Here is a 288,358-nt window from a genome sequence, read left to right as displayed (position 1 = left end):
AACCTTTTGTTACTGATTAAAGGGATGGTTCACCTTTAAATTAACTTTTAGTATGTTCTAGAATTACCAGTTCCAATCAACTTTTGAATTGGTCTTCAATTTTTTATAGTTTTTTTTATTTGCCTACTTTTACTTATTTGTCTACTTTTACTTATTTGTCAATGACCCCATCTAAAAAACAAATGCTATGTAAGGCTACAAAATGTATTGTTGTTGCTACCTTCATTACTCGACTTTTTATTTAGGCCTTCTCTTATTCATATTCCAGTCTCTTATTCTAATCAGTGCATGGTTGCTAGGGTAATTTGGGCAGCTGCTGAATAAAAAGCTAAATTACTCAAAAACTACAAATAAAAAATTTAAATCAATTGAAAATCAAAGATGTTGGGGAACTTCTCTTTTCTGACCATTCAAGCATGATAGCATTTTTGTTGGGGCCAAACCTCCACACAACCATAGGCTAGGTAGATTGATTTGTAGTTAAACTTTTTTGAAAAGAAGGTTCGCCACCAAATTTTTGCCAGAATTCAGACGCCCTGCAAACATAATCTAAAGTAGTGCATGTGACTCGCTTTTTGTCTGCTAATAAGGGCTCTAGGAAAGGCATAAATTAAAATCTGTCTCCCTTAGAGCCATTTAGAAGTGTGCATTTGTCGATTCAAGCAAATTAATCAGAGCATACATGCAATCGCATGAGAAGATACTTTGGCACACTACGTCATTATGCAGCGACAATTACCATAGACACTTGTCTGAACGGAAAAGGACATACCATAGACACTTGTCTACTGAATGGAAAAGGACATTGTAAGTATGCAAATCGCATAAAGTTATGGCATGGGATTAAGATATTGGTAACATGTTGAAAAATAATAAGTAAATGAATTAAATCAAATACAACTATGAAGGGTAATACTTTATGAAGGGTAATACTTTATGAAGGGTAATAATTTCTCTCTGATTGCCAAACCTCTTTATTTAATTTTTCAGGATTCATTGAGAGCTGGCATAGTGCCGAGAGACTGGCGAATTGCTAATGTGGTGCCTCTATTCAAAAAAGGATCCCGTTCTCAGCTATAGGCCAGTTAGTCTGACGTCAGTGGTAGGAAAGCTTTTCGAAGGGTTAATAAAGGATAAGATACTGGACTTCATAGCAAATCATAATACTATGAGTTTGTGCCAGCATGGTTTTATGCGTAATAGATCTTGCCAGACTAGCTTAATTTCTTTTTATGAGAAGGTAAGTAGAGACCTCGATTCTGGGATGGCAGTGGATGTGATTTACTTAGACTTTGCTAAAGCATTTGATACAGTGCCACACAAAAGGTTACTGGTTAAATGAAGGAATGTTGGCCTGGAACATAGTATTTGTATCTGGATAGAGAACTAGCTATAAGATAGACTACAAAGAGTGGTGGAAAGTAGAACATTTTCTAATTGGACCAGTGTTGTTAGTGGAGTACCGCAGGGCTCTGTACTAGGTCCCTTGTTTTTCAACTTGTTTATTAATGACCTGGAGGTGGCCATTGAAAGTACTGTTTCTATTTTTGCAGATGATACTAAATTGTGCAGAACTATAGGTTCCATGCAGGATGCTGACACTTTGCACAGTGATTTGTCTAAACTGGAAAACTGGGCAGCAAACTGGAAAATGAGGTTCAATGTTGATAAATGCGGGTTATGTACTTTGGCAAAAATAATATAAATGCAAGTTATACACTAAATGGCAGTGCGTTGGGAGTTTCCTTAGATGAGAAGTATCTGGGGTTTTTTGTAGATAACAAGTTGTCTAATTCTGGGCAGTGTCATTCTGTGGCTACTAAAGCAAATAAAGTTCTGTCTTGTATAAAAAAAGGGCTTTAACTCAAGGGATGAAAACATAATTATGCCTCTTTATAGGTACCTGGTAAGGCCTCATCTGGAGTATGGGGGCAGTTTTGGACTCCAGTCCTTAAGAGGGATATAAATGAGCTGGAGAGAGTGCAGAGACATGCAACTAAATTGGTTAGAGGTGTGAAAGCGTTAGGGTATGTTGGGGTTTTCTCTGGACATGATTTACAAGTACATTAGAGGACATTATAGACAAATAGCAGGGGACCTTTTTACCCATAAAGAGAATCACCGTACCAGAGGCCTCCCCTTCAGACTAGAAGAAAATAAGTTTCATTTAAAGGAACAGAGTAGGGGGTTCATCACAGTCAGGACAGTGAGGTTGTGGAATGCACTGCCGGGTGATGTTGTGATGTTGTGATGCTGATTCAGTTAATGCCTAAGAATGGCTTGGATGATTTTTTGCACAGACATAATATCAAAGGCTATTGTGATACTAAGCTCTATAGTTAGTATAGGTATCGGTATATAGAATTTAATTAACAGTAGAGAGGGATGTGTGTATGGATGCTGGGTTTTCATTTGGAGGGGGTTGAACTTGATGGACTTTGTCTTTTTTTCAACCCAATTTAACTATGTAACCAAGTGATATTCAAGAAACCAATGTGACCTGGGCTGGTGGTATGAGTAAAACAGATATTAAGAATTTTGTCTCCACCCTTCCAGAAAAACTACAGGTCATCAATGTATCTAATTCAGAATAAAATGTGGCTGGCGTATTCTACCATGGTGTCAATTGGCTTCCCACCATCCCAAAAACAAATTAGAGTACGTAGGTGCAAAACAAAGGCAACCCCCATTGCAACACCTCATAGTAAGGAAAAACACAAGACATGTAATGGAGCTCTTCGGTGGTTCATCGTTTACCTCCATTTTTCTTAGTGATGCGGTTTCTTTTATAAAGCAATTCAGATTTAAATTACAAACAAAATAAAATAAGTCTGTACATTACACTTCCATTATATGTAGGCACAAAATGTAAACCCTTGTGTACTACTGACAACTGATTATTTGTTAAAATCATTTTTTGATACGTACTCCATGTCCATTTGTTGGTGCCTGCTTTGGATCTGACCTGATTCTGGTTGATTTTCCATTTCCTTTAAGCAGGTAATGTTAAGGGTCCTTACGGTTTTGTTTGAGTCCTCTGAATGCCAGTGATCCAGAATATAAAGTAGAAGAAAATGAAGTATTTCCCTTACTACTCTGCCTTGGATATCTTATAGTCTACTGTGTAGACTTGGTTGAACAGATAGTCAAATATTTCACTCCTAAATGTCCTTATTTTTTACTACCCCCAAGTAGTTGTTTAAAATTATCCAAAGAGGGACAAGGGGGTTAGAAGCCTCTGCCAGCCTTCTGGATCTTTGCCCTCCGGGTCACAAACTTGCTTCTGATGCACCTCTTCAGGTCCCTAAAGCACTTGGTCGTCCATCATGGGTCCATCATGGCATAGTGCTTGCATGTTCTGCTACCTTCGAGCACAGATGTTTGCATCTGGCAGCCAATGGAACTGGGCACCAAACAACAACTCTTATTGTCATAGCACCTCATCCACGAGTGCTGAATTTTCACTAGAGAGACAGGGCCCAAACTTTGAGTTGGGGCACCTCTTCCTCCCTCCTGGGCTGTCTGCGGGCTGGTAGTGGGGGCCCTCCTCTTTTATCCCACTGCCTGAAGGTTGCTCCATATCATCCCCCTTCTGCCCTGCCCTAGGACCCCCTTTCTACCCAACTACCTCCCCTGCCTGACTTTCCTTTTGCCAGGTTTCTGAGGACTACTCCAACTCCCAATCATGAGGGGCCCTTAAACTTCAGACCTTCAACCTGTCCCTACTACGGTAACAAATACTTCTTCCCCACAACTAATCTCCCCACCACTACATTCCCTCCCTTTTGCCACCTCCTAATACACTGTCTTGGATAGCTTGCAGCCTTCTTTTGCCAAAATGTTCCTCCTAAATTCCCTTATTTTTAACTCTATGTCTTGTTTACATTTATCCAAAGAGGAAGGAGGTTTGGAGGCCCTCAGCCAGTAAGAGCAAGACTGTGATGAGGAATTTCTTACATGCTCCAAGACTGATCAAACTAGGGAATTAGGTGAGTTACAAGTAAATTATTATGATAGCATAATATGCCAGAACTGGAACAATCGTGAGGGTCAATCATTCAAAGTTGTACTGTCTTCTATGGTTAAAGCAAAAAGAAGGTAAGAATTAAGTCTTGAGTTTTATGAAATCATGATGTAACTTTGGGCATGAAGTTATCCTCTGATTTTAAGAATAACTTTGTCTGGAAAGAAGATTTTCAAGGTTTTAATCTAAAGAGCATGTAGCTTATCCACCCTCCCGGGTGACGTAATGGCAAACAAGAATACTTTTTTCAGGCATTTAATTTTGAGTTAAATTTTACCCAATGGCTCAGATGGAGCCTCGATTTAAGGTGTTTAACCCTAATGGCAAATCTCAACGAGGTAATTATGGTTAAGACCCTAACTAAGAGATCCAAAGTTCATGGACATCTGTAAAGGTAGAATTGGTTTTCACCTGTCCTTTGAGGGTAGACACACTTAGATTACAGTTGGCTCCTGCTTGAAGAAATAACAACCTATGAATTATTTGAAGGTATAGTCTTTTTATTGACAAACTAAACAATCTGAAAATGTCTCCCAAGTATTAGAAATGAGTATTTGAAGTGAATGGATTTTTTTCATGGAGGCCAAAAGGGTGACAATCTAATTTTTTTGGGCACACAGCCTACCCCCCATCCGTAACAAGGGGCTTTGAGATTGAGATCTTTACATCCCTGGTTACTGAAAGAATAGTTTGCCTGGTCTATATTGCTTAAAATCTTAAAAGCTCAGGCTTGCTCTTGAAAATGTTCTTCAGGTAGTACATAGCCTACACACAATATTCTTCCTCAGTGTAGCACACCCATGGGTGGGCTTTGGCTGTATGTGTTTGTTGCAGTGTGTGACCAGGCCAAGCTGCTAGTATTTTGCCCAGGACCTACCTGTACCTGTGCAACTCCCGTAACCCGGGTATAGTTCAGTGTATAGTTTGAATAGTGGCACCACTGGAATGAATCCTGAAAAATTAAGTAAATAGGTTTGGCAATCACAGAACTAAGCTCGCAAAGTACCCTGGGATGAATACCATCTTAACATGTTCTAGTTTCTTTTGAATTCATGTGTGAACCATGCATCATTAGTTGTATTACTAGAATTGGGACTATTAATAAGGAAACCTTCACAAAAATATGAGTTCAGAATCTTGAGTTTTTTAGTTTTTTTGTTCTCATCAACCAGCTGACCCCCCCCCCCTCTGATATTAAAGGTCCCATCTGTTCCTGCTTAATTTTTTTACTATTAACATATTTTAAAAAATTATTTTGGATTCTTTTTACTGCTTGCTGCAATATCCTTTTCCATATTGATTGCCTGATGCTTTTTTGCATGATTTATTGGCCTCCTTATACCTTATAAATGATTTGGCTGTGCCAGCTAACTTGAAAGCCATAAAAACAAGTTTTTTCTTACCCACCTCAACACCAACACTTCTATTGAATCAAAAAGGTTTTTCATTACAATGACGTTCCTTGCAACATTTTAGACTTCCCATTTTTGTTCTGTGTTTAACCCTGTGAAGAAAAGCATTTCCCACTTAATTTCCCTGAGAACTTGTCAATTGGCATTGGCTCCTACACTGTTATCGGGTCAACAGCCATGGTCCATTCCTAATACCACGGGGTTTAACCCTGGTTGCAGTCAGGTATTTAGGATAATTTGCACACTTGACAAGGGAAAAGGGAGTGGGATTTTGGAAGAGTCCTCCTCCAAGGTGGTATAGCATCACCCTGGGATTGCAACCCCCAAATAGCACTTTTGGGTTTCCAGGAGTCCTTACCCAAGATGTTTTCCCTGGGTGGCTTCAACCCCTCCTAAGGTACACTCACTGCAAAGAAGCTCACAATCGGAGGTGCTCCATTCTCTGAACCATCCCATTTGAACTTAACAAGGACCCTCCTGGGTCAACTGAAACTTTGGGGTACCGGTTACTTAACCCTCCCCCCATAAAAGTAGTAGCTCACTCCTTGAGCAGCACATAAGTCAAAAGGAACTCAAACTTCAGATCCTTGTACAGGACGAAGTATTTTGGATGGGGCTTCTCCACCATGCCCCTTCCTGGTGTGGCCACATCAATGCTGAAAAACGGGGGGTTGGGGTTGTTGCGTCCATAACTGTGCACCCATGACGAAATACAGTGTGGTCCCACCACAATTCCTTCTCAATAAAACGCACAAAGCGCCAGACTGCCATCCGCTTAACTTGGTCAGGGTGAATGAGGGAGTTGCCGATGCTCTTTTCTTTAGCTGGATGACCTCCGCTACCCAATCATCCACCAACTGTGGCATGTAGTAGCCCCACAACCAGAATACGCAGAAATTTATCATCCGCTGTGTGCGTGATGTCAGGGTCAGCTTTCCCTGGTAAGACCCAAAAGTCCCTCTCATCCTCTTTGGTGATCTTCCAGGCATCCCAAAAACTGTGAGGTTAATGGAAAAGTGGTGCGTGTGTGGCGCCATCTTGCTCTGCCTCTGCCATGTCCTCCTTCCAGCCAGAAATGGTCTTGGAGGGCTTGAGAAAGGGTCCTGCGAGGCCCGAAATGTTGCCACATGTCTGCTCATATCTGAGCCAATAAAGTACGCTTCTGAATTTTATACAAATTGCAGTGTGCTGCATTATATTGGATTTCTAGAAATGGTCTTGGAGACTGTTGGGATGTCAGCACCCCTGCGGGGTAGGCAGGTGGCTCTCATTGGATGGCCTGACGATACGGAGGGGGTGCAAGTACCGCCGAGCTTGCGCTGGTGCAGCTAAGCACATGATGTGTAAGAAAGAGAGGCTTCCGATGTAAAAGGGATCACTGATATGCTTGCGGAACCACCTGACATCCTCACTGAGAAGATTGCTGCCCGAGCTTGCAGAGGGAGCGGAACTGGTGGAATCTTCAGAACCAGCTTGGCAGGAGGACACAAGTGGTACAGTACGATCCCCGTGGAAGGAGGGGGAGGCCACCCCAGGTGGGCAAGAGATAGCAATGGGCCTGGAACAGGAGCCTCACACAATGCTCACTACCACTGTCTAGGCTTATCTTCCAGATGGACCAGAGCCCTGGTCCTGTGGCACCTCACTGGGAGGCACTGTCCCAGGGGTAGACCCAGAGCACATGTGTGCTTTAACTATTTGTAATTTTAACCACTGCCATCTAGTGGCCACTTAACTCTTAAGGACCCAGGATAGGGACATGACTGCCCAGGGAAATGTCCAGGACCACTTTATGTGGTCAAATCCTAAGGTAAGACTGCCTGAGTAAATATACCTGACCCTCAGGGTCCCTACACCAGCACAACATTCATAATTATTGATTTCTTCCTTTTGTCATTCATATGACGCGATTAAAAGTACAATGATCTGAGCTGTGCTTTTGAACATCTTGTCAAGGTCCTTCATAGCCACGCTGCTTATGGCAATTCATTGTTTGATTTCTTGTTTCACTGATTACTGTTCCTAGAAGGTTGTCTATTTCTTCTCCATCAAAAATGAATTGTACTGGTTCTCAATGTTTTTTTTATCACTTAAAGGCACAGGCCCATTTTATTGCCCAGGAAGCCCCGCATTAAAAATACCCGTATATACTCGAGTATAAGCCGACCCGAGTATAAGCCGAGGTACCTAATTTTACCTGCAAAAACTGGGAAAACGTATTGACTCGAGTATAAGCCGAGGGTAAGAAATGCACTGCTGCTGGGTTGGGGTGGGGTGCGTGGAAGTAGTAGTTCAGCTACAGCTGGAGGGCTGCAAACTGTTACACAACATAACATATTTCTTTATGCAAGTTCCTGGAGTCAGAACATTCCTTTTCATTGAAGGGAAAGGGAATGAGACAGCAGGCAAGGTCGTGGCAGACTTGCAGGTTTGCTAGGAACTTCCATCAGTCTGATCAGAAGCTTAAACTCAGGTTTCACTGGCAAATGAATGAGAGCCTCCCACATCCCGAGCGCTGCACTGATGTCAAATTCCCGCCTACCCCCATCAGGCTACACAGGACATCGGCGCTATCTGATGACGCACTGAAGCGGACTTCCACCAGGATATGGGTGAGAGAGCAGGAGCCTTTCATTTTCGCAGCATTTTGGGTATTGACTCGAGTATAAGCCGAGGTAGAGTTTTTCAGCACATTTTGGGTGCTGAAAAACTTGGCTTATACTCGAGTATATACGGTAAGATTTAAAACTATTCTCTATTAGCATTACTTACTGAAGTATTGGTTTCTCCAGTAAAGTCACCACCCCTATATTACTAATTTGCATACTTTCAAGGGTAACTACTGCCTATTTTTAAGCTCGGCAATAGTCCGACTTCCATTCACAATAAAGCCTTTAATATTGCGAGTCAGCTTTGGGTGTAACTTGGAATTCACGGTAACTTGGAAATGGGTTCTCTGCTAACCATCTATTACTCTTATACAATGTATAAACATAACTGCCAAGTATACAGGCAGAAGTAAAAGAAAATATGTATGTATGTATGTATATTTTTATTTGTAAAGCGCTCCTTGAGGGCAAAGCACTGTACAACAAAACAATAAATTAGTAGTAACAAACAAGGGGTCATTGGAATAAAAAGTAACAATAAGTGCATTATTAGAATACAATTCACAAAAATATAAAATATAATTACAATGCAGATTAAGTGCTCAGTGTCAAGGAAACAAAAGGCTAGAGAACCCTACCCCGTAGGGCTTACAGTCTAAATGGGAGGGTAACATACAGACACAATTCAGAGGGGTATTAAGGTGCTGTGGGTTACAGTTTGTTACACTGTTATAGAATTGCCAGTTTAGGTGTTATCCAGGTGCTCCCAAAGGTAGTCTTTGAGTTTTGTTTTGAAAACATTGAGGGAGGATTCTCTCCTGAGAGATTCAGGAATGGCATTCCAAATATAAGGAGTAGCAAGAGAGAAGGGTTTGATACGGGAAACAGCAGTAGTAGTGGGGGGTACAACCAAGCGGTTGCTCTGAGAGGAGCGGAGGTTTCGGGCAGGAACATATAGAGAGACAAGAGATGAGATGTAGTTAGGTGCAGAGGAATGAAGGGCTTTGAAGGTTATGAGGAGGAGTTTATAAGTTATTCTTTGTTTTATGGGAAGCCATGATAAGGACTTCAGCAGCGGAGGGGCCTGTACCTTTTGGATGAGAGGAGGATAATTCTTGCAGCAGTGTTTAAAACAGACTTTAGAGGGGAGAGATGGGAGTTAGGGAGGCCAGTTATATCAACCAATATAGCAATTTCATCACCCCATTTATTCACCTATCCATGTCAGTAATGTCAATGCAAAAAGGGTTTCACACTACTACTTTTTTTTTGACCTGCACATAATTCTGAGATACTCTTCACCCTCTGGTTATTGGTAAATATTTGTGAGACTTTTACACTACCAGTTTCAAGGTAGTTTTATTCCTTAAACTATCACTGTAACCCTCACTAGCAGTGTGTCTGTGGGATATTAGAACCCCCTTCACTCTTTGTTGGGGCACAGAAGTGTCCATGTTAATTATTCTGTGTCTATCCCTTACTTGTACCAAACTTCCACTGACTGATCCTGACATGACCTTGCTGGTCTTCAGAGTCCTGGGTTAAAAGTAAAACAAGTACATCAAGATCAACCCCTCCACACACACCTCAGTGCACATATATGCATATACTTATACAGACTTATCTATACACCCACATACTGTATATAAACTATACGAATACTTATACTAACTGTAGATTTAAGTATTACAAGCGCCTTGAATATTCTGCTTGTTCAAGAAATTTATCCAATCCACTTTTATAGGCATTAATAATAGATTCTGCCACCAAAACATCACCCGGTAAGGCATTTCACAACCTCACTGTCCTCACTGCTTCAAAAGAGAGTTTTGTTAAGCTAATCTAAAGGGTTAATCTCGGGTGCTTTGTTTTTATGAAAAAAACTGCCTTTATATTTTTAGCATAAACTTTTAGGGCAATCCTTTTCTTTCAAATCCCCTCTTGGGTATAGGAACAAACTTAATATAATGGTGCTTCGGTTCTCTTTTGCTTACTCAAAAGTCTCTCGTTTAGTCTGCAGGTTACACTTGGGTACAGACATCTGAGGCTCAGTCTGTGCTTCTTCAGCTGCCAAGCATAAATATGAGTCTTCTAATTGTGGGCTAAGTTCTCTGTGGGTTCCATGTGGGTTGGACTTCTCTCCAAAAGTGTCCTACTGCTTCCAAGTCTTTGTGGGGGCTGACTCCTCAGGAGTATCTTTTCCACCAGCTGTTTTATCTAAAAGGGAGTTATGAAACATGGTTTTGCACAATTGGTGATTCTGGTTCTCACAAAAGCAATGGCATAGCTCCTGATACAGCCACCTCATACAGGCACAGTTTTCATGACACGCTGAGCACTGACTTAAGGTCACAAACAGAAATTTGATTAGGTTAACTAAACCTTCAGTCTTTCTCCTGCTGGCCCAATATAGTCTCTCCACTTATCAAAATGAAATGGCCAGGTAGCTGGGGAGCAAACAACAAAATATGCATATAGTGTAGTATGTTTCCAATAAGTGCTTTTTTTCTGTTCTCAGCAACCAGCTGACTCCCCTCTGAAATAAGGTGTCCCACCCCTTCCTGCTTTATTTTTCTACTATTTACATAGTTAAAAATAATTTTGTATTCTTTTTACAGTTTGTGGCAATACACTTTTCCATATCATCTACTGTATGTAACGTATCAAATGCTGTCTCTTCTAAGGTTAGTTATTTGGTGAATCTAATGACCTGGCCTAAAACCTCCTTAAGTCTATTTGCAAACATTGTGTCGACCTTCCTTGGGGTGCAGAGAAATAACCCCTTTTTTTCAGGAGGCTGGCAGCTTTTTATCATAAGAACACTTATTAAAAAGACCTAAATTATCATCCTTTAAAATATCCCAAAATTGCACATAAAATTCAATGGGTATCCCTTCTAGCACAGGAACTTCATCTGCAAACTTGCTGGTCATACCATCATAAAACAAATCCCCATTATGCTTTCCAATGTTAAAACGGGCTGGAGGGACAACCCCCTTTTTAAAAGTGACCAGGTACTTCCTCTTATGAGTTCAGAATCCAAACTGGTTTACCTCATTATGCAAAAATTTTACTTTGTCACAATAAAGAGAGCCATGTGGTAATGTCCTCTTGGGGTACATTGGGGTTATACAGTTTGACCACCACTGCTTTAATATCTTCCACCCTGTTTAAAAATTCATCGTTGCAATGTTTTTCCAGTGTTTTAACAAACTCAATACAGGTCTTTCTATTTATAAGAGTGACATCATACTCCCCACAAATTTGATAATCTTGTAAAGCCAGGATCTTATTGGTTGCAAATTGATATAATCTGAATAAAAGTACGATGTATTCCAATTCTCTTTCTCCTCTCTTCTTCTCGAATTCCAATTCTAAAGTTATTTCCCACGCATATGCCGAAATGGATGCGGCCGCCACCATTTCTGTACAGCCTGTTCCCTCACCAATATGGCTCAGGCATCCAGACAAACAGGAGATTAATAACTGACCTGGGTTCCTTGGAAGGACCCTCCCCTAATAGTAGCATGGGGCTTAAGATCAGAGACTGATGCCCCAAGGCCGAGGGTTGGTGCTCCTTAGATACCCAGCCAGCGGGTCTTGAAAAACCGCCCTATTCATTAGTGCATTTAAATGTCCAATGTTTTGATCACACCATAGTCATGTTTGATGGAGACTGATTCCCTGTAAAGTTCTGGTGATATGTTTAAAAACTGTGCCATGGTAACTAATATTGTACACATGTATTGTTCTTGTTTAATAGCAGCCTGATAGAAGAGTACGGTTGTACTGCAAAAACATGTGCAGGTACTAGTTCAATAATACCTGTCCATATAGATGTATAACTGGGTCACAACAGCAATTAAAAGAATAATACAGGAAAAATAAAATGTGAAGCTCAATAGTAAGAGACTACTGGTCTGCATACCTATGAATAGGGATGGGCGAATTTAACCCGTTTCGTTTAGCCAAAAATTAGTCGCTGGCGAATTGTCGCCGACACCCATAAAAGTCTATGGGCGTCAATAAAATGTTGTCACATTAAGATACATGATTAATATGTATACAAGGGAAACGTTTAAAACTGCATGTAAGCAATAAATCTATAATGTGTCCCACATTGTATTGGGCAAATTAATTAGATCTCCCCAAAGAAAATTGTTTTATCTAAGAAATTTTGGAGCAACCGCATGTCTCGGATAAATTTTCAACAGATATACTCCATTTTCTTTATGGGGCATGTAAACATTAGGGTTCCAGTGTAGCTCCGTCTTTGTTACCTCCATTTCATTCATATATTGAATATAATTACTTCAGTGGACCCAAGAACCCTTCAGTGTTTAACTGTAAACCTTCACATGTTGCAAATCATCCATTAATGAATTTGTAAGATCTTGAGGTAATTTTGGAGTCTAGCGGTTGGATGGTTATTGAGCTTCATCTGTCAGCATCCTCATCTTCAGTATAAAAGCAGACATACTTTCTTTGCCTTAAACCAGTGATGTAGGTCAGAAATGCAATGTCACAACAGAAAATTAATACAAATTTCAGGAACCAGGGGACACAGACTTCTTTTGGCAATGCTTTTGATTGTTCTTTAACTGCTGGAATCAACATCTACAGCAGAGGGAGAAGATGACGCACGCCGGCCTTCCTCCACTGCGCTGCATGCGCTGGTACTTTCTCTCGCTCCGCCATCTTGATCAGGCCGTCGAGGTTTCGGGCTCTGGTGTTGCTCCACCACTCCTGGAGTCCAGTAAAATATGTGAAATTAAAGTTTTAGCCTCCGGATTTGTCGGTCAGATAATGCTGATAAAGTCCATACAAATTTACTTGTCCCCTGTATGGCATAAGCCATTAGCTCGTGGAAAGTCAATTTAATCATGTTCAAATTATCAATATATTATAAACCAATCAAAGCTGTCCATTTACTCTTACCATTATGACGCTCATACACAGTAGGACGTTGGTTATACTTTCATATTCTAGGGCAGCAAAATACAAGTTCTCAAAAATACAAAATATTATAGACTACTGTACATGCTACACTCCACTGATCATACACACTTAAATGTACTGGGATTTGATTCACTTTTGAGCCTTCCTGTCTTCACCTCTTTGGGAATCAAACATTATGTCAAGAACCAGTCATTTCAATTCATCCTCCTGGTGTTTACTCTCATAAAAATGGCATGGAGTGTGTGAGGCTGTATTCTTGTTTCTGATATAATTTCTATTCTCCTAAATCCTTGGCAGAATGTTTGGCACATGGGCATTTGAATATATATATACTGCAAACTCAGTATTATAAGATGCATAGCTTGGTAACTGAATGTTCATGCCCACTGCAGGGTGCTGTATTTTTTCCCTTTTTATAATAGAAGAACAACATACACCGCTCAAACAGGGCAAGGTCCCTCTTGCATTCTATTTGTTTGTGTATGTGTGCGCGCACACCTGTATCCACAACCTTTGTTTCTTGAAACAACATTTAAAACAGGATACTAAATCACTGTTATAATCTATACAGCTGTCCTTGATAAATATTTAAGCTTTGTGTACAAGCCTCAAGCATTATGTGCATTCATGGATACATAAATTAATATCATACACTGCATGCATGGGGCTCCATATATAATCCTACTCTACCGCACCTGGATCAGTTCTGTCCATAATTGAACAAACATTCTCATTTGTTGACATTTCATCAGTGTGGATTATTTTTCATGTTTTTTTTCTTCCCATGCCCTCTTGGCTTCTCTCTTCACACAACAATATAATAATTTACATATAAACTGAACAAGAACAAAGTCATGACCTTTGACAGAATGTACAGTGGATATTCATGCGAGCATATTTTCGCTGTGGAAAGATGGCTTAAAAAAATGGAAGTGACAAGATTAGACCTCTGGTATTTCCCTCTCTGAGTTGGAGGAACTGGTGTCTACTGTTATTCAAGATCTGAGATGGTTTTTTTTCCCCTTGTTATCACCCACCAAAAATGCGCAGATTCCATTTTGGGATGGGATGAGGAGATCGTCTTAAGTTTGTGAACACTTGTATCCCTTGGATTCTTCGGTCCTTAGTCACTGGTACCTATATCTTTGTGCAACCCCTTGGCGCCATGGCTGGGCCAAATGTTAAAGCAATAGTAAAGTGTTGGTGGAGGATTTTGAAAGGAGGAATTTTCTGTATTCCCTCCAATTGGGAATGTATAGCTGTGTGCATTTTTGCCAGAATATGGATGCGGGTGCATGATGCGATTTTCATGAAACACAATAAAAATTTATTTTGTTTATCATAAAATTGGGCAAAGCATTACATAAATTGGGTTAAGCATAACATGCTATTCACCGCTTGGAAATCGATGCAGTAACCAGTGAGGTTTGGAGGCACTTCAGTGACTTGGGAATCATTAAAGAGCTTATCAAAACTTCACACCTATTAATGTCTTTCCCTTTAGCTAGATCCAAGTCTCAGAATCTCTGGGAGATAAAACATTGGTGCAGGTAGAGTAGCAACTTTACACATTTTATTGTTGTTCATCCCATTTCTTTTTCAACTCTTCCTGGGCCAAAGCGTATCCTAGTATGCAACAGAATACTTTCCCTAAATCAGTTCCTTGTTAAATTGATCAGCTCTGGGATTGTAGAATAAACTCCGTTCCAATCTGATGAGTTTATGGGCTGTTACCCACTGTGTTATCAGCATCACGTTTGGCTCAGTACAACCTGCAGAAGCATCTGTGTAAATCTCCTCCCATGAAACCTTGATTATATTTACTTTTTGAAGAATGTTTTTGATAATTTGGACCTCAGAGACTGAAGTCTTGTGTGCACTGCTCTTCTCACTTTGCATGCACCTGCCTCTGAAGTTGTACCTCTTATTTAAAGCCCACAATGCTTTGTGGATCTCTGCTGATTAATAATTTATATTATTATCTCCTGGAGCTTTTGTCTTTATTGATGCTTCCTTGGTTTCCAGCCTACCAACTGTGGTTGACCAATCCTTGCTGTGTTAATTGTAATTTGTGGAGCTACATGTTCTTGTTGGTTTTAACTGAATTACATCTGCTTTTTTGTAATCTCCATGTTATTCCAAATTTATAATCATTTCATATATTAATTCAGTGCCAGTGTTCCCCATCATTGATTTTCTCTACTTATATTTCATGTATATTGAAAGAGAAGGAATACCGGAAGATATTTTGTTTCTGCCCATTATTAGGAAGCAAGATCATTTCATATCCAAAACTGTCATGTACATTTGTAAATGCCAGATCATGTACTGTTATGTAAGAACTACATAAACCAGGTTATTAGTCCCAGCATACAGACCTTTCATTACTTATAAATCTGTACAACCTGTGATTGGAGCATTATTATAAATTATTCATACACTTGGATGTATGGCTTTTATTTACAGTTCTATGGACAACCCGGGTATAAATTATGTATAGCAAATTAAAACAATACAATGGACCTCACATATCAGATAAATCCCTGCATATTGTTCACATCATGTTTGTTTATTGATTTTTTTTATTTTAACAATCAAACAAGTAAGGAGCTTCTTTCATACATATTTTAACACACAGAGGCCCGGTATTGTGTAACTAGATGGCTGAAGATTATACAAAATATATTAATTAAAATGCAGGTTTTCTTAATGTTTTTCAGTGTCCTTGGGTTTTTTGCCAAATCAATGTTAAGCTGGACAGATATTTCATTCAGCTCTGGTTCATTATTCAAATCATCAACATAATGAGACCTAACAGTCATCTGTCAACCTTATTGTTTTGTTGCCGTGATGGACAAATCTATTTTCCTAAAAGAAAGTCTTTGAGAATGAAAACGGTAATTTGACACTGATTTATAAAATGTATGAATTAGAGGGGGGGCTGATGTGCAGAATTTTGTGATGTATGTATGTATTCATGCATTCCACCCCAAGCTTGTCTTATGTTGTGCAGCTCTTTATAGTGAGGATAAGAGAACATGGCCTGGTTTGCAGCTGTAGCCAACAGGGTTGGATGACAAGACAAAAAAAGATATGGAGTAATGGGAAGAATGATAAAAGAATTTCAACTGAATAATCTGTACAGTAATATATTCTAAATTCAGGAAGCAGATAAACAGACCCAAAGCAACACCAGTTAAACATATGCTAATACAGAATGATCTGAGATCTCAGAGAAAATGTACAGTTCAGCAAAGTGGATAGAGATGGAGCCAAATGGATGGTGGATGGACTCGAATACTGAATTATATGTGTGTGCATTTGAAATGTGCATGGGTGACTATCGCTGTAGGTACATGAGCTTGTGCCTAAATGAGTGGTCATTGACCAGGCAGAAGAGCCTTGACTTTGTAATTTTATATATATTTTGGATTCTGTGAATCCTTCATGAAAGATTGGCTGAATACCGATCTGAATCCAAACTTTCAAATACAAATCAGGGCTGAGAAGGTGCATAAACATGAGCACCGGAAAAATATACAAGTAGTGAACAAAGTACATTTCGTCTTCCCGGAGACTGAATAGACCTGTGACTAAACTGTGAGTTCTTTAACTCTTTTCTCTGGGTCACCAGAGTCTTGGACATAAGAATGTACTTAAAATGAATGATGTACTCATCTTAGAATTTAAATATTTTATAGTGGGAAGTCATTTTTCTCTATTAAAAGGCATCATGGACACTCATTTTTGTCTCGGGACCAAATATTAAGAATCGCTCCTCTAAACAACAGCAAAAAAACACCCTTGTTCAACTATTTAATGTGTTAGATCTCCATAAAATCAAAAATCAAAGTATGAGCCAGAAAAGAAAATTTAAGAATGGTTTGAAGTGAGTGGTAATGAGATTCTGGTAAAGCACCCAGTGATATGTTACAGAAGTCCATCCTGGAGAAGATACGCATGAATGTGTTGGCAGCAATGGGCACAGGAAGGAATGTATTTTACAATATTCTTGTGAAATAAACAACATGTTCTGGTCGGGGGTCCATTGTAGGCTAAGAAGAGGGGCGGCCAAAGTTACACCTAAACACCTGCCTTGGCAAGCTTGATGTAGGGTGATGTTGACTGTATTGTCCAATGGAGCTAGTTGGATTTAGGCAGGATCATGAGTAGTTTGGTCTTTAGGATGAATGGTATGGTTGCAATCAAGGCAGGGATGCAGCATTTGTTGCTTAGTCTTCTGACTTTACAAAATTTTAGTGGTAATATGTGTAGCTCTATTCTGCTAATGCATGTAATCTAGCATTGATTTTCTTGCGTGTGGTGCTACAGGAGTCCTGTGTCTCTGCTATATGGGAGAGTAGGTAACTGATTTGGCTTGCCTCCACCCAGGACAGACTGGGCTGTGATACCCTTCCCTGGGAACTTCCCTGATCCGAAATCACACACAGAGGTTGAGGGACTTATTTGCAGGACCCTGTACCTTTTAAATAACCAGGATACATACAGCCAGGGGCAACTTCATAGAATAATGCAGATTGTGATCTCTGAGCTACTGAGGGGAATCCCCACTTATGTGGCAGTTTCTAAATCCTAATGACTACCTTTGGCTTTCCATACCCTAAAAAGAGCACACTTTGGTCTTCAGAGCCCTGATGAGGATCACCTTTCCTAACGCACCCTAAATAGAGAGCACTTTTATGCCACTGGGGTTCCCTACTGACTTTTCACACACAGTGATATCTGGGACCTTGCAGCTCCTTACTTTCACTCTGTTGCATCTCTCTCCCAGCACTTCCTTCCTGTCAGCTTCTCTCGTAGCACTTCCTTCCTGTCATCTGATGGGTGAAGGCTCCTCCCCCTTCTTGCACAGAACACATAGAGCAGAGACAAGTTACACAGCTCCCCTACATATGTAAATATCAATTTCCCTTTTTGGGCCTAAACATGTGTAAAAGCCTACTTTTGCAGTATCAATTTCATACCATACCTGCATACCGTCCCAACTGTCATATAGACCCAATACTTTCCACAGGACTAAAGTAATTGGGGGGGAAAAGGCTGACAAACATTTACCCTCATAGAATTGGTTGGACAGACAACAAGGTGGCAACTTAATAAGAATGTTTCCTTTACCAGAATAATTAAGTCAAATATAAAATCCATATTATATTAGTTTATACACATCGGACACAGATACACATTGTTGAGGGCAGCTAACATCTGATAAGCTTTGACCACTCAATTCAGTTGGGAATGATTGCTGGTCTTCAGCAACGGCACATTTGGCATTCGCAGAGTTTAACTGAGCCGTTCTATCCTATTACACAACCTTCCATTAATAGTTCTAGTTCCTAAACTGCAGCTCTTAGAATAATCCCAAATTGATTGTTGAGGGATCAATAGAAAGGTCATCAAAGGTGATCAATATGCTGGAGAGAAAAAAATGGTGGTTGTTTAATTAAATGCAGATCTACTGTAATAGGGAGGTGCAGTGATAGAAAATATCAGTAACGTACTGAGTCTTTAATCGTGGATATTAACTATGGATTTTTACTAGTCTTTGTGTCTTATGATATTGTCTTAACAATATTTTTTTGTAGCATTGCAGCCATTAAGAACTGTTTGCAATCTTAAAGGCCTCAGTGTAGAAGAGATAAAGGTTTTGAATATATCTGTCAGTTGCATGTTACAAAAATTGCCTCAGTTACCAGCCTATGGACATGATATCATGACGTTATATAGACTGGAATTCTAATGGTAGCTCCATCTGCAAGTGTTGCATTGGCCATATTTTATACATATTATAGAGTCCAAATCACGAAGCATGCAGAGAGTTGAAAAGCATTGAAAGATTTGGAGAGCTGCTCTCCTTTGCATATAATGAATGCCTTAATTTCAATGGTATTTGTATGCCATAAATAGATGTCTTCCCTGTGCTTCAATTGGTTTGCTCTGGGTTTTCTCCAACACTCCAAAAATATACGGGCAAGTTAATTGGCTCCTTACAAAATTGACCCGTGTGTGTGAATGTGATAGGACCTAAGACGGTAAGCTCCACTATGGCTGGGATTGATCTATAGCAATCAAGCTGTACCTTTCTGTTTGAACTCCTGGAACATTTCCTTCTTTCTTTAAACCTATGATATGATTTCTTCCCTCTCAGTTTTAATTTCATACCTGGAAATACGCGGATATTTCGGAACTAGTCGGATATTGACTAAGAGGTGTATCCCTTATGATCCTTTGTGGATGTTGGTTTTTAGAATGTAGAAAGCGATTTGTATCCATTTCCTTCCGGTTCCATGTTAGAATATTGTTTTCTTCTTCGGGTTTTTTGTATTTTGGAAATTGACATTCGTTCTATTGATTTCAACTGTAATCTAAACTTGTTCCTGATCAGGTTGATTGTTTTGTCAATATAACAGACATAACAGACACACGGTGGAAATGACTGCACATATTATTGCAGTTCAGCAATGAATACAGTTTTTTCCCAACCTAAGTAGATGTTCGCATAGGTGGAAGCACGTACTTCCCATAATGGTGCCCTGCGGCTGAGCGTTATATTTCCCATTAAATGTTACATAGTTGTCAGTGCAAACTCTATTACTTCTATCGTGTAATACTGTAGGCCTGTATTCCACATCCAAAGGCACAAATAATAGATAATCCTCAAATGTTATTCCCTCTAAGCGTCTTAGCGTATAGCGAGTCTGTATATTTGATGTGAGTTCATGGCAATTGGATTTAATATATCGAAGAAAATGCTACACCATTCTGTCAGATTTTCTATTCTGGAAGCTACGAAGGCAACTCATAACATTATGTTCTTCAGTTTCAAAAACCCCAAAGTCATCCGTGATTCATTCTGGATTTTTTTTCAACAGCATTATCTATGCCTTGATAGTCTCATGAACTCTTAACATAATCAGTTGTATGTAACATTACATTACAATTTTATGTCAATATATAAAGGTGGGCGCTAGTGGTTCTTGAATTTAATCAGCAACAAGTTTTACCTAAGTTTATAGGAGTCTTCAATAGTAGTGCAGGAAAACAAGATACATGTGGTTGGGCATGCAGGGTAGGTCAATGAGGAATGAATTGGCTCACTCGAAAGTGTCACCCACAGCTTTCAATATTCTCTGTAAGTGGAACCTAGCCAAACCCCTTTCCCTAGATCTGCACAGTTGGGTCCTACTCTAGTAGTGCAGGATTCTAATCAGTTTAACACTGCTTTGTGGAGCTTTAGGCTGCTTGGCTAGCTAGCCCTACTCCTGTCTATCTATGACAGAATATATCCTTACTTACTAGGTTTGACTATGCTTAGCTTCCACTATGGTCCTACCTGCCTGTTCAGGTAAGGACGAGACAACTTCAAAAGATGCTGGCACAAGCCTGGACCCACGAAGTAGTAAAGCCTGAGTCAGGTTGTAAAGGGTTAAAAAAGCTTACATTTTATTTTCCATAATTAAGAACCAGGCCTGACGCGTTTCGTGTCTACCAGGGACACTCATAGGCTGAACATTGAACAATACATACACAGTATTTAAAAGAGAAATGGCCAATGGGAAATGAGTAGGCGGTGCTACCCTATGTGTCACTCAAAGAAAACATATTTTATAATAAATATAATTAATACTCTGTATTCTGTAATTAAGATAACCCATGTAGTGTTCTGGCCTGGGAGGTGTGTCCATTCCATTGGATCCTAGGATTTGTATGTTTTCTTGTCTTTTCTTACCATAGACAATAAGTGGCAGATTTATCAAGGGTCGAAGTGAATTCAAGGGAATTTTCGTAGTAAAAAAAAAAATCAAAATTCAAAGTAATTTTTTGGATACTTCGACCATCGAATAGGATACTACGACTTCGAATTTGATTTTAAGTAAAATAGTTCAAATATTCGACCATTCGATAATCGAAGTACTGCCTCTTTAAAAAAACACCTCCAATATAAGCAAATTACAGCAGCGACAATTTTTTATTTTTCTTTAAATTAAAATAAACTGGTGGAATTGGTGAGTGAAATCGCAATCAAGTTCTACACTCATCAGCTGTCCAGCTAATGTGATCTCTGGCTCTGTCAGAACCTACTTATATAGGCCAAATTCTCATGCCTTTCATTTATTAAACTGACGAATCAGAAGCGAATTCGATTCGAAAGTGTTTCCCCAAAAAAACTTTGATTTTTCAAAGTCCACCAATTGACTCCAAATAGGTTCCAGGAGGTCCCCCCATAGGCTAAAACAGCAATTCAGCAGGATTTATATGGCGAATGGTCGGTTGAATTTTTAAAGAGACCACACATGACAAATTTTGATATTCAAATTTTTTAATTTTTTAAATCAAATCGAATTTGGACTATTCCCTAGTCAAAGTACACAAAAAATATCGTGACATTTGAATTGTTTTCATTCGAAAATTCACCTTGACCTTTGATAAATCAGCCCTTTAGTGTTGAGACCCAAATGACAGTGAGGGCGGTCAGGAATGGTCTGTTCTGAATCCAATGGTTTTACTCTCTCCAACTTGTCATGAACTAACTCAATCCTTAAAGATAACAATTATCAAAGACCCCCTTGATCATGTGGTAAACCTCATAAATATAAATGGATTTGCAAATGACTTCTTTTAGATTTAGATCATATACCAGTACAGGTATGGGACTTGTTATCCAGAATGCTTGGGAACCGGGGTTTTTCCGGATAGCAGATTTTGGTAATTTTACTCTTTATACATAAGTCTACAGAAACTCATGTAAACCTTTAAATAACCCAATATGCTGGTTTTGCTTCCAGTATGGATTAATTATATCATAGTTTGGATCAAGTACAAGCTGCTGTTTTATTAGTACAGAGAAGAAGGAAATCCTTTTATGGGAGACAGCCTTTCTTTAATTCTGAGCTTTCTGGATAACTGATCCCATCCCCGCACACTGTAGCAGGAAGGTGCATTCAATTAATAATGCAATAAGAATGCACAGTATGTAGAATGAGCTAAACCATTATGACGTAGCCAGGGCATCCACTACAAACTCACAAGGCTACAGAATGGGGTGTGATGCTGTACAGACTAGCCACATCTGTAGAAACATGTTTAGTATCCGGTGGAGTAGATTTGTGTACCAGGGGATAGTGAATGTGATCACTGTGTATAGAGCTACTGAAAAAAATGTATCCTATTACCAAAATAAAAGGGCACATCCAGGAGGTTATGCCAGAGATTTATGTAATTTTGGCACAATGTAAATAAAAGAAATCTGCTGTATAGTGCTACTTGCATAAATCGCGCTTTAAAAATACATACACATTTTGGAATATTCAGTTATATGAAAACCTCTTCTCTTGGCATCAATCCAACCATAGTTAAATCCAGTATCTATTAGGAAATCCAACTTTTTTTTGTAGGCATTGGTTGGGATTAATGACAGTTTAATAATTGACAGTGCACACCTTAATACACTAAGGGAACCCATTTATTAAACCTCAATTGTTTTATGGTCAAGGTTGTGATAAAACAAACTTTTAATCTGGAGGGAAAAATGTAAAATATTAGGTTATTGCTTAGTTGCTCCTAACTGCCTTAACAAATAGTATGTGTATGATAACCTTTGCTCCTTTCCCTATGTGGTTTTTGATGTTGGATAGCCAGACCTGCATTCCTTGGTAAGTGACCCCTACCATGAGGGCAAACAAACCAGAGCCCTCTGTAGCTCAATAAAGCTGTGTACTGTCTGGATCCTACATTCAGACTAAACTGGACATGCTCCCCAAATGGCACCCCATTGGCCAAACAGTATTAGCTGTGATTGGCACCATTATAATTCATGGCCAGATTGGTCCCTACAATGGCCCTCCTGGCCTATCATGTGATTGGCCCTTGTGGAAGCTGTCTTTGTGGTTGGCAGAAGGAACCAAACCCTGTTCTGCATTTACAACAGGGGCTGTTCCCTTTCTGGCTTACAAAGTTGGTTAGTCTTTTTACATACATGGAGGAAAACAGAGACTGCCCGGCTGTAAACCATCACAGCTGTACCTACATGCTCCAGTAACCAACATCCTCAAGCAGAACCACTGAAATCTGGATGGCTACCATCTAAACCTGAGATATTGACATTGCCATGCTCCAATAAAGAGCTGCGTTCCCTAAAAGAGTTATGTTGTGTGAGTCCTGCCCTATGTCCACTTCTTCTCCCGGCAAGGTGTCGTGACAAATGTTTTTAGGAGGAAAACAAATTCTTGTGGGGAAAAAACTAAAAATTTTCTAAATTTATTATACCCCAAAGCTGTTAAAAATAGAATCTGTGATTAATAATCCGATAAAGTCCAGGTTTTCATCCCAGTTTTCACAGCGAAAATACAATAAAATCCAGTTTTTGGAGTTGTACGATATAAATTGATTCATTTTTGTTACAACATTTTGTTGCTCAGATAAAAAATGATAAGAAATGAGAAAAAATTATGAGTTTAATTTGTGGAAGGGAGTTTGGTCTACTTTCTTTCTTTCTTTATTTATTTATTTATTCGAGTTTTAGTAAATCAGCCCCTTGGACAACGATGGTGCCCTCTGCAGGGGTCAGCTGGAAGATCACAATACATAAAGAAGAAGAAGAACAGGGCACTCAAAATATAAGAGAAAGTAAAAAATATTTATTAACATAAGACCCAATGCAGTTTGTAGTTTTGACTCCCCAAAATAGTTAGGATTTTCATCTAGGGTACAGAAAAATGCATGCAATCATAATAATAATAATAAACAGCACAATAAATGCCTGATGCATGGTACAATTAGGCACCATACAGTTGTGAGTTGTGCGCTGCACAAGCAGGGGCAGAAGTGACGTCACCAGATGTTTCTCACAGCTACATTGTGACATCATACATAATGCAACGTACAAAACTGTTCCCTGATTCTTAATTAATGTGAAAATTACTTATTAGAGTCATATTTGAACAAATATTTTTGACAAAAACGTGTGTTGCTATGGAAACTCGTCAAAAAGAACGAGAATCTGACCACTTTTCCCAAAAATATTTTTGCGGCGACTGCAACTTTTTATCCCTCTGCAGGAATTTTTCAGAGCATAATGCATTTAAGTCCACGTGTATTTTATTGTCAAAACCTGGGCGAAAAATGTTGTTCATCTCTACTTGGGATCTTCATCATTTCCTACTAGTGATGGGCGAATTTGTGCCGTTTTGCTTCGCCGAAAAATTTGCGAATTTGTAAATGTTTTTTTTGACGCGGGCAAATTTTTGCCGCGAATTTATTCACTGGCGGCGAATCGCGCGAATTTGCGCCTGGAGAATACATTCGCCCATCACTATTTCCTACTGGTTTCTTTTGGCAGTCTGTATTTTATACATTTTATTTATTTATTTTTTGGACCGACTGTTCAATAAGTTGCTCCTACTTTAAATGTCAATCAACGTACAACCAATTCATCATTGCATGGAAAAGCCATAAACTATTTATAGAGATATTTGACTACTGGGTATTCCTCTTTATTTCTTCATCCTTTAATCTCATACAAGCTGGCAATTATCTGTCTTCCTAAAAATCATACCTTTCAGCACTATCCATTGATGAGTGAAAAAGCATGACCGTGACTGAGGTTGTGTTCATCTAAATAGCTTCTTTTGAAACTTAACTTGTCTATGGAACTTAACAACACTGCTTCTGAAAATATTCTTAGCGGTTTTATAGAACTAATGTGGAATCTAACATTTACCAGCTGACTCCGCTAAAGTGTAAGAACCCGTTTAAATTGCAAGCCTATTTGACATTCATATCAGACCCGATTAACTGTGTTTTGTAACTGAAACAAAGAATGAATAACAAATGTAATTCAAAACATAACACTGTATAATTGCAAACAATTGCAAACTGAAGAGCTTCTGAATGAAAAGCTAAATAACTCAAAAACCTTCAATAATAAAAAATTAAAACAAATGACAGATTGTCTCAGAATATCACTCTCTACATAATACTAAGGGGCAGATGTATCAAGGGTCGAATTTTGAGGGGTTAAATCCCTCGAAATTCGACTGGGGAATAGAATCGAATAGGCAATTCGGGCGTATTTATGCGCCGGCGAATAGTCGAATGGGCGAATATTCGCACGATTGAATATTCGATCAAAGGATTTTCATTAGATCGAATGATCGATCTAATGCCTTTATATTCGATCAAAAACGTAGAAAACAAGCCTATGGGACTTTCCCATAGGCTTTTAAAGCAATTCGGTAGGTTTTAGGTGGCGAAGTAGGCAGTCGAAGTATTTTTAAAAGAGACAGTACTTCGACTATCGAATGGGCGAATAGTCGCAGTGTTTTTGCGCTCGATCTATTCGAATCATTCTACTCGGGCGAATTTACGCCAATTCTATAGTCGAGGAGCACAATAGAATTACCGAAATTCGAGCTTTTTTCCTTCTATTCCTTCACTCGAACTTAGTGAATGGGCCCCTAACAGTTATCTCAAAGGTGAACAAACCTCTTTAACTATTTTTACCTCCTATCAAGATATTTGTAAAAACCACAAATTTGGTAGAAAAAAAGGACTGAATGCTGTATAAACGCTTTGCTTGAGGAAATCTTATTAAACTCCATTATGGAATTGTAATTGGATTGTTACTACAGGTATGTGATCTGTTATTTGAAAACCCGTTATCTAGAAAGATCCAAATTCTATTTTAATCAAACAATTAAAACATTTTTAAATGACTTACTTTTTCTCTGTAATAATAAAACATTTCTTCGAACTTGATCCCAACTAAGATATTGGGTTTAATGTTTAAATATTTTTTAAGTAGCTTTAAAGGTATGGAGATCCAAATTATGAAAAGACCCTTTTATCGGTAAATCCCAGGTCCACAAGCATTCTGGATAACTGGTCCCATACCTGTACTGCCCTCAAATGTTAACATCTGAAAACACACGGTTTAGGATGCAGTTTAGGATTCAGCTAAGATTCTGCCTTTTTTAGCAGGATTGAATCCAAATTTTAAAAAAATCACATTACTTTTCATTAGACAAATAAGGAAATTAGGCTTCTGTTTCTCTTTGGCCAATTCTTTCACAGGATTTAGCCCAATCCTAAAAGAGTGGATTCGGTGCATCCAGATAAAAAAACACAGATGATGACACAAACTCCCTGTATAACTCCCTAGCAAGTATCCGTGGGCATGTGGTTACTATGAAAATAAAGTCCTTTTTAAAGGATTGGTTTACTTTCAGTTAACTTTTAGTATGTTATAAAAATGGTCAAGTTAAAACATTTCACTTGGTCTTCATTATTTTTGTATAGTTTTTGAATTATTTGCCTTCTTCTGACTCTTTCAAATGGGGGTCACTGACCCCATCTAAAAAAACAAATGCTGTCTAAGGCTACAAATGTATTGTTATTGCTTTTTATTACTCCTCTTTCTATTGAGGCATCTCCTATTCATATTTCAGTCTCTTATTCAAATCAGTGTCTTGGTTGCTAGGGGAATTTGGCAAACTGGAGAGCTGCTAAATAATAAAAAAAACACAAATACAAAATGAAAACCAATTGCAAATTGTCTCAGAATATCCCTCTCTACATCATACTAAAGGCGGCTTTAGGCGTAGAGATCCACTCGTTTGGCTATGTCGCCAAATGACCGTATCGCTCCTCGACATGCCCACATTGAGGTGGGCGAGAACGGGCTGATCCGATCGGAGGCCCTAGGGTCCAACGTCAACGATAGGATCATAATGCATCCGATATGGGCGGTCGGATAAACGCACAGACCCGCGATCTGACTGGATTTTTAATCCTGCCCAATCGACATCTGCCCAAACTTCGGACAGATATCGAGTCGGCCAGATATCGAACGGGGAAGCCTGTTGGATGGCCCCACACACACGGGCCAATAATCTGCTGACTTGGTCTGTCGGGAGCTTTTATCAGCCCGTGTGTGGGGGGCCTTTACAGTTAACTCAAAGGTCACAAAAACGACACTCTCTTTACCTTACACACAGGTTAGACTAACATCAGACACCCTAAAACATACCAACACCCATAAAATTCTCTCTCTGCCTCCATCTATCATTAACAGGGGATAGAAACCTAATGGATTAAGTAATCAAAGTCTTCCCGGTATGACGTAGTTGGCCAGCTCAAATATATTGCAATATATCCCTGTTTTGTTTAAAGGGTAAGGCATTTTTAGTAGCTTAAGGCACAAACTGTTTCAATGTCTTTAATATATTGTTAATGGGTGAGTACAGAGGATCTTTTGTATTTGTATGTGATCAAAAGAACGGACTGGCCCAGCTTACTTGCCCAAATGGTGCGACTCCAAATCGTCTCTGAAGGCATGTATGGATAGCAAATTTGCATAGCCCCCTGTGGAAATGTCTATGGGTCTCTGTGGACCCAAAACCCTTTACAATGCCAGAGCAATACTACTCTGGCATGACACCTCCCCCTTCAAGAGCTTGCATAGGGGTTGTCCTATTGGTCTTCTCCTGTGCCCACTTGCTTAGCACAGTTCCCCTGTATAGAAAGACCATCTGCATTCCCATGCTCACTGCCCTTTTTGTGCTGTATAGTAAAGTTATATTGCTAGAGTATTAAACTCCATCTGATGTGTTTCCCATTATCAGCTACCTTGTTCAACGCTCTTAATGGATTGTGGTCAGTGATAACAGTGAAATTGCGCCGTAGAGGTAGGGTTGTCATTTATTTCTGCAAGGCCCGAACCACAGATAAACACTTCTTGTCTACAGTGGCATAAGCCAATTCTCTGGCCATCAGTTTCCTCCTTGGATATATCACTGGATACTCCTCTCCCTTACTGTTAACCAGGCTTAGAACAGCTCCCACACCTATTTAGAAGCATCCATCTGTACCCACAAATCTGTGGGTAGAATCAGGAGCTTGTAAAACTGGGGCACTTGCTAGGCTAGTTTTCAGGGCCTTAAAGGCCTGGTCACATTCTGCTGTCCATTCCACTAGACAGGGTAGCTTCTTTTTGGTCGGGGTTTGGTCAAGGTACTGTAATTTGGGAAAAATTTCCTATAGTACCCAGCAGTGCCCAGAAAGGACATTTACTATTTCTTGATCTTATAGGTGGGTCAGTCTGTAATTGCCTCTATTTTGTCTGGCAAAGTGTACCACTGCCCACTCTCTGTCCCAAATACTGTACTTCAATCATCCCTATTTGGCTTTCCTCAGGCTTAATACTTAAGCCTGCCTTCTGGATCCTGTCTAGTGCCTGTGTTAGCTGATCTAAATGCTCCTCCCAAGAGTTGCTAAAGATGGCAATATCATCCAGATATACCACTGCAAAGCCTTCCAGCCCACTCAGTAGCTAATTTAATAATCTTTGGAATGTGGTAGGGGCATTTTTCCAGGGCCTGGAACTCATATAACCCAAAAGGTGTTATAAATGCTGACCATTCCTGTGCCTCTGGAGACATTTGGATTTGCCAGTATCCCCTGCTCAAGGTACTGGGTTCCAGCCAGCTGATCCAGCAATGCATCTATCCTGGGCATAAGATACCCGTCAAAGGGGGTGACTAAACTAAATTTCCTGTAGTCCACAAAGAACCTAGTAGTTTCCAGCTAATGGATCCTGGGTCTAGGACAGACTTCCCGGCACCTGGTTGGCAGAATTTGCGTCTGCAATCTGCACTGCTTGACTTGCAGTTTTGTGCTCCTGGTCCAGGACAAATTGCCGGAATTCTGCTGAACAGATAGACTGGAACTGGTCCAGCTTCATCAGTTCCTCTAATTCTGTAAAAGAAGAGTCACTGCTTCCCTGCACCTACTGATGAAAGGTGATCCTAAGTCTCCCAACCAAATCAGTGTAGTTGTCATTGTCCCCATGCTGTAGACTTGTGAGTAAATTTCACGGATCTTTACAAACCCCCGCAGAAAAGTGTCCAGGTCCCCATCCTTCAGACAGTGTTTAAAAACATAAGTCTCCCTGGACTCGCTGCTTTGAGGTGATGCAGTATTTCTTTGAAGCTGTGCCATCTCCAGCTGGAATTGCCAAACTGCTTGGCTTACTGCTGCTGCTGCAACACCCAAATAGGTTCTGATTGAAGTAAATATATGTAAATGACCTACCAGTGTTTGTCAATCTAGTTAGGGGCAGATTTATCAAAGGTCGAAGTGAAGGTTCGAAGTAAAAAAAACTTCGAATTTCAAGCTATTTTTGTGTACTTCGACTAGGGAATAGTCCAACTTTGATTTGAAGTAGGAAACTTCGAATGTCGAAGTGGTTTTTCCTTCGACTATACGATCCTTCTATTTGACTATAGAATTCGAATATCGAAGGGTCGAAATTTATCAATCTTCACTCAAAAGTTTTTTTAAAAAATTATTTATTCCCCAACTTTGACCTGCCGAGCTCCATCTCCCACTTCGATAATCGCATATTCGAAGTTTTTTAATTCAAATGTTTGATTGAGCCTATCTATCCTTAGGCTTCAGCAAATGGTTAATGGGTCCATGGAATGCTGGGAAAACATTGGATTAGCAATAAAACCCTATTTTACTTTAAAAGAGGCCATCACCTAGGCTCATTTTTTTACCCTCAACCCAGGCAGAGTGGATAACATTGAAGCAGGACTTTTTCTAAATTGGACAATTCCCTAATTACTTATGACGCATTGATTTTATTCATCTATTGATCACACACCACCTCCCCATCAATAGGAGCACTAACGTCACTGTTAGCGCTCCCATTACAACAATCTGTGTTTCCTGGAAGTGTCCAGGATGCTTCTATCCTCCCTCTCTCAGCTCCCAATCACCTCTTCACTCAACAAAAAATGCCAGAGTGTTGGCTTGTGGGTAAGTTATATTTTCTATAAAGCCATTTGAAAGATTCCTTTAAAGGAATGTGCATGTATTTGGCATAGCTTAGCTACAATCTTGTAAGAATACATGTATTATGCTTCTTGGGACTTGTACTTTAATTAAGTGATTTTGGCAGGGATTGTAATTAATAGCAACTGATTGACTTTGAGGTTGGATGTGTGTTAATCAATTAACTAATAAGGAAGGGAAGGCATGTCTCCTACCAAGTTGTTGATGAAATTGCACTTATAATGCCTCACTGGGGGTGCTGTGCTTTATTGGCCCTGGAAGGTTTTGCACCTCAGCATTGTGTTTGTCATGTTGAAATGCAGCCAGGCCTCACACAAGATATTCATGAGGATCTTCAACTCCAGGATTGTGGGGTATATTGGCAGATGGAGGGCTAACCAACCAGTGTATTGTGTTTTTGGAAACCACCTTAGCAAAAGTGAAAAAAGAAACAGACACCGTTTTTGGTTTTGTGGGTTTACTGACAAAATCTTGTTCAAAATCTCAAACATTTTTATAAGAATAAAATGACAATATGGATTTGTGACAAAAGTTTGTTTGTTTGTTGAACACCACATAAGCATTTTTACAACCATTTAAACATGTAGCCTAGCTGGGGGAATGCGGTCTCAACATTCATTTCAATATATAGCAGCCCACATTGAGCACTAAAGGCCAGAGCTTTATAAAGGGTTTACTGGGTTACGGGCAAGCATTTCTTGCATGAGATTCATAGTGCACCCCTGTTTCCATGCTGGGCAAGTTAACATAAATTAAAGAAGACAAAAAAAGTTTGGCATTGAGGAGCCCTGTGTACAAAACAAGGATATAACAATCAATATGATTTACAAATGACATTTGTCAATATATGACAATATGGGATGTTCATATATCAGCCCAAATGAGGTTAGTGCTGGCCAGGTGTTGAAATAGATGCAAGTTAAATGTAAAAAGCAACGCTTTGCGCCTTTAAGCCATACCATATACCTTTGACTTGCTATTTAAATACCACAGGTGGAGGAGGAGAAGGCGGTAGTACTAGGCAATAGCACATATTATGAGTGCTGGGTAGCCAAAGTTGGCCATAGGTAGCCAACTATACGTTTTAGTGCATTGTAACAACCAATGGTTTGTGCCTTTAAGGCATAGCATATACCTGGAACTTGCTACTTAAGTACCACAGGTTCAGGAGGAGGTAGTAGTAGGCAATAGCAAATATTATGAGTGCTGGGTAGCCAAAGTAGGCCATAGGTAGCCAACAATACATCATAGTGCAAAGCACAAGGTACACTGTTTTCACTTTGACAGTTGCAGAACATAGGCCATTGTTACATGAATGCACATAACATGTAAACCACATAAATACAGAGCTTGATTAGCATATGTTACCTTTGAAGCAACACTGCACTAGTGATAAATACACAATAAAAAGTGTAGTCATATTCTTGCAATGATTGGAATTCATTGACCCTTACATGCAACATTTTTTGGCCAAGTGAATGTGTTAGGCAACACTGCAGCATCGCCATAGAAATATGTTGGAGCAAATGCACTTTTTGATGTTTGTAGGTGCTGTTCCAGATGTTATTGGAAAGAGCGCCAATAGATGTTAGATATAGCACACCTTGGTGCTGATAACACCATACATATATACATATGTTACAGCAAATGCACTTAGATGTTTTGAAGTGCTTTTCCAGATGTTGTTGGAAACGGTGCCAATAGATCTTAAAATGGCATCCCTCGGTGATGAGAATGGAGCACAGTGTAAACAATGGCCTGTGTTGTTTAGGAGTCAGTCCCATTGCTGGGTAACGGACAAAGTGATACCTGAAGCATCAATAGGGCAAAGTTTGTTACCAGGAGAAAATAGGCAAAGAGGCCAGTGTCATTTGGAAAATGACACAAACTGGAGCTAGGAATGTTTGTCCCTTCGGACAGGACCGTGTCCCCTTCCATGCCCCCTTTCCTTCTGATGTTGTGGAGCTTCAGGGGGTGGAGGGGGGAGCAGCAGGTGGACCAGGGACTTCACTCTCAACAGAGCACCCTGGTCGGTGAGGCTGGACTGCCATGGCTGCCACCAGGTCCTGGAATCTGGGTCTCCCGAATGTCAACATGGATTTGGGCCGTCCACCACCTCATCCAGAGTTCCTGGCGGCGCTGCTGATGGAGCATATGCTGCATGGCAGCCACCATCGTGTCGACGAGCCCCGGTTGTGCCGCAGGTTGATCACCCAGTCGCTTCTGATTTCACGGCCAAACATTACAGTAGGTTTACCCTAGAAAACAACCCATTATTAGAAATAACAGATTCTGGTAAATCAAAAATGGGTAAATATATCTTTGTACTCCAAACTACCAATTGCAATTGTTTCCTAAAGTTATAATGTTTTATAGAATTTGGTGAATTCTTTGAAAAATGATGTCAAAACTTCCACTCTACAGCATCATATCTCCCACACATCATTAGGTATCAATGTAAAACACCCCAAATATGAAAGCCTGGGGTCCACTGAACAGTTTGATGGCCAATATGTATAGGTGTATCCAAGCGTGTCGTATATAGGAGCCCTAAAATGTAGACACCCCATTTGAGCTATCAGTTCTGTAATGCCAGATACTGCAAAATCAACACATTTACATAGTTGGGGGGGGGCAAAGTTATAAAAAAGTACGTTTACCCCAGAAAACCATATATTTTCAGAAAGTACACATTCCCCCGAATCTAAATTGGTATGCATGTCTTTCTACTCCAAAGCACCAAGCCGCAAACCTTTCCTAAATTTGGCAATTTTGGTACCATTTTCTAAAACTTGAAAACTTCCAACTTGCAGCATCGTATTTCCAACAAACTATTATGTATCAATATAAATCACTCCAAATATGAAAGCCTGGGGTCCCCTGAACGGTGGAAAAAAGTATGTTCACCCCAGAAAAACATATATTTTGAAAAGTACACATTCCCCCGAATCCAAATTGGGTATGCATCTCTTTCTACTTCAAGCTGCAAAACAAATTAGTAAAATGAAAAAGTAAAAAAAAAACCTCTTTGTGAGTTTTTTTTGTGTATACATGTGTATACACTTTTAAAAGTGGTACGACAGTGTGTCAGTGTGTATATAAGTGTGAAAATGATCCTGCAATTGTGAATAAAGAAAGCAAAAAGGTATTAAAAGAAAAAATCATATGGAATTACAAGTGTACTTGGGTAGTAGAGACCTCCCACACGTTACAAATCTATTTTATTTCTCATTCCAAATACTAACTCCAATGGAATGGTACAGCAAGCGAGATGGAATGGTTAAAACTTAAATATATTTGCAATGGTGCAAGCAGGAGAGAATGTAATACATGACAATACTTTTTGAGTTAAGCTTTTTATTCTACAGATCTACACTTTGCAATATGAATCTACACTTTGCAATATGAATCGCTTGTACACAGTGGGGCGATCCCTGTGAGTTACCTGCTGCCAGAGTTGTTGGCGTCTGGCAGCACTGATACGATGGGACCAACACCCAAACAGCACATCCCATCGCGCTACCACCTCGTCCACCAGTGCTCCATTCTCATCACTGGTAAATCTTCGGGCCATTTTGGTACTGGGGCCCTCCTCTCCTCGGTCATCCTACTCCCTGAGGCAGTTGGTGGTGCCTCCTCATTCTGGGCAGCCTCCGTGGCCTCCTCCTGGAGGAGCCTCTCCGAGCCCTGGGTGGGGTGCGTGACACGCTGCGTGCCCCAGATGGTGAGCGAGACATGCAGCATGCCCTGGGGGACTCCCTGCGTGGGCTGGGAATAACCCTTCCTACACTACTCTCCTGCCCTACGCTCCTCCCTCCCTCTACGGGACGCCCCTGCCCTACGCTCCTCCCTCCCTCTACGGGACGCCCCTGCCCTACGCTCCTCCCTCCCTCTACGGGATGACCCTGCCCTACGCTCCCCCTCTCTACGGGACCCCCCTGCCCTACGCTCCCCCTCTCTACGGGACCCCCCTGCCCTACGCTCCCCCTCTCTACGAGACCCCCCTGCCCTGTGCTCCAACTCTCTACGGGACCCCCCTGCCCTGCGCTCCAACTCTCTACGGGACCCCCTGCCCTACGCTCCAACTCTCTACGGGACCCCCTTGCCCTACGCTCCCCCTCTCCCTACGCTCCCCCTCTCTACGGGACCCCCTTGCCCTACGCTCCCCCCCTCTACGGGACCCCCTTGCCCTACGCTCCCCCTCTCTACGGTACCCCCCTGCCCTACTCTCACCCCCACTACGGGACCCCCCACCTGACCTACTCTCTTCCCCTACGGGACCCCACACTCTCTTCCTCCCCCCAGGAACCCCTCTGTCAAGGATTAGGTAGGGGGCGCTGTAGAGACTGAAGGTAAAGGGCGAGTCCTTGAGGCAGGAGCTGTATGTGCCTAGGAACACTTGAAGGGAAAGCAGGAACAGGTTGATGAGGGCGAAGAGAAAGTCTGGATCAGGTGCAGAACAGGACGGAGAGGGCGAAGGTCAGGACAGGACTGGACTAGGCAAGAAGAAGAGGGCGACGACTCAACAGGAACAGACTGGACGGGGCAGGAGTGGAACCAGGACAGACTGGATGGGACAGGACGGTGCGGGCGTAGATCAGATCAAACTGGGGATAGAGTGCAGAGGGAGACCGGAGCGGATAGCAAGACAGGAGCAGAAGGAGATTAGAGTGGATAGCAAGAGAGGGCTGGAGCAAGATAGCAAGAGAGGGCTGGAGCAAGTTTGCAAGAGAGGGCTGGAGCAAGATAGCAAGAGAGGGCTGGAGCAAGATAGCAAGAGGAGACTGGAGCAGGATAGCAAGAGAGGGGTACAAGGTACAAGGCAGGGTCGGATCAAGGTCAAGGCTGGGAAGGTACAAGATAAGGTAAAGCAAGACAAGGACAGGCAGACAAGGCAAGGCGGAATAACAAGGGAAAAGGGGCAAGAGCTAGAACTACCTAGTTAGGGGCGCTGCCGCAGTACTAGGAACACCATACAATGCTCTGGCAAGGAGTGGTCTGAGTGCTGCCCTTAAATAGGGAAGAGTCAGCCCTGATTGGCTGATTAAGCTAGGCAGCAGCTGGGTTGGGGCTTGTAGATGCCAAACAGGCTGCAGCTGAGCTGGGGCTGGAGAGGCCAATCAGGCGGCAGCTGGGCTGGGACTGCAGAGGCCAGGTTACACATAGTGAGCAACCCTACAGGCTGCTCACCTGGCCAAATGGTTAAGGTATCGAGCCAGAAACCCAAAGGTCCCCGGCTCGAATCCCAGCAATACCTGACAGTATCCCCCCCCCTCACAAGGCGACTTCCAGGCGCCACAGTGACCAACATTTTCATGCGCCTGGGGAACTGGCAATTCTATGGGCAGAACTACCCACACGGGTGCCCAACTAGGAGGTAATGCTATAGTATTAGCCACCCTGGAACTTAGCAGAGCCACCCTGGCGGGTGCCCTGGAACTCGGTAGAGCCACCCTCGCGGGTGCTCTGATATTCGGCAGAGCCACCCTGGTGGGTGCTCCGATACTTGGCAGAGCCACCCTGGCGGGTGCCCTGATGCTCGGTAGAGCCACCCTGGCGGGTGCCCTGATGCTCGGAGGAGCCACCCGTGCGGGTGCCCTGGGACTTGGCAACAGTATAGGCAACTCCACCCTCGCGGGTGCCCTCCACATGAGTGCCTGGGTTTTGAACGTTATTTTATGAGTTGGTACAGTCACTGTGTTAAGACACGGCAGAAGCTCCCCTTCTCGGGGCACAGGACAAGGCAGAAGCCCCCCTTCTCGGGGCACAGGACACTGCAGAAGCCCTCCTCGGGGCACAGGATCAGGCAGAAGCCCCACTTCTGGGGGCACAGGATCAGGCAGAAGCCCCACTTCTGGGGGCACAGGATCAGGCAGAAGCCCCACTTCTGGGGGCACAGGATCAGGCAGAAGCCCCACTTCTGGGGGCACAGGACCAGGCAGAAGCCCCACTTCTGGGGGCACAGGACCAGGCAGAAGCCCCACTTCTGGGGGCACAGGATCAGGCAGAAGCCCCACTTCTGGGGGCACAGGATCAGGCAGAAGCCCCTCTTCTGGGGGCACAGGATCAGGCATGGGTACAGGAGGCAGCTGCTGGGGAGCCAGCACAAGTGCAGGAGGCAGCCAGTGGGGAGCCAGTCGCCGGGGAAGCCTAGCTGAAGCCATGGGCAGCGGAGGCTGCTGGGGAACTGGTTCTGGAGCTGAAGGCAATGGCAGCAGCAGGGAAGACCCCACTGGAACTGTGGGCAGCCGATGCTGCTGGGTAGGCCCCTCTGGAGCTGTGGGCAGCCGATGCTGCTGGGTAGGCCCCTCTGGAGCTGTGGGCAGCCGATGCTGCTGAGTAGGCCCCTCTGGAGCTGTGGGCACCCGATGCTGCTGGGTAGGCCCCTCTGGAGCTGTGGGCAGCCGAGGCTGCTGGGAAACCCCCTCTGGAGCTGTAGGCAGCTGAGGCTGCAGGGGAAGCAGTTGCTGAGGGGTAGCAGGCCCAGGAACTGAAGCAGACAGCTGAGGGGTAGCAGGCCCGTGAACTGAAGCAGACAGCTGAGGGGTAGCCGGCCCGGGAACTGGAGCAGACTGCGGAGGGGTAGCCGGCCCGGGAACTGGAGCAGACTGCGGAGGGGTAGCCGGCCCGGGAACTGGAGCAGACTGCGGAGGGGTAGCCGGCCCGGGAACTGGAGCAGACTGCGGAGGGGTAGCCGGCCCGGGAACTGGAGCAGACTGCGGAGGGGTAGCCGGCCCTGGAACTGGAGCAGACTGCGGAGGGATAGCCGGCCCTGGAACTGGAGCAGACTGCGGAGGGATAGCCGGCCCTGGAACTGGAGCAGACTGCGGAGGGATAGCCGGCCCTGGAACTGGAGCAGACTGCGGAGGGATAGCCGGCCCTGGAACTGGAGCAGACTGCGGAGGGATAGCCGGCCCTGGAACTGGAGCAGACTGCGGAGGGATAGCCGGCCCTGGAACTGGAGCAGACTGCGGAGGGATAGCCGGCCCTGGAACTGGAGCAGACTGCGGAGGGATAGCTGGCCCGGGAACTGGAGCAGACTGCGGAGGGATAGCCGGCCTGGGAACTGAGGCAAATTTATCTAGGAATGCCAACAGAAACTGAGCAGTATTGTAGATTAAAGGGGATTTACTGCTCAGTAAATTCTCGGCCCAGAAACGAGCTTCACCTTCTAGCAGGAAGAAAATGATCTCCAAAACTTGCTCGACTGGAGGAGCACTCAGAAAGTGTTCTTTCTCTGAAAGGAGCAGGAATTCCTCTAGAAAGATAGGAATTTTACTTGGGGAGCCATCACAGTATCTGTGGGTCAAAATAGAGTGTTCAGTCTTTTTGGGAATCAGGTCAGAAGGCACAGGAACAGCCCTTGCAGACTCTTGTGGCCAGAGCATTCTGTCAAGGATTAGGTAGGGGGCGCTGTAGAGACTGAAGGGAAAGGGCGAGTCCTTGAGGCAGGAGCTGTATGTGCCTAGGGAACACTTGAAGGGAAAGCAGGAACAGGTTGATGAGGGCGAAGAGAAAGTCTGGATCAGGTGCAGAACAGGACGGAGAGGGCGAAGGTCAGGACAGGACTAGGCAAGAAGAAGAGGGCGATGACTCAACAGGAACAGACTGGACGGGGCAGGAGTGGAACCAGGACAGACTGGATGGGACAGGACGGTGCGGGCGTAGATCAGATCAAACTGGGGATAGAGTGTAGAGGGAGACCGGAGCGGATAGCAAGACAGGAGCAGAAGGAGATTAGAGTGGATAGCAAGAGAGGGCTGGAGCAAGATAGCAAGAGAGGGCTGGAGCAAGAGAGGGCTGGAGCAAGATAGCAAGAGAGGGCTGGAGCAAGATAGCAAGAGAGGGCTGGAGTAAGATAGCAAGAGAGGGCTGGAGCAAGATAGCAAGAGAGGGCTGGAGCAAGATAGCAAGAGAGGGCTGGAGCAAGATAGCAAGAGGAGACTGGAGCAAGAGGAGACTGGAGCAGGATAGCAAGAGAGGGGTACAAGGTACAAGGCAGGGTCGGATCAAGGTCAAGGCTGGGAAGGTACAAGATAAGGTAAAGCAAGACAAGGACAGGCAGACAAGGCAAGGCGGAATAACAAGGGAAAAGGGGCAAGAGCTAGAACTACCTAGTTAGGGGCGCTGCCGCAGTACTAGGAACACCATACAATGCTCTGGCAAGGAGTGGTCTGAGTGCTGCCCTTAAATAGGGAAGAGTCAGCCCTGATTGGCTGATTAAGCTAGGCAGCAGCTGGGTTGGGGCTTGTAGATGCCAAACAGGCTGCAGCTAAGCTGGGGCTGGAGAGGCCAATCAGGCGGCAGCTGGGCTGGGACTGCAGAGGCCAGGTTACACATAGCGAGCAACCCTACAGGCTGCTCACCTGGCCAAATGGTTAAGGTATCGAGCCAGAAACCCAAAGGTCCCCGGCTCGAATCCCAGCAATACCTGACACCCTCCCAGTGACTCCCCAGCCCGTGCCCTCCTTTGCGATGACTAAGATCCCACATAGTGTGGGAACCAGTCGCCGTTGGCACCTCCCCAGTACTGGAGAGACGTTCCCCCTCCTCCTCCTTCCAGACATTTTTGGGGAAAAAAATTAAGCTTGCCTGAGACACCTCCTCCACCTGTGCAGTCTAAATAGCAAGTGCGCAATCAGGCCGAAAATGCACCTAAAATGGCCACTAGAGGGCTTCCCGTGTGAAAAAAATGGCAGAAAGGAAGTGGGGCATAAAAGTTCGAATCGATTCGAATACAAGTGGGGCAAGGTTCACTTCGATCTTCTTCGACTATACGCTACGACCAAAACCTTCGAATCAAAGGCACTATTCCTTAGATCAAAGGATTAAAAAGTTCGATCGTACGATTTTACTTCGATCGGAAACTGCAGTTTTCGTTGGAAAAAATACTTTGACTATCGATGTACTCAAATTCGATGGCCGAATTTGAAGTTTTTTTTACTTCGAAATTCGATCCTTGATAAATCAGCCCCTTAATGAATTTATTATGTTTTAAAGTGCAGTGCAGTGGATTAAAATCAATTAATTTAATCTGCTTCCACAATCTTGAAATCATTAGATGCCAATTATTCCATTTTTAACAGATCCGTAACATTTACCATATTGGGGTGGTGAATTTTTAGCCTGCTGCTCGGCTCATATCCCTTCTCTTGGTCCTTTCTGCCTTAATCTCAGGAGGCCGAGGATTTGTGTTTTTTTTAGGTTATAATAGCCTTCCTCATCTTAGGGCTGAGTTTAATAATTGAGACCACAGTCCCGGTTACTCTGCCTTCTCCATCTTTGTGGTGTCCCAGGGATAGAAAGTAATAGGTAGCAGATATTGGGACAACTCCACCTTCTGTTATTTCATTTTCCTCCTAATTTCATGAATTTGAGCAGTTTGATTTTAGATTCAGTAGATTTTATCCAATGAATTAATGGTCACTCTAAACGAATTATACCTTATAATCAACTTGATAAGATAATTGATTACTATTTATTGGAACTGCACTTTCAATCACTTAAAGTTTCATGAATTAATGACTTAATTTTAATAATAGCTTAAAGTCCTCGGTGTTTTAATTAACTGATTGGAGAAACGTTGCTGCACATTTAATTTAATGAGGACAAAACCATAGTCGGGGACCTTTTTAATTATTGTTAATAATTCTGGGATTGGCTTCTATTATTTTTTCAATTGATTTAGTTGGATTAATTGATTTTAATCCACTGCACTTTATAACATAATAAATTCGTTAAGTGATTGTTCTAACTATATTGACTACCACTGGTGGTTTCTATTGGGTTAATTATTACTTATATATAATTACTAAAATCTGAACCTAGTTGGGTGTTAAATAAGGTATTAGAATACACCAATTTAGTGACTAAGTTAAGATGATTAAGCGGGGTACTTTTTCTCTTTGGACTTTATTAATTATACTGTACTGACCACTCTCAGACCTTTGTTTTAATCTTAAAGGGATACTGTCATGGGAAAAAAAAAAATTCAAAATGAATCAGTTAATAGTGCTGCTCCAGCAGAATTCTGCACTGAAATCCATTTCTCAAAAGAGCAAACAGATTTTTTTATATTCCATTTTGAAATCTGACATGGGGCTAGACATATTGTCAATTTCCCAGCTGCCCCAAGTCTTGTGACTTGTGCTCTGATAAACTTGTACTCTGATAAACTTCAATCACTCTTTACTGCTGTACTGCAAGTTGGAGTGATATCACCCCCTCCCTTTCCCCCCAGCAGCCAAACAAAAGAACAATGGGAAGGTAACCAGATAGCAGCTCCCTAACACAAGATAACAGCTGCCTGGTAGATCTAAGAACAACACTCAGTAGTAAAATCCCATGTCCCACTGAGACACATTCAGTTACATTGAGAAGGAAAAACAGCAGCCTGCCAGAAAGCATTTCTCTCCTAAAGTGCAGGCACAAGTCACATGACCTGGGGCAGCTGGGAAATTGACAAAATGTCTAGCCCCATGTCAGATTCCAAAATTGAATATAAAAAATCTGTTTGCTCTTTTGAGAAATGGATTTCAGTGCAGAATTCTACTGGAGTAGCACTATTAACTGATGTGTTTTGAAAAAAACATGTTTTCTCATGACAGGATCCCTTTAAGGATAAAACTATTAACAATTATCAAGGATATCTTTAGTGCGTTTTTTAAATATACATATTAAAATATGACAAAGGAGATGTGGATCCTTTCCTATAATGTCTATATTTTCTAATAACTTCCCCCCCTTGCCAATTTAGGCTACCGGCTACTTTCTTTTGATCAACTGATTGGCCCAGCTTCCTTGCCCAAATGGTGTGGCTCTGAATAGTCTCAGAAGGTACAGATGGATAACACCTTTGCATAGCCCCCCAGTGGAAATGTCTAAGGATCTCTTTGTAGACCCAAAACCAAATGTCTCCAGTGTTTACACTTTACAATGCCAACGCAATACTGCTCTGGCATGACGATGAACAACCCATTTAACCAGCACCACACTGATTCCTCTCAAGGATACCACTTTATTCCAGCACCAACCTTTGTTGGAGCAAAGTGATTGTATATTGAATATATAGTTACACTCTCCAGGAACAGTTGTGACACCGCTTTTCCATAACACATCATTTTAGGATTGGAATTAAATTATACTGATGAGTTTTACGGTATCTGAATGTAGTTACTAAAAGTTTGGCTCCAGCAACATCTGCTGCCGATAAAGTTAAGAGAAAAAGTAGGCTAAGTGAATTGTGCACTTATTTAATGCACTTTATGGACTGGCTTGTCTGAAATATGACTCATTGTTATGAATCATCTGGTGGGTTTGTTTCCAAGTGGCTGAGAGATTATTATGTTTGATGTATTTAGCAAATGACAGAGGAAGGCATATTTATTTCAGAACTGTCTGCTCAGACAATGGCTGTTATTACATAAACAGACCTGTTCAAAACATCTGTTTTTAAAGTATTTCAATGGGAAAAAGGATGAGTTAATCTGAATAAAATTGATATTTGTATTTTCCAGCTCGTGACTTTTATTATAACAGTGATTTCATTGCAAGGGAACGGTGAAGCCTACTTGCTATTTTGGTTTTCTCATTCTAACACAGAGCAAATTGTGCCCACCATTTCCCTGAAATTAAAGGGAAACTATCACAAAAATGAAAAGTGAATATAAGCTTCACCATACCGAATTAAGACATTTTCTAAATATAATTGATTAAAAATTCGGAACTGTTTCTGAAGTTCCACCATTCTCAAGATCTGCCTCATTTCACGGAGGAATTGGGCGTCCGATGTTGTAAGACAGTTAGGTCTAATATACCCTCTAGGTGGCTCCTTTTGCCTAGAAGATGTGTTAGAGCTCTCTCTATTAAAATCACTAATCCTGTTTCTCTATATGAAGGATTTGTGCCAAAAGTCAGTTATTTTGTTAAATTTTTTTGTATAGGTATGGGATCCGTTATTCTGAGACCTGTTGTGCATTTACCTTGTTTGACCCCCCCACCCCTCAATATTAGGAAATAAGTGGCTATAAACTAGGGGTGCAGAGATGGTTTGGTATTCAGCCAGGATGCTGCCTTTTTCAGCAAGATTTGGCCAAATCCTCATGATTGGACGAACCAAACCCAAGTACTTAAAATCTTGACTTTTTTTCGTCACACAAAACAAGGAAGTAAAAAATGTTTTCTCTTCTTTTCCTCTCCCTCATTTGCATATGCAATTTAGGTTTAGGATTCAGTTTAGTAGTTGGCTCGGGGTTTGGCGGAATCCAAATTAGTGGATTTGTTGCATCCCCACAATAAACCATATGTCTGTCAATTTGCTTTTGTAACACAATTCTACATTGATTTTCTCCAAATGCCAATAATTTCTAAAATAATCTAGTTTGTGGCCACTAAATTTCCAATGCCACTAGTAAAGGGGATCTTAGAAGTAATGGTATAAATGTGATCTCTTTATTGACTAAGCTAATTGCAAACTGATTACAATGAAGCTCTGGTGAACCACATACAACATTCAGCTCATAGATCAGATGAACCACAAAAAATATCTGTATGTGACGTGTTAAAGTTATATGCAAGTGGGAAATGGATAAGGTACAAAACAACACGGCTGAATATAAATTAGGACTAAGTCTGTGAAGTGTGAAATACAAGGATTTTCACTTAGTTTAGTGTCTCCACATGTTTGAATTTCTGATTTGTTGCAGGAAGTTCTTAATCTACATAATTAGCAGTAAATCCAAGGTCCAAGTTCAGTCCCATCTCCACAGAGTTGAAAGTTCTCATTCATTTGTATTCCCATTTCTTTCATTTTCTGTTTTTTAAAATGGTGTGTCCAGTTTTTTATTGGTTATAAATAAGCAGTGGTTTGTATTTCTCTTTCTCTGGCTTTGACCAGTCTCTCTTACATACAGTCTTCTTGTAGTACATCTAATGCATTGTATTAAGTACACCACATTGGAAGAACAACAGACCATGGATGCAGCACTCCTCTGTGTCCAGCATAAGTATTTTGTCTGAAAACAAGATGTGTGGGCAGGTTTTACATTGTTATTTTGCCACAGGGGTATGTTCAAGTTTTGGTGGGTTGAAATTAGGGACTTCTTATTAGTCTCTTTAGGTTAGGAGGCTTTCTAAATGCTAAGATTAGTGTATCTGAGAATATACTTTTGAGCCTCATATCCTTATGAAGAATCCATTGGACATCTCTGGCTATTTTTCTTAGGGTTCTGAGTGGCTTACATAGAAGTTGACTTCTGGGCATTCTGGTGGATCTATTAATTTATTTATCCACGTCCCTTGGGTTGTAGCCATTGTTAATGAAGTCTGCTTTAAGTGTGTAGTTGGGGTGATTCCTTTGGTGGGGTAAGAACATATACCATTTTATCATAAAGCCTGGCTGTAGATGATGGAGTGTTTAGTGTGGTTAGGGTGAAAGCTGTCATACATTAGGTATGATGGGTTGTCTTTCAGTAAATGGAGATACGTCAAAATGTTTGCTGTTGCAAGTGGATAGGAATTCCTCTTAGTTTTAGCAGGAAGAGCTTGTGATATGCATAATATGCGCTGTATGAGAAACGAGGAGTAATATATAATCATGTCTTTCAAACCTCTTGTAACGTTAAGTATCCCAAACCCAGAATAAACCCCAAGGCCCCAGTCACGGCTCATTGTTCTGCCTATAACAACTGCCTTTCATTTTGGGAGGAGCACTCCGCTACTCTGATGACGCCATGTCTTAATGTGAGAGGACCAAAGAGTGAGAAAGAGTTCAGGGAGAGCAAGGGAACTATTCATGCAACAGGAACAGAGAATAGGAACGTGGTCAAAGGACCGGCCAAGTCAATACCAATACGTAATAGATAAGCTCACCGATAAGCTCAGTGCCCAGTGTTTGGAGTATACGGCAACCTCCCAATCCAGTAGAAATGAAGCACACTGGCACACAAGGAGTGTAGTTGCAGGACAAGCCCTTGCAAAAGCTTTCTACTGCGGAAGTGCAACATTTCGGGGCTCCGCCCCTTTGTCAAGCATAGTGGATCAAAGTGTAAGGATACATTTAAAGTGATTAAAATCAATTAAGTATAATACAATGTGAAAAATTCATACAAAGGTTAATATAATACAAAATACAAACTTCATCAATTCCAAGGTAGTTTTCATAACTTCGGGTTGTAGGAATTAATTTAAAAAGTAGTTCATACTAAAAGTCAATACCAAAACAGGCAGCGCAGTACAAAACCGGGAGACAGGAGCGTAGTCGAGGTCACATGCCGAGTTGGTATACCAATATAGCAGTTTCAAGACAGGATCGAAGAGAATAGTCAAAGCACAGGCAACGGTCAGGACAGGCAGCAAACAAGACTTGGTGCAGGGTCAAGAACAGATCAGAACTCAGAAAACACTAGAGATTGCACCCAGGAACTATTGGAATAGACCTACATTGGTTAACGAGCTATTGAGTGTGGACCTTTTTAATATTTGAATTTCATGCCAATCATCATCATTTATTTATATAGCCAATGCGCAATGATGTCAGAGCAGCGGCGTGTAAACACGGAAGTGTGCAGGCGCGCCATTTCTTATTAGGTCGCAAGGGAGCGCATAAGAAGAACTCAACCGCCATCCCCGTTGCAACCCCGCTAGACCACCAGGTACTTTCTTCTCACCTCTTCTATAGTTGAATAATTCTTGCAAGTCAGGCTTTGCCACATGACATTGCTTGGCTGAAAGCTTCATAACAATGAATCGTACTGAGGCAAGTAATCTGATAATAAAGCATGCTTCCATCCTATGTCTTGCTAGCAACTGATTGTTTGAGCTTGATAGAGCTTGAAATGTTCTGTGTATTTTCTTCCTATAATCTAGGAATATACTAGTCACTAAACGACTTACTCAGTTGTTCAAATATAACCTGGCACTGATCAGAACTATACAGGTTTCGTTGGAATATAAGCCACAGCACCTTTAGTGGATATATACAATAATATAGAGTATTACAATAAATATTAAATAGCTCATGCATCAGGAAAACTCCTTACAATGCTGGGGGGGGGGGTCGTCTTCCAACATACCATGTTACAATTCCATGGGGTATGTCTTAAGGAAAATCCTGATTCACTAGCTAAATCACTAACCTCAATTTCTTTTAAAGGGATACAGTCATGGGAAAACATGTTTTTTTTCAAAACGCATCAGTTAATAGTGCTGCTCCAGCAGACTTCTGCACTGAAATCCAATTCTCAAAAGAGCAGATTTTTTTTTTATACTGAATTTTGAAATCTGACATGGGGTATAAGTTTCTATGTATATTATATCATTAATAATAATATCAATATATCTCAACCCACTTACTAGGGTTTCTGGTTCTTTTGAGCAAGCAGACAATGAATCCACACCAATGAGCGTATAGTAAAGTGATGTATTGTAAAATAATCAATTGATTGTTCTACATAAATGATTACACTTAGACTAAACAAAAATTAAAATATTTACAGTTACACATTACACAAGTCTACATTTTTTACCAAAAAGGCAGGGGAATAGAGTTCGGCTTCATCTCTGCCTTCCCCTCTGGTCTTCATTCCTCACATGTCTTGTCCCAGGCTCCTCTGGCTTCTCCAGCTCTCTAGCTGCCTCCTCTCAGCTGCCCAGCTCCTTCACATGTCTGCTCGTGTTCTTTTATCCTGGGTTCTCACCTGCCCCCCACAGAAACCTTCCCAACTGCCAAGATGCTGTGATAAACCCCCAACTTGCCTACATCCTGTTGAGCAAGTTTTCTCACATACACAATCAGTTTTAGGGTCCCCACAGCAGACATAGACCTTAGTAGTCACAGGAAAACCTTTGTCATGATAATCAGGGCTTCAGGTAAGTTCCCTGAACAACAGCTTTCATAGTAAATAACAAAATCAAGATGGCAATTTCTTACAATGGGGCTAGACATATTATCAGTTTCCCTGCTGCCCCAGTCATGTGACTTGTGCCTGCATTTTAGGATGGAACTACTTTCTGGCAGGCTGTTATTTCTCCTACTTAATGTAACTGAATCAGTCTCAGTGGGACTTGACTTATACTATTGTGTTGTTTTTAGACCAGGGAGCTATTATCTTGTGTTAGGGAGCTGCTATCTGGTTAACTTCCCATTGTTCTTTTGTTAGGCTGCTGGGGAGGGGAAGGGAGGGGGTTGATATCACTCTAACTTGCAGTACAGCAGTAAAGAGTGACTGAAGTTTATCAGAGCACAAGTCACATGACTTGGGGCAGCTGGGAAACTGACAATCTGTCTAGCCCCATGTCAGATTTTAAAATTGAATATAAAAAAATCTGTTTGCTCTTTTGAGAAATGGATTTCAGTGCAGAATTCTGCTGGAGCAGCACTATTAACTGATGCATTTTGAAAAAAACATGTTTTCCCATGACAGTATCCCTTTAACTTAGCACGAGCAATCATAGTGACAGGAGGCAACAGATAGTTTACCTATTGTGTAGAAAAGAGTCTAAAACCCTAGCAAATAATAACCTTTAGCCCAGAACTGTATTTACAGTTTGTGTTGCCCTAGGCTCTTGAGTTATCACACCCCCCAGGTTTGACAACATTTGTTAAAAAGCCTACAGAGGCAGGCTCTAGCACCCATCCTATTATTCATAAAGTAAATCATATGCAGAACTCTGCTGTGAAAGCTTGATATGTAATTGTTCCTAATCCTTGCAGCTGGTAGACAATACACAGATTCAATACTGATCATATTTAATAGAGACAAAAGGAAATATTTAAAAATGGTGCCCTTTTAATGTATTATATGAAATATCTATTGATAGTTATTTACTTGTTGGCTTGGGCCAGATTCGGCAAAATGGCAAAGCTGGAAATCCCAGACTCCGGCAGTGGCTGTTTGGGGCTTGTCTGGCTGTTGGACTCACTTGTATATTTCTGTTGCTCTGCAGAAATTATTCAAATTAAAAATCCCTGTGGATGGAGCAGTGGGGATGGTGGTCTCATTAGGGAATGTAATATAAATGCCAGCCTTTAGTGCAGAATAGAGCCAGCCAGACTGTATAATTACTTACCAGGAAATGGGATGGTGGTGGGGTTGACTGTTGAAAGTACATGTAGTGTGGGCTTAGGCTTGTTACTGTGGTTAAGTTGTTTGCTTTGAAAATTGCATCTCTGCCCACTGAAATATGAAATAAAAGATCTTCAGAAGAGATCTACTATGGGTACGCCTTTATTTGTTCAAGTACCTGACTGCTGTCATGTTATCATGAGTTCGTTTGTGATGGTTTTCCTTTGATATGGTCCTTGAACTGAAGCACCAAATTACATGTATGTGATCAAATATATTCACTGTGGTAACTGGAGACTCTGGATTGAATGATGTCGATTATCTGTTTGATTCTTCAAATTCTAGCTCTATGTGATACATAGCGCAATTAACTTCTTTGGGCATAACCAACTTCTCAACCTTAGAAGCTCCTTTGTTTCCACTGGATGTGATATTTCTCCCATCAATTTTTATAACCTTTGTGGTCAGTTCCTGTACCTCGTCCTTGGTACTGGCAATCAATTCAAAGTATAGTTGGTGGAACAGACCAAGGTAGACGCAGAGCTTTGCAGAGCTTTTGACACAATAAAAGGATTTTTTGCAGCAAAGCTCCCAGTCTACCTTGGTCTGTTCCACCAACTATACTTTCAACTTCTCAACCTTGCACAGATTGGGACTATCAGGGCTAAATATTTTACAAAATTCAGAACTTATATGTGTAGATTTATTCACACATTCATTTCGTGTCTGGGTTAGCTATAGGTGTATATGATATGTTATAAGGTTGTGAGTTACATCCCCTTTTAGTTTGGAATATTTATGTTTGCAGAATACAGAGCAGCAAATCCCTATCCCTACCAATCCTATCCCTAGAGCATGGACTCTGTAGCACCCTTACCTTATATTTATAAAGCACTAACATATCCCATAGCTCTGCAATGTTTCCCTTTCTCAACCATACAGAAACCACTTGAGTACTTGTAGTTAAAGCCAAACATTAGCATAGTTATTACAGAAAATTCACATAACTGATTGGAACCCAACCCATCACCAAAAACCGTTTATTATCAGAAACGTCTTTTTACAAAAGTCTTTTAGAAGAGGAAAGTGTCCAAAAATGTGTATGTATGTATGTATGTGTGTGTGTATATATATATATATATATATATATATATATATATATATATATATATATATATATATATATATATATATACAAACAGCCCAAAAAAGATAAATGTAGAATAGAACAGCAATAGATCAAAAAACAGGTAACGTTTCGGCTAGTTTTGGCTAATACAGAGTGAAAAAAAAATGGAGACGCTGTTTATGAAGCTCCTAAGTAAGTTTAACTGGACTGTCAATAGCATTTAGAGTTCAGCCACCATCTTATGAAACTTTTCCTCCGTGCCACCCCAGATAATAATCATAGAATCATATCATTGATGTAGCAACAGAAGAAGAGGAATTTATCACCATAAATAGGTATCATAAACTTTTTTTCAAATTGATGCATAACTAAATTAGCGTATGAGGGAGCCATTGCCGCACCCATCGCCGTGGCTGAATAATCCATACTCAAAGTGAGAATAATTCATAAAGACAAGCGTAATAAATCTAGTACAAAAGGTATAGAGGGACCTTCATAGTTTTCTAAATCCTCAAGTTCCTGTTTAACCGCCTCTATGTGGGATGCAGGTGTAAAGACTAACCACATCCATGCTAGCCAATAAACAATCACAATTTGTTGGAATCTCAAATGATTTTATACATTCCAGCAAATGAGTATCTCAAATATGTAGAAGTATTTTTGACCACCGGTTGGAGGACTGAAACTAAATATGTGCCTAATGGATATAATAATGATCCTCATCCTGATACAATCGGACGCCCTGGTGGTTTGTGCAGGTATTTATGAACCTTAGGCAAAATTGGTGCACAACGGTAAGCAAAAAAAATGCCTGGGTGCTGGTTTACAATTCCTATACAGTAAAAGCCAATAACCACACTCATAGGACTTTTGGAGGCCTTCATCAGGAATATAAAAACACTGAACAAACAAAGTGCTTATTTAAAGGTGAAATGGCAGCAAAAGAAACTGTGCTGATGTCATAGGTGGAAGTCACAACCTCTGGTGACGTCACTTTGTGTGTGGATGCATCACTTATTGGCAGAATCTACGTATCTTACATTATTTACCCATAGATCACCTACGTATTGGCATCAAAAGCAGGCTTTTTGTCGCAGCGCGTCGGATCGCACCGCAAACTTACATGTAACAACTGTAACAATATTCATGAAAAAACTCATATGAGTTTGTTATAATGTTCATTTCAATGTTGCCAAGTTAGAGTAATGGAAAAAACACCAAGTCCAATACATGATGATAACAATATGGCGGCCTCTCCACAGTCTCGATAAATGGAAGTTCATTGCTTATATCACTGATGTATTAATTATTAAGAGGATAAAAAATATATGTCAAAGTTTATGATGAAGAAATATTCTGGATCCTTATTTCAAATAAAAGACGACATTGGGAGTGTTTCGTTCAAACCTCTGGGTGTCAGTGTGTCCAATTTAAAAATCCACATTGTTTCTTCCTTTAATAACATCAAGTCCCTGTTTCCCCCTCTCTGTGGCTCTGGTACATGGTCAATCACCATATGTCGAAATTGTGGTAAAAGTGTGTACGTTTTAGCCAATGTTTGGGCACCGGATGGACACCAGGTGTAGCAATCTCGTTATCGGAACCTTGCTTGGTAGTGGGTACACTCACAATGCACAGGGTAACTTTGCGTATTCCGGGGTCTCAGGCTTTCTGCTGCGGAAAACAGAAAGAAAAGTGTGTGACAACAATAAGTCCATAAACGAGGTACCAGCAAGGATGAAGAGGAGACATAGTCGAGAATCAGGCAAGAGCTACAAGGCGGGTGGCAATCATCGGAATCAAAAGTCAGACGGGAGCCAAAAACCAGGAATTCAGATACAAATAAACGCTAAGGCAGGAACAGTAGAACTGGAACCTAGCTTGAGCACATTCAAAATGGAGACTTGGCCCTTTAATGAAGATTTAGCGCCAAGTCTGAAACCGGCGCCGAATTCGTGACGTCACGATGCTCTGCGTCAATAGAGCAGGGATATGTTAAAGTGCGCAACGGCACACAGGGACCTTAGCCGAGACTCACCGGGAGGTAAGAGAGCACCGGACTCTTTTGTGCTTCTTGCACCAGGCCATATATACTAAATGGTCCGTAGTACAGGTCACTCTATGCTCAATTGTGTATTTGTGGCCTGTTCTCGGGTCCATTAAAAATGCATTTGAAACAACCTTTTTTTAGTGGCCTATCCAGCCAAGTTGTACCTATTTTGGGATCATCATAGACATCTGGCTTGCCAACAGTGTGGGATTGCAGATGCACTGGGCGGGTTGGCAACACTTGACAATGATACAGTATATTATATTTGGAGAAAGTTAAGCCAGGAACATCCTTACAGCCCCAAATAATAAAATTGCAGCCATTTGTTGCTACAAGCGTGCATACTATTGGTTAGGTATGGAGTTACCACAAAAGTTGCAAGTTGGTGACAATATTGTTGGCAGTTGCAGTATATTGGTGCTTGAGGTTTTTTATAAGGGCTTTTATACTTGAGCTTTAACCCTTGCATTTCACCTGCAGTGGCTCAATTATGTGTTGCATTGCAGGGGAATGATGTTAATGGAACCCTTTCTTTTCATTTATGACTGTACTCACTGCACCACACTGAGCCTTAGGGACTATTTCTTCAGGAACACTACCTACACAGAAAACTGTATGCCCAAATCAGCTTGAGTTCTTGTGCATCTAGGCATCAGTAGCTAAGCCCCCCAAACTCCCACATTCCCCAACTCTCAGCAACAGGGTCAGACTTGGGGGTCTGGGTCCACCAGAGCTGCCACATTTGGGGCCCAGGCACACCTCTTTTGGCCCCCCAGCTGCAACCCACCTACAAGAACAGCCCTTATCTTTTTATCAGGGTGTAGGGGAGGTCAATGAGTACCGTAGACAGCCATGGGGAGAGGACCAGGGTGGTGGGGCCCACCAGAATTTTTTTTCCAGTGTACCGCCAGCCCAGTACAACCCTGCCCAGCAGCTCCCATTAGCAAAAGCCAGAGTTTATAAGAAAAATTTGTTCTGCACTGACAGGTACATGTGGGGATCTCATTAAATAACGGAATTCTTCGGCAAACATCTGGGTGCAAGAAAGATCTGCTGGGATTCCTTAGATAGCTGAGCTTCCAGCTATATTATTACCATTTTATAGATTTCTGTTTTCTCTTCAGCAGCTGAAAGGCAAGCAGTTAGCAATGGAATTAGCAGCTGTCGGCCAGTGGAAATGTTCAGTTAGAGATTGTCCCCAAGAGGTCACTCCCACCATCACAAGCCTCATACCTCGTTGTTAAGCATTGTTTTACTAAAGGTCCTGTTACTTAAAATAAGCTGGAACATGTGTTATCCATTGTCCTGCTGGTGTCGACTTGTCATTTGTAGGAGAGAAGCCAGTGTTTATCTACAGGGGGCAATACAAGAGTTGTACGGCCTCCGGGGGGGGGGGGGGGGGGGAGAACAATATTTAACTCCCTGTAGGATTCTTACTAATCCCCTTCTTGAGAAATCCCTCATGCTGATCTTGTTGTTCATCACAATTAAAATGCAATTATATATTGTGTGTATACAAATACAGTATATATAAAATGCGTCTCAATCTAAATGTTCCTTCAATATACCAGCCGATAAACAGTTGGTGCTAAAGAACCTTATTATTTGAGTGTGTGTGGCTGTGGTGAAACCCTTCTTCGTCTGAGGACTCATCTGAAGGAAAAGAGCCCTGTACTCTAATGTTCTACTGCAGGTAACCATAACTAGCATTATGTCATCATGCCCATTACATTTATTATTCTGCCCTTGTCCATAAAGCTTACAATCTGAATTTCGTCACTTGTGTCATAAGTATTAATGATTTCAGATTATCAGCAGCCCAGAAGGAGTCACCATCAAGGATCTGTGCTTGTCTCTTACTCAGAAACTGATATGTCTAAGGTACCGGATCACGAACAAACCATTCATCAAAATAAGCACCTTGAATCTGTCTCATAAATAGTTGGATGACTAAGGGGGAAGGTGTGGTTTTTATCACTGATGCAAAGGAAAATTCGTAGGAAACAAAGATTCATATGATTTTAGGACTGTGTGTAGATCGTCCCAACATTTTTGGTGCCATGGCGATTGGTCGTTTGGTCGATGGGACAGATTAGAAAATTTGTCTACGAATGATATCACAGCATGAATTGTCTGTCTGACGATATCAATTAATGACTGTCACTACTATTTGTCGGACACAACTTTCGTACGATTGTGTAACAATTCACCCTGGTGGTGCGGCAGGGACGCCTGTCAAGTGCTTCCTCCGCCATTGCCGTTTCTTACGGCGTGCGCGCCCGCGTCTCGTTTCTATTATCGACGCCGACGCACAAAGGGACGCAATGGCGCAAAATATCTAGGGTATATAAGGGGAGTTCAGTCTTGCGCAAACTGCCCGTGATAGGATCTTGTTCCTGGTTCTTTGTGCTTTTTGAGCTTCTGTATTCTGATTCTGGTTTTGACCCCTGCCTGGCTAAACGACTATCCTGACCTCTATATCTGACCCTTGCCTGAATATCGACTACCCCTTCTGCTGAACCCTCCTGTCTGATTGATTACCCGGTTTTGACCTTTGCCTGCCTGATTACGATTGACATCTGCCTGCCTCGACCTGGCCTGTTCTGACTACGATTCTGGTTTCCTGTTTTGTATCGTGACCCTCAACCTTAAGTAGCTGAGGGCTCCTCCTGAGGCCAACGGCGGTCACACTACAGGTGAAGCACGAGCGAGACCAGAGTGCTTGGCATTTGTTCTGGTGTTGGGTGCCGACCGTGACAGATTGCTGTCTGTCCGTTTATGGCCAGAACATCTTCTGATGTTTTCTTTATACTAGTTTATTGAATCTGAATGGTTAGTTGTAGGTCGGAAGAACTCACCGTACAATCGTTTCTTGTATATGATGATGAGATCTGCATGTCTGTGGCCAGTTTAAGGCCAATTAACAAGGATCTGGCCTCCTTATATTGTCAGCTACTCCCCGAACCCTGTTAGGAAAGACTTTCAGAGTTGGAGTTTCCTTCTCTGGAGATACAAACACTGTCTCTCGCTTTCATATCATACAGAAGGGTTCATCTTGATGGACTGTTCTCTATTTTTCCAACCCAAGTAAATAATTAAAGGCTGCCGTACACTATCCGTATTTCGCTTCTGGCGCTACACGAGAGATTAAAGAATTTCAGTACTACATCCGGAACCAAAACTCTTTCCTTTGTTCTTTCTTTTTAACCTGCTCCAATCAGAAACTTTAGCTCTGAAAGGTGAACTTCAAAGGCACATGAAAATGAATTAATGATGGAGCCTCATTGGCCAGAGTTGCTTGGGGGCTGTGATGTACTTTTTATTACAAGTTAAGTTTCCTTTCCATCTTTCTGTTGAGTGTTAACCAGTAGCAATGTTTTCAAGAATGATTTCTAGGGGAAACAAAATATGTACAGTAGAACGCCCCATTTTACATTTTTCCAGGGTACCAGAACAAATGGTATGAAATCCTGGAAAAGAAGGACAATTGAAGAAATGTATTATTTATCGGTGGGGACCACAGAAGGAAAATGCAGGAAAATGTAGGAAAATGTAAAATTGAAGTTTCACTCTATATGCTATAGATCAGGGCTATCCAACTGGCGGGCCGCATGTGGCCCGCGACCCAATCCCTTTATATGGCCCTCGACCCCCCCCCTTATATGGCCCTCGACCCCCCCCCTTATATGGCCCTCGACCCCCCCCCCCTTATATGGCCCTCGACCCCCCCCTTATATGGCCCTCGACCCCCCCCCTTATATGGCCCTCGACCCCCCCCCCTTATATGGCCCTCCACATCTAAATCTGCCTGTTGTGTCTGTTTACCATATATAACATTTAAAAGGTATCATTACAAAGACTGACAGGCCCCTGCATTGTTTAAAGATCAAATTCAGACTAATCCCCTGTATTGCTCACACCTCTATTGTTCACTCCACTAAAGGCCTGTACTGTTCTACCTGAGACCCAGACTGAAACTGCCACATTGTTCTCCTGTTCACACTTTATACAAAATGCTAATGGGGCCCCAGCCCTGTGTCACTGTATGTAGTACATATTAGACTGAGAGTTTCCTTGTCTCCTGCTCTGTTCTGTCTTCCCTCCCTGTGTGTCTGGGGGTTTGTTAGCAATTGACAATTATTGTTAGTGGCCCCTAAGGTGTTTAATCATATGCTGGGGTACTGTATTATACACAGGGGAGGAGGAGGCATATGGATTTATGTCTTATATGACTTAGCTGTTTTCACATATGAGGGACATACCTGCCAGGACAGACACAAGGTAGTTTGGCCCCCTAGTCAAGAGCTTCAATCAGTGCCCCCCTGTCCTGCATTACCATTTCCCTCCTTACCATGATGGTTTTTAAATAAAGAGAGCAAGAAAATGTACAACACTTTCATTTATATTACTGCCCCCTGTACCTGTACCAGCAAGTCCAGCAGCCCTCCATCATACAGCCCTCCTGCAGCCATCATATTGCCCCCAATCTTTACCTGACAGCAGCAGCCAAAAATAAATCTGATCACATCATATTGCCCCCAAGTATTTATATACCTGTGCCAGCGCCCAGCCCAGCAGCAAATATATGGGCCCCAAATCTGTACGTGGCTGTGCCAGCAGGAGGCTTCACACTTTACAGTAATAGAAAGAAAGTCTTCAGTTCAGTGTAACTGTGCAAGTCTGAGAGCAGCGAGGGACACACCAAGCAGCCCCCCAGCTCTCTGCCTCTCTCTGTCACCCAACATATCAGTGACGTCATTGACGCGTATACGCACGTTGCGCTGCACAGAAGGAGATATTACTTGCCGGCAAGAGGGAGAAGGTGAAGGAGGGGGATTCCACCCAACTGTGTGACCATGATTACTGAAACAAATTATTAAATAAACGCTTGAAAAAAAAGAAAAAGAAAACCTCTTAAAAGTGCGCCCCTCAATGATGGCGCCCCAGACAGCCGCCTACTCTGCCTCCCCCTAGTTCCAGCCCTGATCCCTGCAGTGAGCACCAACCATTTGGTTTTTTGGTGTACTATTAATGTGGACATGGTCTTGCGGTAACATGGGTGTGGTTTAAAGTGGGTGTGGTCTAAAAACAGGGAGTGGCTAACACTGGCTTCCGTTATCGTCCCTCCACTATGTAGGTTAGAAAAATTCCGGCCCTCTGTACCATAGAAGTTGGACAGCACTGCTATAGATAATTGTACAACATTGTTATACTCGGTGTATTGTAAGGGAGACAAAAACATATTAATTACACCCCTTATTTTCACTTATTATTGAGAATCACTATCACCCAATTTTCCCTGAGGTCAGGGGGATATGGACTTTATTTAGACAGGATTAGTGTTAGGACACTATAGCAGTCTGTGAAGGGAAGGAACAATGTGGCATCAAGAAAAACCCTGCTCTCTGCTATAATTTCATGTCTCCAGTTATGAAAATATTTCTCTGTTACTAAAAATAATCGTTCAGTGGGAAAAAATCATGAGTTTCCAATGCTCAAGGCCCCCCACAAACACACTTGTCCCCAGGCACTGTATGGTATGCAGCAGAGAGCAGAAAGCTATTTTGGGGGAGTCCAGCCTTTTGACAAACTTGGAAACAGAATGTTAATTTGCACTGAATTTCTCTACTTTGCAGAACTGAACTCTCTGTGGTGCTTTGTGTCAGACCATTGGAATTCCGCAGTCTGCTCAGTACCCACAACTGTATCTGCAGAGCGTTACCCTCTGCCTCAGCCTCTAATTTAGGGAAGTTAAATATGTTGATGTTTTAAACCAAAATAAAATCCTTTAAAACAATGTTTTGTGTGGTGCATGTGATTATCTAGTAATCCTACATAAACAGAGCGGTTCTGCTGAGCGTCCCATGGCTCTGTCTGCCACAATGAAAAACTGGGTCAACAGAAGACCATATTTGTATCATGTATAGTCCTACACACATGGGCCATTCTATATATCAATGGACTTACAGACTAACTAGAACTTTGAAGACTTTCATAGTTGAACTTTGGAATGACAGCTGCTCTCTTTGGCTGAGCCAACCATATAAACTATACAAATTCTGTGTATGGGGGAGAATTCCCTAGTAATATATACATATATACTCTTCTTTTTGTGTAGCTTAAGGGATACTGTCATGGGAAAAACTTTTTTTTCAAAATGAATCAGTTAATAGTGCTGCTCCAGCAGAATTCTGCACTGAAATCCATTTCTCAAAAGAGCAAACAGATTTTTTTATATTCAATTTTGAAATCTGACATGGGGGCTAGACATATTGTCAATTTCCCAGCTGCCCGAAGTCATGTGACTTGTGCTCTGATAAACTTCAATCACTCTTTACTGCTGTACTGCAAGTTGGAGTGATATCACCCCCTCCCCCCCCCCAGCAGCCAAACAAAAGAACAATGGGAAGGTTACCAGATAACATCTCCCTAACACAAGATAACAGCTGCCTGGTAGATCTAAGAACAACACTCAATAGTTAAATCCAGGTCTCACTGAGACACATTCAGTTACATTGAGAAGGAAAAACAGCCTGCCAGAAAGCATTTCTCTCCTGAAGTGCAGACACAAGTCTCATGACCAGGGGCAGCTGGGAAATTGACAAAATGTCTAGCCCCATGTCAGATTTCAAAATTGAATATAAAAAAATCTGTTTGCTCTTTTGAGAAATGGATTTCAGTGCAGAATTCTGCTGCAGTAGCACTATTAACTGATGCGTCTTGGAAAAAACATGTTTTCCGATGACAGGATCCCTTTAGGTATGTTCTCTGCACTCCAAAAACACACAGGCTACTAATAAAACAGACCCTGTGTGTGACTGCAATAGGGACCTTAGATTGTAAGCTCCAATGGGGCAGGGAATGATGGGAATGTGATTGGGAACTTAGAGTGTTAGCTCTACTGGGGCAAGGATTGATGAGAATGTGATAGGGACCGTAAAATGTAAGCTCACTGGGGAAGGGATTGACAATGTGATGAGGACATTAGAGTGTAAGCTCCACTGGGGCAGGGATTGATGAGAATGTGATAGGGACCTTAAAATGTAAATTTACTGGGGAAGGGATTAATGACAATGTGATAGGGACCTTAGAGTGTAAGCTCCACTTGGGCAGGGTATGATGGATAAACTCTGTAAAGCGCTGTGGAATATATAAATATAGGTTAAGAGCTACTCTTCAGATTTAGAATGCATTAACTATGCTACTAACCATAATGATTTAAGGTTAGCACAAATCCCTTATCCTATCCTTAAACCTTTATTTGCCTATATAAATCATAGCAGAAATAATATGTCAACCTCAGTGGTCTAAAAGTTGTAATCAGCTGATGTTATGGGTTTAGTTTTGGTCCAGTTGAGGACCTGGAGTCTGAATTTTGCAAAAAGTTCCTAAGGGCTAAACGACATGGGACGGAAGTTGGATGGATTTCGACCAACACCACATCCTACAAGTCCAATGTACTTCTATATACTGTGTAGTGACAGTTAGAATCCACTTTAAATTGCCAACATGATACAGCAAATAAACATTACAATGTAATGATTGTGATTGAGCAGCCGAGTGTAAAAGTTATTTTACACCTTATCACAGTGGAAATTCGACGCTGTTTTATTCTGCTCCATTGATTCCAAGTACAATCATTCATTTTGTCATTAGTCTGGCAGCAAAATAAAAAAGACCTTTAGAAATTCACTGATCATCTCGTTGTAAGGGATTATCCCTGTGATCCCCCTGTGTGGCTTTATTTCATGCCTAAGGACCAATGGACGCCAACTCCAACACCTTCCATGCTTTACACAGCTTTATAAATATTTCCCCAAGCTTTGCTCACAGGGAATATCTTTATTTTTCTGAAGGATTTAGGACTTCCACAACATTAGCATTCGGCCCTTTTCCAGTAACCTGCCAAAATCCTTGTGTATGAACTCATCCCCAGATGTTTCCTTGCCCAGCTCCTGGATGATATTGCTATATATAAACAGGCCCGGGTGGGTGGGGGTTTAGAGTGCAGCGGCTCGGTGTGCACCCTCGTTACATCCTTTTATTATTGTTTTGCTTTGCTCCAGTCTCCTTCCTCCCAGGTGCCCCGTACGTCAGTGTCTCTTTAACTGCACGTTTCATCTGTCACTCATTAGCATTCCACACATGTTAAGTACACTTAGAAAAATAAGTCCCGGGTAGAGAAGAGAGAGGCACCATTCAGCCAGTCATTTCTCTCCGGTGCAGCCGACCAGCTGGATCTCACAGGCAAGTTTTAGCTCCAGCCGAGCTCTCGCTCACACACATCACTCTCCGTAGTCCCAAGGATAAAAATCTCATCACAATCAAAAATATGGAAATGGCTAATTAAATGCAGACACTTTGAGATGGCCGCTCACTAAAGTTCTTGTTATCTACCCTTTGATGTAATGTGCCAGGCGCTGGATCCTGCACCGGGAACTGGAACCTGGGACTTGTGAATTATCCCCAAGCCGGAGAAAAGAGAGGTAGGTAATATATAAATAAAAGTAGAGTTGTTGTGGCTACGGTGCTCTTTCTACAGGGAATGAGAGGGCATTGCTAAAGTTTTTACTGCTGGAAGAGCTTGTATTGATTTGCATTGATCAATGAAGGATCTTGAAACCTCTTGCTAAGTGCAACTTGCACCTGATTTGCATCACATCAGGCATAATTGCAATTCCAGGAGATGTAAAGTTAAACTGTTATTACTCTAAGGGCTCTTACACATGAGCGTTTTTACCTGCGCTCCCCTGTGTTCCGTTTTTCGGCGTTCAGCCGCAGGGGAGCGCAGGAATAGACGCATTTGATTATTTCAAATGGGGCTGTACTCACACAGGCGCATGTAGGCGCCGAACGCAGGAAAAATGCAGCATGCTGCGTCTCAACCTGCGTTCGGCGCCTACATGCGCCTGTGTGAGTACAGCCCCATTTGAAATAATTAAATGCGTCTATTCCTGCGCTCCCCTGCGGCTGAACGCCGAAAAACGGAACGCAGGGGAGCGCAGGTAAAAACGCTCATGTGTAAGAGCCCTAAGGGCCCTTACACACGGGCGGTTTTACCTGCGCTCCCCTGCATTGCGCTTTCTTCCGTTCAGCCGCAGGGGAGCGCAGGAGTAGACTCAACATGCTGCGTCCCATCTGCGTTTGCCGCTTACATGCATCTGTGGGAGTACAGCCCCTTCAAAATAATTGACTGCATCTACTCCTATTTGGGTATAAAAGCTGCATTGTGGCTCAAAAACATAATTTGCATGATCCAGAATGGCACTTTACACACAGCGCTTGAGTTCATAAATGACTCCCCTAAACTGTCGCCACATCAAGAAAGTAGAGGCAGTCACATGACGCATGGAATTTCCAATGGAAGAGCAAAATGCAAGGATTTAAAAAAAGGATAGTTTTTTTTTTTCTCTAAAATGGCCAAACTTTCAGCCAAACTCATCTAGGAACCGTGGCCATTAAATTCCATCCCTCGGGCACCAATGACCAGCACATACTTTAAAGTTTATGATGGTTTTAGGAGCCGTGCTCTCACATCTCTTACCTTTCCCAGGCTTATATATATATATATATATATATATATATATATATATATATATATATTTATTAGAATATATAATTTCCCCCCTGTGCACAGTTTTATAAAGCAGTTTATGTAGCTGGAGCATTGATAATATGAAGCTGAGCTGCCGGCACAGAAGGCTCTTCACTACAGATGGCTTTGTTTGCTCCCAGCCTCTGGCTCTAAATATTTATCTGCATCTTCTTGTGTTTCATTGCCTGGAGCAAGAAGTGCAGTCGCCTGTCAGTAACATCCGCTCATCAGGCTGTTAGATGGACTGGCTGAGATTTAAACGCAAACTAGGTATATAAGATACTGGGCAAATCATATTTTCTCATGAATTGCTCTCAGGTTTTGGCCAGTGACTTGCTATTTCTGCATTTTCGCTACTGTCTGTCCAACCCGGGATTTCCACATTTAGAAAACCAGAAATTCCACACATTTGTGTGATGTAACAGGTTGGCTGCAAAGGTTAATTATAGAATGACCCGACTGTGTAATTAGGGTTAATTACTGTTGGTAACACAACACTTTCCGTTTTCGGTTCTGCACTCAACTCTATACTCTGTATTTTATTTTAATCAAGCCAGTTCTTTAAAGTTAAATGGGTGGTTCACCTTTAATTTGACCTTTTAGTATGATATACTGTATAGAATGACCAATTCTAAGCAACTTTTCAATTGGTCTTCATTATTTATGTTTTTCTACAGTTTTTGAATTATTTGCTGTCTTCTGACTATTTACAGCTTTCAAAAAGGGGCACCAACCCCATCTAAAAAACAAATGCTTGCTATTGCTATGTATTGTTATTGCTACTTTTTATTGCTCATCTTACTATTTGGACCCTCTCCTGTTCATATTTCAGTCTCTTATTTAAATCAGTGCATGGTTACCAGGGTAAATTGAACCCTAGCAACCAGAAATTACAAACTATCGAGCTGCTGAATAAAAAAGCTAAATAACCTCAAATAATAAAAAATGAAGACCAATTGCAAATTGTCTCAGAATATCACTCTCTACATGATACTAAAAGGTCATTTAAAGGTGAACAAACCCTTTAAAGAAGAAGTAACCCGAAAAAATTCCCTTGTCGACCCAAAACTAAAGGCAGGAGTTTGGAGTAGAATATCTATCTTTCCTCTCCATTGGTCAGCCCAATATTAAACCAACTTATAGAAAATACCCTGTCTGGCATCATGCTGTACTAAAAAAATACAAGCGAGAAATAGACTTTACAGGGGTTCAATGGTTGGAGCAGGCAGGGTGGGACTGGGCCGGCGGGACACCGGGAAAAAACCTGGTGGACCCCAGACCAGACCCAATCTCCACTTGCCCTCAGCCTTTGCTTCCCGCTACCTTCTCCAGTAACAGCAGAAGTAAGTGTTGGGTGCATCTGGGGCTGGTGGAGGCCCCTGGGATAGTGGCCTCGGTGGGCATTGCACCCCCAGTCTGACTCTGTTTGTGAGCCTGTTGTAGGTTCTCTAACTCCCAAATTCCCTTGTCGACCTAGAACTAAAGGTAGGAGGTTGGAGTAGAATATCCATCTTTCTTCTCCATTGAGCAGCCCTGTATTAAACCAACTAATAGAAAAACCCCTGTCTGGCATCATCCTGTCCTATAAAAAAACATAAGAGAGAAGTAGACTTTACAGGGGTTCATTGGTTAGAGCAGGGGCTCTATGTTAGGATTTAAACACTTTGCAAGGAATTTGTATGTTTCTGAGTGTTCTCCGGGTACTTTGTTTCCTCTCCTATTATAAAAAACATACAGACAGGTTAACTGGTTACTGTGAAATAAACCCTAGGGTGGTATCTTTATGGTAGGGACTTTAGATGGTGAATGATGGGCTGTCTTTGGACATGCACAGATGTGTTGACTCTTTATAAGCAGATAATATTCAACATAAAAGCAGAAATGGCAATACTGGTTTCTTACAGACCCTCTCAGTCATCATCTCATAATGACTTGGGGGTGAGTGTAGGACTCCATGAGACAGACACAATAATGCCCTGTGATACCTCCTCACGCTTCCTTTTCCCATTTTCAGGAACCAGGCCAGGAGCATAAAGAGCCGTAGCTTATTTAAACACAATGTAAATATACACAGTGTCTCCCAGGGCCTGACGCTTAATGCTCCAAATAGCTCAGGCAGGGCTTTAAAACTGTCAGAAATGCAGACTCTGTGCCAAATGTTTAAAAAAGGCCAAAAAAGTAAAATAAATCTGGTGTACCAGCTGTACTGTGAACACGGGTTTTAATTCCGTGCTTCACGGAGGCAAAGAGAACCATTAATATAGAATATAAACACTGGAAGTCTCTGTAGCGTTCCCTTGGGAACCAGCCTGTATATGTGTATAGTAACTTTTTTACACTTCCATAATCCTACTAATTCCCACACACGCTGTGTTACAGGCTAGTGGCACTCATTTAGGGGACCCTCCCTACTACAAGCCTTATAGCATACTACTGCTTCTTCTAGGCGGGTGCTGGGAAGAACATATACGCTGTATTTCCCCAAAATATATTTTCAAATGACTCCTACCTTCTACTTAGGGGAACTTAGTTCTTCTAGCTTGGATCAACATGTACTTTCTTAGTAAAAGCTACAAAGTGTATGGCCATTAGCTTTCCCATGCTTCCATGGGTGCATGTTGGACCTAGGTGTAACTTGAATATTCCAATACTGCATTTATCTGAAGCATGCACCACAACCCCTATGCAATTGTTATCCATAACTTGTTTGGTCTTACTCAAATAGGGAACATGCTAGAAAACATCCCCATCTGCCCTACCATGCCCAGTTATGGTCCCCACAAACTCAAATATGAATTTTTAGGTTTGTTGACCCTTCTGGTGACCACTTGTTGGGATGATCCTAGAAAATTCAAATGTAAATTATACAGTTTCGACATGTCATGACCCAAATCTTCCCTGAGACTGACTGAACCATAGAGACTACCTGTCCTAAAACAAGCACTTTTCCCCTTCAAAACGAAATATTCCTTTAAATAAGACTGCAGTGGAGCGCTACAGTTCTGTGGGGAACTGACTGATAAATGCAGTTTATTTTGGCAAGAACACAAATACATACTGTAGCTGCACGCTTTTATCTTCCACACTCGGCCTCCATTAAAAAAAAATGTTGCAGCCCTGTGAGCACAAAAACATCACCCAATTCCCATTCAGATTATAGAGCAGAGCTTGCGTTTAATGATATAATTCTATTAACACTTGAACAATTCATATTATGTACAAGGGAAATTCTGGCATATTCCCGAGGACGGCACCCAATGATTCTGATGTTTTAGTTTGTGTGGGTGCAACCAACTTTAAAGTTAACTTGGATGGTACCAACCTGTAACTGAGCATCAATGTTAGAGACCAACCAATAAGGGCAGTGAAATGTTCAAACAACCGGACTGATCTCTGATCAATTGTATCCCTTTAGAACGAGGATCCCCAACCTTTTTTTAATTCGGAGCCACATTCAGATGTAAAAAGAGTTGGGGAGCTACACAAGCATGAAAATAGTTCCTGGCAGGCCCGGACTGGCAATCTGTGGGTTCTGGCAAATGCCAGAGGGCTGCTGTATGGTTCCATAGAAAGTTACCATATAGTGGGCTGGTAGGAGGCTGTTTTGGGCTGGTAGGGGGCTGTTTGGGCCTCTGTGTACTTGGAGTGGCAGGGCCTATTTTGACTCCAAGTCCAGGCCTGGTTCCTGGGGTGCTAAATTAAAAGATATGATTGGCTATTGTTAGCCACTGACAGACTTCAGGAGACTCTGGTTGGCAGTACATCTGGTTTTTATACAACCAAAACTTGCCTCCAAGCCTGAAATTGAAAAATAAGCCCCTGCTTTGAGGCCACTGGGAGCAACATCCATGGAGTTGGGGAGCAACATGGTTGAGCCACTGATTGGGGATTACTGCTTTAGAATATTTATAGGACTTGACAAGTCAGAGAAGGTCACCAGAGCCAATGCAATGGTGCAGAAAATACATAATCCTGTATTACAACATTAAATGGGATCATAAAATTAGCATCTTAGTATTTTGGTGATTATTTCATAGGATATCAGATACAGACAGGCTTCTATGAAGTAATGGAGCTGGCTGCTGAGGTGACTCAGGGTCTGGGGGTCTGCTATGAATTTCTAAGAAAGTGTCCAAATTGGAGCAAAGTGGCTATATCAAATATATGATAAAAGGGAAAGTGACTGCAGGTTGGCTGGGCGGCTGTTACACATGGCCGGTGAATGGAGCCAGAATCAGTTCAGACAGGGCTTTGATGCCGGGGTTTCTGTTCTGCATATGAAAGCAGTTGATTCGCAGAGACGTTCTGAATATCCATTCATAGTGATCTATAGCTAATGGCATGACTCAATACTCCGGTCTCTCGTGTGCTGCCGCCGCTGATGGTTTGCAGGTCTGTATCACATCAGAGCGTTCCACTGGCAAAGCTATCAAAGACCCTTTCTGTAAAGCTCCACTTTGTGCAGAAACCTCCAGAGCAGTGTTAGCAGTTCAGTAGCACAAAAAAAAAAAAAAAAAAATATATATATATATATATATACACTGTATATACAGGTTCTCTGCTGGTAGAACAGAATGGAGTCTTTACTCTTTATATTTCACAGAGAGGCAATGAGTATGGCACTAGCAACAGGAGCAAACTCAAAACTTGCTACTGATGGTTCTTCCATGCCCCCACCATGTGATTTCAAAGCAAAGTTTACTCCATGTTTCTCATCAGCTTCCGCCCCCCCCCCACACACTGATTTACATTTTTCTCTGTCCTCCCTTTCACATTGCAGCGTCCTCAATTCATTTAAAAGTTGATGGCACTCCCACTTCATTTTTCATATATTTCATTTCCCTCTCCTCGGAAGCCATTGCCATTAAATATACAAGGAGGTAAGTGCAGATGCCTTTGCACCTTGTGTGCTGAGAACTTGCAGTTCTGTAGCTGTTTAAAGGCACTTTAAAGACATATCATCCTATAAAAGAAATGGCATTTAAAGGCACACGTAGTGATGTGAGGAGTCGTCTGGCTGGCTAAGGCATATTTGTAAAACTTTAATAGTTTGTTTGAAGTGAAGGATCAAGTCTCACAGGCACAGAGGTTTAGCTTGTTCATATAATTGGACCGTTTCGGTGCCCTCACAGGACATAAAATAGAAAAGTAAGTGTTCTCAACCCTTAAAGTAGAAATAAACCCCCTAATAATAAAACCACCCTACCCTACATAGTCCCCCCCCTCCCTGCTCCCCCCTGAGCCTAGGTGTTAACTCCTGTAATTGCCCCTAATTCTTTACTCACCTATAGGTGCAGATTCAGTGCAGCACAGCTCACGGGTGTCTGTGAGTCAAAGAAGGTGCCGTGAATTCAGGTGTGCTGAATCTGCACCTATAGGTGAGTAAAGAATTAGGGGAAATTACAGGAGTTCAACACCAAGGCTGAGGGGGAGTAGGGAGGGGTACTATGTAAGGTAGGAGGTAGTGATTTTTATTAGTAGGGGGGTTTGGTTCACCTTTAAGGTAAAGGTACACTAAAGCATCTAGTGGTGCTCTTTGTTTCACAATGAGACTCAACCACCCCCTGACCCTCTCCTGCTCACTCTTGCAACTTTCATGATCCACTTAGCAAGAACATTTTCCTTCACCCTATTGCTTATATTTAGCTCTAACTAGTGGAAGATCATCTCCTGGTGTAAGGCATGTCAGCCCCAGGCTTTGAGTTTCTCCAGGTTCCTTTACTTCTTCTTGAAACTTTGTCTCTGGAGCTTCTCCATGCGGTACCCAGAAGCCTCTTCTACATGTTCCTCTTCTGCTGGGGGGTTTCAAACTCAATAATCCACAGGTAGTTGATCACCACTTTGTCCAAGCTCTCATACTTGTATAAGGGCCCGTAATGCATTCTCTGCCACACACCCAACATAACTCACAATCACTGATACAAATGCAGTAGCCAACACAATTTTGAATACTATATTTATGGCCCATCGAGTATATGCTGCTATTTAGTTCAGAATATCACTTTTAGTCTTTTGTCATACGATAGGCTTTGGGGCAGATTTACTGATAGGCGAAGTGGCTGTAGCTAGCGACAATTCGCAAGGAATTCCATCCACAGGGAAATCGCCAGTTACTAACAGGCGTAGAGGACAATTCACTAATAAAAGTCCGCCACTAGCGTACATTTACTGTCGTTACTTCGCATATTCACTAAAGTGCGAATTTTACAGAACGTTACCTCTTTTGCCAGAGTTTCCTCCGCCACCTTAGATCTGGCGAACTGATAAGATGAAGCGACATCCTCCTCAGTCTTATGTCAGTGACATCATATCCTGTATGCCAGAAAGTCATAAAAGTTGTAAAATAAAAGTGGGATTGCCTTCAAAAGTCATAACTATTAAAGATTTTTGTGTTAACATTTTTTTTATAAAATTTGAGGGGCATGCCACATTTGTTTTAGGGTGGGCTCATGTCTAGGACATTAGAAGATATCCTTTTTTACCCCTTTATTTTGTTTCCTTGGACATGTGTAATAATAAGTGGCCACTTCAAGCATTTGCACCAACATCTCTAATAAAGACAAATATATGACCTACATGTACCCGCCCTATTCAAATAGACCTAAGCGTAAGAGTACTTAGTATTTGAACTATAAGCGACAAATCGCTTAGAAATGCTTGGACTGACGAATTAACGCTAGTGAAACTTTGTCAGGTTTAGGCTGCTGAGACACAGCTTCACATTTTAGTGAATTAGCTTGGTGAAGTGTGGCGGAATGGATTTGCCCTTTAGGGAATTTGCCCCTTTGAGTTTAATGCCACTTCCTCAGATGCTAAAAAGGAGTGTTTGGTTTTTAGGTAGTGGCAAATTCTGCACCTATAATTTCTGCTACATGCCCATGGATTTGTAAAGGATAGAAATGGTTATTTTTACTGCTGTTAATATATTAAGTTCTTGTATTTTTCCTTCTGGCCCAGGAATGGGGCCCCAGGTCCCTAGTGGAAAATAAGAAGCGCATGAGGGGATTTTTAAGTGCCTGGGTCACTCTATATACACATAATATGACCTGCCATAAAAAGCCCAACCGTGCTCACGAGGAGCCTGCCTACTTGCAAACACTTAGAAGGTCTTTATGAGAATATTTACTTACTGGACAACTGTGACGGCTTGTTAAAGAAAGAAAAACAGGCTGAAGGAGTGCAGAAAGAGGAATTTAGAACCACAAGCGGGTCCCCACCCTCCATGTGTGTCTGACCTCAAACAAAAACAAAATAATCATGGTTACTGCTATATAGTAGAACTGAGTCACCTCTGTGCTGGCGACGAATACCTGGCCGGCTATGGAGAATGGGAGACTTCCTTCTGTTAAGGTTTAATAAAAGACCATTTTAGGGATGCTGATATGACTGATTTTATTCCTAAAAAGTATGAATAGTTGAGTGGGACCTTCTCATAAGATCTTTTTTGACTTGACAACATGGTGTTATTGTAGCATCAAGTTAGTCATAGATCACAGTGCAGGTCTTCAGAAATGTAAAAAAGTCTTTTGTTGATGGCCATGTTAAGATTGCATTGTAGGGTGCTGAATTTTTGCATACATTTATATCCCCACTCTTGTTAGTATATACACTGGGAGGTTAGTAACACTGTAAAAGAGAGAAAAGATAAAGCATTCCTTAGTTTGTTTGTTGAAAACATGGGTGGCTTCTGTGGTCTGAAAGCCTGACACTTTTCGGTTGTAAAAAAGCTTAATCATAGGCTAGTTAAAGGACCAGTAACATCAAAATTTTTTTTACAAAAATTAGTTAGAATACAACAAAAAAAACCTACCAAGACAAATTAAATTTTAAAATAGCAAAGCATTTATTAAGAAATAACTTACCGAAACTCCACTTCCTGTCCTCTACAGAAAAGGCGACACGGCGACCATCCATACTGCATCGCTCGATTTCTTCTCCCTGGCTATTCACTGACAGTGTGTCCTCTGCCCGATCTCCTTCTCCAGCTCTCGGTGCCGATACCTCTTCTAGCGCTTCAAGTACATTATCCGTCCTTCGCTACAGTCAGTTAGCGGTGCCTGTTCTACTTCTATTTGCTGCTAGAGGAGGAGTTGATGCTTGTGGTTCTCATACTGGTTCTGCTGGGACAAGTTTCCATTCTTATTCTGTAGGATGGGATTGATGGAGCTGACTGAGGGCACATTGGTCGTCGCACACTCCATCAGCCTGCAGCCGGTCCCTGCTCTTCACGCGAATATCCCCAGGGCCCTGTGTTTGTATGTGTATCAGCGCGATGTACGACCCCGCTGTGCTCCTGCCGACCCCGCCGCCTTGTATGGGTCTTTGGTGGAGGATCAGCGCGGGAAGCGGGGCATCAGCAGGTCCCCATCCTCTTCTTCCTCTGCCCGCCGTTCGTCCTGCATGATCTCCTCTGCTCCTCTGCTGAGCCTAATGGACCGATACAGGTGCCGCGCTCACTAGTGACCGTCATGCAAGTCATCTCCATGCGATGCGCTTGGGTTCCAGCTGGACAGGAATGCAAGATCGATTCCAAACAAAAGCGTGCGGACACCAACGTGCAGTCTGCAGGGGGAGCCGAACCGGTGCCGATACCAATTCCTGCGAGAGCGCAGGGTTTGCACAAACAGCTGTCCAGCGCATCGCATGGAGCTACTAAGTTGAAGCAGCTGCAGATGACTTGCATGACGGTCACTAGTGAGCGCGGCACCTGTATCGGTCCATTAGGCTCAGCAGAGGAGCAGAGGAGATCATGCAGGACGAACGGCGGCAGAGGAAGAAGAGGATGGGGACCTGCTGATGCCCCGCTTCCCGCGCTGATCTTCCACCAAAGACCCATACAAGGCGGCGGGGTCGGCAGGAGCACGGCGGGGTCGTACATCGCGCTGATACACATACAAACACAGGGCCCTGGGGATATTCGCGTGAAGAGCAGGGACCGGCTGCAGGCTGATGGAGTGTGCGACGACCAATGTGCCCTCAGTCAGCTCCATCAATCCCATCCTACAGAATAAGAATGGAAACTTGTCCCAGCAGAACCAGTATGAGAACCACAAGCATCAACTCCTCCTCTAGCAGCAAATAGAAGTAGAACAGGCACCGCTAACTGACTGTAGCGAAGGACGGATAATGTACTTGAAGCGCTGGAAGAGGTATCGGCACCGAGAGCTGGAGAAGGAGATCGGGCAGAGGACACACTGTCAGTGAATAGCCAGGGAGAAGAAATCGAGCGCTGCAGTATGGATGGTCGCCGTGTCGCCTTTTCTGTAGAGGACAGGAAGTGGAGTTTCGGTAAGTTATTTCTTAATAAATGCTTTGCTATTTTAAAATTTAATTTGTCTTGGTAGGTTTTTTTTGTTGTATTCTAACTAATTTTTGTAAAAAAATTTTTGATGTTACTGGTCCTTTAAGGATTTTATATGCAAAATGCTTAAGATTTATGTAGGTACTACAGCAGCCACCCATGTTTTTAACAAACAATGGACCACTTTTAATTCTAGAGAAGGAATGTGGCCTTTTTCTCTTTTGTTGGTGCTGCAGTGATGGAGAAGTATTTTCCTTTATTTTATTAATACTGTGTCGAGCAATGCCTTGCTTCTGGGAGATCCTCTTTCCCAATATTCATATTGGATCTGCAGGAGAACATGCAATGGCATAGTGTTTGCCCAGTTTCACCCACCTATAGTCCTGCAGTTGGGTATTTCACACACAGCATATATGGGGCAAATTCACTAAGCGCCGAACGCTAGCGTCAATTCGCTAGCGTTGGGCATATGCGTTACTTCGCAAATTCACTAACGAACGCTGGCGTAATTTCGCTAGTGTTACTTCGCACCCTTACGCCAGGCGAATTTTTGCTACGGATGTAACTACGCAAATTCACTGACGCGCGTAGTGTACTGAACGCTACCTTTTACGCTAGACTTCCTTCGCCACCTCAGACCAGGCGAAGCGCAATAGAGTAGATAGGGATTGCTTCAAAAAAAGTTCAAATTTTTTCTAAGTCCCAAAAAACGATGGCGTTTTTTCTATATCATGGGTGATAGGCTGAAAAAGATCCAAAAAATTTTTGTGGCTCCCCTCCTTCCCCCCTACATTTCCTAACTCATGGCAACTTAACTATACAGTGGGCAAAATAAATGTTTTATTTGATGATTTGAAGGTTTCCCAGGCATTTGTAGTGATTCTACGTATTCCTCCATTGAAATTTTAATTTGGTGCCGTATGCAAATTAACCATCGCTAGCGTAACTTCGCTTCGCTTAGCGAATCAACGCTAGCGCAACTTCGCAACCTTACGCTACCCCTGAGCGCAACTTCGGATTTTAGTGAATTTGCGGAGCGCTGGCGAAACTACGCCTGGCGAAGTGCGGCAAAGTTACGCCTGGCACAACTACGAATCTTAGTGAATTTGTAATGTCAGACCACATTGGGAACATGATTCCTTTGTTTTGTGCTTCTGCTGGCAATGTGGGATACCTGGCCTGTAAAAGTGGGTGCCCCTCACTTGCAGATGTGGCACATTTTGCTGGGTTGCTTGTGAACCTTTGCCCAATTATTTGTGTGGAAGCCCATCATCAAATTGCATCATGGGTGGGAGTTATATCATAATTTTCCTTCAGGCCACTGGGTGTCATAGGAATGGGGACACTGTTGTTGGTTGTGCTTTGCTTGTACTGAAGGACGTTCACCCTGTGTATGACGATGCCTATTAATTTGGTAATCTGTTGTCCTGGCATTATATCCGTGATTGATTAAATTCCTTGAACATGAAATTGCCTGACAAAATTTCTTGCCTTACGGAAGGTTCCCATGGGTTGAAATGGTAAAGCTCTAGGAAGTGGAAATATCCATTCAATGATATAGTGATGTGCCCATTGGTGTGAATGGATCTCATCAGATTTCAGCTCCCCAGTTTTATTTTTTGTAAAACATTGCTAAAACATATAGAAATCTCCTATGTTTTTTTTTCAATCTGGTTCAGTTTTTTAGTTCAACCTTTTCCTTTCGACTGAACATCAGAAACACTTACAGTATGAGAATTTAAGAAACATCAAATTCCTGTGTATCTCGAACCCAGCAACACCCTACGGGGCAAATTCACTAAGCCCCGAACGCTAGCGTTAATTCGCTAGTGTTTGGCATTTTCGTTACTGCGCAAATTCACTAACGAACGCTGGCGTAGTTTCGCTAGTGTTACTTCGCACCCTTACGCCTGGCGAATTTTCGCTAGCGACGTAACTACGCAAATTCACTAACGCGCGCAGTGTACTGAACGCTAACTTTTACGCTAGACTTCCTTCGCCACCTCAGACCTTGCGAAGCGCAATAGAGTAGATAGGGATTGTCTGTACAGAGGGAGGTTGAAGATACAGCGCCTTATTTCTTTCGTTTCCTTTTTTCTTTTTTTTTTTTCTTTTTGTGAAGGAGCAGCACCTATGGTATGTGGATCCACTAGTCCACGTTTTCGATAAAATTGATAAAGGAAGTGCTAGGTGCGCTAGAATACAGTGATAGGATCTACCAACCTATAACGAAAAGAACATTCCCAATGGTGTAGTATGTTGGTGCCAAAAAACCTATTAGATTCGGTAAATGAAACTACTCACAAAGGTAAAATGGTTGTCATGCATGTAAGTGTTTAAATCCAATAGGCTTGCATCGAAGAGGCTTTGTATCTAAGGGAAAGAAAACTCCAATAGTGCAGTATGGTAAGTAAAATAAAATAGGTGGGCGGTGAATACCGTCCGCACTTACCCCACAGTAACCAAGTATTTGCGAAACCAAGGATGCCTCTCAGAACTTCACGGATTGTGCTCGCATTCAGCGTCGTGTCACTTCATGCTCTCTGCGGTCAAGAGCGGTTCTCACGATCTTGCGGCGTCCCTGCAGTCAAGCGGTTAACCTCAGGGGTGGAGTGTTGTGCTGGTACAGTAGATAGGGATTGTTTCAAAAAAAGTCAAAATTTTTTCTAAGTCCCAAAACACGCTGGCGTGTTTTCTACATTATGGGTGATAGGCTGAAAAAGATCGAAAAAATTTTTTTGGGGCTCCCCTCCTTCCCCCCTACATTTCCTGACTCATGGCAACTTACCTATACAGTGGGCACATGTGTAGGGCAAAATAAAATTTTTATTTGATGATTTGAAGGTTTTCTAGCCATTTGTATTGCTGATACGTATTCCTCCATTGAAATTTGAATTTGGCGCCCTATGCAAATTAGCCTTCGCTAGCGTAACTTCGCTTTACTTAGCGAATCAATGCTAGCGCAACTTCGCAATCTTACGCTACCCCTGTGCGCAACTTCGGATTTTAGTGAATTTGCGGAGCGCTGGCGAAACTACGATTGTTAGTGAATTTGCCCCTAAGACAGAAGTTGATGTACCCTAAAGACCCAACACCAAAGCACATATGCTGTCCAGTATAGTGAAGAGTGCTCTGATCTATACATTACGGAGACAAAACAACCGCTTTATAAGAGAATGGCCCAACTCAAGGAAAAGGGACATTCCTTTAAAGGAGAAACAAACCCTTAATAAAAAAAACCCAACCCTACATGTTTCTAAGGTTAAAATCTGCCAAGCATCCCCAGTTTGTGGTCAGCCTTTATTGTGATTGCCTAGTGACTGGCAAGGCATCTGAATTTTGACTGGTGTCTGCCGTAGGCTTCCCCTCTTCTGCTCAAAGAAATAATAGATGTAGGATGAATCCAAGCAAGTGTTTTGTAGCTGCAAAATTCATTTTTGGGGAAGTGTAACACCTCTCTACTGCTACCTACCAATTTCCTAATGTCTTGAGTCTCAGTTAGGGGGTGCAATTGAGCCAAGACTGCAACAGCCCATATATATTACCTGCCATAAGGACAAGGCTGCTTTAAACCCACCTGCACTGTGTGTGTTCTGCACCAGATTTCTAATGTGAGAATAGGTGCACGGAGACTCCTGCAGGGATAATCACTAAGGGGCATGATTTTATGCACTGGCAGTAGAGGTAATGATACACGATGCCTATAAACTTCATCTATAGAACATTGCTTGACAGCCAGAAACAGATGATTCATTACAGACCCAACTTCCTTGGGATGAAATTGCATAGATGAACCCATTAATATCTGTTTGGTTCCGCCAGTTATAGACAAGTGCATCTTTGCGTGCCCGGTGGCATCCACTCAGCTGTGGTTGAACAGTCATGGTGATAGCAGCCTTCCTGATCTCTGTGTTCTTTGGCTTCACTAAATGAGTTTGTTATAGAACTGCTTTGCTTTGGTTTGGCAAATACAATCTTATGGCATCCATAATCTTTCATTATTATATCCCTTTTGCTAAATGGAACAATTGATTCCTTATTAAGCTGACTGCCGGGTGTTGTTACTATAGAGACCTGCCGTAGGTTTATTCCTTACATCTAAATGTGTTTACAAAGTGAATTTTAAATGCCATTAGGATAGAAGCAGATTTTTTAAACACAGACTTGGTTTGTTTTAAGAAACCACATCATTACATCAGCTCTGCATTTGTGCTAATGGGAAGGTTGTTGCCTTTTTAAATTTAAAAAAAAATCTTGATAAAACTATTATTCGTACATTTGCTCTGTGACACGATCATTTAAATAAAGTATTTGGTATACTAGTAAGTTTATGGCGTTAGTTAAATATAACGCTAATATGAATGAGTAATCCATGATACTTGGGACAATACTTTTTACTGAAAATACTTTGGTTTGTGCTACTGCCACATAACAAAAAGTATCTATGGTACCACTCAAAAAATAGATAAGTGAAAATACAAAAATGTATAGTAGAAGAAATAATAGGGAGAAAACACTCACAGTTCACCTCAGTCCCAAGGTGCAAAAACCAAAAACACTATCCAAAGGGTGTGAGGGTCTCCAAAAATAAAGAGGCAAATATAAAAAGTAGAAAAATGTATTAGGACATGGAGACCTAACCCGTTTCGTGCCTATAGGGGCACTTACTCATAGAGCCTATGAGTAAGTGCCCCTATAGGCATGAAACGCGTTAGGTCTCCATGTCCTAATAAATTTTTCTACTTTTTATATTTGCCTCTTTATTTTTGGAGACCCTCACACCCTTTGGATACAATACTTTTTAGCCAAGTTGCAACCCCTAAGGGTAAGGCGATGCGTTTTCAATAGTTCAGTGAGGCAACTTCAGGCGACTATAGAAAATGCATCGCCGCGTGTGCATTAGCGCAGGCGACAAAATCTCCCCGAATCTCCGCGTGTGGCCTTACCCTAAAAGAGTTTAACACGGGCTCTCACTCTGGGGCAGGGGCTACTACACCAGGAGCCCTATACCCCCTCTGGGGCCCCCACTACTGGCCACTTACTTAATTCCAGCCACTTCACCCTTCCCATTGTGCACATAATACTTTTTCTGCGATTAGGGGAGGAAAGGCGGATGGGGATCAAGTTGGGGTTGGCGGGGCCCATGAGGGATAGGACCTACAGGGTTGTACAGACAAAATGTTTCTCAATAACTATGGTGTCTGTGGTTTTTAAAAGTACAGTACTTCTATAGTAATTCCCCAGATAGTACTACCATGGGCATCATAATGCCAAAACCCAGAGGTAGTAATCACAGGTGAACTTGCCCCAGCTCTAGCAGATGCACAGGGGAGGGGTTTATTATGCCAGAAATATCTATTCTTGAGCCTGTTTGAGACCCTATACTGGCAGTTGACATCCAGTGTACTAACCCTCCTGGTCTCCTTGTTGGAGCATGTGGCTGCTTTGCTAACTACCCAACCACCCCTTTCAACAAGTGGGGTCCAAAGAATGATGGCTCCTCTAATACTAGGGACATGTGACATCCTTAGTCAGTTAGAGCACTACCAGGTAAAACTTAAACCCAGAAAGGCAAACAGACATTTTTTCTTATATTTGTTCTTATATTGTGAAATAGGAAGGAAGTAGACAGTTTCCTGCTATTTAAGCTCCTGTCTCTTCAAGGGATATAGTATCTTCTACTTGCATATGCCACCAGCAGCTCCCTATCATGGATCTTGTGAGTCCATTGCTTGTGTGTCAGTGGCACTGCACATGCTCAGTGTGCTTTGGGCTGCTGTTGGGAAACAAATTGTATGGGTCTTTGGTAATAGCATTATCAGGAAGTGAGGTGACAAATGCACTGATTTATATGCTGCTAATGAATCTGAATTAATTACTAATCAGCCTTATATTGTGACATTTCTATTCTATGTGTACTGTATATTGTGAGTGGCTCCCTAAACTCAGGGAAGTGGCAGCAGCACAGAGCATGTGCTTGGAATTGGCAAAATAGAAGATGAGTTACTGGGGGTATTTTGGAGGCACAGATCGTCCTGATAAAGGGCTGTGGTTGCCTTGGGCTGGTACAGAAGCCTACAGTGGTCCAATTCTATGTTTAGCTTTGCTTCTCCTCTACTACACAGTGATATGTGATAAATTCAATTTCGGACTGGCCCACCAGGAAAACTCGCAGTGGGCCCTCCTGCTTCTAACCATTGCTACTTCATGTTCATTCCCTATTTATGTATGGGAATAAAGAGGCTAAATAAATGGAAGGACAAATTATAGTATTTAAAGAAAAGTGACTAAGGGAATAAAGAGTTTGTGTTTGGAGAGTGGGTCTATGGTTGGGGCTTTCTGGTGGGCCCATAGCATCCCATGGATACATGTAAATATGAGAATATGCCGTTTCCCGTTCTAGAGCATCTCCGTGCAGACACAGACATGGTTAAAAGAAAAGTACTGTTGATATTGTCCTTTCTTGGCTGCTACGGAGCCGCAAGGGTACGGCTGAATTGAGCAGACTGGCTCACACCGCTAATATAAAACAGCTGCGTTGGGCGCCCACCAAGCATTCAGGCTCAGCAGAGAAACCATCCATCATTGTAACAGCACAAGAAAAGGAATTGTTTTACTCCTGTTGTGTATTGCGCTATCTTCTCTGTAGGAGCAAAGAGTCTAATTGCTGCTCACATATCACTCAGTGGGGAAGAGGCAGGAGAATGGAATTACAGGTCAGTTGTACAGAGATAGGTGTATTTGCTGAATACTCAACCCATATTAATGTCTTTTTAATCTCAGGGACTGAGGCTTGATACGCGATTAATATTTATATCTGCAAGTAAAATGTTGGGAAGATCGGTGACTTGTCACACTCCCCATGAATTGATGAGCTGGCCTGTTGTTATAGACAGAAACATTTGTTCTGCGAACTCTCTTATTCCTGAATGTTTAACAGAAATAGTCCCATAAAGAATGTGTAAAGGGGGTATATGACCAATAGTTTTTTAAAGACCTGCTTTGATGGTGGCTTCCGAAACTGCTGCCGAATGTACTGACCCCAGAAAGCCTGAGAATCGGACAAGACGCCATGTTTAAGGCACATGGGAACCCACTAGAGTTTTATCTTAGATTCTTCCCTCAAGCTTAAAGGTGGATGTGCATCCAGATCCAGAGACGGGTTACGTTCCAGGCACAGTCTGTGCTGGGGTGAAGGGACCTTGTTGGGTGCAGATTCCCCTAACAACATACATGGATTTCAGTAAGAGACTGGAATATGAATTAGAGAGGCCTGAATAGAAACATGAGTAATAAAAAGTAGCAATAACAATAAATGTGTAGCCTTACTGAGTATTTGTTTTTATATGGGGTCATTTGAAAGCTGGAAAAAGTCAGAAGAAGCCGCGTTTCGCTGCCGTCGAATACATTTGCAAAATTGCAGTAAATTTTCACTTTATTTTGAAGCCTGCGACAATTCAGATGCCGGCAAAAATTAATAGGCACCTATTGACTTTAATGCGCCTCAGAATTGTCGCAGTGTTGCAGGCGTCAAAGTAATTTTGACGCCGGCCAAAAATCGCGTTTCGCGAATGTTCCGCCGTTTCACGAATTTCGGGGGAAATTCTAAACGGGAGAAATTCACCCATCACTGCTCAGGACCTGGGGTTTTCTGGATAACAGATCTTTATGTAATTTGGATCGTCATCCCTTAAGTCTACTAGAAAATCATATAAACATGAAATAAACCCCATAGGCTGGTTTTGCTTCCAATAAGGATTAATTAAATCTTAGTTGGGATCAAGTAAAAGCTACTGTTTTATTATTACACAGAAAAAGGAAATCATTTTTAAAAATTTGGATTATTTGGATAAAATGGAGTCTGGGAGACGGCCGTTCTGTAATTCGAAGCTTTCTGGATAACGGGTTTCTGGAGAACAGGTCCCATACCTGTATAATCCATTCTACCAAGCAAAACAGTGTAATTCTGAGCTTTCTGGATAATGGGTTTCCAGATAACAGATTCCATACCTGTACAAGCACTTAGCAGCAGGCAGGAGAATGTAACAGGGCTCCATCATCTGCCCGTGTCTCCAGTGAGTGATTGAGCAACAGCCGACTCCAGGATTTAGTTACAGTTAGTGAAGCAGGTGCGACATTCTCTGTGCCAAAAACACAAACAGCACAGGGAGAGATTCCTGCCGGTTCGGAGCCATTGTCTCAGCCGGATGGTATTGGCAGTGCAGCTACGGAATTCAGTCGGAGCTCAGTAATGCTGCGTTTTATATTAACAGACGTCTCCTGATGGTCCGTTCCCTTGTTGTCTGGTCTATGGGACGGCAGCGGCCCCGATTCCAGTTAGCAGAGCCTGGGAAAGTGCACGGAAAAGCTTTTATCTCCTTACATTTCCCTCCGTAGAATTAATGCAGGAGAACCTCTGGTTTATTACTCTTCCAGCTCCTTTAATTTGGTTTAATTGTCCTTTAAACTGATTTTGCATTTGTTCTCTAATGATAGTAAGGGGCAAATTCATCATGGGTCGAATATCGAGGGTTAATTAAAATATCAAAGTCGAAGGATTTTAGCGCAGATAGTTTGATCGAACGATTAAATCCTTCGAATCAAACGATTCGAAGGATTTTAATCCAACGATCGAAGGATTATCCTTCGACCAAAAAAATTTAGGCAAGCCTATGGGGACCTTCCCCATAGGCTAACATTGGGTTCGGTAGGTTTTAGGTGGCGAACTAGGGGGTCGAAGTTTTTTCTTAGAGACAGTACTTCGACTATCGAATAGTCGAACGATTTTTAGTTCGAATCCTTCGATTCGAAGGTTGAAGTAGCCCATTCGATGGTCGAAGTAGCCCAAAAAACACTTCGAAATTCGAAGCTTGGTGAATGGGCCCCTTAAAGTCAGTCTGTTCCCCAAACAGTTTTATTCCTCTAGATCCCAGAGGAAAATCTTTTTAGAGTCTCCCTATATGCAAGCATTGATAGACATGTTAATTGTGCATCTGCCCTACCGTGAGAGTCGCCCAATGGAATGAATTTCATTGGAATCGAAAGTTTGTAAAATAGCAGCCAAGGCCCAAATCAGTACGTTATGTTGGTATGTTAATTTGTAGAAGCCTATTCTTCCCCTAGAAATTAATGTCAAATATCATCCGCCTTGAAACCTGTTCATTGCATCTGACGACTCACTTCTGCAGGGATTCAAGTTAAACTGCTTCCCCTTTAAAGAAAATGGTTTCATATTTATTGTTATAGTTAAAGGGATCCTGTCATCAGAAAACATGTCAAAACACATCAGTTAATAGTGCTACTCCAGCAGAATTCTGCACTGAAATCCATTTCTCAAAAGAGCAAAAAGATTTTTTTATATTCAATTTTGAAATCTGACATGGGGCTAGACATATTGTCAATTTCCCAGCTGCCCCTGGTCATGTGACTTGTGCCTGCACTTTAGGAGAGAAATGCTTTCTGGCAGGCTGCTGTTTTTCCTTCTCAATGTAACTGAATCAGTTTCAGTGGGACCTGGATTTTACTATTGAGTGTTGTTCTTAGATCTACCAGGCAGCTGTTATCTTGTGTTAGGGAGCTGCTATCTGGTTACCTTCCCATTGTTCTGTTGTTTGGCTGCTGGGGGGGAAAAGGGAGGGGGTGATGTCACTCCAACTTGCAGTACAGCAGTAAAGAGTGATTGAAGTTTATCAGAGCACAAGTCACATGATTTGGGGCAGCTGGGAAATTGACAATATGTCTAGCCCCATGTCAGATTTCAAAATTGAATATAAAACAATCTGTTTGCTCTTTTGAGAAATTGATTTCAGTGCAGAATTCTGCTGGAGCAGCACTATTAACTGATTCATTTTTCCCATGACAGTATCCCTTTAAGTATATATACAAATATGGTTAGACTTGGCCTCCTCCTTTAAAGCTATGTTGTGGCACATTTTACAGGCTGTGTGAGGCTCTGGGAAGAAATCTCTAACCTTCTCCAATAAGACTTGGACGTCAGCTCTGCTATGAATCACTTGTTCCAGTTGGGCAAGAAATGTTAAACTGTAAAACTGAAACATTACGGATGCCATTTGCCTCCCTGGCCAAAATCATGGGCCAATTCAGTAATATAACGATCACTTTCAATCAGCGATAGAGTTTGCACATAATCACCGACATTTCCATGCAAATCCCCATGATAACACAACCAAGATGTGCTTTCATAAACACATTAAATGGAACAGGGGGAGGAAGATTTATACCTCTGGCTTGGACCCCCCTATTGAGACCTTCCCCACCCCATTTCATGTAGAGCAAAGGGTGTTGTTCCCACAAAACCAGGTGAGAACTTTGACTCATGTGGCATCTTTTAGGGCTGGAAAATGCTGACTGCGGGTACAGGTATGAGATCTGTTATCTGGAAACCTGTTATCCAGAAAGCTCCAAATTACGGAAAGGCCGTCTCCCACAGACTCCAAATTTTTAAAAATGATTCCCTTTTCTCTGTAATAATAAAACAGCAGCTTGGACTTGATTCCAACTAAGATATAATTAATCCTTATTGGAATAAAAACCAGCCTATTGGGTTTATTTAATGTTAACATGACTTTCTAGTAGACTTAAGGTATGAAGATACAAATTACGGAAAGATCTTTTATCCAGACAACCCCAGGTCCCGAGCATTCTGGATAACAGGTCCCATACCTGTACCAATTTTTACACAGTCTCTAGTCTTTACAGTACTATTACTTTACAGACACCTTTGTTTCCTTTTTCAAGAACACGTACGGGACCTGTTATCAGGGCCGGATTTACATAGCGGGAGCCCCTAGGCCCGCTGTCATTCATCGCCACAAATCCAGGCCTGCCTGTTATCCAGAATGCTCGGGACATGGGGTTTTCCGGATAAGGGATCTTTCTCTAATTTGAATATACGTCTACTAAAAAGAATTTAAATGGTAATTAAACCCAACAGGATTCATTCATTCTTAGTTGGGATCACGTACAAGCGACTTTTATTATTACACAGAAAAAGGAAATCATTTTTAAAACTTTGGATTATCTGATAATAATTGAGTCTTAGGGAATGGCCTTCCCATAATGAATGAGTTTCTGGATAACAGATACCATACCTGTATAGCGTTTTCCTGAGAAGTTGCATCTATTGTGACCTCTATTCCCAATCGGAGATGCTTAGAGCTCAGGCCAAATCAGTGAGAAGTGTCTGTACTGCATATATAAAATAACATTTCTCATTTGTTGATACCCTGTCTAAGGGGGAAAGCGGACGTTTTGCTTATTTAAAGGGGAAGTAAAATCTAAACTAGAATAAGGCTAGATATACTGTAATGTGTATAATAAACATAAACATGAACTTACTGCACCATAAGCCTAATCAAACAAATGATTTATGCTTTCGAAGTTGGCCACAGGGGGTCACCTTCTTGTAACTTTGTTAAACATCTTTGCAAGACTAAGACTGTGCACATGCTCAGTGTGATCTGGGCTGCTTAGGGATCGTCATAAATGATCAAAACGGCACAAGTCAAATAATATATGCCAGAAGCCGATACAGCAAGACTGATCAATAATCAGAATATATAGACTGCACTAAAACAGTAAAGGGGATGTAAAGGCAAAAATTAAATCCAATACAAATCTCTACACAGTCGCCAACTGCTCTACAGGGAAACAAACAAAGCTGCTTGAGTTCTGCATGGCTGGGAAGTAAGGCAGGAGCTCCCCCTGCTGTTCATAAGTATGATTGTTTCCCTGCAGAGCAGTTAGGGACCATCTGACAATTCCTATCCACAGCAGTAAATGAAGGGAGCATTTCGCTGCATAAAGTCAGGTTTCTTATAAAAAAACGGTACACATTTTTTAATTAAAGTATATTGGAGATAGGTTACTTTTTCATTAAAGAAAGTAAAAATCTGAATTTATTTTTTTGCCTTTACATGCCCTTTAAGGCAAGAAATCCCAGCCATGTTTATCATGTTTTAGCCCCAATTATAGGGCTTCCTTTCCAGTTTTTGCTTATCATGCCAGGAAAAAATACGATCAACAGAAAACAAACACAATCCTGGAATTTTTTTTTAAATCGGAAATTTGAAATACAAAAAAATCAGCAGGTTTTAGGTAGGATGCCTTTTAATTTTTTATGATTTTGGCTTGATGTCCCCTACACCCATTCCCTGTGTCTTGGCTGCCTGGTGTCAACAAGGCCCAGTAAAGAGTTCTGCCCTTGAGGGATAACCCTTCTAGAGAAATCTGGGAACGGATCCCGTGAATGAGGTTTAGTCAGATTACAGCACTGGCTTTTGTTATTGGTATAAAATGTAAGATAGAAAGACCAAGTTGGAAAGAGCAGCTTTTGCGCCAACAATAATTGCTAGCTGGAGGGAGCTCTCCCTTAGGCAGAACTGGCCTTTCACCAGTAATACCTCAGTTAATCTGTGAGTAATAACTATGTGGCGTGGCTTAATAAACCCTTTCATTTTTGTTTTCAAGAACCAGGCGTTCTACTTTTATTTCTACACATCAGAAGAAATGTGTAGTCTCACAATACCCTGACCTTTCTTCCTCCACATAGCGACGGCTCATCTGGGAAAGAGAAAACAAAGAAAAAAAGCAACAAAAATGCTATTTTAACTATTAAAACAAATATTTTTTTTTTTTTTTTTAAAAAGGAAGACACCAAACAACATCTTTTTATTGTTTAATGACATTTTTAGTAGAGAAATATCCATAAATTTGACAAAAAAATGCATCTTTTTTTTTTATTGTCATCAAACAATAAAATGATGTGTGTTTTGGTGGTGACCTCTTTTTTTTTATACATTTGTGTAAGAAACAAAGTGAGTTTACACAATAGTAGATTTTTGCTACGACTTCGTTTCATTTTGTTTTGTGTTTTTTTCACAAAAAATCCATATATAAACTCGCCACTGCCCGCTTGTATTTCACATGCTGATGCCAATTCTAAAAAAAACAAAGAATAGATTTTGTAGATAAATCAGCCCAAAAGTTTTCTTAAATATAGACTGCAGGTATAGAACTCGTTATCAGAAAACCTGTTATCCAGAAAGCTCCGCATTACAGAAAGGATGTTTCCCTTAGACTCCATTTTATCAAAATTTTTAAAAATGATTTTTTTTTTCTCTGTAATAATAAAACAGTAGCTTGTACTTGATCCCAACTAAGATATAATTAATCCTTATTGGAGCAAAACCAGCCTACTGGGTTTATTTAATGTTTATATGATTTTCTAGTAGACTTAAGGTATGAAGATCCAAATTACTGAAATATCTGTTATCAGGAAAGCCTCAGGTCCGGAGCATTCTGGATAACGGGTCCCATACCTGTATTTCATACTAAATTAATGGTTTTAAGATGCAGAGGCAACTGAGCACCAGGAGTTCATAAAAAACCAACAGGGTTTTATTTGGCTACTACAATAGACACTTTAGAATTACTGATGTCATTATTTAGATTTTCACATATAAAGGTTTATAATACACAAAAACCATGAATATCTTGTAAATTATATCCTTATAAACGGTGAGTTCTGATGTCATCAGTTATAAACGGTGAGTTCTGATGTCATTTCTGTCACATGACTCCCTAAAACTTGTGTATTTTAATAAATAAAGTACCCCCAGTTGAAAAATATGAGGATATTAGAAGTTACCTCGGAGTTCCATGACCTGTATAAAAACACTCGGCCTTCGGCCTCGTGTTTTTATATGGTCATGTTTTTATATGGTCCTCTGTAACTTATAATATCCTTATATTTTACAAGAGGGGGTTCTTTAATTCACTATATATTATCCAGGAAACTCCTCTCATTCTCATAGACTACCACATGAGACATTATATGGTCCCACTCAGCCTGATTGTTTTTATATTCTAACTATATGGGGCCGATTTATCAAGGGTCGAATTTTGAGGTGAAAGGATTTTTTAAACTCCCATCAACTCGTTATTTAAATAAAAAAAGACCAATCTAAAGTTATTAAAAATATCAAAGTTTTAGCGCGTTAGATCAAATTCGAATTGAAGGATTTGCCCCAAAAACCTTTGATTTTTCAGAGTCCACCAAATGACTCCAAATAAGTTCTAGGAGGCCCCCCATAGGCTAAAACTGCAATTCAGCAGGTTTTGGATGGCGAATGGTCAAATTAAACTTTGGACTATTCAATAGTCGAAGTACACTAAAAATAGCTATCATTTTTAAATTCGAATTTTCACTTCAACCCTTGATAAATCTGCCCCTATGTGTAAGAATACTGGTGATGAGAGTTGTACTTAATCTGTGTCCTTTAGGATCCATTGATGTTGTCTACAGCTCTCACACAGATACTTTGCAAAATAATCCATAGCCAATAAATGGTGACCCCTAAATTTAGGTATTGAGAGACCGCTCCTAATTGAATTGCAACTGAGAGAGCAAGAGATCAATTTAAGCATGTCTGTGTTCTTTTATGTGAACGGGAGAGGAAGAGAGAGAACAATAGTGTTCAATCTGCAAAATATATCACATCTATTCAGCCTGAGCATTTGTACATTAATAAATCCAATATATCAATCCCATGAGCAGCATTAAGTCTTCCAGAACATGACATTCTAATGGGTTCCCTGCAGCCCTAACAGCCACAGCATTAACTTTAAAGAGCTTTACGTCAATTAAACCCTCCCCAAAATGTGCGTGTGCTACACTTGCATCAGAGTTATAAATCCAAAAACCAATATCTTCCTTGTTAAGCATTGCCCACATTGTCGGAGCCAGAGTAATAGCCAATCAATGCTTCACCCCAGGGCTTTTCCTTGGCAAATAATTGTAACGTCCCATTGATCCGCGGTGACTCTTTAATAAAGTTCACAAAATGTATTTACAATATCCCGTCAGATTTGCGTCTAGTAATTCATCTGCAAAAGATAAAGAGCAACGGGGCAGGTGCCTGGGTTACAAGGTCAGACCTGGTATTTTCTCTAAAAGAGAGAACCGCTGGTTCACATCAAATCATTTGTTTTTATTATAAAGCCAGACAAGGAAGAAAACAAGAAGTAAAATCGAATTTGCTGAGAACCCAATTTGTTTTCTTTCTGTTACATCATTAACAAGAACTGATGCCTTGTACGAATATTGAGGATTGAAATGTTTGCATTGTTCATAGTTTATAGAATCAGGTCTGGCTGGGGAAGACTTTTTCATTTGCACCTGCCCACTTTTGTATCACCCAGCGGAATATTGCATTTCAAACTAAAAATGAAGTCTCAAGGTGCATCGGTGAACCCCAATGTGCTGATGGAAAGCCCTACTTAACGGTCACATTTTTGTATATCACCCTCTTTAATTCCATCTTTGCTGTTTTCATACTTATTAGACCAATGATCTCCATCTAGTAGCTCATGAGAAGCAGTGTCGGACTGGGACACCAGGTGCCCACCTAAAAACCTTAGACCAGGGGCCCACCATAAAACCTTAGACCAGGAGCCACTCTCAGTATATTGAGTATATTCTTCATCTCCTCAATCAACCTCTATTCGCCTAGTCTGTTTTCTTGACGTACTATAATCAATTATTCCATCTATTTAGCCTCTTTGTTCTCATAGAAATAGGGAATGGCCATGAAATAGGCCAAAAGTTTAGCAGCATGAGGGCCCACTGACACCTTGGCCCCCCAGGACTTTTCCTGGTATCCCGGTGGGCCAGTCCAACAATGATGAGAAGCAAGTTGCTCTCCAACACCCTGGAGAGCAACTTGGTTGCATAAAAACCAGGTTTTACTGCCAAACAGTCTCCTGTAGGCTGTCAGTCCACACAGAGGCCACCAGAAAGCCAACCATAGCCTTTATTTTGCATCCCCTGGAATGTTTTCATGCTTGTGTTGCTCCCCAATTCTTTGATCGTGGCTCATGGGTAAAACAAAGGTTGGATACCACTTTATTAGACTGTAGACATGTGTTGGATTGACCATGTTGTTTGCATTGTCTAAGGACATCAAAGCCAAAATGTCCACTTAATGCTCCTGTGATGTGAGGATGAGATGGAAAGTTTTTTGGACACTCGCAAAAAAACATATGGTTTTTTGCACTTTTCACAAGTTAGAAGATAGATCACATTTTTAGTATTGCAATTAATATAATGTTCAATATCGTAGTTTCTTGTAGTAGTGGTGCAGGTAAAAGTCTTTGTTACAGAAATGTAAGAACATGCGATGCACTTTGTTGAGCCACATTTGTAGCTCCCTTTTGCATGTAACCAGGTGTTTCTAGGAGTGTCAGTTCTTATTAGGCTAGAAGATAGTATGTTGCCAAGAGTTTGTGTTTTGTTTTTTTTTCCCAAACAAAATTGTGTCCTTTATCTAGAACTGCTTTGAGAATTGGGTCAGTTTCCAGAATAGCCAACTTTCTATTCACGGGGCAAATTTACTAAAGGGCGAATCGACTAACGCTGGCGAAAATTCGCCAACGTGAAGTCATTTCGCAACTTCACAAATTTACTATCGGTCACCCTAGCGAAAATTCGCCAGTGATGATGATATCCTAGCCCAACTTCGCACCCTAACGCTGGCGAAGTTGCACTCTGGTGAAGGGGGCGAAAATGCGCAAATTTACTAACATTGGTCTTTTTCTGAATGTGACCTCGTTCACCAGAGTTTACTTTGCCAGGTTAGAGCAGGCGAAGTGCAATAGAGTAGATAAGAGTTTTAAAAAAAAAGTTGAAAAATTTTCTAAGTCCAAAAATAGTTGAAATTTTTTCTAAGTCCCAAAAAACGATGGCGTGATAGGCTGAAAAAGATCAAAGATTTTTTTAGGGTCCCCACCTTCTCCCCTACATTTGTGACAACTATACTGTGGGCACATGTGTAGGGCATTAGAACACCTAAATAAACTTTTATTAAGTTTCCCTGCGCTCATGTAGTGTTCTGTATGCGCTGCTGCATACACGTCCATTGAAATTCTGATTTGGCGCCGTATGCAAATAAGCCTTCGCTAGCGCAACTTCGGAAACGATCGGTAACTTGTGTGGAACTTCGGATCTTCGTGAATTTGCGATGTCCTGACGAATCTACGCCTGGCGAAGTGCGGCGAAGACAATGCTGGCGGATCTACGGAGGTAAGAAAATTTGCCCCACAATATATTCAACAAATGTGGCTCAACAATATTTGGGCCAAACAAGCAGACACTTAAAAGACAGAATTAGAGAACACATTCGTAATATTAACAAACAGGTATCAAGAACACCAATGGCCAGACATTTTGATGAATGTAATAATAGGACATGCTCCTTCTTGAGAGTTACTGGTATAGAGAGAGTAGTTCCAAATATAAGGGGTGGGAATATTTATTCCGAGTTATTAAAAATCGAGACCAACTGGATTTTTCACTTAGGTATAAGGCAGCCCCTTGGTTTAAATTTTGATTTTGATGTTTCCTGTTATGTATAATAGTCATTTCTCTTTTCCCTTTTTTCTTTTTCCCTACTATTAATATACTTACTTTGTACTTTATTATAGTTTGTACTCTGTATTCTGTAATTAAGATAATCCATGTATTGCTCTGGACTGGGAGGTGTGTCCATTGAATCCTAGGATTTGTATGTTTTATTTGAGTGACACATTGGGTAGCACCGCCTACTCGTTTTCCCATTGGCCATTTTTCTTGTATGTATTGTTTAATGTTCAGTAAGTGTCCTTGGTAGACACAAAACGCGCCAGGCCTTGGTTCTTAAATATGGAAAATAAAATGTAAGCCTTTTTAACCCTTTTACAATCTGACCCCCTCTTTACTACTTTGTGGGTCCAGGCTTGTGTGAGCCTCTTTTTTGGCTCCCCTTGCTGAAGGTCTGGGGCGTGTGCACCTGGGCCCATCGTACACAGCGGTAAGCTCAACTAAAATCTTCTAAACTCAGCACATACTGATTAAACAATTGTATGGCTTCTGTACCAGCCCAAGGCAACCACAGCCCTTTAGCAGTAAAGATCTGTGTCTCCAAAGATGCCCCAGTAGCTCCCCATCTTCTTTTCTGCTGATTCACTGCACATACTCTGTGCTGCTGTCACTTACTGAGCTTAGGGAGCCACTCACAATATACAGTACACATAGAATAGAAATGTCACAATATAAGGCTGATTAGTAATTAATACACATTATTACTACATGGCAGCACAGAAACCAGTGCAATTAGCATCAGAATTGAATAATCAGCAAACCTGTAGCATCAGCTTATATTACAGCCAGGGAAGCTCATTTTCTGCTGGATAATTAGTGACGAGCCCTAAGCTTAGCTTCTCAACAGCCAATCAGAGCCCACTGAGCATGTGAGTGTCACAGACACTTTCCAAGATGGTGACCCCCTGTGACAAGTTTGAAGTCCTGGATCATTGCTGCTATTGACAAGCTCAAACTTTAGCCTCCTGCAATAAGTTCACTATATAAAATATGCCATTTTTAGCCACATTAATTTTTAGGGTTTAGTTCTCCTTTAAACAAGACAGCAGCTTGAGATGCCTTTTAGCTGTTTGTAAGATCCGGACTTTGTAGTATCAGTTGCAGCCTAGAGTCTTCTTTGTCAAACAGCAAAGGATAATGACCCTGGAGGGTCACAGTGATGCTGTTATAATGGAAGATGAACAGGTCAACTGAAAAATCAGGGTCACTGAGAAATAGTAAATCAGTGCCTACAGTTAAATTAAATGCAATCAGTGTGTGTGTCCTTGATTTTTTTAGATGATAATTCGTTCATTCCAAGGTTGTCATTTGTCTGTCCACCAATAGCCATGACCTGTGGCACCGCTTGATCCACAGCACCCACTCATTCCTAACCAGAGATGTTGGATTTATTAACAGGTCTAGAAGTCCATTGTTCATAGCTTAATATGGGTTACTATCACTTAGCTGATGTTTATATACCCCCCCCCCCATTTACAAACAAACAGCACCAGCCTGGGGTGATATTCACAGTTCTTCAGACTAAACTTGCGTATTTGTGGACATATATTGCTTAAAACCCTCTTTAACTGACTTTATAATTAAACCATATGAATAGTATCATGTGCTGCATTCGATTATAGGAGGAAAAATGAAAGCAATGAACAGTGTTTAATTAGAGTTCTGGTGCTTTACCCAGGTCTCCTTTGATTCCTTCATTCTTAATTTGATATGTGAGACAATTAGGCTCCTGAAATGTCAATTAGCTTGTGGCAAGAAATAACATTTCCCAGGCTTCCCCTAGAAAATGCGCATCTATAGAGGAAAAGCCACGTTACGTTGCGATGTAAATAAACTGCGCCGAGGGACTTTTTTAGGCAGGAACGCAGTCAGGCTGCAGATGGAGAAGGTTACAGGGTGCAATAAGATGTTTTCCTGGGGAAGTCTGCTCGGTGTCTCATCTCCAGATGCCGGAAATTTTCATTAATAAGATCGGTGACACTAACACAAATATACTAGTTCCTAGCAGCTGAAACCTTTCCCTTGCTGGGTGGTCTTGAGGGGTCGGTCATACCTACAGCAGTACTCTATTGCTTGTTACCAATACCAGGGATCCATTATCTGAATATTTTTATTGCTCAGATTGCTCCAAAACCTGTTAGTGGAACACGAGAAAATGCCTGTTTTTGGATTCACATGAATACAGAAGATTAGACTGAGTCCAAGCCCTAATTTACATATTGAAAATGATGAGAGTCTTGATAAATAAGGAGAATCTCGAAATGATGGGCCTCTTTAGGATTGACCGTTTCCATAAAGATAAATTTGTTTCTAGCAAAATTGAATTCAAGAGAAGCAAGTGACTGAGGAGCCCTGGGGCAAAGTAAGGGCCACTGCTCCCTACAGCCCCTGTGTCTGCTTCTCTCTGCTTCTCTCTGCTTCCTCCCAACATAGCAGATGACCTCTAGGCCTTTGCCTTCATTTATGATGCACACTATGCAATTTAACATGATTAATGAGATCAGAAGGTCTGGCTGAAATTCAGGGTGGGACGTTTGCTGTTTCAGTTCAAGATGTCTAAGCTATAATTAGGTGGGAGCATTGAATCTGTTCTCCTTCTATACCTTGCCAATCAGATACACCACTCAGAAGGCCTTGCACAATAAGCTCTGTACTGTGCGTTAGCTTTGATCCTATGCAGAGCTGTTAGCAGAAGCGCATATGTGCACACATCTGTTAATGTGAGTGTGTGTAGCTGGGGGGCCTAATGGGGGACATAGAGGCTGCTATTTCCTTTCCACTACTAAGTTCGTTCCACAGGGCTGCAGCGCAAACTTACGATTATATTCGCTGTGTTCCTAGGTCTGTCTGCCATTCATTATTCTTCCCTTGCTCTACCTCTTAGGATTTATTTTAGTCCCCTGGTTCTACCCTACTGTATAAAGCTTATAAAGCAGAGCTGCTGTTCCTGCCTGTAGGAGTGAGCGCTCTTTGGCCTAAAAGGCTATTGAGCTCTGTACATGTAGCCAGGGTCAGACTTAAGCATCAGGGACTGCAACTTCAAGGGCCCGACTGAAGGGCCCTCCTCCTGGCACCTGATATCCAACCTTGCACTGCTAGACTCACACCGGTTGCATGTGCCATGTACTTCCCTGCTTTGTGTAACACGTGTAACAAACGCAGAACTAACTCCAAGGACCCGGTCACAGCTCACTCTTCTGCCTATAGCAGCCATCTTTGGCTTCGGGAAGAGCCCTTTGCTACTCAGATGCCGCCAGGTCTTAGTGTGAGAGGACCAAGGAGAGAGTTCTGGGCAGACTAGGGAACAGAACGTGTAGTAGTAGAACGGGGAGTAGAGTCAAAGGCCAGGGAGTGGATACCAAAGGGGCAGCACAGTACACAATCAGGAGACAAGGTCCCAGGTCGGGTCAACACATCAATAGCGAAGTACAGGAGCAAGATCCAAGAGATGTGGTCAGAAACAGTCCAAGTTCAGGACAGGCAGCTTAACTGGACAGAGTCAGGGACAGGCAGGGTCAAGAACAGATAAATCAAGCTTGAATTCACACCCAGGAACTATTGAAAATAGACCTACATTGGGCAGGGAATGTTTGCACAAGGCCCCTTTAAAGGACATCCACGCCGGCCCCCTAGACCACCAGGTAGTCTTAAATTTTGCTTCTGTAAACAGGGTCAGGGCCCATCAGGCTTTTTCCTGGTGTCCCACTGGTCCAGTCTTGCACTGAATGTAGCTCTTACCAGGCCAGACTGTCATACCAGTCCTGTTGGTCATCAGCAGCCAACTATATAGTCTAAAATAAACAGGGACTAGAGTGTGCTGGGCCACCCGTAAAAAAATCTTCAGAGGGGTCCGGCACATGACAACCCCTAACCACCCCCCCTTCCAATGTCCACTTAATCCCCACCCCACACTGTCTCCAGCCCACCTGCAGGGTCTGCTTCCTCTATAATTCCGCCACTGCTAATGGGGGATAGCGAGATATTGGGGGCTCCCTCTGGTACTGTAAAGGCTGCAGTCAGGTGTATAAGGACAATATCATTCTGAATTCTTCTTTCCCAGCGCAGATCATTCTGATATGTCCATGGCTTGGCTGTGCAAAGGCGAGACCTCAGGGGATGCTCCACAATATGATCCCCGTCACTTGAGGCATACGGGGAAAGGTACTGAGGCATTTCATATATACAGCATTGATATCGAAAAAGAAAGCTATAATGGGCAGAATGGAAGAGAGAGAATTCAGTGCTCTACTTAATGAGATTTACAGTGAATTGCACCCTGCAATGTGTTATTTTGTCTTAGGACAAACAAATGAAGAATATCCCCAAAGGGACAGAGGCAGAGTAAAACTATAGACGCAGCAATTGTTCTAAATGATAGTGGTGGGGAAGTTAATGGAAAAGATAACATATCTGGATGTGAAATTCTTGTGTTGGTATCATCAAACACTTTGTGGAAACTCATCAAACAAGCATATCTTTTCTTTGTTGGGTACTGAATTTGGCTCATCTTATTGATTAACCATCAACCGGGCAACTCTAAGATAACATGGAGGCCTGTGCAAACCTGATGGAGTCTTTCCCATCATATATGAATCTGAAAGGGCATTCTTTTTGCCCAACAGTTTTCTTCGTCAGGGATGACTTTGGCTTGGGCACTCCTGAGTGAAGTCATTGTGTCGTGACGTCATCACCCAAGGTCCAGACCGTCGGTGAACTGCACTAGTGCCATGGCTTCTAGGCAAGACCTGAGGACATTGTGCTTTGGAGCGATATTCAAATATTAAAGGACCACTAACTCCAATCACTATTCTTCTTGTAGGTCATTCTCCTAGTAGGTCACCTAACCTGTGAAGGTCCTCCTGCTACCCCAATATTCTGTTGCTGACCCTTGCCTGTCTGTCCAACCTGTATGTTCCCTGTCAGTGTTTGCACCTGCCTCTCTGTTCTGCTGAATAAAAACTATTTTCTTTTTTCAAAACTCCTACCTGTATTCCCAGTCAGATTCCTCCTTGAGCCTCACTAGACCTCTAATGGGAAACTGGGACCCCTGAAACTCCACTTGGGTTTTCGTATCTATTGGTCTGTGTATACTTGCCAGATGGTGTACACCCCTCGAGATAACCTGAACTTAAATATTCAGAGGAGCCAGAGATGGTGATTGGTTAATTTATCCATCTGTCCATTTACATATATCTGTTTGTATCTGTTTATACATAAAATGCACGTTACACAGAACAGTTTCCTAGACCCGGCATATGGAATACTCTTCCCTGCTCCAAAGTTTATTCCCTAAACAATGACTGGCAATAGAGTTATCTTGCGTTCTCTCCAACCCCTGGCTCCTGCGGGTGTCTTACCATGATGGATGGCTGGAGAGAATTTCATGACAGGACTTGGCGCCTCCTGGACACATCTGTCTAAACCCCATTCTGAACTCCTGACACTTTCACGCTTACACCAGCCGTAATATCAATTCTGCATTAATCCACTGCTTCCGCAGGGCACACGGAGCATTCATCTATCCATTCCATAAGCGTTTGCAAATGAGAAGCGATATAGTCTTGAGTCATGGAAATAGGGAGAAAACTTTTAGATGAAGCTTTAATGTAATTTATTCTGGCATCTTCGTGAAAGGGATACAATAAACAGGGTTAAAGAGCAAACCTGGGAGCAATTGGCTGAGCAAAGAACATGCAACATTAGGGAAATGGGTTTACCTGGTTGAACTGTATTTATTCAATTTATTTTACAGTTTACCAGTAGGACGGCCACTTACTGCTTTGCCAAGAGCCTACTATAAATATTTTAGTTTTTGACTTTGCATGACAAGGAACAAGCTGTGCAATGGGGGTTAGGGGCTAAGAGTATTTGCCTCCTCTTCCACCAGGTAGAACCAAATATTTTGTGAAACAAACTGGACTGTATGACAATCTATTTGTGCCATCCGCAAACATGTGATGGACAATATTTTGTGAATTAGGCTACAAAGTGTGTTTCCTTGTGTTCCATTTCTGTTTTCTCACACCAATCAGATGTTGTACCCCTGGCTCTAGCCATTCCCAACTGCCTGAAAGTGCTTCATATCCTTGATTGTTTCTATCATATCCCCTCTCTCTTCTAAGCTGTACATATACTGTAAATGGCTTGAAGCTTGATATTCTTTATTTAGAATAACAATTTGAAGGCAATATGCAAAGTGAGGTCTCCCCTCCTGAATTGTTTTGGCAATTCAGCAGTATCATGACACTAGAATTGCTCCCACCTTTATCCAGTATAAATTTTCCAATATGTAAGTACCAAAATTGTTCTGTACCAGGAACCTAGTTGGATTTAGGGATTAGCAAAACAAATCTCTTTGTTGTTTTATCCCAAGGTAACAGTTTGATCTCCAGCTGGTCTTTTCCCAAATATATGTGCTTATCAGGATACAGCCTCTGAGCACAGATACATTGTTCCCATGTAAGGCTGGTAATGTATAATTTGGTTTTTAATCAGAATTAACAATATGTAATTAATTATTGTGTTAGGCAAGGACCATACTTCACAGTGACATGTTATCAATTCCCTAGTGCAATGGTTACCAAATTGTGGCTGCCCTATTCTAGGGAGGGTTTAAATCTGGAGGCCAGTTAGGGACTTTAAGTTTAAAACCAATCTACTAAAGATAGTCTTGGAAACCAATCATTGAAGAGTTTGACTGAACTCCTATTTGGGTCAAAGGACTGAAAAAGGAATGTTTTAATATGGTTTAATATGTTGTAACCTTGTTGTGAGCTAGAGGCATGCCCTGGTCAAATGTTGGCCACCAACTGGGCCTTTAATGAGTCTGAAACCATTATACCATATAGGGCTTTTTGATTGGCAGATATATACCAATTGTACTTTAGATATGAACAGTCTCCACCAAGGGCAGAGGAGACAAGCCCTCTGAACCAAATCTGTCCATTGAAGGTTTTCAGTCTTTACGATTGAGTGGACACGAGTGTCCATCTTTGGTTGGATGCTTTTATCATTGGCTTCAAATGTCATGGTATTGCTTGTCATGGACACGTTAGTCTTCTAAATTTGCTATGCAGGTTTTGAAACTCTTTCATCTATAAATGGGATTTGCTGCCATGTCAAAACATCAATCCATGAGCCAATGTGCTGTGTAACTTTTAGCTTTAATAAGGAAAAACTGTGCACAAACCTCTGCAGAGTTATATAACAATGCAGCAAAAACAAGTCCAGGTTCTGGTCAAGGACAATAAACATATCAGGGACAGGCCAAAGGTCGGGGCAGGCAGAGTACATTCAAGTAAAACAAGCCAAGGTCAATACTGGGAGATAAAATATCAGAGGGAACAGGGACTGGACAGAAACAGGACAAGATTACCGAAACAGGTTCAGGAACAGGATCAAGATGAAGATTGTCACAAGGTTTGGCGTTAGCAGGAAGGCCAATAATTCAGCAACGAGGAGACTGGGAATCAGGCTTAAATAACCCTCAAAAGAGCAATTGCCCTCAGCTGGATAGATGTCGTGTACTAGTGAAGACTGTCATGGAGGCAGCAAAACGCAAGGCATCCCATCAGAGCCAGGCTGCCTCGTGTGGCTCAGGAGGAGCAGTGCCTGAAATGTATCAGGTCCCTGGTTCAAACCAGGGAGTTCCTGACAGATATTCAGTAAAGTTCCTATTTATGTTTAAGAACCACATGTGCCCTGGTGAGTTTATTAACCTAAGAGTTATATGTTCAACTGCAACACCCTTCCTCCACCAGTACCAGTGTAAGCGTTTCTGAGAGTTGGCCCTATGCAAACACTATAACATGATTTGTAGACCTCAGATAGACTTTTTAGCAGTGAAAGAGACTTTACAAACATTTTTCCATTTACCAAGGGAGGATATATTCTTTTCATTTCTTTTCATGCTGCAAAAATAAAGGCTTAGATACTCCATTGGGAGAACACAATAAACCAAATCTAAAAGCTGCTGCCTCTGCTCGGTGCTCAACACCCACATAGAAACCCCTTGACTCCTTAAAGCAGATGCAGATTGGAACATAGAAATGCACGAAATCTAATCAGTGGCAAGTGTTATCCTACATCAGCTACAAGTTGTAATCATCTCAAGTGTGGCTCAAATTGTTTGTTGTACTGCAAATCTGCTAAGCACATCAGAAATAATACAGCTGGTTATAAATAATCTTCTGTAGAGCCAGTCACTTCAGGGCAATGGCCAAATAAGATTGCATTTTATTTGATTAGAAAATTACAGATTCTTCCTCTCTCTCCTGCTCCTTTCCCTTACGTTCTAGTATGTCTTTGCCTCTTGACTCATCTTCTAAGGCAGTGATCCCCAACCAGTAGCTTGTGAGTAACATGTTTCTCTCCAACCCCTTGTATGTTGCTCTCAATGGCCTCAACGCAGATGCGTATTTTTGAATTCCAGACTTGAAGGCAAGTTTTGGTTGCATAAAAAACAGGTGCACTGCCAAACAGAGTCTCAATGTAGGTTGACAATCCACATAGGGGCAATCAAATGGCCAATCACAGCAATTATCTGGCACCCCAAGAACATTTTTCATGCTAGTGTTGCTCCCCAACTCCGTTTACTTCTGAATGTTGCTCATGGATTCAAAAGGTTGGGGATCCCTGTTCTAAGGGATACATTCACCCCTGTTGGTAATGCTATATTGTGAGCTCCAGGGTTCCCACCGTGGCCTGAGTCAATCAAAGTTTAAGGTTCACACAACACTCTAGTGGTCCTAACTCATAAATGAAGTATGTGGAGTCTGTACATCATTTTATATTTTTATAGCAGCAGCAGGACAGTCCTGTTTTTTTAGAGCTGTTTGTACAAAATTTACGTTGATTAAAACAGTGGAATTTTTTTAATAAATTGCTAACATATTTATCAGCCTTCACATGCTACTGTATAAGAGAGAGAGCCTATGTATTAAAGCCAGAACAAGTGTTGCATGAGCGGATACAGATGAAGCACAGACTATGGATTTCAAAGGATATCCCAGATAATGAGATTTTACTAGATGGATTATCAGGACATGATTTGATTACAGAGCTCAACATATGTTGCACTGGAATCTCTATCCCAACTGAGTTCATTTGATCTGTAGGCACCTGAATCCCATTAAGTTCAAGCTGGCTTGTCAGGACAAGTACTAGGGGGGCTGTTGGTGACACTGGGATTTTTGTGGGTGAGCCTACAGGGAAGGTTCTCTTCGGTAAGACCGAGGTGATTTTTCTTTTGGAATTTTGGAATCTGCTGGCAACATAAGGGGCAATGCAAACTGGGAGTGGACAGTCTGCTCACTGAGTAGGTATTGCCAAGGGTTCAGTGATGGAATGGTAGAGATATTAACGTAAGACGGAAATGGGTAATCTCTGTATATAGGGGACAGAAGGGTAGGATGGACAATTCACTGCTTCTCCAACGCCCCAATGAATGAATATGCAATAAAGCCATGAGACGAGATGTTCTAATTCTCTTCATTAGATCAGTGGATACATTCCTTTCTATGTATTCAAACTTCATCAGAGTGAGCTTCCTGAATGTAGGATACCCTCCCAGGCAGGGCCGCCATCAGGGGGGCACAGGGAGTGCAAGTGTACTGGGCCTGGGCCTGAAGGGGAGCCCGGCAGTGCTGAACATTTTGAAAGAGCCGGACCCCCATTGACAGCGCCAAAGCCATGCCGCCTCCTTCCGAAGTCCCGAACAGCCGAAATGTGGAAGTGCTGAAAAAGCCGAACAGCCGGAGTCCCGCAGCGGTGAAAAGACCTGAAGTCATGAAACCAGACCGAAATTGAGTCCTGAAGCGGCGAAAAGACCCGAATCACGAAAACAGCTGAAATTGAAATCCTGAAGTGGTGAAAAGACCCAAAATCACGAAAGGAAGCAAAGTTGAAGTCTTTAAGCCACAAGTTCAATTCCTTTGAACACCAATGTGTGTTTTTTATATTTTTAATCCCCTGGCCACCAATGTATTATTTTATTACTCTATAGACCCCTGCCACCAATGGTTTTTAAAAAAATATTCTTTGGGGCCCCAATTGTTTTTTTAACATGTAAGGGGGGCCCTGGCGCTAATGTTTTTTGTTTTTTTTTAAATATTCTTTGGGGCCCCAATTTTTTTTAACTTGTAAGGGGGGCCCGGGCACCAATGTTTTTTAAAAAATGTTCTTTGGGACCCCAATTTTTTTTAACTTGTAAGGGGGGCCCGGGCACCAATGTTTTTTAAAAAATGTTCTTTGGGACCCCAATTTTTTTTAACTTGTAAGGGGGCCCTGGCACCAATGCTTTTTCAAAAAAACTTTTATGGGGGCCCCTGGCGCCAATATTTTTTTTTAACTTATAGGGGGGCCCTGGTCCCCAATAGCTTTTTATAACTTGTGTGTGTGGGGGTTACCTTTTTTAGCGCTGATGTCTGTGTGGTCTTTTAACTGTAATGTGAAGGTGGTGGGATCTGGGGTGGGCGGCCCCCGTGATTTCTAACAGCGGCCCTGCTCCCAGCACAACTGTATTTATGGTAACTTTAAAAGGGTGGCCCTCAGGTGTCTATATAGCAAAATAACTCTTTTTTTAATATAAATATAAAAACTCCCCAGCCGCCACAGGAGCTGGGGAAGGTGAGGGGGTAGGAGAGCACTTCCTACGCTCATCAGCAGAAGTGACATCAGATGTTGAGTGAGTGATATCACGTGCATGACATCACTTCTGCAACAAGGGGTGCGCTGAGGGCTGGCGCCTAAGGCTGCAATGGCCCTAAATACAGAGCTGTCTCCCAGCATAGAGACCTAACAAAAGAGCATTAGTTCCTCTCCTATATCTGTCTTTACATTCCACCTATAGAGGGTCAGAGCCACAATACATTCCATTCTTATAGGCAAAGAACCTAAAGAAGTGCACAGTATCAGCCCATTGTACAGGTATGGGAACTGGGGTTTTCCGTATAACAGATCTTTCTTTAATTTGGACCTCCATTCCTTAAGTCTACAAAAAATCATGTAAACATTAAATAAACCCAATAGGCTGGTTCTGCTTCTAATAAAGATTAATTATATCTTAGTTGGGATCAAGTACAAGCTACTGTTTTATTATTACGCAGAAAAGGAAAACTTTTTTAAAAATTGTGATTATTTGGATTAAATTCAGTCAGAGAGACGGACTTTCTGTAATTCGGAGCTTTCTGGATAACGGGTTTCTGGAGAACAGATCCCATACCTGTATAATCCATTCTACCAAGCAAAACAGTGGTGCCCAGCTGCACTGCCCATTCCAATGTGCCAAGCAAAGCAGTAATAGGGGCAGAAAGCTGCAGCCGCATAGAGTCCGTGAGGCTGCTGCACACACTTTAAGGGAGATAATGCCCTGGTGCTAACAGTGGTATATGTAGAATTTGTGAAAAATGCTGTTGCACTCTAGGGACTTTTGCAATAAAAAACTTTTTATTAGAATCGACGTTTCGACCCTCAATGGGGTCTTTATCAATATATATATATATATATATATATATACACAGTATATATATATATACAGTATATATATATATATATATATAGGAAGATGTGCTACCGATTGTCCTCGCATCCAGCAATTGTGAGGCTGATTCAGATAAAACATTTAGATTAACAGTTTTATTATGAAGTATAAAGCTCTGCAGATGTAGTTTTTTTATACGCCTTTCAGCCCTACAATTTATCTTCGTACCTGCTGCAGTTGATCTAAGGAAATCTGGAACTGGAGAGTTTGTCCTTTTAATTGATATGAATGATGTGCAGTCGTGTAAATGAGGGAATAATTGTACATCTGTTTGCTTGTTCGATGCCTATTGAAGTATATTATTTTATTTCCTGGTATTTATAAAGCGCTGACACAGTTCCACCATGTTCTTACAGAGATTATACATCTTTCCCATCAGTCCCTGCTCCAGTGGATCTTATAATCTAAGGCCCCTATCACATTCCCATCAGTCTCTACTCCAGTGGAGTTTACAATCTAAGGCCCTTATCACATTCCCATCAGTCTCTACTCCAGTGGAGCTTACAATCGAAGACCCCTATCACATTCCAATCAGTCTCTACTCCAGTGGAGTTTATAATCTAAGACCCCTATCACATTCCCATCAGTCTCTACTCCAGTGGAGCTTACAATCTAAGGTCCCTATCATAAAATTAAATCACAACAAGGATTCCTGAGTCCCCAGCCTCTCCAATCAATTAGCTTGGTGTCCGGAAAAGAGGTTGGCACCTCTCCAACATACATAGAAGCGTAAAATTCACCAGACACTCAACAGCAAGTGAAGCAGGGCAGACCCCTGCGTGTTTATTCAAGTCTTGTGATGTAACGTTTCAGGGGCGGGCCCCTTTGTCAGACATGATGTCTGACGAAGGGGCCCGCCCCCGAAACGTTACATCGCAAGACTTGAATAAACACGCAGGGGTCCGCCCCCTATCATAATATTCCCATCAGTCCCTGCTCCAGTGGAGCTTACAATCTAAAGCCCCTATCAAATTCCGATCAGTCTCTCCTCCAGTGGAGCTTACAATCTAAGGTCCCTATCTCATTCCCATCAGTCCATGCTCCAGTGGAGCTTACAATCTAAGGCCCCTATCACAGTCACACACACTAGGGACAGTTTTATCAGGAGCCAGTTAACCTGCCTCTAAACATTATCTAGTAGAATGAGGTCAAAGGCAACTGGAGATTTAGAGATTTTCTTCAGTTCAACTGAGGCAGGTGTTAATCTTTCAATGTTCATGGAAGTGTGAATTGTGAAACACCCTGGGTAAGGGTGTCAAAGTGACATTATATATTGCACAGGCCCCTCCTCTGTTCAGGGATGGTTTCTCCACGTTGGCATAAATACCCTGTTTAACACCTCTCCCTTCTCCCGACCTGACCTCTAGGGAGTCAAATTTCAATTCTTAAGCCATCAGGGAAAGTCTATCAGCAACTGTGAAGAATCACTTCTGCCCACCGAACTTCACCAGCGTATTCTCATAGAAGAGCCAGTAGTTGGGGTGCAGTTTGTCAATTCTTCCTCCATTTGGTAACTGAACACTGAGGCTTAAGTGCCTCTTGAAAGTTTCTACAGCCTTTGACAAAGAGCCTTAAATACAGTTCGGCCAAACCCCCATTCCCCTGGTTGGGTCAGCCCAACCAATGGAAACTCCAAAATGAGCTGTCATCTACCATGATGTTTTTGGGGTGTTACAGTGAAGTTGTTATCAGGTCACTGTTTAGTAACCCTGCCCTGTGTAGAGGCAAGTATAGTTGAATGTGACGGTTTGGAAAGGGAGTGGCCATGACCTCTTCCACAGGCCATAGATTTCTTCTCTGCAAGGCTAAGGGCATGTTTTTCCCCTCCTGGGGTGATGCAATGGGGATGTCATTTTTCCCTGAAGCCGAAGAGGTTAGGCAGAATAGGACCTCCGCATGGGGATCACTACAGGGTAAGGCTTCTCACAGGAATCTGCAGCTGTGGTTGTCCCTGGCTGTAATGACATCCTGTAGATATTGGGGCGCTGGCTCTTAATATTTTATTTATAGGGACCAGCCCAACAATCCCACTGACGATGTGGTTAATTTGCTGTGAAGTCACTAAGACTAACCCAATAGTGACAATATTTTATGTTCCTAAAACGTACCATGACAAAAATGATCCTAAATCTGTCTAACACTACTTCATGGGTTGATGATCTTCTTATTGCATACTCTTGGCAAACTTGGTGCCTTTTATTACATATGGGGTTTTGTTTCTGATGTCAGAGTTCATGAGGGATTTGAGTCCTTTAAATAGCATAGGTTTAACAGACCAGTCTTGTAGTGAGTTAGAAAGTAGGTGTGATATTGCATGTAATGGGCAGATTACTTAACAACTTGGTGGCATTTTTGTATCAATTGTAAGTGATGGAGCTCTTTGTCAGACAGACCCATAAAGGAAGCTTTGTGAATCTATAGGGGGATCCCCCTTGTGAAAACAGATTTAAGGAAAGTGGTTTCTTGAGGATCAGGTTGGCAGAAGAATCAGATGGACACAGTTATGGTAGTACATACAGTATGTGTAGGTCTGGATACACAAGGCTAACAAACTGTCTTAGATGGTACAAACATGCTCTAATAATTTAGTCTTGAGACACCTCTGAAATGGGTAGAATGGTTTGATTGCTTTAAAGGAGTAGGAAAGCTACCAAGGCAGTTGATTGACAATAATTAGCCACAATAGTGCAAGCTAGAATGCTATATTTATTCTGTAGAATGCTTTACCATACCTGAGTAAGCAGCTCTAGAAGCTCTTTCTGTTTAGGATAGCAGCTGCAGTATTAGATTGGTGTGACATCACTTCCTGCCTGAGTCTCTCCCTGCTCACTCATAGCTCTGGGCTCAGATTACAGGGAGGGAGGAGCAAACTGAGCATGCTCAAGCCCTAGCCCTGGAGGTTTAAGATGAAAACAGCAAGTCTGATACAGAAGCCCATGAGTACACAATAGAAGGAAAGAAATGTGATGTTTCTTTTGACAGAGGACTCAGAGCAGCATTACTTTAAGGGTTTACTGTTGCTTTCATATAGACCTTCCGATAAATCTTACTTAGTTTTAACCTTTCTTTCTCCTATAAGTTTGGGATCCCTGATACCCCAACACAATGTAATGTGTGTATAGTAGAGCTGAGAAGCTTAAGAGATGATCTCCAAGGAGATCCAAAACTCCCTGTACCTTGATACCTAGGCATGGATTGAGTAGAGGTTAGGTGGAAAGTTTTTAGGTTTGGAATGGTCTACGGCTGGCAGACAATTTCGAGTTTAGTCTGGTTTGTTGATTCTATCCTGCTAATCCATTAGTCAGTGACCGATGTAATATGGTAAATATAGGATACTGTAAATGGAGCGTGATGTTTTAATGAATTCATCTCGTTTCTACATTTACATCGTACGTTGGTGAGGCATATAGTAATCCTGCCCTTGGTAAAAGTCACACACGCGTCCTGCGGGCCTCTCGCTTCACAGGCCGTGTTTATACATGGGTGGATCATGGGTAGTATGTCCCTGTCCTGTGTAGAGCTTCCATGTGCATCTCCATGACTCATCTCTAGTCTCCAGAACGGAAATGCCCTTCAATTCATTGATAGCATGTTGGCATATTAAATAAATGCTGATGAGCTCGTTTATAGGTTGACCCATTATCTCTGCAGCATTTGTAAAAAATCTTCACAGTTCCATTCATGGTGATAAAATTTATATCAACAATGTCACGTAACTTATTTAGTTTAAAGGACAAGGAAGCCCTTATTATGGTTTACCAGTACCAAGACCCACTGTGCCAGTCAACTTTTTGGATAACTTTTGATTATATAAAACACCTCTTGCTGTAAAGCTAAAAACACAGAAGTAGGTGCACGAGTGAGCCCCACTGCTGTAGGATTGATTAAAATTGAAAGTTAGGCGTTTGCTCTGGGTTAATGGCTGATTTTCAGGTCTACGTTTTGGACGCAGGCATCTTTTGGGTGGTATAAAAAAGGCAGGAGATCTCTAAACCCAACACTAATCCCATATTTCTTCACTTCCATATTTTAGCACGTGATTGTATACAGATGAAATGTACTTGTTTCTTTCCATGTACTGGTGTATATTGCTTGCCGAATGTTGTGCCAGTGTTTTGGATCCCTGGCAGCACATCGCTCAACCCCCATGTTATTTATACTGTGTTTTTCCAGAGGCAGCGTGCGTTACGGCTCCCATGGGTTTGTATTTACAGGAATACGACCAATCAAGCCTGCGTGCCATACAAATCAGCGTATTCTCTTTATAGGAGAGTTAAGTAACCTTCACAAACATCCTAAATCTCTCAGTCACTGGGAAACAATTCTTATTCATCGAGAGCCAGCAGCTTCCCCTAGAGCATTTAGTAATAAGCCCGGCTTTTTAACCCTGTGTGTGTTTAGTCAAACAAAGCTTGTGTCAAGAGCGTTTCCAGTTAGCGGTTGGCTTTGATTGTGATCTTAGTCAATATAATATAAATATGGAGAGTAGTGTCCTGTGTGCATAGACATAATGTAGAAATAAACTTCCTTACTCTGCCCGTATGCAAAATAAGCAACAGATCAGCCCTGCCGGCGTTAAGGAATATACTTTTATTACTTTTGGGATGAAATCCTTTGGAGCAGGAATGTGTTGCCATGCAGTGGTTACTGTATCCATACAAATACATCTGTGGTTTATGGTCACGAATGGCTTGCGCATCCTTCCCAAACCCGTGTTATAGTCAGACTGTAATTACCGAGCTGGTCTGGACGAGTCTCTGTGATTCAGATCCCACGTTCGAGGTTTTGGGAGATTAGAGCCAGTCATGTGCAAACAGTTGGCCGGCCCTAAAATGAATGTGGTCTGAAATCTGGGAAATGTCATTTTTAGTGAAGACTTTGAAAGTTCTTTTTCTATTAATTTGGAAAGAAATGATGTTTAAATGCTCCGTGACTTGGACTAGCACCCGGCTCTGCTGAGACCTATTCTATTAACCAAGTCACGTTGTTAATTAACACTAGCACAATCTACACGGTACTTGGCTGCTAATTTGTGAATGTGCCTGTATTTAATAGGTGAGGAGGCGACAACCATGAGCTAAATTGACTCCCTTTTCAAACAATTGGGATTGACTGGTTGTATGGATGAACTGCAACTTCATGGAAATGAATAAGGATGAGATTCCTGCAAATCATGGATACCATGTGACTGACACACAAATATAATTGTATTACAGTTGCCTAAAAATATAGGTGTGAGGCTTGTAGCAGATGTTGTTAACTTAAAAATGTTGTTCTAAGTGTCAACGCTTAACCTGCTTTAATACTTATAAATGGAGTAAGCCCACGTTTATGCCAAGAGAGTGGCATTGTTACATGCTGTAGCAAAAAGGTGCTCGATGTGTGCCCATTACCCCTTGCACACTTTGACCCTAGTTTAATGCTTGATCCTGCTATATACATTGTGTGTATATATAAATATGTCATTTAGGAGGGTTGCCATGTGCCATATTTATAAACACACACATTTATGTAGCACCTGCCACAGATGATGCAATGCCAAGTTGTGGCTATTCTACCGTTGCTCCATCTGTAAGAACAGTTATGGGATCCGTTATACGGAAACCTGTGTAGCCTATGTGTGACCAGGCTAAAACTACTTGTAATGTGCCGAGGACCCCAGTGTACACGTGCAATTCCCTGCAACTCCCAGTACCTTGTGTAGTTCCGTGCAATAGGAAAGTCAGTCCAACACTGTTCTTTGCAGTAAACTTCAATTTATTTATTTAAATGAACCAAGTAGTAGAATATTGCAATAATCCCTCCAGTGTGATAGTAGTTGCTTCAGTACACTCAATATGCGATACAGATAATGAACAGTGACGATTCACAGTTGCAAATGATAATTACCCTCTCACTAGGTAGTATCCACTATTGATGGAGAGCACTAGATCTTAGAAATCCCAGCCTGGGATCTTGTCTCTTGATGCCCGATATGGTCCTCACCTCAATTCAGCCTGGGATCTTGGGTCTTGGTACCCTATCTGGTCTTCAACTCACCCTTCGGTATCCCTAATCTAGTGGCTCATACACCACCGTGTCATAACCCCACTAATTCTCCTCGTTGGAGCCACAACTGCTCAATAACTATCCTGAACTCTCTAGAGTGACTATCACAGTATTACTACTACATCTGTCTATAATGCCTGATCTTTCAGGAACCAGAGCCCTGGTCTTGTGGCACCTCACTGGGAGGCATGGTCCCAGGGGGAAGACCCTGAGCATGTGTCCTCTTTTCTATTTATATTGTTACACACTGCCCTCTGGTGGAGTCTTAACTCCTAAGGACCCATAAACATAGTTGCCCTGGGGAAGATACAGGACCTCTTAAGGTGATCCCACCCTAACCTCAGGGTCCCTACACCTGTTCTCCAGAAAGCTACAAATTACGCAATAGCCGTCTCCCATAGACTCCATTTTATGCAAATAATCCAATTTTTTAAATTGATATCCTTTTTCTCTGTAATAATAAAACAGTCGCTTGTACTTGATCCCAACAGTGCCATACCTGTACTGCCATGCAGTCTGTCTTTCTCTGTAGCTAATTGTAGGTGTAATTTATCATCATTTATAGCTGTTACATCAGAGGGTTATCCTCCAATGTGGGACCTTATACCTAGCCTCAGCCAACTGCAGCCTTTTTCCTCTTGCTATAGATTGCAAGCACTCTTTCAATCTTGTGCTGCTTATCTCCGATATTTCATCTTTGATTTAATGCAGGAAGAACTCCTCTTCAATCTGCTCAAAACTAAATTCCTACCCCTTGGAGCACTAGTATAGTATCTGATTCAGTCTTGGCACAATCAATGGGGCTGCTCTGATTAACCTCCTGTTTGCGCCTGCATGTTACCCTCCCAATTAGCTCCCTGGGACTGGGACCCCTCCTTCAGTCTGTTGATTTTATTGACCATGTCTTCTTAGTAATATTATATATAACATACAGAAGGTGTGGCTATTACATAATTTCTTAGACGTGACTGTTTTAACGTAGGGTTATTCTATCACTTCCCAGATACAGCTTCTTTATTGTTCATCAGATATTCCCAGCCGTGACATCATTTCTCATGTCTGGCTCTTTCATTGTCGGTAGGAAAAATAAAGATATTCCATCATTTCTCAGGTACGGCCGCTGCATTGCATCATAATTACATCACTTCTCAGGTCTCGTTGATCAGGAAAGAACAATTATTCTATCATTTCTCTGACAGCTGTTTTATTGCCTTGTACATTAGGAATGTAGACTAGAGAATAATTACTAAAGTCTTTCATAATCAAATCAATACAAACGGATCCTTGTGCAGATGTCAGGGAGCTTATGGCGGAGGTCACTTTGGTGACGTATTCTTTATTGACTCCCATAGACATTGTTATTCATTGAGTTGGACCACTTTTAGCTTCTGCTAGGTGCCACTATACAGAATGATGGCCCGGTGCAAGGTTAATATACTCAGCCATAACTAACAATGTTGTTCAAGGGATGGGCAAACACTTGCAATCTGTGTTTCTTAGTAGTAGTCTAGTAATTGTAATATCCCCAGTATCATTCATTCTTTTATATTGTAAAGATTTATAAAATTAAGCACAGATCCGCACATATAATTCTTATTTAGTAACAAGTTAAGTCAATGGTGCTTTTTCAAGTCAATCAAAAGTCACTAATAGCTGATGTAGCAAACATCACTAGAACAAGGCTCACTGTTATTGGCTGCATTGCTACATATTGTGGTGAATTTATCTAGTGGAATGGATCTAGTCTATATAGATAGTGGGAAGAGAGGGGAATCATCCCTGTTGAGTCAGTATCTAGGAAGACGACCTTGTTTAGTCCCAATCTCCCTCTTGCTTTAGAAAAGGTAAATGCTTGTTATGCATGATTCCTGAGAGCACAGGTAGCACAGAGCTATAAACAGTCCTGTCTAGTGATGGGTGAATTTATTCGCCAGGCGCGAATTCGCGGCGAATTTGCGCGTTTCGCCGCCAGCGAATAAATTCGCAAAACGCCCGCGAAAATTCGCCAAAAACGGGCGCCGGCGTCGAAAAAACGGGCACCGGCGTCAAAAACGAGACGCCGGCGCCGTTTCGCGAATTTCGCGTGAAATTCTAAAATTTTTCGGCGAAGCGAAACGGCGCAAATTCGCCCATCACTAGTCCTGTCCTTAGGGCACAACTTCATTAGTTGCTCTCCTCCCACATTGACTCACTATGTGCCAGGGGCAGTGATTAAAGGACCAGACATATATTAGGTACAAGGTAGAATAAGAAATAGAAAATCCCAAACTTAACAAACTATATCCATAACTCATCAAAAGTCACAAGGAGGCCCAGGTGCTCTGCCCTGAGTCTTTCAACTAGGGGAACAGAATCAACTGTATACATTAGAGAAGGCACTCAATGAGAAGTCTATTAGAGGCAGAAAAGTAAAATATATGTGAATTTATTAAGTACAGGTATGGGACCTGGGGTTTTACGGATAACGGGTCTTTCCATAATTTGGATCTTCATACCTTAAGTCTACTAGAAAATCATGTAAACATTAAATAAATCCAATAGGCTGGTTTTGCTTCCAATAAGGATGAATTATATCTTAGTTGGGATCAAGTACAAGCGACTTTTTTATTATTACAGAGAAAAAGGGAATCACTTTTAGAAATTTGGGTAAAATGAAGTATATTGGAAACAGCCTTTCCGTAATCATGAGCTTTCTGGGTAATGGGTTTTCAGATGAATGAATCCCATACCTGTACCAGCGAACAGAAGCTGCCTTACGTGTTTTGTGTTAATGAACACTTGGGGGCAGATTTATTAATGGTCGATTTGTTTTTTCCACAAAAAATTCGAGCGTTCAGGGGTATTTTTCAGCTAAAACTCTAATTTTCAGGTTAAAAAACTCAAAATTCGATTTTTTTTTTTAAAAAAATGGTGGTGGAAATGGCTCAAATCGGAAAATACACCATCTACAACCTTTTCAAGGTTATGTCAAAGTCAATGACAAAGGTCCCTTGAACCATTGAAGATTTTTGTAGCCTTCATGAGGTTCAAATTTTTTCAGTGGGCTTACTTGAAAACTCGATTAATTTGAGCAATTCGAGGGTTTTTTTCTACCAAAAACTCGAACTATTCGAGTTTTTTCCCCCCGACTACACTGTTTTTTCTTGAATTAGAAACCATTCGAGTTGTGAGTTTATTCAAGGTCTAAAAAAGCCTCCCAAAGGTCTAAAATCCGACCTCTAATAAATAACCCCCTTGATGATAGGCAAGTCTCTGCCTCTGATGGACTGCTCATTGAGTCATAGAAAAACACATCCTACTGCATAGCACAATATGAATGTAACATCCCTAGTCTAACAGGAAGATTTATCAAGGGTTGAATTTCGAGGTGATGGGAGTTTTTTTTACCAAATGAGTTCAAATGGGTTCTAGGAGGTCCCCCATAGGCTAAAACAGAAATTTGGCAGGTTTTAGATGGATAGTAGTCGAAGTCAAATTTTTGTTCACCTTCCAAACTCTTTTTTCCAGTTCAGTTGTTTTTAGATTATTCCCCAGAAATAAAGACTTTTTTCAGTTACTTTCCATTATTTATTTTTTACTGTTTTTCCAAAATCTAAGTGTAAAGTTGAATGTTGGTGTCTCTGGTGTTTGAGTCTGGCAGCTCAGTAATTCAGGTGCAGATTCTGTTACAATTTTACAACATTTAGTTGATCCATTTCTGTCACTTATAAAAACAGGTAGTAGAGATTTCAGTCTGTCTACATAAATATATATTTTTCTTTTTGATGGTGATGCGCCGCTGCGTGTATCAGTCTAATGGGCAGATACTTCCCTACGAAAAACAATCTCTTGTGTGCTTCCATCTCCGCTGAATTTCTTTGGCTGTAAAAGTGGAGAGGATGGAGAAGAAATAAATATTGTTAGACTGTATACTAAATTTTAGATGAGCCCCTTAGTACGAGACTAATAAATGAATGTTCTAGTCGTTCTTCAACCAGATCAATAAGCCTATCTGTATCAAAAAATGCTTTAAAAAAGGCATTTTTCCTCAAAGTATTGTCGCAGGAGTATTGTCTCTGCCAATCGTAGCAAGCGAATGATGAGTGAGCGCGTGGTCGCTCGGACAAACACAATAGGAATCCACTCCCTCGAAGAAACGTAGTAACGACTTGACGCCGTAGTCTACATTCTGCCTTCTTCCGTATTCACAGCAGAACCCAGAGAAATTACGTTCAGTGTTTTTACGTTCTGATGACATGGCGCGTATGACAAAATTTGTATACTAACGCGGCTACAAATCTAGCGCAGATTTTCAATACTTCTACATGGCCAGGCTATTTCTAAGAAATGCTCCGAAGAAGGGTATCTGCGTTTTGAGGCTAATGGCTTGTGTCGGTGGTAGCTGTCGATTTTGCATTTTTCTCGATGGGACGACAAAACGAACGACTTGTCGCCAAAACTCGCTTTTAAAAAACGTTGGCGGCAAATCTTCCCGTGTGTCACTACCCTTAGGGGGAAGCTTTCCCAGAATAATGGGTTGCATAAGGTGAGTGAACACTGTGGGGCCGATTCACTAAGGGTCGAATATTGAGGGTTAATTAACCCTCGATATTCGACTAGGAATTAAAATCCTTCGAATATCGAAGTCGAAGGATTTAGCGCAGATAGTTCGATCGAACTATCAAAGGATAATTCCTTTGATCGAACAATTAAATCCTTCGAATTGAACGATTAAACTTTAAACTTTAAAGCAAGGGCTTTCACCCTGCCAGCAATACCTGTGTGCCTGTGAATTCTTTTCTTCATATTGTTGTGGGTTTGCCGAAGCCCTTTTCCCCGAGCACCAGGGTTAGTATTCTACTGGGTGTGCGTGAGCAGTTTGAATTTTTTCCTTAAGGCCAATGGCCCATAAGACAGTCATAAACCTTAACAGCTTTAATTCCCCCTACTGCTCTCTCATTCTGTGTTTCATAAAATCCACTTGTTCTCCAGGACCTCCTAACTAATCTTAAAGGGATACTGTCATGGGAAAAAATGTTTTTTTCAAAATGAATCAGTTAATAGTGCTGCTCCAGCAGAATTCTGCACTGAAATCCATTTCTCAAAAGAGCAAACAGATTTTTTTTATATTCAATTTTGAAATCTTACATGGGGCTAGACATATTGTCAATTTCCCAGCTGCCCAAAGTCATGTGACGTGCTCTGATAAACTTCAATCACTCTTTACTGCTGTACTGCAAGTTGGAGTGATATCACCCCCTCCCTTTTCCCCCCAGCAGCCAAACAAAAGAACAATGGGAAGGTAACCAGATAACAGCTCCCTAACACAAGATAACAGCTGCCTGGTAGATCTAAGAACAACACTCAATAGTAAAAACCCAGGTCCCACTGAGACATATTCAGTTACATTGAGAAGGAAAAACCGCAGCCTGCCAGAAAGCATTTCTCTCCTAAAGTGCAGGCACAAGTCACATGACCAGGGGCAGCTGGGAAATTGACAATATGTCTAGCCCCATGTCAGATTTCAAAATTGAATATAAAAAAATCTGTTTGCTCTTTTGAGAAATGGATTTCAGTGCAGAATTCTGCTGGAGCAGCACTATTAACTGATGTGTTTTGAAAAAACATTTTTTCTGATGACAGGATCCCTTTAAAAGCATCTCCCTGGCATGAACAAAGAAGTCTTTCTATAGGCGGGAAAGCTTAAACTACGGTTAAGAGATACAGAATGCATTAGAGTGGATTTACATTCCATCCGTGCCCGTGATCCTCATTGAAATATATTTTCCCATCATGTCTAATTCTTCTAATTACAATTCAGATTAATTCATTGGGCAGTAGTGATATTATAATTATCATCCGCCGGTTGATTACGGAATGATGAATTTGGACCGTTAGGACTTTCCTCCGTGGCTGAGGGTAATGGAAGGAGTTCATTTAAGGAATAAATGTTTATAGAAATGTTATGGCTGATACTAAAAGGAATTCATGTTTATATTAAGCTGATTGGCGCATGCGAATGCCTTCTGATTAAATTAAAGTAGCGTCAATGAGGGTTTACTAAAAATTCTGCACCAGTGATTCCCTCCTTCCACTCAGATAATCATCGCAATGCCTTCTTGCTTGTCATCTCGGTAATGATGCTCTGAGATTGCCCGTCTGCAGATCCGCTCGCTGTGCCTCTTACATTTCCTAGATTACAAGCTCCTGGGGGTTGGAGAGATATTTCTAGCTTTTTTGTTGGACGGGTTTTTTTTTTCCAGAGCAGAAGTATCAAAAAACAATGGTTCCTTTAACTTGAAATCCCAAGGTCACATTTGGGCACTGAGAACGATCTCCCTGTGGTCACTGCCAACTTCATCTTATTAAATCTGTTAGGAATGTCACATTTTTGATAGAAGGGGTGATTATTCGTGCACCAGTTAACCTGAGCCCACTGGGCTTCCTCGTAGGCAACATGACCGGATAAAGAAAAGGCTCATTGTTTTGCAGGCTTGGCATTTTTTTTATTTGTGTCCCTCTTGCAACTAGTGTAACATTACTCCTCTACTATTTGTTACCTAAACTCATTACAGTCATTTCTTTATCAGGGGCTCTCCCTATAATTTATAAATTGTAGGTCTCACCACTGTCTCAGCACTTTACCTTGTAGGGTATCCCAAACCTAGGACTAACTCCAATGACCCGGTCACAGCTCACTGTTCTGGCTATAGCAGCCACTTTTGGCTTCGGGTGGAGCCACCAGGACTTAGTGTGAGAGGACCGAGGAGAGAGTTCTGAGCATTCTAGGGAACTGAATGTCTAAAAAGGACGGGGAAGCAGACAGCATAGTCGTGGAACCGGCCGGGTCAAACCAGACTGGCAAAGCAGTACCAATTCAGTGTGCAGAAACAGTCAAGGTCACAAGCCGGGGTCAACACAGTAACATGGTATCAAAATCAGAATCCAAAGAGTAGTCAAAACAGGCAGTAGTCCGTACAGACAGCAGATTGGCAATGTCAGGGACAGGCAAGGGTCTAGAACGAATATCAGACTTGGAAAACATACCCAGGAACTATGGAATAGACCTTTACTTTGGGCAACGTGGAAAAGGAACATGTGCCAACTGGAATGACGTCACATGGCGCGGCAAAGAAAGCTGAGAACACCCAAGCCCGGAAATGGCACTTTAGGAGTGGCGAGAGAACGAAGAAGACCCCACTAGACAACCATTCTTACATACCTACAACAAAACATGTGACATGATTTGACATTAAAACACACATACGTCATCCTCACATTTTTTATTAACATACAAACCTATGACTGTGCAAAACTAGTTGTAGCAGTGCAAGCATAAATAATATCTTGTTCTGTAATTATTAACATGGATGAATATTGAGATGTATTTATAAATGTATATAGGGGGGGTTGTCCTGTATGGGCAAAGGTGTGTGGCTGGCAGGTAGGAGCCTATGTGCTGTGTAACGAGGGTAATACAGGAATGGAGCATGATAATAGGCAGATGACATGTAGGAAAAGGATTTATTATTGCAAATAGAGAACAATGTAGCAGGTTCAATGTAAGGTTGAACATGAACAAAAGTCCTTTTACCAAGCCAGTGGCGGGTGGCTAGCAATCAGTCCGTTAAACAGGCCGTAGGTCTGTATAGGCTGCAAACAAGGGACGTCTGGTAGGCAGGCCGAGGTCAGGGGCAGGAAAGGATATACCAGAAAACAGGCCGAAGTCAGTACCGGGAGATCAGTTGAAAGCAGGCAGAGATCAGGAACAAGGGCACAGGAACAAGGCAAGGACTCCGGTTCTGGAACCAGGAATCAAGGAGGGAACGAAAGAGGAACAGGCAGGGAACAAGCAGGAACAACAGAGTAATGGGCTGGATCAGGCTTGTGGGCTACAGAAATGAGCAACTGGGAGTTGCAGGGAGCAGCCTTATAAAGGTCCCCGATTACTCGATCATTAACAGATGAGCTTAACGAGTCAGAAGGAGGGCACTATTTGGAAAGGAATGTAAGAGACCAGTTATAGAAACTCAGCACAAACACTAGATGCCTCCGGTGGCTCACTGGGGTAATGCAGGTGACTAGAAACACAGTGACCAGAGTTTGATTACTGGTGGATCCTGACGGGTAGAATAAACTAGATCACCCATCCAGTTGCTATCTTAAAGGGGTGGTTCACCTTCAAGTTAACTTTTAGTATGTTATAGAATGGCCCATTCTAAGCAACTTTTCAATTGGTCTTCATTATTTATAGTTTTTGAATTATTTGCTTTCTTCTTCTGTCTCTTTCCAGCTTTCAAATGGGGGGTCACCGACCCCATCTAAAAACAAATGCTCTGTAAGGCTACAAATTTATTGTTATTGCAACTTTTTATTACTCATCTTTCTATTCAGGCCTCTCCTATTCATATTCCGGTCTCTTATTCAAATCAGTGCATGGTTGCTAGGGGAATTTAGACTCAGACAACTAGATTGCTGAAATTGCAAACTGGAGAGCTGCAGAATAAAAAGCTAAATAACTCAAAAACCACTAAAAATAAAAAAAACCAGTTGCAAATCACTCTACATCATACTAAACGTTAACCTCAAAGGTGAGTAACCACTTTAATAATTAAAGAATCATTCTGTTGAAATGCTGGCTGTAGGCACTGTTTACACTAAATTGTAAGCATGCCGGCTTCATCTCATTTCTTAAAATATTGAAATAGCGGGGCATTTAGGATAATGTTAGTGTAAAAAAGGTTTATTTTTACATAGAAAAAAAACATGTTTAGACCACCACTAAATTGACGGGGCACAATAACAAAGCAGTCCTGTCCATTTAGTGGGGTTGAAACACGTTGGGCTTTTCCTATGAAATAAATTTACTTTTTTGCACATTATCCTGAATGCCCTGCTATTTCTATATTCTTTATATCAATTTGGGGACCTTAAGTCTACTAGAAAATCATGTAAACCTTAAATAAACCCAATAGGCTGATTTTGCTTCCAATAAGGATTAATTATATCTTAGGACTTTTTGAGTTTATTTGAACTCTACAGAAAATAAATAATTAACGGGGAATCCGACCGACATGCCAGTTGACAGTAAAAGATTTTATGGACAACTGCAACTGTAGAACCCTCCCCAGTCTGAAGGCCCTATCACTGGTAGTATTCCATGATGGTAACGGCACAGTCTCTGTCCATAAATATATATATTTATATAAAGGAAACTGTACAGGTGAGCACTGGTGCTCCTGGTGGCCACAGATCAAGGTCAAGGTTCTTTTTTCTTATGACAGTAAAAAAAGAAATACGTTTTTAAAAATGTGAATTAGTTGATTACAATGGAGTCTATGGGAGATGGCCTTTCTGTAATTCTGTGCTTTCTGGATAATGGGTTTCTGGATAACTGATGTGTATAATATAGATGAAAGCGAGAGATAGGACAACGGAACACAATACTCATTTCATCAAGCAATGTCTTTAGAGAATTTCTTTTTACAATCTGCAATTGGTCAGTAACGATTTGCCTCTATACTGTTTCTTTATCGAATTATCACTGTGAAAATTTGACTTTACTGGATCATCCGGCACAGATCGGGAAACAACTTATGGGACATCTTCTGTTGACTTCTACGTGATCTCAACAGGTTTGAGACGGATTATTTTCAGATTTTTATCAGCTTTGGGGTATAACAAATATCTAAAAATTTATTTTTTTCTAAATTTGAAGTTTAATTAATGGGCCCCCAAGTGTCTTCGAGTAGTTTATATCTGAAATGGATGGTCAGGACTGCACATTTGAACTTTGAATTGTAAAGTTTCCTTTTGAAGAGACTGAGTGAAATTGTGCTCTTTCTTGTGTTAAATTATCCCATTAACAATGGTAATTTTGCTTACTTTCTCCTTGACTGTGATTTCAGGTTCCGTTTTTATTTCACAATGGCAATAATCACTGATTTCAGGTTCATTTTCATTGCACAATGGTAATAATCACTGATTGCAGGTTTATTCATTTCACAATGGGAATAATCACTGATTGTAGGTTCAGTTTCATTTCACAATGGGAATAATCACTGATTTCAGATTCAGTTTCCTTTCACAATGGGAATAATCAATGATTTCAGGTTGTTTCATTTCACAATGGGAATAATCATGGATTTCATGTTCAGTTTCACAATGGGAATGATCAACTCTTTGTTGGATAAGTGGTGCAGCAAGACAATAGTTCCCTCTATTATCTCTAAACCACCAAAAGTCCATTTTCCCTCTTTCGTGTAGAATTGTCATTTATAGTTCTTTACTCAAGCACCTGGTACACAAAACAAAGCCTTTCTTTTTGGATAGGTGATTTTCTTTTCTCCCATACACTTTACCTAATCTTTGTATTTATTTATTCCTTCTATGTCTCTAAGTGATTTTTGCTCTGCATAACTATTGAACGCAAGCACTTTCTACCTACATATTATATAAGTAAACACCATATATATAATTCTTCTTGAACATGATCCTGGAATCCTACAGCATCTGTTAGCATAGTCATCCCTGATGTTCCCAAAATTACAAAATACACATGGCATCCTAGGCTCAAAGTTCGGCTTTCCATTCCTGTTGGCGCCAGTGTTGGTACGGAATGTAGAGCTGCTCATCGTTCCCACTATTATACACACAGTGTTCTCTAGGTACACTCTATAAAAATTCCATCCGTGATTACGCTTGTCCCTGTCATTCATTGTAAGTTGATATCTTGAAGCCCAAAGTGATTTGACAGCTGGTAAAATGTCACAGGCTTAAGTGAAACATCTGCGCGCTGTGCACACCAGATGCATCTATAAAGTTCTATCTAACCACTTGACAGCCTTTTCACATCAACAAACACCATCTTTCCTTTGCACTTATAGATGACATACTTTATAATGTTGTGATACATATTTTGGCTTGAAGGTTTGTTTTCACCTGGAGAAAGTATCTTAATCAGTAATGTCGGCAGCCAAAGAGGGTGTTTCCATCTGTAAATAAACGTTTAGGAATGGCTTCCTTCCCAGGCTACTGATGGCTGTGTTGACCACTGGGATATTCAACCTTTGACCCTTTGTTTATCCCAAGGATATTTTGCTTATAAACTGCCCCCTGCAATTTTTGTAACCCCAACTCCTAGTATCCATCAGTAAACTGGGATTACACTGTATGCCGGCACCCTTAATAGCTAAAGATTTCATTTTCCCAAGTCTGGCCTTTGTAGCAACTTGTTTTTATCCTGTGCTGCATTTCTTTTACTCTATTCATTCAGCATAAAACTTCCATATCAGACCTTTATTTACAGGCTGGGCAAAACATTTTAACTATAGCCCCCCTTTGCTTCCTAATGATTACATTTGATTTAAAACATGTTCCTTTTGTACTTTATAATATATGAAAATTCATGAACCCTACAAGTGGTTGAGCTGCTTTGATGTATGATGGTTATAATGGCTACAACTTTATCCCAAGCAAGTCCTCCTTTTAAATGTAGTCAACGTTGATCTAGATTCTCAAAGAGATTAAAATATCATCAGCATACACTTAAGTCATGAAAGATTTCATTAATATAAAACATATTGGAGTCTAGACAGGGCATGATATAACCCAGATGGTATGGCAAGATATTCATGATGACCATTTCAGGCCCTGAATGCAGTGTGGATTCCATTGTACACCAATCCATGGAAACCATTGACCAAATCAAGAATAAATCAAGAAATTCTGTTTTTTTTAAAAACTTTAATTCCCTGTAATCAATTTGGGGGCAAAGTGGCCATAAAAAAATAAAAAAAAAGATTAGAGAACCAGTGGAAAAAGATGAAATGCTGGTAAATACCCTTTCAAGGAGAGCTTGAAAATTCTCCCAAAAGGAATCTTGACACCTGGTAGCAGATCGATAGGGCAATGGTATACCTGTGCATTGCCTCTGCAGCATCTGGGAAAGATAGGATTCCCTTAACCCAGTCTGTATGTCAGGGTTCTTTTTAAATAACAAGGAAATCAAAATATCTGATCAAGTTAAATAGAGCCAAGAAAGCAGCAACATTTATGCACAGTGGGATTAGGTGTTAAAACAACCAAGATGCTGCAAAACAACCACCACAACATAGGCCCAGACCATTTAGCCCATGGCACTCCTTTTCAGCTGCAGAAAGCTGCCTCTTCCTTCAAGTAGGACTCAATTATTATCTGGGGTGTCAACTAGTGAATTCATCTTTAATATTTTTCTCTTATAATGATAGATCTCTGACCCATCTCATTCTAGGTGCCATCCACCTTCTAAAGTGGCTGTGATTTGTGATCAAAGCAGTGATTTGTTGAGAAAGACAAACTAATACCTGTTCAGTCCCATCAGAATCCATAATCTGGTCTGAGCACAAGGTTAGATATGGATACTATGAACCCCAGTTCCTGAATTGAGGTGAGAGAGTTGCCAACAGGATTTCCAGAGACTCCCAGACACGCTTCTCTCATAACTATATTTAATAGAGGAGCAGATATATGGAGACAGAAGAGTTCTTTAGTTCCAAGTAACTAAAGGGACCAGCTGAAGGTTCCAAGGAACTGAAGGGACCAACTGAAGGTTCCAAGGAACTAAAGGGACCAGCTGAAGGTTCCAAGTAACTAAAGGGAACAGCTGAAGGTTCCAATGAATTAAAGGGACCAGCTGAAGGTTCCAAGGAACTAAAGGGGCCAGCTGAAGGTTCCAAGTAACTAAAGGGGCCAGCTGAAGGTTCCAAGTAACTAAAGGGACCAGCTGAAGGTTCCAAGGAACTAAAGGGACCAGCTGAAGGTTCCAAGGAACTAAAGGGACCAGCTGAAGGTTCCAAGTAACTAAAGGGACCAGCTGAAGTTCCAAGGAACTAAAGGGACCAGCTGAAGGTTCCAAGGAACTAAAGGGACCAGCTGAAGGTTCCAGGGAGTGGAGAACTGCCTACCAAACACTAATTTGTAGCATGAAAGAGGGGAGTCTAGGAGCTTGATTAGTGAGGAAGCAGGACAGACACCCTTGAGGTAAGTATAGGAGCTGCAACACAAATTCTCATTACAACAGAGCCAAGGGTCAAAACCAGGGCCGGAACTAGGGGTAGGCACAGTGGTCAAAACCAATTAATCTACAAAAAGACAAGGACAAGTGCAACTAATTCAGTCACAGCTGGTCATACACAATGGGAAGTCACAAGGAAATTGGGGGGAATTAATTAAGATTCAGGAATTCAACCAGTAAAGGGGGTGGCAGGGAGCGTTCAGAATGTATTTTCTTCATTTTTGATAGGGGTTTATGCAGCTTTGTTTGGGAGGATAGAAAACTGATTAACTCCTGATACTTATACTGTTTTATTACTTGTTTATGTATATGAGACATCGATATAAGTCAGGCAAATCTTCACTCGGGTGATAGCTGTGATCTTTGTACTCTATGGGGCACTGACATTACAACTGGGCAACTTATCCAACTGGAAGTGACACAGAGCATTAGAAATATTCACAGGGCTCAGCATCCGACTTTGGGCTCTCAGGGGCCCCACATACCCCCTGGGCCACCTGCCTCAGTCCTGGATTCCTGCTCGTGGTGCCAAAACCCACCTTCCACTGTGCATACCTGTTCCCTTGCGGCCACAATTGGGGAGAGTTATGGGAGAGCACCAGAATAAGGTGGGAATGGGTCTGGGTCGGCGGGACCTACCCTTTTTTCTTCCCGCTGTTCTGCCGGCCCAGTCAGATCCTTGACCAATCTGTAGCAAGTGAGAGCATTTGAATCATAATCTGGCTAGACCAATCTGATATTAATGAATAATAATGAATAATAACTAATTGAATGGCAGGAAAAGGACATTTGTGATGAACTATCCCTGAAGGAGATACATACTGTAGCTATGCTCATTACAGCCAGTGGTTAGTTGTACAACTGCTTCCGTTCCTTTAAACGTGGATTAAAAAGTGGTGATAAATTCAGAGCAAATTGAATGAACTCTAGTTCCTGTACTTTTCAAAGGCCATTAAACCTTTTCTCCACTCTGCTGCTTACAAATGCCTATAATGTCCTTCAATTTAAACACGTTAAATTTAAAACAATTTTCTTTGAATGTTCTACAATTCATGGAATACAAACAATGGCAATGCTCTGCTCTGTACAAGATGTTTCCCCTTTTTTTAACGGCCTTAGTTAATAAGGAGACATTTTGCCATCAATGACATGTCCTCTAATTTACACCTACCGACATACACTCATCATTCCTATTCTAGGACGTCCTTTTACTCATCTGTTCTGGAATATTATGTTCCTCAAACGACCTACTCTAGAACACCATGTTGCTCTTCCTTCATGTGGTCATCTGTATTTTCAGCCACCTTCTGATTCCTGCCATTCACTTTCCATTGCGAGGTCCATCTGTTCCATCGCTAAAGGGGTTACTATTTTCTCCTCTTTGTGTTTTTCTGCTATAAAAAAAAATTATTTGTGTAGCCCTGAAGCTTATATTGTACATGAGAGTTCATCATCTTGCTCTTTGTTTATCATAAACCCTTAATGATTGTTAACCAAAAAATTTTCTTGAAATTTCTTGTATTCGTTCTGCCTCCCTCCAATATGAAAAAGCTGCTCTTTAGTCTTTCTGGTTGCTATGGACATTAGTAACTTGTTTTTTATACACTCTTTTACTAGTGATAAGTGTTATTTTTGTCACCGCAAAAATGACACCCATAGACTCTAGCAGGCGCATCAAACAAAAAAAAAAAACATTTTGCCTCCCCTAGACTTCAATGCATTTTGAAGCAAAATGGGTCAGATTGCCCATCGCTGTCTTTTACCTTTCAGTCCATCATACCAGTGATTAGTTCCTAGAAATATGGTAAATGTGTTTCTCTATATTCTAGGCAACAGTTCTGGTAGGGCCACACTTATGACAAGGCCTATATGTACATATAAGGGGTCGTGTATTATGTGCAACAAAGGGTGCAAAGTGCAAAAATATAAACAACCCATAGTGCTCTTGGACTCCTATCTAGGGTCTTGTGTAGTCATGTAGCATAAGCCATATTGAGGCCTTTTTCTTCCTATACCAGTTGAAATGTCCAATAAAGCCATTTCTGAGTGCAGCTTCCCGTCAATGCAATATATAGAAACCAAACACATACCCTATGTACTGCGGCAATGAATCAATTCAGAGGAATTGTTTAACCGCAGGCAACGAGGAAAGCTAATAATTGCTAATGCTGGCACTGCGATCAACAGCTGCTTCTAGTTGCAAACATTCCAAATTCCTTGGCTTCTTGGTAATGGGTTTAGATTTGGATTGTGTGAATCAGAAGAGCTGGCACTCATTGTGAGAAACAGCCAGGAGCTGGAAAATAACTCCTCCGACTCCTTTTGTAAAGCCTATTTAGTTGTGTGGACTCTGGATATTTGCACTGGCTGCGATCCTTGCATGTTAAGTGGCATAAGTAATTGTGTACACACCATCCAGTCCAACTGGTCAGGGAGAGGCGGAAGCGCCGGAGGGAATCGCAAACAATGACAATGTTACGGGAAAATAAATTAGAAAAAAGTTTCCCACCTGACCGTTTGTGTTTCATCAGGGGGATAGGGGAGTTAATCAGGCGGCTCGCTTTAGAGACGGACCTCAATTTGCAAATGCGATGATATCACTTACGCATGAGCCTGCTTTTTATTCGTTGCCTAAGTGACAGCACTCCTAATTTCTCAACCATTCCATGGCAATTTCACCCTTTCTACCCTTGTGATAAGCTTTCCCCATTCTGATCTGCGTATTTCATTTAATTTTTGTAGAATAAAACAAGCCTTCAGGTATCCAACGGATCTAGACGTTGGCAGTTGCGGTGAGACGTATTGATGACCCCACTTGATTGCTAATTGAGAAGCAGAATCCTCTCTGGCAGAGCTATTAGTGTCCCTCTTATAGTGTAAAGAATTGGAAAGACCCTGGGGCATCATTATTTGCTCTGTAATTGAAGGGAACACACTTTATTGCCTGTGATTGAGCAAAAGGCCAGTTGATAGGTGACACTTTGTATTCAAAGAAGCAAGAGGTGTGCTACAGACAATTAAAAGGTGAATGTTGCGTTCAGTTTTAAATAAAGTCAGGTTAATAATTCAAACTCTTCATAATTCCAGTAGGAGTTTTTCCATGCATTAAAAATTCTGAAATAATCACAAGTACCTCCCCCCCAATCCCAGAGGTAGGGTCTTTGTTTTTTATTGAAAACTTTACAACAGAATATGAACATAATTTAGACTAACATAACACTCAAACAGAACCAAAATGCCCCCCCCCCCAGTCCATTGGCCAAATATCCTGATGGATAAAATGATAATGGGACAAAGACAGTCTCAGGGGCAAATTCACTAAGATCCGTAGTTGCGCCAGGCGTAACTTCACCGCACTTCGCATAGTTTCGCCAGCGCTCCGCAAATTCACTAAAATCCGAAGTTGCGCTTAGGGGTAGCGTAAGGTTGCGAAGTTGCGCTAGCGTTGATTTGCTAAGCGAAGTTACGCTAGCGATGGTTAATTTGCTTACGGCGCCAAATTCAAATTTCAATGGAGGAATACGTAGAATCACTACAAATGCCTGGGAAACCTTCAAAACATCAAATAAAAATTTTTTTTTGCCCTACACATGTGTCCACTGTATAGTTAAGTTGCCATGAGTTAGGAAATGTAGGGGGGAAGGAGGGGAGTCCCAAAAATTTTTTTTCGATCTTTTTTCGATCACCCGTAATATAGAAAAAACACCAGCGTTTTTTTGGGACTTAGAAAAAATTTGAACTTTTTTTGAAGCAATCCCTATATACTCTATATAATCTATTGCTCTTCGCCTGGTCTGAGGTGGCGAAGGAAGTCTGGCGTAAAAGGTAGCGTTCAGTAAAATGCGCGCGTTTGTGAATTTGCGTAGTTACGTCCGTTGCGCAAATTCGCCAGGCGTAAGGGTGCGAAGTAACACTAGCAAATTTACGCCAGCGTTCGTTTGTGAATTTGCGAAGTAACGAAAATGACCAACGCTAGCGAATTGACGCTAGCGTTAGGCGCTTCGGCGCATAGTGAATTTGCCCCATAGTCTTATGAAGAGTCTATGCCTTTGCTGTGCAATGAAGAGACAGAACTATATACAGCCAGTTGGGGCTCCTGGTGGCCTGAAGGAGTAAAATTCAATGCGTTGAGCTTGGTATATCTGCAAAACTCCCAGTCCCATGTAAGAACAAAGTCTAACCACAAAGTTAAAACTCCTAGGGGCAGATTTACTAAAGGGCAAAGGGCACTCTATCACCAGGCGACTTTTTCGCTCTGCCAAATGGATGTTACTCTGCGGATTTTACTGAACCTCTTTCATCAGACCAGGCAAAGTGCAAGTAGCTAGATCTTCCTCAATCTTCTGAAACTTACATTATATTCTGTGAGCCGAAAGTGCATCAAGGTCCAAAAACCGCTGGCGTCTTTTCCCTTTTTTCAGACTTGATTGCCAGCAAAAGGCATAAATTTTACATTTTTTGTGTAACCGGTTTTCCCCAGACATTTTATAACATATGGAACATTAATTTTACCGTGGGCTCATGTGTAGGGCATTAGAATAAAGAACTATTGTCTTTATTAACATTTAGCATAAAGACTTCCATATAACTTTCCCGCCCTATGCAAATTGACCTGAGCGCAAGATCCCTAGTGAAGTTTTGCTAGTCAAAATGAACACTCGCGCATCTTCACTAGCAATTTCTTTCATTGCATTGAAGTAACGCTAGTGAAAAGTCGCCAGCGTTCGGCGCCCACGATTAAACTCATTTGCATTTTAGTGAATTGGCGTTGTCTGAGCAAATTTTCGCTTGTCGCAGTGTTTTGCTGGGTGCGAAGTGGACGCTGGAGAATTTTCGCTAGTTAGTAAAACTGCCCCCTAGAAAGCCTGGTAGAACCACAATGGTACCTAGGCAATGCCCCATTGGTACTGAGCCAAATTGAGGACCATGGCACCTACTATTGCCCCCTCACCACATTTTTAATGGAGCTATGGTTCCAAAGTATTCCAGCAGGACTCATGGGATGGGACATAGTCATCTTGCTCAATGTTGCCCTTAATTCAGGGCTATCTCCTGGGTCATCAAATACTCAAACACAGAAAAATATCTTCTATTGGTGCTCACCAATTATGCCTTGTCCTCTTTATGTCTAGAGGAAATGTCATGATTCTGCGAATACTCTCATATCATAGCTTGGCTTTTCTACCATGTTTTTGGGGGGTTTCTAGCTTATTGCACCTATAAAAGTTGTGGAGCTTGCACTTTTTCTACATTTCTTCCATAGCTGATGCCTGTCCCTCACATTACCAAACAAAGCCCTTTAGGCACTGATCCTCATGGTACATCAGCAATCTGGGTATCGTTCTCGCTGTTTCTCCTGCCAACAACCCCACACCTTCAAGGTCTTGTCTTTTATCCATTACAGTAAAAATACTTGGTCTGTGGATTTTTTTTTTTTAAAGGTAAAGTTTTTTATTGTTTTATAACACATAAAACATAAAAAAAACAAAAACAAAATATATGCCGGAAATGCAGTTGAGGTACCATTACAGAGCTTGAAATAAAATGTGTACATATCAATTTGCTTAGTAATGTGATTGATACACTTCAAGAATTAAAACACAGTTCAAACAGTCGTACAGGGAGATGTGAATGTTGCCTCCAAGATTTCTATCATTAACATACTGGACAGTGACTAGATAGAATCAAGGATTTCAGCCTTTTACAGTATAAATAAGCACTTCTTTTCATGTTCGGGAGCCCTGACCCCCAAGTCCCGCTTCCCACCATGGACTCCATATTTTCTCAAATCTTTGCAGTGAGCCTCTGGCTAGTAAGGTGAGTTTAATGAGAGGCAGATTCTGATTCACCAACGTTTTGTACCGTGGGCGGTTGGGGACCCATCCATGCCATAGCAATTACTTTCTTAGCATAGTACAACAGTGTACGGTATCTAACTCTGGCATGGTTAGCGTATATGATTTCATCTATGACTCCTAATATGCACACCTGTGGGGTCAGCAGCCTAGGGAAATCTAACTTATCCGCTAAGATATCCATGACTTCGGTCCAAAACATGGAGACCGGTGGGCACAACCAAGCCATGTGCAAAAAGGTGGCTCCTTCAGCCCCGCATCTATGGCATTTTGCAGTTGGGTTATTTCCCATGGCTTTTAAACGCACAGGGGTGATATAGAATTGATGAATCCATTTAAATTGAACCAATTTGTCACGTATAGAGTAGAGATGACTATAACCTCTATCTGTTGCTTCCTCCCACTCCTCGTTTTCGAGGTCTGGGATATCGGCTAGCCATTTTTGATATGCTGCCTTAAACGGGGGGGGGGCATGTTTGTAGCAAGGTCTTATATAAGGTGGATGTAAGTTTAGTTATGGTAGGAGACCATAACACAGTTTCAAATTGTGGTTGTGAGGTTTGTATTTCAGATGCTCCAAATTGTGCTAGAAATACTTGCCGCAGTTGGAAATACCGAAAGTGAGATAAATTGGGCTCCGCAAGTTTTTCTTTAAAGAACTCATATGAGCCAAACTTGGCACCGTCGAGCACATCCTGTAGTCACCTAATGTGCTTACGTGGCCAGTAGAGAAAATCGGGGGAATTTATAGGTCTGTGGATTTTTAATAGTCCAATAATTATTTGGTCTGAGGCTTGGTAATGTCTCCCCCCATGTCATCTAGAAATGGTACAGCCGACCCACTTTCCAAATCCTCTTTTTGCAGGTGCATACATTAGATACCCCTTATAGGAGCCAATTATCTTATCCTGTAGTGGATTTGTAGGTGATTACAGTTTGCAGCCTTCTACAGAGGCTTTCGTTTCTCCTTGTGTTCAAGGACAGACCTGTCAAATGTCATCTCCACAGCTTAATCCCATGTAATTATTTGGCCAAATATTCATGTTGCACCTGCTTAATGAGAAGCTTCAATAGTTGCAGGAGCCAGCTGTGCATTCTGTGACTTTTTTTTTAGCAAAATCAGTCGGCTAATCTCATGTTAATGTTACTGATAACTCAAATTGGTCGTCCAACACTTTTTGAATGTGAGACTGGAATATGAAGAGGCCTGAATAGAAAGATAAAAAGTAAGAATAAAATTGTAGCCTCACGGAGGCTCAGTAGTTTTTTGGCTGCCAGGGTCAGTGACCCCTATTTTAACGCTGGAAAGAGTAAGAAAGCAAATAATTCAGAAACAATCAACTTTGACGAATCGGCAAAACTGGTGGTGGTTTGACTGTGCCAATGGCATGTTCCAATCAGAGAACGACCACTTCCAATTTCTAGTTCATATCGACTGTGTTCTGTTTGTTCAAGTTACAATTGCATTCTGCCATTTTATTGTTTATTTAGGAAATCAAAGACCTACAAACGTGATCCCAGGTTGACATATTTTTTTTTTATAAGCTGATTCCAGTTGAATTTCTATTTTATTGCTCTTTACCTGTCTGTCACAGTAATGAAAATGTGTAGCATGGTGGGGAATAATGAGGAATATGATGGAATAGATTGTCAGTCTATTAAGAGGGAACTGGGGGGGATGTTCCAGCAGGCAATTCTCCTGTATTTTCCTGAAATCATCTTGTCTGTTATTTATATAACATTGACGTATCCCCCAGCACTTTACAGAAATCTGAAATATTCACATCAGTGTCAAGAGTCCAAGTGGAGTCCGTTCTTTTAACCTATTTGTCCAAAGCTGAATATCTTGGTTGCTTTTAACCCAACTTCTTTTACTTCAGGTTTTCCAACCCATAACACTTATACCTAGGTCAAAGCCCTACATTGTTTGAAGATCTAGTCACCTATAACTAATTACTCGTCACCTATTTTAAAGCAAATATTTGATTGTTTGCTCTGGTTTACTAGAGCTGGGGCAAACTTTGACTTAATTTATAAAATCATAGTAAAGGAGGGTTACAAGGAGGCAAATGGTCACAAGAATGGGTCCATCAAGACCCCATCTACTTATGTAGGTCCCTTAAGGGGGTGTGGGGCATGTCACTCAGGTCTCAACCCAATCATATTCACAATTGCTTTGTCACAATAACCGGATAAGTGCTCTAGAGATACCTCATTTGATAGAAAGAAATCATTGTTACCATAGAGATACTTCTTTGGAAACAACTGAATATTAAGATATAATTATAGAGAAATGGCCTATAAATAATAATTTTTAGTCAAAATGCAAATTTTTGGATTAAAATGAAAAAAAATCTAAAAATTTGAGATTTATTATATCCCGAACCTGAAAATAGCTCAGTTCCGAAAATACACCATCTAAAACCTGTCAAGGTCATGTAGACGTCAATGACAGAAGTCCCTTGAACCATCTGAAGATGTTTGTAGCCTTCATGATTTTTTTTCTGTGGGTTTCACTCGAAAACTCGATTAATTTGGGCGATTCTAGTTTTTTTCTGCCTACACTGATTCGAGTTTTTTTACATTTGTTTCATAAATTAGAAGCCATTTGAGTTGTGAGTTAATTTCATCAAACTGATTGCACCAGTGCTAACCATGGGGCTGCGCCACTCTAAAAATATGACTGAGACTGAGATCATGGCGTCCCCTTGGCTTCCTTGAAATGTTTGCAATTGACTAATCTTCTAATCTTCATGGAAGCCTCCTGTGCCCATAGTATATGCGCATTAATACAAAGGGAAAACTTACCATTTCATGTGACCTTTTTGTGCAATGGAATATCGGTGGGAGCATCAGCAGTCCATTTGGAGCAATTCATTATCTTCTTCTGACTTATTAATTATTTTCTTCTGACTTATTTAATTTCCTTTTTTAGGCTGAATACAAATGGTTTTAAACAGCTGGGAAATAAATTGAAGTGAACAATAGGTTTTAATTTCATGGAAACGGTTATTGGTTGTGGCACGCAAAGCTCTTCGGTGGAATTTAATGGTCATCAAGAGACTCTAGACTCGTCTTATTGACAGCTCAGTTCTTTATTGTAATATTTTTGTTTTTTACCAGTTGTGGGCTCTTTGTTATAATTTATAGTTTAATATTAAAGAGTTTGTTCACCTTTCAACTAACTTTTAGTATAATGCAGCGCATGATATTCTGAGACAATTTGCAATTCGTTTTCATTATTTGTGGTTTTTGAGTTATTTTGCTTTTTATTCAGCGTCTCTTCAGTTTGCAATTTCAGCCATCTGGTTGCTAGGGTCCAAATTAGCCTAGTAACCATGCATTGATTTGAATAAGAGACTGGAATATGAATAGGAGAGGCCTGAATAGAAAGATGACTAATAAAAAGTAGCAGCAACAATACATTTGTAGCCTTACAGAAATTTTTTTTAAAGATAGCGCCAGTGAAAGTGCATTTGAAAGCTGGAAAGAGTCAAAAGAAAAAGGCAAATACCGTATATACTCGAGTATAAGCCGTCCCGAGTATAAGCCGAGGTACCTAATTTTACCTCCAAAAACTGGGAAAGCTTATTGACTCGAGTATAAGCCGAGGGTGAGAAATGCAGCAGCTTCTGGTAAGTTTCAATCAAAAAATTAAGGGTTTCTGCTCCCATTGGAGGTGCCGGCGTCTCATTTTTGGACGCCGACAACCATTCTTGGATGCCGGCGACTATTCTTGGAGACTATTTTTGGGCGCCGGCGACTATTCTTGGACGCGACCGTTTTTGCACTTGACCCGAGTATAAGCCGAGGTAGAGTTTTTCAGCATATTTTGGGGGCTGAAAAACTCGGCTTATACTCGAGTATATACGAGTATAAAAATATAAATAATGAAGACCAAGTGAAAAGTTACTTAGCATTGCCCATTCAATTACACACTAAGGGGCACATATCGAGGGTTAATAAACCCTCTAAGTAAAATCCTTCGAATATCGAATTCGAAGGATTTTAGCGCAAATCCTACGATCAAATAAAAATCGTTTATTCAAACGATTTTAAGTGCTCAATCAAAGGATTTTTCTTCGATCAAAAAAAGCTTAGAAAAGTGATGGGGAAGGTCCCCATAGGCTAACATTGTACCTCGGTAGGTTTAAACTGCTGAAATATGTAGTTGAAGTTTTTTTTAACGAGACTGTACTCGAATAGTCGAACAGTTTTTACTTCGAATCGAAGGTCGTAGTAGCCTATTCGAAGTTTTTTTCATTCGAATCCTTCACTCGAGCTTAGTAAATGTGCCCCCCTGAGTTAACTTAAAGTTCAACCACCCCTTCAAGGGTCCCTAAGGCCCCTCTAGGCCTATGTTATGGTTCCATCTTCTTCCTTTCCATTCCCTTAAAGGCATTCTACCTAAAGAAACACCTAATCTGAGAGGAAAAACAGTGCAACCACATATGGAGTAGTGGTATTTAATACCATTTCCAAAATAAGTTATGTTATAAGTCGCCATTATAGGGCTCTGATGATGGTTGTATACTGTAGGACAGCAAAACCTGTGACTGTATTTTGGCTTCTGTAGACAGGGAAGCAAAAGTACCATTACATTGTTTTGGTATGAATTATTGGATCTTGAAAACATAGATTTCAATTTTTTATTTTCCCAGCTCAAAATGTGTCGGCAGTGGATGTTCAGCGCAGTATTGAAACTATGGATGGCGGTGTCCATTAGCCTGTGCCAAAGTGGAGATGATGCCCTAGCAGATTTAGGGTCGGGTTATATTATAGACACTCTACATGATCAGCCCAAAGAGCCTACAAGTCAACCTAGAAGCCACCCTCAAGAAACAAACCAATGTCAGCTTACATTTACGGTCCCTCCTCAAGAACAATATGTGATGAAAGCGACATCTCCAGTTGTAAAGGAGGAGGTCACCTATCTACACAACCTACTTCAGGACACCAACAGGGTGTTACAGAGCCTGCAGTACACAGTTAATGCTGATGCCCAAGACCTTGGCTACCAAGAGGTCATTGATGATCACAACAAAGGAATTCGAGAGGACAACAAAGAATTTTATGGCACTTTAAGCAAAATTATGCAGGAGTTTCACACGCACATGGAGGAAGATGTAGCTGATGTTCCAGATGAGAGAACAAAGTAAGGATTCACCAAAAGTTAGTTGGTTTGTTAGTGCTTGTAGCATGCATAGAAATGTTCTTCCTAAATGGCGGGCAAGAAAATTGGTTGGGATGTTGAATGATCAGTCACCTAAATATGGTATAGAGTGATGGAAATGGATGTGGCTGTGCGTGCCAGATGCTGCAACTAAATCGGCTTCATCACTGCAATATCTATAGCTTGGTCATTTCTTTGTGAATTTTAGATCCATGTTTAGAATTTAATAGCAACGGCAAGTGTAAGGAAAGCATTTTTTAAATAAATCACTTATTTTCTTATGAACTGTGTAAAATAGATTTAGTAAGGGCTAAGTTGACTTGCAATGTTATTCCCCTCAGTGAAGCTATCCGTACAGACTCCCCAGCTCTGACATTCTTGCATTACAATAAGTAGTTAAATGAATATTTACTGTATATCCAGAGGGAAGTTGACTTATACGAGAACCAGCAGCCAATTAATATATTTACTACAAAGAATGAACCCTTCTATGATTGCACTTTGCAGAATCCATTCATCACCCAGACTGCAGCACAGAATTAGGAAAGTGTGGGCGATCCTAGAGAGTTTAATGACTTCTCTCTGCTCTGAAAAATGAAATCCTTGGGCTCTCAATCTTCTTCTACATTACTGTCCCCAGCATATCCCAACATCTGAAGGAATACCAAGACCAAATAAATTGTCCTTGACAATTAATGTCTGTTGAGTCATTAAAGGGGTCTGGTTTTTGAAATGTGTGTTGGGTGTTGCTTTAAAGGGATCCTGTCATCGGAAAACATGTTTTTTTCAAAACGCATCAGTTAATAGTGCTACTCCAGCAGAATTCTGCACTGAAATCCATTTCTCAAAAGAGCAAACACATTTTTTTATATTCAATTTTGAAATCTGACATGGGGCTAGACATTTTGTCAATTTCCCAGCTGCCCCTGGTCATGTGACTTGTGCCTGGACTTTAGGAAAGAAATGCTTTCTGGCAGGCTGCTGTTTTTCCTTCTCAATGTAACTGAATGTGTCTCAGTGGGACATGGGTTTTTACTATTGAGTGTTGTTCTTAGATCTACCAGGCAGCTGTTATCTTGTGTTAGGGAGCTGCTATCTGGTTACCTTCCCATTGTTCTTTTGTTTGGCTGCTGGGGGGGAAAAAGGAAGGGGTGATATCACTCCAACTTGCAGTACAGCAGTAAAGAGTGATTGAAGTTTATCACATGACTTGGGGCAGCTGGGAAATTGACAATATGTCTAGCCCCATGTTAGATTTCAAAATTGAATATAAAAAAATCTGTTTGCTCTTTTGAGAAATGGATTTCAGTACAGAATTCTGCTGGAGCAGCACTATTAACTGATTCATTTAAAAAACAAAAAATTCCCATGACAGTATCCCTTTAAAGCATAGGTAAAGGGTCATGCCCAAAAAGCTTGGGAGGAAAATGCTTGGATTACGACATAATGTTTAGTATCAATATCCCCATTAGTATGAGGTTCACAGTAATAATTGTTTAATACTAGTCACTAATAATTGGTTCTACATGGGGGTTGTGCAGAAACATTGGTAAATTTGCCCAGTTTTGAACCCCTGGCAAACACTACCATAATCCTGCAACCTTGCTCATTTTGGTGGTTACTCCAATGATCACCTGAGGGTTGAACTGCTTGGAATATTTTGCTGCATGGATAGATACCATCCTTAAAGTCAGATGTAGCGCATGTCTAAAAGAAATGGAACTGATATTAAAATCTAATCTGCACTACATGAAAGATGTGCTCCATCACGACAAGACTTTGGAAGGGAACACCACTTGTCCATGTCACCAATCTCCGGTGTAGGCCTGTACTGAGTGGTCTGATCATGTTTTTAGTTAATTAGAACACCCATGGCTGGCAAAATAGCTTTGACAAATGTATTTATTTTTAGAAGACCAATCAAATCTGTTTTTGGAGTTGAGAGTTGCTGAGTAGTTTGAATTCAAGCTCTTCTCTTATTTCTCCACTTAGGCTAAAAAGGAACTTCCAGATGATGGAAAATCTGCTTCAAACAACAACTCTCATAGCTGAAAAGCTTGACAAGAAGGCCGGAGACCTTGATGTTGCTTTAGAAAAGCAGATGGCAAAATGCACGACCCTGGCTTATCAAACTACCATGGGATCCTGACAGCATGATGGCGGCATCTTCCTCAACAAGCTTTCTTTTTTTGTTTCAGTTTGAGAATTTACAGTCATTTCTGTAAAGTGTATGGAAAATTGTGTAAATTTAATGCTGAATATTTCCTTTGTCTTATTCTGTAGGTTTCAAATATAATTACTGAACAGGAAAAGAGAACCCTGTAAACAAGTACTTCTTTTACTCCTGCTTTACTCCTTCATGTAAAATTCTGCCTCAGGATAAAAACTTGAAATGGTGATAATAAAAGGACAAGTATAACAGGATACTTTTGTTTTAAAGGGCATCTGAACATGAAATGGACTTTATGATGTAAGGTCCAAAAATATGTTTATGCATAAAGCAATTCAAGAAATTACACACCTACATAAAAATAGCTTGGTTTGTGCCAATAGAAGCTGATGTGGTTGAAATAACTCACTAATGGACGTAAAGAAGTTATATTATCTATGGTTTTGGAGGCTACGTGCTTATGTGTGGAGGTTTGGTTTCTATTACACTAGTGCCTGCCAATTTTTTGGGTCATATCCATATCTTTTTTTTCTTCTGTTTGTATGTATATCCGAAGCACTAATTGTATTTGCATAAAATGTGTTAGGACCTCAATCTCACTGTGACTTGTGTTAATTTTTATATGTTCTATTGTAGTAATGAAGTATTGCCTCTCTCTCTGGGAAACATTCTGCTTTTGAATTTGCCATAGTTACCCCTTTGTATTAGGGTAAGGCCACACTAAGCGATAGCGCGGCGATTTGACTTGCGGCGACTTTTCGCCGCGACTTTTAAACGGCAATCGCTGGCGAAACTTTGGCGCTGGCGTCTATGGGGAATCGCTGCGTAAAAACACACGCGGCGATCTTTTTTCTATTGTCGCTCGAAATCGCCTCGCTAGGCGATTTCAAGCGACAATAGAAAAAAGATCGCTGCGTGTGTTTTTACGCTGGCGATTTTGCGCGATTCCCCATAGACGCCAGCGCCAAAGTTTCGCCAACGATTGCGGATTAAAAGTCGCCGCGAGTCAAATCGCCGCGCTATCGCTTTATCGCTTAGTGTGGCCTTACCCTTACTTGTTGGGTCTTTATAGGTCAAGATGTGAAAACATCATTAAGTACTTTTATATTTTTTTATTGTATCACTGATAGTTACATGCCTCAGTGATACTGATCCATAATCTCCTGTATCAATGCTTTCTATAACATCTCACCATTCCCACTGTTAAAGATGGGACTTTATCATTAACTCTGTAAGACACGACGGGAGAATTAACCTCTTGGCGCGCCTCTCTTCGTGTGCCCAGGCGCGCACTTCCGCCTTGATTACGATTTTTGTCGATGCTGGGCGTCATGACGTCACCAAACAGCTCCAAATTCAAACTTCCCAATAAAGCCGGATTCCCCATTTTTTAAGTGCCCAAGCTAGGCTTCAGTTCACTGTTCCTGCTCAAGCATTTATTTGTATTGACTATCTGGTTTTGACTCCTGCCAAACTTTTTGACTATGACTTCCTGCCACCTGCCTTGAAATCTTTATAAGTTTTCACTACACCTCTTCGAATTCCTTGCTGGTACCTCACTTACGGACTGCTTTCTAGCCAAGCACATTCTTGTTGGTTTTCCGCAGCAAAAAGCCCGGGGCCCCAAAAGGGCATCGGTGAACACCAGAGACCACAGGGTTAACCTGTGCAACCGAGTGTACCCCTCACGGTGCAAGGTTCGTACAACGAGATCGTTACAAGCTCCCTTAAAGATATCAGAGGCCAACCAGATAGGACTTGTGGGGTCCTTCATTTCTTCAAGTAAATACATGCTCTGATCTGTGTCCTGTAGACAGCCCTGTCCCAGCAATGGTCTCCATATAGAACAAGTTTGCTAGAGGCAACTAGATTAATATATTAAGATGTTAAAGATGTTATGGATTTGCCTAGTGCAGTCCCATTAAGGGTATAAGTGGATATTTTTACATCCCAGGTGCAGGACTTTACATTTATCAACATTGAATCTCATTTGCCACTTAGCTGCCCAGATTGCCAGTTTGTCAAGATCCTGTTGCAAGTGCCACATCCTGGATGGAATTAATTGGGCTGGATAACATAAACCGCACTCACAGGACTTTTGTGAAAAAACAACAAAAGTTGTGATTTATTTCAACGCTACTATACTTTAATCTTTGAAATGTTCAATACAAAAAAAAATATTATATATATAGGTCCATGTATACGTATATATATATATATATATATATATATATATATATATATATATATATATATATATATATATGGGGTTTTTTTTTTGCATTTAACATTTCAACGATTTTTTTCCCTAGGTAAGAACTGTAACGCTAATTGCACATCCTACAAGTTCATATTAACTCTATAAATGCAATTTACATGTAATTTCTTAAGCATCTCGCAAGCTGATTCTACCAGCGCCTGAGCCACTTTCCCATTGGAACAATAGGTTGGGGGACCCAAAAAGCTGTGACTGGATCAGGCATCAGAGCCTCCCATATCTGCAAGAACTACCGTAAGTAAGCAGGATACTATGCTGGACTGGCAGTCTCTCGGTGGAAGAATTTTTCCCAGAATAGATTCCTCAGTAGGATCCATGGCCTTCATAAACTTTCCGCTAATCCTACAGACCACCAGGGGCCCCTGGTCTCCTTTAAGGGTTTAATCAGGGTCAAGGAAGAAGAATTACTGGGAAGCAAAGGACAGGTGCCAACATCATTTGTAAGTGCCCAGACCAGAGGCTCCCCTTAAACATTTGCATTTACTACACTGCCTAGGTGGTATAATTTAGCTATGAGAGTGGAAGAGATGATTGGTCTGGCTAAAGCACAACAAACCAACCAGTGGACATTTACAAAAATTAATCAAATCGGAAGGTCTAAAACAGGACTATTGCAGCTTGTTTAACAAAATGATTGTTTTAACTTGGTTACAACAAAATTCCATATTTATAAACACAAAAGCTACAGTCTGGAGTATAATGTAAATATAGACCATATAAATGTTTGTACATGTAGCGCTATAGTAAATTGAGTGGCACCATCTCTACTAAGAGCTTATAATAATATATATTTGTGCTCCGGATGAGACTTTTCTCTCAGGGGCTAAGCCCTCACAACAGTGTGGAGGCAGGGTGTAGTGGAACTGTAACAAAATCCTATGCACAATAATTGGGCGCCAGTAGTTCTTTATGCTTAACCAGAGAACATAGTTTATTCAACAACTTCATCCACATCGGAGTTCATAGAAATCAACCGGAACATAGAGCAACAGAGGATAGCATAAACTCACAAGCAGCAATGAAAAGCACAGTTCCTGCAGGCAAGGGAACATACACATAAGCAAATGTAGGTACATCCAGCTTTCAGCCTTTTCCCTAAGTGGAACCCAGGGGAATCTCTACATCCCTAAATCTGTACACATAGTCCCTACTTCTGGGCAATTAGTGCCCAGGATCTTAATCCCTCTGACTCTCCTTGCCGGAGCCTTAGGCTGCTCAACTAAATAACCTAAAGTATCTATCACTCCTAGAGTGACCTATTACAGAGTATAGCTTAACCTTTACTAGGCCCAATCTATCTAGGTTCCACTACCCATTCCCTCCCTGCCTGCTTGGTAAGGGCTAAAGCAATGGACCCTGAGAACATAGTTACCCAGACCTTTATACTATCACACAGTGCCATCTACTGGACACTTGAGAACTGCAGGGGCCTAGCTTAAGGCAGAATAAGGAAATAGGTCCCCCTGCTAACTGTATTAGGACACATTTAGGCATCTATAATACTGGGGATTTGCCTGCCAATATTATTAAGGCTTGCTAATTTACCAGACCCCTACACACATAAGAAATATTTACAGTACCGTTCCCTTTAAACATAGCAGCCAAGCAATTTTGGATCAGTTGAAAGGTGATTGTCTCTCCTTGGTTCAGTGAGTGGCCGTTCTAACAAGGTTCTGCACTTTTTATATTCAGACAATTAAATATCCAATATTCTGTATTCCAGCCCAGCAGAACTGTACCACTTATCAATATTCATCGGATGCTTCTCCCATTGTTTGGAAAAGGTCGATCTTGTGTGTAGAACAGGGACCTGCTCAGCCGAACAGCAGGGAATTATTTGCTTTTTTACCCCGTTCTTTCTGTATAGTGAAATGTAATCTCTGTGACTAGATGCAGAGAATGACACAGGCCAAGACAATCTCCCTTCCAAGATGTGAGTAATATGTACAGAGAAAATGACTCATGCACTAAAGGCACCCAAATCACTCACATAAGAGGGTCAAGAGATGCTTAATCAAGGGCTTGAATTAATATATTTAATCTGAGTTGGTGCAGAAAAGGATGAATATACAATGAGACATCTGTAACACTGTCAGCCTGTAATCCCGTGAGCTCTGAAAACAAAACCATGGGCTCATCCAGCAGCAAAATGTATTTCAGTGACTCGTATAGTGGCATCCAATTCTTGGGTTAAAGTTCATTCTGATGCAACATTTGTCAGGGCCACCCTTATCAAGGTTACAGATACATTGGGGTAACAGTCACCCTGCTATAGTTCCAGGGGTACCCAGGGTACAAATAAGCACTCACCCCAAATCTCCCCCTAACTGGCCTTCAGGCTGGGCCCCCTTAGCTCATAACAAGGTTACAGATATATAGAAACATTGGGGTAACAGTCACCCTGCTATAGTTCCAGGGGTACTCAGGGTACAAATAAGCACTCACCCCAAATCTCCCCCTAACTGACCTTCAGACTGGGCCCCCTTAGCTCATAACAAGGTTACAGATATATAGAAACATTGGGTAACAGTCACCCTGCTATAGTTCCAGGGGTACCCAGGGTACAAATAAGCACTCACCCCAAATCTCCCCCTAACTGACCTTCAGACTCTGCCCCCTTAGATCATAACAAGGTTACAGATATATAGAAACATTGGGGTGTCACCCTGCTATAGTTCCAGGGGTACCCAGGGCACAAATAATCACTCACCCCAAATCTCCCCCTAACTGACCTTCAGACTGGGCCCCCTTAGCTCATAACAAGGTTACAGATATATAGAAACATTGGGGTAACAGTCACCCTGCTATAGCTCCAGGTGTACCCAGGGCACAAATTAGCACTCACCCCAAATCTCCCCCTAACTGGCCTTCAGACTGGGCCCCCTTAGTTCATAACAAGGTTAGAGATATAGACATATTTGTGACCAGTTGCTTTCACTACCCTACCTACTTCTTCTAGAGCTTTCTACAACCATTGTATGGTGCGGTACAGTTGTTAAATTTGCTACACTCAATTTGGGTAATTTTCCCTAAAACTGCCCTACTAAATTTGTGGAGGTTATGGGGAGCTGTACTTCAGTGAGGGTCACACATGCCTACTCTGGATTTTAAATGTAACAGGAACAGGTTCATGTACAGGATTACATGTAGAACATCCATGACGCACGTTGGCCAAGATTGGGTTCCTTTGTCCTGAGCTGTGTGTAAAGGGAAACACTTTTACAAAAGAGAGAATAGTTAATGGAAAGAACACAATGGGTCTGCAATTCTCTCTTTGCTTGATGTATTTAGTCTATTCTACTGAGCTGAAATTATACAATGTTGTTTGTAAATTGAACATAAAGACCCAGAGCTCATTGTGTGGCTCTCAGCTTGGTCTTCTTGCAACATGGACTGCAATAAAGACTGGGTTCTTACATCAGCTAGTTTATAGCAAGTTTAACATCAAGTCAAAGGAACAAAAATATCGATTTAAAGATGACAGACTCATGAATGTCGGTGGTGTGTATATATTATATCCCTGAAGGTAACAATTTTCTCTTGCAGGACTCAAAAGTACTTCAGAGTTCTTTACAGCAATGGAGAAAAGCATCATCTACTCAGTGGGGGTGTCAAATGCAGAGTGCAGTACATTTGTGCAGACACAGTCAACTGGGCTTGTGACAAGAACAAGGTTCTGATTTTTCCTGCACTTCATTGACACTCCCTAATTTGGGCTTGTGAATGAGGGTGAAGTTAAGAGGCGGTCGGAGGATCGCCTCTGTACCTCCCTCCAATTGCCTGCCATACAAACAGCTCTTCCGAATGCAGCCAGCATTATATTTTGGAATGCAGAGACCTCTGGTATTTCTTCAACCTGCATGGCAGGAGGCACAGTGCATAAAACATAGTGGATTGCAGCAATGTTTTCTACTTTGTGCCCCCTTGTAAGTATGCAAGGGCCCAGGAGAGGGCTTGTCAAGGATCCCCAGTCAGTGATGTATAGGGTGCTTAATTTTTGGCCTCGCTGTGGCCACAGGAACCACCCTTATTATCCGCGGGGGTAGCTTAGCACACCTGGCTTTAGTGAGACGAGGTGGTCTGTGCTGGAAAACCGTGGTGGCGGTTAACGATGCTGGTACGGAATAGAAGTAGAGGAGCAGCAGCCGCTTGCATCTGTCTCTGTCCAGCTTGTGATCCAAAATGGCCACGGACACGTTACGCCCTGGCACCGCCATGGAGTTCTCTCTCCTAAAATGGCGGCTGGAAACGCTCGCACAGCATTATGAGTGACAGTGGCACTGGCGAATGGGAAGCAGCTGGGAAAGAACCTCCAAAACACAAACCCACAGCCGAAAAGTTTCACGCCAAAAATGAGCAGATTGCCTTTTGCCTATTGAGTCCGACAGCCTGCCACAAAAATTTAAAGGCAAAGTAGCTCAGCCTTCACATGGGATGAGTCTGAACATTTTTTTTGTAGGGGGCCAGGCTATGAAGTTTGGGCCCTGGAGATCACAACCTATAGGCTTATGTCTCTCCTATACTTATTGCAATAATTCTGGAGTCCTGGCTGGAGGAGAGGAGAGATGCTTTCTAATACATTGCAAAAGTCAAAGTTCCGCATTGCCTTTCACTTAATTGTTAATCAGTTGGCTGCTACATTGTCTCATCAGTCGGAGCCAGCAGTGCAGAGAATAGCACAAAACAAATGCTGTTTTCTGTATCAGTAACATTTACAAATAACACTAAACACTTGACATTTAATAATTAGTATATATATATTGCAAAAATGTTTACATTTTCTTTTGGTATGCAAAAGAAATTGGGGTGAAATTCCCCTTCCATGCTTTATTAAGGCATTTGTGTTTGAGACTGAGCAGAACTACAATCCCTTGGTGCCAACAGTCAACCTTAAAACAAACACAGAGACGAGGGGGAGCACTAGTGTTACAGGCCTGACAGTTTGGGAGAGTCGGGAAGCAGAAATATTGCCAGAGCCTTGGTGTTGGGCAATAAAACCTACTGACTGGCAGGAAAAGACGTAATGCTACATAAATAAACCATAATAAGACATTGTGTGAGTTTGCAGACATCCTTGGCCAAAGTCAGACAGTGACTGAGATGGATTTACGGCCAAATCCCTAATGGAGAAGGTTCTGCCTTAGTCCAGATTAGGGAACAAAGGGCCCCAGATCTGATCAGACTTGTGGGAGACACGTTCTCGAGGGCATTAAGTCTGCCAAAATCCTTGCTATCTGCATTGAACAGCTTGAGGGATTGCGACCGTGGGTTAGACGCCTTTTCACTGAATATATTACTGTATTTATCCATTTGTAACTGTATTTCTGCAGCCATGGAAATGTGTAGCCAAGAAGTGTATTTCCTCTTCTGCACTGACCAATGAGAGAAGATGGGTTTCAAAACTGCTTTGTGGTGGGGATCCTTGAAAGAAAGACAATTTTTACTCAACTGCAGTTGGAGGGTCTCAGGTTGGATTGATAATTCTCTTAATAATTCTTAACATTTACTACATTTTATATCCTAATATTTTCTTATTTCCACCTTAGAGACATAGTGCACCAATACAATTTCCTACATTTCATATCTTAAAGGGATCCTGTCATCAGAAAACAATTTTTTTTCAAAATGAATCAGTTAATAGTGCTACTCCAGCAGAATTCTGCACTGAAATCCATTTCTCAAAAGAGCAAACAGATTTTATATTCAATTTTGAAATCTGACATGGGGCTAGACATTTTGTCAATTTCCCAGCTGCCCCTGGTCATGTGACTTGTGCCTGCACTTTAGGAGAGAAATGCTTTCTGGCAGGCTGCTGTTTTTCCTTCTCAATGTAACTGAATGTGTCTCAGTGGGACCTGGGTTTTTACTATTGAGTGTTGTTCTTAGATCTAACAGGCAGCTGTTATCTTGTGTTAGGGAGCTGCTATCTGGTTACCTTCCCATTGTTCTTTTGTTTAGCTGCTGGGGGGGGGGAAGGGAGGGGGTGATATCACTCCAACTTGCAGTACAGCAGTAAAGAGTGATGGAAGTTTACCAGAGCACAAGTCACATGACTTGGGGCAGCTGGGAAATTGACAATATGTCTAGCCCCCATGTCAGATTTCAAAATTGAATATAAAAAAATCTGTTTGCTCTTTTGAGAAATGGATTTCAGTGCAGAATTCTGCTGAAGCGGCACTATTAACTGATGCATTTTGGAAAAAAATTGTTTTCCCATGACAGTATCCCTTTAATAATTCTTAGAGCGGTCCAGGGCCAGACTGGAAGTAAAATGCAACCCTGGCAAAAAAAAATCAAAGCAGCCCAGATATAAACACGCCTCGACCCTGCAATAAATTATGTGCATAAAGAGCCAAACAATTATAGATAACAGATTATTGCACCAGCCCAGAGTCACTGAAGCCCTATGATAGCGAGGAGTTGAAGAGTTGATCATTGAATCCAGACTTTAGCCATACGACAGTAAGTGCAACTCCTAGGAGCAGCCGCAGAGCATAAAATACAACTCAGAGGATCAGTTTAAAGGCATAAAGTGCAATGATAGCAGCCCATGGCATGAATTACAATTACTAAATTGCAGTTTTACATGAGTTATCCAAGAACATGCTAAGGGATAAGCAGGTGCCAGAGGAGATGACTCTCTTAAGCAACTGTCAATTACTTCTTCTACCTCAACATAAAGACGCTTGAGAACATTTTTTTTCTGTTTCCATTAACATAAAGGACTCCCAAGTGCTGCTGGGATATAATGCTTCTTATCTGTTTTTTTTTTTTGATAAACTTTTACGGTGGAAAAGCATCTCACAAGCTACTTGTGATACAGAGTCAACAGGAATTTTTAGGCCAATCCAATCATATTATGGGGCAGATTTATTAAGGATCGAGTTGTGTTTTCCAAGAAAATTGTAGTTTTCAATGTTGTTGTTTTTTTTTTTTGTCAAAAATCTAATTTTTGGGTTAAAAAAGCAAATTTTGCGAGATTTATTATACCACAACCCTGGAAATAGGTTGAATCCTAAAATACACCATCTTAAACATGTGACGAGGTCACGTAGGAGTCAATGGCAGAGGTCCCTTGAACCATTTGAAGATGTTAAAAGCCTTCATGATGTTCAAGTTTTTTTCAGAGGGTTTTGCCCAAAAACGCAATCAATTTGAGTTTTTTGGGGGGTCTTATTTGCTGAAAATTTGATTCATTTGAGTTTTTGGGTTGTAGAGTTCTTTCGAGGTATAAAAAACTCTAAAATTCAACCTTTGACAAATAACCCCCTATATGTAAACAGGACAGTTTCTCCCTAACAACTGAAAAAATATTTTGGGTCCAAGCAAGCAAAATCAGCATAAATGGTGCTATTTGCTGAAAAGTGGTGATGGGTGCTCATTTTGACTGTATCCACGATAATATGCACCTGAAGGCTGAACGCTGTAAGAGAATTTGGCATAACCGTATCTTCAGACAACTCATCTGGTATTTTCCTCCTCATTCGAATTCTCTTTACAGGCAGAGGTTTTTCTACTTCAAGATCCAAACCTTCATACTGACCCTCGCCAGGCATTTTCAGGCGACTGTTGAAAAGCGCATCGCCTCGTGTGGTTAGCACAGGCGTTTTTACATAGGCGCCCATACAAAACTGTCGCCTGCGCCGGTCGCGGCGCTTTGTCGCCGCGACCGCAAACGCGTCGCTATCTCCCCGTGTGGACTAGCCCTTAGAGAATCACAATTTCACTTTTCATTTACATTGGTATCTGGCCTAGAATGATAATTAAATACAAAAGGTTCTCTGCATAAGAGGTCCTATTGCAATATATGGACAAACAATCCCTGAGTTGTTTAAAGGGTAAGGCATGTTTAGTAGCTTAAAGTGATACTGACACTAAAAAACTACTTTTTAAAATATGAATGTACATTAAAAGTTACCTATAGGTCATGTTGATTGTTGTTTAATTTCTGGTGTCAGTATCTCTTTAAGGCACAAAATGTCTCAATGCTCTTAATATATTTATATATGAGTTCAGAGAACTCTTGTATTTGTCTATGTGAATTTTGTGGTCACAGCCTCATTGCCCCCCGCCTAATGTTTTTAAAAATTAGTGGTGAGCACAACTTTCCCTTGTTTGTTATAGTTATACAGGAGCAGTGACCAGCTCCATGTTGTAGCTCCCACCCCTCCCAGCTATAGTCAGGTGATCCCACTGGTGTCTAATAAAAGGGCAGCCAAGTTTGGGAGTTTTACTTTGAAAGCAGCAAGTAAGTTGCGGGTAAAACTTAGTCCCTTTGTAAAATGTATAATGAAGCAATAGAATTCTTAATGAATCAGATGAAAATTAAGCGTAGGACTGGCCAGATATGGGATGACTTTGACGTAGTTGTTCAGCTTAAATATATTGTAATATATGGACAAACAATCCCTGTTTTGTTTAAAGGGTAAGGCATGTTGAGTAGCAGTGCAGAGGATCTCTTGTATTTGTCTGTATATGCAGGAAAGGTGTAGTTGATCTACAAGTCATATAGGCTACTGTGCATAAATAAATAATAAAATAAGGATGCCTGGAGATTCTTGCAGCAAACAGAACTGATTTATTGTCAAAGACAATGATCGACAGGGTAAACACTCACAAACCCACAGAGGCAATGTATTGCAAGATGGTAAATGCCGGGACAGTCAAGCAGAGGCAGCACAATGTGGAAGCAGCTAGGGATGTTTAAGGGGGTGCTCATCCATTTCTGCAGCAATCTTTCTGGCATGTCTGGTGCTAATATGCTTTATATCCGTTTTTGCAGCATTGGCAGCAGCAACAGGTGCTTAAGTGTTTGGTTGCCCCAGGGGAGAGGTCCTTGGTGGGCCCCAGGTACCCCAGTCCCACGCTGTCTCTATACCTGTCTATTCCACTCTTACAGATAGTGCCAGATTGCCCAGCATCTCATTGCCATTCAGTGCATTGTAATATTCTGCCCATTGACCTCAATGGCCTGATATCAAATGTATTCATAATAAGAGCCACCTTGTATTTGGAAGAATAATGCCTCCCAGGGAATGTAACAAACTATTACTACTTACCTGCAGGATGCATCTCACTCAAGGACCCTTGAACTACTTGTGGATTTATAATCGTTCATTATGTGCCATGGGGGGTGGATAAATTTATGGAATAAACAAACGAGGTACCGGCACACAGTAGCAGTTGCAACAGGGGGTTCACTCCTAAGTGTTTAATGCTTGACACAATAAATACTTAGGGGTGAACCCCCTGTTGCAACTGCTACTGTGTGCCGGTACCTCGTTTGTTTATTCCATTGGATCCATGGGAGAGCCGTCTCCCTAGAGGACTGAGCACCAGATTACAGCAGTAGAGGAGAGCCAGGGAGTGGGTGCGAATTTTAGTTTGGGGGATAAATTTCCCCATGAATTAATACATTAATGGAGAGTGAACGCTGAGCTGTTGCTTTATGAAATGAAATGTATAATGTGTTTCCCAGAAGCTGGCCAGACCCCAGATATCTGGTATTGGAGAACTGCAACACGTTGGGAAGGATGAATTGATTTAACACATGAACATTGAATTTAAAGTGTATTCAGATAATGAGAGCGAGCAATTGAGTGACCATAGTGTGTGTCTCTAGTAACAACCCCCCCCCCACTTATCTAGGCTTCTGATCAGTGTCACATGATGTCACATTGAGCTTCCCCAAGCCCCAGGGAGTATTTTGAGTATTAAGCAATTCTCCCAGTTCCTGGTAGAACTTTCGACCTGAGCTTTCCACTTCCCGGACCTAAAATTTCCTTCCTGGAGTCTGCAAGGGGCTTTCTAGCTGAGGGTCCCGCAGCTCCCCAGCTGAGTATTTTGGGTTTCTTGGGTTCTGGAGGAGTATTTAAAAGTTAAACTTTTGTGCTGCTCCTTAATACTATGACTTCTGGCTACTTTGCCACTTTTAATGCCAATTTTCCCTTCTGCTCACGCCAACTCTTTATTCTTTGGCATTCCCAGTTTTGCAACTTGATACACAAACTGTGCACATTAGAACTTCCTTGTAGATTTCTTTTTCTTAGTTGTTTATTTTGCTGTGATTGTCTTGCCATCAGACACTAAGTGGGTTTGATTGACTTTTGGAAGGGGAATAATCAATTATTGGGGGTATCATGGAAGATTCCATCATACTGGACAGCAGGCACTGGTTTTGCACTTTTTGCTCTGCTTTCTCAGTTCAACTACAGCTAAATTGCTATTTCTCCTCCTCAATGTTCTTGGGGTATCCACTCAAGATCTCAATTTATTATTTGAAAGTTCAGTACAAGATCTTGGCCCCAAAGCCTAGTCCTTGTTTGTTGCCTCTCCCCCACACCATTCAACAGCACCCACATTACCAAGAGGACAACCAATATCAAAGTCCTGCCTCTGCCCATTTGACCATTGAGTCTCCACCAATCAAAGTCCCCTGTTATCAGTTACATAAAAGTGTACAGGAGGTATGGCAGTCAGGGGCCTTGAGGCAGTGTGGGCCCCAGAGGTGTAAAAGTGTGATTAGCAGGTTGTGAAGGGGTGGGGATTGCAGGATGTAGGTGGGGTCTTACTAGGAGTGAACAGGGTTTGGTTGAATCATTGGCAGGTTTTCAGTAGAACTAGGCATGACTGGGGTAGAATGGGTGCAGTCATGAGCGTGTAGGTTTTTAATTGGTTCCCCATTCTACTTGTTGGCAGAACCCCCAACCACCCAGAGCCCCAGGTGACCAAAGAGTGTTTGGTTCTCCATACTAACTTTGTATAGGGTCCTATGATTTTTGCCAGGTCACAGACTTTAGTAGACAGGCTTTTACTATCAATAAACTATGTATTGTCCCATGAGCATCCCTTTCTCAGTCCTTCAAAGTGAGTGAGAGAGCAAAGGACTAGCCTGGAGAATGAACCAAATCATCAATTCTGATAACCCAGTTCCTCAAATAATTTCAGTGCCAGGACCAGGTACAATATGAGACAACTATGTTGAATCGCCCTGTAACCATGCACCTACAAAAGGCCCACATGCCCTCATTCTGCTTTCCCACAAAAAAATCTTTGGCACATTTCAGTCATGGAGACCAAAGAAGAAAGCATGTCCCAACCTATATCATCAACAGGAAAGAAACCCTGACACAGTTCAACCAGAGAAGCTGGCTTCTCTGGTTGAAGGTCCTGCCTTCAATTTGTCTGTAGTACAGGTATGGGATCCATTATCCAGAAACCCGAGAAAGATCCAAATTACGGAAAGGTCTCCCATAGACTTCATTATAATTAAATAATACAAATTTTCAAAAATGATTTCCTTTTTCTCTTTAATAATAAAACAGTACCTTGTACCAAACTTAGATATAATTTGTTTAAAATAATCCTTATTGGAAGCAAAACCAGCCTATTGGGTTTATTTCACGTTTACATGATTATCTGGTAGACTTAAATGAAGATCCAAATTATGGAAAGATCCGTTATCAGAAAAATCCCAGGTCCCGAGCATTTTGTATAATAGGTCCCATACGAGAACTTTGTTTACTTAAGACCGATCTTCATCGAGGCTAGACATAGAAAATAAATCTATGCAGGTCACAAATAACCTTGGTTCCCCAGCTATAGTGATGGAATGTTAAAGTATCTCCCTCCTTTCAATTCTTATTAATTTAATCTCAAGGACCAACAATTTAGTTTGATACCTCCAGGCATGACATATCCATTTGGGCCACCTCCATCACTCATGAAGAGGAAATCCATAAGACAATGGTAAGATTGAGCTTTCTCAGACTTCTTCTCACCTCAGCATCTTCAGCAGATTAAGGGTCAAGGTTTGGGCTAGGATAAGGTTGACAATGCTCAATTCTGCTATTGACATGCCTAGCCCTCCGCTGACAACTGATGGAGAATATGAGCAGGTAGAGAACAAACATGAATTGTGTACAGGACACGTCTTGAATGATTTAGCACCTACTGCCTGACACAACAACGAAGGTTAAGTATTGGCAGGACCTCATATTAATATCACTGTGATTGCACAAATGGACAAAAACTGCAATATATGACTTTGTGTTTTGTTTTTCTCTAGAATCATGAATAACCACCTTTTTTAAAAAATTAAGTCATGTTGGCATTCCAACATGACTAAAAACTTAAAATGCGAAGTTTCATCCCGGGCGTCAAACGCTGGCGACTTTTCACTTGCTTTACTTCGGCAGTGCAAGCATTTCATAGGGAAGATTCGCTAGCGTTCATTTGTGCCGAATTCGCTAGTGATCTTGCGCTTAGGTCAATTTGCATAGGGCGGGTAATTTAAAGTTGTATGGAGGTCTTTATTATACTGTAAATGTTTGGTGGAAATGCTTGAAGTTCCCACTTTTTATCACACATATCCATGTAACCTTAATAAAGACAAGAGAGTTTATATAATACATGAGCCCACTGTAAAATGAATGTTCCTTATGTTATGAAATGTCTGGGGAAAACCGGTTACACAAAAAAGTAAGTTATGACTTTTTCAGGCAATCCCGCTTAAAAAAAGGAAAAGTCGCCAGCGTTTTTTGAACTTTAATGCATTTTCTGCTCACAGAATATGATGTAAGTGACAGAAGATGGAGGAAGATGTAGCTTCTTTGTAGCAATTCGTCTGGTCTGAAGTGGCAAATTCAACTCTGGTGAAAGAGGTAACGTTCAGTAAAATCCGCACTTTAGTAAATTTGCGGAGTAACGATCGTTCGCCAGAGTGAAAAGTCGTCTGTCGATAGAGTGTGAATGAACGCTAGCAACGGCCCTGTACGCTACCGAATTGGCGCCTGCACCTGAATGTGAAGTGAATTGGCGATGTCCCTGCGAGTGGCATCATTGGCGATAAGTTACGTTTCTTTTCAAATTATTTTTATTGAGTTTGCAATAAAATATGAATAATTTACATAGCTTTTTGTTAATCACAAGCGTATGGCTATGCAGAAACATGTATATGTAATTCAGAAAGAATTTGTACAATATCAACCATACACATTGGAACAAAAAAAAAAGTTAAAACAAATACAAATAAAACTATAAAAATATAAATAGACCTGTACTTTCCATATAGCTCAAGCTTTACAAAATAAAATTAAAGACTCAATCAAGAAGATTTAGATAAGATAAACAATGCATTTTTTGTGAAAGGGCTTAGTCTTTAAATAAAATAACTAGTTTTCCTCATCTTTCCCCATAAGTTTGTGAATGAATTTTCTTTTAGCATCATCAAGAGTTGCAATATAAAAAGACCATCTACGTTCAATCCTATTCCTCTGAGATAATTCATCAACTCTGTATCTAATGACCTCTTGGATACAGAAATTGTATAAATATGAAAATACATCTTTCAACTGTGGGGAATCATCTCTAATCCAACATAGATTTCCGGGAAGCTGCCAGGACTAACCAGCAATAGTCAAATATTTCGGTTGAAAAATTTGTTAATGAAATTTTATTTGCCTCCAGAAAGGAGTCCTTCAGACCCAATAAAGCAAAATGTGGATTTAATACAATATCTGACTTAATAGACTTTTTAATAAAGCAGGTAACATACTCCCAAAACTGTTTAATAAATGGGCACAACCAAATTTAATGAAAAAAAATCAACATTTTGCTCTCTACACTTAGGACAATAGGAAACCTTCTGAGAGTCCATAGAGTTCTGGAATAATATTCCATATCCAAGATGAGTAAATCGATAATGTTGATCTCTCCAACCCTCAGAATTTACATATTTCCTGAAATTTTGGAAGGATCTCAAAAGGTCTTTAGATGTTACACTAGTTTCCAAAAAGGAAGTCCATTTAGCTGATGAATTGACAAATGGATCTTTAACCTTGGAAAGTTTACTAAGTAAATGCGATGATATCAAAGGAATACTATTAAGACTAGGGTCATCCGATAATTGCAATATTGAATTGTAGACCTGATTATTTCTCAATTGCGACCTAGTTCTGCTTCCAATTAATGAAAAACCTTGTCTAATTTGTGAATAGATTAGTCTGTCTCTTTCTGAAAGGTTATATAACCTTTTAACTATTTCCCAAGAAAAAGGATTACCTGTATCTGGATCTACAATATGTCTAATTTGGGATATACCAAATTTTCTCCATTTATAAGAAAACTGATTACTTTGTTTTTTAGGAAAGCCTTTTAAAAAAAAAAAGGGGGAAAGAAAAGGCGAAATGTTCTAGTTTAAGTTATTCTGTTTACACAAAATCTTCCATGTAATAACCGTATCTCTATAGATAGGATTTTCTTTAATATCAATATGTTGGTCAGACCAGATTTTATGAAGAGAGGATGTAATATGTTCTTTGGAATCTAGGAATAATTCAAGATCAAGATTAGTGAATTTCTCCTTACCAGATAACCATTCCAAAATGTATCTAGTATTTGATGCTAAATTAAATTTCCTAAAATTAGGAACATTAAGTCCCCCTGAAAATTTAGAATTTCTCAACCTCATTAAAGAAATTTTTGGTTTTTTATCCTGCCAAAGAAATTTGCTCAAAATACGGTCTAACTTTTGAATATCAGAATGTTTTAACAATAAGGGTAAGTTAAGGATGGGAAATATAATGGCGATAAGTTACTAGCGTTAGCCACTTCTCTCTTTAGTAACTGTGCCCCCATGGAGCTAGCAGGCAACCCTGAAATCATCGATCTGCACAATGATAGCACTTGTACCCCTCCGGGCAGTATGAGTAATATTTCTTTTATAAATTGTTTGTTTGATATCTATAATTACTTAGATTTAATGCTCAGTCAGATATTTTTTAATAGAACATGGAACTTAAATTGAACGCTCAGTAGAATGACGGGAGGTCCCCTCCATGTGCCGTCATCAATCTGCCTCTTGTTTTCTGTCACTTCTTGTGATGCCAATCACGGATCGTTCTGAGCGATGAATCCAGAGAGATTCTCAAACAGCAAGTGAGGATGATTTATAGAAATGATAGAGATTTCGTGGCCTTTTTTCCCTCGGGGACAGCTATTTATATGTATTGTTGATAGCGGGGCAAGGAATACAAGCAGGAGTCAGAGGAATGAGGATGAAGGTACAAACAGCTATTTCCTATAGACATAAACAGCATTAATATTATAATCCAGACTCTGCTAATGTTATATTTGTTATATTTATATTTGTATTGACAATGGTTTATTTGGTTTAATGGTTTATTTATGCAAATGATCCAAGGAAAAAATCTAGTTGTTTGTCTACAGTGAAACACCTGCTGAACTCAGATTTACATGCATTTCTGTGTCTGGTGTTACTTAAAGGGATACTGTCATGGGAAAAAAATTTTTTTTCAAAATGAATCAGTTAATAGTGCTGCTCCAGCAGAATTCTGCACTGAAATCCATTTGTCAAAAGAGCAAACAGATTTTTTTTATATTCAATTTTGAAATCTGAATGGGGCTAGACATTTTGTCAATTTCCCAGCTGCCCCTGGTCATGTGACTTGTGCCTGCAGGAGAGAAATGCTTTCTGGCAGGCTGCTGTTTTTCCTTCTCAATGTAACTGAATGTGTCTCAGTGGGACATGGGTTTTTACTATTGAGTGCTGTTCTTAGATCTACCAGGCAGCTGTTATCTTGTGTTAGGGAGCTGCTATCTGGTTACCTTCCCATTGTTCTGTTGTTTGGCTGCTGGGGGGAAAAGGGAGGGGGTGATATCACTCCAACTTGCGGTACAGCAGTAAAGAGTGATTGAAGTTTATCAGAGCACAAGACACATGACTTGGAGCAGCTTGGAAATTGACAAAATGTCTAGCCCCAAGTCAGATTTCAAAATTGAATATAAAAAAATCTGTTTGCTCTTTTGAGAAATGGATTTCAGCGCAGAATTCTGCTGGAGCAGCACTATTAACTGATTCATTTTGAATGACAGTATCCCTTTAAACATAAGGACCTCAGAAGGCACCAGTGTTGGAGAAAATCGGACCCTACTGTCCCATACGTCAGTGCTAAGAAACAATTTGATCATTAACTCTGTCCCATACTCTTCTTGATATTGTAGAGTCACCCTGACCTTGATTATGGCATGAACGTGGCCTGTCACACACCATTGGGGTTCTACACAATTTGCATGGTCTGTGAGATCCTCTCATGCGTGATTCCAATCTCTATGGCACTGTCAGGAAAGAACCTGATGGCAAAGAGACAGCTGGGAAAGCAATATTTCCTTCTGAAGGTGAATAAGTAATTATCTGTCAACATTACCTCCATTTGGCATAAGGTGATCAAGCATATCTTTAGTGCAAGGACATTGGACAACCAAGCATAATATCTGAAACATTACATTTTCTGCTGCAATGCCTACAGATTTTGGAGCACAGTGACCCCTGAACTCCAGCAGCAAATTGTTTTCAAAGACCAAATAAGTGCAAACATCACGTCTTGACCTTTTTCATACTTCGGAATTCTTTGAGGAAGACTAAGCATGATGCCCCCATCACCTGTTCTACAGCCGTGTGCATCGGTGTGGCTCCGATACATGAGCTGTTTATCATCATATTTTGTTGGAGTTGAACCCATTTTTACCGTAATTTATTTGTGGCTGACTTTTCATGAGTCCTTTGTGAAGTGACTAACCTGGGGTGATGCTATTCCTTGTCTTTCTCTTCTTGCATCATGGTCTTTCTGTTGGTGGATTCCTTGATACAAATGCAAATACAACTTCTTGTAGAGTAAACCAATTGTTCAAGATTAATTATGCACAAACAAGCAAACTAATGTAAACTCATCATAAATGCCATTTCTTGGTGCAAGTGGTTATGTTACGGAGACCTAAAGTTTACATGCAGCTCTGGACCCTTGCAGCTGTCCATGTTATGTTGTACACATTATCTTTGTAGGAAGATTGGAGCCTGCAGGTGTGGAGGAGTAAAATGCACGAATAAATACACAAGGTCAGAATGGACCGATCTCTACTGTTTATCCATTGTTCCATGTCACATTCCCTGATCGGGGTCATTTAATGCTTCACAGTCATTGCACCAGAAAAGCAAACTAGCACTTGCTATATTAATATGACACTTGGGGGGTTGTTTATTAAAATCCGAATTTATCTCAATATTCTCTGCTACAAACTCCGATCAAATCCGCTCTGGTTTTTACGCTTAATTTTCTTTTCCTGAAAATTTGCTTTGCGGGAAAAAATCTGATATTCACAAATTTTTTTAGATTTTTCATCTGCTTTTCAAAATTTTTTTCGGATTTTTCTTTGGATTTTCACAATTTTTTCAGATTTTTCACCTGAAAACTTAGATTGCACGGGTTGCACGGAACCCAGTGCACATCAAAAAATCATTATATGCAACCTCAACAGGTCTGAGATGCCAGATTTTCTGATTTTAACTTTTCCATCCCCGGGGTTTAATAAATTCCGAAAAATGTGTGATTTTTTTTAAAAGTCAGATTTTATAAAAAAAAAAAAAATCACAAATATTTCGTGATTTTTGTATTCAGAGTTTAGTAACTAACACCCTTGTCGTCTGTATATTAGGGAGTAGGTGGGAGGCTTTGCTAGAGTTGGTCATTTGCTTACCAGAACCTTATTATAGAACAAAGTTCTTCAGGATAACTGATTTGTGTATCACCTTTCACACATTTGTTTTATAGCACTTTTAAAAATACAACAGATAGGTTTCCTCCACACCATCCATTGGGTTGTCTTTGTAGCGGACTAATTGGGGGCTATTTATTATTATTATTAGTACACTAGATGTTCCTTTGAAGAGACTGTACCTGCCATCAGTGAGTGTCTCCATCAGTAGATGCCCAAGAACCATGAGATTCAGGACACCGTTATACATAAATATATAGCTCTACCTCCATTTTCTACTTTTGTCCATCTTCCCTGAATATACTACTCTCCCCCTTTCTCTCTACGCCCAATGTACTATTCATTTGTTCTGTCTTTCTCTTCACTACCATTAAAGTAGTAGTTCGCCATTAATTTAATTGTGTAAGTATATTATATAATGGCCTATGCCTCGCAACTTTGGAATTGGTCTTCATCTTCATTTTTTTAATTATTTGACTTCCTCGTCTACATCTTTTCCTGCTTTCAAGTGGGGGGTCACTGACCCCTCTCTTGTTCATATTCTAGTTATATTCCATTAAAGTTGAACATCAGTGTCTAAATCAAGTAAGTTTAAAGGTGAACAACCCCTTTAATTTCCTGTCTTGGATCCAGTTAAAGCGTTTCACAAAAGGGCATTTGAGTGGTTCCGATGGACATCAACACTCTTAAAAGAAACTCCATATTATGACATAAATTGTCATAAATAACAAGACAAGCTCATGGAACTTGCTGGAACTTGAATGTTTCCCTTAAAGAAGTAGATATGATGTAGATGGAGCACAACTGATGGGTCACTATTTCCTACCATGTGGCTCCATTTCATAATCACATCCTTTTGGAATGAACTTGTTATGTCACTGCAATGTCAAGTACAAGCTCCATCTGACTATTGGCCCCGACCGACATGCCTCCATATTGGTTGCCAAAAGTGATCGTAACCCTATGGTTCAGAGACTAAATTACCCATGATCCCTCACAGTTGTTCGCTGTCTTTTATTTGAGAGACTTTCAAGATAATTATCATGCCAGTAAGAATTTGTTGGTATTTTAATGCAAACAAACAAGTGTAGATAAAGAGGCTTCTGTTGTGCAGGATAATTTTATTATATTTTGGCTTCCCATCACTCACGTCATGTACTTATCCCAAGATAAAGCAGTTAATATAAATAATATTGAAGCTGACATCCATAACACTCCCATTTAAATGAGTGTAGGGCCGGGCAAGGCACAGAATGTTAGTAGTTTATGCATTTAGCCTCGCAGTGCAGACAGCCAGGATGGATTTATGAATCTATGAAGAAGTCACCTCAAGCCCAGAGGCCGCTGTCCTGATTTACTCCCGGGCTCCTGTGCATAATTCAGAGATGACCTTGCATATAGTAACTTAATGAGGGTCCCCTCTGGGAAAAACACAGCAGCTCCATCATTGTATAGTCACACATTGCATCTTAGAGAGTCATTTAGCAACATTCATGGAAGGACGTGGTTCCTTCAGACCTTTCCCTCTCTCAAGGGCAAGTCGATATAGGCTTAAAGAGTGTGGCTGAGCATCATCTTAAAACCATATTATAGATAAGTAGGCAGATGTGTTTATAAGCAGTAGATGAAAGGTGGACTTGGCTGATTTTAGACTAGAACTGCTTACCAGCTGTGGCATCTCAGGTGGCTTGTTTGGATGGAGTGTTTCCTAGGGACCCTTGGGGCAAATCATGCACAAAATGTCCAAGGCTCTTCTCTAGGACCACATCAGTACTAGGGGACAAGATGAACCAGTCACAGAAGCTGAGCACGTGGAGCCTATAGGTTGGGCTTGTTGCCATGGTAGCAGTGTGGCTGGATGTTGGTGAATAGGGATGGGCGAATTTTTTTGCCTTGTTTTGCCGAAAAAATGACGCCCATAGACTTGTATGGAGACGTGCGTCAAAAAAAAAGACGCGCGACAAAATAATTTCGCCGCGCGACAAATGTTTTTTGACGCCCATAGACTTTAATGGGCGTCTGCGACATTTCGCCGGCGGCGAATTTTTGGCGAAACGAAACGGGTCAAATTCGCCCATCCCTGTTGGTGAATATATAACCCTTAAGGGGAAATTACAACCTTTCAATTGAACTGAAGAAGCCTCTAGGGTGAGTGGGGAAAACTTTGCCGAATAATCAAAGTCTAGTTGCTTTAGACTAGATACTGTCATGACCCGGATGAATTACATCCTTCTTAGACGTGGTATTTCCTTCCTAGAGAACCTTCCTAGACACAGTTCATTGGAAAATCCTGCTGAATCTTTGTATCCCAGCCCCTGAGGTAAAGGGTCTGGAAGGTTTAGAACATTGGCAAACTGGACACGAATCAATATAATTACCAACATCCTGCTTTAATGTTGGCCACCAGAGAGTGCAGGACAGAAGAGAATACGTTTTGCTGTGGCTCGGCTATCCTAGAATGATGACTTACCAACAACCTCACGAAGGTTTTCAGGGAATAAAGAGTTTACCAGGGGGGACATTAGAGGGTAAATGAATCTGGGCTTCAGAGGAGGAGGAGGAGCACTAATGAGACAACAGTCCTTACTATAGAAACTATGGGTGATATATAAAAGCCCAATGCTAAATCCAGAACCACTGGTTTCAGTAGCACAGAGAACCTGATCCATATCATTACTACAGGCGGACTCTTCTGAGGTGCAGAAGAACGAGGAAGGTTAATTAAACTAAAGGGAGCCAAAATGTCTTCTGCTATCAAATACATTCCCGCCGAAATGTGCTTAGTACAGGGTATACCTATGCTGCCATAGTTTTATGGGATCTCTCTGTACAGTCTATGAGCAAACTTAGGGGACTGTTCCTGCTGAATTGTGCTTAGTACAGGGAATACCTATGCTGCCATAGTTTTATGGGATCTCTCTGTACAGACTATGAGCAAACTTAGGGGCTGTTCCTGCTGAATTGTGCTTAGTACAGGGAATACCTATACTGCCATAGTTTTATGGCATCTCTCTGTACCGACTATGAGCAAACTTAGGGGACTGTTCCTGCTGAATTGTGCTTAGTACAGGGAATACCTATGCTGCCATAGTTTTATGGGATCTCTCTGTACAGACTATGAGCAAACTTAGGGGACTGTTCCTGCTGAATTGTGCTTAGTACAGGGGAATACCTATGCTGCCATAGTTTTATGGGATCTCTCTGTACAGACTATGAGCAAACTTAGGGACTGTTCCTGCTGAATTGTGCTTAGTACAGGGAATACCTATGCTGCCATAGTTTTATGGGATTTCTCTGTACAGACTATGAGCAAACTTAGGGGACTGTTTCTGCTGAATTGTGCTTAGTACAGGGAATACCTATGCTGCCATAGTTTTATGGGATCTCTCTGTACAGACTATGAGCAAACTTAGGGACTGTTCCTGCTGAATTGTGCTTAGTACAGGGAATACCTATGCTGCCATAGTTTTATGGGATCTCTCTGTACAGACTATGAGCAAACTTAGGGGACTGTTCCTGCTGAATTGTGCTTAGTACAGGGGAATACCTATGCTGCCATAGTTTTATGGGATCTCTCTTTACAGACTATGAGCAAACTTAGGGTCTGTTCCTGCTGAATTGTGCTTAGTACAGGGAATACCTATGCTGCCATAGTTTTATGGGATCTCTCTTTACAGACTATGAACAAATTTATGGGGCTGTTCCTGCTGAAATGTGATTAGTAGAAGGTACTGAAAACAAAGGACGACATACATAATTATGCCCCTGTCTCCATTACAAAAATATTAAGGAAAATTAAGGGGGCAGCACCCCTGTACCTTTATTTACAACCATTTGTATTGTAACAGGCACATGACAGCTAAAATGACACAATCTCGTATAATTCCTCGTTCGTGGCTCCAGCTGGAAGATCCTGTGTCCATACTGAACAGGGCTGGGATTACTCAAGCGAGTACATCAGTCAGATCTTATGGGTGTCAGATCTGATCAAACTGCAGCCTTTGTTTCATACGTTCCTGCCTGTTCAGTGCGTCTCGTCTGGGGAAACTAGCGGATAGAAATGCTAAAAGCTCGTGGTGTGATCCACATCTGAGAGCTCCGAGGGGCTTTGTCTCTATGTAGATGTATAGGTCCCATTAGATAGGGGAGCATTTGCACTATGGCAGCACAGCTGCAGCTCTGTATAGGGAGGCATAAATAATGGCACCACCACCCTCTCAGCTTACTCTGCATGTTGTCATTCATTCGCTTTACTTTTCCCTGATACCTTTTTGCCTTACTATACACACATTGGACGTCATTTATAAAGACAGGACCAATTTGCACCTGGGCAGTAACCCATGGCAACCATGCAGATGATTGCTTTCACTCTTCAACTGCAGCTGGATGGGAAAAAAGATCTTTGGTTGCTATGGGTTACTGCCCAGGTGCAAATTTGCCCACTGAGCCTTACTATACACATTATACACTGCTGCAGCCCCTTCCCGAAAGCAGATAAATGAGTCAGGTTGACTGAATACATTTGTTTTGCTGACAAACACAATACACTGCACCTGTCTGACCCCAGATTATGCCTTTAACCTTATGTAAATCTCAGCTGGGGGCACATGACTGGATGGGGGAGAAGCTGCGGCACAGAATGAGTTACGGAGCCGTGGGTCAGTCTCCTGGGATTTCATAGGAAACAGTGTCCAGAACACAAAGAGTTACATGTCCATTGCAGAAAGGAATTGTTTTAATAAATCTTTCCCCAACTGATTTATTATGTTTTATACGTCGCCATGTATTAAGCCATGCTTGTCAATAAAGTGAAATCAATAGTTTATTAACCACTGAGTTGTATTTCACAATTTCCAATATTAGTTTAGCCAGAAAGCATCAAGCGAAACGCAGCAGCTGAGTGTTCCACTGGCGCCCCCTAGTGCCCCCGGGCATAATCACATCTGTACAGGAGTTATAAGCTGCAGCCGCAGGACTGGGCACTGCCTCTTGTACTGTATCTGCCTTTCTCTATCCCTGGCAGAAGAGCTAGCACTTAAGATCTCTGGGACCTGCGTTTGTTTTAAAAGCAGGACTGGCAGGTTACTCAAGGTATATTGTGCATTTCCTCCAATGAGTGGCGGAAGCGGAGTGTCTCCTGTAGAAGATGAGCTCTTATAATTGTAAGTATAATATTTACTGATTATAATAATCCAGATACCATAATGAGGGCTTTGTGAAGCCAAGGCTGGGATTGTGCAGATACAACATATGAAAAGTACAGTTATGAGCCAGAAGTGCTGGGGGGTCTCTTCTTTCTCCCCCACCTTTAGTTGAAACTGGAGCAGGTTGGACCAGTTTGCTCCTCCTCTCATTCAATCTATGGACAGAGCAGAGCATCTCACAGTCGGAGCCCCTTCCATGTGCATCAAGCTGCTCCCATTCCCTCCTGCTTTTATTCTGGATACAAACCCTGCATGGAGCGGGAATACCCACAACCAACACAGCCCCAAAGTTTGGGCTTAAAATCTCTGGAGCCAAGAATTTGTGGTGGAGCCAACTGTTACGGACCCTGGGGTGCTGTATTCTCCCAAGACTTTAATCAGGAGCCCAGCTTATTTAGCACCCACGGGATACTAATGTATTTCTGTCTGACCCCTCCGTCATAGAATGAACACGCACAATGGGAGTCCCATGATTTCCATATGAAACAGGTAAGTGCTTCTAATAAACTGCAAATATTGAATAGGTTCCGGAACTCAGGAGGATTCAGATTCAAAGTACCAAAGTGTGTCCTGTATATGTCCTACGCTTTTAGATTGTAAGCTCTTGTGCACAGGGCCTTCTCACCTTTTGTACTGGTTGTTATGTATGTTATATGTATGTGATTCTTTTGATTTATTTGTATAAGCGCATTCATTTTACAGCGCTGTGCAATATGTTGGTGCTCTAAAATACATAATACATAATACAATAATAATAATAATAATACAATGTATCACTGCTGAGTCTTTAATAGTAATGTATCCCTGTAACTACAGGTGCATCTGGGATTCTGCATATCCTAATTGTATTAATAATACACACACATATTACACACACATTATACACACACACACTGCCTGTTTGATATGTTTAACCCTTTCAGCACATGTATAGCCTGCCTTCATTGATACAGATAGGAACCCTATTAACCCCCGGGTGGGTAAGAACATCGGGACATTTAGTTTATTCGGGTGTTGGTGTCTGAGAGGAAAGGAACTCGATACTCGTAGTTTTAGGAGGAAAGTCATAAGGATTTCACTCAAGTCCAGAGTTTCGTTGGCAGTGGGACACAATCTTCCTGCTGATGTGGAAGTGACAATCAAGTCATTGTGATATTAAACGTCCAGTGTATGGGAGGTTTCCGTATTTACTGAAGAGGTCGCGGAATGTGCAGTCAAAATAAATGTGGGATTCGGCACATGCATTATCACATACCCTAACTTGTATATAAATAGTATATGCTTTTATGACTTTAAGAATTAAATAGGTTCAGTAATGAACAGCTTGAATTATTAAGGAGGTATATATATAAATTATTGGCAATGGTACTGGTTTGGGACGACTTGTGATAAATGTTACCTGAGCCAATGGCACAATTGTTCCTCCTATTGAATTCTCCCAGCACTACCTACCTGCCAACCCTCCACTCTCAGTAAACACAGCACCTATCTATCCCTTTATTTATTAATTATCTATCTATTTATTTATCCCTCTATTTATCTATCATCATCTATATATCTCTTTATCGATCATCTATTTATTTATTATCTATCCCTTTATCTATAATCTATCATCCATCTCTCTATCTATCCCTCTATCTGTCTGTCTGTCTGTCTATCTATCCATGTATCTATTATCTATCCCTCTATCTAGCATCTATCTATCTCTCTATGTGTCTCTGTCTGTCTATCTATCATCTATCTATATTTCTCTTTAACTATCATCTATTTATCTATTATCTATCCCTCTATCTAGCATCTATCCAACTATCATATATCTATCTGTCTGTCTATCTATCTATCATCTATCTATTTATCTATCATATATATATATATATATATATATATATATATATATATATATATATATATCTTTATCTATCATCTATCTATCATCTGTCTATCCCTCTATCATTTATCTATCAACTATCTATCCATCCATCCATCCATTTATCCCTCTCTCTCTCTCTCTCTATCTATCTATCTATCTATCACTATACATGAAGACCTAGTTGAAATAAACCCTCAGTGAGCATTAGAACTATGGAGGGGTTAATGGCAGATGTGATTCCTATGGTATAAATGAAGGATTGGGGGGGGGGGTGAGATGCCGACACATTGGATTCGGTTATCTTCTCGCTCATCTCAGGTATCACAGATACAGATGCAGCCGCTGTTGTATTAAAAGATCTGCTGAGCCATATCATCACTCTTATTACACATATGAATGGGCACATGGCTGCAGGGCTCACAATCTATGTGACTGCTCTTGTAGCTTTAACTGCTTCAGTGCTGCGTGGCTGCATTACTCACCCCATCAAGGGGGCCACATCTATCCCTGCAGCAATCTGGGGTTTCTTTAGGCATCTCAGTGAGGACTGCGGGTGGACAAATGGGGTTTATTTCTGAGATAATCTTTATATAGCTTTGGCTATGATGTGGACCCCCATATTTCAATCAAAGGGATATTTATTAAAGTGTCAGAGAGCAGCCTCAGGTACCCCAAATAAGAATGTGGATTCTCTTGACCCTCCCTCTGTAATTAACCCCAAGGATGCAACTTAAATGGCTGCAGATATAACTATTGGGAATTCTCTGAAATCACTCGGATAACTCCGGCTGCTGCTCATTCTTTAACCCTTTCTGCTGCACATACTGTAGATTCATTGCTCAGGTCTAATAACAGTTTATAGGGTTCCTTCAGCGCAGCACAGAGTCAAATTTTGCTGTTGCACCTTTTGGATGTCGGTGAATGAGTTAATTTAATAGACTTTCTAGGAGTTGCTTTTTACCTCTCCGAAGGGCATTTATTGCGCAACGAGTGATTCAGAATGTGTGTGTTTTGTCAGGATGAAATATTATATTCTTTTCATTACAAATCATTCTGAGCTGATGATGAAGTTGATTTGATGTCTGATCATTGCATTCTTTGGCATTCTGGGAACATAAAAGCTTTTTTTTTTTCATTTACTGGAGGCCTGTTGGTGTAATCGCTCGCACGTTTCACACCTTTGTGTTGTGCGAGTTCCTCGCTGTGCGGTTTTGCGCTTGGATTCATATGACACATCAAAGCTTGAAAAATGAAGTCTTTCATGCAGAAGCCTCTGTCTCTTGGGTGGGGTTACTGGGAGTTGTAGTCGGACCACCCTCACTGCCAAACCTTAGATTAATTAATGCAGAAAAGAACATCCCTTGATATTAGAGAAGAACATAAAAAGAGGTGTAGTTGCGCAATAGGACCTGTTATCCAGCATGCTTGTGACCTGGGGTTTTCCAGATAAGGGATCTTTCCTTACTTTAGTTCTTAATACCTTAAGTCTACTAGAAAATCATATAAACATTAAATAAAGCCAATAGGCTGGTTTTGCTTCCAATAAGGATTAATTATATCTTAGTTGGGATCAAGTACAAGTTATTGTTTTATTATTACACAGAAAAAGGAAATCATTTGTATTATTTGGATAAAATGGAGTCTATAGGAGATAACCTTTCTGTAATTCAGAACTTTCTGGATAACAGATCTTTCTGTAAGTTGAATCTTCATACCTTAAGTAAAAAGCATATAAACATTAAATAAACCCAATAGGCTGGTGTTGCCTCCAATAAGGATTAATTATATCTTAGTTTGGATCAAGTACAAGCGACTGTTTTATTATTACACAGAAAAAGGGAATCATTTTTTAAAATTTTGATAAAATGGAGTCTATGGGAGACAGCCTTTCCATAATTCGGAGCTTTCTGGATAATGGGTTTCTGGATATCAGATCCCATACATGTACTAGAAAATCATATAAACATTAAACCCAATAGGCTGTTTTTGCCTCCAATAAGGATTAATTATATCTTAGTTGGGATCAAGTACAAGCTACTGTTTTATTATTACAGAGAAAAAGGAAATCATTTTTAAAAAAAGTTGGATTATTTAAATAAAATGGAGTCTATGGGAGACTGCCTTAGGTAATTTGGAGCCTTAAGGATAATGGGTTTCTGGATAACGGATCCCTTATTTGTACTGGCAGATACATTAGATAGTTTCAAGTAAAGGCTGGAGAGACAATATAAGGTCACTGCAATTTATTGGTCGGTCATATTATATGTAGGGAGTGTGTACTACGCAGACCCAGTAGTTGTACTGAGCAAGAACTGTTACTTAATCCACCAAATAGTGGGAGCTGGAATCCTTCCAGAAAAGAACCACTCTTAGGGGTGAAAATGCAGTTGGCATTGTGCTATAGAATGGCCAATTCTAAGCAGCTGTTCAATTGGTCTTCATTTTTTTTTCTAAAGCATTTGCCTTCTTCTTCTGACGCTTTCCAGCTTTCAAATGGGGGTCATTGACCCCATCTAAAAATAATTGCTCTATAAGGCTACACATTTATAGCTATTGCTACCTTTTATTGCTCCTCTTTCTATTCAGGCCTCTCCTATTCATATTCCAGTCTCTTCTTTAAAGCAATGCATGGTTGCTAGGGGAATCTGGACCCTGACAACCAGATGGCTGAAATTCACAGAATACTTCCTGTGTGGGCCACAAAAAAATGTTGTATTCATGGAATTAATTTTAAAGGGTGGTTCACCTTTAAATTAAAATTCATTGTGTTTAGGCTAATTCTAAACAACTTTTCAATTGGCCTTAATTTTTCTTTTTTTTTATATTTTTTTTCTTCTGACTATTTCCAGTTTTCAAATGGGGGTCAGTGACCCCATCTAAAAACAAACCAGATGCAACCAGATGGCTGAAAAGGCAAACTGGAGAGCTGCTGAATAAAAAGCTGAATAACTCAAAAACCACAAATAATAAAAAATGAAAACAAATTGTCTCAGAATCTCACTCTCTATATCATACTAATGGGTGAACAATCCCTTTTAAGGCTTTAAGGTCCCCATTGTACTATATACACCGCATATAAACTATTGTTACAAGTTCATGCTCAGCAGCAGTTGAATATCAACCAATGGAATGGTGGTAAAGCGTCACACTGTAGTATGTTCGGTTCTCACTATGGATGAGAGAGACTTGGCTTAGAGCAAGGCTGACTTAAAAGAGTTAATCTCCGAGGCACCTATTTATATACGAACTCTATTCTTTCTTCCTCGCAGGCATTCTTCCAAGAAAAAATAGAGAATAATAAAAGATCTATTCGGGTTCCCTGAGGAACGTTGAAGGCTTCAGCACCACGGACAGGCACAATCGCCCATCTATAGCAGCTTCAGCACCACGGAGAGAGCTCCGCTCAGCCTAATGGACAGCAGGACCCCGAGAGCAGCACTTAAGGGGCCGGCAGCCGTTCCTCCCAGCACCTTTATAAAAATATAATGCACTCTGCTTGGCTTCTGCATTCTTCCTCAGGTTAGCGTCCCTCGAGAGCTCGCTTGATTTTTGCCAACGAAACTTTAAACAAAGTACTTTGGAATAATCGTGCTGCATCTGGGCGCAGCATGAAGAATTGCGTGGGAGGAACGCTGTCAGTCAGGCATGTTCTGTGCTGGATCGTCGCATGCACCGCAGGTAAGTGTCTGCAGCTTCATGTGTTCCCTATGGGAGACACAGTAAATACGGCATTGTGTGATATGATACAAAATAGGGACATGCACTAAAGCCTTATTGAAGGTGACCGTTATGATCTTAAATAAAGGATGCCCAACATTTGGAGGCACGTTTATCAAGGGCCGAATTCATGTTTTTATTTTTCACTCCCTTAAATTAGAATGAATTCGAAATTCGACCTGACCAAATGCATTAATGAAATCAAATTATTAAAACTATTAATGACACGAAAACTTGAATTCGATTCAAATTCGATCAAACTCGAATTGAGATTTTTCTCCGGAAAAAAACTAGAATGTCAGGAAGGATACAAAGATCTCCAAATTCATCCCTGGACTCCTCCCATTGACTTAAACAGTAATTCGGCAGGTTTTAGGTGGCGAATAGTCGAATTTGAATCCTTAAAGGGCCAGAGTATGATATATCTTGAAAGTTAAATTTCGACTTCTTTTTAAAAATTCTGATAGTTCCCTAGTTGAATTTGACAGGTTTGACCATAAAAAAACCCCCTGAAAATTCAAATTTATATTTTCAGTTTCGACCCTTAATAAATCTGCCCCCTTGTCCTTCAAGTTGTTAACCTACTAAAATCCGTTTGTGGGAGTTGCAGTTCAGTAAAAGCTATCTATATTTATTTATATATATATATATATATATATATATATATATATATATATATATATATATATATATATATATATATATATATATAGCACAATATAACTATAAAGTATATTTCCCATGATGTTGCCCACCATGGTCCTCTCCGGTGCTCTGTGCTAAAATTGTTCATTGTTTTCTGCAAGTCTAATAGCTCTCAGCAACCAATTGGATGGTTTCAGGCCAACTTAATGTTGCTGCTGATTGGTTGCTATGGGTTACTAGACCTATACCAAACATTATACTCTGCTATAGGTCTCTAACACATCGTATCTAGGGTGGGATTCTTTCTACAAAATAAAGTTTTGGTTGTCAAGTCCAGGGATACAGTATGTGCAGACAGTGTGGTTGCACTGGGGCCTTCGGTGGGTGCAGGACACCTTTAGGTGCTATAAAGAGTTCATATATATATATATATATATATATATATATATATATATATATATATATATATATATATATATATAGCTGCACTCAAAATATAGTATATTGGCTTCTGATTGGCTACGTTGGTTTAATAACCCATTGATTTTCTGCTGCTGCATCTGGAAAGGGAAAGCACAGAAAACGTGCAGACGTCGAAGAGTCAAGTAGGGAAAAGAACCCGTAAATGAAGTGTGTGTCTGACCGAGCGCCCGCTGCATTATAGATGTGCCTGTTACTGCCTCGCTATTCATTAGCTTCCTGACCTCTGGGGTTAGTTGGTGTCTGTATATCTGTCAGGCAGTGAGTAGAGATTAGAGCTGCTCTCATGCTCTTTAGGGTCAGTCTCTGGGGATAATGAAACCCATTAACCATTCGGGTATATGAAATCTACCAGGGAGCACTTGTGCACGGCTCCAATAAATAATTAGCTGTAATTAATTTAATTTGGCGCAATTCATACACCTTCAACTTCAACTCATTCTATATTTGCTAAAAATTCATCCGTGGAGGTTGTTTATTTGATAACTTGTGTTAATAAAGTTCACAATGCGTCGGTGCGTGTTGATGTATGCGCAATTAAAATGTCCCGTGCCGATTACGTTTGAATTTTACGTTAGTGCCGCTGCTTAACATAAAAGATCGTGCAAGATCGCCAATACAATGTAGTATGACCTTAAATCATTGAAAAAGTCACACAAAATCATTCCCCCCCCTGTCTGAATACCTCGTCAGCCACTCCCTTCTGACGTGTTTCGCGCTATTGGGCGCTTTATCAGAGGAGGTGTGGCTATTACAGCTCATATCCCTTAAATACCCATATGATTATTGTACACACATTACAGGGCTTATTATCTAACTGTTTATATTATATCCATACTACATGGCCTCTTACAAACTTCCAACCCTTCCTTTTAGAAGTGAAACCAAAAAAGTCTTGATAACATTAACCCTCTATAGGTCAGCTTCCATGATTTCCAACACTGAACCTTTGCTTGACCGGCATCCCCAATTAACCTTTTCTAGATTTCCCTTCCTGATGGAAAATATTTTTCCAACTTTAAAACCTTACACCCTTCCAGAGCCTCCCTTAGAGAAAGAACCGCACCAAAAATGTTGCTACCTTCAACCAAACAGAACTGAGAGAAGAGAACCCACCACGGCACCCAACCACTATGCAGGAATCCTAGTCAGAATCTTCCTATCACAATTGAGAAGAGCCATCGCCCTCCAATGCTCAATGTGCTTCGAATGCTGTTAACCCATCTGGTCCAGGAAACTTCTTTTTCTGTTGTTTATCTATTGCCTGTCTCACTTCATCCTCTTTTATTGCAATGGGGAACTGTCAAAATTAACAGTGTCTGAGATAGGAGTCACCTTTAGAAAAGCTTGATTCTTTCCCCTATCCAAAGCCTTTTCTTTGAAAAGATCAGCGTAGTAGGATCTCAAAACATCCAGGATTCCCTCCCTAAACAACTACTACTACAGTTCTGGCAGGGGTCCAGGGAACAAGAGGTTCCATAGTCCCTCTCCAGAACTAGGGACCTAAGCTGGTTGTACTGACACTGCCTTAACAAGTACTTAAGCCAGTTAACTTTTTCACCCTCCTCCCCTTCCAAACACAGATCTCAAGTTTCCTTCTCAAGAACCAGCTCTCGTTTTACTTTGCCCTCCCTTTTTTGAAAGAGGCAGAAGCGAAAAAAGTCGGAAAGAATCCTTAGCTGAATCCCACCATTCTGCAACAGAATCTAAAAAAAAATTATATTTTTGAAACCTGCAATTCAAGAAAATCCTTAAAAGCCACTTTGACCTCTTCCAATAACCCTTTCTCCAATCTCCAAAGAACCTTGGCAACCCCTGTGCCACCTACACGACCATAATGGAAAGATACTCCTATGTGATCAGAAAATTCCACTACAAACTCTCTGAAATTAGATCAGATATCTCCATTTCTAACAAAAATTAAATCAATCCGGCTACTTCTTGGACAATATCTGTACATATGTCGGCTAGATCTCCCATCACAGGTTGCTACTGTAGGTCCACTAAATCAGCATCCTCAATCCATTTTTTGATAAGTAAACTTTCATACTTGTTCATTTTCCCTGTCCTGTCTTTTTCTCACAACACCTGATTAAATTCTTCCACAAATATAATAGGCATTGACATGAAATGAAAAGGTTTTATATCAGACAATAAATATCTCCTTTCTGAGATGGTATGGGGTCCATAAATATTAATGAGTCTCATTCATTTCTTTTCCACCTCAATATTCAATATTAGACATCTTCCTACTAAAACATCCACAACCTTTTTTATAATGACATGTTTGTCCCCCTTAAACCAGATTCCAATCCCTCCTGCTGGCTCTGTAGCTACTGACCAGAAGGATAGACAATCTCTCCATTCCCTTTTTGCCTCCTTAATGTCTCTCAGGGATGAAAACCTTGTCTCTGTCAAAAATGGATCTGTCAGTTGATTTTTTGACCATAAATGTTTGTAGCTTTAAAAACAGAGACTCTACTTTCATCCCCCACTCTCTCATCTTCTATTGTTGGGTATGGATTTACCCCATTTCTTCCTCACTTAAGGATTCCTATTCTAGATCTAGGGATATTTCCACCAGGTCTTTTTTGATTTTTTTCTGACTAGTATCTTGTACCTGATTTTTTATTTTCTCTCTTTCCTCCTCTTCCTCCATTCTCTCTAATTCTTCTCACTCTTCCACCATCTCACCCCATAATTTTTCTCTTAAGACTTAGTCTCGCTGTGGGCCACACCATTACTATCCACCCGTGTATCTACCTGGGTTTGCACATCTACTCTCCCTAATGTTGGGGCAGGTTTTCTAAATATTTCTCCAGGCCTCTGGACCATTCCTTTATGCATGACCTGTTTTTGAGCAGTGGTTAAACTTAATTTGTTTGTCCCAATATGACTAATCTCTCCACAGAAAGGGCACTCTTTGACACTACACTTCCCAGATAAATATGTTCTTTCCCCACATTTAAAGCACAACCTGGGCTGGCCGACATAGTAACACACTCCTCTGTCTTTCCCAATAGAGAAAGAAGTGGACAAATGATTTTGTAAATACCCTTCTGCACTTAGTTTGACCTAAACCTTTTAACCCCTTACCCAGAGATCCTCCTCATCAAAAATCTTTATAATGGGAGATATCACTGTGTCCTGCCTCTTTAACCATATCAGAATGTCTTCCGGGTGTACCATTTTATTTTTCATTATAATAGTAACATTCTTTAACTCAGACAATGGTATAACCTTAACGTTTTGTCATTCCTTGATATTTTGTGTCAAGTTATAACGCCTCCAGAATTCTTTTAATCCCTGAGATAACGTAAAACGTAGGTCAAATTCAATATCAGTAATGCTTAACATTGCAAAAACATCAGCAGCTATAAAAGCCACAACTTCACCAGATTCCTTGCCACAAATCTTCTACCAGGGAAGTCTTCCCTTTCACAGATCCATTTCATTTTTCCCACATTCCTCCTCCCCCGGTCCCTCAACCTGTGAATCATTAAACAATGTCTTTATCCTCCATATACTGCTGCCAACCTTATCTTTCCCACAATCTGAACAACCTCCCTCCGTTGTATTCACTGAGGGAACAACAACATTTTTAGAAGGGAGTGAAGTGTTAGACAGAGTATCAACAGAAACAGAATTTCTTTCAGAGAAAGGTAAATTTCCATCCTGTTTTGAGGAAAAACCACCACTAAACCTTTTAAGAGAGGAATCCTGGTTCAAATTATCAGTGTTTTTTAGAAGAAGGGTCAGTACCAGCCTGACTGGAAAGAGAAACATTACCAGCTCATTTTAAAGACACACTTTACAAAACTGATCTAAACGCGGCCGCTAGACTCATTCATGTATCTCGCCGCTCAACATCAGCTGCTCCCATAAGTATGTCCCTTCACTGGCTCCCAATCTCTTCTAGAATCAAATTCAAACTACTCATATTGACATTCAAGACCCTTAACAATTATACCCCTCCCTATATTTCATCTCTGATCTCCAAATACTCTCCTTTACACAACCTTCGCTCTGCTTCTGATCTTCCCCTCTCTTCTCCTCTCATCACTTCTGCCCATTCTCATCTACAAGACTTCTCTCTGCTTTTCTCCGGAACTCTCTCAGCTTTCTCTTTCTTTCCAAACTTTCAAAAGCTTAAAACCCCACCTGTTTACAGAAGCTTATTCAATGTACGTTATTTAATCAATCATTGCTGTATCATAAATCACAAAATTGTTTCTAAAATCCTAATGTCTCAATTGTACCCTAACCTGTAGTTTGTAAACTCTTGCGAAAAGGACCCTCTAATGCTATTCTATTGTACAAACTCTTGTTTGTTATTTACCATTTGTTCCCCATTTATTATAAACGAAGGCAAAGCAAAATTGTCGACACTATATAAATAAATCCTGATGATCTGCAACCTTAGAAAAAGACATTATCAGCCTGTTTGGAAGAACATTGCCGGCCTAAGCAGAAGAAACTTTACCAGAGAGGAATTTGCTCACCGTCCCAGAAGGAAATAAATTGAAAACATGATTAGAAAGAAATTTACCACCTGCCTGATCAGTAGGATAATCATTCCCAGCTCTTTTTTACAAGCCTGTTTAACTGACAATTTAACGTCAGTCTGAGCAGAGAAAGAAACTTTACCATCCTGCTCAGAAGGAGGATCATCTCTGGCCTGATTAGCTGATAGATCATTAGCAACTCGTTTAGCAAAACACATTGTCAGTCTGTTTAGAATTAGAAACATCCCCTTGGTTGGGAGACAAATCATTAGCAGCCTGTTCAACATTAGCAGATTGTATAATAACATCAACAGAAGGAGCACAATCAGGAATCATTCTTTTAGTAAATTTGAAATTTTAGCAAGTCTTTATGCAGCCACACCCCTCCCCTCTTTTATTTTCATCTAACCTTTTTTTTGTTATGATAAAGTTCTTTCCAGGGCTCAATAAAATCCAGGATAGCCCCAATTTCCACATCTACCTCCTCCAAGTCCTGGTCGAAGGGCCGGACTCCACAGACGATTGCGCTGCGCAAAAACGCAGACATTACGTCGGATGCAACGGAAATTAGGTAAATTATGCTATTGTCGGATCATGTCGCATTGTTCATGCGACGCGACACAACTGTCGGATGTAGACGCAGCGTGCAGTGTCTGCATCCAACAGTCTTGTTGCGTTACATCAACGTTGCGACACGATCCCACAATAGCATAATTTACCTAATTTCCTTCGCATTCGATGGAATTATCCGTGGAGTCCTGCCCTAAATATGTCAGTTCCTGAATAGCTTTCTGGCCTTTGAGCAGTTTAAGGTCCTTAATAAGTAAGTCTATACCTGTAGTAAGTGCAGCCTGTTCAGTCTCCATACATTTCAGCTTGTTCAGGGCACTTATAATCTTATCATATTCTACCACCGTATTTTCCACTGCATTTAGCAGACCAGTCTTACTTGCACAGAGTCCAGCCACAGGACCTTTCTCCTCATTTGGAGCAACAATCACAGGGCTCCCCCAGACCTTTCTTGTCTGAACTTCCAACAAAACACAGTTTTCTCCCCCAGTCACTGCCATATTGGCACCCACCACCTTCTCAGCCCCTGACATAATCGCCTTGTTCAACGCCATAGAATCCTCCAGTACATATTCGGCTACTCTCTGCATGACATTACCAGTCTCTTCTTCCATCCTGGGCACCGCTCAGAAATCTCACTTTACTTTCTAAGCAATCGCTGAATGAGCCTCAAGCACCACCAGATCCGGTCTCTCCACTGCAGCACCTCAACTCCTACTCCAGATTCGATCTCAACTCCCGCACGGCTACTGCTCTCCATCTCAACTCCAGAGGAATCCCTTTTAGAATGCTGGTATTTGGCAAACTTTCCTTTTGTCACTTTCTTGGCCCGATCGGTAGGTACTGCCATTCTAGCTTCAGCAGCCCACCTTCCGTAAACCAGCCGGATTTGTTGCCGCCCAAGGGCCTTTGCACCCTTCTTCCTCATTGCTTTGAGGGGAGGTAAAATATTCAAAAACAGTCAAAAATAGAAATAAAAGAAAAACTTGATAAGGGAAGGGACAGGGGTCTTGCCTAGAACACTAACCCTCCTCCCAGACCCACAAAGGTCTAGGAGAAACACGCTTCCACAGAGCACAGTACACACATGTCCTCCCAGTATGAAAGTATAGCTTAATGTGTGCCCAGAACATTGCTTTTCTGTCAGTACCGTAACTACACCTGCGGGCCCGAGTGCAGGCCGTGCAGCTGACCCCCACTCCCCTTCAAAAGCAATTTTCGCGTTGAATTCGCTCGCGTACAAACTGCGGGCAGGCCCCAAGGGGGTGCGGGTAGGGTTGCCACCTGCCCTGTATTTAACTGGCCGGTAGAAATTATGGTTGATCCCAATGTTATTAATAGGGAAAAAAGATAATTATATATCAAGGCCGGTATTTTTTTCCAGAAAAAGTGGCAACCCTAGGTGCGGGCCCTGGCGCAGTCGCACCCTGATAGTTCCGCCACTGTTTTCTATATATTTTATATGTATCCATTTGTGAAGGAGCTACCATAATGGTTTCCTTGTATAAACGAAAGATATGTTACAGAAATAAGCTGCCATGCCTTTTAAGCTTCAGCCGGGCTATATGTGTGTATTTGCATAATTGATAATCTGTTTAGGATACAACCGGTTTAGTACTGGGGAGGGGTAATCTAGGTTAAAATGCCATTTATGGATAAAAAACATGTTTATGAAAAGCATACTGTCAAGAAATGTTATTTACAGATAATAAAAAACCATTTATTTGCATGTCAATCAGATAATTTACTTTATGGGGAGGCTCATTAATAAGTAGTTATGGGGAGGGGTTGATGTAAATTGGGGAAAGATAATAAATCGATGGAAGAAATCGTCTCTTCTCCCTTATTATACTGTACAGTAGCAGCCCTTTCTGATAAAACCACATTGGTGTCCTCTGGGGGCTACAACATTTGGCCAAGCCCACAAGAGAAATCATATGAAAGAACTAGAGTCTGATAAAGAAGAAGTCTTCAATGGAAGCCGGATCCTTCCAAGCACCGTGAACTGACTCAATGTATCTCAATAAACAACTTAGAGGCAAAGTTGGGGGTCATTGGGGCACAGTGTGTAACGGGAGGCTGGGATGGTTACCATGGACACCAAACAAATAGACATAATAATCAAAGCAATTGGCTTTGTTCTATTGCTCTACAGGATCTTTATTCAAATTGTGTTTGTGTATCATTAAATCAGTAACTTCTCTTATAATCTCTTGGGGTCGGTATTTGATTGGCCATTTAGAAGCTGAGAATAGTGTTTTGTGACTTGATCATTTGTAAAGGGCAATTTTGGAACATTCCTTAAGGTCACAAGTATCGACCATAAAATAATGTGTCATGTTCCATAATGAAAACAAATGACATGAAGGGTGAATGTGAGAAAGTCCGATCAGGCAGTGAGTGTGAGATATGTACTTATAGGAGACTATTAGTAGAGTCTGAGGGCCACCAACAGGGCTCTGCTCATCAGAACATAATGACCCCCTATAAGATAGGAGCAGAATAGGGGCTGAAGAGCATCACTTTGGGGTGATTGGGCGATTGAGGCTGGAATGCTGGACAGAGAGCACAGGAGTGGGGCCTTTAAGTGGCATCTAGAGAGTGAGTTGTGAGGAATAGAAAGAGCAGAAGGAGAATGAGAGGTGATTTTATATATCAGGGTCCAGCAGAGATTGAGTGATGGGATATTGACTTTCTGAACCCCTATTAATCAAGGTCACGTAGGGGACCTATTAGAATGCTCGGGACCTGGGGTCTTTCGGACAAGGGGTCTTTCTGTAATGTGGATCTTCATACCTTAAAGGATAATTCAACCGTAAAGTTAAAAAAAACCCGATCCCCCTACCCTGAAGATGGCTGCCATGAACTCCGCTGGACAGAATCACCACTGAGGGGTGAATAAAGACTTAGGAGCATTTGCCCAGGGTAACAGCTAGGCTGGAGGGAGGGGGGTCTATATAGGGTAGGGTTTTTTACTTCATGGTTGAATTCTCCTTTAAGTCTACTAGAAAATCATATGAACATCAAATAACCCCGATAGGATTGTTTTGCTTCCAATACGGATTAATTATATCTTAGTTGGGATCAATTACACGGAAAGAAGTCACTTGGGCTCATTTATCAATACTGGGCAAATTTGCCCACGGGCAGTTCCCTTTAGCAACCAATCAGTGATTAGCTTTTTAAAGCCAGCTGCAAGCAGTACAATGAATGCAGCAATCTGATTGGTTGCCATGGGTTACTGCCCATGAGCAAATTTGCCCAGTGTTGATAAATGAGCCCCACTATGTTTTAAAATTTTGAATGATTTGATTATAATGGAGGTTATGAGAGATCACCTTCCCGTAATTTGGAGTATCCAATATCCATAATACCGCTGCACACTGACAAAGTAAATGCTGTGCTTTGTGATTTTTATTGGCTCATATCAAGTAGACAAAAATGGTAAAGTTTCGGGCCTCACAAGGCCCTTTATCAAGCATAATAATAACCTTTAATTTAAAATCATGCTTTATTTATATTCCCCTTCATTTTTTTTTATTTACTGTCTACTTTTGATATAGCAATCTATATGTACTGCACAGCTATGTGACTCAATCAGCCATGTTTTAGATGTTGGCACTGGATAACATCATATTAATCATCCGTTTATTGAGCTCACCCATGCTTACCCTGTCCATCGCTCCCTGCTCCTTTTCTCCTAGTTAACCCACCTTTTGTGGTATTTCATACTGCTCACTCACTACTCACTGTCTACTTAAGATCTACACCAGCCTCATTGATGTTCAAGGAGTCCCCATTGTCTTCTCCAGTAGACGACCGCCAATTACAATCAGTTCCGTGCACCACTTTCAGAGTCTTCTCCTCTTATACTAACTGACCTCTCAATGTTTGCCTTGATTGCAGAGAAAAGTCATGATTTATAGATTTCTATGGAATTCCAATTTACTTCTACATCCTATCCAATACTCGCTGTGCCAATTGACCTTTAAATCATTAAAAGCCTCTTGTTTTTTCCTTACGTGACTCTCCAACTCACATTTTATTTTCTCTGTCTACAAAAGCCTAATCATTTTGACATGAATTTTTTATGAAACTGACTCACTATCCTAATAGCATTTAAAACAAAGAAATGCATAGGCACTGGGATAGTTTATGTATTTGGATATTTGACAAAGTGCTGCTGAGAAGCATATCAGAAGGACAGCCACCTTAAGAGGATGTATATGTTTTGCAATAAAGTTTCAGTGCTTGCATTAGTCTTCTGTTTCTAGAATATAGAAACCAGCATTTGTTCACAGCTTCACCAAAGGGTAACCTGTGGTCAAAGGTCAACTATTTGATATGCATTGAAGGATTTCCCATAAAGGCAGGCCTTTGATTGTGTTTGCAAAATAGGTAATATTTTGAGAGGGTGCATATATAGCAATAGAGCTAAAGATATCGTGAACTTCAGAAATATTATCAGTAGCCCTCAAGCTATTAACGGTGTCCTGCTTCCATAACCCTAACCCACCTTGAGAGCCAAGTTTCGTTTGGAGACTTTTCGAGCATTCCTGATCATTACTTTGGAGTTCAGAACTAGGAAATGTGCCCGGTCTCTTGGAAAGGCAGTGGGGAAGAACAAGCGAGGGTATCAAGCTGAAACTGTCACAGCACATTAGGCTGGAAAACGCTGATGAAGACTGAAGCCAGTTCTTAGAAACATGGCACATTTTCAGTCAAGAGCGAGGCAAGCCAATTGGATGGAACAATATTATTCAGCTTTGGTTAAGCTTCGTCAAGGGCAATTAATTTACCATCAGGTATGCTGGAAGCCAGGCTATGGTATATTCTAATGAGAAATAGAAATAGATTTTGTAAATCAGCAGAGCAAGGGTACAATATCCAACAAAAAAATGACAAGATTGATTACGATGCTGTTTAACATCATCCCTCCAATCTTTTACTTGCTACCTCTCCACAAAGTCCTCCCCTCTCTTGTCCATGGACTCCTATTCCTTCCTGTGCCAAAGCCCAACTTGCAGAGCCTTTTCTTTGTTTCTCAGTTGTCCTCTCTTTTGCTATATTCCATAGCAAATGTGCCAAAAAAAATCTTTTATATCTTATCTTCACCTGCAATTGCACCATGGTGACATCTACTTCAATCAGTCCCAAAATGTGTTCTTCTATTTATCACAACAGGATCAGTTTCAATATACTTTTTTTCATTTGTTTTTATGATTCATATCAGGGGTACAGTCCAGAATGACCATAGTCTTCTGCTCTATTCGAAAGACTATTTAGTGGATTATCTTAGTTTCTGTTAGTGACTGAGTTTCATGAATAGTCACCCATTTTATATGCCTTTCCAAAACCTCATTAAACCTCCGCACATCTAAGGAAGTTGCTAGGTTTTAATGACCAGGGTTCTAACAAGCACAACCAAACTACTGCATATAAATCATTTTCTTTGGAGTTTCAATGTCCTTGATAAAGTTTTATTCATAGTCTTGTCTGTAGTTCTTTCCATTTCATTGTCATGGCTGGCCCAATTTCTGGAATGGTTCCTCCAATCAGGAGAACAAAGGCTTTTCTTGCTCTCTGAACATGAGTAATTCTCTTCCTGCCATCTCCAAATTATTTAGTTGAAGACAATGATCCAATTGATGAAAGCTTTGTTTGTTTGAATTTTTGTGAAAACGAAAGCCTTTCACTTGCTGGGGGAAATATCATATGTGCGAGGATAATCCTTGAATTGAACATTTGGGCGGATAGGGTCAGTTTTGTCAAGCGATCAGAAGGTGGAGGAGGTGCATCGAGGTGGAGGAAATGAATTCTGATGGTACTTCTGTTGCATCAGAGTAAATAGACAATTTAAAAGCTGTGATAAATATCTAAGGTTATTTGAAGGTGTAGAAATGCTGGGTAATTAGTGGAGATAAAGAGAGATCTTATTCCTGCAAAACTCGGTTGCTATTAAGATCCATTGACAAGTGAGCATTAAAGAGAAAATGAGCCATGCCAGGAGATCTTGTCTTCTCTAAGGACATAGCTTATGTGTATATTTTATACTTCTGTGCACTAGTGATAGCACTAAACTAAACTGTAGCTATCCCTTGATGGTGTTCCAGAATGTCATCTGGCTTCCCAGGGGTTCGAGTTGGAGAGGGTATTCCTTTAAGCACAAGTCCCCTTTTTGGTTGACTTGTGCCTCATCCACAACCATGTTTTTGGATTATAATATTCCCATGAAGGTTTATGTGTCTGGGGACAAGTGGGTGTTTAGGTCCAGTCCTGTTAGTGGTCCAGTTGGAACCAGAATGTCTGATGATCTCAGTGAATAGCTCCATTCCCCATTGAAGAGGAAAAATCTTTGTGAGGTGCCTGAGGCAGTAAATGTGCCAGACAGGTGGGGGGCCCTGAATTAGTTGACGTTAGTGCAAAGAGACAATGGGTGTAGTCTTCCACGTGTCCAACTGGAAGGACCAGTGCCCAACCCAGACACACACCCACCACCCAATATATCCCCCTACCCAGAACCGCTTCCTAAACAGAGAGTGAAATTGCCTGCACCACAGGGGAGGGTACCAGTCCCACAACTTAGTTGTGTACCAAGGCGAATTACCTCCATATTGCCCACAAGGTCTGGAAATCAGGGATTTTCTGCCCAAAACCTGGCCAGTTTGTGGGTATTCCGCGAGTACCCAACCCGATGAGGCTGGTAGAGTCCTGGTAAGAAAAGGAACAGTTCGCAGGCAACAGCTAGGTGAATACCTTCATTTAGAGGGTTACGCTGCTCATATTTAGCAGGGTGGTCTATAAGGTTTTAGTGTGGCACTGCCCCTTGGCACACAGTCCAACATGTTTTTTTTGTCTTGATCTAAATTCTCAAAAGTTTAATGGAATTCCATATATATTCCTTGGTTTCCCCCAACTTTGTTCTTGAGTGGGTCGTTTATCTGTATCAGAACAGCTTTAATAATTTCAGAGATGTTCCCTGATTGCCATGATGTTTTGTGCCGTGCCTGTGCCGCAGTCCCTTTTCCACTCAAATGATTTATGTATCAGCGTTACTTAGATCTGGACTTTGCCATGCACGGTCATGGAGCCAAAAATACCTTGTGATTGCTAGTAATGGGATTATGTCCTGTACAGAGAGGCAGCGCAATGAGCAATTTCTCGGCTCAGATTAGCCTGCCAGTGGCTATGGGAAACAGAAGCAAAGCGACTCTCGGATCTCGAAGTCTGAGTCACTTGATGAAACTGAGTCTCCGTATCAGATACACTGTGTCCAACTCAGTCATACTGGGCACAATGTTACCTTGCTGGTCTGGAAGAAGGAGATCCCACCAGGTTAGGGTGCAACATCTGTACAGGTCAAATTAACTGGGTGCTGTAAATGTACTTTAATTCAACGAGACAGGAAAATGCATTGTTAAAGGACAAATTAACCCAATGTTATGGCCAAGTTCTCAGCAAAGGTTGCACTTCTTGGGTATCCTATTGCCACATGCCCAAAGAGGAGACAATAAAACACATTAATCTCTCACATTCCATATGGAAGTGCCTGGGTTATCCACATTTCACTGTCTCAGTTAGTCCCCGGTATAAACAGTTAACCCTGTCTTTACCATTGTATGTGCAAGTGGGGATATCTGGTATCAGTGGCATCCTCAGACTCCAATACCCTGATTTAAAGGACAAGGAAAGTCTAAAATAGAATAAGGCTAGAAATGTTGTATTTTGTATACTAAACATAAACATGAACTTACTGCACCACAAGCCTAATCAAACAAATGATTTATGCTTTCAAAGTTGGCCACAGGGGGCTGTCATCTTGTAACTTTGTTATACATCTGGGCCTGACCCTGACCTTGCACATGCTCAGTGTGGTCTGGGCTGCTTAGGGATCGTAATAAACAAAGCTGTTTGAATTCCGCATGGCTCGGAAGTAAGGCGAGGGCTCCCCCTGCTGTTCATAAGTATAATTGTTTCCCTGCAGAGCAGTTAGGGACCGTCTGACAATTCCTATCCACAGCAGTAAATGAAGGGAGAATTTCACTGCTTACAGTCAGGTTTCTTATAAAAACGGTACACATTTTTTAATTAAAGTATATTGGAGAAAGGTTTCTTTTCATTAATGGTATTTTATTTTTTTGCCTTTCCTTGTCCTTTAACCTTTGTAGCTGGGCCTGATGGGAGTTGTAGGCACATGTGTAAACAGAGGTGCACCCCGATGTGACACTACAGAAGGATCAACACCATACTTTTGCCCCTCCATAGAGTCCCCAGAAGGGTGACCTGTTTTTTAAAGGCACAGTTCAATGTACTTACAGCAGACAGACAAGAGCCACCTGACAGCACAAAACAGAGGGAGCTACCAGAGGCAAAAGTAGTGGATTCCTTGGCCACAGACAGGGCACCCATATGAACTTACCTGGAGGGGCACCCTAAGTAGCAGAAGCTACTGGACAAGCAGGAGCTGGTAATGCAGGACAATTCTCTCCTCATAACAAAAATTATGTGGTTGGCTTGGCCCTACTCAAAACTCTTGGGTGGCACACACCAGGCCCAGTTCTGCTTAACAGTTTGAAACCAGTAGCATCAGGCCTGGGCTGGAGGAGGACACCTACAGGCTTGTCAAGGTATAGCAGGTCCAAACACTCAGCAGTGGCATCTCTAAGAAGTGGGTGGGACTAGAAAACATTTACGGGGCCTAAGAAAACATTAATGGGGCCTAGGAGAACATTTAGAGGGTTAAAATCTTTATATAAAGCAATGTTTTTGTGAAAACTCTCAGTGAAAGGAACAGGGGTAACTTCATGTCAATTCCAGTAGCACCAATATCTATTACCTGAGTCAGTCTGCTGGGACGTGGATCACATTAAAACACCCTGATGACAGTAGAAAGACAGGAGGCCTTCATTCAAGTATCGAGTGACTTCTAAACATATTCCTTATGGCAGTTTTTACCCACCAGTGGTTCATGGGCAACATGTTACTCCCCAACCCCTTGGATGTTGCTCCCAGTGGCCTCAAAGCAGGAGATTATTATTGAATTCCAGGCTTGGAGACAAGTTTTAGTTGTATAAAAACCAGATGTACTGCCAAACAGAGACTCCTGTAGCTGCCAGTCCATATAGGGGCTACTAATAGCCAATCACAGCCCTTATTTGGCCCCCCGTGGACTTTTCTCATACTTGTGATGCTCCCCAACTCTTAACAATTGAATGTGTCTCCTGGGTAAAAAAAAGGTTGGGGACCCCTGATTTACAGCACACCTGCATTGTTATATCCAGCCCACTAACACACATATGAGTGAATAAAGTGCATGCTCTTCTTCACAGTGTCGTGCATGGAGAGAACAAGAACGCACGCGGAGGAGCGACTCTTCAAACGTCTGTTCACTGGCTACAACCGGTGGTCCAGGCCCGTCCCAAATACCTCGGATGTCGTCATTGTCAAATTTGGCTTATCTATTGCTCAGCTGATAGATGTGGTAAGTGAACCAGCGGCTGTGAGTAGGATGCAGGGAGTTGAAGTTGAACAACAGCTGGGGGTTGCAGTCTGGGCATCTTTATTGATAACATATTAATAACAGAAAAGAGCAAAAACATATTATAAGGAGAACAGCTGTTATATAAGTGGGGCCCCTGAGATTCTGCACTGCTGCCTGTGATTCATGAAATACTGTAGCAGAAACCAACTCTCCTTCAGCCTAGTCTTCCCATAATACTTCTTTACAGGTCTGGCTTCTGCTACATTGCTTCAGGAGACAGAACCAGCAGTGCAGACACTGCTTCCAATAGCAATGACATTTGCACATAACTAGAAAACCAATGATAATTAGTGATGGGCAAATAAATTCGCCAGACGAGAATTTGCGGCAAATTTCCATGTTTTGCCAAATACAGGCAAATACATTTGGAAAACTGCCGCAAAAATTCGCTGGCGCCAAAAAATTTTGGATGTGCGTCGGCAAAGTCGCTCGTGTCAAAACTGTCATGCGTCAACATTATTCGGACACCCATTGAGTTTAACGCTGTCATCAAAATTGACATGAGCTGCAAAATTCACGTTTAGTGAATTTTTCACCGTTTCACGGTAAAATTGTGAATTTTTAGGCAAAGCGAAACGGGACAAATTCGCCCATCACTAGTGATAATGAGCAATGAATGGATATTGGGAAGTTGCTCGGAATTACATTGGTTTTTATTAGGAAACATTTTTATATAGAGTTTCCATCCCCTTTAATACTTACATAAAATGTCTTTTAGTCTCTTTGAATCTGCTGATATAAATATTACAGCTCAGTAAAGCCTCACGTCTCCATCTTCCATTTATCTGCTATAAATATTAATGCATCCCGCGGCCGCCGCTGCCTTCAGTAATTTATTTATTAATGGCGCCTGCTGGGTAATCGCGGGGAGTCGCTGGGAATCCTTCTTTTCTGTAGTCCGTTTTGGAAGTCCGTTTGGGTTTGAGCCGTGTCGCCTGGAGTTGGTGCACATTTCAATTCTCCAGTAACTGATGAAACTTTCAAAGCAGCTGAAACTGCAAATATTATGATTGGTGCCCGGAACTTAAATATGATTCTCCTCTGGCCTTTGCTCTTTGTATTTATAAGCAACGAGAGGCAGCGCTGCCAGTGTGATCATGTGGGGTGGGGGATTATTAGTGTTTAATGGGGGCGCAGGACTCTGGGTCCTTCATGGACTTGATTTGAATTGATTTTTAGCTGCATCACAATCTCTGCAATAATCTCTCTTGTTCTTGTATTTTGTAACAGGATGAAAAGAACCAGATGATGACAACAAATGTCTGGCTGAAACAGGTAATGTCCTCTCATATTCTATTTATCAGCCTTACTGGGACAGAATGCTCTGTTATACAGATAGCTAGAATCTCAGCTGCCATAAAGCAGGACAGGACTGCTGCTTACAATGGGGATCAGATAGGATCTGTGCAGCCATTGGGACAGAATGCTCTGTTATACAGATAGCTAGAATCTCAGCTGCCATAAAGCAGGACAGGACTGCTGCTTACAATGGGGATCAGATAGGATCTGTGCAGCCACTGGGACAGAATGTTCTGTTATACAGATAGCTAGAATCTCAGCTGCCATAAAGCAGGACAGGACTGCTGCTTACAATGGGGATCAGATAGGATCTGTGCAGTCACTGGGACAGAATGTTCTGTTATACAGATAGCTAGAATCTCAGCTGCCATAAAGCAGGACAGGACTGCTGCTTACAATGGGGATCAGATAGGATCTGTGCAGCCACTGGGACAGAATGTTCTGTTATACAGATAGCTAGAATCTCAGCTGCCATAAAGCAGGACAGGACTGCTGCTTACAATGGGGATCAGATAGGATCTGTGCAGCCACTGGGACAGAATGTTCTGTTATACAGATAGCTAGAATCTCAGCTGCCATAAAGCAGGACAGGACTGCTGCTTACAATGGGGATCAGATAGGATCTGTGCAGCCACTGGGACAGAATGTTCTGTTATACAGATAGCTAGAATCTCAGCTGCCATAAAGCAGGGCAGGACTGCTGCTTACAATGGGGATCAGATAGGATCTGTGCAGCCACAGGGACAGAATGTTCTGTTATACAGATAACTAGAATCTCAGCCATAAAGCAGGACAGGACTGCTGCTTATTACTGGTTAGTATATATTAGCATATAATATATATATATATATATATATATATATATATATATATATATATATATATATATATATATATTGTATATATAATGCTCTATCTGATATAATGATAGGATGGCAGACCTGTCAGTCCCTGAGTAAGAGTACAAATGTTAGTACATATGGTGCTCACTCAGCATAATGACAGGCCTGTGCTCTCTAATGACCCTGCTCCCAGCAGTCTGTTCCTCCCCTGCATCTAATCCATTTCACATCGAATGCGCTTCTCTATTAATATGAATAATAAATGACATTAAGAAATCTCAGCGCTGATGTGAATGTATCATCAATGGAATGAGAACAAGTTGGGATGTGATGGACCATTCAAAATCATTAAAGGTGAACTATTGCAATTGCAAATTGAATCTAAGCTTTGTCTTGTGGAAAATAAGACATTTTCGCTATACAACCTGTTAAAAAAGAAATTCACCATTTTTGAAATAATCAAGTTATTCTTCATAATCCCTCTCTCGGCATCTGTCTCTCTTCATGCAGGAATCAGTAGTCAGTTTTTGACTGACAGGTCTTATGTATCTTTAGACGGGGCTCACTTTCCTAGCAGATGTATTAGAGCTCACTCAAATAACTGACTCCAGCACAAGCAAAATCGTTTGGCACAAAACCTGCAGAGAGACAGTAATGAGCCCCCCTACCAAAGGCTGTAGTAGCCCTAAGTAAAATAAATAAATAATGAAGACTAATTGAAATGTTGCTTAGAACTGGCCATTCTATAAAATACTTAGAGTTGACCCTCCGCTTTAAAAACAAAATTGGCTTTACCTGTGTGGGGCTTCTGCCTGGTGACAGCTCTTTGTTCCTGTAATGATGAATTCAATTGGATACATGATTGTGACTATTCTAACACTGGTAAAGAGAGGGAATTATACAGAGATATTCATGCAAGGAGGGACACTCCGTGGGACTGCTGTTATTTAAGGAGGGATGGTGCTGGGCCCACACTCTGTGGGTGTGCGAAATGGAGACGGTGAAGGATCCTTAGTAACCACAGTTATTTTTACCATAATAATAGAATTAATAGAATATTTCATTTTCCTTCTGTGAGTTTTGCCTTTTCCCCTTGACATCGCCTGATAGAAATAACATGTCACTTAGTCACAACTAAATGAGACGTTCCTTGTATCTAGAGGAGTTGTTGCCTTCATCGGTTTGGTTATACCACGAGACACCTACACTCAGAATGATGCAATAGAGCAGTGATCCTTAACCATTAGCTCGTGAGTAACATATTGCTCTCCAACCCTTTGGATGTTGCTCTCAGTGGTCTCAAAGCAGGTGCTTATTTTTTTTGAATTCCAGGCTTGTAGGAAACTTCTAGTTGCATTAAAGCCAGTATTGCCAAGTAGAGCTTTCTGTAGGCTGCCAGTCCACATAGGGGCTACCAAATAGCCAATCACAGCCCTGGCATTCTCAAGAACTATTTTCATGCTTATGTTGCTCCCCAACCCTTTGAATGTGGTTCATGGGTAAAAAAGGTTGGGGATTCCTGCTCCTAGAATGACTCACTGGTTGGTTCACTGCAGCCTTGTCTACCACAGGGTTCTGGAACCAAGACCTCATATCCATAAATGGAAGTCTAAAAGAACCAACATGGCTACCCTCCTACCATATATGTCACTAAGGAGCAAACCATGGGACATGCCAAACCTGTGCATCCACCTATCAGCCCACTATTTAACACTGCAGATCTTTATGGAAGGCCGTAGAACTGATTGGGGTTCTATACAATAAGGAAAGAGTAAATCTCTGCTCCCCTACATTCTATGTAAGTGGGTTACACAACGACACAAATAAGAAGCATTCGACTTGGAGGGTTGCAGCAGTGTATTGTACAGAAAGACTATCTGGACCTTGAAGTCCATGCTGGAACCATAGAACCAGCTATTAGGACTGTGATCTAAGGTGACTCAGCCCCCCCAGGCTGAAAATCCAATTGGGTGCTGCCTTTCCAGCCGTGTATTATAGGTTATTAGCTGAGCAAAAGTGATGAAGGCCAAATCTCCTGTCTGCTTCCTTGGTGCTCCTGAAGGCTTAGCTTAGGCAATCAATGTATTTCTCCCATGTACCCTGGAATGACTTCTCCAGTCTGTAGATTGTGTCCCAGGTATAATAATAAAGAATAATAAGACTCCATGATTACTTTGATCTGTAGTGAGACCCAGGCTCTGATGACAGATGACACTATATGAATTAGAAGCTCTACTGGAGCCTCAGGGAGCTTAGCAACTATTCTACTATATGTCCTTTTGCTCCAATTAATGATCCATTAAAAATAATTTGTCTGTATTTTCCATCCAGGAGTGGAATGATTACAAACTGCGGTGGAACCCAGCTGACTACGACAATGTAACCTCAATCCGAGTACCTTCGGAGATGATCTGGATTCCTGACATTGTACTATATAATAAGTAAGTCTCTAATACAACAAGATTCAATGACTTTAACTGTATCACGTTGTAAGGATCATTTGGCCTCCAGTTAATTCTCTATGGCTCACAGTATACAGATCAAAGGTTTACACTGCTGACCCCTCACAAGGATGAGCCAAATAATGGAAGATGTTGCCCACTAACCAATGTGGTGAAATGTCTCCGAGATGGGTTTCAGTGGTTCCATAATCATTTAATAAAGGTTCTTGACATAAACAGGAAAAGTCTCTAGTGCCATGGTAGAGCACCAATAAACAGACTACCAGAGGAACATACTTATATCCTGAGTCAATTTTATTGTGGATTGCTCTACTAGGATACTACAAACCACTTCTCACACCCCTCAGTGAAGGTAGCTTCATCATTTCATGCCCACAGGGCAAATCATATATGTATGACAATGCCCTCCATTAACATTCACAGTACCATTGCCTCACCTTCGCCTCACTCTGAGGCCTCAAGCTTGATGTCTTGATATCTGGGGATCAGCCTTGATCCCCAGATATATGTCTTCCATTAAAGACATACTATTGTCAAAGCGCTGGTCATCAAAGGCGACATTATGTAGCACTTATACAATTCCTCAGAAGCACTTGTAGGTCCTCTGAAAAAATGGCGCTGAAAAAAGAGAGCTGAAGAAAACACTCCATAGATGAGTTCCCTTCCCATATAATCTATTCTTTACATTTACAAAACTGCTTCAGCATCTGGGTTTACTCATTGCCTGGGCCTCACACCAAGCTCCGGACTGCATCCTTTGCTCCCCACTTGGATGGTCAACAGAAGTCTGTCCTCTTCTACCCCCAAGGAAACTCTACCCTGTCTTGCAAAATCTATTCTCAATAAAGGGATCCATTTCGATTACAACCCTATAGCTATATGAAATTAAGGCTGGCCATATTTGGCCAGGCTCCTTGATGCCATATAAAGTCTTGTATGAGTCACAAACCCTGCCTTCTTTTCTGTAGCTTTGTCAGAGTTTCAGCATAAAAGTATCTGATTTGGCCAACCAGTCCTCATCCTCCTTCTTCTTCCTGATCACTTCCCTGTTGAAATTCCCATATCTGTAAGTAACATATGAAATATTGTCTCTGTATTGGTTTCATCACGTCTTAACTGTCATGTCAGTTTATACGTTTCATGAGTCCTTTGCACAATGGAGCCATCACTGTAGCTGTCAATAAGTTGCCGTGTGTGCATTTTGCATAACAATGGGTTTAATGGGCTGCGGTTTTCTGACGTTCATTGCATTTTAATTTCTTCGTAAGATTGATGAGAATTTATTTAGACCTGAGTGGGGCTGTTGTTAATGTTCGTATGGATGTTAGTGTAGTTCTCCCTCTCTATAATGCTCAGGTTTGGAGCCTTTGCAAACGTAACACAAGCTTTTACTAAATGCAGTCATGTAGTAACTCAATAGGGGTAATGTATAACCTCCTGGGCACATAGACATCCTCCCCTCCTCTCATCCTTGCTGAATAAGAATGCTATTGCACCCCTTAGTTTCTCTGTACTTCTTCCCTTGGTCAATAGTAAATGACCCCCAATGTATCCATATTGGTTGAAAACATCATGGGAAGTCCTAACTCATCTCCTTGATGCTAAGGATCACCCCAGTCTTTATTCTCCATCCCTCGAGTTGCCACACCATGCTTGATTTAAACCAACCCTTTCAGCTTCTGCTCCTATTAGTACTCAGTACTCAATAGCTGCCTGGAAAAATGTCTTCCCTCCGTGGGTCTATAGAGTACAGCAGATTACACAGAAACATTGCCCTTGGAATATCACCCTTGAGAACCTATTTGGAAATTGATTTTTGTTTTTAATTTTATTTTGGTACAGGACAGATATCTCTATCTTCCTTTCTTGCCACTGATTAATAAATTCTTGGGGAAAAAAATGAATTTCTTTCCTTTCAACACAACTGTGATTTATAGAGCAGCGAAACCCTGGGTGTTTAGAATTGGTCGCCTAGAAATGCTTCCAGTAATAGTGTTTGGTGGATAACAAATGCTTTCCTAAAATAGTCCTGCTGCTATTTTTTGTGATTGCTGTGGGGACTCTGCAGGAGATAAACTGAGAGGAGAATCATTACCCAACCTTGTGCCATCAGTGAGTTTAAAATGTATTTTAAGCAATTTACTGCACTTAAATCTAATGATTTAGTTATCTATCTGCATGGGGGAGGCCTGAACATGGGATCCCTATCACTTGTCCACGTGTATAACCCTATATATACTACTCCACTAAATAAAAAACTATTAATTGTCCCATCTCCCAACTTTATGGCCTGAAGAGCCTTTTATCAAGGTAAAGCCCCAAAGCTAATGTTGAAATGAAAATGTAGTCTTCTCAGTCTCTCCTGCAGTTAATCAATTACTTCATATTGAAGAGCTGAACTTCATCTGTCACTGGGATGGGGAGATACTGCTGGGTACAGACACACAGCTGGTGCCTCTGGGAACATGTTCAGCTCTCAGTATCTTGATCCTACATCTGTTATTGCCCGTTTCAGCAGCTTCTTTCATGTCAAACCCATAACACATAATTTTTTCTCCTCTACATTAGTGTTTTAAAACCAGTTTGTGGATGAGACCCTTACTTTGCACTTTAAATAAACTCCTGGGACTATTTCATTTGATGTATTCTCATCTCATTGGGGTTTTCACCAGTTCTGGAGTGAAGAATGTTTTTTTTTTGTCGTATGGCAACCTAAGGGCCCGATTCACCAAGGGTCGAATATCGAAGGTTAATTAACCCTCGATATTCGACTGGGAATTAAAATCCTTCGACTTCGAATATCAAAGTCGAAGGATTTTAGCGCAAATAGTTCGATCGAAGGAATAATCGTTCGATCGAACGATTAAATCCTTCGAATCGAACGATTCGAAGGATTTTAATCCAACGATCGAAGGAATATCCTTCGATCAAAAAAACGTAGGAAAGCCTATGGGGACCTTCCCCATAGGCTAAAATTGACTTCGGTAGCTTTTAGATGGCGAACTAGGGGGTCGAAGTTTTTCTTAAAGAGACAGTACTTCGACTATCGAATAGTCGAACAATTTTTAGTTTGAATTGTTCGAGTCAAAGTCATGGTCGAAGTAGCCCATTCAATGGTCGAAGTAGCCCAAAAAACACTTCGAAATTCTAAGTTTTTTTACTTCGAATCCTTCACTCGAAGTTAGTGAATCGGCCCCTAAGAGTTCATCTTTTTCCAAAATGTAAAAAACAATACTTAAAATCTAACCGCTTGATAAAATTACACTGTTTTGATGACCTTGAAATATAAAGTGATCTGATTTGAGGAAAATTGCCCTATATGGGTGGACGTTTGATTATTGCAGTTGTGATGCATTTGTTGCAGGCTGAACTCCCCTTCGAAACAAATTTGCTGGAATTGTTGGGGGGGGGAGAAATGGAGAATTTTATCCCAAATTGCGCTTTGCGCACTGAACTTGTGTTCTATAAACCCCTTATGCGATTATTTAAAATAAGTTTATTTTCATATTGTTGAGCTTTTGGGTCAAAGTCATAAGCAGTTTTATTCAAGGTTTCATTGAAAATAACTAAGGATGCACCAGATCTGTTAATTTTTGTTTGTAAGTTTTATGGTTACAGTAAAAGAAGTAAAGCTGTGTTCTGATGTATATTTGTTCCCCATATGTATCTAACCCAGTCTATATTTATTCTCTTCCAGTGCAGACGGGGAGTTTGCAATAACACACATGACTAAAGCTCATTTATTCCACAACGGGAGAGTGAAGTGGGTGCCTCCAGCCATCTACAAAAGCTCCTGCAGCATCGACGTCACCTTCTTTCCCTTTGACCAGCAGAGCTGTAAGATGAAGTTCGGCTCGTGGACTTACGATAAAGCTTGGCTTGACTTGGAGAGCATGGAGAGGAACGTGGACCTTAAGGACTATTGGGAGAGTGGAGAGTGGGCCATAGTCAATGCAGTTGGAAAGTACAATTCTAAAAAATATGACTGTTGCACTGAAATCTACCCGGATATCACTTATTACTTTATCATCCGGAGGTTACCTTTGTTCTACACCATCAACTTAATCATCCCCTGCCTTCTAATTTCTTGCCTTACTGTGCTGGTCTTTTACCTTCCATCAGACTGTGGGGAAAAGATTACTCTCTGCATCTCAGTTCTTCTCTCATTGACTGTCTTCCTCTTGCTTATAACAGAAATCATCCCTTCCACCTCGCTGGTTATCCCATTAATTGGGGAGTACCTCCTCTTCACTATGATATTTGTCACTCTCTCCATTGTTATCACGGTCTTTGTGCTTAATGTCCACCATCGATCCCCTAGTACTCACAAGATGCCACTTTGGGTACGTTCTGTGTTTCTGGATCATATACCCAGGTGGCTGTTTATGAAGCGGCCTCCTGCCCCGGTGGAAGAAGTAATTAGCCAATATGACACACCAGAACTCAAGCTCAGCACATCCAAGTATTGGATGGAAACCAATGTGGATGACAAGTGGGGGGAGCCAGAAGCAGAGCTTCAATCTTGCCACGTTCGTCACACGACCACCCATAACCAAAGCCTCCAATATCGATATGATTATAATCATCATGTCTCCGGGGGGCAAAGTCAGACTCCTCGTCATAATAGCACAGAAACAGCCGAATCCAGTTTCTTGTTGTCTCCAAGTGTCTTGAAAGCCTTAGAAGGAGTACACTATATTGCAAATCACCTCCGGGCTGAAGACGCTGACTTCTCCGTAAGTATCCCTGACTTTCTAACTGTATCAGGCCAACTACTTGGACAGTAAATTGACTTTATTTTGAACTTCTGGCCCAGAAGTTTATAATAAAGGACTCTAAAGGTATAGAGCTTGCAGTTCAAGATGTTGCAGAGTGTAAGGGTACACTCAAATGGAGAGATTTGATTTGGAGTGTGTACTGTAAATACTAAGAAGTTTAGGCATCTTTTAGTAAATTTTGGAGCTTGTTTCCCGATTCTTCCAGAAGTATGAATTAGTTAAGTGAGTTTTTGGCTTGTTGGATTTGTCAGGCTGAGGCTGGAGGAGGAGCTTGCTGGTTCTTGTAGAGGAACATGAGAAAAAGGAGGAGAGTCAGTTAGCACGGTTGAACCTTCTGAGGTGACTGAAGGCAGAAGGAGGAAAGCTATGCTTTGAGGACTTCCTTCCTATCTCCATCATGATGGCCATCCTTAGTTGACCCATCTCAAATATTATGAAGCTATGGGGGCAACTTTGAAGGCATAAACCTTAGCCGTCATAGAAGATACATCATTTCCAGCTAAATAGTTTGTCAGACTTTTAGGTGGTGGTGTAGATAAAAGAAAGAAGGAAACTGTACTGGTTGGGTTTGAGCATCTAGAAAAAGATTCCAAACCTCATCTGTATTCTAAATTCTCACCTTTCATTTCCATTGTGTTTTTTTCAGGTGAAAGAGGACTGGAAGTATGTGGCAATGGTAATCGACAGAATATTCCTATGGATGTTCATCATTGTCTGTCTGCTTGGGACAGTTGGACTCTTTCTTCCCCCTTTCTTGGCGGGAATGATATAGGACTGTACTACTAGAGTGCTAGACATCAGTCTTCTATTTATGATCAGCAAGAAGACAGATGGAGCCATTGCTCTCATCATGGACACAGGGAGCATTCAAAATATATAAAAACTCTCTCTTCGGATCCACCTTGGAGATGCAACCATTAGCAAGGCTTTTCCTCATGAATACTAGAGATGATTGAGATAATTTTTGGATTATTATTATTAATATTTTATTACAATTAGGTAATTTTATGACATCCCTCATGTTCAAAGGTTTAGAATGTGGGAGCTACGGTGAAAGTAGTGATGGGACAAGAAAAGAACTGGGATTATTTTTGGAGACAATGTCTCCTAGGACACAATGGACAAGGGTTTGAGCTGGAAATACAGTTTGTCGTTCAGTAAACTTATATTCTCATTTGCACCCCAAAAATCAAAAGCAAGCTTGAATATACTGACATCAGGTATAGTTTATTAAACTATGTCCTTTTGTACGATGGCAGTGTTTTTTGTTTTTTTTTTTGTTATTCTTTATATAGTGATAACCTTTTGCTTACTGGTAGCGTCCGTGGAAATAACAATATGAGATAGGAAGGTCAGAATTCCAGCTCCACTTGAGCAGTTGGGTGGGTTTGGACAGAATTTGCAGTGGAATTTTTCCCCCATATACCCACAATGCAACATTCCTTCCCAGAATTATACTCTATAAATCAATACATGTTCTGCTCTAAGACTTAACTTTTTGTGTGATAGCAAAGAACTGTGTCTTCCCTTGAATACAGAGGGTGGTACAAGGGTGACATTAGGGGCTGCAAGGTTTATGGATGAGAGTTTTTGGATGAGGTTCCCCTTTAAACAGTAGAGGTTTATAAGAGCTGATATAAGTGGAATTCCTGCTTAGATACATAATATACGTTCCCTTCCAATAAAAGCCAATTCACCCACACATGGGGGGTCATTAATCCATGTCCTGATAGAACCTCTCCATCTCTCGGTCCTAAATGGCTTCCAGGTCTGATCGGAAAAGCTTTTAGCGGAGACACAAAGAGGTCGAGGGGCCTCCCACTCCCCAACGTACTTATTTTCCTTACGTCCGACTCCGGCTCCATTAATTTTTCAGCGCTGCCTTATTTCTGGCTCATCAAACATTAAGCAGTCGGAAAAGGATTAACATTTTCTTTAAATAATCTCCCCATTGACGCGACTGACACAGAGTTAAGGGATTTCAATTAAGAGTAGAAAGCTGGAGTATTACTTTGCGTTACCTTCAGCCTGAACTACAAATCCCAGCACAGTCCTAGGCATTGCAGACGCTGGCTACATGGCTTGCAATGTTTCAACAGTCGCAACCGACAGTTCAGAAAGGGACACTGCCTAGCAATTAAAGCCGCACAGCACGTGGGGATACAGTGATACAGGGATGAATGACACAAAGGTGATACCTTAGCGCTTAGCCTAGTTTGTTCCAGAATTAACCTGATCCGCTGACTTATTTAGTAATGTCTCTGAGTTACAAAACTGGGGCAGGGGAAGGGCTATCACTTTCACATCATCCAAGAAGCATTTTGTTCCTAATTAGACTTCTCTATTTAAAGTCAGTTAGACGGGGCCTCAAACGCCACCAAACTTCTCTTTCTCTCCTCCCAAGTCTCAGGTTACACAAGTTTGTCCAGGAGTTTTTATATACTGATGCTGAAGCCTCTTGTGTAATAACGTGTTACAGCGACACCCAGTGGCCAAACCCAAGTATTACAGCACATGCAATGCCCAACTGGCTAATGCACTGCTGTTCTGACTCAGGACAACTGATCATGTGATGCATACCTCCCAACCGTCCCGTTTCTAGTGGGACAGTGCCGATTTTGACAGTTCAACCCACAGTCCCGGGTTGTTACTGAAATGTCCTGACTTTCTCTTTGATCTTGAAAAAAGATACAACATTTCTAAAGCTTAATTGGCTTTTGGCAGAGAGCCCAGAATACTTGGCAGGTGAACTTTGATACTTTTGTAACAATTTAAGATCAGCAAATAAACTGTTGTAACAATTTAAGATAAGCAAGTCTCTTGGGAAAACTGCGATTTGCAGCTTAAAGGACAATTCACCTTCATTAGCAAAACTGTAATAACACATCAAAACCTCAAAAATGTGTTTTTTCATAACCTGCCAAATTTTGTAAAATGACCATGGTAATTAGGGGGTGTGGCTACAAAAATTGGGCATGGTCAAAATGTTGTCCCTCTTTCTCTTTCCAAAATGTTGGAAGGTATGACAGTGTAAAGCTGTGGGTTGCGGCAGGGGTCCCTGAGGTGGTAGCCCCGGTTGACCCAGGACCCCCGGTCCTAGAGAGGGATATTCTGAGACAATTTGCAGTTGGTTTTTATTTTCTATCATTTGTAGTTATTTAGCTTTTTATTCAGCAGCTCTCCAGTTTGTAATTTCAGCCATCTGGTTGCTAGGGGCCACATTCCCCTAGCAACAATGCATTGATTTGAATAAGAGACTGGGATATGAATAGGAGAGGCCTGAATAGAAAGATGAGGAATAAAAAGTAGCAATAACAATAAATGTGTAGCCTTACAGAGCATTTTTTAGATGGGGTCAGTGACCATCATTTGAAAGATGGAAAGAGCCCGAAGGAAATAATTCACAACCCAACCTATAAAAAAGAAAAACTGAAAAACCAATTGAACAGTTGCTTAGAAATAGCCATTTTATACATACTAAAAGTTGAGTATAAGAGTCTTTAGTAGGGAGCTTGAGATCATAGGGGTATCTAGTGATCAACGTTGGCTCCACCAAGGAGAAACAAGGGTTATCCAGCAGCAGAGTTTGGGTACAGGGGGGTTTTTCCATGGAAATCTTGAGCTAATGATATTGATACTGCCAGTGTTTTACTGAAGTATTTGGGACCCCCTCTCTGCCCCCTGACAACCACCCCTACACCATAACCTCACACTCCAATACACTCTCTGACCAGCCTGTCCCCCTCCTGTGGTCCCTCTCTTTGGGCATGCTTATCTGCAGACTGGTATATCACTGGGTAAAGGGGTCGGGAGCTGTGATTGGCCCAAAGGCAGCCAAGAAGAAGCGAAATGATTAATCTCCATGGAAATAACCAGTGATGCTTTTAGTAACTTGGCCTTTAATAGATCAATATATACAAATGGCTCCCGGAACACTGATATTGCAATGGACTCGCGTGTATATTACACATGAAATGTACTTTACATCATTACATACAATAGTAGCTTACGGGCAAGGAATGAGCCGTTACACGTCAATAATATACAAAGTAGCACATAGGAAGCCCCCCTGTATATTGTACAAGTACCACTGGTAAGGTGAGTAATATACACTGAATATTCTCCCCCTCATACGCACGAGCCCCACCTCCTCCCTACACACACACATGAGCCCCGCCTCCTTCCTACAGGCGCATGAGCCTCGTCTCCTCCCCACACATGCACGAGCCCCTTCTCCTCCCTACATGTGCACGAGCCCAGCCGCCTCCCTACATGTGCACGAGCCCCTTCTCCTCCCTACATGCGCACGAGCCCAGCCGCCTCCCTACATGCGCACGAGCCCCGTCTCCTCCCTACATGCGCACGAGCCCAGCCGCCTCCCTACATGCGCACGAGCCCCGTCTCCTCCCTACATGCGCACGAGCCCCGTCTCCTCCCTACATGCGCACGAGCCCCGTCTCTTCCCTACATGCGCACGAGACCAGCCACCTCCCTACATGCTCACGAGCCCCGTCTCCTCCCTACATGCGCACGAGCCCCGCATCCTCCCTACATGCGCACGAGCCCCGCCTCCTCTTTACATGCGCACAAGCCCCGTCTCCTCCCTACATGCGCACGAGCCCAGCCGCCTCCCTACATGCGCACGAGCCCCGTCTCCTCCCTACATGCGCACGAGACCAGCCACCTCCCTACATGCTCACGAGCCCCGTCTCCTCCCTACATGCGCACGAGCCCCGCCTCCTCCCTACATGCGCACGAGCCCCGCCTCCTCTTTACATGCGCACGAGCCCCGTCTCCTCCCGACATACACAAAAAGCCCCGTCTCCTCCCTACATACACAAAAAGCCCCGTCTCCTCCCAACATGAATTGGCATGATCCTTTGATGTATGAATGGAAGTAACTCCCAGCAACAATGTTCCAACATCTAGTGGGGACCTTCCCAGAAGATTACAGTTATAGCAGCAAAGGCAGGGGGGGACGGTATATTCAGCCCCTTGGTTTGGGAATGAGATGTTGGGCAGAGAGGTGGTCTGGTTAAATATACTAGATGGTTAGCAGGTTGTACAGTACAGTTAGGGGATGATCTTGCTGGTTGTTTGTCCCAATTCATCCCTTAGTAACAATGTAACCCATCTGCCTATACATTAGATGTACCACTCACCTTACCCTTAGTCTGGGCAACATACGTCTATGAGTCTCATTCAAGTACTTACATCGCCCTCTGTCTGAACATTGTCTCATTCAGCAAGTGCCTGGTGCAAGGGTGGAGTCAGTGACTTGGGTTAGTGGGCCGGACTTAATGCAATATGGCAGCTTACCAAGTAGAAAAAGAAATGGTCCATAATCCATAGAAGCCTGCCATTAGATATCAATGCAACTAATTAAGAGATCAGAGTTGGCCCCACTATGGCTTGCTGATCATAATAGGATGATCCAATTAAATATATATATTAGCTATGTGCCTGAGAATAACTCTGAGTTCTGCACATATTTCTACCCTTATAAAGACTGTCTCTGTTTTTTCTTTTTATATGGGGCACCCCCTTTTCAGCATGGCCAGCATTATATTAATAAATACAGCTTTGCTTCAGTGACTCCGTCACATTCCTGCTCCACTTCCATTTTACACACAATTTAAACACATTTCAGTAAAAATTTTGCTAAATATTTTTTTCTGCACATAGAAAACAAAATACCGGTCCACGTAACGTTTCCAAGGCCCAAACTTCTGACCAAAAGAAAAGCACTAAGTCCAACCCCAATGGATGGAAAGCAAATTGACAAATAGATATTAATCCATTTATATTTAAACATGGGGGAAAAAATCCAAAGGAAAAAATAAACTATGTACAAAAGGAAAATCTTAAACATGCTCAGACTTGGCCACCGTTGGGCAAGAACATTTGAGGGTAGAAAATGGGAAGATTTGTGTGTGATGCTCTTTGGGAACAGAAACCCATTAATGGTGGAATGTGAAACCATGGCAATCAGCTGGGATGCTGGGAGTTGTAGTACAGGTATGGGATCCGTTATCCGGAAACCCGTTATCCAGAAAGTTCCGAATTACAGAAAGGCCTTCTCCAATAGACTCCAGCATAATCAAATAATCCAAAATTTTAAAAACGATTTCCTTTATCTCCGTAGTAAGAAAACAGTAGCTTGTACTTGATCCCAACTAAGATATAATTAATCCTTATTGGAGGCAAAACCAGCCTATTGGGTTTATTTAATGTTTACATGATTTTCTAGTAGACTTAAGGTATAAAGATCCAAATTACGGAAAGACCTGTTATCCGGAAAACCCCAGGTCTCGATGATTCTGGATAACAGGTCCAATACCTGTACAATTGAAGAGCCCTGGGCCTTTCAGGCATAAATATTGGAGACAGGTGGGATGTAATAAAAATACTTTAAAGGTTTTGTTCACTTTTGAGTTAAGTTTTACTATGATGTAGCGAGGGATATTCTGAGACAATTTGCAATTGGTTTTCATTTTTTATCATTTGTGGTTTTTGAGTTATTTAGCTTTTTATTCAGCAGCTCTCCAATTTCAGCAATCTGGTTGCCAGGGTCCAAATTCCCCTAGCAACCATGCATTGATGTGAATAAGAGACTGGAATATGAATAGGAGAGGCCTGAATAGGTGAGGGATAAAAAGTAGAAATAACAAATGCTTTGTAAGACTACAAATGTATTGTTTTTTTAGATGGGGTCAGTGACCCCTATTTGAAAGCTGGAGAAATAATTCAAAAAATAAATAATGAAGACCAATCGAATAGTTACTTATAATTGGCCATTCTATAACAAGCTAAAAGTGAACCTAAAGATGAGCTTTAAAGCTCAGGCAAAACATTTGTGCAACTCTCCCGTAAATGATATTTCTGTTCTGTGTAACACACGTGGTTTGTGGAGGGAACATTCCTGTTCTACTTGTAGCCCGAGTTGTGTCAAAGCGATGTCCCCGTTAAACAAAATAATGAAAACGGATATTTCAGCTATCCCTGGTATCATTTCGGGTACCTCTGGATACATCACTAACATTGATTTCTGCAGTTACGGAGCTGAAATGGGGTGATGAGCAGCGGCGAAATTTCGGGGGGCACGTTTCTTTTACCTTCTTCCTCTATGTGACCAAGGGAGAGGAGGAGGGGGAGTGTGGACTTGGGACGGTGGGGCTCACTAGGGCCCATAAGGTCTGGGGTAGAGTCCTGTGTGGGTCCATTTTTTGGAACCGGTACCAAGAATCAGGAAGTGCTGCCATTGTAAACCGGAAGTGACATCATCGGAAGTAGGCGTGATCAGAAAATAGTAGGGATGCACCGAATCCACTATTTTGGATTTGCCCGAACCCCCGAATCCTTTGTGAAAGAATCGACCGAACTGAATCCGAACCCTAATTTGCATATACAAATTAAGGGTGCATTTTTTACTTCCTTGTTTTGTGACAAAAAGTCACTCAATTTCCCTCCCATCCCCTAATTTGCATATGCAAATTAGGATTCGGCCGAATCCTGCTGAAAAAGGCCGAATCCCGAACCGAATCCTGGATTCGGTGCATCCCTAGAAAAAAGGAGTAAAAATCGATATTTAGAAGATCGGCGCCGCAACCTGCAAACCTGCAGACCCGCCGACCCGCACCCAGAACTTTTACCTGCAACCCGCGGGGTACCACAGGTATTTGCGGGTAACCCGCGGGTACCCGACTCGCTGCAGGACTCTAGTCTGGGGGCCACCGGGGTTATTTCCCAGTGTCCCAGTCCGACCCCGACAGTCACACACAGATACAGCCAGAGTTATGTGAAATCGAATCTTGGCCTGTCCCTGTAACCTTAGATATAATTGTGGGATATCTCTGGTTATTTCTGTAGCTGTCAGAGTTGTCTGAGATATCACATGGCCATTCATTTTGGCTGTAACTTACATACTGTATGTAGCCAGAGTTATCTGAAATCCCAGGGAAATAGAGAAGAAATTACCCTCGCACACCCTGGCCTTCCCGATCTGTACGAATCCCAGGTGCTCAATGAAGGATGCATCCGCAATAAATGAGCAAGTTGTGCCAGTGATTTCTTACTTTTATCTGAAATCCCAACATAGACTATCCCTGTTAGTGACAGATGCAGCAAGTGTCACATCTCACCAAGTGTCACACCAGATGCAGCAAGTGTCACCACTTCTCATTATTATTGTGGAAAACTGAAGTGGGCGAGATCCCATTAGGTTGTCTCCATCCTCGCTGTAAACCGCTTGTGCACAATCATGAGAAATGTACTTGAAATATTCAGCTAAAAGTAGGATCAAAGCTTCCAGTGATCAGGTTCCTTTTGTGTAACAATGTTGCCTGAGAGACTGATACAGCACAAGCCATTGTGACGTCTCCAAACTGCTCATTGCTCTGCAGTCTACACAGGGGTCCCATTCAGATAGCAGCAGAGGATGTCACAAGCTGTTGGGAAGAATTCATGGGAACACCAGGAAGGGACACCCGAGTGTCTTTAGGACAGTGAGAGTTGTGTCATTCGGTGGCCACCTTGGCCAAATTGGCCCTGACCCGCGCCTGGTCCACTGCATCCAGTAAATTTTTGGCATCTACAGCCATTGCGTGTGACGCTGTCAGCATCTGCTTCTTGCACTCCTCGCTCAGGGACGTCACCGAATTCTGTTGGGCAAGTCGCATCTTGTTGATGAGATCTGCCAGGTCCTTGCTCAGAAGCTTCTGCGTCCCCTCGATCTGCAAAGAAACAACTCATATATTACTCACTCATTACTATAAGGAGGGGCATTGCACATTACACAGCTCCTCCTCCTCTGTACTGAGAATAACTATTTCCACCTTCTCTTACACACTCCTGATAAAGTTTAACGTGACCACAAAAAGTGTGTTGTGATTATTAATATTAACAGCCGTAACTATAGATAAATATATTTTGTGATCCTAAAGAGGTTGCTCACCTTTAAATGAACTTCCAGTATGATGTAGAGAGCGATATTCTGAGACAATTTACAATTGTTTTTTAATTATTTGTGTTTTTTGAGTTATTTAGCTTTTTATTCAGCAGATCTCCAGTTTGCAATTTCAGCCATTTGGTTGCTAGGGTCCAAATTCCCCTAGCAACCATGCACTGATATGAATAAGAGACTGGAATATGAATAGGAGAGGCCTGAATAGAAAGATGAGTAATAAAAAGTAACAATAACAATACATTTGTACAGAGCATTTGTCTTTAGACGGGGTCACTGACCCCCATTTGAAAACTGGAAATAGTCAGAAAAAAATGAAGACCAATTGAAAAGTTGTTTAGAATTAGCCATTCTATAACACACTGAATGTTAATTTAAAGGTGAACCACTCCTTTAAAATTAATTCCATGAATACAACATTTTTTGTGCACAAGTACACACACAAAATAAAAAAAAATATTTCGTTGAAAAAAAATGATTTTCTTGTTCAATACAAATGTGTTTTCCTGCAGAATTAATTTTGTACAGGTATGGGATCTGTTATCGGGAAACCCATTATCCAGAAAGCTTCGAATTACAGAAAGGCCCTCTCCCATAGACTCCATTTTATCCAAATAATCCAAAATGTAAAAATGATTTCCTTTTTTTGTGTAATAATAAAACAGTCGCTTGTACTTGATCCCAACTAAGATATAATTAATCCTTATTGGAGGCAAAACCAGCCTATTGGGTTTATTTAATATTTACATGATTTTTTTAGTAGACTTAAAAGGATACTGTCATGGGAAAACGTGTTTTTTTCCAAAACACATCAGTTAATAGTGCTGCTCCAGCAGAATTCTGCACTGAAATCCATTTCTCAAAAGAACAAACAGGTTTTTTTTATATTAAATTTTGAAATCTGACATGGGGCTAGACATATTGTTAGTTTCCCAGCTGCCCCAGTCATGTGACTTGTGTCTGCACTTCAGGATGGAACTGCTTTCTGGCAGGCTGTTATTTCTCCTACTCAATGTAACTGAATGTGTCTCAGTGGGACCTGGATTTTATTATTGAATGCTGTTCTTAGATCTACCAGGCAGCTGTTATCTTGTGTTATCTGCTGGTTACCTTCCCATTGTTCTGTTGTTTGGCTGCTGGGGGGAAAGGGAGGGGGTGATACCACTCCAACTTGCAGTACAGCAGTAAAGAGTGACTGAAGTTTATCAGAGCACAAGTCACATGACTTGGGGCAGCTGGGAAATTGACAATATGTCAATAAAAATTTGTTTACTCTTTTGAGAAATGGATTTGAGTGCAGAATTCTGCTGGAGCAGCACTATTAACTGATATGGTTAATAAAAAAAACATGTTTTCCCATGACAGTATCCCTTTAAGGTATGAAAATCCAAATTATCCAAAAATCGGAAAACCCCAGGACCCGCGCATTCAGGATAAAAGTTCCCGTACCTGTACCCTGTTGAGTAATGGTTGAAAAGGAGGAATGAAAGCTTCAGAGACAAACACAAAGACAACTATAAAGACCAATATTCTGGATTAGGTGCCAAATAACATTGTATTTCCAGCCATAATGTTACCTCAGTGCGGGAATTCTGTGGGAGAGAAGGAAGGATTTCATCGACACTTCCAATGAGTTTCCTAAGTGTCAGCCCCACGTTCTGTAAGTGAATAACAATATCAAGTCGTTTTCCATTGGCCGTTCACTAAGCAGTTGTCTATGTGCCCCTGTATATCTGAGCTGCCCACTGATTTCCCTACTCTGGTGCATCAGGCATACCCATACCTCCCAACTTTTGGAAAATAGAAAGCGGGACAAAAAGTTTTCCCGTGCCCAGGGTGGTGAAAATGTTTGACCACTCCCATTTGTGGGCACACCCCCTGATTACCATGTTCATTTTTCAAAATGCTGCAGGTTATGAAAGTTTGAACACATTTCTGTGTTATTACAGTTTTGCTAATGAAGGTGAATCGCCCTTGCAAATCACAGACCTGCTTATCTTAAATTGTTACAATTGTTTCTTTGCTGAGCTTAAATTGCAACAAAAGTATCTAAGTGCAGGTGCCACATATTCTGGGCTCTCTGCCAAAAGCCAATTACGTTTTAGAAACTTTGTATCTGTTTCTGGCTGTTCAGGGCAGGAGATCAAAGAGAAAGTAGGGACATTTCAGTAACAATCCGGGACTGCGGGCTGAGCTGTCAAAATCAGGACTGTTCAGTGAAAAACTTCTCCTTTAAATTGACTTTTAGGGACATATTTATTATGCTGTGTAAAATGAATTTCGCTGAAATTTTTAATTTTTTAATATTTTTAATTTTTTATTATTTGTGGTTTTTGAGTTTATTATTCAGCAGCTCTCCAGTTTGTAATGTCAGCAGTCTGGTTGTTAGGGTCCAAATTCCCCTAGCAACCATGCATTGATTTGAATCAGAGACTGGAATATGAATAGAAGAGGCCTGAATAGAAAGACGAGTAATAAAAAGTAGCAATAACAATACATTTGTAGCTTTACAGAGCATTTGTGTTTTAGATGGGGCAGTGACCACCCATTTGAAAGGAAATAGTCAGGAGAAGAAGGCAAATAATTTAAAAACTATAAAAAAAATTAAAAAAATAATGAAGGGCAACTGGTACTTAGAACTGGTAATTATATAACATACCAAAAGTTAAATTAAAGGGGAACTAAAGCCTAACTAAAGAAGTAGGTAGAAATGTTGTACATGATGTTTTGTGTTTCTGTACCAGCCCAAGGCAACCACAGCCCAAAGATGCCCCAGTAGCTCCCCATCTTCTTTTCTGCTGATTCACTGCACATGCTCTGTGCTGCTGTCACTTACTGAGCTTAGGGAGCCACTCACAATATACAGTACACATAGAATAGAAATGTCACAATATAAGGCTGATTAGTAATTAATACACATAATTACTACATGGCAGCACAGAAACCAGTGCAATTAGCATCAGAATTGAATAATGAGCAAACCTGTAGCATCATCTTATATTACAGCCAGGGAAGCTCATTTTCTGCTGGATAATTAGTGACGAGCCCTAAGCTTAGCTTCTCAACAGCCAATCAGAGCCCACTGAGCATGTGCAGTGTCACAGACCCACATAGATGACGATACAAAGTGCAGTTATTGTGGAACTCTTTAGTGAATAAGCCCTCTTCTATGCAGGGGTTTGTTAGGAAAGCAAATACTAATCTAAGCTGAATCTGGTCTGTCACCTTCACAACTGCCACGTATCCTTCCGGGGGCAGCTGGTAGACATCATTCTTGAGTTGCAGCACTGCCTTCACCAGCTCCATCACACCCTGATACACACTGTCGTCTGTCCGGTCAATGTTGGCTGTAGGCGCAGGCTGTAGAGACTGGGGACCATAAATGAGACACATGAGACATAGGATCCGAGACTTTCCACCAACCACAGGTCTAATGAGATCCATTATCCGGAAACCCGTCTTAAGGAAAGGCCGTCTCCCATAGACTCCATTTTATCCAAATAATCCAAATTTTTAAAAACTGATTTCCTTTTTCTGTGTAATAATAAAACAGTCGCTTGTACTTGATCCCAACTAAGATATAATTAATCCTCATTGGAGGCAAAACCAGCCTATTGGCTTTATTTAATGTTTACATGATTTTCTAGTAGATTTAAGGTATGAATATATGAATTACAGAAAGATCCATTATCTGGAAAACCCCAGGTCCTGAGCATTCTAGATAACAGATCCCGTACCTGTATTTTGAATTATTGTAATAAGGGAGTTGCCAGTTCCCCAATACGGTCTTCACGTAATACAGGTATTGGGATCTGTTATCTGGAAACCCGTTATCCAGAAAGTTCCGAAGTAGAGAAAGGCTGTCTCCCATAGACTTCGTTTTATCTAAATAATCCAAATTTTTAAAGAATAATTTTCTTTTTTCTCTGTAATAATAAAACAGTCGCTTGTACTTGATCCCAACTAAGATATAATTAATCCTTATTGGAGGCAAAACCAGCCTATTGGGTTTATTTAATGTTTATATGATTTTCTAGTAGACTTAAGGTGTGACGATATAAATTAGGGAAAGATTGGTTATCTGGAAAACCCCAGATCCCGAGCATTCTGGATAACAGATCCCATAACTGTATTATGAATTATTGTAACAAGGGGAGTTGTCAGTTCCACAATATGGTCTTCAGCTAATACTGGAATTGGATCCATTATAGGAAACCCGTTATCTGAATTACAGAAAGGCCGTCTCCCAAATTTCTTAAAAATGATTTCCTTTTTCTGTGTAACTAGGTGCCAGAAAAGGGTGGCTTTGGGAATGGCAACTGTCATTTATCTGCCTCATAGAGGCAAGGACAGGTTCTGTGTATGTATAACCTCTATAGGGAAATTATCATCATTCTTTATATTCCACGGGGCTTTACAGAGTTATGATTTAGTACAAACCAGTAAACCCCCGATTCTCTAAAGAATCGTTAATGAAAGAATGGTAACAACAGTGAGGCAGCAAAATGTGATGGGTGCTGATTCACTCTCCATCCCCAGGCAGCAACTGGCGACGCTAATTTGTGGGGATGTAGAGTGAATCTGTGCCTATTGCTTGTTATTACCTATCTGCTATTAGAATTCTTAAATTTTGAGTTTATTGGTAGTAAAGTGTTACTGAAAAATTTCTTTATAAACAACATTTTTTGTGAAAATGTTCTCCTGTCCTTGAATGAGTTCTCCCTGGTGAGCTGTACTTAAAATCTTGACTTTAACATCAGATGAACGCTGCACTCTTGAAAATGCAACATAAAGTTGACCATGACCAAACACAGGCTCAGATAGGTAAATGCCGACTTTATCCAATGTTTGTCCTTGTGATTTGTTGATTGTCATGGCAAATGCAGCCTTAATGGGGAATTGTCGTCGTTTAAGTTTAAAAGGTAATTCCCGGTCAGAACTGGTAAGGTCAATTCTGGGAATCAAAACAGTATCACCGCTATGGGATCCTGTAAGCACTTCTGCCTTGATAACATTTTGTCTCATGCTCTTCACAACCAACCGTGTACCGTTACATAAACCTTGCTTAGTGTTAGGGTAGGGGCACACGGCGCGATTTCGCCGCGATTCTGCGCTGGGCGAGTTGTCGCTGCGTTTTTTAAGCCGAAATAGCTTGCTAACTTTGGCGCTGGCGTCAATGCAAATCGCGGCGAAATCGCTGCGCTAATTCACACGCGGCGATTCTTTTTCTACTGTCGCCCGGAAACGCTCAGCGAGGCAACTTCGGACGACAATAGAAAACGAATCGCCGCGTGTGAATTAGCGCAGCGATTTTGCCGCGATTTGCATTGACGCCAGCGCCAAAGTTAGCAAAGCTATTTCGGCTTAAAAAACGCAGCGACAACTCGCTTAGCGCAGAATCGCGGCGAAATCGCGCCGTGTGCCCCTACCCTTAAGGTTTCTTAACAGCATGACTATTGTTCCTACTTTGAGTATAAGATTGTGTTGTGGTAATCCAGCATTGTTGATAGTGTTTAAATATTCTAATGGGAAGTTAAGTTTCTCACTTTCGTCTTCAGAATCAATACAGTCAGTACTCAGAAAGACACAGCTTTGTCCAGGAAGTAATGCAATCACTTGGTTGTTTATCATGTCAACATCAATATTTTTTGGAGATAATATAGCCCGTTTTGCTAAAAATGGCCACCCACGCAGGTACGCAACCGGTTCCCCTCCTAGAGTGACGCTAGCGCCGCCATTAGACAAACTTGCAAAGGAGTAGCAAGATGGCCGACGCTTATACAGACTTTAGTGGGCGGATGACAAACTCGCAGAGGAGTAGCAAGATGGCCGATGCTTATACAGACTTTAGTGGGCGGATTTGGCAGTGGGGCGGATGACAAAGTCGCAGAGGAGTAGCAAGATGGCCGACGCTTATACAGACTTTCGTGCAGGTACGCAACCGGTTCCCCTCCTAGAGTGACGCTAGCGCCGCCATTAGACAAACTTGCAAAGGAGTAGCAAGATGGCCGATGCTTATACAGACTTTAGTGGGCGGATGACAAACTCGCAGAGGAGTAGCAAGATGGCCGACGCTTATACAGACTTTAGTGGGCGCATTTGGCAGTGGGCGGATGACAAAGTCGCAGAGGAGTAGCAAGATGGCCGACGCTTATACAGACTTTCGTGCAGGTACGCAACCGGTTCCCCTAGTGTGACGGTGAGCGCATCTGCCTCCCTAGATCCTAACCTTCCAGCGGTCGCCGCCTGAGTGAGCAGGAAAGAAGAGGCGGCGGGAGGCAGAAGAAGACGGTGAGCGCATCTGCCTCCCTAGATCCTAACCTTCCAGCGCATCTGCCTCCCCGATCCTAACCTGTTCTGATCCTAACCTTCCAGCACATCTGCTAATCGAAGGCCGCATCTATGTCTTTCGGCTGAAGTTGCGCGCGCATCTCATAGATCCTAACCGAAGTTGCGTGCGCATCTGCCTCCCCTCCACTCGGGACATAGATAGGCCTTCGGTTAGTATATAGGATAATAAAACAGTAACTTGTACTTGATCCCAACTAAGATATAATTAATCCTTATTGGAAGCAAAACCAGCCTATTGGCTTTATTTAATGTTTATATGATTTTCTAGTAGACTTAAGGTATGAAGATCCAAATTACAGAAAGATCCATTATCTGGAAAACCCCAGGTCCCAAGCATTCTGGATAACAGGTTCCATACCTGTATCACGCATGACACTCCTAACAGCCGTCTAACGCACCCGCTCCCAGACAGATTTTGACACAAAAATGCAGAAATAGTCAAAATATATTTATTTATTATATTTATTTTATTCTCGACTTAAGGTGTGAATATATGAATTACAAAAAGATCCATTATCTGGAAAACCCCAGGTCCTGAGCATTCTAGATAACAGATCCCGTACCTGTATTTTGAATTATTGTAATAAGGGAGTTGCCAGTTCCCCAATATGGTCTTCAGCTAATACAGGATACAGGATCCGTTATCTGGAAACCCGTTATCCAGAAAGTTCTGAAGTACAGAGAGGCTGTCTGGAAAACCCCAGGTCCCAAGCATTCTGGATAACAGGTCCCATACCTGTATCACGCATGACACTCCTAACAGCCGTCTAACGCACCCGCTCCCAGACAGATTTTGGCACAGAAATGCAGAAATAGTCAAAATATATTTATTTATTATATTTATTTTATTCTCCATTTAAGTTCAGAGCATAAACACAGTAGAAAGAATATGATGAAGGATAATTTTCCCCTTACCTGTGCTCCTAACCTGGGAGGCTTCTGTGGTGGGGGGACTGTGAATTCAGCTAAAAAGTAGAGAAATAATGATATAATAATAATAATAATAATAATAATGAATCAGCTCAGCTCACCATGAGACTAGAGTATTGTTTCCATGTTTCCATTTCAAGGGGTCAAATGTTTAATTTTTGCATAATAAACATAAACAACATGCATTAATCCTTTTTAGTGAGTTTAAATGTATTTATACAATTGAGACAGTACTTTTTCTTGCATGTGACCCCATTTATTTGGGTTTCTTTAAAGTAATTAAAGGGTAACTTAATCCTAAAGGGTTTGTTTTGTTTACAACATTTAAGGATACATAATGCTATACAATGTAGCAGAAAGCAGCTCATTAAAGGGTGGTTCACCTTTACGTTAACTTTTAGTATGTTATAGAATGGCCAATTCTAAGCAACTTCTCAATTGGTCTTCATTATTTATTTTTTATAGTTTTTAAATTATTTGCCTTCGTCTTCTGACTCTTTCTAGCTTTGAAATAGGGGTCGCTGACCCCATCTAAAAACAAATGCTCTGTAAAGCTACAAATGTAATGTTATTGCTACTTGTTATTACTCATCTTTATATTCAGGCCTCTCCTGTTCATATTCCAGTCTCTTATTCAAATCAATGCATGGTTGCTAGGGGAATTAGGACCCTAGCAACCAGATTGCTGATATTGAAAACTGGAGAGCTACTGAATAAAAAGCTAAATAACTCAAAAAACACAAATAATATAAAATGAAAACCAATTACAAATTGTCTCAGAATATCCCTCTCTACATCATACTAACAGTTAACTCAATGTTTCAAAGCCAGAACCAGCATTGCAGAAAACCATATACAAATATTGCTTTTGACGTCATTGTTCTGCATTGAAATAACAGGTTGATATATTTTTTAATTAAAAGTATAATCAGATTATATTCGCAACACAAGCCCAATCCATTGGCCTCAGGCTGTGGCATCTGGTAAATGATGTGAGTTTACTTACTGTACGCTAGTTCTTTTTCTGGAAGCGTCTGAAAGAGACAAAAACACCAGTTTATTATATAGTATATAGTATTGGTCTGGGGCAGAACACTCTAATGGAAGGTTATAGGGGGGGAGGGGGGATGTATAATTCCATATACACAAGACACAGTTCTATCCTACAAATAAATATATATATAGACACATTTGTACTTACATCAGGAGGCTTGTTGTTATTTGTTTTTTGCTTTGAATCCTAGAGGTAAAAAAACAAAGTGATTAGTGGGTTATAACTGTCCCGGATGAAGGTCAGTGCATCAGGGACAAGCTCATCTAATAGACAGAACAGAGTTGTCTTCATGAGGATGCAAATAGGGACAACTGCCTCAGGTCTTGAACATTGTGGGGCTGCCACAGAGCAACAAGTATGGAATTAGTAGGACAAGATAGAGGCACTAAGTTACAGCATTGGTGGGACAAGATGAAGACACTAAAGTATGGCATCAGTAAGACAAGGTGGAGGCACAAAGGAATGGAATTGGTAGGACAAGATGGAGGCACAAAGGTATGGCATTGGTAGGACAATATGGGGTAAGGCATCGGTAGGACAAGATAGGGTAAGGCATCGGTAGCACAACATGGAGACACAAGGATATGGCATTGGTAGGGCAAGATTGAGGCACAAGGGTATGGCATCAGTAGGACAAGATGGAGACACAAGGGCGTGGCATTGGCAGGACAAGATGGGGACACTAAGGTATGGCATTTGTAGGACAAGATGAGGTAAGGCATCGGTAAGACGAGATAGGGTAAGGCATCAGTAGGACAAGATGGAAACACTTGGAGATGGCATTGGTAGGACAAGATGGAGACACTAGTATATTACATTGGTAGGAAAAGATAGGGTAAGGCTTTGGTAGGAGAAGATGGAGACTCTAGGGTATGGCATTGGTAGGACAAGATGGTGACACTAGGGTATGGAATCAGTAGGATAACATTGGGTAAAATGTTGATGATAAAACTGTCACGGCCAGCATCACCAGTAGTGTGACCACCGTTGGGCTTCGGGAGGAGCCCTCAGCTTACTTGGGTGCCACCTGGACTTAACGAGAGGTACAAGGTGAGATGTTCTGGCTGGCAAAGGGGCACGGCTGGTAGCAGAGTCTTTTGGGCCGAAGGTCACGGTACAAGAGGATTAGGCAGAAGGATGGTCAGACAGGCTGGGTCGAGGCAGGCAGATATCAGAATCGTCAGGCAGGCAAGGGTCAAAACCGGGTTGTCAATCAAGGGGTTAAGCAGGAGAGTTGTCGTAGGCAGGCAAGGGTCAGGATACAGAATGCAGAATAGTCAGGAACAGGCAGGGTCAAACACGGATAATCAGATCAGAATTTCAAAGTCAGACGCACAAGGCTCAGGAAAACCACTAGAACAAGTTCTATCACGTGCCCTGGCTGGGGATCAGAATGGGCCTTAAATACACTCAGATTTCGCACCAAAACGTGCGTCAATGCGCGCTGGTGCAATCATGCCGCGTGCCCTAGGAAAACAAAGATGGCGCCTAAGGACCACGAGGCGGGCGACCCCGCCGCACAGGTAATTTCATTACAAATACTTTATATAAATTGTGGTGAGTCTTTCAGCTGTACATCTAAAAGCTGTCAGGAACTTCTGTGAGTTGTAGTTTAACAGCTGAAAGCCAAGAGGTTAGATAGAGCGCTCTATTGTATATATTTAACTGGATTGCTTGTTTTACTCCACGACCTGACTTAAATGGCCCTGAGATAGAAGTTACAATTGCTCCAATGCTCCAATTCACATCATTTATTTTTCCATTGCTTGTGTCAGACTGCTGGGTAGGACTGTTGTGGCTCTGTACTCTGTACTCTAAACTCAAAACACTACTGGAAAAATCACCTGTTTCAAAGAGCTTGCCATCTAGAGTGGCAGTAGTTGCTGTACTCCCCTTTTCCATCAGTGTGGCTTTCAGGTATATCTAGAGGAGCAATTCTCCAGATGTTACCCTACCTGACCTTCAGGGTGAGTCCCCTCCCCACCACAGCTCCAAAGGGAGGCCCATTCCATAATTTGGGAACCTTTGTTTTAAGATTTATCCAGAGAAGGCTGATTTAGTCACAATTTATTTGTCTACAAGGTAATCCCCACCTAATGGGGACATTTATTTGTAATCCAAAAATTAATAAATGAATAAATTATAATAAACAATATATATTTAATTTAGGTGAATGGCACCTCCATGGCACGGAAGCAATTTGGAGAAGTAGAAGACACATGGCTGGACCCCTCACCTTGAGAGTATTGACAAGTGATCTCTCCTCCTGCTTTAACCACTTGCCGTCCTCCTCCATCTGTTGTTGCTGTCGGTTTAAGACTTGGAGCATTTTATCCCGTTCCTTTTCCCATAATTTCTGAGCTTCCTCTTTGCTGTTTGGCTTTACAAAGTCCTCTTCCTTTAAGTAGGGGGGGTGGAATGAAAAAATAAGTTATTCTGATTGGTGGCTTCAGATGGTGTCACCAGTAGAGATATAGAGAAGGTTCTAGATGACGGTATGTAGGAATAAAGATGCCCTACGGACAGTTACTTATTATTTTTGGACTGATCCACATCAGTTGGTTGGTTAATCAGATGCAAAGTCACCAAATTAGTCAGTTTGATTTAAAAAAGGCAAATTGATCTTGGTTCAACCCAAATGGATTTGCTCAACTCTAGACATCACCTACATATGTCACCACAGGAAACATGAGATACTGTATGGACCATCACCACCACCACCAGGACTGGAACATCTACTAATGCCACCAAAGAAATCCTAGATCCTGACACCACAGGTTAAAGAAACAAGGCCGCAGATATCAGTGACACTCAGCATGCAAGCCTTACCCTCATGCTGCGGCGTTTGAAGGTACTATGGCGCAGGAGTGGTGGGCTGTGTGAGGAATCCAGTGGAGACTGATACTCTGTTGGACTACAGAGAGTAGGAGAGCTTGCACATAGACTCTCTGGCACCTGTGCAGCAAAATAGCCAAGCAAAACACACACAGACTAGCAATTAGCAACAGGACTAGTCAACGTTAACAGTGAACAGATTAAAGAGAACACATTGTATAGTATATAGCACACAGGACACAAGAAGCTCCAACAGGACTATCCACAAGAACAACACAGCATAAAAGCATTAACAGAGAAACATTTGTGTGGGAATAGCAGAAAGGTTCATTTATTACTGCTCAAAAGATTGTAATTATTTACCTATATGCCAGTTATTATAACTATAGAATAAAAGGGGCCAGAGCACCAGTGAATCCTGAGACACTCATAAGGGATGCAAAGAGGTTCCCAGCAGCTGATCAGACCAGAAAACCACAGAGAGAGATGGTACCTATAGTAACTGTGGATAATAGTCTCTGGGAAGGGAGTGTGACTGTGGGATAGCAGGTATAGTAGGGAGAGATGGTGTCTATAGTAACAGTGGATTATAGTCTCTGGGAAGGGAGTGTGACTGTGGGATAGCAGGTATAGTAGGGAGAGATGGTGTCTATAGTAACAGTGGATAATAGTCTCTGGGAAGGGAGTGTGACTGTGGGATAGCAGGTATAGTAGGGAGAGATGGTGCCTATAGTAACAGTGGATAATAGTCTCTGGGAAGGGAGTGTGACTGTGGGATAGCAGGTATAGTAGGGAGAGATGGTGCCTATAGTAACAGTGGATAATAGTCTCTGGGAAGGGAGTGTGACTGTGGGATAGCAGGTATAGTAGGGAGAGATGGTGTCTATAGTAACAGTGGATAATAGTCTCTGGGAAGGGAGTGTGACTGTGGGATAGCAGGTATAGTAGGGAGAGATGGTGTCTATAGTAACAGTGGGATAATAGTCTCTGGGAAGGGAGTGTGACTGTGGGATAGCAGGTATAGTAGGGAGAGATGGTGCCTATAGTAACTGTGGATAATAGTCTCTGGGAAGGGAGTGTGACTGTGGGATAGCAGGTATAGTAGGGAGAGATGGTGCCTATAGTAACAGTGGATAATAGTCTCTGGGAAGGGAGTGTGACTGTGGGATAGCAGGTATAGTAGGGAGAGATGGTGTCTATAGTAACAGTGGTATAATAGTCTCTGGGAAGGAAGTGTGACTGTGGGATAGCAGGTATAGTAGGGAGAGATGATGTCTATAGTAACAGTGGATAATAGTCTCTGGGAAGGGAGTGTGACTGTGGGATAGCAGGTATAGTAGGGAGAGATGGTGTCTATAGTAACAGTGGATAATAGTCTCTGGGAAGGGAGTGTGACTGTGGGATAGCAGGTATAGTAGTGAGAGATGGTGCCTATAGTAACTGTGGATAATAGTCTCTGGGAAGGGAGTGTGACTGTGGGATAGCAGGTATAGTAGGGAGAGATGGTGCCTATAGTAACAGTGGATAATAGTCTCTGGGAAGGGAGTGTGACTGTGGGATAGCAGGTATAGTAGGGAGAGATGGTGCCTATAGTAACAGTGGATAATAGTCTCTGGGAAGGGAGTGTGACTGTGGGATAGCAGGTATAGTAGGGAGAGATGGTGCCTATAGTAACAGTGGGGATAATAGTCTCTGGGAAGGGAGTGTGACTGTGGGATAGCAGGTATAGTAGGGAGAGATGGTGCCTATAGTAACAGTGGGATAATAGTCTCTGGGAAGGGAGTGTGACTGTGGGATAGCAGGTATAGTAGGGAGAGATGGTGCCTATAGTAACAGTGGGATAATAGTCTCTGGGAAGGGAGTGTGACTGTGGGATAGAAGGTATAGTAGGGAGAGATGGTGTCTATAGTAACAGTGGATAATAGTCTCTGGGAAGGGAGGTGTGACTGTGGGATAGCAGGTATAGTAGGGGAGAGATGGTGCCTATAGTAACAGTGGGATAATAGTCTCTGGGAAGGGAGTGTGACTGTGGGATAGCAGGTATAGTAGGGAGAGATGGTGCCTATAGTAACAGTGGATAATAGTCTCTGGGAAGGGAGTGTGACTGGTGGATAGCAGTATAGTAGGGAGAGATGGTGTCTATAGTAACAGTGGATAATAGTCTCTGGGAAGGGAGTGTGACTGTGGGATAGCAGGTATAGTAGGGAGAGATGGTGCCCTATAGTAAAGTGGGATAATAGTCTCTGGGAAGGGAGTGTGACTGCGGGATAGAAGGTATAGTAGGGAGAGATGGTGTCTATAGTAACAGTGGATAATAGTCTCTGGGAAGGGGAGTGTGACTGTAGGATAGCAGGTATAGTAAGGGAGAGATGGTGCCTATAGTAACAGTGGATAATAGTCTCTGGGAAGGGAGTGTGACTGTGGGGATAGCAGGTATAGTAGGGAGAGATTGTGCCTATAGTAACAGTGGGATAATAGTCTCTGGGAAGGGAGTGTGACTGTGGGATAGCAGGTATAGTAGGGAGAGATGGTGCCTATAGTAACAGTGGATAATAGTCTCTGGGAAGGGAGTGTGACTGTGGGATAGCAGGTATAGTAGGGAGAGATGGTGCCTATAGTAACAGTGGATAATAGTCTCTGGGAAGGGAGTGTGACTGTGGGATAGCAGGTATAGTAGGGAGAGATGGTATCTATAGTAACAGTGGATAATAGTCTCTGGGAAGGGAGTGTGACTGTGGGATAGCAGGTATAGTAGGGAGAGATGGTGCCTATAGTAACAGTGGGTATAATAGTCTAGCTGCAGTGGGATAGTAGCTAGTTAGCTTCAGAAGCCTCCTTTCAAAGCCAGCACAGTAAACTTTTTGACCATAGTAGCAAAATTCTAATAAATATTATTTAATGACCTAGTAAACTTCAAGGACAAGCTATTTGCTTAGATTTTATATAGTCAACCAGAAATTCACTTCATGAACCATATCTCCCTTCTGTGTGTTCCTGACATACAGAGATAACGAATATTTTACTCTGTGGATACCTACCCCCACCCCAAAAAACTATTAATAGAACCCATGTAAGCAAATATTAACTGGTCAGGCTGTGAGTTTGAAAGTGATATAATTTAGCTGGAAAAGGGAAAAGCAAAACAGTGGCAGAATGATCAGTTGGCTGTAACAAGCAATAACTGCAGAATAATTATAGTCAGTAAGAAATAACATATAGAAAGCCTATTGTTCCCCAAATCCCTGCTCTGTTATATGCAATAACAAGAGAAAAGTGTGCATTTCATTAGCAGAAGGGATTTAATGATCTGATAAACCCAAATAGCCACAATGCTGTGATTCCCCTCATTGGCTGGTGGATGATTAATGACATTGTGGTTCCATTGTAGCACTGCTGATAGAGAATGCATTAGTGTAAGTGCCATCTGCTAATTGTCAGCTTTGCGCTTTATTATTATCCTAATACCTTGTGGTCAATAGCTTTCTCAGAGATTCCTGCACATACATGTCGTGAGTAAGGAAGGGCCTTGGCATTATACACATATAGTCAAGTCCAATTCTTATTGGGCGGTCAAGCAGAGATACCCTACTGTAACTTGTTTGGTTACTTTAACCACTTCTCACTATATATGTATCAATAATACTGAATTGTAAGTGGATCATTAAAGGAGAAGGAAAGGCTAAAGCTAAGTAAGTTTTATCAGAAAGATCTATATAAATACACCAGTAAACCCTCAAATTAATGCTGCTCTGAGTCCTCTGTCAAAAGAAACAGCACATTTCTTTCCTTCTATTGTGTACTCATGGGCTTCTGTATCAGACTTCCTGTTTTCAGCTTAAAACTCCAGGGCTAGGGCTTGAGCATGCTCAGTTTGCTCCTCTTCCCCTCCCTGCTGTAATCTGAGCCCAGAGCTATGAATGGGCAGGGAAACTCAGGTAGGAAGTGATGTCACACCAAGAAAATATGGCAGCTGCTATCCTAAACAAACAGAGAGCTTCTAGAGCTGTTTACTCAGGTATGGTAAAGCATTCTACAGAATAAATAGTGTTATAGCTTGTACTGTTGTGGCTAATCTTTCGGCAACAAACTGCTTTGCTAGCTTTCCTTCTCCTTTAACACATGAAGTGTCAGCACCAGGGTCGAGTCAGCTGACGGAGTGCTACATTCATTTCATGGATAGGTATAGTCAATTTAACTGCATTTATATTTATTGGTTGGCCAAAACCTGCCATGACTTTTAAGCAATGATCAACACTCATCAAAGGCAATGAGATTCTCTATAATCTATACCTGGCAGGGAGAGGGAATGGGTACCTGACTTTAGGAAGTTCAGAGACTAATGAAGATGCAAAACTAATTAAGAGACTGATTGTTGCCCCCACCACCACCACGAGAGGAGGACAGTACCCATGTTGCATAAATCATGTTTGTTCACAGTTAATGGGATGTATCTCAATATTGTCATCTTTCATCACAGTAAGGCAATCATTGATCATTCTCTGCCTCCTCTTCATCATCATCATCAATACTCAGCCATCAATCAGGTAACAGTCTTGATCTCCATGGTTCAGTCAGCATTGTCCACCATTCTCTTCATCATTACTCAGTCATCAGTCAACCAATCGTTATCATCATCATCATTGCTCCTTCATCATTATCATTAGCCAATCATCAGCCCTCATCCTTTTTATTAATCATTAATACCAAGTAGCCAACCATATAGTCATGAGCATTATCAGTCATAAACCATCAGCCACCGCCATTATTATATTCACCAGCTTTATTAATGAACCCCTATCTGCAAACTGAAACCAACAGAAACCTATAAGTGCAAGATTTGGTCCCACCATTGTTCTGTCAAACATTCTTGCCCAGGCACTAACGTTTGATCTAGGGGTCCATCCCTTCATGCTAAGCCAGAGGTTCCTGACCCAAAGTTCTTTACTGGGTCCCTCTAAGGCTCATCCTATCAAGAATGTGGTAGAGAAGGCCAGAGATCTGCATCACTATAACATATTGAGGAAAAGATTGCCGTTGGACAATATGAAGATGTGTAATGAGAGTCTGACCCGGTTGCATTTGGATTTCTCCAGTCACCATTGCAACCAACGGAACCAGTTCTCTGTCTTACCTGAGTCAGTAGTTTAGGTGCCAGCAGATTTCCGGGGGCAGCTGCCTTGTATTTAGGCCGACTAGGCTGAAGAAATAAAAGGAAACCCTATTTATTCACCTGGTCAATATATTAACTTTAACCTGTTTGAGTGTATGCTCTGTAAAGCACTGCATACATCATTTATTAATAATGGGTAATTCTCGGATCAGAGTTTTCTACATATTTGCTACAATCATGGACAGAATGAATTGAACAGATGGAAATATGTCTCATAGTTCATTTTGTTATTCTGAAAGATCCCTCTGTGCCGTGGGAGATCAGGAGCAGATTAGCCGGAGCTACGTGACTCACATTTTCTCCCTTTTAATTTAAAGTATAAAGGGACTGTTGTGTATTGCGGGATATTGCCGACGACTTGTTACAAAGATCTGGTTTTATACCGTAGCAATAATCGCGGGAGCATATAATAGAATAATTCCCAATGTTATTTTCACAAAAACGCACGAGTAAAGTCTTCTTCAGTTACATGGAAAACACCTCGAGCATCAAAACTGATACCTATTCTGCAAAAGTAATATATATATATATATATATATAATATATATATATATATATATATATATATATATATATATATATATATATATATGTAGGGATGTGTAAAATAACCATCCCCAGTATTATTTAGCAGGCAGTTCTCTAGTGTTATAGACACCTAACTGGGTCCTAAAATACAGTTATATGGGGTAACTGTTTCCTATTCCTGCTCTAAGCTATGCCCCTTGTTGTTTCTCACAGTGACCAGTAGATGGCATTGTGCTAGAGTATAAAAGGCTCTGGAGCCATGCTTTCAGGGTCCATCTTGTGCTGGCTCTAACCTGAACAGGCAGGCAGAGCCCTGTGGGACCTAGACAGGTCAGGTCTAGTATTAGTATAGGATAGGCTACTCACTCTTAGGAGGTCACTCTAGGAGTGACAGATTATTTAGCTGAGCAGCTCAAGGCTCCAACAAGGAGAGGCAGAGGGATTGAGATCCCGGGTATTAATAGCCCAGAAGTAGGGACAAAGTGTATAGGACTAGGGTTGAGAGGTTCCCCTCAGGTTCCACATAGGGAAAAGGCTGAAAGTTGGGTGTACCTTCATTGCTGCTGAGCACGTCCTCTTACCTGTGGGGACTAATACTGACCAAAGGTGATGTGAGTATGTGCCTATCCAATGTTGCTGTGAAATCCTGTCTATACTACTGTACACTCCATTGAAGATTGTATATGTTCAATAAATCTGTTCATGGTTAAGTTATAAAAACCACTGGCACCCAATTATTATACCCTGTATCCAGTTACAGTTTTACTACACCCTGCCTCCACTCCGCCGCGGGCTCACTCCCTAAGATCTTAAGGTCTCATCCGGAGCACAATATTGGGAGTGGAACAGAACACACAATTTACTGTAGCGCGACATATATATATATATATTTCTATAAAGTCCGTATGGGGCCGGCACTACTCATTTGAAAAGTGTGCGGTGCCTGGGTGCTATCAGCAAAAGAGTAAGATATCCACAAGAAGGCGAGCACTCACAGGGTTTAGGATGAAAAAAAGGTGCAATTTATTGAAATGAAAAAATAGCTGATGTTTCGGCTACCTCTCTAGCCTACTTCTCTAGCCTTTCTCAAAAGTACCCCCTATTGTAAAATATAAGGATATTATAAGTTACCGAGGAGTTTCATGACCATTTTTTATACAGGTCATGGAACTCTGAGGTAACTTCTAATATCCTCATATTTTGCAACTGGGGGTACTTTATTCAGTATATAATATACAAATTTCAGTGAGTCATGTGACAGAAATGACATCAGAACTCACCGTTTATAAGGATATCATTTACAAGATATTCATGGCTTTATATATATATATATATATATATATATATATATATATATATATATATATATATATATATATATATATATATATATATATATATATATATATATATACACACACATACACATATATATTGTAGTAAAATCAATTTTGTCAGAATTTTCAGATTTTGGCAATTTTTTGGTAATTGTAAGTTTAACAGAAATGCCAAAGTCCAGTAAAACATTGTGCCTACGTACATCCTTGTGCCTGGCTGAACCGAATCCAAATCCTGGGGGTGGAAAGGTAAATCGTGTGATTTCGTAACAAAACAAGAAAGTAAAAAAAAACAAACACATTTTTCCTTTCCCGACACTAATTTGCATATGCAAATTCGGTTTTGGTTCGGTACTCATTTTTTCACCCAAAAACATAACTGAGGTTTCTTGGCAGCTCAAATAACAGTATTTCTCGATTTCACCCAAAAATATAACTTTTCTCGGCAGCTCAAACCTGGCAAAATCCCATTATTTTCTAAGGGAATAGGAAGCACTTGTTTTAGATTAAACATTAAGAAATCATCAATATTCGACCATCCTTCTATAAAAGCTATTGAAATGATTTCAAAAACATTTTGAATGATTTTGATGTTGCTTTGACTTTGCTCATTTTTTTTAAAAAAACACGATTACACCTCGTAGTTGTTGAAACTCCCTCTTCCCCCATCTGAGTGCCTGGAAGACCTGCAGTATCTTGGGGGACTTACCTTTGGGGGAGGTTCTTGCATGGGTGGAGGTTCAATGATTTTAGGAGGCCGTTGACGGTTGTTCCTCTCCTTATCTTTGATGATCTCTTTCTCTGTCTGATAGATATCACTGGGGTAGATAAGGAAATAAAAACATAAGGACTATATTATAACTTATGAAATAATATGTTCTTGGTACAAAATTAAAAAAAAAACTTTTTCATGAGAGATTTAGCTTAGCATTTAAGGAAAGGCAAATGGAACAACAGTCAGAACACTTAATAAAATCAAACCCCCAGTGACATTTGAAAATGGCTTTTAAAAATAGCTCCATCTGCCATAATGTAATCTGTTCATTTATCAGTGATTTACTGCTTCCTGCCTAGCTTTGTGCTTCCACTTTTATACCTTCCATTGAAAGTATTCGGACCCCGTGTCTCCAAGGTGTGGCCTAACAACTGTCATTGAACTACAGCCCTATGTATTTATGCTGTCAGGGCATTCTGAGAATTGTAGTACAGCCCTAAGGTGGCCATACACCAGTAGCAAAGTAAAGGTTCTGCCAACCTTTAATTTCTGTAGAACCCAGGAGAATTTTGGCCAGCTAGGTTTGGGCGTATATTATTGTTGGAAGAGGGTTATGTCCTTTGGCAGGTCAGTATTAGGTTATACAGGTATTGGACCTATTATCCAGAATGCTCAGGACCTGGTGTGTTCTGCATAATGGATCATTCCATAATTTGGATCTTCATACCTTAAATCTACTAAAAAAATCATATAAACATTAAGGGGCCGATTCACTAACTTCGAGTGAAGGATTCGAAGTAAAAAAAACTTCGAATTTCGAAGTGTTTTATGGGCTACTTTGACCATCGAATGGGCTACTACGACTACGGCTTCGAATCGACCATTCGATAGTCGAAGTACTGTCTCTTTAAGAAAAAACTTCGACCCCCTAGTTCGCCGTCTAAAAGCTATCAAACTCAATGTTAGCCTATGGGGAAGGTCCCCATAGGCTTTCCTAAGTTTTTTTGATTGAAGGATATTCCTTCGATCGTTGGATTAAAATCCTTCGAATCGTTCGATTCGAAGGATTTTATCGTTCGATCGAAGGAATAATCCTTCAATCGTTCGATCGCACTGTTCGATATTCGAAGTCGAAGGATTTTAATTCCCAGTCGAATATCGAGGGTTAATTAACGGCCATTCCGTAATTTGGAGCTTTGGGGTGAAAAAGTATCTGCTATTCTAGATATTCTTGGAACCACTGGCCGAGGGCCCCAGCTTCTCTCCTACCTGTGGGCCAGGAGCAGGGGAATTGTGTTTGGTTGGGCTTTTTTTGCGGATGGGGCTGCTGCTAACTAGTTATACCACTGCTTGGAACTATTACTAAATTACTTATACGTCCATATTTGCCTATATCTGTAACCTTGTTATGAGCTAAGGGGGTCCTTGACCAAAAGTTGGACCTCTAAAGAGGGCTTTAACTGGAAAAGTCTAAAGACCACTCTTTATGGCTCATTTGAACTATTCTCTTCTTGCTTATTGGATTGATCCTTCTTTTGATGGCACCCACACAAAATCCAACCAGGGCACAACTAGAGGAGCTGGCTCCTAAGCAGAGCAGGCTTAATCAGATGGGGTCATGCCAACACAAGTCAGGAGAATTATCTTAGATTCTATGATGATCCTAATCCAGTCTATGAATAACCCCTTTATTCTAAAGAGAAATTGATGAAGGACAAACCCAAAATTTGCTGCCACCAAAAAAATTATTGGCTGCCTCAGGGTATAAAGCTTGCTGGAGAAAGTATGAGGCTTCTGTACAATGTAGATGAATATTTCATTGTCTGTTAATCATAGAGAGAGAGAGAATACATTTGGCAACATAAAAGCGGAGCTAGCGTTGGGCTCACAGGAGAGCTCAGAGGATGTCATTCAATCCATCGATCATGTTGTCAGTGGGACCATTAATCATGGAGAGCATGACTGTGTTTGGTCTGCCGGTCATGGGGTTCAGGAGGTCCTGCTAGCGGCACTCATGCAAAGTAAACTTGAAACCTACTCTAGGAAATGAGTTTCAGCTCTTAAAATATAACTTTATTAGCTCTGGCCGTTGAGAAGCGGCAATAGATTTCACTCAATTGCCTCGGTGATTTATAGAGCCGGGATTTATGCGCGAGGGGACTTCATTGTAGAGCTGAATTCTATGGCTGTCAAGACAATTATGCTGATAAATTAAAGGCAATTTACCTTACAAATCGCATTGTTCTCGGCAGCGGGAGCTTCATAAATAACCCTAATTATTCAAGAGCTGGTGTGATACTCTTAGAAACTCGTAGGAGTTCAATTGAGCTGGAAAGGCAAAGAATAGGGCTCATTTAAGAAGCGTCATGTTCAAAGGGCTAGTTTAGATTGACTGTGGACACCCTTTAATAGATTGCACCACAACTGCACGAGATTCACCAATGCAGTAGCTTCTAGCTCACTGGACGCAAGTCAGTCGCATGTCTTAAGCTCCCCATAGACGCGACGTTTCTTCTTGCAGAACGACCGATTTTTGGGAAGCCCGACCAAGCCTTCGAAATTATCGTGCGGTTAGTGGGATTCGAACGATCATACATCTTACGATTTTTCGGCCGACATCTGTCAGGAAATTGATCGGCCAGGTCAAAAAATCTTTGTGGGTCCCAGTGCAATGTATCTATGTTTGCAGGGCCAAGCAGGCAGCTCCCCTTTGTTTTCCTGCCAAATTGGTATTTTTAGTTGATGGTAAATTCGTACGATCATACGATCGTTCTGAGAACATCGTGGTCTCAAGATCAGGATCTGATCTTTTAAAAAGCTCAACATCTATGGCCAGCTTTAGTCCAACTTGCTGAGGGAACCTTGGAATTCCCAGCAGCTCAGGGTTGACTACATTCCCCATAGAGCACCATTGGCTCCATCTGTAGTTGGAAACAGCAGCGGTAAAATTCTTGACTTTTTAATACACAATAAAATCTGCTTTACCTGAGGCTACAAACAAGCTCATTAAATCTGGGCCTCTCAAAAGGGTCATAAGTCCAGCATCGGGTCATCAGGGTGTAGAGGGTCGGTGGGCACATTTCAGGTTTCGGAAGACGATCTCCTTTCTCAATGACGCTGATCACGTCTTTGTTCTCCAACCAGAAAAATGGCTGCTTCCCAAACGAGAGTATCTCCCACATGCAGACCCCTTAAAGAAACACATGGACAATCAGATGAGATTCCCCAACAATGAACAAGGATGTATCATTATCTTCTGTGGAAGGAGCAGTAAAACCAGGAAATGAAATGCCCTAAATACTTTTATACATTATGTTCCTTTTGTGTAGAAATGTCTCCCTATTCCATGTTTTTAAATATGGGAAGAAATGGTTTTGGGTGCAAATGATGATTGTGTATAATATAAGTAGAAGTAGATGCCCAAAATTGCTTCCCATTGCCTTTAATAGCAGGCAGTGTCCATTAAAGTCAATGGGAAATGACACTGGCAATTTGGAACATTTTTCTACCAACAAATACATTGGCAGAGAAACCTCCCTGTGTGTCATTAGCCTAGAGCTGGGCATCCTCATAAAGCCAGTGGATGCAGTCCTTATCCAACAGGACTTTCTAACCTGGCCAAGAGATATCTGGACAATTTTGGGCAGATTGTAGGGCATGTAAAGCATTAACCATTCCTACTATGAGGAAATGTAACCTATGGCTTGGGGGGCAGATGTGTTCCTATAGGCCCAGGCATAGTGATTTTAGTACCTGTTCCAAGTCTATGAAAGGGGAGAGAGCACTTGGTTCTGACTTTACTCTGTTTAGGGAGAGGATGGTCTGATGTAGTAGGCCTTTTAAAGAATCAGTAAACCTTTAAAATACGTGAATGTAAACTTGATGAGGGGGCTTTTCTAAGCACTTTGTAAAGTATATTCATTATTTTTTTTAATTCCAAGATATTAAGGGATACATGTACTGTTAATATGAATGAATTGTGTTACAACAGCGCCACCTGCTGCTCAGTTTCCCACCAGTCTGACCACCAAGTAGTCAAGGAAGAAGTTGTCAGGAGAAAGAAAGAGGCTGATGTTCTTCTGCTTAGGAAAGATTTGAGAAAGGTTTCTTATTTTTTTTTTCCTTAGCAGAAGAACATCAGCCTCTTTCTTTCTCCTGACAACTTCCTTGACTACTTGCTGGTCAGACTGGTGGGAAAATGACCAGCAGGTGACGCTGTTGTAACACAATTCATTCATATTTACAGTACATTTATCCCTTAATATCTTGGAATTAAAAAACAAAAAATAATGAATGAACATTGCAAAAGTGCTTAGAATAGCACCCTCCTCAATTTCACTTATTTTACTTATCCTTTAAGCGCTAAGGTAACTCAAGCCTAGATATACAGAGTGACCTAGTAAGAAGAGTGTTGTACTCTTACTAGCTTGAGTAAAGGTGGCCATACACAGGCCAAAAAAAGATGCTGATAGTCAGTGTCTGCAGCTTATAGTCAGTGTATGAGGCCCCACGGGCTACCCAGGTCGATATCTGGCCGAAAATTATCCAAATATCAATTGGACAGTTTTAAAAATCCCGTTGGATCCAGGACAGCAATGGTTTGTTGATCCAGTCCTCACTCCGGCCTCCTGTATACCTGTCATGAGATCCAATAGTTGGGCCCTAGATCAGCCCAATATGACACATCTCAAGATGGGTGTATCGGGGAGATCAGCAACCTTGCCGAGCGTATCTTTGCTTGTATGGCCAACTTAAGATTTGAGTTAGTTACTTGAGTTAGTGTGGAGTAGTTCCCCAGTTGAGACCTGCCACATTTTAGGGTTGAGGAACAGAGAGTGAAATCCCTTGGAGCCCACTGTGAAGTTCTGGTACATTGGAGCAGACACAGAATAGTTTTGCCACCAATTTGGGTTCATGCAGCTCAGGTTGAATCCAGTACAAGATATTGTCCAACAGAGAAAAAGGAAATTGCTTTAAAGAATGAGAATGATTTGCTCAGATGGATAATGAGCTTTCTGGATTATGGGTTTCTGGATAATGGGCCCTGCTAGTATCACTTTGAGACATAAGTTCATCCTAAACCTACGCACTCACCAAACATCCAGACATCGCTGGCTGACGTAAACCGTCGGAAATTGATGGACTCTGGAGCCATCCACTTGATTGGGAGACGGGTGACTGAAGCTGGGGAGAGAGGGAGAATTGTGGGTAAGTATCCCCCATATATAATGTATCCCATAAATGCTCTGGGCTTACTGATACCCACCTTTATAATACTCTTCTTCCTCTAGGTACCGAGAAAGGCCAAAGTCTCCCAGTTTCACACACTCATGAGAAGCCACCAGGATGTTCCGGACTGCAATGTCCCTGTTATACAGACAACGGATCAAGCTCAGAACTGGTTCACAATTTTACATTGTGACCTGTCCCCCCACCCTGCCAGGCTAATCCCTTCCCCATGTCCAATCCAAACAAGGCCTCCGCGTGCAGGTGTTACAGTTACCTGTGGACACAGTTTATTCCCTCTAAGTAGGCGAGGGCTTTGCAGATCTGTAGTGAGTAGAGGATCAGGCTGAGAGCCTGCAGGGAGTTCTTGTGTTTCTCTAGGTACTGCCCAAGCTGCAGAGAGACAAGTCACACAGTGAGTATATGGTTTAGTTCCCCTTTCCTTCCATTGTCCCTATATTCATTCCCAGTTATACTTAATTGTTTTGTGCTGCAGAATAAAGGGAAAATAAAGGTTGATAACCAAATTCTGCATGATTAGTGATGGGCGAATGTGCGGCGTTTTTGATTTCGTGCGAAATTCGCAAAACTGCGAAAAATTTGCGAAACTACGCCGGCGTCCTGTTTTTGACTCCGGCGTCCGTTTCTTTGATGCCGGTGTCCGTTTTTTGGTGAAAATGGGCTTGGCGTCCAAAAATCAGATGCCGGCATCCATTTTTTTTACGCCAGCGAAGATTTTTGCCGGAGGCAAATTCGCCGCGAATTTGCAACCGGCAAATAAATTCGCCCATCACTATGCATGACTAAAGGCCTGGCGAAGCTGTGCCAGATTTCTCATCTGCTGTTCAGTGCAAAATGCTGAAAGTAGGGGGATGCAAATGGGCGCTAAGGGGCATGCTCTTGTACTTGTGCCCACCAGGGTCTTAAAATACCTTTAAAATAAATGAATATAAAATTGATGAGGGGGCTATTCTAAGCACTTTTGCAATGTACATTCATTATTTATTTTTTTATTCCAAGATATTAAGGGATACATGTACTGTTAATATGAATGAATTTTGTTACAACAGCGCCACCTGCTGGTCAGTTTCCCACCAGTCTGACCAGCAAGTAGTCAAGGAAGTTGTCAGGAGAAAGAGGCTGATGTTCTTCTGCTTAGGAAAGATGTGAGAAAGGTTTTTCTAATTCTTTTCCTAAGCAGAAGAACATCAGCCTCTTTCTTTCTCCTGACAACTTCCTTGACTACTTGCTGGTCAGACTGGTGGGAAAATGACCAGCAGGTGGTGCTGTTGTAACAAAATTCATTCATATTAACAGTATATGTATCCTTTTATTAATATCTTGGAATTAAAAAAATAAAATAAAGAATGTACATTGCGAAAGTGCTTAGAATATCCCCCTCATTCATTTTACATTTACTTATTTTAAAAGTGTACTTATCCTTTAAGTCTCGAAGCTGAGACAAGTGTCTTATCCATGGTTGGAAATTGGTGGTGAATTTAAGGGCAAATTAAACCTGTGTCTAACCAACCTTTATCTTTTCTTTATTTTCCGTTGTGGTTTATTGTATGAGCAGAACAGTGTGATTCTCTAAATGTACTGTTGTTGTTGCTGAAATCTTCAGTACATGCATGTAGTATGGCAGCTCCCAGCACAGTGTCGGTTACGGTTTATTGTTTATATTAGAGGTCATATGTATAAAAGCCACTAAGAGTTGGTTCTTATGGGCTGATAACAGGTGCCAAATTGGCCACTTATTGACCTGTGCCCAACAGATAAGTGGCTAATAATTGTCCTTATATCAAGTTATAAAAACAATGTTTCCATTTCATAACCTCAAGTGATTGTGGCATTACCTCTCCATACGGGTACAGCTCCATCACAATCCATATTGGGTCGTCTTCAATAATTCCAATAAGCCTGACTATGTGCGGGTGGTCCAAATTCCTCATCAGATCTAAAGAGAAGCGGAAGGTACCACATAACATTGAGTTCTAGAGGGTTACAGAGGGTCCCCGTGTTCATGGATTAAACAGCAAACATTTCCAATATGAAGCATCTGGGACCTTTAAAGGATTCACTTTCTCCATTTGTTCTGAAGCTGTAGAGTTTCCTAAGTAAAGTTTGCCCAGGTCTAGTAACCCATAGCAACCAATGAAGGTTTGTTTCTGATGCCAGAGAAGAAAATATGCTCTGTGTAGCCCCATTCATTCATCAGTTCCTTATCATTATAAGGCCCATCACATCTGCACAATTTCATTTATTAGTGTGACATCACAGGGTGTGACATCACAGGGCATGACATCACAGGGTGTAGCCAAATCATTTTCTCGATAGTTGCACAATATGAAGTCAGGGGCCACTCTTTCCTCTGAAAAATGTCACCCTCTTGAGCTTTATTAATTACATATCTGACTGTCTATACAATGTCACCCCTGTGTTAGCGCCTCCCCTATACACACTGGCTACTTAAAGGGGTTGTTCACCTTTAAACTAACTGTTGGTAGGATGTAGAGAGGGATATTCTGAGACAATTTGCAATTGTTTTTTTTATTATTTGTGGTTTTTAAGTTATTTCACTTTTTATTCAGCAGCTCTCCAGTTTGCAGTTTCAGTCATCTGGTTGCTAGGGTGCAAATTTCCCTAGCAACCATGCATTTATTGTTATTACTACTTTTTATCACTCCTCTTTCTAACCAGGCCTCTTCTATTCATATTCCAGTCTCTTATTCAAATCAATGCATGGTTGCTAGGGTATGGTGGACCCTAGCAGCCAGATTGGTGAAACTGCAAACTGGAGAACAGGTGAATAAAAAGCTAAATAACTCAAAAACCACAAATAATAAAAACCAATTGCAAATTGTCTCAGAATATCAATCTCTACAGCATACTTACAGTTAAATTAAAGGGTAAACAACCCCTTTAATCCCAGGGTACAATTTGTGGATATTCGTGTTACTATAAATTTTGATTATGAACATACATTATCCGGCCTAATATCCAGAGATTCCTTATGCCACAAGGCACAGAACACATTAGCACTCCCTTTGGGCAGTGGAGAGCGTATGGGCTATAAGGTCCAACATAGGAAAAGGGACTGGAGAGCCTTCAGTATGAAATAAATGTAGTTTTTATTGAAGCACTACATGTTTCGGACCATGCAGGTCCTTCCTCTGATGCAAGTTGCACCAGAGGAAGGAAACATAATCCCCACTATGTAATAAAAGGCACTAAGTTTGCCCAGGAGCAGTAACCTATAGCCACCAATAAGATGCTTGCTTTTAAACAGGTGACCAGTAACTTCTACCTGCTGATTGGTTGCTATGGGTTACTGCCCCTGGGCAAACTTAGTGCCTTAAATAACATAACCCCAATAGAGTGTCAATAAAAACTACATTTATTTCATACTGAAGGCTCTCCAGTCCCTTTTCCTATGTTGTATGATATGGTTGGGCAGATGGCTACTCCAGCAAACTGTTGAAGAGCCTATACTAACGGTAGGTGGAAGATCGAGAAAGGGAACTACAAAGTGCATTGGGCTATAAGGTCCCCAGCACATATAGTTAATGGGGTACAGGTGGGAGGAAAGTATTAATAGGCCACTTACACGCTTCACTCATGAACTTCTCCTTGACGTCGGCCGCGCAGTCATTCTTACAGGTCTTCACCGCCACGTTGATCTTCTCTCCCTTCTGCAGAGGAAACCACATGTAGAATGTTTAGCCCTCCTAATAAACAACCCCCCTCCCGTATTACTAAGGTACCTTATACTGATGTACTATGTGTAATTTATAGTCCATACAGATAAAATGATGGCTAAGTGGGTGGAGCCTGTATTCTATACAATCTTTTCCATATTTTGGTCTCTTTTACCTGTTGAACACTGCCCCCTACTGTTACACTGCAGACTTTTCCCACCTCCCAGTATATTCTACATCTACTGTTCTATTGTATCGGCTCTTCTTCATCTTTGTAACTATGATAAAATCCTAGGAATAGGGCTGTAATCTTGTTATAACACCGCGCTGGTCATGTGATTCATTACCGGATTCATATAGACGCCGTCATACACTTCCCCGAAAAAGCCTTCTCCCAGGATCCTCCCCAGCGCCACATCACTTCGACTGATGGTGAAACGGTTATCTGTAAATACATCGTATTAAATGAAGGGACTGTTCAAACTGTGGTCGTCCAACTGTTGTTCTACTACAACTCCCAGGCTATTCAATTAAAAGAGCTAAAAGCTGCACATTCCCAAAGTACATAATAAAAATAAGATTTTCTCTACATTCTCCCTCTGAATCAGTCCCCTTAGATACTGGGAACCCACAGCAAATGGCCTCCCCACCCTACCCTTAAACTGACCCGGGATACAGGAACAGCCCAGTAGGGGAAGCTGAACACTGCGGAAAAAAAGCAGCCATATTGAAAGCTCAGTTTTGGCCATGCTTAAAGGATAAGAAAACCTTTAAAATAAGTTATTGTAAAATTGATGAGGGGGCTATTCTAAGCACTTTTGTCATTTACAGTCATTATTTATTTTCTTTTTATTCTAAAGAAGAACATCAGAGCAGCCTCTTTCTTTCTCCTGACAACTTCCTTGACTACTTGCTGGTCAGACTGGTGGGAAACTGACCAGCAGGTGGCGCTGTTGTAACACAATTCATTCATATTAACAGTACATGTATCCCTTAATATCTTGGAATAAAAAATAAATAATGTACATTGCAAAAGTGCTTAGAATAGTCCCCTCATCAATTTTACAGTCACTTATTTTAAAGGTTTACGTATCCTTTAATAAATAAGAAAGAAGAGATATTATTCAGCAAATGACAGGGGTATAGTACTACTGGAGCTGCCACTGTGCAGAGCTAATACCTGGCAAGTAGGGAATGATTTGATCACATGACATACTGCATTTAATTTTAAGAAACAGGCACCTACTTGAAAGCTTTGTCTCCTCCTCTGTAATCTCCGCGTATATGTCGGACTCTAGAACAGAATAGTTTTTATAGTGAGATCAGTGCCTCTGCTAATTATTTCCCTACTATGCACCATCCAACATTTGGGCAATGATTAAGAAAAATGAATATAAAATCTATTGGGTGACATAGAGGTAGCATAGCATAGGTATTCCCCTGTACAAAGCACAATGGAGCAGGAACAGTCCCTAAATTTGCTCATAGTCTGTACAGAGAGATCCCATAAAACTATGGCAGCATAGGTATTCCCTGTACTAAGCACAATTCAGCAGGAACAGCCCTAAGTTTGCTCATAGTCTGTACAGAGAGATCCCATAAAACTATGGCAGCATAGGTATTCCCCTGTACTAAGCACAATTCAGCAGGAACAGCCCCCTAAGTTTGCTCATAGTCTGTACAGTGAGATCCCATAAAACTATGGCAGCATAGGTATTCCCCTGTACTAAGCACAATTCAGCAGGAACAGTCCCCTAAGTTTGCTCATAGTCTGTACAGAGAGATCCCATAAAACTATGGCAGCATAGGTATTCCCTGTACTAAGCACAATTCAGCAGGAACAGTCCCCTAAGTATGCTCATAGTCTGTACAGAGAGATCCCATAAAACTATGGCAGCATAGGTATTCCCTGTACTAAGCACAATTCAGCAGGAACAGTCCCTAAGTTTGCTCATAGTCTGTACAGAGAGATCCCATAAAACTATGGCAGCATAGGTATTCCCTGTACTAAGCACAATTCAGCAGGAACAGTCCCTAAGTTTGCTCATAGTCTGTACAGAGAGATCCCATAAAACTATGCCTGGCTATGCAGAGAGGGATGAAACATAACTATGTCTCTTTATAGGTCCCTGGTGAGGCCTCATCTGGAGTATGGGGGGCAGTTTTGGACTCCAGTCCTTAAGAGGGATATAAATGAGCTGGAGAGACTGCAGAGACTAAGTGCAACTAAACTGGTTAGAGGGAGGGAAGAGTTAAATTATGAGGGGAGACTGTCAAGGTTGGGGTTGTTTTCTCTGGAAAAAAGGCGCTTGTGAGGGGACATGATTAGACTTTACAAGTACATTAGAGGACATTATAGACAAATAGCAGGGGACCTTTTTACCCATAAAGAGAATCACGTACCAGAGGCCTCCCCTTCAGACTAGAGGAAAAGAAGTTTCATTTAAAGGAACAGAGTAGGGGGTTCATCACAGTGAGGACAGTGAGGTTGGGGAATGCACTGCCGGGTGATGATTCAGTTAATGACTATAAGAGGGACTTGGATGATTTCTTGGACAGACATAATACAAAGGCTATTGTGATACTAAACTCTATAGTTAGTATAGATATGGGTATATAGAATTTAATTAAAAGTAGGGAGGGGTGTGTGTATGGGGCTGGGTTTTCATTTGGAGGGGTTGAACTTGATGGGCTTTGTCTTATTTCAACCTGATTTAACTATGTAACTAACTATGTAACTATGTAACTATGTAACTATATAAATAACTATGTAACTATGGCTGGCTATGCAAAGACCAATATAAGCAGCTGACTGTGTCCCTCTGCACCAACACCTTATTAGCTCGCCCATGTGAAGATATATGAATGATAATGATGATGATAATGAAGCTAAACTCACCCATACTGTGCCCCTCTGTTAGTCTGGATCTCCGCACTTGCATTTCCCTAAAGAATAATAAAGTAAGCGTTATTGATTGTACCAGAGACGTGGGATTTGTGGGACTGATCCCCAGCTGAGAAGAACAGAAAGATCCAGCTTTGGCCCATGTGTATTTGGGTCTATAATCAAAATTACAGCAGATATCAGGTCCCTGAAGCCCCAATTATGGAGGTTCTATAGTGAGAATTCGATGAAGAGTATAAGTGGCCCTGTGATACTATAGAGGCAGCCACATAGAAAGGTACAGCACCCAGTCATTTAACTGTAGTCCACCCGTGGGTGTGTTATGGAATTAAAGAAACAGTGTGATATTTTCCATGGAACAGAATGCTAACAATGCTTTTATGAATGTAGATCATAATGGGACAACATCATTAAAAGGAGACTTCATATAATAAAGTAGGGAAACTCCTGATATAATAAATATCCTTCACAAACACAATGTTGTTGTTTTTTTGTAATAATGTCCATTTATATTCACCAGCAGATTTCCTTGCCCTGCACTGCCATCTAGAGGATGATCCCTGACTAGCGCTTTACTGCATCGCTGCTTCTCATCTTGTAATTGCAGGTAAAGTTGCTGTACCGCGTTAGCCAGTAAAAATGTTACAGGGCAACCCTTTTGAAATAAAAAAAAATAACAAAAGTGGTATAAAGGTGATCCCTTTATTGGCTAACTAATATAATCATAGCAAGCTTTCAGAACATTTTAGTTCCTTTTTCAAGCGGATTACGCTTCAGTGTAATCCGCTTGAAAAAGGAACTAAAATGTTCTGAAAGCTTTCAGAAGGGTTGCCCTGCTTCTCATCTGTAACCCACACAGCACATCATGTCAGGATCCGAATGACTCATACAATTATTGATCCAATTCTGGATGCCCTAAAAGCAAGCGCTGTGGGAAGGGCAAAGATTAGGCGCGAGCCCCTTTGATGTACATATGTGGGCTGCTTCTGGATTTGCTGAGTTCCAGATAAACCAAGAGAAGAAAAGGAACTTAGTGAGACTGGGGAATAAATGAACTGATCCTGACTGCAAAGTGGTACCGAGTCATTTGACTATAAGCTCACTGGACAAGCATCTCCTTCTTTTGCATAAATGAGAAAAAAAATATATATCTAACAAGCAGTCCAGGCTTCCATTCTGCCATGTGTGATATCACTAGGGAGCCTGAATAGTGGATAACAGCACTGACAGAGCAAACCGGAGCCTTTGGGACATATTTATTAAAGAGTGAACTTAGAGATCATCACATTCCACTAGAGTGAAACTCCGCCACTCTCCATTCATTTCTATAGAATTGTAAGTAAACTTTTAAAATAAATGAATGTAAAACTGATGAGGATGCTATTCTAAGCACTTTTGCAATGTATATTCATTTTTTTTAATCCCAATACATTAAAGGGATACTGTCATGGGAAAAAAAAAAATTTCAGAATGAATCAGTTAATAGGGCTGCTCCAGCAGAATTCTGCACTGAAATCCATTTCTCAAAAGAGCAAACAGATTTTTTTTTATATTCAGTATTGAAATCTGACATGGGGCTAGACATATTGTCAATTTCCCAGCTGCCCCAAGTCATGTGACTTGTGCTCTGATAAACTTCAATCACTCTTTACTGCTGTACTGCAAGTTGGAGTGATATCACCCCCCTCCCTTTTCCCCCCCAGCAGCCAAACAACAGAACAATGGGAAGGTAACCAGATAGCAGCTCCCTAACACAAGATAACAGCTGCCTGGTAGATCTAAGAACAACACTCAATAGTAAAATCCAGGTCCCACTGAGACTGAGTGGGTTACATTGAGAAGGAAAAACAGCAGCCTGCCAGAAAGCATTTCTCTCCTAAAGTGCAGGCATAAGTCACATGACCAGGGGCAGCTGGGAAATTGACAAAATGTCTAGCCCCATGTCAGATTTCAAAATCGAATATAAAAAAATCTGTTTGCTCTTTCGAGAAATGGATTTCAGTGCAGAATTCTGCTGGAGTAGCACTATTAACTAAATGTGTTTTGAAAAAAAAACATGTTTTCCGATGACAAGATCCCTTTAAGGTATAGGTGAGTGTTAATGTGAATACATTTTGTTACAACAGCACCAACTGCTGGTCAGTTTCCCACCAGTCTGACCACCAAGTAGTCAAGGAAGTTGTCAGGAGAAAGAAAGAGGCTGATGTTCTTCTGCTTAGGAATAAAATTAGAAACCTTTCTCAAATCTTTCCTAAGCAGAAGAACATCAGAGCAGCCTCTTTCTTTCTCCTGACAACTTCCTTGACTACTTGCTGGTCAGACTGGTGGGAAACTGACCAGCTGGTGGCGCTGTTGTAACAAAAATTCATTCATATTAACAGTACATGTATCCCTTAATATCTTGGAATTAAAAATAAATAAATAATGAATTTACATTGCAAAAGTGCTTAGAATAGCCCCCCTCATCAATGTTACATTCACTTAAGTTAAAGGGTTACTTATCCTATAAAGGAATATTTATCAAATGGTGAACTTTCACTTTCACCCATTGATAAATGAGGATAAAGAGAAGAGTAATAAGGGTAAGAATGTTTCACTTACTCAGTTGGGATCTGAGGCAGGCTGATCCTTTTTTCATTATCTATGGTGGTAAAACGTAAATGGAAAAATTAGGGTTTAAAATAGGCAGTGGCAGGTTCAGGGGCAGGTGCTGGGAGTTTCAGAAAGGTGGATCCCTAATACAGTTTTATGTGCCAGTTCTCACCTTTCTTGGGGTTGAAGATGAGCGTCTCTTTCGACTCGTTTTGCAGCCGGCAGTAACCATCGATCAGGTCGGCCATGTTTTCCGCCACGGCCAACGACGACGTTTTTATGGCTAAAGGCTGGGAATGTAAAATAGGAAATACGTTCATTGACTGTAAAATTAACCCTCCACGTGACACTATGTCACTAGCAGTATGACTACCTGTGGGGCACCCGATATTCCTAATAACAGCAAGGCCCGGCCGTCTTCTAATAACGAACACTTGATGGACTTTATCTGCTTGAATTCAGCAAAGCAAGTCGGCTGTGGGAATAGGGTGGAACACTCTGTAACTCATCCCCAGGTCGTTTCATGAGAAATACATAAATATACTGAATTCACAAAGGGGCTTCTTACCTTGGAGTCCTTGGTATTCAGCTGCCGAATGCCTTTGGGGCCAATGACCAAGTCAACAGTGATGCTCCATCCTTGCTGAGAGAAGAGAATTCAAGGTCAGTATCAGATTGGATCTATGTCCCTGTATAATGTTATACAGATAGCTAGAAGCTCAGCTGCGATAAAGCAGGACAGGACTGCTGCTTACAATGGGGATCATATAGGATCTGTGCAGCCACTGGGACAGAATGTTCTGTTATACAGATAGCTAGAAGCTCAGCTGCCATAAAGCAGGACAGGACTGCTGCTTACAATGGGGATCAGATAGGATTTGTGCAGCCACTGGGACAGAATGTTCTGTTATACAGATAGCTAGAATCTCAGCTGCCATAAAGCAGGACAGGACTGCTGCTTACAATGGGGATCAGATAGGATCTGTGCAGCCACTGGGACAGAATGTTCTGTTATACAGATAGCTAGAATCTCAGCTGCCATAAAGCAGGACAGGACTGCTGCTTACAATGGGGATCAGATAGGATCTGTGCAGCCACTGGGACAGAATGTTCTGTTATACAGATAGCTAGAATCTCAGCTGCCATAAAGCAGGACAGAACTGCTGTATCATGCACAGGGGACTGGTAAATAAAACAACACTCCAAGAGAAGAATAACAGAAGCAGGACCCACAGCTAATTCACATCTGTAGGTTTCCTGATCGATGGAGGTGAAAGTGGAGAGGGTGTTCATAAAGCGCGTGATACATTCCTCTTCCTTGAGGGATCCGTATTGCTGGAATGTCTGCTGGATCATCTTGCGGAATTGCTTGGGCTGCAAGAAGTGTAAAACAGCAGGAGACGTCAGACATTCCCCTCCAATCCCTTTCCTAAAGTAACACATTAAATAAGGCTGGGAAGAATGGAATAAGTACTGAGCCAGTACAGATGCGGAGGATTTACCTTGGGCAACGTCTCGGCCTAAAACCCTTTTTAAAATGAATTCGCAAAAACCTTCATCATCGCCACCTGCACAAGAAGTGCCCAGCTGACCTTGTTATTAAGACCCCCTTCCTTTCCTAGTGTTTGCATCTCCTTTCCTCCACTCACAAGGAATGGTTACTGAGAGTTTATACCAATAACCTCTATCTAATGACCAGTAGGGGAAGGAATACAGATTCCAGCTATCACTTGAACTATTCTGTGCATAGGATGTGGATACAGGAAGTCATGTGTTACTGCGCGTCAGAAAAACCTTCCACCGCGAGCCTGTAAGACTCACTATAATGGAACTATCCCTCCTGTACAGGAGCCTCACGTCTTCTGCTTTCTCTTTCACTTCTGACTCAGGGTCATGTTTATGGTTTAATCAGATTTACTAAGCTAAACCTGCCCCTGGGGCACATCCGGGCCCTTCTCTAACGTGAAATGGGGAATTCCATGGCGACTAAACCCGAAGGTTGCACTTTCCTGTTTATAAAACCACAAAGTAACTGTTTCACTATGAATGTCTTTTTTTCTTGCTTCAGCTGTTGATTTTAATCATTCCCCTGATTTTAGAAAGAAATTTAAATTTTCTTTTTCGGCAGAAAATTTCATTACTCAGACCTGCCCTGTTATTTGCTATGGGAGGAAGGAAGAACATTTGGGCAAATATTAGAGAAATATAACACGCCTACTGGTTAAAATCTTTTTTTTTTTGTGGAATCCCTGGAAATGCAATTCAAATGTTCCAAAATAATTTACTACTTATCATTTAAATTCCATCAAAATTCAATAGAAGCTTGATTTCCGAATTAAATTAGGAATATATTTATTTATTGTAACCTTTGTAAAGTTCCCATTAAAAAATACATTTAAATATAAAAATGATTTATGATTTATATTAAATCATGTATTTATTTCTGTAAGATCACAAAATTCCTATAAAAATTTTTGGAAAAAAAATTCCAAGGGGGTTATTTACCAAAATCCTAATTTTTTTTGTTTTAATTAAAAAAAAAAGTCTGACCAAACTAGAATCCACAATTTACCCTTTTTTTTTATTAAAAAAACGACTGAAAAAAATCAGATCTGAAAACCAAGACTTTTTAGGATTGTCTAGCGAAAAATCTGAATTTTTCAGATTTGGACCCTAGCAACCAGATTGCGTTAATTACAAACTGGAGTTGCTGAATAAAACCACAAATAATGGAAAATAAAATGGAAAACAATTGCACATTGTCTCAGACTATTACTACATCATACCAAAAGTTAAATTAAAGGTGAACAACCCCTTTAATAAATGTCATTTTTACAGTTTTAGAGAAATAGAACGAAACCCACACATTTTTAGAGAAAAATTGAGATTTGAGATCTGTATTGTTGTAAATCAAACCCATAATGATAAATAAGGCCACTCGAATCTATAGTTTGCCCTTTAGAGCCAAAATAATGAGAAATTGCTAAAAATCTGAGAATTCAAAATGTTCCCACCTTTAAACTCTCCTGCATCTGTTTGGGGAAAAACAAATCCAGTCCCACTTCCTTCCTGCAAAAACACACGGAGAACGTTTAGGAAGCCGCACACATGATAATGGAATCAAAGCAGTTGATTTTTGGGAGTCGGGCTCGTTCACTTGTTGTAGACTTACTTACTTGGCTTGACTTTTTGAATAAAATTCTATAACAAAAACTCATTAGTAGATAAGTTTCAGTTGGCTCCACCAATTTATCTATCAAAAGTGACCTAAAAACACAGCTTGTGGCCTATGATATTTCTTCTTATTCCTAAAAGTCGGTGAACCCAAGACCCAGAGTTATAGAAAGAGAAAGCTGGTTGCGCCAGTAGAATATTGTTAGATGTGGTTACTCCGGTGCAACCAACTCGTTCCAAAAGAAGCCACTCGGTGCCTACAATGCAAAAAGGCTTGATCCATTATATTTTCAATCTCCTTCAATTAAAAGCCCATGAGATGCCTTCAGCCCACCCTTAAATTAAGTTTGGGTAGATATTTCATAATCAAATCATGAGATATAGGGAAATTATATAAATTTCACAATAAACTAAATATCAAACCAAAGGGGTTGGTTCAGAGAGCTTATGGATATTAACAGAGCGCAGGCTGATGTACATCAAGTCATTTACAGTAACGAGAGGAAGTCACTCGTTTACAAAACGAGGTGAAAATCTCATGTATAAACCACACACCAGAATAACAGACCACACACCATTATTTACTTATACTTGTAATAAAAGATTAAACATTGGCTGGATGTCTAGTTGCAACCAATCAGCATGCAGCATTTCCCGGTCAACTATCTGAAGGCAAACATCTCATTGGTTGCTATGCAACTTTCTCCTATACATTCATTCCACGTTTAAATTCGTAGACGCCATGACTTCTGCTACAGTGTATCAGAAGTCTGATGCAGAGAATATTAGATGATTAGATATAGCAATGACATTTACACATAACCATCAAGAATGAGGAATGAATGGGTAATAGGAAGTTGCTTAGAATGATATCAGTTTTTAAGAAAAACATAATTTTTTTAGCTGCAGTTCCCCTTTAAATTGAAGTTTTCAGAGAGAGCGCATTGGAGGAGATTTCTGAAGCTCTTTTGGTTCTTTACTTACTCTAAAAATTCAAAGTTGGATTTCTTCTCAAGAGCATTCTGGGGCATGTCTTTATAAAACCTCCTGGAAGGAAGAACAAAAAAGGCAGGTTATTATGTGATAAATTGGGAAACTGAGCGAACACATTGCAGGCATAGCCAGCCTTGGATTTTCCAGCTTCGTCTACATTAAATCTCTGATTCTGTGACACAAATAGGAGATGATCGTGGATTCTGGGAATTATAGTTTAGAAACGACTCTTTTATAATCTAACTAGAAGCCTCTATAAATCAGGATCCTGCTTAGGGCATGGGGTGGAGATGCTTGCAGACATGTGCTGGAGTAGAAACCTCAGCGGTGGGAACTATATCTGCTGAAGCATTCTTGGCGTATACATAAAGGGATTAATAGGACTTATGTGGGCGCTGAACCATACCAACTTATTCTGGCATAGGGCCATTGTACATGGTATTTTATTTCAAAGGCTGAGCAGTCTGGCGGACAACCCCAATTATGTCTCCATAAGGGAAGGTGGAAGGCCAGGCCAGTGTCATCCAAAATGTTGACAATAAGAGATGAGTGTGGGGTTGATATGAGTCCCATGCAAACTTATAAGACATTAATAACTATTATTAATAACGAATTAGAGTACATCTAAGATTCATTCATCCAGGTCATGATATTCATTATCTAGTTAAGTAGAATTAGGTCTAGCAGAGTTAGGACTTATCCTTGAAAACGTTTCCCCACTCATCCGAGTGGCTTCTTCAGTTCAAGGATTAGTGGTCTGCTTACCTCCAGTCATGCTCCCTGAATACATGAATCAAGATAATAATAATAATAATGTTAATAATAATAATACACCTATGGTTCTGCCACTCCACGGAATAACAATACCTGAGTTCCAGGCATCCCAGCTGCAAGGCCATGCCTTCACTCACTTTCGTCGCATATTGTTGCATGTAGTCATTTCTGAGCTGGAAGATACATAGACTGTGAATATGTATTTGGGAGGTATCCACCTTGATATCAGGGGTATGTTCTATATTTACACAGATTCACAGGTTTAGATCCAGTTGCAAACTGAAACTTGTAAATTTCTATGAAGGCAGGTTCTGCTTATAATGAGACTGCCCTCCTTCCTCTTCCTCTATAATTTGGTGCTTCTTCTGCATTGCGCCTAACAACCTGCTAAAAACACCAACTACTTCTCAGAGCAACAGACGAGAGAGCACGCATCACTAACAGACATAAAATACCAGAGTTTTTTTTTTTTTTTTAAAAATTGTTTCTACTTAACGGCAAAAAAACACCAAGACACTTTTAACTTTAAATTCGCAAAGTCTTTATTAAGAAATAACGTAACGATTCTCTGCTTGCGCTCCTCTTCAGAAACGGCGACAGGGCGACGATCCATTGTGTTGCGCTCTATTTCTCCTCCCTGCCTTCTATAGGAGATAACCAGGGAGGAGAAAGCGAGCACCACACGATGGATCGACGCCCTGTCGCTGCTTCTGAAGAGGAGCGCAAGCGGAGAATCTGTAAGTTATTTCATAGTAAAGACTTTGCGAATTTAAAGTTAAAAGTGTCTTGGTGGTTTTTTTTTTCTTTAGGTAGAAACTAATTTTTTTCAAAAACATTTTTTTTTATGTTACTGGTCCTTTAAGTATAGGTCCTGAGTCACTTAGGGGGTTATTTATTAAAGTCCTAATACCAAAAACTTGAAAAATTAAAGGTTTTTTTTTACTATTACATTTTTCTCAAGATTTATTATCCCTTGGAAAAAGTCAGAATTCGAAAATACTTCATCTCAGACCTGCCGAGGTTTTATATAAGTCAATGGCAGAGGTCCCTAACCTATTTGGAAGTTTCCGTGGCCTGTGCTGGAATTAGCTAGAAAATCCGACTTTTTGGGAAAAAGCCCAAAAATTTTCAAGATTCGGCTCGATTTTATCAAGTTTGTACCTGATCTGAAAAAAACGAATTTAATAACAAATAAGCTCCAATCGCGGATTCTAAATACTCAGAAAAAAAACAGATTTTGATAAATAAGGCCCGGGACGGCCATGGGCCCTTTGGGAATGACTTCTCAAAAGTGCTTCATGTTGAAGGCTAAACACTTTCCTTCTCCTCTAGTGCAGACAAGCAATGCCATTCAGTTCCACATGTAGCTCTGCTAAAGCTCAGTATCCATTTTTAATAATAAAATCTTTCCTATTTTACAGTAGAAACCAAGAAAAAAAGAGAACTTACCTGCTGATAGAAATATAATAATGTAGTTTTATCCTTTCTAAAACTTTCATAGAAGTCCTCAGGCAGGTATCGTATCCGCAGGTCATACCTGTGAGGGGAGAAAAAAACAAGATCGGGTAACGTATTGCTGGAAAGATGGTGGGTGATTTGCAATGTCTGCAATCAGATGACTTATTTATTGTATTGTGAGTGATAGCCTGAATAGTCTGATGGTCCAGGGTGGACCATGTCCCATCTACAGCAGATCAAATGGCAATGCCCTTCATAAATACACAATTTAATATTATTACACGGTTTGATAAACCAGGAATGTACATTTACCCAAATAATTGGCAAAGCTGGATAGACCTAGTTATTATGAATAGTGGGGGGGGGGGAGGTGCCGGAATGGTTCCTCAAACAGTATCAATGCTGAACCCTTCAACAAAGTCCTTCAGCTCAACCAAACTGATGATGTTATTACTTTAATAAACCCTTTTCTTGTCTCTCTTCTCTGCTGGGTAATTAACATCTCTGTATCACTGCTTAAATTTAGCCATCCAGGGTTTAACAAGTGAAGGTCTCTTGCTTCCTCGCCATGAGCCACTAACTGCATTAACACTGTTTGAATTATCACCGTGATGCCACTTGCTTTGTTTACACGCACGCTCCCAATCCAGAAGGTGTAAATGAGTCATTTTAGCACATATTTCATGCTGATCTGGTACAAACGTTCTTCTAAATAATCTGCATGGCAACAGCAGGTTCTCTAAAACACTTCAAAAGAAGGAGCCATAATACAGTCAAACAATAGTATATCCAAGCTCTGGTGTTCTAACTATTCATGTTTTACAAAAGTACAGCTGACTAAACTCCTGTTATCCATGTAGTAGACCACTGAAGACCAACTGGAGACTGTGCAAGCTGTAGTGTCCCAGTTGCACTTGGTAAATATAGGAGCTCAACCATCAGAGGCGTGCAAAATACTTATGCATGTCAACTCCAGGCTGCTAATGGTCTAAGTATAAATCTTGCCATACAAGTAAAGATCTTCCAGGTTGCACAACAAGAGGAACTTTGACTTATTCAACCTCCCAAGTGTTGAATGAGATCAGGCTTATCTTATTGAATTTGAAATGTTCCACAGACAGCCTTTATACTGTTCTGTTTTGCATTACATGCAGGATCACTGTTAGGCTTCAGAAGTGCAAATATGCAACCAACCGTCTCCAAACATACATGCATCATTGTCCTTAGTGAAAAGATTTGAAGATATTTGTGACTGACCATGGAATTATCAATCCAATAGTAAAGAACTAAATCACGTGGATGAAATGCCCATGGTTGGCTCCTTACCTCCACTCAGCCTCCAGATGGAGATACTCATACTTCTCCTGGACTTCTCCTACAGTGAGGTCAGGGTGCAACCAATGGATCTCATCGGATTTCAGATGCTTTAGGCGTAGACCGTAACACTCAACATGTATGATGTCTGGCCCTATACGACCACTCAGTAATATTGAGCTGATGATCTCCTGAAAGAAGAAAGGCAATAAGTCAGTTATTCATAGCGTCCATAAACTCCAGGGTTGGATTAGCGCTGGACATCAGCAGAGACTTAAGTAGACTCCTATTCTACCCAGTCATTTGACCCATTTTGTTTATTTTGCCTAGGGTTGGACTGGGTCAGGGTTCCAGAGGATACAGTATGCCATTGGACCTAGGGTTTAGTGGACTGTCTATTCTACCCAGCCAAATGACTGATCTTGTTTGCTTTGCTCAGGGTTGAACTGGGTCAGGTACCAGAAGATATATAAGTGGGACCGGGATTTAATTGAGGTAAAACCTCTGCCAGCACCATGACTCTCCCACCATAACATAGACTACTTCAAATAAAGAGATGGGATGAGAAAACGTATAAAAGAGTAGAAGTCAAAGGGATAGTAGTGAGAAGTGGAATGAAGACAGAATAGTGGTTAGCAGGCCTTGTATGTAAAATATTAGTGTGAGGCCCTTCAATCCCATTCCTGAACTGACCTTGTCAATGGCAACACAGTAAATACAAATTCACATATTCTATCTTCCTTCATCTGCCTTTTTTCATCTTTCCTTCTGTTGTGTTTTGGTAGCCGAGGATGAGTAGAGTATAACGGTGCTTTATTAGCAGGCTCTCATGCAGCCATTACACAACAGTAACTTTCACTTTTAACCTGACAGGAAGTATGCACAGTATAAGTCTGGGCACAGTGATATCTATAGGCCATTTGTATAAACACAACATATTCCCCCTATAGTAGGTAAGCATTTGGACAACTATAATAAACAGCAACAATTAAACAATATGCATTTTAAAACAATATTATACATTCTTCACATCACAAAGTCCTTGGTCCATGCAGGTAATTTTCTGATTCTCTCAGTACGCCTTATAGGTTCACTTTCTTGAGGCCTATTGCAGTTGACATCAGGAGTAGGAAAATGTCCTTCATCAAATGGAGCTTCTCCAAAGTCATATCTAACAGGAGCATTCCATATGCGTCCATCAGACAGTTCATATGTGTATGGTCCTCACTGGTTTCTCACTTCAAGTGGTGTAGTAAATTTAGATTGTCCTTGTTTCAGTATTCCTGGTTTCTAAAATTCTGACTAAAAATCCAGGCTGAAAGTGTACTTCTCTTGCACCACGTTTTCTCAGTCAGTATAAGCCATGTAATAATTCAGCTGGAGATGATTGGGTTGTTGCATGGCACGTTTCTCTGTAGTAATGTAGGAACTCTGTTGTAAATACTTTCCAAGATTTCCCAGTAAGATTTGCTGTCTGTAGTGCTTCTTTCAGACTTCTGTTGAATGGCTCGATTTCTCCATTTGCTTGTGGGTAATACACCGAAGATTTCCTATGCACAATATTCCCCTCTCTCAGATGAGACAAACTCTTCAAACTCAGATGAGACAAACTGTGGTCTGTTGTCTGATTTTAACTCCTTTGGATTACCTTCTCTGCTGAAGACTGTAGACAGAAATGTTATTACTGTAGCTGATGTTATATGAAAAACAAATGCAATTTAGCAAATCTGCAGTCTATAGGAGCATCTGTGAAAGGACCAACAAAATCAATAGCAAGTTTTTCCCATGCTGAATCAGGGAATGGTACTTGTTTTACATCTTCGTGTACAAAGTTCTTTGCACAACCCAGTGAAGTGTTGCTTTGTGGTGAAATTTTAGACACTGGCTGTGTGGCAGGCACTGGTGCTGTAGTAATGAGACCATCAACTAATTGTAGGTTTAATGCAGCAAAGAGATTCCTTCCAAGTATAGCAGTTCCCTTATTCACAATGTAAAAGTCACATTTTGCATTTTTTGATTCAAATTGTACAGTCACTGGCAAGCAACCAAGCACAGGGATTGGATCCTTTAAGTAACTGACCAGTTTCAGGGCAGGTGCAACAAGCGGATCTTTTGCATTTCAAGAAAAAATCCTTTCGTAGTATAGAAAGAGCTGAACCTGTATCAAGCATCAGGTTAATGGAGTGTCCCTTGTCAGCAGAAGCAGTACTGACACTGACAGTGCATATAAACTTGTCTGGAATAAATGTACCAGCTTTATCCACACTTAATACTGTGACATTTGTAGTAGTGACTTCATGAACATCTTTAGCAGAACTACGGCAGATCTTAGCAAAATGTCCTACTTTTGTGCATTTGTGGCACGGTTTAGCTTTTGCAGGACATGTAACATGATTTGCAGTGTGTTGTGTTGAACCACAGTGAAAGCAGTATTTTTAATTTGTATTTGTTGTATGGTTTTGCAGTGTAGGTGAATCCCTTTCCTTAGCACTGTATTTTGCCGGTGACTGTGCATTATTAGGCCACAGTGCTGGATTCACAGTCTGTACATTCCCAGCAGTTCCCTGACTGAGAGTTTTAGCCTCTGCCACTGCTGTTTCAAGTTGGCTAGCAACTGTAATAGCCTTTGCGAGGGTTAAAACCTGCTCTAGCAGCAGTCTCTCTCTAATGCGAGGTGAATTTTTTTTTTTTTCCACTTTTTGGTCTCTTAGCATTTCATCTGTTAGAGTCCCAAACTCACAGGTAACAACCAGCTCTCTCAAAGCTGCTACAAATTGTTCTGTGGATTCGCCATTACGTTGTCCACGTTGGTGGAATTTATATGTTTCAGCAACCACATTTACTCTTGGCACAAAAAGTTCTTTATAGCAGTAAGAGCAGTTTCATAAGTATCATTAGGTAATGGTAATGTATAGAATATATGCTGTCCCTCTGCTCCCGGGCAGTGAATAAGTAAAGCAGCTTTCTAGCAGCAGAATCTCCCCTTGGTCAGCAGCAATAATGTAATTTTCAAATATACGGATCCAAGCAGTAAAAGGTATGGTAGGCTCACCAGGGTTTGGAAGAAAAGCTGCAGGCTGCTGCAGAGGTAGAAGAGACATCCTGTTGCCATTTGTTATGTTTTGGTAGCCAAGGATGAGTAGAGTATAACAGTGCTTTATTAGCAGGCTCTCATGAAGCCATTACATAACAGTAACTTTCACTTTCATTTTAAGCTCAATGTTGGAGTGCTCTACCTCTGTATCCCTTCTTTGGGAACAGGTGCTAGTCAGCGTATTACCCAACCTGCCACGGGTTGGTAAGTCACATACAATCCAATAGGCTGCTGCACACTGATAAATGAATCAAATTCTTTAGTTGTGCAATTTATTGGCTCATATAAAGTAGACAGGCAACGTTTTGGACCTCACAGGGCCCTTTATCAAAGCTTGATAAAGGGCCCAGTAACATGGTAGAGGTATAAGCAAGGTTCTCTGCATCTGAATCAAGTTAAAAACATTATAGAATGGAGTTCCATTGTTTGGGCAGAATGTGCTACTGCAGCTCTTGCTGGAATGGTTCCAGGAAAAAAAATATCATAAGGGAATTGGCAGAGGATCCTTGGGGTTGACTGAACAATAATATAATAACACTCGTTACCGGCTGAAGGAAACGAGAAAGTGTGGGAGGAAACGACATTGCTGGGTACGTTAGCCAGCGCTAAGTCCTTTCTTTTCTTTTTATTTCTATTATTTTATTGTTATTACAGGTATGGGACCTGTTATTCAAAATGCTCAGGACCTGTGGTTTTCTGGATAACGGATCTTCATACCTTAAGTCTACTAGAAAAACATTAAATAAACCCAATACACTGGGGGGTTTTTTTCAACAAAGATTAATTATATCTTAGTTTGGATCAAGTAGGATCAAGCTATTGCTTTATTATTACAGAGAAAAAGGACATAATATTTAAAGATTTCGATTATTTATTATTATTTTAGATAAAATTTAGTCTATTTCAAATGGCCTTTCTGTGATTCGGAGTTTCTGGATACCAGTTTCATGATAACAGATCCCATAACTGTACAAGTTTTAGCATTGTATTCAATTATTCATTATATTGTGTCATTTTAATAATATTCTAACTCAATCTATACCCGCTGCCATGTGCGATGTGGAAGCTCTTGATTGTTAACATTGTTTTATGTTAATCTGATGGTTTATTGATATAAATGCCAATAAAAACTATATAAAATGAAAGAAAAGAAAGAGAATCGACAGAGCTTGTGTCAAAGAAACTTTTGTCTTTAATCTCAAATGATTTCCAATTTTCGAATTTACACTATAGAGGGAGGAGACAACCAGGGACATAGTGCAAAGAGATGCAGTTGCTCAGTTGACCTAGACTATGTGGTTGTTGAGAATAGGGGCAGGTCTATACTCACCTGTATATCTGTGTAGATACTGCATTTCACCAGCTTGAAGTTCTTGACCAGGTTGGAGCTGTTGCTATGGAAGCACACTTTCAGGATTCTCATCTCTTCCTTACTGATCTCCACTTCTGGGGGAGCATCCATTGGTCCATCTGGCCAGTTAAATGTGCCCCCCTTAGCTCGGTTGGCGTGGTCCAGCGACATCCTGGGACCTCCGATGAGGAGTCTATGAGCAGCTCATTACTTATCTGTAATGCAGAACACATGTGTGGAGTTGAGTTCGATTACACCCTTGGAGCATCCAACCAACATCTCGTGAGATTGTCTAACTCAGATATTTTAGGCTAAAGGTAGAAACATCAGAATGTTCAGTATAATGAATATAAAAAGTCATATTTATAAGGTATTATCAGTTGCCTTGGGATGGCTGGTTCTGTTTTGTCTTCAGCGTATAAAATAAAACATAATAAATTCCAGGATTCATTAGAATGTATTTTATTTTTGAGGGTGGTGATTTCAACATTGACTTAAAGGCATAATATTGACCTTTCGCAGCCAATTTTATTGGAACCCATTTTATCAAAACTATGGCAGTTTCTGGGGCTCCCCTTCAATCCTGACAAATATTATACTAAACCCACATTAAATCCATATTATTCCCAACAACATCCCCTGGACTTTTACAACAGAACACTCATCTAGGGTTGTGTTTGAGCAAACAAGGGAACGCCCCCTGCTATATATAAACATTGATGCATGGGATACAATGACAGTCCCCCTTCTATTCGCTTTATTTTCTTCCTCCTCCCCATTCGCTTCTACAGCTGTACGGCCTTACACTCTTTATTTTTAGATTTCATTTCTCACACGTGAAGACTTGCTGATACATCTATTGTACACGTCCTGAATATGGCAACATAACAAGTGCTCTTTTAATTATCACATTCTTTACACTGATCCTTTTTGATACACTTTTTTCTAAAATAACTTTGAAAAATACTTTGAGCTACACAGGAAATGTTTATATCATTCTGATAACCAGGCTCACTATACACTTTACTTTTCTCTCAGACTCCAGTAGGCAAGTAGTCTTTATGGTGTTGATAATAGTCTCTGGGAAGGGAGTGTGACTGTGGGATAGCAGGTATAGTAGGGAGAGATGGTGCCTATAGTAACAGTGGATAATAGTCTCTGGGAAGGGAGTGTGACTGTGGGATAGCAGGTATAGTAGGGAGAGATGGTGCCTATAGTAACAGTGGATAATAGTCTCTGGGAAGGGAGTGTGACTGTGGGATAGCAGGTATAGTAGGGAGAGATGGTGTCTATAGTAACAGTGGGATAATAGTCTCTGGGAAGGGAGTGTGACTGTGGGATAGCAGGTATAGTAGGGAGAGATGGTGTCTATAGTAACAGTGGATAATAGTCTCTGGGAAGGGAGTGTGACTGTGGGATAGCAGGTATAGTAGGGAGAGATGGTGCCTATAGTAACAGTGGATAATAGTCTCTGGGAAGGGAGTGTGACTGTGGGATAGCAGGTATAGTAGGGAGAGGTGGTGTCTATAGTAACAGTGGATAATAGTCTCTGGGAAGGGAGTGTGACTGTGGGATAGCAGGTATAGTAGGGAGAGATGGTGCCTATAGTAACAGTGGATAATAGTCTCTGGGAAGGGAGTGTGACTGTGGGATAGCAGGTATAGTAGGGAGAGATGGTGTCTATAGTAACAGTGGGATAATAGTCTCTGGGAAGGGAGTGTGACTGTGGGATAGCAGGTATAGTAGGGAGAGATGGTGTCTATAGTAACAGTGGATAATAGTCTCTGGGAAGGGAGTGTGACTGTGGGATAGCAGGTATAGTAGGGAGAGATGGTGCCTATAGTAACAGTGGATAATAGTCTCTGGGAAGGGAGTGTGACTGTGGGATAGCAGGTATAGTAGGGAGAGGTGGTGTCTATAGTAACAGTGGATAATAGTCTCTGGGAAGGGAGTGTGACTGTGGGATAGCAGGTATAGTAGGGAGAGATGGTGTCTATAGTAACAGTGGATAATAGTCTCTGGGAAGGGAGTGTGACTGTGGGATAGCAGGTATAGTAGGGAGAGATGGTGCCTATAGTAACAGTGGATAATAGTCTCTGGGAAGGGAGTGTGACTATGGGATAGCAGGTATAGTAGGGAGAGATGGTGTCTATAGTAACAGTCTGATAATAGTCTCTGGGAAGGGAGTGTGACTGTGGGATAGCAGGTATAGTAGGGAGAGATGGTGTCTATAGTAACAGTGGATAATAGTCTCTGGGAAGGGAGTGTGACTGTGGGATAGCAGGTATAGTAGGGAGAGATGGTGCCTATAGTAACAGTGGATAATAGTCTCTGGGAAGGGAGTGTGACTGTGGGATAGCAGGTATAGTAGGGAGAGATGGTGTCTATAGTAACAGTGGATAATAGTCTCTGGGAAGGGAGTGTGACTGTGGGATAGCAGGTATAGTAGGGAGAGATGGTGCCTATAGTAACAGTGGATAATAGTCTCTGGGAAGGGAGTGTGACTGTGGGATAGCAGGTATAGTAGGGAGAGATGGTGTCTATAGTAACAGTGGATAATAGTCTCTGGGAAGGGAGTGTGACTGTGCAGCAGGTAGAGAAAATAGGCATAGTGTTGAGAAATGCAGTTCAGCAATAGTAGAAGTGCTAGAATATATATAAGTAAATTATCCCAATTCCACTAATAATGTCTCTGCTTGGCCCCACTAATCACATCTGCCACCCTCCAGTATAATACATATTTAAACAAAGCTGTTGGTTTAACAAAGAACATTTTGGTCAAATTATGAATTACTTTGAAACCAAATAAAATCCTGGTGCCACAATGTTCTTTCTCGCACAATATCTCAACATGAAGAGGGATCTGAAAATATTCGGCATTTATTGCTCTTCCAAAGACTCAGTGGGCAGATGCCGTGCTGGCTCGCGTGGGCGGAACACACATGTTAATCGCAGCAATCTCCTCGAATTAGGAGCCCAAATTTAATTGATCGTTTCTTTCTTAGCATCCGTCTGACCTGCTAATGAGCATGAACCAAAAAAAGTGGGAAAAAATGTGGGACTTCTGGGATTGTCAACATTTACAGAGAAACATATATGTGCTGCAATACAGTGTCTCTGTGCCATTTCATTTCCCCATTGGAACTGTTAAAGGGATCCTGTCATGGAAAAACATGTTTTTTTTCAAAATGAATCAGTTAATAGTGCTGCTCCAGCAATATTCTTCACTGAAATAAATTTCTCAAAAGAGCAAACTTTTATATTTTATATTCAATTTTGAAATCTGACATGGGGCTAGACATTTTGTCAATTTCCCAGCTACCCCTGGTCATGTGACTTGTGCCTGCACTTTAGGAGAGAAATGCTTTCTGGCAGGCTGCTGTTTTTCCTTCTCAATGTAATTGAATGTGTCTCAGTGGGACATGGGATTTTACTATTGAGTGTTGTTCTTAGATCTACCAGGCAGCTGTTATCTTGTGTTAGGGAGCTGCTATCTGGTTACCTTCCCATTGTTCTTTTGTTTGGCTGCTGGGGGGGAAAAGGGAGGGGGGTGATATCACTCCAACTTGCAGTACAGCAGTAAAGAGTGATTGAAGTTTATCAGAGCACAAGTCACATGACTTGGGGCAGCTGGGAAATTGACAATATGTCTAGCCCCATGTCAGATTTCAAAATTGAATATAAAAAAATCTGTTTGCTCTTTTGAGAAATGGATTTCAGTGCAGAATTCTGCTGGAGCAGCACTATTAACTGATTCATTTTGAAAAAATGACAGTATCCCTTTAAGCAATAGGAGAAATGCTTTGGAAAAAAAACATTGAGAGGGAACTTTCAAATATTAAATCTGCTAAAGGACATTTCAGAATCAAGGTATCAGGAAACTTGCAGGAATGAAAAAAGAACTGGAGGAGGTGGTGGAAAATATGGAAAATTGTTGCCAATGATTAAACCATGGGAGGAGGTTCATGAAAACAAAGAACACTTTAAAGAAATGTCCAATGGAGGGAAAAAGTCCTTTGAATCTACATATATGGATTTTGTGTTGAATGAAGGTAGGTCTTTCTGGGAGAAAAGAACATTTTCTGCAAAACAGGGGGAATCATTTCATGATGGACTTACTTTCAAAAGGAGAAATGTGGTTAAAATGAGATGACAAGGAGAAAAGGAGAAATCACCAGGTAGTCGATATGTTTGTAAAAACGTAATCAAAGAATCAATGGGATTTACTCCTGCAGATGTTTTTGCTTTTGTTAATGTATCAGATCCTGAAATATGTTTCAAGTTATCTCAGGGCTTAGACTAGGGTTGCCACCTTTTATAAAAAATTTTACTGGCTGCTGGGGGGCGGGGCCTCAAAAGGGCGGGTGTGATGTCAAAGGGGCCGGGCCACGTGACGGAGACCCGTGGTAAATTGCAGGGGATTGGGGGCAGGCCGAGGGCTCCTTTTGATTGTATTACAAATTTACCGGCAGCTACATTGCCATTAAATTTGTAATACCGGCCCCGGCCTTGGCAGGTATTTTACCAGCTAGGCCGGTAAAATACCGGCCGGGTGGCAACCCTAGCTTAGACAGGTTTTGGAATATATATCAAGAGAAAAAGACATCCTCAGCAGGGGAAGGCTTCAGGGCAATTCTAGTTTCAATACCAGAAGTAAAAACACTTACGATCTTTTTTAAAAACGAGTCTGACCCTCCTACGAATGTGTTAGTCTGGTTTAAGAGACACTGTTATGTTTTGAAACCTGTATATAATGAGGAAAGGTTTTGGGTGGCTGGTTGGAAGGCTGAAGTGAGGCTGAATGTGCAAAATAATATGACACAGCATCTCCCAAATTCATTTTTTATAGGCAGAGAAAAGGGTGTTTGCTTTTAACCCGGGGCAGCCCCCACAATGTTTTAAGTGCGGATCGAGGAGACATTTGTAGGAGACTGTACTATAAACGTATTGTGTGGGGCCCAGGGGCATGTGAATAAAGATTGTGAGAACTGATTTAGAAGGAGAACTGATCTATACACAGATATATTGACACAAAGGGGATCTGACTTGTGTCAGTACATTCAGAATTATAGAGAGGAGACATAGATATCCCTTCTTAGTCACCTAAACAAAAAGGACAAAGGATGAGTCGCAAATAACCCAAATTTTTATAAAATGACTTATTACAAAGCACAGGGTGATAGTTATCCCCTCCTAATATTCATGTATTGTGTTAAACGCTTAAACCAATTTGCTCCTTTAGCCTTCCTTATTCCCACGAAATAACTATTAGTTATATACAAATATAAAGTGCCAGTACATTCAATTAATTCAATTGGTTGGTTAACCTCGGTTGAGGCTTAAATTAATTGAAGATACCTAAAATGAATGAAGTGACTCTGTGCTGAGTTGGCGCTTAGCTCATAAACTGATTCAGAAATACATGAAGAATTCATTGCTAGAGCTTAATGCCGTTTAGATATAAGTAAAGTAGTTAAATAGTTAAAAAATTAATTAATAGAGTGCTAAGGTGCCAAAAGTTGGATTATTAAATTGATCCATTTAAAAAATAGTCCAAATGCTCAGATTTCATGGGAGAAGTAAGAAAAGGAAAATTAGGTCCCGTGTAATCTAACTTGTCTTTGGTTAAATATGGGACCCCACAAAGTAGGAGAAGTCAGTGCTTCTGGGACTCTGGTCTCGGAATGACCATGTTTAACTTGTATTAGGACTTGTGTTAGAATCTGAGGGCCCATCAAATATGGAAATAGGAATAGTGGAGGAGCAAGGGAAGAAAAGGAAAGGAAGGATAGATAGTGTGGAAGAGTGGGAGTCCATTGAGGAGGTGGAGGGGGAGTCGTTGGGTGGCATGGGGAAATCACAGTATAATAGACATGCAGAACATAAATATACATAAAAATCCCTATCTGATCCCCATTTATCATCCACTTTATGGCAGCTGAGATTCTAGCTATCTGAACATTCTGTCCCAGTGGCTGCACAGATCCTATCTGATCCCCATTGTAAGCAGCAGTCCTGTCCTGCTTTATGGCAGCTGAGATTCTAGCTATCTGTATAACAGAACATTCTGTCCCAGTGGCTGCACAGATCCTATCTGATCCCCATTGTAAGCAGCAGTCCTGTCCTGCTTTATGGCAGCTGAGATTCTAGCTATCTGTATAACAGAACATTCTGTCCCAGTGACTGCACAGATCCTATCTGATCCCCATTGTAAGCAGCAGTCCTGTCCTGCTTTATGGCAGCTGAGATTCTAGCTATCTGTATAACAGAACATTCTGTCCCAGTGGCTGCACAGATCCTATCTGATCCCCATTGTAAGCAGCAGTCCTGTCCTGCTTTATGGCAGCTGAGATTCTAGCTATCTGTATAACAGAACATTCTGTCCCAGTGGCTGCACAGATCCTATCTGATCCCCATTGTAAGCAGCAGTCCTGTCCTGCTTTATGGCAGCTGAGATTCTAGCTATCTGTATAACAGAACATTCTGTCCCAGTGGCTGCACAGATCCTATCTGATCCCCATTGTAAGCAGCAGTCCTGTCCTGCTTTATGGCAGCTGAGATTCTAGCTATCTGTATAACAGAACATTCTGTCCCAGTGACTGCACAGATCCTATCTGATCCCCATTGTAAGCAGCAGTCCTGTCCTGCTTTATGGCAGCTGAGATTCTAGCTATCTGTATAACAGAACATTCTGTCCCAGTGGCTGCACAGATCCTATCTGATCCCCATTGTAAGCAGCAGTCCTGTCCTGCTTTATGGCAGCTGAGATTCTAGCTATCTGTATAACAGAACATTCTGTCCCAGTGGCTGCACAGATCCTATCTGATCCCCATTGTAAGCAGCAGTCCTGTCCTGCTTTATGGCAGCTGAGATTCTAGCTATCTGTATAACAGAACATTCTGTCCCAGTGGCTGCACAGATCCTATCTGATCCCCATTGTAAGCAGCAGTCCTGTCCTGCTTTATGGCAGCTGAGATTCTAGCTATCTGTATAACAGAACATTCTGTCCCAGTGGCTGCACAGATCCTATCTGATCCCCATTGTAAGCAGCAGTCCTGTCCTGCTTTATGGCAGCTGAGATTCTAGCTATCTGTATAACAGAACATTCTGTCCCAGTGGCTGCACAGATCCTATCTGATGCCCAATCAGGAAGGACGTGCGTGTGAGGAGCTCCTGAGTTACAGAGCTTACCCCAGGCCCAGCAAGGGTCTGGGGGTGCAGTTTACACTTTCTTTTGGACTTTATTATTTACCTACAACTTGGAAATGGAGAGAAGGATGTCATCTCGTGTTAAAAGTGGAACAAAGACTTTAGGTGTTGGGAAAAAAGTCCCAAAAGAAACCATAAAGAAAGTCTTTTGCAAAAGCAAGAAAACTTCATGTGAAGTGGTGTGTAATGAAGCAAAGAGTGAAGAAATGATGGAAGTAACACAGTCAGCAGAAGTGTCTGATCAAAAAGCCAATATGGAGGATTTGCCTGGTGCAAGCTCCCCCTGTGAAATGCCCATGGAGAAAGCAGTGGATTCCAGCAGCCCCCAAAGTGTTTCAGAAGTGCGCAGATGTGGTGCAAGTACCCTTTTGGAGTGTTCCCTCAGTAACGCAGAGGTGGGCGACAGTGAAGTATCTGAGGCCCAGGCAGAAGGAGGGAGCTCCGGTGCTAGTGCTGAGGAAAAGGACAAGATGGCGTCCGCAAGCAGCAGCAGTGAGGCTTCAGGTGAGACTCTGAGAACTGCAGCTCCAGCACATTGTCACACCAACAACACTGAGACAAACACTGTGGAGGAAGTGACTAGCAGGGAGGCAAGCGTGAAGGATAGTCCTGCTAAACATATGGCAAGGCTTGAGGCGCTGTGTGGCCAGCTTGCTGTGGCAGTGGCAGAGGGGGCGCTGGATGGCACAGAGGAGACCAGGACTGGGGCACGGGTGAGTGGAGCACTGGCTAATGACTCTTCTAATGTGACTAGTAGTGGACACACTGTTAATACCTCACACATCATTGAATCACTCAGAGCTATGGAACTGTTAAGTAATAGGAGAAATACTTTGGGAAAAAACATTGAGAGGGAACTTTCAAATGTTAAATCTGCTAAGGGACATTTCAGAGCTCAAGGCATCAGGAAACTGGCAGAAATGAATAAAGAACTGGAGGAGGTGGTGGAAAATATGGAGGCTTTGTTATTAGTGATTAAACCATGGGAGGAGGTGTATAAAAACAAGGAACGGTTTAAACAAATGTCCAGTGGAGGGAAAAAGACCTTTGAATCCTCTTATTTGGATTTTGTGCTGAATGAAGGTGGGGGGGAATCAGATGATAATGGTGCAAATAATTTCTCTGAAACAAATGGAAAGGAAAGGAATGAAAATGTTTTGTTTAACAACAAGGAATGTGCAGTCTCTGAAGGGAATGTAAATGAGGTGGAGGGGGAGGGGGAGACACAAGCTGCTGAGAATGAAGCAACTAGTGCTTTACCTGAGGAAACAACACAACAATTTGCTCAAAATGGAATTGATCCTGAACAAGGTAAACAGGATAGTAGGTCTTTCTGGGAGAAAAGGACATTTTTTGCAAGGCAGGAGGAATCATTTCATGATGGGCTCACTTTCAAAAGGAGAAATGTGGTTAAAATCAAATGGGAGGGAGAAAAGGAGAAATCACCAGGTAGCCGCTATGTGTGTAAAAACTTAATCAAACAATCAATGGGATTTACTACTGCAGATGTTTTTGCTTTTGTAAATGTGTCAGATATTGATTTTGAAATAAGTTTCAAGTTGTCCCAAGGTTTAGACAGATTTTGGAATTTATATCAAGATAAAAAGACATCCTCAGCATGGGAAGGCTTCAGGGCGAGTCCAGTCTCAAAACCAGAAGTAAAAACAGTAACAATCTTTTTTAAGAATGAGTCTGTCCCTCCTGCTGATGTGTTAGTCTGGTTAAAGAGACAATGCAATGTTTTGATGCCTTTAAAACCTGTATATAATGAGGAAGGATTTTGGGTGGTGGGTTGGAAGGCTCAAGTGAGGCTAAATGTGCAAAACAACATGACACAGCATCTCCCAAATTCATTTTTATAGGCAGAGAAAGGGGTGTTTGCTTTTATCCAGGGCAGCCCCGTCAATGTTATAAGTGTGGATCAAGGAGGCATTTGGCGGGAGACTGTACAATAAAGATGTGCACATTGTGTGGGGCCCAGGGACATGTCAACAAAGACTGCGAGAATGTGAGGTGTAACCTGTGTGCGGAACTGGGTCATACACACCGTGATTGTCCTAATGCCTGGCACAATATTGTTAAACTTTGCCCAAGAATAGAGGAGGAAATATTTCAGGAAGATGTAACAGAAGAAAGACGGGAGGAGGAAGGGAACAATGAGGTTGCCCCTGTCAAAGTAAAGAAAACCAAAAGGCAGAAAGTACTGTTACATCAGTGCAGGGAAGGGGGGATGACTGGAAGGTGGCAGGAAAAAAGGCAGGAAAAAAAGCAGGTAAAATGATCTTTGAAAGTGAAATCAAAACTTCAAACAGATTTGAATTGCCCTCAGGAAAGTCATGGGGGGATTTGGCAGAGGAGGAAGAGGAATTGAGAAGGATTGGTGAAGAGAAAAAAAGGGATGAAGGGAACAAAAAGGAGGTAAAAAAGAGAGTCAAGGAAAGGTCAATTAAAAAGAATGTGGTACCCCCCAGCAGTGGTTTGGGCAAAAGAAAGAAAGATTCTGTATTAGAATCTGAGGGTCCATCAAATGTGGAAAAAGGAATTGTGGAGGAGCAAGGGAAGAAAAGGAAAGGAAGGATAGATAGTGAGGAAGAGTGGGAGTCCATTGATGAGGAGGATCTCCTGGTGGAGGGGGAGTCGTTGGGTGGCATGGGGAAACCCCAGTATAAAAGACATGCGGAACACAATCCTGTGCGAACAACTAACTCTCCAAGATGCCTGAACAAATAATTAAATTTAGTACTATAAATGTGTGTAGTATTAAAAATGTTAAAAAAGACGGGAAGTGTTTAGTAACTTGGAGAAAGAAGAAAATGTCATTTATTTTTTGCAAGAAACAAGACTAACAAATAAGATAGAGATTTTTAATGCAAAAAGGGACTGGCAATTGAAAGAAATAAATATTAATAAAGAAAACAATAAATTGTGGAGGGGGATAGATTTTTCATGGGAAAAAAACTATGGATTTTTGAATATGTATCTGTTGTATGTTTTGATTTGTTTGTTATGACATTTTGATTTTGTTTATTGTTATTGTTCATATTTTTAATAAAAATCCCTATCTGATCCCCATTGTAAGCAGCAGTCCTGTCCTGCTTTATGGCAGCTGAGATTCTAGCTATCTGTATAACAGAACATTCTGTCCCAGTGGCTGCACAGATCCTATCTGATCCCCATTGTAAGCAGCAATCCTGTCCTGCTTTATGGCAGCTGAGATTCTAGCTATCTGTATAACAGAACATTCTGTCCCAGTGGCTGCACAGATCCTATCTGATCCCCATTGTAAGCAGCAGTCCTGTCCTGCTTTATGGCATGCTGAGATTCCTAGGCTATCTGTATACAGAACATTCTGTCCCAAGTGCGCTGCACAGATTCCTATCTGATCCCCATTGTAAGCAGCAGTCCCTTCCTGCTTTATGGCAGCTGAGATTCTAGCTATCTGTATAACAGATACATTCTGTCCAGTGGGCTGCAACAGATCCTATCTGATCCCCATTGTAAGCTAGCCGTCCTGTCCTGCTTTATGGCAGTCTGAGATTCTAGCTATTGTTAACAGAACATTCTGTCCCAGTGGCTGCCACAGATCCTATCTGATCCCCATTGTAAGCAGCAGTCCTGTCCTGCTTATGGCAGCTGAGATTCTAGCTATCTGTATAACAGAGCATTCTGTCCCAGTGGCTGCACAGATCCTATCGATCCCCATTGTAAGCAGCAGTCCTGTCCTGCTTTATGGCAGCTGAGATTCTAGCTATCTGTATAACAGAACATTCTGTCCCAGTGACTGCACAGATCCTATCTGATCCCACTGTAAGCAGCAGTTATGGCAGCTGAGATTCTAGCTATCTGTATAACAGAACATTCTGTCCCAGTGACTGCACAGATCCTATCTGATCCCCACTGTAAGCAGCAGTCCTGCCCTGCTTTATGGCAGCTGAGATTCTAGCTATCTGTATAACAGAGCATTCTGTCCCAGTGACTGCACAGATCCTATCTGATCCCCATTGTAAGCAGCAGTCCTGTCCTGCTTTATGGCAGCTGAGATTCTAGCTATCTGTATAACAGAACATTCTGTCCCAGTGGCTGCACAGATCCTATCTGATCCCCATTGTAAGCAGCAGTCCTGTCCTGCTTTATGGCAGCTGAGATTCTAGCTATCTGTAAAACAGAAACATTCTGTCCCAGTGGCTGCACAGATCCTATCTGATCCCCATTGTAAGCAGCAGTCCTGTCCTGCTTTATGGCAGCTGAGATTCTAGCTATCTGTATAACAGAACATTCTGTCCCAGTGGCTGCACAGATCCTATCTGATCCCCATTGTAAGCAGCAGTCCTGTCCTGCTTTATGGCAGCTGAGATTCTAGATATCTGTATAACAGAGCATTCTGTCCCAGTCAGTAAAGTAATACCAGCTGCACACAGGTGCTAATTCAGAGCAGACCCCACCATTGCCCCACAGTGAAAGAATTTAGTAATATGTGTAAGTCAGACCCTCAGTAGCAAGTGCTTGACACTACCAGGCTCGTGTTCCTAATCCCAGCAGAATTCCTATTTCTCACCAATTATCAGTCACCCTCACAGCTGCCCTTTTTGGCACTGGATAAAAAGCTCCCATCTGACACTCACACTAACGAGACTAATTGTGCCCATGCAATGTGGCGCTTTATTTCCTCATAATTGGCAGCCAAATGTCTTAAAGAAAACATGGCAAATGCTGGCCCTCTCTGAGCAGCTCCTTAAAGCGCCGGAAAGAGCGTCACGCAGCGAGGCCCCCGATGCTGAGAGAAGCAGGTACAGCTGAGATAATCACAGATAATGAAAAGCAGCAGCTGAAAAGCATTGACACAATCTGACAAAAGCTCAATAGAAGCGAACAGCTTGTTCTCGCTCAGAGAAGAATGACAAGTGTCGCCCATGTTCTTTTTTAGCCCACGCCGTTGGGACATTCAGAAGTAACGCTTAAAGGTTTTACTTGTAAATCTGCCTGGCTGTTTATATTCATGCACTGCTGGTTCAGACTACTGAAACAATGTAGCAGGAACCAGCTTCACAGATTTGGTTAACAGACCTGGAGAGGAAATGGCTTCTGATACATTGTTTCACGAGTCAGCTCTGAAAGGGATGAACACATATTGCTGTAAATTGCAATAAGAATTCATTAAAATGCAGGAATAATAGAAAACTTTTACATTTTCTTGTTCCTTCCCTATTTCTGTAGGGAAATGAAAGCAGGCAGCAACCCTTCCAACACTTTGCCCTTGTCTCTGTCCCGGTATATTAGGTTCCTAAATTCTGTTTCTGTAGAGGGAAACGAGAGCAGAGCAGACAGTAATCCTTTCAACACTTACCCCATGTCATTAAATATTATTTTATTCTAACCTTATACCTTTGTTTTACCTAATAAACAATTTTGATCTGGACCGCACCCTTGTCCTGTCACTGATAGCATATCATGGCAAAGGTGCAGCTATGTAGGAATATGTATGATTTTTTTATACTATATGTAATGTAGAGCTCTAAATCCATTTTCTCCAATGATCTGAGTGGCATGTCTGGGGTTAATGTAGTGCTCTAAACCCATTGTCTGCAGGGATCTAACTGACAAATCACAGGTGCTTGCCATGTTCTGAAACCATTTTCTTCAGTGCACTTATTGACACATCTGGGGATAATACAATGTCCTGAATCCAGTTTCTTCAGTTAATTTATTGACATGGTTAATTCAATGCTCTAAATCAGTTTTCTTCAATGATCTCACAGGCATGACTGAGGTTAAAATGCTCTGCATCTATTTTCTTTAGTAACTTTACTAAAATGTCCGGGGTGAATGCAATGTTCTGAATTCACTTTCTTTAGTGATCTTACAGGCATGTCTGAGGTTAATGCAATGCTCTGAATACAGTTTCAACAGTAAATGTATTAACATGGCTGGGGTTACTGCAATGTTCTCAATCCATTTTCTTTAGTGATCTCACTGACATATCTAGGGTTAATGCAATACTCTGAATCCATTTTATTCAGTAAATATAATGACATGTCTTGGCTTAATGCAATGCTCTAAATCCATTTACTTTAGTGATCTTCGTGACATGCCCAAGGTTAATGCAATGCTTTGAATCCATTTTTATCTGTGATGTTGCTGCTGTGTCTGAGGTTAATGCAATCCTTTGAATCCATTTTCTATAGTGATCTCACTGACATATCTGGGTTTAATGCAATGCTCTGAATCCACTTTCTTTAGTGATCTTACTGACATGTCTAAGATTAATGCATTGTTCTGATTCCTTCATCTTCAGTAAAGATACTGACATCTCTGAGGTTAATGCGATGTTCTGATTCCTTCTTCTTCAGTAAATATACTGACATGTCTGGGGTTAATGCAATGCTCTCAATTCATTTTCTTTACTGAGCTTAATGATATGTGTGAGGTTATTGCAATTTAATGGGGATAACTATTATCTGGGGATAATACAATGGCCTGAATCCAGTTTCTTCAGTTAATTTATTGACATGGTTAATTCAATGCTCTAAATCAGTTTTCTTCAACGATCTCACAGGCATGACTGAGGTTAAAATGCTCTGCATCCATTTTCTTTAGTAAATTTACTAACATGTCTGGGGTGAATGCAATGTTCTGAATTCACTTTCTTCAGTGATCTTACAGGCATGTCTGAGGTTAATGCAATGCTCTGAATACAGTTTCATCAGTAAATTTATTAACATGGCTGGGGTTACTGCAATGGTCTCAATCCATTTTCTTCAGTGATCTCACTGACATATCTAGGGTTAATGCAATACTCTGAATCCATTTTATTCAGTAAATCTAATGACATTTCTTGGCTTAATGCAATGCACTAAATCCATTTACTTTAGTGATCTTCATGACATGCCCAAGGTTAATGCAATGCTCTGAATCCATTTTTATCTGTGATGTTGCTGCTGTGTCTGAGGTTAATGCAATCCTTTGAATCCATTTTCTATAGTGATCTCACTGTCATATCTGGGGTTAATGCAATGCTCTTAATCTGTTTTCTTCATTACTGTCATATCTGGGTTTAATGCAATGCTCTGAATCCACTTTTTTTAGTGATCTTACTGACATGTCTGAGATTAATGCATTGCTCTGATTCCTTCTTCTACAGTAAAGATACTGACATGTCTGGGGTTTATGCAATGCTCTCAAATCATTTTTTAGTGATCTTACGGACATGTCTTAGGTTAATGCAACGTTCTGATTCCTTCTTCTTCAGTAAATATACTGACATGTCTGGAGTTAATGCAATGCTCTCAATTCATTTTCTTTACTGATCTTAATGATATGTGTGAGGTTATTGCAATGCTCTGAATTCATTTTCTTTAGTGATATTAATGATATGTCTGAGGCTAATGCTGTGCTCTAAATCCATTTTTATCTGTAATCTTGCTGTTGTGTCTGAGGTTGATGCAATTCTCTGAATCTGTTTTCTTCAGTGATCTTACTGACATATCTGGGGTTAATGCAATGCTCTCAATCAATTTTTTCAGTAAAATTGCTGGCTAGTCAGGGATTAATATTGATGCTCATTCTTCTATTGGTGCATTCTTCTATTTTGGACGTGGTACTTTTATTGCCGGGGGGGGGGCAACCTAAGCTTTCAACATATGCTACAATTTTTATGTAAATCCACTTGTGCAACATGACATAGGCTTCTAAATGTCCTAAATATAAAAAAAATCCTATTTTCCTTAATAAACAGACGTGTATCAGATACATAACTTTTTTAATGCATGAAAATACAACTGATTTGTAAAGTCATGTCTCCCAAACACTTCCATATCAAATACGTATAGATTTATGTTAGTTTTTTTGACTTGTATGGGTGAAAAACTTTTAGCGGTACAAATTCCCAAATCATGGCTGCAGACTTTATATCTGAAGACCAAAAATTACCCTAACAGTAAGTTTACCCCAGAAAACCATATATTTTTTGTCAAGTACACATTCTGCTTAATCCAAAAAGGGTAAATATTTATTTCTTCTCAAAACTATCAATAAGCAAAACTTTTCCTGGTTAGTGGTTTTCAGAACAGTTTTGAAAATCACCTCAAAGCTCCCAATTTGCAGCAATTTATCTCCCACAATAAAGGGGTTGTTCACCTTCCAAACACTTTTTTCCAGTTCAGTTGTTTTTAGATTATTCCCCAGAAATAAAAACTTTTTTCAATTACTTTCCATTATTTATTTTTTACTGGTTTTCCAAAATCTAAGTGTAAAGTTGAATGTTGGTGTCTCTGGTGTTTGAGTCTGGCAGCTCAGTAATTCAGGTGCAGATTCTGTTACAATTTTACAACATTTAGTTGATCCATTTCTCAGCAGCATCTCTGGAGTATCAGTAACTATTGTATCAAGTCTAACAGCTGCCTGTAATGAAACCCAGGGATTCTGCTCAGCAGGGACAAACATAAGAAATGGATCAACTAAATGTATCAATTTAGAACAGTTTACAGGGTCGGCGACCCCACCTTCCAGAGCTGCTTTAGATGGTGAAAATTAAACTTTAGACTTGAATATTAGAAAAACAGAAACACATAGAAAATAGAAAGTAATTGGAAAAATTTGTTATTTCTGGTGATCTATATGAAACCAACTAGTTGTTTGAAGGTGAACAATCCCATTAAATACCAATATAAATCACTCTAAATATGAATGGCACAGGTCTACTGAACAGTTTTATGCCATTGTGCAGGTTTTCCTAAACATGTAGGGGCCCTGAAATGTACCTTGTACTGTATATACTGATTTCATATAAATCCTGCTGTGCCAAGATCAAACACCCTAAATATGGCCCGGCATGCTCCCTGGGCACTACTGAACCTCTCACTGGGAGAAAAAGTACATATGGGAATTACAACTAAAAGAAAAAAAGGTTCAGAGCTCTGAGTATATGTTATATCGTGTTTGCCCCATATAATGAATCTACTGACACATTTTATAGTCAGAATTAGCTGCAAAACAGCAGGATATATATATGGTGACACCAGATCTCGTAATAGATAGTCACCAACTTACTCAGCCGTGTGTTCATATGTACTAGTGTGTGCAATATGCCTGTGTCTTTCCAACTGTTTAATTATCTGGAAAAATTGTGAGTCATTCACCTAAAGATAAAGATTCTCACATGTCAGTACACTTACTACTCTACGCATTAAAAAATCATGTATCTCAGTATATACGGTGTGTATATATATATATATACAATATACATTCTGTCCCAGTGGCTGCACAGATCCTATCTGATCCCCATTGTAAGCAGCAGTCCTGTCCTGCTTTATGGCAGCTGAGATTCTAGCTATCTGTATAACAGAGCATTCTGTCCCAGTGGCTGCACAGATCCTATCTGATCCCCATTGTAAGCAGCAGTCCTGTCCTGCTTTATGGCAGCTGAGATTCTAGCTATCTGTATAACAGAACATTCTGTCCCAGTGGCTGCACAGATCCTATCTGATCCCCATTGTAAGCAGCAGTCCTGTCCTGCTTTATGGCAGCTGAGATTCTAGCTATCTGTATAACAGAACATTCTGTCCCAGTGGCTGCACAGATCCTATCTGATCCCCATTGTAAGCAGCAGTCCTGTCCTGCTTTATGGCAGCTGAGATTCTAGCTATCTGTATAACAGAACATTCTGCCCCAGTGGCTGCACAGATCCTATCTGATCCCCATTGTAAGCAGCAGTCCTGTCCTGCTTTATGGCAGCTAAGATTCTAGCTATCTGTATAAACAGAACATTCTGTCCCAGTGGCTGCACAGATCCTATCTGATCCCCATTGTAAGCAGCAGTCCTGTCCTGCTTTATGGCAGCTGAGATTCTAGCTATCTGTATAACAGAACATTCTGCCCCAGTGGCTGCACAGATCCTATCTGATCCCCATTGTAAGCAGCAGTCCTGTCCTGCTTTATGGCAGCTGAGATTCTAGCTATCTGTATAACAGAACATTCTGTCCCAGTGGCTGCACAGATCCTATCTGATCCCCATTGTAAGCAGCAGTCCTGTCCTGCTTTATGGCAGCTGAGATTCTAGCTATCTGTATAACAGAACATTCTGCCCCAGTGGCTGCACAGATCCTATCTGATCCCCATTGTAAGCAGCAGTCCTGTCCTGCTTTATGGCAGCTGAGATTCTAGCTATCTGTATAACAGATCCTTCAAAGCAATTCAAAGGCAGGACCTTGTGACATCCCTGTTGAGACAGCGTACCAGGTTGACAGATGTACCCTCAGCATCTCTGGAAAGTGTCCTGGATCCCAAAAAGTTGGATCAGGGAATACTGTAAACCTACATCCTTATTCACCTTAGTGATCCCTATACTACAGGTCAGTCTTGCCTGAGGGGAGAGCGACCCCTTTTCTATCCATCCTGGTTGGAGCACGGGGCTCTTCTTGCTAATTAGTTCTATCTGTCTCACTTTCCTAGAATGTGCTCTTACAGAGAACTACCCTGTCCTGATAAGAGCTCATTCACGGGGTCACAGTATCCCCGACTTTACCAACGGCCTCAACACTCATGGGTCCTTACTGAGGCCTAAGTCCCAGGCTCATGAAACAGAACCCCGATCACAGGGGGGACATGGAAACAGGGGCCCGGACCGCGGGGTCTGCTTCTTCTACATTTAAGTGGAACTACCCCTCTCTTAACTTTGGCCAGGAAAGGGGGATGCAGGCTGGTGGGCAGAGAGGGGGCAGGAAGTAGGTAGGCATGAGGCGGGAGTGGGCGGGGTCGGGCACTAGCACTACCCACCCTGTTCCTCAGGTAGAAGGCAAATGAGGAAGATCCACCCTTTGCCCAACACTGTGACAGGATTTTGGAGAGGCATCAGAAAGGATTTTTATCGCCTTCCTCTGGATCAGCGAGCAGATAGGCAGCTTTTATAAAAAAATGTTGAAACTTGATGGACATTTGTCTTTTTTCAACTTGAGTTACTATGTAACATGTAATTATGTTTGTGTCCCACTTACATTAGTGCCTATATGGCTTTATGTAATTATTTGTACATGAAATGTCGTGCACGTGCAAAGAATGAGAGGAAAAGTGATTAACGTGACCCAGTTGTGTAACACCAGCGCCAGACTAAACTACAACACGTTCCCATTTTGGTTTCCCCGCTTCCTCTCCTAGTGGTGAGATTGCACAAGAGCATTAGTTCACCTACTTATGACATCACTATCAGTTGTGCTGCGTGTAACCGTCTTGTAACCAAGAGGAGATTTCTGGCAATAAACGAAACCTGCAAATGTCCAGACTGGCAACCTCTTGGGCCTGCAAACTGGGGTAATAACAATAGCAAGCCTATTGGGGCTGTTCCTGCTGAATTGTGCTTAGTACAGGGGAATACCTATGTTGCCATGATTTTACTTCTTTGTGTATATGATTGAGTAACATGCTTGTTCTCTAATTGTTTTACATTGTGTAAACTCCCCCAGACTGTGTGGGATCACTTTCCCTCACACTATTCAAGTCTGTATCTCTGCATGACTCCAAGCGAGCTCCATATACAGCCCACATTCCCCCCACACACTCAGCTCATTACTTTACCCAAACTGCCCAATGTGATATCTTCTAATACAAACATTAGAAATTAACTGAATTAAACCTGATTTTATTCCTCCACGTCGCATATGTATATTTTCTTGATGTTTTGAACCAGGGGTGTCTCTATAATGTGAGATATTATATATAATAGGATTGGAGTCTGTCTGTGGCAGGGGGATAATAGCCTCTGGGAAGGGAGTGTGACTGTGGGATAGCAGGTATAGTAGGGAGAGACGGTGTCTATAGTAACAGTGGATAATAGTCTCTGGGAAGGGAGTGTGACTGTGGGATAGCAGGTATAGTAGGGAGAGATGGTGTCTATAGTAACAGTGGATAATAGTCTCTGGGAAGGGAGTGTGACTGTGGGATAGCAGGTATAGTAGGGAGAGATGGTGTCTATAGTAACAGTGGATAATAGTCTCTGGGAAGGGAGTGTGACTGTGGGATAGCAGGTATAGTAGGGAGAGATGGTGCCTATAGTAACAGTGGGACAATAGTCTCTGGGAAGGGAGTGTGACTGTGGGATAGCAGGTATAGTAGGGAGAGATGGTGCCTATAGTAACAGTGGATAATAGTCTCTGGGAAGGGAGTGTGACTGTGGGATAGCAGGTATAGTAGGGAGAGATGGTGTCTATAGTAACAGTGGATAATAGTCTCTGGGAAGGGAGTGTGACTGTGGGATAGCAGGTATAGTAGGGAGAGATGGTGCCTATAGTAACAGTGGGACAATAGTCTCTGGGAAGGGAGTGTGACTGTGGGATAGCAGGTATAGTAGGGAGAGATGGTGTCTTATAGTAACAGTGGATAATAGTCTCTGGGAAGGGAGTGTGACTGTGGGATAGCAGGTATAGTAGGGAGAGATGGTGCCTATAGTAACAGTGGGACAATAGTCTCTGGGAAGGGAGTGTGACTGTGGGATAGCAGGTATAGTAGGGAGAGATGGTGCCTATAGTAACAGTGGATAATAGTCTCTGGGAAGGGAGTGTGACTGTGGGATAGCAGGTATAGTAGGGAGAGATGGTGTCTATAGTAACAGTGAATAATAGTCTCTGGGAAGGGAGTGTGACTGTGGGATAGCAGGTATAGTAGGGAGAGATGGTGCCTATAGTAACAGTGGGATAATAGTCTCTGGGAAGGGAGTGTGACTGTGGGATAGCAGGTATAGTAGGGAGAGATGGTGCCTATAGTAACAGTGGATAATAGTCTCTGGGAAGGGAGTGTGACTGTGGGATAGCAGGTATAGTAGGGAGAGATGGTCCCTATAGTAACAGTGGATAATAGTCTCTGGGAAGGGAGTGTGACTGTGGGATAGCAGGTATAGTAGGGAGAGATGGTGCCTATAGTAACAGTGGATAATAGTCTCTGGGAAGGGAGTGTGACTGTGGGATAGCAGGTATAGTAGGAAGAGATGGTGTCTATAGTAACAGTGGATAATAGTCTCTGGGAAGGGAGTGTGACTGTGGGATAGCAGGTATAGTAGGGAGAGATGTGTCTATAGTAACAGTGGATAATAGTCTCTGGGAAGGGAGTGTGACTGTGGGATAGCAGGTATAGTAGGGAGAGATGGTGCCTATAGTAACAGTGGGATAATAGTCTCTGGGAAGGGAGTGTGACTGTGGGATAGCAGGTATAGTAGGGAGAGATGGTGCCTATAGTAACAGTGGGATAATAGTCTCTGGGAAGGGAGTGTGACTGTGGGATAGCAGGTATAGTAGGGAGAGATGGTGTCTATAGTAACAGTGGATAATAGTCTCTGGGAAGGGAGTGTGACTGTGGGATAGCAGGTATAGTAGGGAGAGATGGTGTCTATAGTAACAGTGGGATAATAGTCTCAGACTTAAGGTATACATTGATAAGTAGAAAAATTGGTTAAATAAAAATTCCCCAGAACAATCATTTTCTGGTGGAATCTCTTTTTGTGACTGTTCCTATTTGATTGCACCACCGGAAACAGCTGGTCAGACTTTATGCCTGAGATTTAATGGGGGAGGGGGGTAATGGTAGAAACATGCGACTTAGTTGGAGGCAATTTTCCCAATTCATACTAAATGTATAGATTTCTAGAAGAGGTTCTGTGTTTGCAGCCCCCACCCGCTCATTCCCATGTGACAGCTCTAACTTAATGCCGTGAGTTCTTGAGCAGTTTCCGAGCTATTTCTGTACATTGTTCTCGTGTGAGATCTCAGCCCCCTCTCTCTCTCTCTCTGTAGGTGCTGCACATAAAAATAGGAATAAGTAAATCTCTTTGCTCCAAAAATGTTTAATTGTAACTATGGGCTTCTCTATGTGGACTTGCTCAGGCGGGAGCAGCCCCTCAACATGAGATAAATGTATCTGGCAGTGGAAGGGTTGATGATGATGTCATGAGAGTGCTGCTTGCGCTCTCATATTGAAGTATTGGTACCAAAGATGAGAGTCACAAGCTGACTGCCATACTGATTGCCTGGATATCTAGTAGCCATATAATGATTTTGCTAGGGGTGTTTTGTAAAGTGCTTTGCAGGGGATATTTTTGGCAGGGAAAAGGTTAAATAGTGTAGGTTAGGTATAGGAGTGTGCTGCAGGGAGGTGCAATGTTTCAAAGGTGCAGACAGCAGTGCTATGGGCCTGGACATTAAGGAGTTAAATATAGGTTAGGGCTGGCAGTGAAGTCATTATGTTTCAGTCTGTGTGCCAGAAAGCATGAGAATAAAGGGGTTAAATTACCTTAGGCATCAGTGTGCAGTTAAAGGGATTCTCTCATGATTTTTATGGTGTGGATTTTATTTCTAAATGACACTGTTTACACTGCAAATAATTCCCTGTACAATATAAAATGTCATTCCTGAACCAACAAGTGTATTTAGTTGTAATATTGGTGTGTAGGTGCATCTCAGGTCATTTTGCCTGGTCATGTGATTTCAGAAAGAGCCAGCACTTTAGGATGGAACTGCTTTCTGGCAGGCTGTTGTTTCTCCTTCTCAATGTAACTGAATGTGTCTCAGTGGGACCTGGATTTTACTATTGAGTGTTTTTCTTATATCTACCAGGCAGCTGTTATCTTGTGTTAAGGTGGCCATACATGATTAGATCCACTCGTTTGGCAAGGTCGCCAAACGAGCGGATCTTAACCCGATTTGCCCACTAGCGGCAGGTCAATATCGGGTGAATCCGAACATTTGGCCCTGCGGCCGAATGATCAGAATACAATGCTGCGAATGGGCGATGACAGGTCACAGAACTGCATCAACTAGCCAATGCGGTCCTGGATTGCAGAAATAAAATCAAACTTGCCTGATTGATATCTAGCCAATTTTTGGCCTGATATCGACGTTGGGAGCCCCCACACACGGCAGTTAATCTGCCTGTGTATGGCCACCTTTAGGGCTCTTACAGACGAGCGTTTTTCCCTGGGCTCCCCTGCGTTCCGTTTTTCTGCGTTCAGCCGCAGGGGAGCGCAGGAATACACGCATTAGGTTTTTTTCAATGGGGCTGTACTCACACAGGCGCGTGTAGGCGCCAAACGCAGGTTGAGACGCAACATGCTGCATTTTTCCTGTGTGAGTACAGCCCCATTGGAAGAAATGTAATGCGTCTATCCCTGCGCTCCCCTGCGGCTGAAAAACGGAACGCAGGGGAGCGCAGGGAAAAACGCTCGTCTGTAAGAGCCCTACGGGAGCTGCTATCTGGTTACCTTCCCATTGTTCTGTTGTTTGGCTGCTGGGGGGGAAAGGGAGGGGTGATATCACTCCAACTTGCAGTACAGCAGTAAAGAGTGACTGAAGTTTATCAGAGCACAAGTCACATGACTGGGGGCAGCTGGGAAATTGACAATATGTCTAGCCCCATGTCAGATTTCAAAATGAAATCTAAAAAAAATCTGTTTGCTCTTTTGAATTTGAATGATTTTAGTCCAGAATTCTGCTGGAACAGCACTATTAACTGTGTTTTGAAATAAACAGTTTTTCCCATGACAGTATCCCTTTAAGCCGCCATCATTATGACAGTTGGTAATTACATTTCCTGCTGTAAACACCTCAGTCCTCCTGTTTAGGACGTTCCCAGATCTCATGTTGGGATCATCTGGTTACACTGGGGGGAGCTCACTGCTACTTTCCCTTTGATACAACCAAATACTCATGCTGTCAGCCTGGGACTTACAACCTGAGTGAGTTGTCTGCAGCAGCTAAAAAAGTCTGTTAAAAGTCTGTTAAAAACAATACATGCGACCGGAATATCCAAGTGTGGTGCCAATCGGAATTTGCCATCCTAGGAATATATTTGCCTGAGATTTGTGCACTTCATCAGTAGCAGCGCAGGAGAAGGAGCACTTTACATATCAATGATCTTCTCTGGGGGACAAATACAGTGAATCATTTTAAGGAGTCGATTTCCCAACACCCCCACACACGGCGCTCAGGGACCAGACAGAAAAATACCTATTTACCCAAATTCTCACATTCTGAGCACAATCACATATATTCTTTATTCTGGTTCTCACAATCTCTTAACCCTAAATTCACTCTTCCTTCTAACAGCAGTAATGAGCCTAGGGTTGCCACCTCACCCCTTTTAAAACTGAATCCACAGCCTGCATGGCTAATTAGCAATTCATTTAGATGCATGCTGCAGACTGAACTAATTGATATGTAGCCATGCATCATGCATGTAAGTCAAGTGCTAATTAGCCATGCAGGCTGTGGATTCCATATGTGTTCAGTTTTAAAGAGGGTGAGGAGGCAACCCTACTCCCAGTCCCCTTTTTTCAAAGTATTTTTTTCACAATTAACACACGGCAACATTTTAATTATCTCTGATCTGATCTACAGCCTGTGTAATACGACAATGCTGCTCTTAATTAACAAGCAAGATTAATGGACAGGAAGTGGTCTGTATAATTAGTTAGATCCCTCCAGTTCTCACCTGCACTGCTGCTGTGACTTCTGCGATCCCTCTGTCATTGGCTACTCCCAGCAGTGCAGGGGTTACACCCAAAGAACCATTACACTCATTTCCTACAATCTGCCCCATTCTGGTTATTCTTACTAACCCCTCGGTAATCAGGCCCGGACTGGTAGTCTGTTGAGTATATGAGTAAGTGCCCCAATAGGTATGAAACGCGTTAGGCCTCTTCTTTATGTCCAAATAAATGATTTTGTACTTTTAATTCACTTTTGTTTTGCATTTTTGGGAACTCTCACTACATATTTTCATTTTTTTCTGATGAAAAGGTAGCGGCTTTATCCAGTTCCCCGGAGAGATATTAAATCAGCATGCTGAATGGCTAATTTCATTCCTTCCAACTGTCCCGTTTTTCACAGTCACGATTTTGACCAACAGTCCCGGATTTTTACTGAAATGCCCCTCTCTTTGATCACCTGCACTGAACAGCCAGAAAAAGATACAGTTTCTAAAACTTAATATGTGGCAGGTGCACTTAGATACGTTTGTAACAATTTAAGATAAGCAAAGAAACAATTGTAGCAATATAAGATAAGCAGATCTCTTGGGGAAACTGTGACTTGCATTTTAAGGGCAGAGACACACGCTCAGATTTGGGGAGATTAGTCGCCCAGAGACAAATCTCCTCTTTTCCGGGGTGACTAATCTCCCCTTAACTGCCACCCGCCTGCTAGAATGTAAATCGCCGGCAGGGTGGCAATCAGTGCACAACATTTTCCGAAGTCACCAGAAGTTGCCTCACGAGTAATTTTGGGTGACTTCGGAAAATGAATGGCTCCGAGTGCCATCCCGCCGGCGATTTCAATTCTAGCCGGTGGGTGGCAGGTCGGGAAGATTAGTCGCCCCGAAAAAGAGCCGATTTATCACCGGGCGACTTAATCTCCCGGAATCTGTGGGTGTCTCTGTCCTAAAGGGCAAGTCACCTTCATTAGCAAAACTGTAATAACACATAAATGTGTTCAAACTTTCATAACCTACCAAATTTTGTAAAATGAACATGGTAATCAGGGGGTGTGGCCACAAAATGGGCATGGGCAAAAATATTTTTGTCCCTCTTTCTGTTTTCAAAATGTTAGGAGGTATGTAATTAGTAATTGGTTTGCATATTGCATAGCTTCCCAATAATCAGTGCAGTCTGCAGCAGGAATCTTAATTCAAGTCTATTGAGCAGGATGTAGATTAGAGTTACAGTCTCTGCTTTTCAAAACTGCAATTAACCCCCAAAATGAATTGTAGTTGCAGGCTGCACTGGTTCCTATGCCGCCATGCAGGCTGCAGTGAAATAAATGGTGTTTAGTGAAGGGACTGTTGTGAATGTAAAGTGAGGAAGTTGGGCAGTGCCAATGTGCTCAGCGGGCGGGGGGTATGATGCAACATGAGCGAATGGAGACGACTCACTGTATGAACCGGATGCCGAGTCAGAACTCCCCTCTGTATCAGGCTGACGTGTGATATATAGAGACCTACAGATATAGCAGTACTGATACTACTCACTATAAGCACCAGACCCAGGGGTATAATATATAATGTATATTATGTATAATTAATGTATATTATGTATATAGTCTTCAAAAGCCATGAATATCCTGTAAATTATATAGTGAATAAAGTACCCCCTCTTGTAAATTATAAGGATATTATAAGTTACCGAGGAGTTTCATGACCATATAAAAGTACGAGGCTGAAGGCCGAGTGTTTTTACACAGGTCATGGAACTCTATTTATTATAATACACAAATTTCAGTGAGTCATGTGACAGAAATGACATCAGAACTCACCGTTTAAAACTGATGACATCAGAACTCACCGTTTATAAGGATATAATTTACAAGATATTTTGTGTATTGTATCCTTATAAACGGTGAGTTCTGATGTCATCAGTTATAAACGATGAGTTCTGATGTCATTTCTGTCACATGACTCACTGAAATTTGTGTATTATAATAAATAAAGTACCCCCAGTTGCAAAATATGAGGATATTAGAAGTTACCTCGGAGTTACCTTCGGCCTCGTGTTTTTATATGGTCACGAAACTCCTTGGTAACTTATAATATCCTTATATTTTACAAGAGGGGGTACTTTATTCACTATATAATGTATAATTAACCTGCTGTCTCCCCTTATACAGTATATGCCACACTCTGCTGCGGTGCATGAAGATTTTTGGCAGCACTGATCTAAAACAGCTAAAGTACCTACCTGCGCCCCTCCACCCAATGTTCTACAACTATTGCACTGCCCACCACCCCTTAATCTCCTTTTAAAACGGGTGGTTGCCCTTTAATATATGGGGGTCTGTAGATTTAACTTTTATATATAATATTTGCAACATATTTAACCTAAACATTTCTGTCCTTTCTAGAGATTTTTCTATTGGCTCCAATGAAATACCGCTACTGAGTTATACAGAAAAATGCTGCAGACAAAATGACTGAATTGGAATAAATATTGAACAAAATGTTATGGCAGGGTCACTTCCCCCCCCCCCCATCATATTTACTAATATTCTTAGTTATTATGTTGGGACCTAGAGGTGGGCTGCTATGCTGTATGATGGGCTGCTATGCTGTATAATGGGCTGCTATGCTGTATGATGGGCTGCTATGCTGAATGATGGGCTACTAGACTGTATAATGAGCTGCTATGCTGTATGATGGGCTGCTATGCTGTATAATGGGCTACTAGGCTGTATAATGGGCTGCTATGCTGTATGATGGGCTGCTATGCTTTAAGATGATCTGCTATGATGTATAATGGGCTACTATGCTGTATGATGGGCTACTAGACTGTATAATGGGCTACTATGCTGTATGATGAGCTGCTATGCTGTATGATGGGCTACTAGGCTGTATAATGGGCTGCTATGCTGTATAATGGGCTGCTATGCTTTATGATGAGCTGCTGTGCTGTATAATGGGCTGCTCTGCTGTATGATGGGCTACTAGGCTGTATAATGGGCTGCTATGCTTTATAATGGGCTGCTCTGCTGTATGATGCGCTACTAGGCTGTATAATGGGCTGCTATGCTGTATAATGGGCTGCTATGCTTTATGATGAGCTGCTGTGCTGTATAATGCGCTGCTCTGCTGTATAATGGGCTGCTGTGCTGTATAATGCGCTGCTCTGCTGTATAATGGGCTGCTATGCTGTATAATGTGCTGCTCTGCTGTATAATGGGCTGCTATGCTGTATAATGGGCTGCTATGCTGTATGATGGGCTGCTATGCTGTATGATGGGCTGCTATGCTGTATGATGGGCTACTAGGCTGTATAATGGGCTGCTATGCTGTATAATGGGCTGCTATGCTGTATGATGGGCTACTAGGCTGTATAATGGGCTGCTATGCTGTATAATGGGCTGCTATGCTGTATGATGGGCTACTAGGCTGTATAATGGGCTGCTATGCTGTATAAGGTGGGCACTATGATCCCCTATTTTATAGTGACATTTAAAATGTAACAAGAACATATATTTAGTATGTAGACAACATTAACAGATTGTATCTAGAGTGTTACATACACATGTACTTGGCTATAGTGTAACTGTAAAACCTGTAGCAGCTCAGGACATAATGTAGCACAATGTATCAATGTTTATAGTCACAGGACTAATAGGACCCAGTCCACTCCCGCCCTTGACTCCTGCAGGTTAATCTAAGTGGCAAGTTGGCATCATAGTGTCACCTCCTCTGGTCGATGAGTAAACACTGTATAGAATGACTGAGTAACTCCCGGCCACCCTCCCATATCAGCATAAATATTTACTGAGTCCACTGATGATACACAGATTCCATCAGCCGACACATTCCACCACCAACAACTCATACCCTTCAAATGATTCACAAACAAAATGACTTCTCCTCTGCTGCCAACCTGTGCCCTCTTCATCCTTGTTTAATTGTCACCTGAACAACATGAAGCAAGAAATGGGCATTACACTGGGGCAGATCAGCCTCGCAGGCAGCAGATAAATGCCCTAAAAATACCATAGGTAAACTCCTGTACTAGGTATTCCCCTGTACTAAGCACAATTCAGCAGGAACAGTCCCGTAAGTTTGCTCATAGTCTGTACAGTGAGATCCCATAAAACTATGGCAGCATAGGTATTCCCTGTACTAAGCACAATTCAGCAGGAACAGTCCTCTAAGTTTGCTCATAGTCTGTACAGAGAGATCCCATAAAACTATGGCAGCATAGGTATTCCCTGTACTAAGCACAATTCAGCAGGAACAGTCCCCTAAGTTTGCTCATAGTCTGTACAGAGAGATCCCATAAAACTATGGCAGCATAGGTATTCCCTGTACTAAGCACAATTCAGCAGGAACAGTCCCCTAAGTTTGCTCATAGTCTGTACAGAGAGATCCCATAAAACTATGGCAGCGTAGGTATTCCCCTGTACTAAGCACAATTCAGCAGGAACAGTCCCCTAAGTTTGCTCATAGTTTGTTCAAAGAGATCCCATAAAACTATGGCAGCATAGGTATTCCCTGTACTAAGCACAATTCAGCAGGAACAGTCCCTAAGTTTGCTCATAGTCTGTACAGAGAGATCCCATAAAACTATGGCAGCATAGGTATTCCCTGTACTAAGCACAATTCAGCAGGAACAGTCCTCTAAGTCTGCTCATAGTCTGTACAGAGAGATCCCATAAAACTATGGCAGCGTAGGTATTCCCCTGTACTAAGCACAATTCAGCAGGAACAGTCCCCTAAGTTTGCTCATAGTTTGTTCAAAGAGATCCCATAAAACTATGGCAGCATAGGTATTCCCCTGTACTAAGCACAATTCGGCAGGAACAGTCCCCTAAGTTTGCTCATAGTCTGTACAGAGAGATCCCATAAAACTATGGCAGCATAGGTATTCCTCTGTACTAAGCACAATTCAGCAGGAACAGTCCCTAAGTTTGCTCATAGTCTGTACAGAGAGATCCCATAAAACTATGGCAGCATAAGTATTCCCTGTACTAAGCACAATTCAGCAGGAACAGTCCCTAAGTTTGCTCATAGTCTGTACAGAGAGATCCCATAAAACTATGGCAGCATAAGTATTCCCTGTACTAAGCACAATTCAGCAGGAACAGTCCCTAAGTTTGCTCATAGTCTGTACAGAGAGATCCCATAAAACTATGGCAGCATAAGTATTCCCTGTACTAAGCACAATTCAGCAGGAACAGTCCCTAAGTTTGCTCATAGTCTGTACAGAGAGATCCCATAAAACGATGGCAGCATAGGTATTCCCTGTACTAAGCACAATTCAGCAGGAACAGTCCTCTAAGTTTGCTCATAGTCTGTACAGAGAGATCCCATAAAACTATGGCAGCGTAGGTATTCCCCTGTACTAAGCACAATTCAGCAGGAACAGTCCCCTAAGTTTGCTCATAGTTTGTTCAAAGAGATCCCATAAAACTATGGCAGCATAGGTATTCCCCTGTACTAAGCACAATTCAGCAGGAACAGTCCCTAAGTTTGCTCATAGTCTGTACAGAGAGATCCCATAAAACTATGGCAGCATAGGTATTCCCTGTACTAAGCACAATTCAGCAGGAACAGTCCTCTAAGTTTGCTCATAGTCTGTACAGAGAGATCCCATAAAACTATAGCAGCGTAGGTATTCCCCTGTACTAAGCACAATTCAGCAGGAACAGTCCCCTAAGTTTGCTCATAGTTTGTTCAAAGAGATCCCATAAAACTATGGCAGCATAGGTATTCCCCTGTACTAAGCACAATTCGGCAGGAACAGTCCCCTAAGTTTGCTCATAGTCTGTACAGAGAGATCCCATAAAACTATGGCAGCATAGGTATTCCTCTGTACTAAGCACAATTCAGCAGGAACAGTCCCTAAGTTTGCTCATAGTCTGTACAGAGAGATCCCATAAAACTATGGCAGCATAAGTATTCCCTGTACTAAGCACAATTCAGCAGGAACAGTCCCTAAGTTTGCTCATAGTCTGTACAGAGAGATCCCATAAAACTATGGCAGCATAAGTATTCCCTGTACTAAGCACAATTCAGCAGGAACAGTCCCTAAGTTTGCTCATAGTCTGTACAGAGAGATCCCATAAAACTATGGCAGCATAAGTATTCCCCTATACTAAGCACAATTCAGCAGGAACAGTCCCTAAGTTTGCTCATAGTCTGTACAGAGAGATCCCATAAAACTATGGCAGCATAGGTATTCCCTGTACTAAGCACAATTCAGCAGGAACAGTCCTGTAAGTTTGCTCATAGTCTGTACAGAGAGATCCCATAAAACTATGGCAGCGTAGGTATTCCCCTGTACTAAGCACAATTCGGCAGGAACAGTCCCCTAAGTTTGCTCATAGTCTGTACAGAGAGATCCCATAAAACTATGGCAGCATAGGTATTCCTCTGTACTAAGCACAATTCAGCAGGAACAGTCCCTAAGTTTGCTCATAGTCTGTACAGAGAGATCCCATAAAACTATGGCAGCATAGGTATTCCCTGTACTAAGCACAATTCAGCAGGAACAGTCCTCTAAGTTTGCTCATAGTCTGTACAGAGAGATCCCATAAAACTATGGCAGCGTAGGTATTCCCCTGTACTAAGCACAATTCGGCAGGAACAGTCCCCTAAGTTTTCTCATAGTCTGTACAGAGAGATCCCATAAAACTATGGCAGCATAGGTATTCCTCTGTACTAAGCACAATTCAGCAGGAACAGTCCCTAAGTTTGCTCATAGTCTGTACAGAGAGATCCCATAAAACTATGGCAGCATAGGTATTCCCTGTACTAAGCACAATTCAGCAGGAACAGTCCTCTAAGTTTGCTCATAGTCTGTACAGAGAGATCCCATAAAACTATGGCAGCATAGGTATTCCCCTGTACTAAGCACAATTCAGCAGGAACAGTCCCCTAAGTTTGCTCATAGTTTGTTCAAAGAGATCCCATAAAACTATGGCAGCATAGGTATTCCCCTGTACTAAGCACAATTCGGCAGGAACAGTCCCCTAAGTTTGCTCATAGTCTGTACAGAGAGATCCCATAAAACTATGGCAGCATAAGTATTCCTCTGTACTAAGCACAATTCAGCAGGAACAGTCCCTAAGTTTGCTCATAGTCTGTACAGAGAGATCCAATAAAACTATGGCAGCATAGGTATTCCCCTGTACTAAGCACAATTCAGCAGGAACAGTCCCCTAAGTTTACTCATGCAGCATGGAGCCTGATCATTACCCATAATGACCTCCCCATTGACCTTGAGTTCCATATATATATATATATCACACACTGCTTTTCCTGTACCTCCCAACAGGCCCTGGCTGGCAGTGTCTGTACTATCAGGTATTTATCAGGTGAGCGGCGGCAATGCTTGAGGTTTGTGGAATCTGTAAAAAAACAATCACAAAGTGCCCAAAGGCAGACACTGCCAGTAAGCTCATGGCACAACTCGGAGGCCACAATCAGCTGTGTTTATTCCACACAAAAAAAATCACTGTCAAAATCCCCCACCCACCCACTATTGGTGCTTATTGTAATTGTATGAATGCACCCACACTGGGGGAGATCAACTGATTCAAGAGAGAAAGAGGGACCTGCCCAATAGAGCTTGCAATTTAATGAGACAATGAGATAAGCTGCAGTTCCTCATAGATACAATTCATTTACACGCACACTGGCCGGTTATTACTATTGATACTCATAATCATTGCCTTTAAAGGGAAAGTGCGCCTATTTGAGAGCGATTCTGATGAATTCTGTGGATATTGCGCAGAATCTGAAATCTGACTATGAAGATTTTCATTCATCCAGCTCATGGTATATCTGATATAAGTAATTCTTAAACAACTTGACTTGCTGGATAATCATTGAAGACTCAGCAAGTCTTGTTGTTTTAGAATTACTTATATTTAGGGTTGCCACCTTTTTCTAAATTTTTTACTGGCTGGTGGGGGGCGGGAACAAAAAGGGGTGGAGTGTGATGCCAAAAGGGGCGGGACCATGTCAGAAAAGGGGGCAGGGCAACGACGCGGACCTTTGATAAATGTGCCTCGAAAATGTTGGAGCTCTAGCTGAGTTTGCTGCGGTGAGATGCTTTATGGCAATTGCTTTATGGATAATTGCCATAAAGCATAACACCGCAGCAAACTCAGCTAGAGCTCCAACATTTTCGAGGCACATTTATTAAAGGTCGAATTTCCAAACTCACATAAACTCACATAAACTTCCATATAGTCGAATTTTTTTTAATAAAAATCGAATTTTTTTTAACTCTGACAAATTGAAATGACCTGCAAACTCCAATCAAATTCAAATCGAATTGAATCAAACTCAAGTAGAATTTGGATAACTCCATGGTCAAATTTGACAATTTAGAAAATTAGAAAATTCTAATTTTCAATTCGACCCTTGATAAACTGGCCTTTTTATGTCATCTCCAGGCAAAGCAGGGTTTTCAAAACAGTTCCTGCACCAGCAGAGCTTACAATCTAATGCCCACCCCCTGCCACAGACACTGCCGTAGGAGCTTTTGGAGTGAGGGAGAAAACCAGAACATCTGGAATAAAGCTACAGAGACACACTGGGGCTCATTTATCAACACTGGGCAAATTTGCCCTTGGGCAGTTACCTATAGCAACCAATCAGTGATTAGCTTTTTAAAGCCAGTTGCAAGTAGAACAATGAAAGCAGCAATTTGATTGGTTTCCATGGGTTACTGCCCATGGGCAAATTTTCCCAGTGTTGATAAATGACTCCCACTGTGAGAATACACAAACTCCAGGCAGGTCGTTCTTTGGTCAGAATCGAACCCACGAGCCCAGTGCTGGGTTGCAGCTAGGCTACACTAACTCAGTACAGTCCAATTAGTTTCCCTGCCCCCACAGAACCAGTACAGAGCCAGGAATCCACACACAGCAGGGTATATATTGTACTTTATACAGCCCAGTCCTGGTATACTCATCCCTGTGCCAGGCTGGACTGTACCAACCGATAGCAAGACAGGGTAAATAATAGAGCGATTACCTGGGGAGAGGTTGGGTTCCAGCAGAGGATGAGCCTGTTACACCCTGGGTTCCTACACGGTTTGCACCAGCCTCACAGGCAGCAGAATGGGGGTGGGAATGGGAGTTTTTGGAATTTGCCCCCTGGCTGTGAGAATGTGTTAAAGAGCCAGTGACATACCTGGAGCCGCCAAGATTCCACAGTCGCGGCGCTTTCACTTTATATTTATGTACAGAGGGGAGATCACGAGTCACGGCAGTATTTTCTGTTGGATTTCTTTTTTAAAAAAAGTCCAAAAAAAAACTCGGGGAAATTTCACATCAGAAAAGACATTGTCCCTAACATAAAAAATAAAAAGCAGAAAATATTTTCAGGATTGTGAAAAAATTGGAGCAGAAGAATGGGGGAGTTTCTTTTTTTTTCTGTCCCTGTATTCTGACATTTCGGGGCTTATTTACTAAGAGCTAGTTGTGCAGGAACATTGCTCCTAAACCCTGCAGAGTCATTATTACCCCCAGAATGTGCCCCACAGTTGGGCTGATCCCCTCCCCCTCTCTCAGCAAGGGGGGGGGGTACTTTTAACAGCACATGCACAAAGAGGCATTTTGGGGGTCACAAATGCAGAGAATTCCTGCCCACGTTTTGCAGTACAGCAGTAAAGAGTGACTGAAGTTTATCAGAGCACAAGTCACATGACTGGGGTCAGCTGGGAAACTGACAACAAGTCTAGCTCCATTTCAGATTTTAAAATTAAATATAAAAAAAAATCAGTTTGCTCTTTTGAGAAACAGATTTCAGTGCAAAATTCTGCTGGAGCAGCACTATTAACTGATGTGTTTTGAAAAAAAAATAAACGTTTCCCATGACTTTAAGTAACTTTTTAGTAACCCCTGGCAACCAGTTAGCCGGTAGCGTTTATTGGTCACTTGTTTGACAACAAACATCTCATTGGTTGCTGGAACTTGGCCAGTTTTATAAGAGGGCAGGAAGGGATTTGCCATTGACCCTCAGTCCAAAATATTGCCTTGACAACTACGATGTTGGAGTATGGACAGCAGGGGGCAGCCAACCAGTTGTGGCTGAAATACAATTCCCAGCATCCCCTGATAACCAGAACATTTATGTACAAGGATAAAGGCCGTCTCCCTGCTTCCTTCCCACTGCTCCCAGTACAAATGATCTTGACTGAGTAGAAGGTCAACACTGGCCCAATCTCACCCGGAATCAGCACAACTGTCAATATTTGCTCTGTCTGTCAGTTTGCTGCTACAACACACAGTAAGGAGAAAAGTGACCGCGCCTTGTGCTGCCCAACATGTAACTCCCAGCTGTAGGGAGCACACGGGGTTAATGGACTCATACAATATTCATTGAAGGTAAGGGCAAGTTCAGTCAAGCGCTGCAACTACTGAATATTTGTATCTGTCACTCACGGGCGCAGAATCCTCTCTCCCATGTAATCTGACTTCAAGGGGAACTACTCCAAAAACTTTTCTCTGCACAAAAAAAAAACCCCCATTAAAGTTATGCGTGAATGTGTTTGCTATTGACTGTTTCTATTCTTTGTGCTCCTTGTTCTGACTCCTGAAACAATGTAGCAGAAACAAACTGATTTTCACACCTGGAGGGGAACGTGCTCCATTGTTTCAAGAAAGTGATAAACATAAACCGCTGTTTACAAACAATCACTCTCCATTAGTGATAAGCGAATCTGTCTCGGAAAATTTGCGAAATGCATTGACGTCAATAGGCATCAAATTTATCTCTCGTGTACGACAATTTTTTACATGCTTGACAATTTTTCTTGCTTCAAATGCAGTAAAGTCAGTGGGCGTTTTTTCTTATGGCGACTTTTTGGTCTAGGCAACTTTTTTTTTCAAATGCATTAAAGTAAATGGTTGTTTTTTCTTATTGTGACTTTTTTAGTTCTGCAACTTTTTTGCCCAAATGCATTAAAGTCAATGGGCATTTTTTCTTGTGGCGACTTTTATGTCCAAATGCATTAGGGCTTTATCGAAGCACCGCGAGTGCATTGGTGCTGGCTTTTTCTCATTATAACAGGCAGAAGGCAGTTTGGGAAGATTGTCGCCCCGCAGAAGAGGCGATTAAATCTCCCCCAATCTGCCTATGTTCTAAAGCCCTTAAAGTCAATGGGCGTTTTTTCTTGTGGCGACTTTTCTAACTCTGCAACTTTTTTGTCCAAATGCATTAAAGTCAATGGTTGTTTTTCCTTATGACGAGTTTTTTTCTCTGCAACTTTTTATCCAAATGCATTAAAGTCAATGGTCATTTTTTGGTTGTTTTTTCTTATGGAGACTTTTTAACTCTGCAACTTTTTTGTCCAAATGCATTAAAGTCAATGGTCATTTTTCCTTATGACGACTTTTTTTCTCTGCAACTTTTTATCCAAATGCATTAAAGTCAATGGTTGCTTTTCCTTGTGGCAACTTTTTGGTCTCTGCAACTTTTTGACCAAATGCATTAAAGTCAATGGTCATTTTCTGGTTGTTTTTTCTTATGGCGAATTTTTAACTCTGCAACTTTTTTGTCCAAATGCATTAAAGTCAATGGTCATTTTTTCTTATGGCTAATTTTTGGTCTCTGCAACTTTTTGTCCAAATGCATTAAAGTCAATGGTTGCTTTTCCTTATGACGACTTTTTTTGTCTGCGACTTTTTTGTCCAAATGCATTAAAGTCAATGAGCGTCTTTTCTTATGGTGACTTTTTTTTATCTCTGCAACTTTTTGTCCAAATGCATTAAAGTCAATGGGTGTTATATCTTATGGTGACTTTTTTGTCTTGGCAACTTTCTTGTTTTGGCGACTTTTTTGTCGCTATGAAGTTTTGCCGTAGTTTTGTAAAAAAAATTAGCAGATGGAAAAATACAGAATTTTACTGCAAATCCATGTTTGGCCAAAAGATTCGCTCCATATAAATATTGCATAGAAGGCTAACCATGATTCCAGGCGGAGTGCACCCACTTATATACAGTGTATAGTATCAGCACCCCACTTCCTCCCTCCCTTAGAAAAACAGGTGCTTCCGTATCCTGAGTGTTCCCAGTCATCCTGAGTAATTAATGAGAAATGAGCTGAAACCCTTTATAGCAGCCTAATATGGAGGCAATGATTATGGGGTCCAAACTAGTGTCCAAAGTGCAGTCTCTGGGGTCTCCGCATGAACCCAACACATTTACTGAAAAAGGATAATCATTCTCTGTCACAGTGTCCCCCTCCTTTGGACTTTGTGCTGGCTCCTTTCATAAATCTCATGTAAAATCTCCATGCTGCATTGCTGATTAGCATCTTGCGCGACTGCAAATCCAGTGCAGCCTGAATCATGCAATGGGGCTGATCACTAATCAAGATAGGGGAGCTCCGAAGCCTATTTATACTACAGGGGCGTAAACCCAAGGCCAGAAGTAGAAAGAGCTACTGGTTTTGCTTCGAGTCTTGTGGGACTATTGCACTATTTTATTTTCTAGTATTATGTAGAGAGAGATAATCTGAGATAATCTGCAGTTGGCTTTCAGTTTTTATTATTTGTGGTTTTTGAGGTATTTAGCTTTTTATCCAGCAGCTCTCCAGTTTGTAATTTCAGCCATCTGGTTGCTGGGGTCCAAATTCCCCTAGCAACCATGCATTGATTTGAATAAGAGACTGGAATATGAATAGGAGTGGCCTGAATAGAGAGATGAGTAATAAAAAGTAACAATAACAATAAATGTGTAGCCTTACAGAGCATTTGTTTTTTAGATGGGGTCAGTGACCCCTGTTTGAAAGCTGGAAAGAGTCAGAAGAAGGCAAATAATTAAAAAACGATAAAAAATAAATAATGACGGCCAATTGAAATGCTGCTTAGAATTAGCCATTGTATAACATACTAACAGTTAACTTAAAGGTGAACCTCCCATTTAAAGTGAAACCATTGAGCCAAGTAGCAGTTGACATCAGACTGACGGGAACACTATGCTGCAAGCTTGGGGAAGTCCCAGTTGACGTATAGGGCAGGGCCAGTGATTTCTTAAATTTCTTCACTAGGGTTTCCATCTCACCCCCATTCCATCTGCATCCTTATACGGGTCTTTCACCTTTAAAGGGATACTGACATGGGAAAAAAAATTTTTTCAAAATTAATCAGTTAATAGCGCTACTCCAGCAGAATTCTGCACTGAAATCCATTTCTCAAAAGAGCAAGCAGATTTTTTTATATTCAATTTTGAAATCTGACATGGGGCTAGACATAGTGTCAATTTCCCAGCTGCCCCAAGTCATGTGACTTGTGCTCTGCTAAACTTCAATCACTCTTTACTGCTGTACTGCAAGTTGGAGTGATATCACCCCCTCCCTTTTCCCCCCCAGCAGCCAAACAACAGAACAATGGGAAGGTAACCAGATAACAGCTCCCTAACACAAGATAACAGCTGCCTGGTAGATGTAAGAACAACACTCAATAGTAAAATCCAGGTCCCACTGAGACACATTCAGTTACATTAAGAAGGAAAAACAGCAGCCTGCCAGAAAGCATTTCTCTCCTAAAGTGCAGGCACAAGTCACATGACCAGGGGCAGCTGAGAAATTGACAATATGTCTAGCCCCATGTCAGATTTCAAAATTGAATATAAAAAAATCTGTTTGCTCTTTTGAGAAATGGATTTCAGTACATAATTCTGCTGGAGCAGCACTATTAACTGATGTGTTTTGAAAAAAACATGTTTTCCGATGACAGGATCCCTTTAAGTTAACTGAAAGGTTAAGTTAAGTAGGTGTTTATGGTGAACCTTACAAGGAAAGTTCACATACAGGTCCCTATTGCTGAGGATTTTGGCTTTTGTAGAATCCACATATCCCATCATCCTCTATCAGCCAACTGAGACTCATAGGGACACTTGTTATGCAAGGGGAGAGCTCCATCCCAACAAGCCGCATTCTCTCTCCTACGTATGTTTAATAAATTCGCCTGATTTGCCTCCTGACATGTTCCCTTCATTAGTCACCTTTTCCAGCACAATTTTTTTTCATTTAAAGGGATACCGTCATGATGTAAATGATCAAAAAGAGGGGAAAATGGCAAAAACAGCAGCACAGAGTGTTACCCAGAGGCCCCGGTGCTGCTCAGCCTGAGGCTTCTTTGTTGTTAGACGTGTCAGCACAGGGGGACCCCAGGCCGGTAAATCCAGTTCCATCTCGTTTCAAACTCACACTGAGATTCACAATCAACAAATAAGCCCAAATATGGCAAATCATTCGAAATCTTGGAAAAATGGTTTCTTAGAACGCCCAAGGGCAATATATGTTTCTATAAGCGGGTGCGGGGGAGCTTTTGTTTCCACGTGATGCCCACTTCCTACTCTTATAGCTGTTACTTCAAACATACATATGCTCTATTTAAAGGGCAACTCCACCTAAGATATATTTTTTCCACATTGAAAGCAAATGCTGTTCTAAGTAGCTTCGTATATTTATATTAAAAAATTGATGATGGTCAGATTGAGGTATTGCTGTTTCTGACTCTTTGAGCAGAGTAGCAGGAGGCAGCTATTTAACAGACACATGCAAGTCATTGTGGGACTGGAGGAAAGCTGTTTCTTTGCTACATTATTGTATCATTGCCCAGCAACACAGTGTTTCCATTCACGTCAATGGAATGCAGAATGTAGATGCTAAATGGCCTGGCATTCCAGGTAGATTTTTTTATGCCGTGGAGCTAAAGGGTTAAAGGGAAGGGCATTAACTTGTTAGATTTTTTTTTAACGGGCGACAAGTTGGTTCTGTCTTGTTAGCAGACTAAGGACGAGCGGTTGAAGCTGCGCTCGCCTGCGTTCCGTTTTTCTGCGTTCAGCCGCAGGGGAGCGCAGGAATAGACGCATTAAGCTTTTTTCAATGGGGCTGTAGTCACGCAGGCGGGTGTAAGCGCTGAACGCAGGTTGAGACGCAACATGCTGCATTTTTCCTGCGTTCGGCGCCTACACGCACCTGTGGGAGTACAGCTCCATTGAAAAAAGCTCAATGCGTCTATTCCTGCGCTCCCCTGCGGCTGAACGCTGAAAAACGGAACGCAGGGGAGCGCAGCTACAACTGCTCATCAGTAAGAGGCCTAAGGGCTCTTACACACGGGCAGGAGTAGATGCACTCAATTATTTTAAAGGGGGCTGTACTCACACAGACGCATGTGTGCACCAAACGCAGGTGAAATGCAATATACTGCGTCCCAATTGTGTTTGGCGCTTAAATACGTCTGTGTGAGTACAGCCCCCTTGACAATAATTGAGTGCGTCTACTCCTGCGCTCACCTGAGGCTGAACAGAAGAAAGTGCAACGTAGAGGAGCGCAGGTAAAATCACCCATGTGTAAGAGCTCTAAGGGTGAAGGCATATGGGACGCCTGCAGGAAAAGTGCCCAAATTCCAGCATCATAATAATGGGCTTATGTAATAAAAGACACTAAGTTTGCCCAGGTGCTGTAGCAACCAATCAGAAGGTAGTATTTACTGGTCAGCTGTTTAAAAGCAAATGGCTTATTGGTTACTTTAGATGACTGCACTAAGGTAAACATATGGGGTGATGTATTATAACAAAACATCGTAAGTTTCTTGTAACCCATAGCAACTAAGCAGATTGTCTTTTCCCCCCAACAGCTGACCATTATATGCTGCCTGCTGATTGGTTGCTAAAACTCTGATTTTGTACAGGTTTGTCTCACCTTCTAAATAGTTACATGGTTCGATTGGGCACCTGTTTCTTGGGCCCTTAGGCTAGGACTACAGGAACGATTCCGGCGCAATCCGATGCTCTGCGACAAAAATAAGGTAAGAGATAGAATTGTCGCATGGTGTCGCACGTTGATCCAACGCAACACGACCTTTGTTGAACCTTTGTTCACCTTTACGGCTCTTACACACGAGCGGTTTTTCCTGCGCTCCCCTGCACTGCGCTTTCTTCTGCTTGTATGCGCCGAATGCAGGTGTGACGCAGTATGTTGCATTTCAGTTGCATCATCGCATACATTCGTCTGTATGAGTTCAGCCCCCTACACAATAATGGAGTGCGTCTACTCCTGCGCTGCCCTGCAGCTGAACGGAAGAAAGCACAACGCAGGGGAGCGCAGGAAAAACCGTCCATGTAAGAGCCCTTAAATTATCTTTTAATGTGATGTAGAGAGTGATTTGTAATTGTTTATTTGCGGTGTATATGTATATTATTTGTGGTTTTTAATTATTTTGCTTTTTTTTTCCAGCAGTTCCCCCAGTTTGCAATTCCAGCAACCTAGTCGCTAGGGTCCAAATTCCCCTAGCAACCATGTATTGTTTGGAATAAGAGACTGGAATATGAATAGGAAAGATCTGAATAGAAACATGAGTAATAAAAAGTAGCAATAACAATAGATTTGGAGCCTTACAGAGCATTTGTTTTTAGATGGGGTCAGTGACCCCCATTTGAAAGCTGGAAGAGCCAGAATAAGAAGGCAAATAATTGAAATGAAGGCCATTTGAAAAGTTGCTTAGAATTGGCCATTGTATAACATACTAAAAGTTAACTTGAAGGTGAACCTCCCCTTTACTGTTATGCGACCTTGGAGGCCTGGATATAGATCATTTGTTTTGTTAATCAAGTACTGATTTGAATATGCAAATTCATGACAATGTGCCCAAAACCCCCCAGAGCAATGATGGCTGCCCCCCATGAGAGGAGCACAATTATGCAGAGTGAGTCCCTGAGCAGCAGAACCTGTGCTGACCTGTCTGAGCTGATCCTGGTGGAAATATGAAGTGATTGTGCCTGTCTGTATATAGGGCCCCATGTATTAGCCTGCTCTCTAATGGACTTAATTGGCCTTTATTGGAGGCGGGTGGATTATAAGGAAAAGCCCCCAGTTCCACCGCTGATAATATAAGGGATGAGCATGAAGATCAGCACAAGTGACATGGACCTGTTTGTAACCAGAACCTACGGGCGTCCCATTGTGCTGAGTCCTGGTGGCAGGTGCCCGGCAGGGAAAGGGTCGGAGCTTTTTGCTGAACGCGGTGGATAATCAGAAGTTATATTTAGGTTTGTGTGTGAGAGAGGCGAGCAGTGTATTACACAGGAAGTATAAGTATGGTAATAGCCAGCCATTCACTGTGTGTGTCTGTGTGTGTGTGAGAGGAGGAGGAGGAGGAGGGGAGGCCTATAGGGCCTGTGTTAAAAGCAAAAAGTCCATTAACTCCCCACATGCCAAATACTTCTAGGGACTAAGGTAATGAGGGAAAAAGCGGCTATGCTCAAACAGATATAAGAGTTTTATTTTAATGTATGAGTTCTCTGAGGGCTGAGATAATAACTTAAAAAATATTGCTGGTCCTCCCATCTCTGCCTGCCACCCCCAGCATGTTGGCACAAAGAGTCCTAGGGCAGAGCAAGCAGATCTGTCTTTATAGGGGATGTAAATAAGGGAGCCTTTTCCAAAGCTTCACACATTGTGATAATGGTAGGCAAGATGCAAGATACACTAGGGCAAGATGGAGACAGTAGGGCACAATGGAGAGAGTAAGACAAGATGTAGACAGTAGGACAAGAAGAGAGTAAGACAAGATGTAGACAGTAGGACAAGAAGAACATTGTAGGGCAAAAAGAACATTGTAGGGCAACATGGAGACAGTAGGAGAAGATGGAGACAGCAGGGCAAGATGGAGAGTGTAGGACAAGATGAGCATTGTAGGTCAACATGGAGACAGTAGGAGAAGATGGAGACAGCAGGGCAAGATGGAGAGCGTAGGACAAGATGAACATTGTAGGGCAAGATGGACACATTAGGAAAAAACAGAGACAGTAGGGCAAGATGGAGAGCATAGGACAATATAGAGACAGTAGGACAAGATGAACATTGTAGGGCAACATGGAGACAGTAAGAGAAGATTGAGACAGCAGGGCAAGATGGAGAGTGTAGGACAAGATGAGCATTGTAGGTCAACATGGAGACAGTAGGAGAAGATGGAGACAGCAGGGCAAGATGGAGAGCGTAGGACAAGATGAACATTGTAGGGCAAGATGGACACATTAGGAAAAGATGGAGACAGTAGGGCAAGATGGAGCCAGTAGGAGGAGATGGGGACAGTAGGGTAAGATGGCTAGAGAGTAGGACAATATAAGAGACAGTTGGACAAGATAAACATTATAGGTCTAGTTGGAGACAGTAGGAGAAGATAGATACAGTAGGGCAAGATAGAAACAGTAGGACAAGATGAACATTGTAGGGTACAATAGAGACAGTAGGAGAAGATGGAGACAGTAAGGCAAGATTGCTAGAGAGTAGGACAAGATAGAGACAGTAGGACAAGATGAACATTGTAGGGCAAGATGGAGACAGTAGAGCAAGGTGGTGATAGTAATCCATCATATCAGTAGTGTTGAAACTTCAGTTGTTGTTGTTGTTGTTGTAGTAGTACAACTCCCAGTATAAATCCCAGCAAAACTTCAATTGTTCAACAACATTTGAAGGGCCATAAGTTTGTAGGCCTGATGTCTTCTCACAGTAATATATATTCAATGTAGTTTAACTCTATGTTATGTTCCTCCAGCTACCTCCTCCTACAGCTTGCATTTCCACCCCACATAATGCACATGGTTCAGGAGGGGTGCTGAACCAGTTCTAGAGCGGTACTAAGCCTCACATGGATGTAGCATTCCAACGCATTATAAGTACTGACACATGGACACCACTTTCTGCCACATTGATATCTTTGCAATAGAGGGTCACTTATTCACTATATTATGTATTGTATATATAGCTGTGTGCCTATATGTTACTTAATTAGCCCACTTGTGCTTTTATTTTGCTTCCTAGATTGTAAGCTCTCTGACACAGGGCCCTGTATTAGCACTAACTTACAGGGCTATTGAACCTATTGATTCTGTAGGAACAGGTTACTAGGTACAGAGATACCAGTGCCAGGCTACAGACGGGATGATTTGGAATTAAATGTCAGAGGAGGAGGAGTAGGAGTGGCAGCAGCAGCAGAGAGAGGGGGGCAGTTACCTGTGTGTTTATATAATAAACCTGCAGCTCAGGCCATGCCCCAGGGGCAACTATTCACATTGTACCTGCAGGAGGGAGAGTCCTGCAATAGAATTCCAACAGTGTGTGCAAAGCTCCTGTATCCCCAGTTATACACAGCAGCCACCGCTCCTTTATTTACTGTCAAACTACAATTCCCAGCATTCTCCATCACATCTCTACATTACTAGCACTCCTGTACACAGCAGGGAAAATTAGACGGACACACTTCACATTTTGATATGAAAAGTTCCCTGCCCCCTGCTGATAATAGTGCGCCACGTGTATTAAACTCCTCCAAACTACAGTTCCCAGCAGCCCCTGTGAGTCTCCTGTTACAATTTCATAGGCATATCAGGAGTCAGAATGCACTCAGCTGTCTACAAATTGCAGAACTCCCAGCAGACTTCTCTTTGGTATACAGTACAGAAAAGTATTCAAATCTTTAACTGCAACTCCCAGACTCCCTCGTTTACCTGTGGAGGGTGCCACAGGTTGGGGATTCCTTTAAATAAATAAATAAATAAAAAGAGAGAGCAATAAAGCTTCTTCCCAGCCCAGACACACAAAGATCACAGGAGTCCCCCTCGCTTCCTCATTGCCTCTGTCGGAAAGTCACGCTCTGAGGCAGCTTCAACTCCCAACACCCCTCTTCCATTCCTCAAATACCCCTAGTAAGCCAGCACCCTATAGAATTTGACACCCTCTTTCCAAGTCAACCAACAGCAAAGTAAAAGGTAGATCAGCACTTACCTGTGGCCCCCCTGGCTGCCCGCTAGTGCTTCTGTGGCTCAGGAATGTGGCAGTTGCAGGTATGAGCTGAGACTCCTCCTCCTCTCACTGATGTTTAATACTGGAGGCTGGTAATTCTCTCTCTACTAAACACACACCCCTAATGCTCACTTCTCCCCCAGCACTTCCTTATCTCAAGCTGCTCTATTGAGCCCTGACCGAGCTAAGCTCTAGCACCCAATACTCAGCAGTAGCACCCACTGCTCTCAGCTCCAGCACCCACTGCTCTCAGCACTAGCATTGCTCCAGCAACCAGCCATCCAAATATATATTAATCTCTCTCTCTCCTTTCTTTTCTCTCTTCTCACTCATTTTTATTTGTACCCTGGGAACCCCTGGAACTATAGCAGGGTGACTGTTACCCCGATGTTTCTATGTATCTGTAACCTTGTTATGAGCTAAGGGGGCCCAGTCTGAAGGTCAGTTAGGAGGAGATTTGGGGTGAATGTTTATTTGTGCCCTGGGTACCCCTGGAACTATAGCAGGGTGACTGTTACCCCGATGTTTCTATATATTTGTAACCTTGTTATGAGCTAAGGGGGCCCAGCCTGAAGGTCAGTTAGGGGGAGATTTGGGGTGAGTGTTTATTTGTACCCTGGGTACCCCTGGAACTATAGCAGGGTGACTGTTACCCCAATGTTTCTATATATCTGTAACCTTGTTATGAGCTAAGGGGGTCCAGTCTGAAGGCCAGTTAGGGGGAGATTTGGGGTGAATGCTTGTTTGTACCCTGGGTACCCCTGGAACTATAGCAGGGTGACTGTTACCCCAATGTTTCTATATATCTGTAACCTTGTTATGAGCTAAGGGGGCCCAGTCTGAAGGTCAGTTAGGGGGAGATTTGGGGTGAGTGCTTATTTGTACCCTGGGTACCCCTGGAACTATAGCAGGGTGACTGTTGCCCCAATGTTTCTATATATCTGTAACCTTGTTATGAGCTAAGGGGGCCCAGTCTGAAGGTCAGTTAGGGGGAGATTTGGGGTGAGTGCTTATTTGTACCCTGGGTACCCCTGGAACTATAGCAGGGTGACTGTTACCCCAATGTTTCTATATATCTGTAACCTTGTTATGGGGTGGGTTCCTATTTGATATATATATATATAGTATTCAACCAGAAACAATCAGAGCTCAGAACATTTACAGAACTGGAATGGGCTCAGACCAAGGCCGCTGTATAGCCAATACAAATTTAACAACATTTAAGGATTTAATTGAAACCAACCAGTGGCCAATGACCTTAGATTCGAACTGTTCACACAATGAAAAAAACTGTTGAAATGCAAGATTTATATGATGCATACTGTACATATACATTCTATACATTCCTTCTATACCAACACAATTTAAAAACCTGCCCTGAAAAAAACAGCAATTGCTTAAAAGCAATATTACTAATATACAGCGCCCTCTGTTGGTATTACAGGAACTGTGCTCACCTTATTGTATTACACTAGAGCTGATTATAGAGGGGGCAGTTTAGGTCCCTTCAGACTGAACTGGCAGTTTATCTACGTATTGGCCCTACCTGACTGCCTCGCACATCTATCTCTGTGTCTTCTTCTGGCTCTTCTGCAATTTCTATCAATTTCGGTGCATGCACAGTTGTCGCGAACCAGGTAATCGCTCCAACTGCGCATGCGACACGACAACGGACTCTTTGTCAGATTCCCGAAGACCCGTAAAATGGCTGCCGTGAACTCCGATCCCTGAATCTGCACCAAGGAGTAAGTAAAGAGTTAGGGGCATTTGCCTGGGGCGGCAGTTAGGCTGGAAGGGAGGAGGGTCTATGTGGGATGGGGGGGGTAGAGTTTTGTAATAAGGGGTTTGTTTCTCCTTTAATAGTGATAACCCCTCACCCTAATACTCAGGAACACTAGGATGGAGGGTAGGGTTGCCACCTGGCCGGTTTTTTATCGGCCTAGTGGGTAAAAATTATGATTGTTATTAATAGGGAATAAAGATAAATATATAGGAAGGTCAGTGATCCCAATGTTATTAATAGGGAATAAAGATAAATATATAGGAAGGCCAGTGATCCCAATGTTATTAATAGGGAATAAAGATAAATATATAGGAAGGTCAGTTATCTCAATGTTATTAATAGGGAATAAAGATAAATATATAGGCAGGTCAGTGATCCCAATGTTATTAATAGGGAATAAAGATAAATATATAGGCAGGTCAGTGATCCCAATGTTATTAATAGGGAATAAAGATAAATATATAGGAAGGTCAGTTATCCCAATGTTATTAATAGGGAATAAAGATAAATATATAGGAAGGTCAGTGATTCCAATGTTATTAATAGGGAATAAAGATAAATATATAGGCAGGTCAGTGATCCCAATGTTATTAATAGGGAATAAAGATAAATATATAGGCAGGTCAGTGATCCCAATGTTATTAATAGGGAATAAAGATAAATATATAGGAAGGTCAGTGATCCAATGTTATTAATAGGGAATAAAGTAAATATATAGGAAGGTCAGTGATCCCAATGTTATTAATAGGGAATAAAGATAAATATATAGGAAGGTCAGTGATATGATCCCAATGTTATTAATAGGGAATAAAGATAAATATATAGGAAGGTCAGTGATCCCAATGTTATTAATAGGGAATAAAGATAAATATATAGGAAGGTCAGTGATCCCAATGTTATTAATAGGGAAAAAAGATAAATATATAGGAAGGTCAGTGATCCCAATGTTATTAATAGGGAATAAAGATAAATATATAGGAAGGTCAGTGATCCCAATGTTATTAATAGGGAATAAAGATAAATATATAGGAAGGTCAGTGATCCCAATGTTATTAATAGGGAATAAAGATAAATATATAGGAAGGTCAGTGATCCCAATGTTATTAATAGGGAAAAAAGATAAATATATAGGAAGGTCAGTGATCCCAATGTTATTAATAGGGAATAAAGATAAATATATAGAAAATCTGGTATTTTTTCCTGAAAAGGTGGCAAACCTAGTGGGGAGTGTATTAATTTAGGAATGGATCTAGGGAATTGTAACCCCATTGAATCATGATGAGTTTGATTTAGCAGATGGGCCATTTACTGACATGGAGCAGAGATTTGCAGTTCTATCTGAGTTAGTAACATCACCTGTGGGGTTGGTGGCTGGGATTCTGCCCCTGGGCTCCATGCTTACAGTTCATGTGGGGGTGTCTCAGCTAATAGGAGTAAAGTCTCCTCTGGAAGGATAATCTCTAGGAATGAGAGAGAACGTTACACTTTTATTTCACCCAGCGCTGTCCCAGAATAACCTCCATTCTCTGTTCCTCCAGGGAACACAGGTAAACATGTAAAGTGCGGGGGAAATAGAAATTCATTGCAAGTGGGAGCAGAGCAGAGAAAAGAGAATTCTCCCACCCACCCCGCACCCACCTGAGAAACTGTGAGACAAGAGAAGGATTTGGGCACAGAACAGTGAAACAATGAAAAGAGATTTACTGATTAGTGAATAAGCATTTTGCACCCCCTACAGGGAATGGGATGTGGGGGGCTTAGCTGGCCATTTCCCTTTATAACCATACTCCTGTGGCAGAGTAAAAACTGGTGTTAGTGCTCGGTGTTGCTGCTGGGCTACTCTCAGCTTCAATAAGGGTAAGGGCACACCTGGAGATTCGGGGAGATTTAGTCGCCCGTAACATCTCTCCATTCATTAGGGCAGAGACACGCGCTCAGATTCGGGAAAATTTAGTCGCCTGGCGATAAATCTCATTTTCTTCAGGCGCCTTATCTCCCCGAACTGCCTCCCGGCGGCTAGAATGTAAATCACAGACGTCCGAAGTTTCCTCGTAAAGCAACCGATTGTCAGTCAATCTTGAAAGAAGATTGAGCTGCCGGGAATGTTTCTAGATGCCCCCCTCTTTCAAAATTCCATCAATCTGCCCCCCTGAATCAAATTCTGTTTGATGTTCGGAAAATCTTTTGTAGAAAATTCACTCCTAGTCCAAATCCAAAAGCCATGGATTCAGTACAAACCTGGACTCTTATTCCATGCGGAACAAGAAATTGGGGCCCTTCGTTCCAAAAAGGATTTTGTTTTCTTGACATTTCTGCACTGACCGTTCATGGATGATTTCCATCTGTTTTGGGAAGAATTTTGATAGACTTTTCAAACACATCTTTGATGATTTGCCTATTAAAAATGGATTTTTCCTACATTGGTTGTCGGGGGATTCTGGGAGATGTAGTTTTACTGTATATCTGGAAGTCACAGGTTGGTAGAACTGTGATAGGGCAATGCTATCTGCTGCTGAACAGAACCAGCCCAGGTCTGTATTTACAATTATATACTTTGCTGTATAAGGAATCAGTTAGTGTTGCTCTGGGGCACCCGGGCTGCACATT

General features: G+C 41.4%; 3 protein-coding genes across 7 annotated transcripts; 2 read left to right on the top strand and 1 right to left on the bottom strand.

Annotated features, from left to right (window-relative positions):
- Positions 1–58,127: 58,127 nt before the first annotated feature.
- On the top strand, positions 58,128–130,863 carry LOC108717256. The gene is made up of 3 exons (XM_018264126.2): positions 58,128–58,604; positions 127,588–128,081; positions 130,092–130,863. The coding sequence occupies exons 2-3, from the start codon at positions 127,594–127,596 to the stop codon at positions 130,246–130,248; spliced, it is 645 nt and encodes a 214-aa protein (XP_018119615.1). The 5' UTR covers positions 58,128–58,604; positions 127,588–127,593; the 3' UTR covers positions 130,249–130,863.
- A 24,269-nt stretch (positions 130,864–155,132) lies between these two features.
- chrna2.L (cholinergic receptor, nicotinic alpha 2 L homeolog) lies at positions 155,133–187,281 on the top strand. 2 transcript variants are annotated; one of them, XM_041563619.1, is made up of 7 exons: positions 155,133–155,280; positions 160,462–160,870; positions 176,439–176,590; positions 177,881–177,925; positions 181,123–181,232; positions 184,951–185,989; positions 186,678–187,281. In XM_041563619.1, exons 2-7 carry the CDS (start codon positions 160,801–160,803, stop codon positions 186,801–186,803), a joined length of 1,542 nt encoding a protein of 513 aa, XP_041419553.1. In that variant the 5' UTR covers positions 155,133–155,280; positions 160,462–160,800; the 3' UTR covers positions 186,804–187,281. The 2 variants fall into 2 exon arrangements, with proteins under 2 accessions (XP_041419553.1, XP_018119614.1); XM_018264125.2 differs by lacking the exon at positions 155,133–155,280 and adding an exon at positions 155,423–155,811.
- A 6,220-nt stretch (positions 187,282–193,501) lies between these two features.
- On the bottom strand, positions 193,502–284,104 carry ptk2b.L (protein tyrosine kinase 2 beta L homeolog). 4 transcript variants are annotated; one of them, XM_018264122.2, is made up of 31 exons: positions 283,951–284,103; positions 240,472–240,707; positions 236,060–236,238; positions 234,725–234,812; positions 233,369–233,448; positions 232,493–232,555; positions 231,349–231,403; positions 229,568–229,708; positions 228,903–228,977; positions 228,708–228,809; positions 228,507–228,624; positions 228,344–228,383; positions 225,737–225,783; positions 224,084–224,131; positions 223,185–223,282; positions 222,747–222,831; positions 220,996–221,096; positions 219,417–219,532; positions 219,180–219,280; positions 219,008–219,097; positions 216,899–217,103; positions 213,908–214,016; positions 211,295–211,360; positions 206,158–206,283; positions 205,565–205,726; positions 203,476–203,514; positions 203,281–203,308; positions 202,260–202,309; positions 198,219–198,362; positions 196,571–196,651; positions 193,503–194,763 (listed from the first exon to the last, which is right to left on the bottom strand). In XM_018264122.2, exons 2-31 carry the CDS (start codon positions 240,661–240,663, stop codon positions 194,548–194,550), a joined length of 3,045 nt encoding a protein of 1,014 aa, XP_018119611.1. In that variant the 5' UTR covers positions 240,664–240,707; positions 283,951–284,103; the 3' UTR covers positions 193,503–194,547. The 4 variants fall into 4 exon arrangements, with proteins under 4 accessions (XP_041419552.1, XP_018119613.1, XP_018119611.1 ...); XM_018264123.2 differs by lacking the exon at positions 283,951–284,103 and adding an exon at positions 273,187–273,276; XM_041563618.1 differs by lacking the exon at positions 206,158–206,283 and having other exon boundaries at positions 193,502–194,763; positions 283,951–284,104.
- Between the last annotated feature and the right edge of the window lie 4,254 nt (positions 284,105–288,358).

This window comes from Xenopus laevis, chromosome 5L, assembly GCF_017654675.1.
Source record: "Xenopus laevis strain J_2021 chromosome 5L, Xenopus_laevis_v10.1, whole genome shotgun sequence".
In the NCBI taxonomy this organism is placed as follows: domain Eukaryota; kingdom Metazoa; phylum Chordata; class Amphibia; order Anura; family Pipidae; genus Xenopus; species Xenopus laevis.
This window is presented reverse-complemented; position numbering and strand designations above follow the sequence as displayed.

Bases quoted from the DNA above. Each gene is read 5' to 3' on its own strand.
- ptk2b.L (XM_018264122.2), bottom strand. From the start codon at position 240,663: ATGTCGCTGGACCACGCCAACCGAGCTAAGGGGGGCACATTTAACTGG. The intron at 228,978-229,567 runs GTGGGTCCTGCT...CTCTTCTCTCAG, and splicing joins CCTACAGATGTGAATTAGCT to CAAGGATGGAGCATCACTGT. The intron at 223,283-224,083 runs GTAGGTGCCTGT...ATGTATTTACAG, and splicing joins GGAGGAGACAAAGCTTTCAA to ATAACCGTTTCACCATCAGT.
- LOC108717256 (XM_018264126.2), top strand. From the start codon at position 127,594: ATGTGTCGGCAGTGGATGTTCAGCGCAGTATTGAAACTATGGATGGCG. The intron at 128,082-130,091 runs GTAAGGATTCAC...TTCTCCACTTAG, and splicing joins GTTCCAGATGAGAGAACAAA to GCTAAAAAGGAACTTCCAGA.
- chrna2.L (XM_041563619.1), top strand. From the start codon at position 160,801: ATGAAGAATTGCGTGGGAGGAACGCTGTCAGTCAGGCATGTTCTGTGC. The intron at 177,926-181,122 runs GTAATGTCCTCT...TTTTCCATCCAG, and splicing joins CAAATGTCTGGCTGAAACAG to GAGTGGAATGATTACAAACT. The intron at 181,233-184,950 runs GTAAGTCTCTAA...ATTCTCTTCCAG, and splicing joins GACATTGTACTATATAATAA to TGCAGACGGGGAGTTTGCAA.